Consider the following 288,358-nt stretch of genomic DNA (forward strand, 5'->3'; position numbering starts at 1 on the left):
GGTGGAAAATATAAGGCAATTATCGTGTGTGTGTTAGAGAGTCGCTCATTAGTGTCTGACTCTTTGGGACCCCGTGGTAGCCTTTGTCCATGGATTTTCCCAGGCAAGAGTACTGGACTGGATTGCCGTTTTTCTTCTCCAAGGGATCTTCCTGACCCAGGGGTCGAACCTGCATCTCCTGCATTGGCAGGCAGATTCCTTACCACTGTGCCACCGAGGTGGTGGTTGTTCAGTCGCTAAGTTGTGTCTGACTCTTTGATCGCAGCATGCCAGGCTCCTCCATCCTTCACTATCTCTTAGAGTTTGCTCAAATTCATGTCCATTCAGTCTGTGATGCTATCTAACCATCTCTTCCTCTGTTGTCCCCTTCTCCTTTTGCCTTCAAACTTTCCCAACATCTGGTCTTTTCCAATGAGTGGCCACCTCTTCGCATAAGGTGGCCAAGGTACTGGAGCTTCGGCTTCTGCATCCGTCCTTCCAGGGAATATTCAGGGTTGATTTCCTTTAGAATTGACAGAGAAAGGAAGGGCAAATCAGGTGGGTTCAGTGGCTACACATGTCTAAGATCATCAGACTACTGACTTGGTGCATCGTTTATTGCATGTCAGTTTCACCTTAATACAGCAGGAGGGGAAAAGTCTTGCTACTCCCATGTGCTATTGAGACTAGCAGTCTCTAGGTCACCAGAGTGCTTTTCACAAAAGGTGCACTCCAAGCCTCACTCCAAATCTACTGGAACAGAATCTGTTTAAAATCTAAGATTCCCTAGTATTTAGAATTTTTTTAAAAAAATTGAAGTATAGTTGATTTCTACTACTTAGTTTTCTTTTTATTTTGAAATAATTGTAGACTTACTGGAAAGTTCTAAAAGTATTAATAGTACACAGAGTTCTTCTGTCCCCCAGCTTCTCCTAATTTACATCTTACATAACCGTAATTGCTCAAAATGGGAAATTCACACTGGTACAGTAGTATAATCTACAGACCTTACCTGAATTTTGTTGGTTTTCCAACTATTGTCCTTTTTCTGGCCCAGGATTCAATCCAGTATCCCACATTTCATTTAATTTTTCTGTCTTCTTAATCTCCTGCAGTCTGTGACTGCCTAGCCTCTCTTTCATGAACTTCACATTTTTTAAGAACACTGGTAGTTATTTTATAAGATTTTAAATAAAATAATATTTTATTATTTTATAAGTTATTTTATAACTGGCCCTCCATTTAGGTTGGCCAGATATTTTCTTCTGATTAGGTTAAGGTTCCGAATTTTTGTTAGAATCCTGCAGAAGTGATATCCATGGCCTCAGTGCATCCTACCAGGAATCAGTATGTCTTATTATTGTTGTTAACCTTGATCCTTTGGTGAAGAGGGTGCCTGCCAGGTTTTTCCATCATAAGTTTACTATTTTCTCCTTTGCAGTTAAGAATCTTGTTAGGAGGGACTTCCCTGGTGGTCTAGTGCTAAGACTTCATGCTCCCATTGCAGGGGGCCTGGGTTCAGTCCCTGATCAGGGAACTAGATCCCACATGCTGCAATTGAAAGTTCTCATGCCACTGCCAAGACCCATCGCAGTCAAATAAATAAATAAATAAATATATATATTTTAAAGAATCTTGTGAGGAGATACTTTTAGACCATGTAAATTTTCTGTTTCCCACCACAGTTTCACTTACTAGTTTTAACTTCCACAGATGCTTCTTGTCTGCAATAATGATTCTTGTACTATTTGCCTATTATCAGGAGTTTTCTATTTCCACTTCCATTATTTCTTTACATTTATTCATTGGAATTCTACTGTAAGGGGAAGCTGTTGCCTGTTCTCCATTTATTATTCAATTACTTATATCATTATTGGTCACCTCTTGCCCCATTCCACATCCTCTTAGCCCACATTTTTATTCCAGTTGCAGCAATCCGCTACCCGAGTGTAACATGAACACACCTTACTTTACCATATCTCTGGTTTTCTGAGCTGGAATTTCTCTGCCTCCCAGCTTGGAATACTCATTTAAACTCATTCTGTCATTTTTCACCCCTGGTTAAGTCTGGAATGCTAGACAGTTGCTCCCATATGAGTAATGCATAAACAATGGGGTCAGGAGCCAGTGTATAAATATACCTCTCTCTATTAGTTAGCAGATATAATAGTTTGCATCTGCTAATCCCAGCCTCCCCTACTCCATCCCTCCCCTATCCCATTCCCCTTAGAAAGCACAAGCCTGTTGTCTATAGCTGTGAATCTATTGCTTCTTCATAGATAAGTCCTTGTGTGTCCTATTTGAGATTCCACATACAAGTGATGTCACATGCTATCTGTGTCCACCCATGTTACTGCAAATGGCATTATTTCATTCTTTTTTTTTGGCCGAGAATATTCCACTATAGACAGGTACCGCATTTTCTTTTATCTATTCTTCTGTTGATGGACATTTAGTTTGTTTCCATGTCTTGGTTATTGTAAATAGTGCCACTATGAACACAGAGGTGCTGCTATGAACACAGAGGTGCATGTATCTTTTTGAATTATAGTTCTATCCAGATATACGCCCAGGAGTAGGACTGCTGGATCATTATTATTTCTTATACCTCATGTGTTTAGGACATACCTCTATGTTTTTAGGACAAGTAAAATTTTATCCTAAAAATAACTTTGGGTTTGATATTAAGAAGAGGTTACTTTTACTAATGATGACTGTGAAATCTTTCCACTGAACAAACCAAGTCATTCCAGAAATGTAATAAGGACAAAGTTGTGTCCCTCACTAAAGAAATTCCAGGGCTTTGATTCCACTCTGCCCTTTTAATGTGACTAAAGGCCATATAATAGGACTGTCTCTGGAAGACAAGGCCTTGATGTAACACATTGTTCTCTTAAGGGTTATTTCCTTTATCACTGGATGGATTAGATGTGAAAACAGCATATTAAAAAAAAAAAGTCATATCTGCAACTGCGAAAGTCTAGACAACGACGGATCTTTGCGAATGGCAAAAAGGGGTCAGGAAGGACCTTGTCACTCAGAGTGTAGCGTCTGATGAAGCAGTTGGAAATTTGTTGGAAATGCAGATTCTATACCCCACCTGGGACCTGCTGATCTAGAGTCTGAATTTTAATAAGATCTCTAAGTGATTCCTGGGCACATTAAAGGTTGAGAGGCACTAATCCAGGAGCCATATAGCTCCACCTACTGAAAGCAGTACCCAGCCCCAGGAGAGAGGAGCACAGACAGTTTGCTCAGGTTTAACTCTTAACAGATCTCTTTCATGGCCAGCGGGTTTGTTGGCCCACAAATTTACAAGTTTTTATTTATTTATTTATATTTTAATTTATTTAATTTATGTATGTATGTATGTCTCCTCTTTCCAAATGTGCTAGGCTGTGGAACTCATCCATTCAATAAAAACTTACTGAGCTTCCCTAAGGCACTGAGGATATTGTAGTGAATAGGATGTGTGTGTGTGTGTGTGTGTGAGTGTGTGTGTTTAGTCGCTTTTAAGCCGTGTCCGACACTTTGTGGCCCTGTGGACTGTAGCCTACCAGGCTCCCCTGTCCATGGGATCTCCCAGGCAAGAACATTGGAGTCGGTTGACATTCCCTTCTCCAGGGGATCTTCCTGACTCAGGGATAGAACCTGCATCTCCTGCGTTGCAGGCAGATTCTTTACCACTGAGTCACCAGAGAAGCCCAGTGAATTGGATGACAGACCTCCAATTTGCAAGGAACTTGCAGTCTAACAAGGGCTTCCCTGGTACTAAATGATACAGGATACAGGTACTAAATGAGTAATTGCAAGTTTCATAAATGTTAGAAAGACAATTTTATGGGCAAAGGGCTGGAGTCAGGAAGCTTTTCCAGAGAGTGTTGTTTTAGCTTAGATGAGAAAGCATGTGTAGATGAGGTGTGGGTGAACTGGGGGATTATTCTACACACAAGGAACACCTATGAACAAAGGAAGTTCTTTGGACACTTATATGTGTATTTCCAGTACCTTGCACTGTTAGTGTATAATAAGTGCTTAGTAAGTGTTTGCAGAATCAATAAGCGTTCTGTCATGTTTCAAACATCTACTCTCCTTCCTTGGAGATAGTGGATGCTTTATTTTCCTTTTCAAAGGAAATCAGATCTTTCAGTGGGGAAATGAGAAGGAAGAGAGAAAGCTGACTGTTGTGCAAATTGCTAAATTGAAGCTGTGAGTGGGAATGAAAAATTGATTTACATGAATTTTCCTCCCTGAAGCAACTTGACAATTTATTCTGTTCTGGAGAATTTTCAGTTTTTGGCTTCAAAATCAAGCTGTTCCTTATTCTGAATTTCTTGGCCTGCTGTGAAACTAGCATTTAGTGTCTTTTACAGCATACCCTGATTAGGTCATGGAAATTCACAGCTAGATCAAACCAGTATATGGAAAATTTGAAACCTGCATGCCCACTTTACTTCATGGTATCGGAAGCTGTTATGAAACACTGACTTTTAAAGCATTTTTTTTCAAAAGCACTATTATCAAATGATCATAATAATCATTATTTATGGAATACTTACTATATGTATTACATGTATTACTATATGTATTACATAGCAAAACCCTCATATTAACTCTACAGGAAACATGAAAATTGCCAAATATTAACAATTTCATATGGTTTAACTTAATATCATCTTCAGACTCTCACCTTAAAAATTTACAGAAGTTAGAGAATCACTGAATCCATAGCCTTACACCAATATTTAGCAGAGTTGTCTTCATAGATAAAGATTCCAAACATGTTTAGTATATTATACTTCATTATATATTAAATAAAGCAATTTTATTCAATTAAAAAAAATTTCAAGGTACTCTTCCTAAATTAACATCCACCACTCCCCCTCCCCCATTAGCCCAAGCACAGCCATGTGTCTATTAATACTTCTTGGATTATTTATACAGTATACTGAGGCGGTTTACAATCCAGCTCTCCTGCTAGACTGAGCTCCTTGAGGACGGAGGTTTCATCTGTTTTGCTCACTTTTGTATCTTTGTCCCTAGAGTGTTTGAAAAGTATTTAAAACCTCAACAAAATTTCTGTGGAAACTACATCTATTGATCCATCACTGAAAAATGCAAGGTAATGACTCCTTTGGGGCTTTTGCATTTTAGAATCAGTTCAAGGAGACTTCATTGGGCTTTCTTGACGCCTAGGACTTTATCTATGTACAATTATGCAGAAATTCTCTCTCCACTCCACCCCACCCCAGAGAAAGGTCCAAAGGTGCATTCTCACCTCCCCCACTTCCTTTAGGTATTTATTTAAATGGCACTTTCCTGCTACCTTGACTAAGCACTCTAAGACAGGCCATCCTTTAAAGCCATTCCTGGTCTTCTAGGTTTGTTCCCCACAGCATGTCCCAACATGTAACATAGCTTATATTTCACTTATTTCTTTTGTATATTATCTTTACCACCCCACTAAAATGTAAGTGAAGTGAAATGAAAGTCGCTCAGTCCCGTCTGCCTCTTTGCTACCTCATCGATTACACAGTCCGTGGAGTTCTCCAGGCCAGAAGAGTGGAGTGGGTAGCCTTTCCCTTATCCAGGGGATCTTCCCAACCCAGGGATCAAACCCAGATCTCCCGCGTTGCAGGCGGATTCTTTACTAACCGAGCCACAGGGGAAGCCCACTAAAATGTAAACTCACACATGATTTTTCAGATAGGCACAGAATGTATTATTAACATTGAACTAAATAAGACAGGTATCTGGGGGTGGGAGCTGCGATTTTCTCTTCAGCGTCCATGTGACATGGTGACCTGCTCGGTTTTGGATCTTACTTGCCGGTTTGTTGAAAATCTCACACCCTAGCAGTCTTTAACCCACTGTCTGAATAATTTACAGGGTACTGCAAACTTGGCCCCACACGTGGCCTCATCACTCGTCCCCTTGCCCCTCTAGGCTGCTCCCCCGGAGGTGACTGATCAAGTGACTGGGAACCGAGATGTGCCTGGGAACTAGGGACGCCCGTTTTCCTTTTTCTAAGAAAGATCGGGGTTTTCTTGCAAAGGGCCGGGGGGGATGGGGGCGGATGGAAAAGTCAAGATTCCCACCCAGGCCGGGGGAAGGGGGAGAGGGTGTGGCTATAATTGTAGGCCTCAGGCCCTGTAACCTGCTCCGGAGGCGGCTGGGAAGCACGCGGCAGGATCGTTGTAGGCGATCCACTGTGAACCTCCAGGGGATTACCCAGGTACCCCGCAGAGTGCTTGAGACCCCGCTCCTCCACCTCGGGGGCCCCCTCCTCTTCTTGGGAAGCCTGGGGGCGGGGTTTGTTTACTCCGTGCACGCACCGCCAGCCTGGCCAATCCGTGAGGAGAGGCGCCGTACGTCATTCACCCAGAGGGCCAATCGGCGCTCACCGTGCTGCTCCGCCGCCAAAGCTTGCGCGGGGGAAGCGGGGCAGTGGCTAGGCCGGGCGAGGGCGGACGAAGCCGCCGGAGATTTCGGCTGCAGCCGCTGGCGCTGCTCGGTTCTCGAGGCGCGCCCTAACCCTTCCTCTTTGGGCAGGCTCGAAGGCGCGCGCGCGCGGTCTGCGTCCCGGGGCTTAGAACTCCAGGGCCTCGACTAGGCAGGCCGCGGATCGCCCACCCTTCCCCGAGTGTGAGTCCGCCGGGACCCGGGCGCCGCCAAGCGCTGGCGCCACTGTAGCAGAGGCGCCTGAAGACGCGCTCCAAGCTCGAAGAACAGTCCTGCGCGGCCGCCTCGTCCCCTGCAGCCAAGCGGTGGTAAGGTCCAGGGCGCGGGCGCGGGCTCCGTGCGGAGGGCCTCTGGACCCGGCCCGGCGTGTTTCTGGGCAGGTTTCCCTCCCTGCGCTTCAGGGCCCCCTGGTCACTCTGGGTCCCATCTGTTTATTCCCACGCAATCTTCCAGGCCCGGCCGAGTAACCCTTGAGTGCCTGGGGAAGGGAGTGGGAAACCGGAGACTACCCCCTACCCCCAACACGCACAGCAGATTGCGGGGAGGCACCGTCCTTGAGTCACGCCTGCTGGAAGAGAGGAAGGGCTGCTTTCTACTTTTTCGGTATCTTTAGGGCAGAAGAATGGCTTTTAAGTCTGACTTTTCCGACTTTTTCTCCTTTCATGACCCACATGCCTCCATCTGTCTCTACCAGGTGTATTTCAGAGTTCCAACACCTCTTGCGCTTTGAAGAGCCTTGCAACCTCCGCAGGGGAACTTTTCTCTAAAGTAGGGGATCACTTTTGGGCCCAGAAGAGATTTAAGGTTCCTTTCCATAGAAAAGTGTGAGGTTTTTATAGGATCTTGCAGGGAGAAGTGCAGCTAAGATGAGCGCCCAGTCTCTGGTACCAGCTTGTGTTCCCTGGCGTTGTGTGGTCTCAGTTTCTTCATCTGTAGTAGTAACCCCCTATTGGGGGTGGTGCCAGGGGGAAATGGGCTGATCGGTGGAACTACTTGGAACGAAGTGTGCGTCCTACGAAGTGCCCTGCCATGCATGAGTTAGGCATTGAACTGACCACCCTGAATGATGGTTTAGAAAAGTTCCCCCTATTGTTTTTGTTTTTTCTGTTGAGACAGTTAACAGTTTCATCTCTTTCTGTATTCACTGCTAAAGCTCCCTTTGAGCCTTTGAATTCTTTTTCTTTCTCATTCTGTCTCAGAGGGCTCAGACTCCCTGTCCCACTTCTTTGCTCTCTTTTTAGTAAGTCAGTAGCTCATTCCCTTCCTTCCCCTTTCTCTCCCAAATCTTAGTGTGTTTTTTCCACTTGAGTTCTATAGCCTGATTTTTTTCTGGGCCACTTTTCTCATAATGGCTTGAAATCATCTTTACCTAGTAGATACAGTTTAGGTTATTCATCTGTTCTTTATACAGTGTAATCATGAGCCTTACTGTACAAAATTAAATAGAAACTAGTTTAGTTGATCTGTTATTGCATGTTGCTTTTCCATTTCATTGGTTGGCCTGCCATTTAGCTAAAGTTTTATCACTATCCTGTTACTGTAATAAATCTTTAATGGCAGTGGCCATTCTCAAGTAGCACTGGGAGAAAAATCAAATGTCTAGACCCCAGATTCTGTCACGCTTGTGCGCTGGCGCTTGACGCGTTTGTTATTTATTAGAACATCTTGTGCCTGGAACTAGAGTCTAGTCTCATGGCAGACATGGTGTCTGTAGCCCTGTTCTGGCAGTACAGTTGCAGTTTCAGCAGTGTGGTGCTTATATTTAATAAAGGCCCAAGACTTATTAAACTCTTGGTGTTGAGTTCTCGTTATGTGTGGTTGGTTAATTAAGAGAGAAAACAGAATTTTCAATTGTGTCATACTTAATGTTACCATTTTGTGGTCATGTACCTTTCCCACCAACTCTTGGAAATGGGGACGTCCAGTTGGCACTTTCGAGTTTTTCCCTTGCAGCCAAAATTCTTAACTGTCTGAGCTATGTCCTCTCAATGCAGCTTGAAATTGGATGTACAGATAGATTTATGCTTAATGTGGAAAGTGTTTGTGGATGAAAATTATTCACTGAAACACAACCTGAAGGATTCAGAGATTGCTTTTTGGAATTAGGAATTGTAATGTGAATATACCTTTGCTTTTTTTTTTTTAGCATTATAGAAAAACTGGTTTTTTGTTGTTGTTGACATTTTTATGTTTTATACATAATACATGAGTTGTTTATAGTTACATCTGCACTTTACCATTTTTAAAGCCCATTTAGATACATGAAAGTTTTTAGAGTATGGTAAGAAACAGATTAAGCCAAAATTAATTTCATGGTGTAGGTTAGAACCTGGTATTCTAACTTCTAGTTCATTGTTTTCTTAGTTTGTCAACCTTAACAGTTAACTGGGACTGAAAGATGAAAAGATTAAGGCTTGAAAGTAGAAGGAGGCACTTTCTAATTTGGGCATTAAATATTAGATATGAGTAGTACCTTAGCATCTTATTTTTTTATCTTTAAACTTAGGTATGTTTCTTTTAAAGATTAAGTAATAAGCCATTATTACTGATAGTCAGATCTTGTAGTCAGTTTACATTGTCACTTGGTAAACTTGATTTCACTTTTTTTCTGAACTCAGCATCATATTTTAAGCTCTTATTGCAATGTATCTTAGAAGAAACTAGAAAGCATAGAGTTCAGAGTTTTTTTCAATGATAGAATTTTAAGTTGTGATGATTTTTCTAGATTAAATATATTCACCTCTTCATACTTGAATTCTTTCCATTTTAATCTGGGGTATATGATTCTAGGGGTAGGACATAAATAGATTTAAAAGTAGATTTGTGAGCCCTTGAAAACTTTATACAAAATTATATGTATTTGGATATTCTCTGGAGAGAAGATTCGTAGGTTCTGAGGTAAAGATATTTGGACAACTTTAACTTCTAAGAAATGATTTCTTTTATTGAACTAAAGTTCTCTCTTCACTGGTTCTAGTTCTGTCTCTTCTGTGAGTTTTCAAATATTCAAAGACACTTGCTATGTTTTCCTGATTCTTTTCTTCTCTGGACAAAATATTCTCAGTCTTTAACTTCCTCTAGTGGATTTGTCGTTTTGATTTGCACCTCTTCACAATACTGATGGCTTATTTGTGGATTTTTGTCAGTTGGTCCATACCCTTCTTAGCTGTGTAATACCTTTGATTAGGTATTAACCTGTGGAGAGAACCAGAAGTCATCACTCTGATTTTAAAGCACATTAAGAGTAGTCTTGCTTCTTTTGGCAACCACATTGCACTGTTAATTTATGATAATGTCTTGTCTAAGGAAATGAATTCTGGAGCTAGCCTGCTTGGATTTAAATCCTGGCTGTATATCAGTTGGGTAACCTTGAGTAAATTCTGTAAACACCCAGGGCCTCAGTTTTCTCATCTGTAAAATGGGGTTTATGATGGTACCTGTTTCATAGGGTTGTTTTAAAGAATAAATGAGTACATACGTGTTAAGCATTTAGAATGGTCCCTGCCATTTAAGTGCTGTGTGTGTTATCCATTATTGATTTTGCCATCAGCTGAAATTTGAGTTTTGTCCATGCTCTCCAAGTTCTTTATAGAATATGTTTCGGTAGGACTTCGTATCTATCCCAGTTGAATTTTATCTTGTCAGATTGGTTCCAGTATGTTTACTCTTTAAAAAAAAAAAAAGAGTCTTAGTTTGGTCATTCAGTAAAAAAAGCTTATTGTTTTTCCATACATTTGATAAACTTTAAGTTTGATAATGCTGGTACAGTGTTCATACAGATTTTATTAAAGTGTTGATGAGGTGGGCTAAGAGCATTCTTGTCCTGCTAGAGACCTGAGGGTTGATTTGAAAAAAATTAATTCTTTGGTTCAGGTTGTTCAGCCAATTAGAAATGAAACTAATTTATTATTATCTATCTCAGATATTTCCAGGTTTTCACAAGGAATTTATAAGGAACTTTAACACTTGCCTTCCTAAAACCCAAATAATTTCATATCCTTCATCTTTAAAAATCCTATCTGTTCAATAAATGTCAGAAAAAAAGAGTACTAATCTGACATTGCTTGTTCTTAGTGAAACTATAATGGTTTCCAGTCACCTAGGTCGGTTGCTGCTTTTTCTACATTCACAGACTTCTCTCAGACATGACTCTAAAATCTTGTCTAGAGTTACATTTAATCTCAGTGATAATCTTGTCTAGTTCAGTTCAGTCAGTTCAGACGTTCAGTCGTGTCCGATTCTGCGACCCCATGAATCGCAGCACGCCAGGCCTCCCTGTCCATCACCAACTCCAGGAGTTCACTCAAACTCACGTCCATCGAGTCGGTGATGCCATCCAGCCATCTCATCCTCTGTCGTCCCCTTCTCCTCCTGCCCCCAATCCCTCCCAGCATCAGGGTCTTTTCCAATGAGTCAACTCTTCGCATGAGGTGGCCAAAGTACTGGAGTTTCAGCTTTAGCATCATTCCTTCCAAAGAAATCCCAGGGCTGATCTCCTTCAGAATGGACTGGTTGGATCTCCTTGTAGTCCAAGGGACTCTCAAGAGTCTTCTCCAACACCACAGTTCAAAAGCATCAATTCTTTGGCGCTCAGCTTTCTTGACAGTCCAACTCTCACATCCATACATGACCACAGGAAAAACCATAGCCTTGACTAGACGGACCTTTGTTGGCAAAGTAATGTGTCTACTTTTGAATATGCTATCTAGGTTGGTCATAACTTTCCTTCCAAAGAGTAAGCATCTTTTAATTTCATGGCTGCAGTCACCATCTGCAGTGATTTTGGAACCCAAAAAAGTAAAGTCTGACACTGTTTCCACTGTTTCCCCATCTATTTCCCATGAAGTGATGGGACTGGATGCCATGATCTTCATTTTCTGAATGTTGAGCTTTAAGCCAACTTTTTCACTCTCCTCTTGCACTTTCATCAAGAGGCTTTTGAGTTCCTCTTCACTTTCTGCCATAAGGGTGGTATCATCTGCATATCTGAGGTTATTGATATTTCTTCCTGCAATCTTGATTCCAGCTTGTGCTTCTTCTAGTCCAGCATTTCTCATGATGTACTCTGCATAGAAGTTAAATAAGCAGGGTGACAGTATACAGCCTTGACGTACTCCTTTTCCTATTTGGAACCAGTCTGTTGTTCCATGTCCAGTTCTAACTGTTGCTTCCTGACCTGCATATAGATTTCTCAAGAGGCACGTCAGGTGGTTTGGTATTCCCATCTCTTTCAGAATTTTCCACAGTTTATTGTGATCCACACAGTCAAAGGCTTTGTCATAGTCAATAAAGCAGAAATAGATGTTTTTCTGGAACTCTCTTGCTTTTTCCATGATCCAGCAGATGTTGGCAATTTGATCTCTGGTTCCTCTGCCTTTTCTAAAACCAGCTTGAACATCAGGAAGTTCACGGTTCACATATTGCTGAAGCCTGGCTTGGAGAATTTTGAGCATTACTTTACTAGCGTGTGAGATAAGTGCAATTGTGTGGTAGTTTGAGCATCTTGTCTAGAGTTACATTTAACTTCAGTGATCAGAAGTTGACAGGATCCCCTTTCCCTTGCAGCTGGATGGACTTTGTAACTAGAGTGGTATGTTGTACCTTGTCGATTGTTTACTTAGAGCAGCTGTGCTGTGCTTAGTCGTTCAGTTGTGTCCAACTCTCTGCGACTCCATGGACTGTAGCCCACCAGGCTCCTCTGTCCATGGGATTCTCCAGGTAAGAATACTGGAATGGATTGCCTTGCCCTCCTCCAGGGGATTTTCCCAACCCAGGGATCGAACCATGTCTCCCGCATTGCAGGCGGATTATCATCTGAGCCACCAGGGAAGCCCATGAATGCTACAGTGGGTAACCTATCCTTTCTCCAGGGGATCTTCCTGACCTGGGAATAGAACCGGGGTCTCCTGCATTGCAGGCGGATTCTTTACCAGCTGAGCTGCCAGGGAAGCCCAACTTTCTTTAATCTTACACATATTGAGCTTTGGTTTCCATTGATTCATTGATTAAATTTATTAAATGCCCATTTTGTGCAAGATGCCAATGCTTGTTTAAACCCATCCCATCTGAAGAGGATTTTCTTTTTAATTAACTGATTTAACTTTTTTGGCTGTGTTGGGTGCTGCATGCAGGCTTTTTCTAGTTGCGGTGAGCAGGGGCTGCTCTCGAGTTGCAGTGCTTGGGCTTCTCCTTGAGGTGGCTTCTCTCGTTGTGGAGCACAGGCTCTAGGGTGTACAGGCTTCAGCAATTGCAGCACACAGGCTCAGTAGCTGTGGTTCCCGGACTTAGGTGCTCCTCAGCAGGTGGCATCTTCCTAGACCAGGGATTAAACTATGTCTGCTGTATTGGCAGGCAGATTCTTATCCACTGGGCCACCAAGAAGTCCAAGAATTTTTCTTGATAGAGGTACCTAAAGCACAAAGGTAATCCATATTCATTTCTTTCCTTTATCACTGTTGTTACTATGCTCTGGCCCCCAATCCTTCTTTTCTCTACAATAGTGGCTTCCTTTTGACCTTCCTATCTTTTCCTGACTCTATAAGCATTGCAGCCAGAGTCCACTTTGCTTTTAAAAAAAATTTTTTTTTTTTTTAATTGAGGTATAGTTGATTTACAGTGTTTCGTGTCGGATGTAGAGCAAGCTGATTTAGTTGTATCTGTGTGTGTGTGTGTATTTTTTCTTTTTCAGATGTTTTCCTTTATAGGTTTTACAAGATATTGACTATAGTTCCCTGTGTTATGAGTAGGTCCTTGTTTATGTTATGTATAGTAGCATGAATCTGTTAATCCCAAACTCATTTATCCCTCCCCACCAACCCATCTTTTTTTCAGTCTTTTCTTCCCCACTGGAAAAATCTATACTGATCTAATTAGATTTTTATTATTGAATATTTTGCAGCTCCTTTATTCTGTTTTCTGTTTATTATCGTTTTAAATTTAAGTCCCCCACTTTTTTTTTTTTTTTTAAACCTTTCTTTTTCTTAGAGATGATGGAGACATGGTGGTTCCCCACCAGCTGGTCAGCGTGTCAGTGACTCAGCTGACAGTTACAGAAGCACTTAAGTTACAGGCACCGTATGAGGCTCTGAATTGACAAAGGAGCATGACATAGCCTCAGTCGTTGAAGAATTCTAAGTGCAGCGAAAGAATAGAAGAAAGTATTTGAATAAATCCTTTTTTTTTTTTTTAATACTCAGAAGTACAGTAAGTTTATGTAACAGATTTCATTTTACTTTGAAAAGAGTCAAGTATTACTATGTTGTTATTAAAGAATGACCTTGTTAGAAACTAAGATCCCGCGTCCTGCATGGCCAAGAAAAGCCGAAAATGATTTTGTTGAAGTGAGCAATTCAGTTCTTTTTAAGTGAAATAAATTATAATATCTATAAATGTGGAAGAACAGTATATATTTCAAAACTGCCTAAATAAAATACTTAATCAAAACTGGTAGCATTTACTTCTCTTTTGCAGATCACTCGAGAGGGAACAATTTAAAAAATCAACCTACTAAGCTTTTCTTCACAGCATTCTTGAAATTGTGGTGGTAATATAAAACTGCCTGTAAAAGAGAACGATTGTGACATGGTATCAAGGAGGGGGGGATGGGAGACGGAAAGGTGAGCAGGGAGGCAAGGAGAGGATAGTTGCTATTAGAACCAGGGATGTGCACTTCCCTGGCTGGCCAGCAGTTAAGACTCTGCCTGCCCTTCCACTGCAGGGGGCCCAGGTTCCATTCCGTCCGGGGATCTAAGATCCCACGTGCTTGGAGGTGCACCACAAAGTTTAAAAAAACTAGGATCCCACATGCAGCACAGTGCAGAACCCCCAGGAAAGACTAAAAAAGGAACTAGGGATGTAATATACAACATGATAAATGCGACTGACACTAGTGTATGCTATGGGGCTTCCCAGGTGGCTCAGTGGTACAGAATCTGCCTGCAAAGCAGGAGACGCAGGTTGGATCCCTAGGTTGGGAAGATCTCCTGGAGGAAGGCGTGGCAACCCACTCCAGTATTCTTGCCTGGTGAATCCCCATGGGCAGAGGAGCCTGGTGGGCTAAAGTCCATGGGGTGGCAAAGAATCAGACATGACTGAGCACACACACACACATACAAACACATTGTATGTTACTTATGAAAATTGTTAAGCGAGTAAATCCTAAGAGCTTTCATCACAAAATTTTTTTTCTGTTTCTTTAATTTTCTGTCTATATGAGATGATGGATATTCACTTGGTGTTTTCATGATGTATGTTCAGTTCAATTCAGTCGCTCAGTCGTGTTGGACTCTTTGCGACCCCATGAACCGCAGCACGCCAGGCCTCCCTGTCCGTCACCAACTCTTGGAGTCCACCCAAACCCATGTCCATTGAGTCTGACATGCCATCCAGTCATCTCATCCTCTGTCGTCCCCTTCTCCTCCTGTCCTCAATCTTTCCCAGCATCAGGGTCTTTTCAAACAAGTCAGCTCTTTGCATCAGGTGGCCAAAGTATTGGAGTTTCAGCTTCAACATCAGTCCTTCGAATGAACCCTCAGGACTGATCTCCTTTAGGATGGACTAGTTGGAGCTCCTTGCTGTCCAAGGGACTCTCAAGAGTCTTCTCCAACACCACAGTTCCAAAGCTTCAGTTCTTCTGCGCTCAGCTTTCTTTATATAGTCCAGCTCTCACATCCATACATAACTACTGGAAAAACCATAGCCTTGACTAGACAGACCTTTGTTAACAAAGTAATGTTTCTGCTTTTCAATATACTGTCTAGGTTGGGCATAACTTTCCTTCCAAGGAATAAGCGTCTTTTAATTTCATGGCTGCAGTCACCATCTGCAGTGATTTTGGAGCCCAGAAAAATAAAGTCTGACACTGTTTCCACTGTTTCCCTATTTGTCATGAAATGATGGGACCGGATGCCATGATCTTTGTTTTCTGAATGTTGAGTTTTAAGCCAACTTTTTCACTCTCCTCTTTCACTTTCATCAAGAGGCTCTTTAGTTCTTCTTTACTTTCTGCCATAAGGGTGGTGTCATCTGCATATCTGAGGTTATGGATATTTCTCCCAGCAATCTTGATTCCAGCCTGTGCTTCCTCCAGCCCAGGGTTTCTCATGAGGTACTCTGCATATAAGTTAAATAAGCAGGGTGACAATGTACAGCCTTGACGTACTCCTTTTCCTATTTGGAACCAGTCTGTTGTTATATGTCCAATTCTAACTGTTGCTTCCTGACCTGCATACAGGTTTCTCAAGAGGCAGGTCAGGTGGTCTGGTATTTCCATCTCTTTCAGAATTTTCCACAGTTTATTGTGATCCATACAGTCAGTGGCATATGTAGGTAAATCATTGTCTGTCCACCTTAAATTTATACAGTGTTTTTTTGACAATCATGTCTCAATAAAACTGGAAGAAAAAAATGTAACTAATGAATAGCAGTCAATAAAATGATTTCTAGGCTAATGAAAGTTTGGTAAAGCTGCTAGATAAATGATTCCACACTAATTAATACCTTTTAAGCTATAAAGTCTTTACAGATAAGAACATTTTGTGAGCATAGTGATTACTTATTTTTAAGTTGAGCAGATCAATGTTCAAAGGTAATAAAATATATCACCTATGTAGGCATTCTAAGAAGCATGCCCTGAAAATCTGTATAAAAATGCCATAATTATATATGAAAAGCAATAGAATATGTACTGTCTTAAACTCTGCCTACAGTTTTGCCATTAAAATTATACTGTTCAAGACTATATTGTATCACAGTTGGTGTAAAAAGTAATTACTAACCATAGATCTTTAAGGAAAATAATTCGTGGGAGATTAACAATAGTTAGAAAAATTATTTTAGAAAGGTTTTCCAAGAGTACTTGACTATTTTGATATTGAAAGCTTTTTGAAAAGCTTTTTAAATAGGTAGTTTTTGAAATAGATTTTCATTATAGAATCATTTTGGTTGGAAAAGAGGTGGATGAGAGCCATTTAAATGCATATCTAAAAAAGACAATTATATGAATTCCTTGATTATTATATGGAAAAAGAATCTTGAGCCTTGTTCTCTTGAATTCTTTGTAATCAGGATAGCACTTCATACCCAATAATATTTCAGACAACTAAGATAAGCTTATTTTCAAATTGCAAAAATGAAAAAGCCAAAGACACACAGAATTATCTGATTTTAATTCAGGTACCAAAATGCTAATCATTACTTAGAGGTTTTTGTCCTTTTTAAAAGACAGCGGGACTTCGCTGGTGGTCCAGCGCTTAAGACTCCACGCATCGACTGCAGGGTGTTTGGGTTCAATCCCTGGTCAGGGAACTAAGATCCTTCATTCCATGGGGTGCAGCCAAAAAGTAAAAAAAAAAAAATAAAGGATGGAAAATTCAGTGAAGCTCAGGGAAGCCTAGTAGATGCGGTTGTTTTGTTTTCAAATAGAAGTACGTGGTTTGTGTGTTTTACTCCTTTCAGTTTTTCAAAACTGGGACTAAGCAAAGCAGCTGTGACTGAGCAGGATTTCTGTGGAAACAGGTAATGCAAAAACATTGTCAAAGAAGACTTCAGTGCTGAAATTAGTTCAGTAGTACTATCAATGAGTTATTTTAAACCTGGAAAATGCTATAGCGTACATTTTTGTTGCGAGGTATGAGTATTTTTATTTAGGTGTTAGCAGATGCTCTATTAGTAGTTCTACCCTCTTCCATTGACCTTAAAATTTGAGCAAAGACTTGCTAATTTAGTTGGTTAACTAGTTAATTACAGCGTAAAAGCTGCTAAGTATTTTGAAGATATTTATATTTGTGGCTGCGTCAGACCTTAGTTTTGGCACATGGGAGCTATAGTTGCAGCATGTGGGATCTAGTTCCCTGACCAGGGATCGAACTTAAGCTCCCTACATTGGGAGCGAGGGGTTTTAGCCACTGGACCACCAAAGCAGTTCCAGTATTTTTTATAAATGAGTTCTCTCTGAAAAAACTTAATTATCTCTTCCCAAGTCAAATTATTTTCTTTTATTGTTTTTATATCAAATCCAATAGTATTCTTGGGACAGTCTGGGCTATCAGATACTGCAACTCTAAGATCTGTTCTGAGTTATACATTTCCATAGGCTAATTGAAGTTACACTCTGGGGAAAAAAATTTAAGGCAACTGAATTTTCGATCTTGATGTAAGTGACATAAAATAAGAATAAATTTCAAGAAATGGAAATACTAAGCAAAAGCATGCAAGGCTAACGGTAACTGAGAGACTTTAGAAAGGGGTTGGGCTTCCCTTGTGGTTCAGGTGGTAAAAGAATGCAGTGCGGGAGACCTGGTTTGATTCCTGGGTTGGGAAGATCCCCTGGAGAAGGGCAAGGCAACCCACTCCAGTATTCTGGCCTGGAGAATTCCACGGACTGTATAGTCCACGGGGTCGCAAAGAATTGGACACGACTGACCAATTTTCACTTTTAGAAAGGGGTCACTACCTACCTTCGAAGCCCTTCTTCCATATGACAGAAAGAAATTTCAAGAGAAATGAAAGAGGTCATAATAAGTAAAGGAAATAAGAGATTCTGTTGATAAAAGCAGCTGATTGAAAAAAGTGAAACCCTGTTTACGAGGCTGTTCTTTCATAACTTACAAAATGTAAAGGACCACAAGATTTTTCTAGGATTAAGTAAGAAAATAGTGATCCATAATCTGAAAGCTTTACGAAACACCTACAGTGTGATCAGGCCCTCATGTAATCCTGCCCAGAAGTGTGAAAGATAGGTTTGTTTTTCATTTTGTCAGTTCAGTCGCTCAGTCTTGTCCAACTGTTTGCGACCCCATGGACTGCAGCACGCCAGGCCTCCCTGTCCATCACCAACTCCCGGAGTTTACCCAAACTCATGTCCATGGAGTCAGTGATGCCATCCAACCATCTCATCCTCTGTAGTCCTCCTCTTCTCCCGCCTTCAATCTTTTCCAGCATCAGGGTCTTTTCAAATGAGTCAGTTCTTGGCATAAGGTGGCCAAAGTATTGGAGTTTTAGCTTCAATATCAGTCCTTCCAATGAACCCTCAGGACTGATCTTTAGGATGGACTGGTTGGATCTCCTTGCAGCCCAAGGGACTCCCAAGAGTCTTCTCCAACACCACAGTTCAAAAGCATCAATTCTTCGGTGCTTTTCATTTTATAGGTGAGGCCATATGTTGCTTTACTGGAACCAGAAAGATAGAGATCGCAGAGCTGGGGCCAGAGCATGAATCTGAGTGTCATGTAAACACTCCTCTCTGTTGCCTTGCTGAGATACTTAGGTCTTTGCTTCCACACTTTACTGCACAGCAGAGCTTAGCACAACATTGTAAGTCAGCCACACGTCCATTTTTTAAAAAGTCCCTCTGATCACCCACCACAATGAGTTAAGAAAGAAAAGCTCTGACCGTAAAATAGTGAAAAATAAAAAAGTAAAATACTTACTTCAGCATTCATCCAAGTATCTTTATAGCTTCTTCCTAGTTGGGCCTTTCCAGTGTACTATTTTTCCTAAAAGTGTTGTGAATTGTCCAAATATAAATGGGAGATTTGAAAATTAGTCACTTTCTCAAGTGTCATCCTTTGTCAAGTTTTGGTTGATCATCTTTTCTCAAGTGTCACTATTTAATTTAAAAATAGACCATTTCTGTATCATTTGTATGTGATATCTTTAATTCAGCTGTAGTTCAGTTAATTGGTTAAACATTGATTATGAGTGGTGTGAATCTTTTATACTGACTGGTTTACTGTGAGTATAAACAAGTACATGCTTACATAAGACGTTAACCTAGCTCCTTTGTAACATAAATTTCTTATTTATGTTAATGCTTATGCTGTCTGCTACATGTCCTTTTGACTTGCTCAGAAATTAAATATGTGTGGGCCAAAAGAAAAAATGTGGGTGTTAGGAAATGAAGAGAAAAAAGCAAAAAATGTTCTTAAAAGTAAGAAGAATACTCATATAACAGATAATAGGGGCAGTGTTTATTGTTAGTCTTGGAACAAGAGCACATGTATTTCATAGTCAGAGAAGTGTTGGGTAATGATGCTGTTATCAACAGGAGTGTGGATATGTCTGGTGAACTGAACAGACAACAAGGAGATGTGTTTTTGAAAATTAGAGAGATAGTACATATCTTTTCACCAAAGTTAAAAATATTGTACAGAAGGATTTTTATTTCTTCTTGAAGCATTCTGACCAATTGCACCACAGAACTCAGACTGATTATCTCTGTGTCTATCTAATTAGGTGTCTGTCTTAGTGTCCAAAGCCTCTGACTTGTTTACTACCTCTTGGTGTAGAATTCAATCCAGTGTCTCACCCTGGAAAGAAACACTGTGACTCAGATTGGCCTTGAGTGGAAACTGGGAAACAATTACATTCATTTGACTTAGTGATTTGTGTAAAACTTTTTCTGACTGTTTTATCATATAAATTACCTCAAGGTTAGAGTAATTCTCAGTCTACCATCTAGTTATTTTTTTTTTGTTTTTAGGCTTTCTGTAACAATATGAAGCATTTTTTCATATTGTGACTAATAGCATCTTTGAATTTTTCACACTGAAACTACATCTAAAGTAACCACTGTGTGTTTGGCAAAATTTTTATGTCCAGTATCAGAAACTCTCTCACAGTTTACATCTTCTGCATTTGCTTGCTCTGTGTGAATCTTACTGTGTCTGGTAGTTCCCTTGAAGGTACTCCCTGTTACAGCTACTCTTGGTCTTAGTTCTTGTTATCTTGTACAAATCCCATTTTATCTCAGAAGAGGTATGAGAGATCAGTTGCTGAGGATGGAGAAATAAAAAAGACCAGTTGTGTTTTCTGGGTTCTTTTGGGCCTACGGTCACAGATTTGCCTTTCTGACTTCTTGTATTAATATTTCAGTTTAGTTCAGTCGCTCAGTCGTGTCTGACTCTCTGCGACTCCATGAATTGCAGCACGCCAGGCCTCCCTGTCCATCACCAACTCCCGGAGTTTACTCAAACTCATGTCCATTGAGTCAGTGATGCCATCCAGCCATCTCATCCTCTGTCATCCCCTTCTCCTCCTGCCCCCAATCCCTCCTAGCATCAGAGTCTTTTCCAGTGAGTCAGCTCTTTGCATGAGGTGGCCAAAGTATTGGAGTTTCAGCTTCAGCATCAGTCCTTCCAATGAACACCCAGGACTGATCTCCTTTAGGATGGACTGGTTGAATCTCCTTGCAGTCCAAGGGACTCTCAAGAGTCTTCTCCAACATCACAGTTCAAAAGCATCAATTCTTCGGCGCTCAGCTTTCTTCACAGTCCAACTCTCACATCTGTACATGACAACCGGAAAAACCATAGCCTTGACTAGACGGACCTTCATTGACAAAGTAATGTCTCTGCTTTTTAATTTGCTGTCTAGGTTGGTCATAACTTTCCTTCTAAGGAGTAAGCATGTTTTAATTTCCTGGCTGCAATCACCATCTGCAGTGATTTTGGGGCCCAAAAAAATAAAGTCTGACACTGTTTCCACTGTTTCCCCATCTATTACTATTTGGAAGTTATCAATGGCAAAACCAATACAATATTGTAAATTAATTAGCCTCCAATTAAATTTAAATTAAAAAAATAATTTTCTGCAAGAAAAGTCTTCTTATTTTTAGTCCCATTCTCCAGGGGTAAAACCACTTTTTTTTTTTTTAAGTTTTTTTACTGAAAGGTGATAGGTTTCTAAAATAGGACAAATTTTCACTGATTAAATAACACCCCTGTGTAACTAGCACCATAGATCCAGACACAGACCATTGCCAGCACCGTGCTGGCCCTTTCCATTCATGAACACCTCCTCCCCAAAGGAACTGTACTGACTTCTAACAGTGAGAATTGGTAAGACTACCTTTGGCCATATCTGCTTTTAGTTCTTTTGATGGTTATCGCACTTAATGGTGTAATAATTGCAATACTTTTTTTTTTAAAGCCTTTTTACTTTGAACTAATTTTAGGCTTACAGGAAAAATACAGTTTCCTAATCTTAACATTTTCATAACCATAGTATAATTATCAGGAGCAAGAAATTAACATGAGTCATGGACAGAGGAGCCTGGTGGGCTACAACCCACGGGGTCAGAAACAGTTGGATGCAACTTAGTGACTAAACAGCGACAAACAACAATATTACTAACTAAACTACGGATCTTAATTTTAATTTCACCATTTTTTTCAGTAGTAACATTTTTCTGTTCCAGGATCCTTTTCAGTATTGCACATTGCAATTGTTTCCTTTAGTTGTTTCTTCTTAGTATTCTCTCATGTGATCTTGATACTTTTTGAAGAGTACTGATCATATATTTTTGATCAGTACTGGCCTTTATTTTATTTTGTCCAGTGTTGCTAATTGGAATATGGTTACGCATTTTTACTAAAAATATCACAGAAAATGATGTGTCTTTTTGTCTTTCATAGAGTCTTAGCCATTGGACTACCAAGGAAGTCCTTATTCTAAAATTCATATAGCATCTTAAAGGACCTCAAATAGCCAAAATAATCCTAAAACGGAACAAAGCTAGAGGACTCACACTTCCCAATTTCAATACTTATTACAAAACTACAGTGGGAGAAGGCAGTGGCACCCCACTCCAGTACTGTTGCCCGGAAAATCCCATGGATGGAGGAGCCTGGTGGGCTGCAGTCCATGGGGTCGCTAAGAGTCAGACACGACTGAGCGACTTCACTTTCACTTTCCACTTTCATGCATTGGAGAAGGAAATGGCAACCCACTCCAGTGTTCTTGCCTGGAGAATCCCATGGACGGAGAAGCCCGGTAGGCTGCAGTCAATGGGGTCGCAGAGTCGGACACGACTGAGGCAACTTAGCAGCAGCAGCAGCAGCAGCAGCACAAAACTACAGTAATCAAGCAATGTGATACTAGCATAAAGGCAGACATATAAATCAGTGAAATATAATAGCCCAGAATAAACCTTTGCGTATACAGGCAGATTATTTTTGACATGGATGCCAAGACTGTTCAGTGGGGAAAGAGCAGTCTTTTCTGCAAATGATGTTGGGAAAACTTGGTATCCACATGAAAAAGAATAAAATTGGGCCTTTCTACCATATATGAAAATTAACTAAAAATGAATCAAATATCTAAACTTAACACCTAAAACTATTAAATTCTTAAACTCCTAGAAGAAAACATAGGTAGGAATCTTTATGACTTGGGATTGATTTCTTGGACATGATAACAAGCACAGGTAACAAAAGTAAAAATAGATAAACTGTACTACATCAGAATTAAAAACTGTGCATCAAAAGACACCATTAATAGAGTAGAAGGTGGCCTGCGGAATGGGAGAAAATATTTGCAAATCATGTATCTCAAAAGGGATTAATATCTAGAACATCAGGTACTTCTACCAGAACCCAAACAACCTGATTCAGAAATGAGCAAAGGACTTAAATAGACATTTCTCCAAAGATAATATGCAGATGGCCAAAAAGCACATGAAAAAATATTGAACATCCACTCATCGTTAGGGAAATGCAAATCAAAACCACAGTGAGAGACACCTCACGCCTATTAGGATGAACACCTATCAAAAAAACAAAAAACAGAAAGTAACAAATATCGGTGAAGATTGGAACCTTGGTTGGTGGAGAAATTGAAACTCTTGCACCGTTGGTGATGTGAAATGGTACAGCCAGTGTGGAAAACAGTATGGAAGTTCCTCAGAGGTTCAGAGTAGAATTACTATGTGATCCAGTAATTCCACTTCTGGGTGTATACTCTAAAGAATTTAAAGCAGAGTCTCACAGCAATACTTGGCCCCTCATGTTCACACCCACGTTCATAGAAGATGGAGGCTACCCACTTGTCTGTTGACAAATGAGAGGATTAGAAAAATGTGGCATATACACACAGTGGAATACTGTTTAGCCTTGAACAGGAAGAACATTCTGACACGTGCTGCAACGTGGATGAACTGAGGACATGGTACTAAGTGAAATAAGCCAGTCACAAAAAGGCAAATACTGTTTGATTCCCCTTATATGAGGCACTTAGAGTAATCAAAATCAGAGAGACAAAGTAGAATGGTATTTGTCAAGGGATGGGGGAAAGGGTAAATGTTTAGTTATCGTTTATGTTAACGTGGAGATAATGACTACGTAGTTTCCGTTTTTCAAGATGAAAAGCGGTCTAGAGGTTGGCACTGCGATGTGAACGTACTTGACGCTGCTGAACTTTAAATTGAAAAATGGTTAGGGTAGTAAATTCTAGGTGATGTGTATTTTAACCACGATTTTTTAAAAATCTGAAAAAAGTCCATCTTGACACAATGATTGGACATGCCACCTTTGTCATACACTAATGTTTCATATGTATTTAGGTCTAATTCTGGACTTTGTCCACTGGTCCTCTAGCCTGTTTGTGCCTTTGTTCCACAATGGTTTAATTACAGAGGCTTTATAGTATATTTTAATCTGTGGTAAGGTTGTTTTCCCTTCATAGTTTTTCTTTTCCAGTCCTTTCCTAGTTAGTCTTGCCTGGCAACTTGTCTAACTCTGTAAAATGGCTAGTTAGTATTTTTATTTGGATTACACTGAATTTATAAATTAGGGAGAATTTATATCTGTAATGTTCAGTTGTCTTATTCAAGAACAGGCTGTGTCTTTCTGCTGTTCCAGTCTTCCTTAGGAGTATTGAAAAATTTCCTCAATTTTTTTTAAAAAGCTTTATTGCACTATAATTCACATACCATAAAATTCACCTTTTAAAGTATATGATTCAGTGGTTTTTGGTATATTCACAGATACGAGCAACCATCACCCTCACCTAATTCCAGAACATTTCCATCCCCCCAAAGAGAAACTACCCATTAGCAGTCGCTCCTCATTCCCTTCTCCCTTCTAGCCCTTGGCAACTGCTAATTTACTTTATGTTTCTTGTATTTGCCCACTCTGAGTATCTGACATAAATGGAAAACTGCCTCTCCCTTCTAGCCCTTGGCAACTGCTAATTTACTTTGTTTCTTGGATTTGCCCACTCTGAGTATCTCACATAAATGGAGAACTGCCTTCTTTCACGTAGGGTAGTATTTTCTAGGTTTATACATGCTGCACTTCATTTCCACTTTATTGCCAAACAATATACATTCTGTTGTATAGATTAAAGCCGTTTTATTTATCCATTCATCAGTTGGTGGACATTTCGTGTGTTTTTTTGGTTTATTTTTTTTTTACAGTTTTGGGCTGTTATAATGTTGCTGTGAACATTCTTGTGTGGGCTTTGTGTAGACATGTTTTCAGTTCCCTCATACAAGTTTTATATGTTTCTTACCGTTTATTGTTAAGTATTTAATTTTTCCTACAATTGGACTGTTGTTACCATTATAATTCTCCTAGTCTTTATTGATCTTTGTGGTTTTCTGTATTGATTTTGTTGCTATACATAAGTTAAACTCTACTATAGTTTAACACATTGGTCCTGTTTCCTGGCTTTGGTGTAAAGGTAATACTGACCTCATCAGATGAGGTTTTGAGGAGAATTCTTTGGAAGACGATGGATATTCTTCCGTTTTGGGGGCAGTTTGCAATACATATACCTCTTAGAGCACACTTGCTAATTGTGTTGATGAAGTTTTGTGTATCCTTTCACTGACTTTCTTATTTTATCTCTTTGGCTCATCATTACTGAGAGGCATATGTTAAAAAATCTCTTTTGTAATTGTAGATTTCTCAGTTTCCCCTTATAAATGTGCCCTTTTTTTTTTGCCTTATATATTTGTGAGCTGTGTTATAAAATACATCCAAATTTAGAAGTTTTGTGTCTTCCTGCTGAAAAGAACCTTTAATCATTATTATTTTTTTTTTTTTTTAAAGTTTTTTCTTTAATTGAATTTGTTATAGTATTGCTTCTGTTTTAGGTTTTTGACCCCAAGGCATGTGGGACCTTAGCTTCCTGACCAGGGGTCGAACCCACACCCTCTGTGTTGGAAGGCGAAGTCTTAACCCCTGGACCACCAGGGAAGTTCCCAGAACCTTTAATCATTATATCCTTTTAATTCTCTATAATGCTATTATTATAAAGATCATTTGTCTATTTATAGAGTCACATTGTCTTTTTTTCATTCCGTTATTTTCTCTGGAGGTATTCTTTTATATATTTTTTTTTCATACCTTTCTTATTTTTTTATTTGTCTTGAATTTCCTTTGCATTCTTAGTTTCTTATTTCCATTTTCCTGAAGTATATCCTTTGGATGTCTCTTTATTGAATGTCTATTGAAGATAAACTCACTGAAAATGTTTTTTATTTCACCCCTATTTTTGAAAAATATTTTAGGATTCGGTTCTATTCTCCATCATTTTCCCTTAACACATTAAAGATATTTCTTCATGATGTTTTTACTTTTACTGCTAGTGACTGTTTACTGCAGTCTGATTGTCATTTGTTTGTAAATAATCCACTTTTCTCTCTGCCTGCATTTTCCCCCCATTTAAAAAAAACTGTGGCAAAATACACATCAAGTTTGCTATCTTAACCATTTAAAAGTATACAGTTCACTGTTACTAAGTGTATTTGCTTCTTTCTACAGCAGTCTTCATCTTAAAATCTGAAACTCTGTACCCATTAAATAATATCTCCCCTTCCCTAGCCCCTGACAACCACCATCTGCTTTCTGTCTCTATGATTTTGATTAAGTGGTTATATAAATCATAGAAGTAGGATCATACAGTATTTGTGTGATTGGCTTATTTCACTTAGTATAGTGTCCTCAAGATTCATCCATTTTATAGTGTCATAATTTTCTTCTTCTCTAAGTTGTATGATATCCCAGAGTATGTATGCATGTATCATATTTTGCTTATCCCATTCATCTGTTGATGGATACTTGGGTTATTTCCAAATTTTAGCTATTGTAAATAAGGCTGCTGTGAACATGACTATACAAATATCTCTTGTACAAAAATAAAAAACTAGACCCTGCTTTCAGTTTTTTGAGTATATACCCAGAAGTGGAATTTACTGGATCACATGGTAATTCTACTTTGGCTTTTTTCAGGAGCTTCCATACTGTTTAAAATGCCTCACTAGTTGGACTATTTTATATTCCCATGGATAGTGCACAAGAGTCTCAATTTTTGTACATTCTTGCTAGCACTTCTTGTTTTGAGAGAAGCCATTCTAATGGATGTGAGGTAGAACCTCACTATGCTTTTATTTTGCCTTTTTCTATTGATGTGTGACATCGAGTCTCTTTTCGTGTGCTTATTGGCCATTTGTACATCTCAGAGGAAAATCTATTCAAGTCTTTGCCCACTTTGGAGTAGTGTGTTGTTTGGATTTCTTTGGTGGTTGAATTATGTTAAATTTGGTGCAGTATATTGTCTATTTTGGATATTGATCCCTAGCCGTATGTGCGATTTGCAGATATTTGCTCCTGTTCTGTGGGGGTGCTTTTTTACTTTGTGGACTGGATCTTTTGATGCACAAATTTGGTTTTTTCGTGAAGTTGTGTTTGTCTGTTTTTTCTCTGGCCGCATGTGCTTTGGTGTTCCAGCTCTTCACTTCATGTGATTCCCAAGGCCTTGTCTCCTGTCACCTTGATTTTAACACCATTGAAACTCAAAAGTTTTGATTATTTGTGTTGATAAAAATCCTCCATGGCAGCTGAAAACTGTTTTTTTTGGTGAGCTCAGCATTTGAGGGAACATTTGTTTTACTTTAGCCAGCATTTCTAGATGTTTGTGAAGGTGCAATTTATAGCTCACTACATTGGCAGAAACAAGTATGTCATTTGGGGAGTATAATTTCTTTCCTCTTTTCATTTTCTGAAATTCCCTTTTAGTTGGACATTCTAGATTGCTGCTCTGATTTTTTTTTTTTTTTTTCCCTAAGTTGAAAAGCTTTTTGTTCTAGTTTGTGGGAAATTTCCTACCGTTTCATTACTTTTCCTCTTTCTCCCCTTCCTTTCCTTTCTCTCATCTTTCATTTCTTCTGTTTTGTTAATTTGGTCCCTTGATTTCATGTTAGACTTTCCTCAGTTGTTTAGTAAACTTTGGCCATCTGTTCAGATTAAAGAGTGAGGCAGTAAAAACTCCGTTTGAGGGGAGTTGTTAACTGCAAGTCTTAAGACAGGGTGACTGAATGATTGAAGGTCTTTTCTTTCGGGTCAGGTTTCCTGGGGAGGAATCTCCTAGTCTCCTGGTTGATTGGCTTGTGTTCTGGAAGCTGATTTGGGTTGGGGTCTAACACATCTTTAATCTCTTCGTGGTGTGCTGTGACGTACCACCCCTGTGTGTACCTGATTTCTACATCTGTCTGGTTTACTGTCTTAAGTTAAATCACTTGTCTCTTGTTGGGGTGCAGGAGAGGCAGTTTCCTGGCTACATACATGGTAAGGCTTCTGAGTGAAAACTTTCCTTTTTAAAAAATGTATTTATTTGGCTGTGCTGGATGTTGGTTGCGACACACAGGATCTTTAGCTGTGGCATGTGAGATCTATTTCCCTGACCAGGGATTGAACCCCTGGCGCCCTGCATTAGGAGCATGGCGTCTTAGCCACTGGACCACCAGGGAAGTCCCCTGAAAACTGTTTTTGTTCAACTTTTCAACCAGTGTTTCTGTTTTCAGCCAGGAGCCAGACCCCTACTGTCAGATACCTCCAGTTTTCAAGGTTTTCTGTTGTGGTTGCAGCTTATTGGTGTCATACCCTCATCCATGCTCACATGCACATGTTTGGCTTGTTCTGTTTTACCAAGCCAGCTTCACCTTTCCTCTGTCTAGCTTCAGTAAGCTTTATGTAGGTCCCTCATCAGCTAATGTCTCCTTTCATGATACATACATATTTGTGTTTTGATGGGTTTGTCTTTTTTTAGTTCTTTAGCTTCATTTTAGTGTAGATTCAGAAGAGAACGGATGTAAACTTTTGTTTTCATATTTAGCAAATGAATCTTATGGATAACTACATGTACAATAAAAAAATGACATTAGAACATTTTTTCACAGCATATACACAAGCTTAAAAAATGGATTAAAGACCTAAATGTAAACCTGGAAACCATAAAACTCCTAGAAGGAAACAGGCAGAACACTCTTTGACATAAATTGTAGCAACATTTTTTCAAAATCTGTCTCCTAAGGCAAAGGAAACAGAAGTAAAAATAAAGGACCTAATTAAACTTAGAAAAGCTTTTGCAGAGCAAATGAAACCATCAACAAAAGAAAAAGCCTAGTAAATGGGAGAAAATATTTGCAAATGATATGACAGATAATACCCAAAATATGTAAACAGCTCATACACATAAATATTTTTTAAAAAATAGGCAGATGATCCAAATAGACATTTTTTTCCCAAAGAAGACATATAGATGGTCAGTAGGCACAAAAGATGTTCAGCATTGCTAATTGTCAGAGAAGTGCAAATTAAAACCACAATGAGGTATCATGTCACACTTGTCATAAATGGTATCATCAGAAGACCACAAATAGCAAATGTTGCTGAAAATGTGGAGAAAAGTGCACTCACTGTTAGTGGGAATGTAAATTGGTGCAGCCACTAGAGAAAACAGTATAGAGGTTCTCCAGAAAACTAAATAGAGTTATCAGCAATTCTATTCCTGTGTGTACATCCAAAGAAAATGGAAACCACTAATTAGAAAAGATGCACACACCCCAGTTTTAATAGGAGTATTGTTACAATAGCTGAGATATGGAAGCATCTAAGTGTCCGTCACCAGATGAGTGGGTAAAGAAAATGTGGTATACATAATGTATACCGTTTAAGACTATTCTCTCTTCAGTGAAATACTACTCAACCAGAAAAAAGAATGAAAATTTGCATTTGCAGCAACATGGATAGCTTGGAGGGTGTTATACTTAGTGAAATAAATTAGAGAAAAATAATTACTGTATGTTATTACTTATATGTGGAATCTAACTAGTGATGAATAATATTAGTAAACTAGTGAATATAATAAAAAGAACCAGACTCAGATATAGAGAACGAACTAGTGGTTACCTGTAGGGAGAGGGAAGAGAGAGGGGTAAAATATGGTTAGAGGATTAAGAGGTGGCAACTACTAGGTGTAAAATAAATAAGCTACAAGGATATATTGTACAACATAGGAATAAAGCCAGTATTTTATAATAGCTACAAATGGATTATAGTCTTTAAAACTTGTGAGTCATTGTATTGTCCATCTAAGCATATAGAATGTTGTCCATAATTTATACTTTGATTTTTAAAACAAAAGGAACCTTATACATTTTAAATATATTCACTTAAAAAAAGTATTCTTATAAATTCAGAAATTTCTTCTATCTTCCTTTTCCTCTAATGTTTATTTCAGCTTCATATCTTGGGTGAAGGGTAGAAGGCTAGGTAGATATATGATATATGTGGGAGTGCAGAAGGGCAGTGGAAGAGAGACAGAGGGAAAAGGAAGAATGGATCTCTTGATAACAAGAAGTTGAGTGCTTAGATGTAGGTACCAGTAAGGCATCAATGAGGTAATACCGCCATCTTCTGGCTTCTGAAAACCCATGTTCCTTGTAATTTTATCCTGGAGTCCCACATGTTGCTACATTGCATCATGTGTCAGATTTGGTGAATTTGGTCTTGTTTAGTTCTCTACCTTATTGTAGAAAAAGACTTTTCATTACGTAGAATTTGATTGCAATAATTATAGTTTTTCAAGTTCCTTAAGTAAGGATTCTGTCTACAATACTACAAAAACCATATCCTGATGCTGTGTACCTCAGATGATTATTTCTACTTATTTGAAAATACAAGTATTATTTCTCTATGAAAGAAAATACAGAATTAAAAGTTAAGTTGGTGTTATGTAGATACTTTGTGTTAATGATAAAAATATAGAATGTATAAAAGATGTAACTAGCTCATCTTATTATTTGATCAAAGAAAAGAAAAAGGTGTTTTTCCCACTCTGTTGTCTATCCAGACAGTTAGTTCCTTTCCTTGGAGGCAGTCTTCTTTCTATTTATAGATACTGGTGTCAATATTTTTCATCTTGTATATTACAACATAATTTTGCATTTCTCTTATAAGAGAGGTTAAGTGTGTATATAGATATACACACACACACACACACATATATATATGTAATTTTTATTGGAGTATAGTGGTTTTATACTGTTGTGTTAGTTTCTGCTACACAGCAAACTGAATCATTTATATATATATACGTAGATCTACTCTTTTTTTAGATTCTGTTCCCGTATACCTCATTACAGAGTATTGAGTAGAATTCCCTGTGCTATATGATAGGTTTTTATCAGTTATCTATTTTATATATAGAATATATTTTTTCAATGTTTAAAATCTATTTGTTTTCTGTCATGTATCCTTTGCCCATTTTCTTTAGGCTCTTGTTCTATTTATTTATAGGAGTTTTCATAGGCTAGAAAGTAGTTCTTTTTCTGCAGTGTGAATTGCAGATTTTTTCCAGTTTATTTTCTTAGAAGTTTCTTTATTGTGTTTTCTTTAAATGTAAAAAAGTAGTTATATTAGTTTTGTTCCCTTGATGACTCCTGGTTTGAGTTCATATTTTAAAGAATTTTTCTACATAGACATTAAAAAATCTAACTTCCTTTTTTTTTTTTTCCAATACCAAAACATTGCATTGGATTTTTTGATGCATCTGAAATTTATTTTGAATGAAGTACAAATTATGGCTCTAGTTAATTTTTTTCAGTTGATTACTCAATTGTCACATATCCCATTGCCATTTATTGAATAATCTACCTGAACCATTTATACTTTACTAATTTGAAGTATCAACTTTAATATATATTAAGTTTCTTTGTAGATTTAGATCTATACTTGCACTTGTTTTTCTGGTCCATTGACCTATATGCTTTTTCATTTACAGTGTATATTTTAATTATTGCAGTTTTATAATTGGTTTAATAATTAGATGGGACTCATCCTTAACTCTTTATTTCCAGAATTTGTGTTGTTGTTTTGCTTATTTTTCCATTTTTTTTTTTTTTTTTTGCTTATCCCATACTTTATTTTCTGTCCATTAAAGAATTATTTTTTTATTATGGTGTGTGTTAGTCATTTAGTCGTGTCCGACTCTTTGCAACCGCATGGACTGTAGTCCGCTAGGCTCCTCTGTCCATGGGATTCTCCAGTCAAGAATACTGGAGTGGGTTGCCATTTCCGTCTCCATATATTATGGTTAAGTACGCATTAAATTTACGACTTTAACTCTTTTTTAGGACCACCAACATCCATATCATAACTCATTTCATCTTGTAAAACTGAAACTCCATATGCATTAAACAGTAATCCCCCATTCCCATCTCCTGTACCTTAGCACCCAGCAAACACCATTCTATCTTCTGACTCTCATTTTGCCTACTCTTAGTACTTCATAAAAGTAGAATCATTGAGTATTTGTCTTTTTTGTGATTGGCTTATTTTGCTTAGCATAATGTCCTCAGGATTCATTCATGGTGTCGCATGAATGAATTACCTTAATGATTCCCTTCCTTTTTAAGACTGAATAATCTTCCATTGTATGTATACGTGTACCATGTTTTGTTGACTTATTCTTTTGATGGTCACGATTGCTTCCGTGTTTTAGCTATTGCGAATGATGCTACTGTGAACATGAATGTACAGATACCTCTTTGAGACTCTGCTTTCAGTCCTTTAGGGTGTGATTCCAGAAGTGGAATGGCTGATGTATAATAATTCTGTTTTTAATTTTTGATTTTTGGGGGAACTGCCATACTATTTTAAATAGCAGCTCTACTGCTTTACGTTTTGCCAACAGAGTGCAAGGATTCCACTTTCTCACCATCCTCAGCACACTTACTGTTCTCTGTTTTTGTTTTTTTTTGATAGTAGCCATTTGGGTGTGAGTTGGTAGCTCACTGTAGTTTTGGTTTTTAGTATCCTATGATTATTAATGTTGAGCAGCTTTTCATGGGCTTGTTGTTCAGTCACTCAGTCATGTTCAGCTGAGACCCCATGGACTGCAGCACGCCAGGCTTCTCTATTCTTCACCATCTCCTGGAGCTCGCTCAAACTCGCGTCCATTGAGTGGGTGATTCCATCCAACCATCTCATCCTCTGTCATCTCCTTCTCATGCCTTCAGTCTTTTCCGGCACCAAGGTCTTTTTCAGTGAGTTGGCTCTTCGCATCAGATGGCCAAAGTACTGGAACTTCAGCTTCAGCATTAGTCCTTACAATGAATATTCAGGGTTCATTTCCTTTAGGATTGACAGGTTTGATCTCCTTGCTGTCCAAGGGGCTCTCAAGAGTGTTCTCCAACACCACAGTTCAAAAGCATCATTTCTTTAGCACTCAGCCTTCTTTATGGTACAACTCTTAAATGTGCTTATAGGCCACTCATATATCTTCTTTGGAGTAATATCCAGTCAGATCCTTTGCTCGTTTTCGAATTGTGTTATATGTTTTATTGTCATTGAGTTTTAGTTCTGTATGTATTTTGGGTTTTAATCCCTATCAAATTTGTGATTTGCAGATCCATCCTCCGCCCCAGCTTCTGTGGGGTGCTCTTTTACTCTGTGCGTAGAGTCTTTTGATGCTCAAAGTTTTTTAATGTTCATGATTTGTTTTTTATTTTGTTGTCTATACCTCTGGTGTCATATACAAGAAATCATTGCCACAAATATTTTACAACTTTTGCCCTGTGTTTTAAAAGTTTTACAGTTTTAGGTCTTACATTCCAAATTAATTTTTAAATCATTCAATCTAATTAGAAAATAAGATATTGTTAACTTTATTGTGATTTATTGTATCTGTTGGTTAATTTGGGAGAAGTTAGTTTGTTATGAATGGGAAAGACTAGAGATCACTTCAAGAAAATTAGAAATACTAAGGGAACATTTCACACAAAAATGAGCACAATAAAGGACAGAAATGATATGTACCTAACAGAACCAGAAAATATTAAGAAGAGGTGGCAAGAATACACAGAAGAATTATACAAAAAAGATTTTCACAACCCAGATAACCACGATGGTGTGAACACTCATCTAGAGCCAGACATCCTGGAATGTGAACTCAAGTGGGCCTTAGAAAGCATCACTATGAACAAAGCTAGTGGAGATGATGGAATTCCAGCTCAGCTATTCAAATCCTGGAAGATGACGCTGTGAAAGTTCTGCATTCAATATGCCCGCAAATCTGGAAAACTCAGCAGTGGCCACAGGACTGGAAAAGGTCAGTTTTCCAATCCCAAAGAAAGGCAATGCCAAAGAAGGCTCAAACTACCGCACAGTTGCACTCATCTCACACACTAGCAAAGTAATGCTCAAATTCTCCAAGCCAGGCTTCAACAGTATGTAAACTGTGAACTTCCAGATGTTCAAGCTGGATTTAGAAAAGGCAGAGGAACCAGAGATCAAATTGCCAACTTCCACTGGATCATGGAAAAAGCAAGAGAGTTCCAGAAAAAATCTACCTTTGCTTTATTGGCTATGCCAAAGCCTTTGACTGTATGGATCACAACAAACTGTGGAAAATTCTGAAAGAGATGGGAGTACCAGACCACCTGACCTACCTCCTGAGAAATCTATGTAGAGGTCAAGAAGCAACAGTTAGAACTGGCCATGGAACAACAGACTGGTTCTAAATCAGGAAAGGAACACGTCAAGGCTGTACATTGTCATTATATTGAATAAGCTTATTAAACTTATATGCAGAGTACATCATACAAAATGCTGGGATGGATGAAGAACAAGCTGGAATCAAGCTTGCCTGGAGAAATTGTCAATATCATCAGATATGCAGATAACACCACCATTAGAACAGAAAGCAAAGAAGAACTAAAGAGCCTCTTGATGAAAGTGAAAGAGGAGAGTGAAGAAGCCAGCTTAAAACTCAACATTCAGAAGACGAAGATCATGGCATCCGGTCCCATCACTTCATGGCAAATAGATGAGGAAACAATGGAAACAGTGAGAGACTTTATTTTTTTTTTGGCTCCAAAATCACTGCAGTTGGTGACTGCAGCCATGAAATTAAAAGACACTTGCAAAAAAAAAAAAAAAAAGACACTTGCTCCTTGGAAGAAAAGCTATAACCAACCTAGACAGCATTTTAAAAAGCAGAGACACTACTTGACCAACAAAGGCCCGTCTGGTCCAAGCTATTGTTTTTCCAGTCATCATGTATGGATATGAGAGTTGGATTATAGAGAAAGCTGAGCACCAAAGAATTGATGATTTTGAACTCTGGTGTTGGAGAAGACTCTTGAGAGTCCCTTGGACTGCAAGGAGATCCAACCTGTCAATCCTAAAGGAGATCAGTCCTGAATATTCATTGGAAGGACCGATGGTGAAGCCAAGACTCCAATACTTTGTCCACCTGAGGCGAAGAACTGACTCATTGGAAAAGACCCTGATGCTGGGAAAGATTGAAGGCGGGAAGAGAAAGGGACGACAGGGGATGAGCTGGTTGGATGGTATCACTGACGTGATAGGCATGAGTTTAAGTAGGCTCTGGGAATGTCTGATGGGTAGGGTTCACAAAGAGTTGGACACAACTGAGCAACTGGACTGAATTTGTTATGATTTTGCATTTTTTTATGTAAGAACTTCAATTTAAGTTTGAATTTGGCAATAAGGAGTTCATGATCTGAGCCACAGTCAGCTCCTGGTCTTGTTTTTGCTGACTGTTTAGAGCTTCTCCATCTTTGGCTGCAAAGAATATAATCAATCTGATTTCGGTGTTGACCATCTGGTGATGTCCATGTGTAGTCTTCTCTTGTGTTGTTGGAAGAGGGTGTTTGCTATGACCAGTGCATTCTTTTGGCAAAACTCTATTAGCCTTTGCCGTGCTTCATTCCATATTCCAAGGCCAAATTTGCCTATTACTCCAGGTGTTTCTTGACTTCCTACTTTTGCATTCCAGTCCCCTATAATGAAAAGGACATCTTTTCTGGGTGTTAGTTCTAAAAGGTCTTGTAGGTCTTCATTCTGTGTGGATCACAATAAATTGGAAAATTCTGAAAGAGATGGGAATACCAGACCACCCGACCTGCTTCTTGAGAAACCTATATGCAGGTCAGGAAGCAACAGTTAGAACTGGACACGGAAAAACAGACTGGTTCCAAATAGGAAAAGGAGTATGTCAAGGCTGTATATTGTCACCCCGCTTATTTAACTTCTATGCAGAGTACATCATGAGAAACACTGGGCTGGAAGAAGCACAAGCTGGAATCAAGATTGCCGGGAGAAATCTCAATCACCTCAGATATGCAGATGACACTACCTTTATGGCAGAAAGTGAAGAGGAACTAAAAAGCCTCTTGATGAAAGTGAAGAGTGAAAAAGTTGGCTTAAAGCTCACCATTCAGAAAAGGAAGATCATGGCATCTAGTCCCATCACTTCATGGGAAATAGATGTGGAAACAGTATCAGACTTTACTTTTTGGGGCTCCTAAATCACTGCAGATGGCGATTGCAGCCATGAAATTAAAAGACGCTTACTCCTTAGAAGGAAAGTTATGACCAACCTAGATAGCATATTCAAAAGCAGAGATATTACTTTGCCAACAAAGGTCCGTCTAGTGAAGGCTATGGTTTTTCCAGTAGTCGTGTATGGATGTGAGAGTTGGACTGTGAAGAAAGCTGAGCACCGAAGAACTGATGCTTTTGTGGATGAACCCCCTTTATATCCTGCAATTCTGCTTATACAGTCTGACATGTAGCTGAAACCTTCATTCCTAAGCTTAAATGCTTTCCATCTTCTGCACAGAGAAGAGAAATTTGGTGTTGTGTGTGTTAATTTCTGTGTGCATCTTACATTTGTATTCTTTTAAGCACTATGCATTTTTCTGCATGGAAAATTAGAGATACCAAGGGAACATTTCATGCAAAGATGCGCTCAATAAATGATAGGGATCTAATAGAAGCAGAAGATATTAAGAAGAGGTGGCAAGAATACACAGAAGAATTGTACAAAAAAGATCTTCACAACCCAGAAAATCACAATCATGTGATCACTCACCTAGAGCCAGACGTCCTGGAATGTGAAGTCAAGTAGGCCTTAAGAAACATCAATATGAACAAAGCTAGTGGAGGTGATGGAATTCCACTGGGCTCTTTCAAATCCTAAAAGATGATGCTGTGAAAGTGCTGCAGTCAATATGCCAGCAAATTTGGAAAACTCAGCAGTGGCCACAGGACTGGAAAAGGTCAGTTTTCATTCCAATCCCAAAGAAAGGCAATGCCAAAGAATGCTCAAACTACCGCACAACTGCACTCATCTCACACGCTAGTAAAGTAATGCTCAAAATTCTCCAAGCCAGACTTCAGCAGTATGTGAACCGTGAATTTCCAGATGTTCAAGCTGGTTTAGAAAAGGCAGAGGAACCAGAGATCAAATTGCCAACATCCGCTGGATCATTGAAAAAGCAGGAGAGTTCCAGAAAACATACACTTCTGCTTTATTGACTATGCCAAAGCCTTTGACTGTGTGGATCACAATAAACTGTGGGAAATTCTGAAAGAGATGGGAATACCAGACCACCTAACCTGCCTCTTGAGAAATCTGTATGCAGGTCAGGAAGCAACAGTTAGAACTGGACATGGAACAACAGACTGGTTCCAAACAGGAAAAGGAGTGCGTCAAGGCTGTATATTGTCACCGTGCTTATTTAATGTATATGCAGAGTACATCATTAGAAATGCTGGGCTGGAGGAAGCATAGGCTGGAATCAAGATTGCCAGGAGAAATATCAATAACGTCAGATATGCAGGTGACACCACCCTTATGTCAAAAAGTGAAGAAGAACTAAAGAGCCTCTTGATGGTGGTGAAAGAGGAGAGTGAAAAAGTTGACTTAAAGCTCAACATTAGGAAAACTAAAATCATGTCATCTGGTCCCATCACTTCATGGCAAAAAGATGGGGAAACAGTGTCAGACTTTATTTTTCTGGGCTCCAAAGTCACTCCAGATGGTGATTGCAGCCATGAAATTAAAAGATGCTTACTCTTTGGAAAGAAAGCTATGCCCAACCTAGACAGCATATTGAAAAGCAGAGACATTACTTTGTTAACAAAGGTCCGTCTAGTCAAGGCTATGGTTTTTCCAGTGGTCATGTCTGGATGTGAAAGTTGGACTATAAAGAAGGCTGAGAGCTGAAGAATTGATGCTTTTGAACTGTGGTGTTGGAGAAGACTCTTGAATGTCCCTTGGACTGCAAGGAGATCCAACCAGTCCATCCTAAAGGAAACCAGTCCTGAGTATTCACTGGAATGGAGAAGGCAATAGCAACACACTCCAGTACTCTTGCCTGGAAAATCCCATGGATGGAGGAGCCTGGTAGGCTGCAGTCCACGGATCAGAAAGAGTCAGACATGACTGAGCAACTTCACTTTCACTTTTCACTTTCCTACATTGGAGAAGGAAATGGCAACCCACTCCAGTGTTCTTGCCTTGAGAGTCCCGGGGATGGGGAAGCCTGATGGGCTGCCATCTATGGGGTCGCACAGGGTCGGACATGACTGAAGTGACTTAGCAGCATTCATTGGAAGGACTGATGATGAAGCTGAATCTCCAAAACTTTGGCCACTGGATGCGAAGAGCTGACTCATTTGAAAAGACCGTAATGCTGGGAAAGATTGAGGGCAGGAGGAAAGGGGACGACAGAGGATGAGATGGTTGGATGGCATCACCGACTCAATGGACATGAGTTTGGGTGAACTCCGGGAGTTGATTATGGACAGGGAGGCCTAGCGTACTGTGGTTCATGGGGTCGCAAAGAGTTGCACACGACTGAGCAACTGGACTAACTAACTTATGTAAATATAATCCTATTGCATATATACTTTTTAACCTGTTGCTGCATTTGCAAGGTTTATCCTCATTGTGGCCTGTAATGGATTTTTATTGCCATATGTTGTTGTGGATGTTACAGTACTCTCTGATAGACCTTCTCTTCCCCACCGAGCTACATGTTTTCCACTTACACAGGCTGGTTGCTTACAGCTGCATTCCTTTCTGGGAATTGCCATTGGCCAAGGTTACACTCTGTCTAAGAGGCATCCTCTGAGAGCTAACTGAGTGAGGCAGGGATATAGTTTCCAAGCAAACTCGCCTCCGTTAGGGACAACTCTGGACAACACCTTTAGGGACAACTGTGGACAACTCCTTTAGGGACAATCTGAGCTCTGGAGCTCCATGAGCATTACCTGAGGCTCTCCTTGCACCCTCGTTGGGCCAGTTTCTCCCCATTCTCACCTCAGCTTCCTTCACTTACTTCCAGGTGTTTCTCCTAAGAGCTCTTCCCAGGAAACTTCCTGCATGCTGGTCATTGGGCCTCCTCTCTTGTTTTCAAAGGAATGAGTTCAAGACAGGTTGGTATTTTCTTTCAGATGGATAGCGAATTGTGTAAGTAGCCCTTCATTAAGTTAACTGTGTAGAGTGTACATGCAGTATATTCTGTGCCTCGTAATGCTGTGTGCTGTTTGTCAGGGCTTTGTGTATTATGTTGTATTTACTGTCTTTCTCTATTTATATGTTATCTTTGTTTTTTAAGCACTTGTTTTGATACCTGGGAACATTTGTATCTTTGTTTATTTATTTAAAAAATTAATTTTTTTAATTGAACAATAATTGCTTTACAGAATTTTGTTTTCTGTCAAACCTAAACATGAATCAGCTGTAGATATATATATATATATATATATATCCCCTCCCTTTTAAACCTCCGTCCCCATCCCACCCCTCTAGGTTGATACAGAGCCCTTGTTAGAGTTTCCTGAGCCATACAGCAAATTCCTGTTGGCTATCTATTTTACATATGGTAATATAAGTTTCCATGTTACTCTTTCTGTACATCTCACCCTCTCCTCACCTCTCCCCATGTCCATAAGTCTATTCTCTTTGTTTCTCCATTGCTGCCCTGTAAATAAATTTTTCAGTATCATTTTTCTAGATTCTGTATATATGCGTTAGAATATAATATTTCTTTTTCTGACTAACTTCACTCAGTATAATAGGTTCTAGGTTCATCCATCTCATTAGAATGGACTCAAATGCTTTCCTTTTTATGGCAGTTCAGTTCAGTTCAGATCAGTTACTCAGTCGTGTCTGACTCTTTGGGACCCCATGGACTGCAGCATGCCAGGCTTCCCTGTCCATCACCAACTCCTGGAGCTTTCTCAAACTCATGTCCATTCAGTCGGTGATGCCATCCAGCCATCTCATCCTCTGTCGTCCCATCTTCTCTCGCCTTCAATCTTTCCCAGCATCAGGGTATTTTCCAATAAGTCAGTTCTTCGCATCAGGTGGCCAAAATATTGAAGTTTCAGCTTCAGTCTCAGTCCTTCCAGTGAATATTCAGGACTGATTGCCTTTAGGATGTACTGGTTGGATCTCCTTGCAGTCCAAGGGACTCTCAAGAGTCTTCTCCAACACCACAGTTCAAAAGCATCAATTCTTTGGTGCTCAGCTTTCTTTATAGTCCAACTCTCACATTCATACATGACTACTGGAAAAACTAGCTTTGACTAGACAGACCTTTGTTGGCAAAGTTATGTCTGTGCTTTTTAATATGCTGTCTGGGTTGGTCATAACTTGTCTTTCAAGAAGCAAACATCTTTTAATTTCATGGCTCAGTAATATTCCATTGTGCATATGTACCAAAGTTCTTTATCCATTCATCTGTCAACGGACATTTAGTTTACTTCCATGTTCTAGCTATTATAAATAGTGCTGTAGTGAACAGTGGGATGCCTGTGTCTTTTTCAATTTTGATTTCCTCAGGTATATGCCTAGGAGTGGGATTGCTAGGTAAGGTGCAGCGGCTGCGCTTTGCTGGAGCAGCCGTGAAGAGATACCCCACCTCCAAGGTAAGAGAAACCCAAATAAGACGGTAGATGTTGCAAGAGGGCATCAGAGGGCAGACACACTGAAACCATAATCACAGAAAACTAGTCAATCTAATCATACTAGGACCACAGCCTTGTCTAACTCAGTGAAACAAAGCCATGCCCATGGGGCCACCAAAGACGGGTGGGTCATGGTGGAGAGGGCTGACAGAATGTGGTCCAAGGAAGAAGGGAATGGCAAACCCCTTCAGTATTCTTGCCTTGAGAACCCCATAAACAGTATGAAAAGGCAAAATGATAGGATACTGAAAGAGGAACTCCCCAGGTCAGTAGGGGCCCAGTATGCTCCTGGAGATCAGTGGAGAAATAACTCGACAATGAATGAAGGAATGGAGCCAAAGCAAAAACAATACCCATTTGTGGATGTGACTGGTGATAGAAGCAAGGCCCGATGCTGTAAAGAACAATATTGCATAGGAACCTGGAATGTCAGGTCCATGAATCAAGGCAAATTAGAAGTGGTCAAACAGGAGATGGCAAGAGTGAACGTCGACATTCTAGGAATCAGCGAACTGAAATGGACTGAAATGGGTGAATTTAACTCAGATGACCATTATTTCTACTACTGTGGGCAGGAATCCCTTAGAAGAAATGGAGTAGCCATCAGTAGTCAACAAAAGAGTCTGAAATGCAGTACTTGGATGCAATCTCAAAAACGACAGAAGGATCTCTCTTCGTTTCTCAGGCAAACCATTCAATATCACAGTAATCCAAGTCTATGCCCCAACCAGTAATGCTGAAGAAGCTGAAGTGGAACGGTTCTATGAAGACCTCCAAGACCTTTTAGAACTAACACCCAAAAAAGATGTCCTTTTCATTATAGGGGACTGGAATGCAAAAGTAGGAAGTCAAGAAACACCTGGAGTAACAGGCAAATTTGGCCCTGGGATACGGAATGAAGCAGGGCAAAGACTAATAGCGTTTTGACAAGAAAATGCACTGGTCATAGCAAACACCCTCTTCCAACAACACAAGAGAACACTCTACACATGGACATCACCAGATGGTCAACACTGAAATCAGATTGATTATATTCTTTGCAGCCAAAGATGGAGAAGCTCTATATAGTCAACAAAAACAAGACCAGGAGCTGACTGTGGCTCAGATCATGAACTCCTTATTGCCAAATTCAGACTGAAATTGAAGAAAGTAGGGAAAACCACTAAACCATTCAGGTATGACCTAAATCAAATCCCTTATGATTATACAGTGGAAGTGAGAAGTAGATATAAGGGACTAGATCTGATAGAGTGCCTGATGAACTATGGTCGGAGGTTCGTGACATTGTACAGGAGACAGGGATCAAGACCATCCTCATGGAAAAGAAATGCAAAAAAGCAAAGTGGCTGTCTGAGGAGGCCTTACAAATAGCTGTGAAAAGAAGAGAAGTGAAAAGCAAAGGAGAGAAAAGGAAAGATATAAGCATCTGAATGCAGAGTTCCAAAGAACAGCAAGAAGAGATAAGAAAGCCTTCCTCAGCTATCAATGCAAAGAAATAGAGGAAAACAACAGAATGGAAAGACTAGAGATCTCTTCAAGAAAATTAGAGATACCAAGAGAACAATTCATGCGAAGATGGGCTCAATAAAGGACAGAAATGGTATGGACCTAACAGAAGCAGAAGATATTAAGAAGAGGTGGCAGGAATACACAGAAGAACTATACAAAAAATATCTTTATGACCAAGATAATCACGATGGTGTGATCACTGACCTAGAGCCAGACATCCTGTAATGTGAAGTCAAGTGGGCCTTAGAAAGCATCACTATGAACAAAGCTCGTGGAGGTGATGGAATTCCAGTTGGGCTCTTTGAAATCCTGAAAGATGATGCTGTGAAAGTGCTGCACTCAATATGCCAGCAAATTTGGAAAACTCAGCAGTGGCCACAGGACTGGAAAAGGTCAGTTTTCATTCCAATCCCAAAGAACGGCAATGCCAAAGAATGCTCAAACTACTGCACAATTGCACTCGTCTCACACGCTAGTAAAGTAATGCTCAAAATTCTCCAAGCCAGGCTTCAGCAGTATGTGAACCATGGACTTCCAGATGTTCAAGCTGGTTTTAGAAAAGGCAGAGGAACCAGAGATAAAATTGCCAGTATCCGCTGGATCATCAGAAAAGCAAGGGAGTTCCAGAAAAACATGTATGTCTGCTTTATTGACTATGCCAAAGCCTTTGACTGTGTGGATCACAATAAACTGTGGGAAATTCTGAAAGAGATGGGAATACCAGACCACCTGATCTGCCTCTTGAGAAACCTATATGCAGGTCAATTAGAACTGGACATGGAACAACAGACTGGTTGCAAATAGGAAAAGGAGTGCGTCAAGGCAGTATATTGTCACCCTGCTTATTTAACTTCTATGCAGAGTACATCATGAGAAACGCTGGGCTGGAAGAAGCACAAGCTGGAATCAAGATTGCTGGGTGAAATATCAATAACTTCAGATATGCAGATGACACCACCCTTATGGCAGAAAATGAAGAGGAACTAAAAAGCCTCTTGATGAAAGTGAAAGTGGAGAATGAAAAAGTTAGCTTAAAGCTCAACATTCAGAAAATGAAGATCATGTCATCCCGTCCCATCACTTTATGGGAAATAGATGTGGAAACAGTGGAAACAGTGTCAGACTTTATTTTTGGGGGCTCCAAAATCACTGCAGATGGTGACTGCAGCCATGAAATTAAAAGACGCTTACTCCTTGGAAGGAAAATTATGACCAACCTAGATAGCATATTCAAAAGCAGAGACATTATTTTGCCAACTAAGGTCCGTCTAGTCAAGGCTATGGTTTTTCCTGTGGTCATGTATGGATGTGAGAGTTGGGCTGTGAAGAAGGCTGAGTGCCAAAGAATTGATGCTTTTGAACTGTGATTTTGGAGAAGACTCTTGAGAGTCCCTTGGACTGCAAGGAGATCAGCCCTGGGATTTCTTTGGAAGGAATGATGCTAAAGCTAAAACTCCAGTACTTTGGCCACCTCATGTGAAGAGTTGACTCATTGGAAAAGACTCTGATGCTGGGAGGGATTGGGGGCAGGTGGAGAAGGGGACGACAGAGGAAGAGATGGCTGGATGACATCACTGGCTGGGTGGCATCACTGACTCGATGGATATGAGTCTAAGTGAACTCCGAGAGTTGATGATGGACAGAGAGGCCTGGCGTGCTGCGATTCATGGGGTTGCAAAGAGTCGGACACGACTGAGTGAGTGAACTGAACTGAACTCAACTGATGGTGGTTTTCTTCCTAGTTTTTTAAGGAATCTCTATACCATGTTCCATAGTGGCTCTATCAATTTACATCCCCTCCGACAGGGCAAGAGGGTTCCCTTTTCTCCACACCCTCTCCAGCATTTATTATTTGTAGACTTTTTGATGATGGCCATTCTGACCGGTGTGAAGTGATAACTCATTGTAGTTTTGATTTGCATTTCTGTAATAACGAGCTATGTTCAGCAAGCATCTTTTCATGTGTTTGTTAGCCATCTGTATGTCTTCTTTGGAGAAATGTCTGCTTAGTTCTTTTTCCCACTTTTTGATTGGGTTGTTTGTTTTTCTGGTATTGAGTTGTATGAGCTGCTTGTATATTTTGGAAGTTAATCCTTGGTCAGTTGTTTCGTTTGCTGTCCTTTTCTCCCATTCTGAGGGTTGTCTGTTCACCTTGGTTATAGTTTCCTTTGCTGTGCAAAAGCTTTTAAGTTTAATCAGTTCCCACTTGTTTACTTCTGTTTTTATTTCCTTTACTGTAGAAGGTTCTTACTTTGATTTATGTCATCAAGTGCTCTGCCTATGTTTTCCTCTAAGAATTTAGTAGTTTTTGGTCTTACATTTAGGTGTTTAAGCCATTTTGAGTTTATCTTTGTGTATGGTGTTAGGAAGTATTCTAATTTGATTCTTTTGCATGTAGCTGTCCAGTTGTCCCAGCACCATTTATTGAAGAGGCTGTCTTTGCCCCATTGTGTATTCTTGCTTCCTTTGTCAAAAATAAGGCACCCATAGGTGCATGGGTTTATTTCTGGGCTTTCTGTCTTGTTCTTTTGGTCTGTATTTCTGTTTTTATACCAGTATCATGCCATCTTGATGACTCTAGCTTTGTAATATAATCTGGTCAGGAAGGTTGATTCCTCCAGCTCCATTCTTCTTTCTCAAGACTGTGTTGGCTATTCAGGGTCTTCTGTGTTTCCATGTGAATTGTGAAGTGTTTTGTTTCACAACTGACAATTTCAAAATTGACAGACCTTTAGCCAGACTTATCAAGTGAAAAAGAGAGAAGAATCAAATCAACAAAATTAGAAATGAAAAAGGAGAGATTATAGCAGATAATGCAGAAATACAAAGGATCATAAGAGACTATTATGAACAACTATATGGCAATAAAATGGATAACCTGGAAGAAATGGACAGATTCTTAGAAACGTTCAGCCTTCCAAGACTGAACCAGAAAGAAATAGAAATTATGAACAACCCAATTACAAGCACTGAAATTGAAGCTGTGATTAAAAAATCTCCCCAAAAACAAAAGCCCAGGACCAGATGGCTTCTCAGGAGAATTCTGTCAAACATTTAGAAAAGAGCTAATGTCTATTCTTCTAAAACTCTTAGAAAATTGCAGAGGTAGGAACATTTCCAAACTCATTCTACAAGGCCACCATCTCCCTGATACCAAAACTAGACAAAGACAATGCACAAAAAAGAAAACTGCAGGCCAATATAATATCCCTGATGAACATAGATGAAAAAATCTTTAACAAAATTTTAGCAAACAGAATTCAGCAACACAGCAAAAATCTCATACACCATGATCAAGTTTGATTTATTGCAGGCATGGAAGGATTCTTTGATATATGCAAATCAGTCAATGTGATAAACCATATTCACAAATTTAAAGATACAAACCATATGATAATCTCAATAGATGAAGAAAAAGACTTTGAAAAAATTCAGCACCCATTTATGATTAAAACTCTTCAAAAAATGGGAATAGAAGGAACCTACCTCAACATAGTGAAGGCCATATATGATTAGCCTACAGCAAGTATTATTCTCAATGGTGAAAAACTGAAAGCATTCCTCCTAAGATCAGGAACAAGACAAGGGTGTCCATTTTCACCACCATTATTCAACACAGTTGTAGAAGTCCTAGCTACAGCAATCAGAGAAGAAAAAGAAAGAAAAGGAATCCAGATCGGAAAAGAAGTAAAGCTCTCATTGTTTGCAGAGACATGATACTGTACATAGAAAACCCTAAACATAGTATCAGAAAGTTGCTAGAGCTAATCAGTGAATTTAGCAAAGTTTCAGGATACAAAATCAATACACAGAAATCATTTGAATTTGTATATACTAACAATGAAAAATCAGAAAGAGAAATTAAGCAGTCAGTCCCATTCACCATTGCAACAAAAAGAATTAAATATCTCGGAATAAACTTACCTAAGGAGACAAAAGAACTGTATACAGAAACTACAAGACACTTATGAAAGAAATTAAAGACAACATAAACAGATGGAGAGATATCCCAATAGGAATAATCAGTGTTGTGAAAATGACTATACTGCCAAACACAAGCTACAGATTCAATGCGATCCCTATCAAACTACCAATGTATCTTTATTTTAATGGCATCATTTGTGTTAGTAATTTTTATAGTGCCCTTAATCTTTTCTCTTACTTTACTTTTCAGCCAGTTTTAAATGGTATCATTTGACTCTTACCTATTAACTATATAACAGTCAGTGATCTTATTACAGAAGATGAGATGGCTGGATGGCATCACTGACTCAATGGACATGAGTTTGAGTGAACTCCAGGAGTTGGTGATAGACAGGGAGGCCTGGAGTGCTGTGATTCATGGGGTCACAAAGAGTCAAACATGACTGAGCGACTGAACTGAACTGAACTGATCTTATTCTACTTTCCTACTTTTCTCTCCTCTTACCTGCCAGTGTTTTTAAGAATTTTTTGCTCTCTGCACAGCTGGAGGGATCTCACTTCTTTGACTAGCAACTCAGGCCACATCAGTGAAATCCCGAATCCTAACCACTAGGCCACCAGAGAACTCTCTCCTTCCAGTTTCTAGTTGCATTCTTTTGTCTTTGGCAGAAAAGATAATGTTTGACTTCAATCTTATTTTAGTTTTACCTCTACAATTGAATATCTAGCATGTTCGCTGTTTGTCTTGCAAAATTTACCCAGGCATGTTTTTGAAAGATGTAGCTCATTCTCCAACGGTTTGTTCAGAAGGGGTGCACATTGATAGTATTTCCATTCAAACTATTTTTTTTCTAGTTATATTGGAGTTTTACCAAGAGAACGCACTGTAGCAGACAACCTCTTCCAACAACACAAGAGAAGACTCTACACATGGACATCACCAGATGGTCAATACCGCAGTCAGATTGATTATATTCTTTGGAGCCAAGGATGGAGAAGCTCTGTACAGTCAGCAAAAACAAGACTGGGAGCTGACCTTGGCTCAGATCCTGAACTCCTTATTGCCAAATTCAGACTTAAATTGAAGAAAGTAGGAGAAACCACTAGACCATTCAGGTATGACTTAAATCAAATCCCTTATGATTATACAGTGGAAGTGAGAAATAGATTTCAGGGCCTAGATCTGATAGAGTGCCTGATGAACTATGGACGGAGGTTTGTGACATTGTACAGGAGAGAGGAATCAAGACCATCCCTAAGAAAAAGAAAGGCAGAAAAGCAAAATGGCTGTCTGAGGGGGCCTGACAAATAGCTGTGAAAGGAAGAGAAGCAAAAAGCAAAGGAGAAAAGGAAAGATATACCCATTTGAATGCAGAGTTCCAAAGAATAGCAAAGAGAGATAAGAAAGCCTTCCTCAGTGATCAGTGCAAAGAAATAGAGGAAAACAACAGAATGCAAAAGACTAGAGATCTCTTCAATAAAATCAGAGATACCAAGGGAACATTTCATGCAAAGATGGGCTCAATAAAGGACAGAAATGGTATGGACCTAGCAGAAGGAGAAGATATTAAGAAGAGGTGGCAAGGATACACAGAAGAACTGTATAAAAAAAGAACTTCACGACCCAGATAATCACGATGGTGTGATCACTGACCTAGAGCCAGACATCCTGTAATGTGAAGTCAAGTGGGCCTTAGAAAGCATCACTACGAACAAAGATAGTGGAGGTGATGGAATTCCAGTTGAGCTATTCCAAATCCTGAAAGATGATGCTGTGAAAGTGCTGCACTCAATATGCCACCAAATCTGGAAAACTCAGCAGTGGCCACAGGACTGGAAAAGGTCAGTTTTCATTCCAATCCCAAAAGAAGGAAATGTCAAAGAATGTTAAATCTACTACACAGTGGCATTCATCTCACACGCTAGCAAAGTAATGCTCAAAATTCTCGAAGCCAGGCTTCAACAGTACGTGAACTGTGAAATTCCAGATGTTCAAGCTGGATTTAGAAAAGGCAGAGGAACCAGAGATGAAATTGCTAACATCTGCTGGATCATAAAAAAAGCAAGAGAGTTCCAGAAAAAAAATCTACCTTTGCTTTATTGACTATGCCAAGGCCTTTGACTTTGTGGATCACAACAAACTGTGGAAAATTCTGAAAGAGATGGGAGTACCAGACCACCTGACCTGCCTCCTGAGAAATCTGTATGCAGGTCAAGAAGCAACAGTTAGGACTGGACATGAAACAACAGACTGGTTCCAAATCAGGAAAGGAGTATGTCAAGGCCGTATATTGTCACCCTGCTTATTTAACTTACATGCAGAGTACACCATGTGAAATGCTGGGCTGGATGAAGAACAAACTAGAATCAAGATTGCCGGGAGAAATGTCAATAATGTCACATATGCAGATGACACCACCCTTATAGCAGAAAACAAAGAAGAACTAAAGAGCCTCTTGATGAAAGGGAAAGAGGAGAGTGAAAAAACCAGCTTAAAACTCAGCATTCAGAAAACTAAGATCATGGCATCCGGTCCCATCACTTCGTGGCAAATAGATGGGGAAACAGTGAGAGACTTTATTTTTTTTGGCTCCAAAATCACTGCAGGTGATGACTGAAGCCATGAAGGTAAAAGACACTTGCTCCTTGGAAGGAAAGTTATGACCAACCTAGATAGCATATTAAAAAACAGAGACACTACTTTGCCAACAAAGGTCCATCTCGTCAAGGCTATGGTTTTTCTAGTCGTCATGTATGGATATGAGAGTTGGACTATAATGAAAGATGAGCACCGCAGAATTGATGCTTTTGAAATGTGTTGTTGGAGAAGACTCTTTAGAGTCTCTTGGACTGCAAGGAGATCCAAGCAGTACATCCTAAAGGATGTATCCTGAGTGTTCATTGGAAGGACTGATGTTGAAGCTGAAACTGCAATACTTTGGCCACCTGATATGAAGAGCTGACTCATTTGAAAAGACCCTGATGCTGGGAAGGATTGAAGGCAGGAGGAGAAGGGAATGACAGAGGATGCGATGATTGGATGGCGTCACCAACTCAATGGAGATGAGTGTGAGTAGACTCCGGGAGTTGGTGATTGACAGGGAAGCCTGGCGTGCTGTGGTCCATGGGGTCACGAAAAGTTGGACACGGCTGAGCGACTGAACGTTCATGATCCGAATTGACATATAACATTGTGTGAGTGTAATGGTGCACAATATACAAGTTTATGTTGCAAAATGACAACCACATATCAGTTTATCAGTTCATAGAAGTAAAAGCATGTAATTCTTGTGATGACTTTAAGATGTACTCTTTTAAGCAGATTTCAGATACACAAAGAGTGTTAAGTGTAGTCACCATGCGGTACATTATATCCCTGAACTTATTTGTCTTATAACTAGAAGTTTGTGCCTTTGACCACCTTCATCCAGTTTCCCCTTCCCACTGTCCTCCAGCAGCCATTAATCTGCTCTCTTTTTCTATGAGTCCAGTTTTTTTTTAAGATTCGAGACCTAAGTGAGATCGTACAGTATATGTCTTTCTCTGTTTGATTTATTTTGCTTAGGATAATACTCTGACAGTGCATCTGTGTTATTGCAAATGATGGGAGTTCTTTCTTTTTTATGGTTGAATGATATTCCATTGTGTCTGTGCCAGATTTTATTTCTCCGTTCATTCCTCAGTGTCCCCTTAGTTTGTTTCCACGTCTTGGTTGTTATAAATAATGCTGCAGTGAACATGGGGGTGCAGATATCTCTTCGAGAGAGTTATTTTGCTACCTTCAGACACATACCCAGAAGTGGAATTGCTGATCATATGGTAGTTCTATTTTTAATTTTTTTGAGGAACCTTCATGCCGTTTTCCATAGGGACTGCACCAATTTACATTCCCATCAACAGTACACGAGGGTTCTTTTTTCTCTACATCCTTGCCAACACTTAGATAGTAGGTTGTTGTAACAGGTGTGAGGTGATAACCTCGTTTTGGTTTTGATTTGCATTCCCTTGATGTCTGGTATTGTTGAGCAACTTTTTGTATACCTCTTGATCGTTTGTGTGTCTTCTTTGCCCGTTTTTTAATCTGGTTACTTGGATTTTTTTTTTTTTTTTGCTATTGTATGAGTTCTTTTTTTTTAATTTGGTTCTGTGCAGTCTTAGTTGCGGCAGTCGGGGTCTTTGTTGCATCATGAGGATCTCGTTGCAGCACACAGTCTTTCTGGTTGTGACATGTGGGCTTAGTTGCTCTGAGGCATGTGGGAGTCTTAATTCCCTGACCGGGGATCGAACCTGTGCCCTGGGCATTGCAAGGCAGATTCTTAACCATTGGACCGCCGGGAAAGTCCCTGAATTGTGTGTGTTCTTTATATATTTTAGATACTAACTTACCAGATAAATGATTTGCAAAATGATGATTTCCTTTGCTTTGTAAAGCTTTTAGTCTGGTGTAGTCACACTTGTTTATTTTTGCTTCTGTTGCCTTTGCTTTTGGCATCAGGTTGAAAAAAATGATTGCCAAGACCAGTATCAAGGAGCTTATCCCCAAAGTTGTTTTTTGATGTCCCTGGAACTTGAAGTACGGTTTGGCAGGATATAATATCCTTGGTTCACATTTTATTTTCTTCACATTTCTTGAAAATAGTTTTCTTGCTTTGTAGATTGTCTTTGAGTCGTTTGGTATGGTCTCCTTCCCTTGCCTTTCTAGATTATCTTTTTGTCTGAATGCACCAGAGTGTTTTGTTTCTTTTTTCCTTTAAACAATATTACAAGGATATGTGTTATAGTTGCTCATTCTGGGTCAGTTTTCCTAAGTATCTGGTAGGCCTTTTAAACATGTAGATTCGGGTCTTTTATTTCTGGGAAGTTTTCTTGTTTCATAGTTCTAGTGCTAATTCATTGCTTTTGAGTTTCTTCGTCAGGGACACCAGTGATGTTCTGTCACTTTTGCCTGTCATCTCATCAGCCAATTTCTCTCTGATTATTTTGTTTCTTAATTTCATTTTTATTCTCTTTATTGTTTTTCTCCTTACCTTCAACATCCTTTATTAGTTTTCATTAAAATCTGTTCCCCTCCGTGTGCCATATAATTTAGCTTTCATTTTTCAATGATTTTATGAGATGATTTTTCCTGCAGTTTACTACAGTCAACTGTATTTAATATCTTTGCCATTTTTTTATTCCAGTTTTATTGAGATGTAATTAACATACACTGCTATATAAGTTTAAGGTACACAGCAAAATGGTTTGACTTACATACATCACGAAATGATTACCACAGTAAGTTTAGTCTTATATAGTCATCCATCAATCATCTCATATAGATACAATGTTAAGGAAATATAAAAAAGATTTTTTAAAGTACTTTTCCTTGTGATGAGAAGTCTTAGGATTTACTCTCTTGACAACTTGCATATATAATATACAGCAGTGTTAATGATATTTACCATGAACTTCATCACATCCCTATCTTTGGTTTTGTCTATTTTGATACTTTTTTTTTTTATTTCTGACTTAGGGGCTTTCTTTTTAACATCTGTAAAATCTTTTTTGATCAATAACCTCAGATATGCAGATATCACCACCCTTATGGCAGAAAGCAAAGAACTAAAGAGCCTCTTGAAGAAAGGGAAAGAGGAGAGTGAAAAAAGCTGGCTTAAAACTCAGCATTCAGAAAATGAAGATCATGGCATCCAGTCCCATCACTTCATGGCAAATAGATGGGGAAACAATGAAGACAATTACAGACTTTATTTTTGGGGGCTCTGAAATCACTGCAGATGGTGACTGCAGGCATGAAATTAAAAGACGCTTGCTCCTTGAAAGAAAAGCTATGGCCAACCTAGACAGCATATTAAAAAGCAGACACATTACTTTGCCGACCAAGGTCCGTCTAGTCAAAGGTATGGTTTTCTAGTAGTCACATATAGATGCGAGAGTTAGACTATAAAGAAAGCTGATATGAAGTGTGGTGTTGAAGAAGACTGTTGAGAGTCTCTTGGACAGCAAGGAGATTCAACCAGTCCATCCTAAAGGAAATCAGTCCTGAATATTTACTGGAAGGACTGATGCTGAAGCTGGAACTCCAATACTTTGGCCATCTGATGCAAAGAATTGACTCCTTGGAAAAGTCCCTGATGCTGGGAAAAATTGAAGGCAGGAGGAGAAGGGGGGACGACAGAGGATGAGATGGTTGAATGGCATCACTGACTCGATGGATGTGAGTTTGAGCAAGCTCTGGGAGTTGGTAACAGACAGGAAAGCCTGGCGTGCTGCACTCCATGGGTTTGCAAAGAGTTGGCCACGACTGAGCGACTGAACTGAACTGAACTGAATTCAAAAGTAGATGGATGTTACAGTTTTTTCCAACTTCATAGTTGATTTGTAGGGAGAAACCATTGACACGAAAGCTTTCATTTGTGTTTTGCTGACTTCTTCTAGCACTTGGTGTGTAGTGGTGTCTGCGCTTTGTGGATAGAGTTCCTTGTTTGAGAGTTCTGTCACTCTTCCCTTTCCTTCTCAGTATCTTGTAGGAACTTGTGGTGTTGATCAGGAAGAAGGGTAGAGAAAGGCTTGGTATGTGTTTCCATTTCTTTTCTGCAGGGTCCTTAATTTCCTGCCTGTTACTCCCGTCTTTCCACTCATTTCCTTGTCTCCAAGAGATACCATCTCTTCTTTTGCATCTATATACCTAATACTCCTCCAGAAGCGGTTTCTCAGAGGGTACCGCAGTTGATCCAGAAGTTTCTAGATACTTCCACATCACTAGGGCTATGAACTATCAAGTCCTAACTTGTGTTCACTATGTTTGCTTTTACTGTTTTACTCTTCCTTGGGGTCATTTTGTTTGTGCTTCCTCTAAGTCGCCTGGTCGAGTGTGCTGTTTTTCATGGATTCTTTTTCACCTCCTCTTACTCACTCTTACTCACTCTCTGCATCCACAGGCTTGCAGAAGGTAGGCAGTTGGATTTCTTATGGAATTTATTCCTTTTTTCCCTCTACTTATAGGTAATTTGAATATTTTTGTGATCTCTGTCTTCTGGTAATGTTAAGGTTGAGGCATGGGTTCTGTTGTGGTTTCATTTATTCTCCTTGTTTATTTTATATCTGTGTGGGAAGTTGAGGGAGAGATTTCTACTCTGAGAGAGCGATGGCTTATTCTGTTGTTGTGCAGACTTGAAACAGTCCCTATTTTCATATGGTTGTATATCTGAAAAACCCAGAAGAGTCAACTGAAAAACTACTACAGACAGAAGAGAATTCAGGGACTTCCCTCATGGTCCGGTGGTTAATGCAGGGGATCTGCAGGGTTCCTCTGTGCTCCCAGTGCAGGGGGTTGGGGTCAGGGAACTAGATCCCACATAGTGCAACTAAGCTGGGTGCAGCCAACAAAAAACAAAATTTTTTTTTTTTTTTAGAGAAAATTCAGTTATATCGTGCTATATAAAATTAATCAAAAGAAATCCATATGTACAAAAAGCTTGGATGATACGGAGAGCCAGAATAAAAATCAGATTAAAAAATCCCTAAAACCAACCAAACAAAAATTCTAGGAATGACTACACTGGTAAACGCGTAAAACCTATTAGTTTTTTAGGGCTGCCATAAAAAAGTGCCTCACACTGGGTGGCTTATAGCAACAGGAATTGATTCTCTCACTGTTCTGCACACTAGATGTCGAGGTGGTAGCGGGACCACCCTCCCTCTGATGCCAAAGGAAGGCGCCTTCCTTGCCTTTTTCAGCTTCTGGTCTCCCGGACATTTCTAACTGTGGCAGCATGCATCCAGTCTTTACCTCTCTCTTCATCTGGCCAACTTCCTGTTGTGTCTTTTATCTTTTCTCTTTTAAGAACAAGAGTCATATTGGGTTAGGGCTCACCCTAATGCCAGTAGGTTGAGGAACTAAGATCATGCCATGTCATGGCCAAAAGATAAAGTAAAATGGGATTGGTAAACATTTAGGAAAAAACATTGTGTTTTTTAGGGGAATCAGCACAAATACACGTAAGAAAAACTTAAAAAAGTTTAGAAACTGTGCTGTTTTCTTCACCAGTTGCTTCTTTTTGTTTGGCTCCATTTTTCTTTTCTTACTGGTCTCTTGGGTGAGTTGAACGTTTTATGCTGAAATAGTTTTTTGTACAATACTGTATATGTAAATTACATGAATTCCCAAATGATGTTTTAAAACCTTATCTAGCCTATTGTGATGTATCAAGTTAAGGATACATATTAACAGTTGTATTACTTATCTGGAGCTACAGTTATCTGAAAACAGGGCTTTGCTAAAGAGCATATTGGTAACATGGATCTAATCCATGCAGTCATTGTGCATAAACTGAATAACGTTTTAAAATTTGGCTAGTACACCACTTGATTAAAGAGCCTTTCTATTAGATTTTTGGCAGGATCTTGAAACGTGATGTTGTTCTAAATTTGGGTAATCTCTGATGTTGCTTCTTTGGACAGGGCAGAAATAAGTTTTCTTAGACTTCTGTTTTCAGTAATTAAGAACAAATAATAAATGTTACCTGTGAAAATATTTGAAACAAAAGTATCCCTTCGGTTTTATTGTGGAAGCTTACAAGCTTCCAGATAAGAACATATCATTAATTCAGTTTTGCCAGGGAATGAGGAAGGGATTTTGTTTCAGTGAATTTACTTGTCAAAATGTAATAATATGTCTACTTTTCCTTACTATTAATCTGCCAGCTGTCAGTTACTTAATGTACTTGTCTATAGGCCTAGCCCATTTGTGCCTGTTACGTGCATCCTTTCTACCGAGTATAGTTGGCTTGAAGCCTGAAAATTGAGATAAGTAAATTTCGTAGGAATTTTATGTTAAATAAAATCAAGCAGGTGAAGCAAGGCCTATGTCCTTGAGTTACTAGGTTCGTAAAAGCTAATTTGAGAGCAGTGGGCTTTTTTTTGCTTCTTTCTGAACTTTGAGTTTTACTCCAGCAGAATAAGGTGCTTGTTAGATAATTGAATTGTGGATGATGAATATATGCTTACCAGGCGTAGTCAAGAAATGAGTATTTCGGTTTCCAAAGAATTACAGATTGTCGTATGTGATATTGCCGGTTTATAAAAATTAGAAAGCACATAATTTTTACTTAATCTTTAGTAAATGTAACATAATATCCCTGGTTCAGATGTTTTAGCTCTTACAATTTTCCCAAGGCTTCCATTAATTTATGTTTGTGTTTATTTATTTTAGCCTGCGCTGGGTCTTTGTTGCTCTGCTTGGCTTTCTCTAGTTGCTGTGAGCGGGGGCCACTCTTCAGTTCTAGTGCACAGGCTTTTCACTGCAGTGGCTTCTCTTGTTGCGGAACACATGCTTAGTTGCTCTGCAGGATTTGGGACCCTCCCAGACCAGGGGTTGACCCCGTGTCCCCAGCATTGGCAGGTGAATTCTTAACCACCATGGAAGTCTGGCCTCCCACTAATTTAATTAAAAAGGAAATAAAAAGTAATATCCTGCATGATTGGGCTTCCAGCCGTATCTCTCCATCTTGTTCCGTCTTGCCCTTTGTTTTCAGGCACGTAGGTCTTCCTTCAGCTCCTTGAACTAGCCATGTGTTTTTCTTCCTCTGAGCATTTTCCGGTAATGTTTGCACCCTCTGCCTGTGAGTCCCCTTCTCTGCCATTGGTTTGTTCCATTTGTCTGTTGAGCTTAGTTCAAACTTCCTCAGAGGAATCTTCCCTAAAACCACCAGGGTTCCAGACCCTTAGGGTTCATGCTTCCTTTGTAGCTTTGCGTCTGTAGCACTGCTTATAGTATGTTGTCATCACATAGTTAATTGGGGAGTTCATTGCTGAATGTCTGCCTTTAGAGTTAAAATGTAGGCTCCATGAAGGCAGAGACTGTCACTGTTTCTTGAAGCATCTTTAATGCTCAGCCTATTGTTTGACATGCAGCAGGCTGTCAGTATTTGTTGAATAAGTGAACCAAATGAGTAGTGCTCAGATAACACTATTCAGTATTTCCCTGCACTTACGTAGAAGCTGTTAAAAGTTGTTATTGATTGCTTGTAGTGTTAACTAGTTTTTACCGTTGTGGAGAGTCCTGGGTAAAAGCTTATGTACACCCAGACAGAATTTTTTTTTTTCAATTAAAAGAATGAGCAATGATGCGGGTTGTGAGGGAGGTCCAAGAGGGAAAGATGTGTGTGTACATATAGCTGGTTCACTTTGTTGTGCAGAGGAGACTAACACAACATTGTAACGCAACCATACCCCAGTTTAAAAAGTGAATAATGAGCATTAAAACAATTATCTTTTTTTTGTTTAAAGTGTAAGATGTTGATGGTTCCTTAGAAGAGCAGCTTTTAGTAAATAATTCTTTTTAAATTTCCCTCTTGGCTACTGTTCTTTTCACCTTCAACACCAGTGAAATTAAATACATTCTATTATAAAAACTTTTCCCATAGCATTTTTTGGAATTAGTGAACACAGGTATAATGCCAACCCCAAAACACTTCATGATAGGAGAGTGACCAACATTCTGCTCTTCTGGATGTGTGAACACGCTGAGCATTTGTGTCTTCCCATTTTCTGCTGCCAGATCATACTAAATGAGATTATCAATTTTTATAAGCATGAAAATAAATAAAATACCAAGTACATAATTTAATGAATATTACTTTTTTGAAACTTACTATTCTTTTATTGTTAATTTTTATTGGTGTATAGTTGCTTTACAATGTTGTGTTGTTTTCTGCTGTACAGCAAAGTGAATCAGCCGTGTGTGTGTGTGTGTGTGTGTGTGTGTGTGTGTGTGTGTGTATCTCCTCTCTTTTTTAGATTTCATTCCCATTTAGATCACCACAGAGCACTGGGTAGAATATTACTTAAAAAGCAAACACAAAACAAATATTTCTTGGGTTCCAACCAGGTGTCAGACACTGGATGTATGATAAGTGAAAAGACAGAGGGTCCCTGCCCTCATGTGATTCACCCTTTAGTTGTAGAGATGGCCCACAATCTGATTATCACACAAATAAATAGATAATGACAACCAGATGTGTCCTTGGAAAGGAGAAAGTAGGGGAGCATTATTAAGTAGAGACCCCTAACCCAGTCTCTGTAGTGGGAGAATTACAGTTGCCCAGAGAAAGTGACATTTGAGAGATCTGAAGGAAGGAGACTTCAATTCAATTCAGTTTGGTCGCTCAGTCGTGTCCGCCTTTTGCGACCCCATGAATCGCAGCACGCCAGGCCTCCCTGTCCATCACCAACTCCTGGAGTTCACTCAGACTCAACGTCCGTCGAGTCGGTGATGCCATCTCATCCTCTGTTGTCCCATCCTCCTCCTGCCCCCAATCCCTCCCAGCATCAGAGTCTTTTCCAATGAATCAACTCTTCGCATGAGGTGGTCAGAGTACTGGAGTTTCAGCTTTAGCATCATTCTTTCCAAAGAAATCCCAGGGCTGATCTCCTTCAGAATGGATTGGTTGGATTTCCTTGCAGTTCAAGGGACTCTCAAGAGTCTTCTCTTAATACCTGGGAAAAACTCCAGGCAGCGAGAACAGCAGGCAGAGGCTCAGAGACAGGAGAAGCGTGCCTTTGAGGAACAGACAGGAAGGCCAGTGGACGTAGATGAGAGAAGGGTGTGGGAAAGTGGTTCAGCACAAAGCTGATGAAGTGAGCAGATGAGGCACTGAGGACCGAGTCATTACAGTGTGATCGTTGTCACCAGTATAAAAATGTAGGAAATCTAATTGCCCACCAGCAGAGGACTGGTGGTATAAGTTACAGCGTACACAACGTAAAGGAATATTATATAGCTGTAAAAGGGAGGAAGTTTACTACCTAATCAGAAGAATAAAGAATTGTAGATTTCATATTGAAATTTAGAAATAGAAAGAACCTTTAAAAAAGGGGAAAAACTTGACCCAATGACGTATGATTTGTCCTGTATGAAAAGAATTATTTTGGTAAAGTAAGTTATCCTTCTTTATATGGATTTATTGTGATAATTACTTATTTTGTCATGTTTTCAAGGTAAAATATATTTTATAAAGTAGCATAGTAGTTGAGAATATGTCCACTGGGCTGAGATCCTGGGTTGATATTCTGGCATTGCCGTTTGCACAGCTGGTTAACTGGGCAAATTAATTCAGCTTTTTAAAGCCTAGTTTTGCCATTTGTAAAATGTGAACAGTACTGACATTTATCTGATAGAGTTGCAGTATGAATTGAGTGAGAGAATATATGTGAATCACTTAGATAGGCTCATCACCTAAGAAAAAAGTTGTATACTGTCACTTCCTATGAAAGTATCTTCTAATTAATCCCCTTTATCAAAAGTTAGAGTGCAAAAAGAGAGAATACTGAAGAAAGTTACATCAAAAGCAGCTCTGTAGTTGGATTTCAGAGATGGAATTATAGCTGCTATTTGTTACCTGTTTTATTGTTGTGTATATTTTCCAAACTTTGAAACATGAGCATATATTTAAAATTACTACCATTTCCCATTTAAGTATGCTTTGTCTTCTTTTCAGCTTGTTTTGCTGAAATTTTAATTTTTAGGAACATCCTTTTCAGCAGTGTTAGAAAGTCTGCAAATCTCGATTCAAGAGATGTTAGTTCAGTAAATGTATTCATAATTATTTTTGCTTTCCTCCTTATATTTTGATTAATGTTGTACCAATTTAAAAGGCTTTGTACCCACAGCTGCTAAGTTGTGATTGGAAAGGAAAGGGGCTTCCTTTTTGAGACCATCTGTGGGAGTTGCATTGTCTGAGTCTGACAAGAGATCATGGCAGATGGTGAGGTCACTGAGATTGACTTTTTGAGCTTGACATAATGTGCTCATGAAGCTGGAAGAAGAAATCCGACTTATTTTTTAACCAACAGGAGAACATGGTGACAGGAAGAAGTGTACAGTTGTTGAGTCTGGATGAAGCATAATGCATCAGTGCACATGACTGGTTTAATCTTTGACAGTCGCCAGTACTGCCAAGGTAGCTGTCTGTTGAAACATTCCGTGCTGTGTTTATTTACTTTCTAGGCCCTTGGTTTAAGTCATATGTTGCAAATAACATTTAGATTAAAGACAGTGTAGAAAAAAAGACAAAAAGTTTTAAAGATTCTTAGAAATGTGTATTTTTAAATTGAAAGGTTATAGGCTGTCACTCAAAGCCAGTGCAGCATACTTCTTCATTTTTAATTGAATGAAGATCTCTGTCATAGTCACATGTCTTTTTATAACATTTATCTTAATGTAATTTTATGTAATTTAAATTACACTTGAAGGTTTATGCTTACTGTTGCATCTATCAGGAGCTCTCTAGTGTCTGGATTAGTATTTTGCTCATAGTGTATGTTCAGTAAATGTTGGCTAGGTAGATAAATTAATGAATGAAGTTAATTGCTGACTCTTTGTTAATTTTAGATGAGTTTTTTTTTTTAACCACAATTACATGCTTTTTTCCCCCCACTTTGAAATTGGATTTATGTTGTGGTCTTTATCACTTCTACTATGTGTGAATTATGTATTATTTATTTTGGAAGCAGAAACCTTAATTTGTCATGAGAAGTCAGTGAGCCATTTTTTCCTTAACGTTAATGAGTACTTTGTCCAGGCAGTGTCCAAATTATTTTCCACGTCTTGACTCATTTAATTAAGTAGATGTATTGTGCTACTACTCTTTTGTAGATGAAGACATTGAAGTACAATGATGTTAATATAAGTGTGCTTAAGATACTCATGTACTTTGGCTCTATTTCAAACATTTATCATTTAGGTAACATTTAGAAGTTACAGTTTGTGCTTACCTCTGGTGAGAAGATGCAAAGGGAATACTAAACAGAATTATGTTTTGTCTTATTAAACTCAGTTACTGAAGCTAAGATGTGTTTTTATTGGTCACTTCTTGTTACTGTGTGTTGAAATAATAACACCTTGTTAATTTCTTGTTGTTTGCATGAGTAACAGTGCCACTGACTAACCCAGTCCTTAGGAAATATAATCCCGAATGGAACACTGAGTATAATAAGGAAGCAGATGCTCAGAGACAAGGAGCTGTAACCATTACAGCCATACTCTGAAAATGAAGAAATGGGAGAGGGGGGAAAAGGGCATTTAGCTGAATCTGGTAGCCCAGCCTAACAATGACTACTTATATTTCATTGACCAGAATTAATGTCATGGCCAAACCATCTGGGAGGGAGACAGAAGGTAGTAGTTTAGTTGGGCATATTGCTGGTTTGGTGAATGAGATGGGATTTCAGGAATATTTATCTCATATTTGTAACACTGAAGAGTATATAACAGATAATTGATAAATGTGAAACAATTCCAGTGTAGGGACTTGATTTTCATATTCACTCATGGTAGCTGTGATCAAATCTGCTGCTACAGTGGGAAAGCAAAAATCACAGCTATACTTCCAGTCTTGGGCTTTTAAACATATGTTTTCTTTATCATTGAAAAATCACACTGTTTTAGTGAAAGGTAAAAACGTTTCCTCACCACTCCCTGCTCCACAGTTTTATTTGTAGATTCAAATTCTAGCATGTGAGGCAGACGTTTGGAGCCTCCATTGCTTTCAGTTCAGTTCAGTCGCTCAGTCGTGTCCGACTCTTTGCGACCCCATTAATTGCAGCACGCCAGGCCTCCCTGTCCATCACCAACTCCCGGAGTTCACTCAAACTCACGTCCATCGAGTCGGTGATGCCATCCAACCATCTCATCCTCTGTCGTCTCCTTTTCCTCTTGCCCCCAATGCCTCCCAGCATCAGAGTCTTTTCCAATGAGTCAACTCTTCACATGAGGTGCCCAAAGTATTGGAGTTTCAGCTTTAGCATCATTCCTTCCAAAGAACACCCAGGACTGATCTCCTTTAGAATGGACTGGTTGGCTCTCCTTGCAGTCCAAGGGACTCTCAAGAGTCTTCTCCAACACCACAGTTCAAAAGTATCAATTTTTCAGTGCTCAGCTTTCTTCACAGTCCAACTCTCACATCCATACATGACCACAGGAAAAACCATAGCCTTGACTAGACCTTTGTTGGCAAAGTAACGTCTCTGCTTTTCAATATGCTATCTAGGTTGGTCATAACTTTCTTTCCAAGGAGTAAGCGTCTTTTAATTTCATGGCTGCAATCACCATCTGCAGTGATTTTGGAGCCCCAAAAAATAAAGTCTGACATTGTTTCCCCATCTGTTTGCATGAAGTGATCGGACCAGATGCCATGATCTTCATTTTCTGAATGTTGAGCTTTAAGCCAGTTTTTTCACTCTCCTCTTTCACTTTCATCAAGAGGCTTTTTAGTTCCTCTTCACTTTCTGCCATAAGGGTGGTGTCATCTGCATATCTGAGGTTATTGATGTTTCTCCCATCAATCTTGATTCCAGCTTGTGTTTCTTCCAGCCGAGCATTTCTCATGACGTACTCTGCATAGAACTTAAATAAGCAGGGTGACAATATACAGCCTTGACGTACTCCTTTTCCTATTTGGAACCAGTCTGTTGTTCCATGTCCAGTTCTAACTGTTGCTTCCTGACCTGCATACAGGTTTCTCAAGAGGCAGGTCAGGTGGTCTGGTATTCCCATCTCTTTCAGAATTTTCCACAGTTTATTGTGATCCACACAGTCAAAGGCTTTGGCATAGTCAATAAAGCAGAAATAGATGTTTTTGTGGAACTCTCTTCCTTTTTCCATGATCCAATGGATGTTGCCAATTTGATCTCTCATTCCTCTGCCTTTTCTAAAACCAGCATGAGCTTCTGGAAGTTCACGGTTCACGTATTGCTGAAGCCTGGCTTGGAGAATTTTGAGCATTACTTTACTAGCGTGTGAGATGAGTGCAATTGTGCGGTAGTTTGAGCATTCTTTGGCATTGCCTTTCTTTGGGATTGGAATGAAAACTGACCTTTTCCAGTCCTGTGGCCACTGCTGAGTTTTCCAAATTTGCTGGCATATTGAGTGCAGCACTTTCACAGCATCATCTTTCAGGATTTCAAAGAGCTCAACTGGAATTCCTTCACCTCCACGAGCTTTTTTCGTAGTGATGCTTTCTAAGGCCCACTTGACTTCACATTCCAGCATGTCTGGCTCTAGATAATCACACCATCATGATTATCTTGGTCGTGAAGATCTTTTTTGTCCATTGCTTTAAGCCCTTATTATTTACGATCTTTTTAAAGTTAAGTTTTATTCTTCACTTTGAATGTCCTATTAAAGTTTTAATTTTGAAATAATTTTAAAATAAGAGAAAAGTTGCAGAAATAGGCAAAGATCTTTTGAATACCCCGACCTAGAATCACTAGTCAGTAAGCATTTTGCCACACGTGCTTTATCACTCCCTCTCTCTATATATACAAATTATATACATTTATTAATCATTTGAAAGTATGTTTCTTCTGCATACCCTTTCACTAGTAAATATTTTGGTATATTTTTCCCTAAGGTTGAGGAAAGTGAAGAAGTGAAAGTATAATCACTTAGTTGTATCCGACTCTTTGCTACTCCATGGACTGTAGCCCACCAGACTCTTCTGTCCATGAGGTTCTCCATACAAGAATACTGGAATGGATAGCTAGCTAGTCCCTTCTCCAGGGGATCTTCCCAACCCAGGGGTCAAACCTGGGTCTTCTGCATTGCAGGTGGATTCTTTTCCTGCCTGAGACACCAAGGAAGCCCATTCACTTAAAAAAAAGAAAGAACACAATCCTCTGATCAGAAGCAGGAAATGAAACAGTACAGTTATCCAGTCTGCAGAACATGTTTTGCCTTCTCCAGTTGCCCCAATAATGGTCTTCATAGCAGTTATTTTTGTGACTCAAAGCCCAGTCCAGGATCATTCATTACATGTAATTTTCATATGACTTTAGTCTTAAATCTGTAATGTTTCTTTAGCCCTCCTCTGTTTTTCGTGATAAACTAATATTTTTAAGAACTCAGGCAATTGTTTCATAGAATGTCTCTTAATTTGCATGTCAGCATCATCGCCTCATGGTTAGATTTAGATTATACATTTTAGGAAATACCTCAGAAGTGATACTGTGTCCATCACAGTGCACCTGGGGAGATGCACGATGCTGGTTTATTCTGGTATTGGTCATAGGTAGCTTTCGTCACCTTGACTGTAGTGGTATGTGCCAGGTTTCTTCACTGTAAAATTTGATGTAAGAGGTATCTTGTAGGGTAATATTTCAAGACTGTATAAATATCCTTTTTCTCACCAAATTTCATTTAATAATTTTAGCATCTTTTGATGATTCTTACCGAATCCATTAATATCACAGTGTTTACAGATTGGTGGTTTTCTAACTGCATCATTTCTTTGTACATATTAGTTGGAATTGTATTGCAAAGAAGACGTTTCCCTTCCTTGTTATCTGTTTCTATAAATGTGAACTCTTGGATTATTATTTTAGTCATTGGGTTTAGAATCTGTTACAGTGTGTTGTTATTAGTATGTACTTAGGTGCTTAACTGCCCCTTTAAACTGGCTTAAGTTGTCCCTTGATGTTGTGGACTCTCTAAGCCATCTCCTGTATACTTTTAATATGTCTCTGTCATTCCTTACTTTAGATACTCAAAGTGTTCTAGGTTTATCTCGTGCATTTCCTGCTCCATTGCTGGAATTGGCTATTTTTCCCAGAATCCCTGGTATTGCTTTCAGTGGATTATCTATACCAGCATAGTATAATATTTCAAAGTCCAGGCTCTGTCACTTCTTAGCTGAGTTGGTTTGGTTGAATTATTTAACATCTCTAAATTGCAAGTTTTATTTGGATAATGACAGTTAGAATGGTCCACATCTCGTAGTGTTGTTGTGAGGATTAATTTAGGTAATTAAAAAACAGTGAATATCACATAATAATTATGACATAAATGTTGCTTATTATTATGATGACTATTACATTACTCTTCCCTCTTTTTCTCTTTAACAGGATATTCTTTTAAAGAATTATTGAAGACGAAGTTTTTTTATTTGTTTTTTAATGGCTTTACAGAATTTTAAATTGAATGCAGTTTGACATGACGGCAAAAAATGTAAGTATTTGTGAATTTTTAAATGTAAGTATTTAAAATAAGCTATACTTTTTCCTGTGTACATTTTCTTCACCATTTTGACTAATCCCAATTCGGTTTACCGGCATCAATGTATCATCTGGTTTTGTTTCTGCAAAGAAAGAAACTGTGAACTTTAACGCTGTTGAAGCTCGTCTCTCACGGCCATGGTAGCCTTGTTGCAAACCGCTGCCAGGTTGCTCCGACTCAGCAGCTGCAAAATTGCTGTCTCCAGAAATGTTCCCACCTCCCTCCTGTTTTGTGTACTGTTAATAAATTTGCTTTGGTGCTTTCTGGAGAGTTACTTGGCATTATTGAGAAAAATCACTGTTTTCTTTGGCTCAGGTTTTTTCTTTTGAATTTACCCTTAAAAATGTGTACAATCAGATGTTGTTCAGAAGCAGCCTGCTGTCCTCCTTGAGGTGATTCCCGACTTCAGTTGTTTTCGGGAAGTTATTCTTTTTTCTTCTTTTGTTTAAGACTGTCATTTCTGAATCTACTTCCTTTCAAGTTATATTGTTATTATACCAATGGATTTGTTTCTAGTTATGGGGAAGGATTATGCCAGAAAATAAATACTACAACATCTGTGGAAATAACTTATTATAATTACTATACCCAGATTATTAGTTTGGACTCTGATTGCAGGTAACAGAAACCAGCTTGGGCTACCTTAAACCAAAGGGGAATTTATTTTAAGGATAAGGGGATGTCTCAAGGAATTCAAGCGTAGAAATTGAGCAGACCCTCAGAAAGATCAGGGTCCAGAAACTTGAAATCTACCAGGAATTGAAGCAGTATTTAGGTTTCATGTGTCATCTCTGTGTGTTTCTGTGCATTAGCTGCATTACTCTGTGTCTCTCTGCAAAGCATCTTCCTTAGTTCACAGTCAGTCAGCATCTCGATCTACTTGTTATAGTATCAGCGTGCTGAGAGAAAGAGAGACAGAGAGAGAAGTATGAAGGAAGGGAGGTGGGTAGCCTGACAGATCCTGTCTGCTTATTTCAGCTCTAACTTCAAACTCCTTGGGGAGGACCTCTGGCACAGCTCTGTAGTCTGATATCCAGTAGTAGTTTGGTTAGTTATGACCAGAGAGATAAGTGTTATTGTGGAAAAAGATCTTGTGAACCAGACAGATATTTCTGGATACTATCCATTATACGGCTAAAGAGCATCAAAAAAATAAAAACACCCACTCTGATTACTAACATCTACTTTCCAGTTATTGATCTGGCTTTTAGCACACACTAGTAGTTGTAAGCAGATACAGACATTGCTTTGTTATCATATAATTAATTTTTTAGGATAAATTATCAGGTGTCACCTGCCTTAATCTTGTATCTATTTGTGGCTCTTGTATCTATTTGTTTAGTTGCTGTTTGGGGGAAAGAAGAGCAAAGTTTTAGTGTGTGTATTGGAATTTTTCTTGTTTTTCTCTCCTCCAGGAAACAGAGAATGTGAAAGTTATCCTGAGCAAAAGGATGACTATCATTCAACTAACAAGTATATTTTGGCTTAAAGAGGTCCTTTAAATCTTCCTAGCCATACGTACAGTTTGCTATATTAAAAGTTGTTTCCTTAAAGTAAAAAAGCATTTGAACCAGTTATTCTCCCATTATTTTCTTTGTGTATTTGGATGTCATCAAAGAGTATATGCTGTTCGTTTCTCTTCCTGCTCCAGCATCCTTGGGGGAGAGGGCTGTTTGATGAGCTGACCCTCTCCTGATTGGGGACATGGGGAGGTTAGGCCTCAGACTGGACAGAACGAAGAGGGAAAGAATTGAAGTAGACTGAACGTCTGATTCAATATCATGGTAATTCACAGTAACCATTCAGTATCACAGTAATCCAAGTCTATGCCCCACCAGTAACACTGAAGAAGCTGAAGTGGAACGGTTCTATGAAGACCTGCAAGACCTTTTAGAACTAACACCCAAAAAAGATGTCCTTTTCATTATAGGGGACTGGAATGCAAAAGTAGGAAGTCAAGAAACACCTGGGGTAACAGGCAAACTTGGCCTTGGAATACAGAATGAAGCAGGGCAAAGGCTAATAGAGTTTTGCCAAGAGAATGCACTGGTCATAGCAAACACCCTCTTCCAACAACACAAGAGAAGACTCTACACATGGACATCACCAGATGGTCAACACCGAAATCAGATTGATTACATTCTTTGCAGCCAAAGATGGAGAAGCTCTATACAGTCAGCAAAAACAAGACCAGGAGCTGACTGTGGCTCAGATCATGAACTCCTTATTGCCAAATTCAGACTTAAATTGAAGAAAGTAGGGAAAACCACTAGACCGTGACCTAAATCAAATTCCTTATGATTATACAGTGGAGGTGAGAAATAGATATAAGGGACTAGATCTGAAAGATAAGAGTGCCAGATGAACTATGGACTGAGGTTCATGACATTGTACAGGAGACAGGGATCAAGACCATCCCCATGGAAAAGAAATGCAAAAAAGCAAAATGGCTGTTTGAGGAGGCCTTACAAATAGCTGTGAAAAGAAGAGAAGTGAAAAGCAAAGGAGAAAAGGAAAGATATAAGCATCTGAATGCAGAGTTCCAAAGAACAGCAAGAAGAGATAAGAAAGCCTTCTTCAGTGATCAATGCAAAGAAATAGAGGAAAACTACAGAATGGGAAAGACTAGAGATCTTTTCAAGAAAATTAGAGATAACCAAGGGAACATTTCATGCAAAGATGGGCTCAATAAAGGACAGAAATGGTATGGACCTAACAGAAGCAGAAGATATTAAGAAGAGGTGGCAAGAATACACAGAAGAAATGTACAAAAAAGATCTTCACGACCCAGATAATCACGATGGTGTGATCACTGACCTAGAGCCAGACATCCTGGAATATGAAGTCAAGTGGGCCTTAGAAAGCATCAATATGAACAAAGCTAGTGGAGGTGATTGAATTCCAGTTGAATTATTTCAAATCCTGAAAGATGATGCTGTGAAAGTGCTACACTCAATATGCCAGCAAATTTAGAAAACTCAGCAGTGGCCACAGGACTGGAAAAGGTCAGTTTTAATTCCAATCCCAAAGAAAGGCAATGCCAAAGAATGCTCAAACTACCACACAATTGCACTCATCTCACACGCTAGTAAAATAATGCTCAAAATTCTCCAAGCCAGGCTTCAGCAGTTCGTGAACCATGGACTTCCAGATGTTCAAGCTGGTTTTAGAAAAGGCAGAGGAACTAGAGATCAAATTACCAACGTCTGCTGGATCATGGAAAAAGCAAAAGAGTTCCAGAAAACATGTATGTCTGCTTTATTGACTATGCCAAAGCCTTTGACTGTGTGGATCACAATAAACTGTGGAAAATTCTGAAAGAGATGGGAATACCAGACCACCTGACCTGCCTCTTGAGAAACCTGTATGCAGGTCAGGAAGCAACAGTTAGAACTGGACATGGAACAACAGACTGGTTCCAAATAGGAAAAGGAGTACGTCAAGGCTGTATATTGTCCCCCTGCTTATTTAACTTCTATTCAGAGTACATCATGAGAAACACTGGGCTGGAAGAAGCACAAGCTGGAATCAAGATTGCCAGGAGAAATATCAATAACCTCAGGTATGCAGATGACACCACCCTTATGGCAGAAAGTGAAGAGGAACTAAAAAGCCTCTTGATGAAAGTGAAAGAGGAGAGTGAAAAAGTTGGCTTAAAGCTCAACATTCAGAAAATGAAGATCACAGCATATGGTCCCATCACTTCATGGCAAATAGATGAGAAAACAGTGGAAACAGTGTCAGACTTTATTTTTCTGGGCTCCAAAATCACTGCAGATGGCAATTGCAGCCATGAAATTAAAAGACGCTTACTCCTTGGAAGGAAAGTTATGACCAACCTAGATAGCATATTCAAAAGCAGACACATTACTTTGCCAACAAAGGTCCATCTAGTCAAGGCTATGGCTTTTCCAGTGGTCATGTATGGATGTGAGAATTGGACTGTGAAGAAACCTGAGCGCCAAAGAATTGATGCTTTTGAACTGTGGTGTTGGAGAAGACTCTTGAGAGTCCCTTGGACTGCAAGGAGAGCCAACCAGTCCATTCTAAAGGAGATCAGTCCTGGGTGTTCTTTGGAAAGACTGATGCTAAAGCTGAAACTCCAATACTTTGGCCACCTCATGTGAAGAGTTGACTCATTGGAAAAGACTCTGATGCTGGGAGGGATTGGGGGCAGGAGGAGAAGGGAACGACCGAGGAGGTGGCTGGATGGCATCACCGACTCGATGGACATGAGTTTGCGTAAACTCTGGGAGATGGTGATGGACAGGGAGGACTGGTGTGCTGCAGTTCATGGGGTCACAAAGAGTCGGACGTGACTGAGTGACTGAACTGAATGTCTGAGAAAGTTCATTAGCCATTCTGAAATAGATAAGCACATTTTTGTGGCCTTTTAATATATTTTGTTGAGATACTCACTAGAGGGATCATCTCATTTTACAACACCATGAACAATCATTCTCATCTCTCCCCTCCCCATCTTTCTGCAGCAAATAAATATGTTCAGCACTGTTCCAGACTCCTACCTTCTTGGGATTTATAGTGTAGTGAGAGGAGATGATAAATATGTAATGTTAATGATACCTGTTATGAAGAACAATAAAACAGGGTAAGAGGAGAGAAAGCATAGCAATGTGGAGGTCTCTTTCAACAAGGTATTCAGAAGCATCCTTTTTAAGGAAATGGCATTTAGACAGACAGATGCTCTTCAGTCACAATCCAGAAGGAAGGAGTCAACCATGTGAGAATCTGGGGAAAGAGCATTCCAGGTAGAGGCAGGAGAAAGTGCGATTGATCAGAGAGCAGCCGATGACTAGTTGACAAAGTGGGACAGAGTAACTAAGCCACACAAGTGGTAGGAGGTGAAGCCAGAGAGCAGGTGCCAGATCATGGGGAGCCTCGAAAATGGGGGTGAGCAGTATGTGTTTTATTTAGTTTAGTTAATTTATTGTTTGACTGTGCTTGGGTCTTTGTTGTGTGTGGCTTGTGGGCTCAGTAGTTGTGGAGAACAGGCTTTGTTGCTCCATGGCATGTGGGATCTTAGTTCCCAGACCAGGGATTGAACCTGTGTCTCTTGCATTGGAAGGTGGGTTCTTAACTACTGGATCACCAGGGAAGTCCTGAGTGGTATATATTTTAAATGTCCATAGGTAGCCAATGGAGTTTTTGAGGATGATTTCAAGACCTAACTTAGCATTTTTAAGTTTATTCTGGCTACTGGGTGAATCGACCGAAGAGGGCCATAATATACGCAAGGCACTCATTTGGTACTTATCCCAGTAGTTCAAACAGCAGAATATGGTAAGCTAGTCTAGGGTAATGATACTGGAGATGGGCAATAGTGGTTGAATCTAGGATGAATAGAAGGAACAGCCAGCAAGACTTATTGAGTAATTAGGATATGGGGACAGGGAAGAAGTTAAAGATTTCTCAGCATTTGGCTTGTGTAACTGGGTATGTGGTTTTGTGGTTTCATGAGAAGAGGATCTCTTGGGGAAGTACAGGATTTTGTGGCAAACTCAAAAATTGTTTTGAACATATTAAAGTTGAGGGACCTGAAAACATCCAGGTGGAGAAATTGGCCAGCCAGTTAATATAATGATAAATAATGACTCTGGAGCTGTAGGGAAAGCTTGGGGCTGGTTGTAGAAATTTTAGAGTCATTTCATCTTAGATTATTTTAAAGTGGGGCGGGGGGACTCCATGTGCTTGGGTAGAGAATCCATCAGGACCAAGTTCTGAATACAGGGTTTCCATAGCAACTGCAGAGGAAGAGAGGCAGCAAAGGACAGGAGAAATGGACAGAAAGGAAAGAAAGCATTGCCTTGATGATGTGGAAGCCAAGTAAAGAACGTGTTTCAAGAAGGAAGGAGTGATAATTGTATCATATGCCACTGAAAAATGACTCTTAGATCTGGAAGAGATTGCCCTGGTTTTATGGGAGCATTAATAAATGTATGTGAAAAAAAATTATGTGTAAATATTTACATCTTTATTTTCTATTTCTCATTTTGCATTTCTCTTATGAGAACAGTTTCTTGTGAAGAGTTACTTTTGCCTTAGTTCAGTGCCATTCTAGGTCTTTTATGGTTGCAGGTGTTAGAAACCCTTTTCAAAGTAGCTTAGGGCAAAGAGTGGCATTTCTTGATTGGCACAACTGAAAAGTCTGGAGTACTCTGGCTTCAAATACAACTGCTTTCAGGGGACCAACTGAGGGGCATCAGAGCTCTGTGTCCTTTTTCTAGCTTTTGGCTCTATCTGGTGGCAGAATAGCCTACACTGGCGTCCTAATGCTCAGTCTCAGAAGAGAGGAAGTTTTTTTTTTTTAGCTTTTATGTTTCAGATTCCATGGAGGAGCTTCTGTTGACCCTGTTTGGCCCACATTCTTAGACAAGTCATTGTAGAGAAGGAAGTAGGGTTCCATACATGGTTTGCTGCCTCACCATGGGTCGTGGGGCCACCCAGGCTGTAATAGCACAGTTGAGTCTCTAAAATGAACAGTCCCACCAGAACTGCATGGGTTGTGGGATGGATCCCTTTGCAGAAGGAAGTTCTGCAGAGCTGGTGATGTATCCTTTTTATCTGGGGTAAAATAAAGTAGTATCAGGTAGTATCTAGTATCCACTAATGGGGCTTTCCCAGTGGCTCAGTGATAAAAGAATCCATCCACCTGCCAATGCAGGAGACACGGGTCCAATCTCTAGGTTGGGAAGATCCTCTGGAGGAGGACATGGGAACCCACTCCAGTACTCTTGCCTGGGAAATCCCATGGAGAGAGGAGCCTGGTGGGCTTGAGTGCATGGGGTCGCAGAAGAATAGGACACAACTGAGTGGCTGAGCGAGCGAGCCAAGTATCCACTGATCCTCTTCTTGACCAAAAATGCAGATGTGTTTTCTCCTAAGTTCACTCAGTGTACAATAAAGAACTTGAAAGGTAATTTTTTGCCTTGTCAAAGAATCTTTTAAAAATATGTAAGCCATCATATTCATTACAGAAAATTAGAAAATACAGATAAAGAAACTAGAGATTAGAGATCGTATACACAAATGTGTGTGTGTGTGTGTGTATATATATATATGAACCAAAATCTATATATAGTTTTTCAATTTATTTTTGGCTGTACCACGTGACATGTAGAACTTCCTCAACCAAGGATTGAACCCGTGTCCCCTTGCAGTGGAAGCGTGGAGTCCACTTATATATGGAGTCCATATATATTTTTTTTTTTTTTTTAAATAAAAATGAGGCCAGATTGTTTTGTAACCTGCTCTATGTAGTCTCTATGATGAGTATCTTCTCCTGTCTTGATAACTCTGTAACATCAGTTTAAATGGCTTTTTAATGTCATCTTTTCTATGGACCTTACACCAGTTTCCTAATATTGGCCATTATTTTCACTTTTTTTTCCCTCTTTTAACTTTTTTATTTTTGTCAACTCATTGGGTTATTTCTGTGAAACAAAAATCTTACAAAATTACTGGCCCCAAGGGTGTGTACTTTTTAGGGCACCTTTGATTCATACTACTAAATTGAATCTCAGGAAGACCACCAGTTATATATTCACATTGGTATATGAAGGTGCCAGTTCCCCTTTATTTTCTTTTTAATCTTTGTCAATCTACTTGCAAAAGATGGTATGTAATTCGCTACATTTCTCTGATTGCCAGTTAGATCGAACTGGTATTACATATATTATCTATATACTTACTGGTCATTTGTGTCTCTCATGAATTGTCTTCGTCAGTGTTAAAGTAATAAACCTGTTGCCCTTTGAGTTAATAACTCAGACTTGAATACTGCTTTGCATTAACGAACATGTTTCCATAATTTTTTAATTTGGTCTAAAGAGTTGCCTGAGTTTGTTGTATGTATGTAATATCATTCCCATGACAATGTTCCATGAACACCTTGCTTGTGAATGATGGTAGAGATAAACTTTGAGCATAGATCATCTCGCTTTGAATCCTGTTTTCTTTTGGGTATATCAATCTGAGACATTAAAAATCAGTGACATTACAATGGTATTCTTGGAATAGAATTGGACTCAAACATTTAAGCTTTGGACATCTTTTATTCAACAGGCAGTGACTGCTTACACTGGGCAATGCAGTGTTTGAATATCCAGATAGAAAACTTTTTTCAGGATCTTACTTGATGAAAAATTTTATGCAAAACAAGTTTACTTTTCTTCTCTTGATCTGTGACACATTATTAATGAGAGAGATCCTTTTTAAATACATAAAATAAGGAAAGAATAGCTAATATTTTAAAATGCTTTTCCTTGCCAACTTTTTCTGCTCTCAGATGATTTACTTTTTCTTTGAACCTTTAAACTTTGTTTATGAAAACAGAAATTAATATATTTTTGAAGTTTGAACTTAAACATTTTAATAGTGTTTATCTAAGCTCTAAATACGAACAGATCCTCTCCATCCATGAGACCCAGATTACACACACTGTTGATTTAGAATTGACCTTTATCTTTTTAGAATATAATCTGTTGGTTACAAAGGCACAGATGTACATCTGCTTAAAAGTTTCCAAATTTGTTTGCTACTTCACTCTGCAGAAGTTGAGCAGTAAGAGCAGGTGTTTAAACGTAATAGAAATCCAGTAACCGTGAACTCTGGACTGTGAATGTGTGGTTTTGGTTGAGGTTTTTGCCGTTACCTTTGTATAATAACAAAAAGGTATAAACTGATGCTTTTGAAGTTATTGTAATACTTAATTAAACAATTCCATTGTATTAAGCATGGAATGTATTAAAGGCTGTCTTTGCCTTCTTTGCTTTCTGTTTACAGTAGAGCACCCACAAGAGTTTCGCCTTTCTTTTCTTTTTGTAGAAGAGCTTAAGGAGAGGCATGTTGGTGGGCAGGAGTGAGGGTGGAATTTTGGTATATGTTTTGGCAGCTTCACAACTGTGACATTACTTGCTTAAGAAAAAAAGCCATTAGTAAAGTGTGTAGATCTCACTTCTGCTCATAAGTAACACTATTTCATTAACTTTTATCTTAATGTGGACAGTGCAATATTTTTCCCATTTCAAGCAGTATGGCCGCATTTTAACCCTGTTCTTATATCTGGTATAATTAACTCATCTTTATGTGACTATGTATAATATTTGATATGGACCTCTGGTGGGAGGTTATTAATAATGGCTTATTAAGTGATCACATATTATTTACAATCTTATTTATAATTTTTTAAACTATTTTATTCAGGTTGGTTTGAATTCCACAAATGCAGAACTAAGAGGATTTATAGATCAGAACCTCAGTCCAACCAAAGGTAAGGACAGTTGAATAAAAATTTTCTGCATCAGGCTAGTTTTACTGCATTTGTTTCATAAAAAAACACAGCTACATGAAGAATTACTTTGTGTATAATAATAATTGTATAATATTACTGTGTTGTCATAGACCAAATAACTTTTATCCTTTAAAACTCAGTTACCTCTGAGAGATGGAACAGAAGTGGCGTGTGTGTGTGTGCAGTGATTTAACTTGTAAAGAATACAGTGGAATGAATGAATATATGTAATTCCTTTTTCTAATACATAGTTTACTGGAGGAATGTGTATATCCAAAATCTGACCCATCAGTACAAGAACTTGTGCAGGACACTGTCAGTATCTTAAACAATATATTTTAGTAAGGAGAAATAATGTGCTGAAACCTTTGTGGTTGAAATGATATGATGTTTGGGATTGGCTTCAAAATAATCCACTGGGGAACAAAGAGCAAAGTGGATGGATATGAGTTGGTTAATTGTTTAAGCTGGGTGACAGCTGTATGAAGTTTCGTTATTCTTTTCTCTCTTCCTTTGCATATGTTTGAATTTTTTCCATTGTACATATGCAAAGGTGGAAACAAAGTGTCTGCTGTTACAAAGCAGATAGCTGGAAGAGAAACATCAGCTTTCTCAAAGGCTTATGTCTAGGGTAGGCTTAATATGTCTAAGGTGGACAGAAGGCTAAAGAAATCTATTTCAGTATAAAAATGTCCAGCTTAGTAGTTATAGCGTTCTCTAGAAGTATTCTAAGAATTTAGAGGTATTTAGCAAGCAGTGACGGAGAAGGCAATGGCACCCCACTCCAGTACTCTCGCCTGGAAAATCCCATGGATGGAGGGGCCTGGTAGGCTGCAGTCCATGGGGTCGCTGAGAGTTGGACACGACTCAGTGACTTCACTTTCACTTTCATGCATTGAAGGAAATGGCAACCCACTCCAGTATTCTTGCCTGGAGAATCCCAGGGACGGCAGAGCCTCGTGGGCTGCCGTCTATGGGGTCGCACAGAGTCAGACACGACTGAAGTGACTTAGCAGCAGCAGCAGCAGCAGCAAGCAGTGAAAGTGGTACTTGAAGCCTTGAATGCTTCTCATTTTTTCCTCAGTTTTCTAAATTGTGATAAGATACGCAAGACATAAAAACGGTATTTAAATACATTCATATTATGCCACCATTATCACCATTCATATCAGTAACTCTTCATCTTGCAAAACTACAGTTCTGCACCCATTAAACAACTACTCCCTATTTCTTCCTTCTCTAAGCCTCTGGCAAGAACCATCCTACTTCCTATATCTATGATTTTCACTACTCTGCGTACACCGTGTTTGTGTTTTTGTGACTGGCATACTTTGCTTAGTATCCTCTAGGGATTTCCTTCCTTTTTAAGGCTGAGTACTATTCCTCTATAACTGTACCACATTTTGCTTCTCTGCTCACCTATCGATGAACATGTTGATTGCCTCTATATTTTAGCTATTGTGAATGATGCTGCTATAAACATGAGAGTAGAAATATCTTTTTGAGACCCTGCATTCGGGTCTTTTGGATATATTCATAGAAGCAAAGTTACTGGGTCATGTATTAATTCTATTATTTTCAATTTTTTTGAGGAATTGGCATTTCAGTTTTCACAGAAGCTATGCCATTGTACATTCCCATCAACAGTGTACAAGGGTTCCAGTTTCTTCACATCCTTGCAAACATGTATTTTTTATCAGAGTCAACCGTATGTAAAGTGATATGTAAAGTGTATGTAAGTGATATCTCATTGTGGTTTTGATTTGCATTTCCCTAATGACTAGTAATATTGAGCATTTTTTCATGTGCTTATTTGCTATTCATGTATCTTTGTAGGAATCTCTATTCAAGAAGACACTTGCCCATTTTTAAACTGGATTATTTGTGTTTTGTTGTTGAGTTCTAGGAATTTTTTATACATTCTGGGTATTAATTCCTTATGGGAGAAATGATTTGCACATATTTTCTCCCATTCATTAGGTTATCTTTTTGCTTTCTTGACAGTATCCTTTGATGTGCAAAAGTTGTTTGATTTGATGAAGTCCAATTAATCTCTTTTTTTTTGTTGCTTTTGTCGCCTCTGCTTTTTGTCATTTCCATTAAATGATTGCCAAATCAGTGTCACCAAGATTTTCCCCAGTGTTTTCTTCTATGAATTTTATAATTTCGCTCTTCTAAGTTTAGGTCTTTGATCCATTTTGAGTTAATTTTTGTATATGATATAACTCAGAATCAAACTGATATCCAGTTTTCCCAATAGCATTTGTTGAAAAGACTATCATTTGACCATTGAATGATCTTATTAATACCCTTGTGAAAAATCAACTGGCTGTATATCTGAGGATTTATTTCTGGGCTTTTTATTCTATTCCATTGGTCTGTCCATATGTCAGTACCATAATGTTATAATTACTATAGTTTTGAAGTAAGTTCAAATTCGAAAAGTGTGAGTCCTCCTCTGAGATTGTTTTGGCTATGTAGGCTCTCTTGCAGTTCCCCATGAATTTGAAGTTTACATTTTCCATTTCTGTGAAAAAGGCTGTTAGGTTTTTTTATAGAAATTGCATTGAATCTCTGGATCACTTTGGTTTTATTGACATCTTAATAGTGCTGTATTTTCTTATTTATGAACATATTAAGTAATTATTAAAAAAAATTTTTTTAATTGGAGGATAATTGCTTTGCAGTGTTGTGTTGGTTTCTGACATAGAACAAAATGAATCAGCCATAAGTATACATATGGCCCCTCCCTCTTGAACTGCCCTCCAACCCTCCACACTATCCCACCCCTCTAGCTTGTCACAGAGCACCACATTGAGCTCCCTGTGTTATACAGAAACTTCCCGCTAGCTAACTGTTTTGCATACGGTAATGTATATGTTTCACTGCTATTCATCCCACTCTCTCCTTCCTCTGTTGTTTCCACAAGTCTGTTCTTTATGTCTGTTTCTTTTTTCCTGCGAGTAAATGGGTTTATCGGTATTATTTTTCTGGATTCCATTTATATATATATATGTTAATATACCATATTTGTTTTTTTCTTTCTGAGTTTCACTCTATATAATAAGCTCTATTTTCATGTGCCTCACTGGAACTGACTCAGATTTGTTCCTTCTAATAGCTGAGTAATATTCCTCTGTGTGTGTGTGTGTGTGTGTGTGTGTGTGTGTGTGTGTGTACATACAACTTTACTTTTTTATCCATGTATCTGTCAGTGGGTATATAGGTTGCTTCCATGTCCTAACTATTTTAAACAGCGTTGAAATGAACATTGGGGTACATATGTTCTTTTGAATTATGATTTTCTCAGGGTATGTGCCTAGTTGTGGGATAATTTTACCATTTCTTTTTGAAGTAATGAAAGTGTTCTGGAGATAGTGGTTGTAGTTCTACAACCTTGTGTATATACTGGAAACCACTGAATTGTACACTTTAAAAGATAAATTTTAGTGTATTTGAATTATGCTGTGGTTAAAAACAAAAAAAATTTTACTCAGCTTAATCTCTACTTCCGGCTCTGATTTATTCTCCCCATCTTTATCAGACTTCTTGGAAGAAGCTGTATACACTTAGAGTCCCATTCTCAGCTTTTATTCACTTTTCTACCTGATGTCATCTGGTTTTTGACTCCATTAATTCTTTGAAACTCCCCTTGGTTTTGTCTTTTTGTTGTTGTTGTTATCAGCTTTTGACACAGTTAATGTGTCCCCTCTTGTTAAAAATAGCCATATATATATATATATAAAAATAAAATGTTGACTTATTTATTTATTTGGCTGTGCTGGGTATTGGTTGCGGCACGTAGGATCTTTTTCAGTAGTGGCACGTGGGATCCTTAGTTGCACTATGTGGGACCTAGTTCACTGACCAGGGACTGAACCCAGGCCCCCTGTATTGGGAGCACAGAGTCTTAGCCACTGGGGAAGCCCCTAAAAAAAATAACCTTTTAATTTTACAACAGTTTTAGATTTATAGAAAAATTACACAAATAGTGTATAGAGCTCTCATAAACCCATCACTCAGTTTCCCTACTGTTAAAATCGTGCATTAATCTAGTACAGATTTTACAGTTAATGAGCCAGTATTGATACCTTATAACGAACGGAAGGCTAGCTATAGGTTTTTGAGAGAAAGACCGCAGAGATAAAGGTCTGTTTTCATTACAACATAAGCAAGGGCATCAACATGACTTGCCATTATTGGTGTGAACCTTGCTCACTTACTCGGCTGACACAGGCTTTGTCACGTTTCTCTGCGGTACAGTCACTCTCTCCTCCCCCTTTCTGTATACCGTAGTCTTTGAGAGAAGTCACTATGTGGAGTCACACTTGAGGAGTGGAGAGTTTGCTCCACCTCTTGACTTCTTTGAGTTGTGAGTATCTACATAATTTATTTGGATTTCTTCCATCCTAGATTTGTCTTTTCTCCCTTATTCATTTGTTTGTTTGTTTATACCAATATGGACTTACAGGTATTTAGTTTACACTCCAGGTCCTAGTCCAGTACTCTTGGATTGGCCAAAAGTTCATTCAGGTTTTACCATAACATCTTATAGAAAAATCCGAATGAATTTTTTGGCCAACCAGATATTTTTGTTTGTTGGGGTTTTGCTCAAAGTATTAAAACTGTGGCCATTGGAAATATTCAGTTGCTTTTCTGTGTCCCTTTGACATATTTCCTGCCCATTCCTCAGATCAACCATTTCCGAAAAGAGTCCCGACTGCTTTTCATAGAGAATGTTGTTAGAACACCAGGATCTTGGTGCTGAGTGAGTAAGTGTTCCTGGGATGGTGTCCTTCTTTTTGAATCGCTGTTTTTCTTTGTGTTTGTGATACCATACTTTTTAAGTCTTTATAGGAAGCAGTACAGTGTAGCAGCTAAGAACAAGGACTCTGGGGTCGAGGGTGTAATCCTGGTTGCATTTCTTATTTTTGTTTGTTGTTTTCAGTTGCTCAGTCATGTCTGACTCTTGAGGCTCCCTGGACTGTAGCCCGCCAGGCTCCTTTGTCCATGGGATTTCCCAGGCAGGAATACTGGAGTCGGTGGTCAGTTCTTTAACCAGAGCATCTTTTTGATCCAAGGATCGAACCCATGTCTTCTGCATTGGCAGGTAGATTCTTAACCACTGAGCTATATGGGAAGCCCTTGGATTTCTTATACCCAACAAAAGGTAAACCTGAGCAAAATGATCTCTCTAACCCAAAATGTCTGTAAGGAATCAGGTCATGATGGTAAGTTGCTCACAGCATCTGTAGGGATTAGATGAGGTAGTGTGCATACATCACTTAGTACAGCACCTAACATACAGTGAGCATTCATTCTGTGCTCACCCCCTTTTCATCTTTCTTTTTGGCCATTCCCTTCAGTCTGCTCTCCTAGCTCTTCTGTTTGTCTTCTAAATGTTAGTGTTCCGTGGGGTTTTTGTCTTGGGTTTTTTGTTTTCCTCACCTTGTACATTTTCCCTAGGCAGTTTTATCTATTCTCACTGCTTTGGTTTTCATTTACTTTGTATATGGTTGATTGTCAAATCTGTACCTCTGGCCCAGACCTTTGTCTTGAGATTTTGTATATTCAGCTGCTTGTTGGACACCTTCAGTTGAATAACTTATACACATCTCAGACTCTGTCTGTAATTAAAGTGATTATTTCACCTTCTCAAAATCCATTTTCCCCTTTTCTTTATTTTATTGGACAGTAATACCTTCTACCCTTTGCCCAAATCAGAAGAATCATCTTTGCCTCCTTTTTTTTCCTCTCTCTTTGGCATCAGATCCCTTGCAAGATTTGTTGATTCTACCTAAATATGTCAGTTCTTCCCACCCATTTTCTTTATTCTGTTGCTATTATCTTAGTTCAGACTGCCATAAGCCATTTCCTGGATTACTGTAGCTATTTTATTTACTTCAAGATTCTATGTTTCTTTTCTGTTTCATTCATTGTATTATAGTTACATATTTTTTTCTCAAACACAAATCTGAACAAGTCTTCCCAAGTTAAATACATTTTTATTCCTTATTGCCCTCAAGATAATGCTCCGACTCCAGTTTAAAAGGTCCTTCACATTGCGGTTCTTGCTTTCCTCCTCAGCCTTAGCTCAGACGTTGATGCCTCTTGTCACACTGAACTGCCTTCTGACTGTCGCTGTTGCGCTTCTCTGCCACCCCTTCTCCTCTCACCGCTTCTCCCGCCATCCCTGTCTCTTTGGTCTTGCTGAATCCTCTTCTCTGTACATATAATATTATTCCTCTCTGACACCATCCTACATTTCCCTCTTGATAGATACATGTTTCATCTGACTCATTTCTTCTGTGTTTTTTTTCAGTATTTACTTATTTTTGACTGCACTGGGCCCTTATTGCTGCAACTGGGATTTCCTCGATTTGTGGCGAGTGGAGGCCGCTCCTGGTTGTGGTGTGCAGGCTTCTCATGGTGGTGGCTTCTCCTGCTGCAACTCATGGGCTCTAAGAGCTCGTGGGCTCAGTGGCTGTGGCGCACAGGCTTAGTTGCTCCTTGGCATGTGGGATCTTCCCAAACCAGGGATTGAACCTTTGTCCCCTGCGTTGGCAGGTGGATTCTCAGCCACTGGACCACCAGGGACATCCCCATCTGGCTAATTTCTGTTCACTCCTAGCATCTACATTCAAATCTTATTTCCACTTGGCCCATAAAACTCTAATACTCTCTGCTCACCCCTGTTGCAGTATTTATCACACTGAACGTTAATTACTGATTTATTTATTGGTCCCCACCTAATTCCATGAAGTCAGAGAGTTTTTATTAGTCATTGTTGTTCCTCTAGGATAGATATTTCAAAGTAGCCATCCCAAATTGGAACTTTGTTTATGTCTTTCCTTTGACCTATAATCCCTTTGGCCACTGGGCAAATTCCTCTGTACTGTTTAAAGTCTATCTGTGAATTCCTCTGTACCTCCTTGTCACTGTGCCACCTTTGTGTTAACCTTTGGACCCTGCACATATTTTATTCTTGTCCTTATCACATAATATTGTATTTCTTTATATGATTCTCCATTTCTTTTAATAGACTGAGCTCTTTAAGCTCAGAGTTCATATTTTTGTCTTTAGAGTCTAGCTTAGCATCTAGTACAATTATACATACCCAGTAAATTTTTTAAATTATTTTTTACTGAAATACAGTTAATTTACAATACTGTGTTAGTTTCTGGTATACATCCAAGTGATTCAGTTATAAATATGTTATTTTTAAGAAACCTTCAGTGTTTTTTGAAGCAAAGCATTAAGGTATTCAATGAGGAAGGTTTCTGAGCTTTTTGTCTTAGGGCATCTGTCTCAGAGTTGGAGGTCTAAAAGTTACTTAATTAGTTAAGAACAAACCTGAAGATCATTGTATTCTGTCATAACCATGCAAATAGCAGATGATTTAAAAGCAGTTGTTATTTTTTAAAATGAGAGAAAAAGATACTGTAACTCAGGGCTTTATTATCTATGATGTTGAAAGCCCAGTGGCACCTTTGTGGAGATCAGGGAGTCCTCCCTTATCTGGGAGGCACATGCTGTTTCTTGGGCTATAAGAAGTGGTTCTAGCAAGGGAAAGAGGCCATATTTGCCCATAAGCTATATGCTGTCCTCCAGCAGCTGCCAGATCAGCAGCTGCTGTGGGCTGATGTGTGATAGATGAAACCTGCCCCATATCCTCCTCTTGTTCCTTGATGTCCTTGGCAGAGCAGTGCCACCTTGCCACCTCCTTCTTTTGCTTAGACATCAAATTTAAAATATGCATGTCTCTTACTGACGGCCAGTTCCACACCATCCAAGAGATTGCAGTAGCTTCCATCTATTGCAATGTCAGCCTATTAAAAGGAACACAGCCTATTAAAAGGATCCCCTCAAAGGAGGGGATCAATTCAGGTCAGTCACTCAGTTGTGTCCAACTCTTTGTGATCCATGGGGTCACATGCAGCATGCCAGGCTTCCCTGTCCATCACCAATTCCTGGAGTTTACTCAAACTCACGGCAATTGAGTTGGTGATGCCATCCAACCATCTCATCTTCTGTTGTCCCCTTCTCCTCCCACCTTCTATCTTTCCCAGCATCAGGGTCTTTTCCACTGAGTCAGTTCTTTGCATCAGGTGGCCAAATTATTGGAGTTTCAGCTTCAGCATCAGTCCTTCAATGAATACTCAGGACTGATTTCCATTAGGGTGGACTGGTTTGATCTCCTTGCAGTGCACGGGACTCTCAAGAGTACCAACAGTACAGATCAAAAGCATCGATTCTTTGGTGCTTGGCAGAGCACCAATTCTTTGGTGCAGTTTTCTTTATAGTCCTACTCTCACATCCATACATGTCTACTGGAAAAACCATAACTTTGACTAGAAGGACCTTTGTCAGCAAAGTAATGTCTCTCCTTTTTAATATGCTATCTAGGTTAGTCATAACTTTTCTTCCAGGGAGCAAGTGTCTTTGAATTTCATGGCTGCAGTCACCATCTGCAGTGATTTTGGAGCCCAAGAAAATAAACTTGGTCACTATTTCCATTGTTTCCTCATCTATTTTCCATGAAGTGATGGGACCAGAAGTCATGATTTTAGTTTTCTGAGTGTTGAGTTTTAAGCGAACTTTTTCACTCTGCTCTTTCACTTTTATCAATAGGCTCTTTAGTTCTTCTTTTCTTTCTGCCATAAGGGTGGTATCATCTGCATATCTGAGGTTATTAATATTTCTCCCAGCAATCTTGATTCTAGCCTGTGCTTCATCGAGTCCAGCATTTCTCATAATGTACTCTGCATATAAGTTAAATAAGCAGGGTGACAATAAACAGCCTTGACATACTCCTTTCCTGATTTGGAACCAGTCTGTTCCATGTCCAGTTCTAACTTGCTTCTTGACCTGCATACGGATTTCTCAGGAGGCAGGTCAGGTGGTCTGGTATTCCCATCTCTTTCAGAATTTTCCACAGTTTGTTGTGATCCACACAGTCAAAGGCTTTGGTGTAGTCAATAAAGCAGAAGTAGCTGGTTTTCTGGAACTCTCTTGCTTTTTCTGTGATCCAGCAGTTGTTGGCAATTTGATCTCTGGTTCCTCTGCCAGCTTGAACATCTGGAATTTCACAGTTCACGTACTGTTGAAGCCTGGGTTGGAGGATTTTGAGCATTACTGTGCTAGTGTGTGAGGTGAGTACACTTGTGTGGTAGTTTGAGCATTCTTTGGCATTGCCTTTCTTTGGGATCGGAATGAAAACTGACCTTTTCCAGTCCTGTAGCCACTGCTGAGTTTTCCAAATTTGCTGGCATATTGAGTGCAGCACTTTCACAGCATCATCTTTCAGGATTTGAAATAGCTCAACTGGAATTCTATCACCTCCACTAGCATTGTTCATATTGATGCTTCCTAAGGCCCACTTGACTTCGCACTCCAGGATGTCTGGCTCTGGGTAAGTGATCATACCATCGTGATTATCTTGGTCATGAAGATCTTTTTTGTACAGTTCTTCTGTGTATTCTTGCCACCTCTTCTTAATATCTTCTGATTCTGTGAAGTCCATACCATTTCTGTCCTTTATCGAGCCCATCTTTGCGTGAAGTGTTCCCTTGGTATCTTTGATTTTCTTGAAGAGATCTCTAGTCTACCACAGGATAATCAGAATCCTTCTATGGAGGCAGATGGCACCCCACTCCAGTACTGTTGCCGGGAAAATCCCATGGATGGAGGAGCCTGGTAGGCTGCAGTCCATGGGGTTGCTAAGAGTCAGACATGACTGAGCGACTTCACTTTCACTTTCCACTTTCATGCATTGGAGAAGGAAATGGCAACCCACTCCAGTGTTCTTGCCTGGAGAATCCCATGGACGGAGAAGCCTGATAGGCTGCAGTCCATAGGGTCGCACAGAGTCAGACACAGCTGAAGCGACTTAGCAGCAGCAGCAGCAGCATGGAGGCAGAACTAGCAGAAAAGGTAAGAGAAAGCAAGAAAGGGGAATGGAGACTTAAGAGGGTATAGTTACAGCACAGAGAAAGTTGTTTTGGACCTAAAAATATATTCAAAATCCTTAAATCTAAGGAAGATTGAAAATAAAATATGGCAAAAATGTACTCTAAACAGAACAATATCAATAGCAAATGAATATACTAATAGCATCAAGCTGTTAAAAGGACGAAGAGAATTATGCATTGTGACAAAAGGAACAGGAATCCAATTTTCAGAAAATGAGCAAAACTTGTGAATAAACTGTTCACAGAAGAATATTAAGGGTTCTTAATACATGAAAAGGCACTATACCTAATTCATAAACCATACTTAATTTAAAATTACACTGATTTTACCATTTTTCACTCTTTAAGATTGGAGAGTATTAAGAAATTTGATAGAACACTGTTGTCAAGGGTGTAGGATCATATGCTATCTTATACTGCTGGTGAGAGCATAACCTTTACGGGAAGCAGTTTCATGCTATTTATTAATTTTACGTTCACATTTCCTTTGAGCAACCCGTCTCTTTTTAGGAATGCATTCTACTGATATGCTTGTAAATTTAGGAAATAACACTTAATCTTTGCAGTATTGTGTGTATAGCAAAATACTGGCAACACTGTAAATCCTTCAGTAAAGTGAAGTGAAGTCGCTCAGTTGTGTCTGACCCTTTGTGACCTGTGGACTGTAGCCCACCAGGTTCCTCCATCCATGGGATTCTCCAGGCAAGAATACTGGAGTGGGTTGCCATTTCCTTCTCCAGGGGATCTTCCCGATCCAGGGATCAAACCCAGGTCTCCTGCATTGCAGGCAGGAGACCTTTAACCTCTGAGCCACCAGGGAAGCCCAGTAAGATCTAGTTAAATAAATTATGTTCAATACATATAATAGAATATTACACAGATGTAAAATTGGCAGTGAGAAAGCTATGTATGAATATACAATGTCTGCAGAGAAACACTAATGGAATGTACAGAGCAATGTGCTGAATAACCATTTGTTTAAGAAGAAGCGATAGACAAACGTGTGATATAAAGGTAGACACAAATAATACATGAAGAGACTTGACATTCCACTTGAATCCCCAGTAATCAAAGCAGTGTGGTATCAACAAAATAAGAAAATCGGTCAATGGAATGGAACAGAGAGCCCAGAAGAAGACTTACACAAATACGTTCAACTCAACTTTGACAAAGGAGCAAAGGCAGTTAAAGGGAGAAGGGAGAGTCTTTTCAACAAATGAGGTTGGAACAACTAGATATTCACATGAGGGAAAAAAAAAGAATTCAGACACAGACTATCACAAAGTCAACTCAAAATTTATCATAGACCTAAATGTACACCTTAAAACTCCTAGAAGAAAAACAAAAGAAAATCTAACTGATCTTCAGTGTGGTAATGACTTTTTAGATACAACACAAAAAAGCATGATCCATGAAAGAATAAATTGGGCTTTAATGTTGGATTTCATTAAAAATAAAACTTCTCTGTGAAAGATAACATTTCTCTAACTACCAGATAAGGAATGTCAAGTCTCTGTCTATCGTTATATTATACATGTTTTGGGTGATATCAGTCCTCCAAGCTTTCTTTAATATTGTGTTGACTATTCTGGGTCTTTTGCCTTTCCATGTAAACTTTAGAATCAGTTTGTTGATATCCACAAAGTAACTTACTGGGATTTTAGTTGAGATTGCATTGAGTCTGTAACTCAGGTTGGGAATAACTGACACCTTGATGATATTGATTCTTCTATTCATGAACATGGACTTATCTTTCCATTAGTTAGATCTCTGATTTCTTTCATCACAATTTGATAGTTTTCCACATATAGATCTTATACATAAGTAGTGGTTGTATCCTTAAATATTTCATTTTTGGTGCTAATGTAAATGGCTTTGTATTTTTAGTTTTAAATATCAATTATACATTGCTGGTATATAAGAAAGTAGTTGACTTTTATACATTAGCCTCGAATCTTTTAATCTTGCTATAGTCATGCATTATGTTCAGTTTTTTAAATGGTATTTTAAATTTCAATTTCCAGTTTTTCTCTGCTAGTATGTAGACACTGTTGGTTTTTATACTTTTTTGTTACCTGCTGCCTTGTGAAACTTAATTTTTGTAACTCTTACAGATTCTTTAGGACTTTCCACACATACTGTCATGTGATCTGTAAATAAAATTAGTTTAACTTTTCCTTTCCAATTTTTATTTCTTTTTCTTTGTTAATGTCACTGATTAGGACTTCTAGTTCAAGATTGAGCAGAAATGGTGAGAACAGAAATTCTTGCCTTGTTCCTGCTCTTAGGAGGAAATTATGAAATCTTTTTTTTTTTTTTTTTTTTTAAGTCTTTTATTATGTTAGCGGGGCTTCCCAGGTGGCTGAATGGTAAAGAATCCACCTGCCAGTGCAGGAGATGTGGATTCCATTGCTGGGTTGGGAAGGTCCACGGGAGGAGGAAATGGCAACCTATACCATTGTTCTTGCCAAGGAAGTCCCATGGGCAGAGGAGCCTGGCTGGCTATAGTCTGCAGGGTCACAAAAGAGTCAGACACGACTTAAGGACTAAACAACAAAACATGATGTTAGCTGAGGAGTTTTTATAGCTGCCCTGCATCGGGTTGAGTAGATCTCCCTTCTAAGTTTTTCGAGTGCTTTGATAATGAGTGGTTGTTGGATTTTGTGAAATGTCTTTTTCTGCACCTATTGTAGTGATTATATGGTGGGATCTTTTTAGCCTTGAATTTGGTGAATTACATTGACTTCTACATGTCACAAAAACTTTGAATTCTCTACAGAAACACCACCTAATTTTGAGGGAAGCTTATGAATTATCTATTTGGAGAACATTAGAGCCTGTTTTATACTATTTTTAATCCCGTATAATCTAGAGATGATTCCGGAGTGTAGCAGGAGGGAACCAATTGAGGTTAGAGTACATACATTTATAAAGAACCAGTTATTCAAGTTTTATGACATTTTTTGAAAAGATTTTCACAGCCTGGGAACAGAAATAAAAGAAAGCAAACTTGTGGGCAAGGCAGTAAGAACAGAAGGAATTCGGAGTTTTCCCAAAAGTGTTGTTGGAATGGCTCCTTGTAGGGACCATATGAATGCATGTTTGCCAAGAAGGGAACATGAGAACTTCATTTTCTTGATGAGCAAAACTTTAAAAGGAACTAGAAAGGTGAAAGGGTCAGTAACTGGTGTTACAGATTATTTCAGTGCTCAAAATGTTACAGGTAGAGTAGCTTGTATATTTTGGAATCATATGGTTAATTGAAGGTGCTGTTAATATTTGCCACTGTTCTTTTTTTTTTTTTAATTTCACAAGTTTAGGTACTCATATCTAGTAAGCTTTTGTTTTATTTTGTATTACTTTACACAGTAGGTATAAGCAACATTTGGTTGCTATTTTCTATAAAAATTCTTTGGCAGGCTTCTAAATCTGAGGTCACATTAGGGTAAGTTTGGCTTCTTTTGCTGTGTGGGGCTTAGTGAGAGATTATATTTTAATAAACACAGTGAATGGTTCTGGCTTTGCCTTTTGAATCTGAGTTTGGTTTCAGGATGTTTAAAAATATCTTACTGGTCTGATAATAGACAACTAACCCATTCTGCAAGTAGTTTTATTGACCTGTTCAGTTCAGCAGCTTGCTTTTTCCCGTAGGACCAGTGTCATCTGATCTTTTTCTCTCTTGTATTTTTCCTGTTTATCTGCAAGTTTTATTTAAAGAATTGTGGTTACTATAGGTGACTCAGACAGTGAAGAATCCGCCTGCCGTGCAGGAGACCCGGGTTTGATCCCTGGGTTGGGAAGATCCCTCGGAGAAGGAAATGGCAACCCACTCCAGTATTCTTTCTTGGAGAATCCCATGGACAGAGGAGCCTGGTGAGCTGCAGTCCATGGGTTCCCAAAGAATTTTACACAGCTGAGTGACTAACACTTTCCCTTTAATTTACCATACTACATAATTAAATACTAAAATAAGAATCTTTTAGAAACAAAGTTTGAGTTCCTGATTTAAAACAGAAAATAAAGGAAAAAGTAAAATGTTTAAAATAGGCTGTGTTTGCTCCATCTTTTATCTTCCTGTTAGCTGCTTTCACAATGAATATTGTGGTTAGGTAGAATTATATAACTTTGTTCTGTGTTTTGATTGCATGTTGCAGATTTATAAATGATTTTGATAACAGTATATTGCACCTGAGACCCAATAAAATGGCTTTTCCCCCCATTTTAAATATAAATTTGTGCTCTCTATTCCGATAGTTAATGTAGGTTGCTTTATTTTAGAGCATGACATGATGATCTTATTTTTTACATTTTGAAATACCCAGTTACTGTTTCTTAGGAAAGGATAATAAACTGACATCATTCTTTTTGGGGGAAAGAATATCTGCAGTCTTGTTTCTGAAGTATTTCAAAATCTGTCTTCAGTGAATCAGCTTGTACCTCAGTTGGCAGAGTAGAATACTGTTGATGTTAAAAGGTCTTTCTTTTTGTGATTGCTTATTTGCTTAGTTGTTGGAAAATGGAGTTGATCTAAGTGCCTGTTTTTATTTCCTATTCCCATATGGCCCATGTCTTCTAGAGGAAAACTGCTCCAGGGTTAGCCCTGTTGCTTATTACTGGTAACAGTTATTGGTACTGGTTAATTTCAAACCTACTGCACTAAGGGAAGAAGATGATTTTGCTTGCCACTTGGAATTTAGTTCTAAAATCAACCTCTTAAATGCTTTCTTTCTCTGAATTTCCCCATTTAACTTGTTTATGACCAACATAAAATTTGCATGAGTTGCCAAATCCAAGGCAAAATATCAAAAAGGATGCTGTAAAGCTGTTTAGCAGCTTAGTTGCCAACACAGTGTTTTTAAAGTTAAAACTAGCAATTTAAATTGCAAATGTTATTTAGGAAAGGTTAAATTGCCTTTTCTGACATTTACCCTGGCTTCTCCTCATTTTTATAAACTACATAGTAAATAAAAGTGGTAGCTAAAATACTCTTTTTTTAAAGCTATATGTGTCTTTAAGGAAACACTAAATAGGAAAGCTATTAATAAAAATTGCTAAACATTTACTCATTGTATTTCTTTAGAATTTTTTTTTTAATTCATCCTAATGGAAACACATTGTATTTTGCTTCATGTTGCTAAGTAAGTTTGGTATATTTTAGAAGGCACAGGTTTTAGAACTGTTGAAGCACAGCTTCAAATTTCAGCTTTGCTATTTACTAGGCCTACAATTGATAACACAGAAAATATACTACAACTCTTTGATTTTCACACTTGTGCTTTTGTGATCATAATGCCTACCTCAGAGGGATTATGTTTCCTCATTTGACTCCAATATGTAAAGCTTTATGCATAATACTTAGCATGTATTGGGTACTCAATCAAATATTAATTCTCTTCTCCTTTACTTCCTTCATTGTTCCTTTGATGTTTGAACCTTTCTTTATCATTGTATCAGATATGTTGAAAATATCCGCCAGTTGCTAGTTAAATTATTGAAAAAGACCAGCCTGAATAAATTACAAGCTATATTTTGAAGGAAAAGGAAATTGCTACTAGGCTTTATTGGTAATACAAATTGCTTCTTTCATTTTCTGCTTGTGAAACTAATTAAATCCAATTTTTTGCATATCTCAGAGTAAGCTGGGAACTCTCTCATCATCCCTTTCTCTGACATTCTTTGGTGAGTCCGTTTGGGACCCATTAAAGTATGACAAGTAGCATGACCGACACGTAGACACGCAGATCACGAACGTAGTGGAAGTGGAACAGAAGATGGAAACACCTAACATGAAGGCCCTCAGTCTCCCAGAGGAGCAAAATAGCAATTAGAATAATAGTTTCAAAAAACTTGTCTTTTTTCCGTTCCCTGATTATTAGTGATGATGTTTTCTTAGAATGCCTGGAGGTTTGGAGTGCTGTAGTCTAGTCGTCATTACATTTTAGCAAGTAGCGGAATCACCTAGAGGGCATCTTATAAAGATGACCTCCAGAGTTTCTGATTCAGTAGGTCTGGGGTTGGGGCTGAGAATTCATATTTCTAACAGGTTCCTAGGTGAAGTTGCTACCCCTGTGCTGTAAGGGTATGGAGAAGAAGTCCCCCACTTGTTAAGCAAGAGACTGATTTTTCTGCCTGAGATTTTTCACTGAATTTAGAAAACCTTTTTTTTCTTCTCTCAGTACTTTCTGTGTGTCTAGTACTGAGATATCCTCAAGCCTCATGTGTCTTACACTTTCAGACCATGAATTTTTGCTTAACTAAGGGACTCCACTAAGGAGCAGTTCTAAAAGAAAAGACTAACGAAGAAAGGGGGATAGGCTATCCATTTTATTTCCCCCACCCCCCACACCATTTTGTTGCTTATTCAAACCTCTGTCTTCATGTTATAGCAATAGTTTATCTTTTGCTGATTTTAATGCAAAAACATTGGCTCTTGTAATTCTGTCTCTAAGTATCTCTCCTAAGTATCCAGCCTGGCATGCTGCAGTCCATGGGGTCCTGAAGAGTCAGACAGGACTGAGCGACTCAACAAAGTATCTGTCCTAAGGAAGTAAATTTTGACTAACAATTAATACAGACAAAGATAGAGATATTTATCATAGCGTTATTTATAAATAACAAAAAGAAGCTCACACACAGAAGTGTATTATTACTAGGTGATTTTTAAAGAAAGTTATGTATGTTTGCATAAGATAGCTAATTTTGTAGTCAGATTTTGCCTATGAAGCAAAACATTTTAAAGATAGAAAATGCTTAATACACATAATTATTTTATGTAGGGATGTTTTGATATAATTTAACCTCTCACATTTAAGTAAAATTGCATGTATTATGTGTTCTTAACTATATGACTGAAGGTCCAATACTTGGCTACCTGATGCAGAGCCGACTTACTGGAAAAAAACCTGATGCTGGGAAAGATTAAGGGCAAGAGGAGAAGGGAATAGCAGAAGATGAGATGGTTAGATAACATCACAGACTTCAATGGACATGAATTTGAGCAAACTCCAGGAGATAGTGAAGGACAGGGAAGCCTGGTGTGATGTAGTCCATGGGGTCACAAAGAGTCAGACACTACTTAGTGACTAAGCAACAACAGACTATATGACATAGAAAAAAATGAGGAAATATATCAAATTACAAGTATCTTTTAAAAGTGGGATAATGATTGATTGGTTCTATATATTCTTTTCTGCAGTTAGTAATACATCCATAATAGGTATTTACTTTTCTAATGAAGATATTCATGTCATATATGTATGTATGTGTATATATATTTCACGTTTTAGTTGAAATATATAGAGAAAAGTACAAATACAGGTGTATAGCCCAGTGAAATTTTTTTAGTATTTATTTCTTTGGCTGCCTTGGGTCTTAGTTGTGGCATGAGGGGTCTTCAGTCGCTGTGCGTGGATTCTCCAGTTGTGGTGTGTGGGTTCAGAAGTGTACAGGCTCAGTTGTTGCAGTGTGCAGGCTTAGTTGCTCTGTGGCACGTGGAATCTTAGTTCCCGGACCAAGAATCAAACCCATGTTCCCTGCATTGCAAGGTGGATTTTTAACCCCTGGACCACCAGGGAAGTCCCAGCTCAGTGAAATTTCACAAACCAGCACTTGAAACTAGAAGCAACATGCCAGCACCCTCGAAGCATGCTTTATGCTCACTTTGAAGGCTAAGTGCTATCTTGACTTCTGACAGGATAAGCTATTTTTGTCTGTTTGGTGCTTTACATATGAAATCATAAGACATTTATTCTTTCTGACTTGGTTTTCTTTCTCAGCATGCTTGTGTGTTCATACTGGATGTAGTTGTTATTGATCCTTTCTCATTGCTATGTAATATTTCATTATGTAACCAAACCATTATTTACTTATTTATTCTAATGCAGTTGGGCATTTGGGGTAGTTTTCAGTTTGGGATATTAGTAACGTCACAGACTTTCTAGTTCATGTCCTTTGCTGGTTTGCTGTAGGGCATATTCCTAGGACTGGAATTGTTTGGTTGATGTAGACAGACACTCAGCTTTAGTAGATACTTCTAGAATGACTTTTACCAGTTTATACTTCCACCAGTGGTATATGAAGATTCCTTGTAGCTCATATCCTTGCCAATACTTGATATTTCTCATCTTTTTCCTTATACTCAGTCCGGTGGATGTGTAGTGATAATATACTGTGGTTTCAATTTGCATTTCCCTGATGACTAATGAAGTGATGAATCTTTTCCTTATTTTTGGTTGTAAATTATGGTGAAACAGTGTTGTAGTATGCAATTCTGTATCAGATACATTTTAGCTTTATTCCAGAGAACAGGTATACAACAAATATTTTAGTAGTATTTATACATTAAAAGGTCCGTCTAGTCAGGGCTATGGTTTTTCCAGTGGTCATGTATGGATGTGAGAGTTGGACTGTGAAGAAAGCTGAGCGCCAAAGAATTGATGCTTTTGAACTGTGTTGTTGGAGAAGACTCTTGAGAGTCCCTTGGACTGCAAGGAGATCCAACCAGTCCATTCTGAAGGAGATCAGCCCTGGGATTTCTTTGGAATGATGCTAAAGCTGAAACTCCAGTACTTTGGGCACCTCATGAGAAGAGTTGACTCATTGGAAAAGACTCTGATGCTGGGGGGGGATTGGGGGCAGGAGGAGAAGGGGACGACAGAGGATGAGATGGCTGGATGGCATCACTGACTTAATGGACGTGAGTCTGAGTGAACTCTGGGAGTTGGTGATGGACAGGGAGGCCTGGCATGCTGCGATTCATGGAGTCGCAAAGAGTCGGACACGACTGAGCGACTGAACTGAACTGACTGATACATTAAAAGATATAGCCCAAACAACTCATCAAAAAATGAGAAGACCTAAGGAGACATTTCTCCAAAGAAGACATATAGATGGCCAGCAGGCATGTGAAAAAATGCTCAACATTGCATATTATTAGAGAAATGCAAATCAGAACCATAATGACGTATCACCTCACACTGGTTAGAATGACTATCATCAAAAAGCCTATAAATAATAATGCTGGAGATTGTGGGGAAAAAAGGGAACCCTTCTGCACTGTTGGTATGAATATGCATTGGTGTAGCCACTATTAAAAATAGGATGGAGTTTCCTTTAAAAACTAAAAATAGAGCTACCACATGATCCCACGATCCTATTCCTGGGTGTACATCTGGAAAAAATGAAAACTCTATAGTTTGAAAAGATATATGCACCCCAGTGTTCACAAAAGGGCTGTTTACAATAGCCAAGACATGGAAACAACCCAAGTGCCCATCAATAGATAATTAGCTTAAGAAGATGTGGTGTGTGTATATGTATATATACATACATATGTATGGGGAATTATACCCTATATCTTATAATAACATAATGGAATATTATCTTGAGTGGGTGTGTGTATGTATACACATACCCATTCATAGACACACACAATGAAATATCAGAAAAAAGAATGAAATATTGCCATTTGCAGCAGCATGGATCTAGAGAATATTATCCTTAGTGAAGTAAGTTAGACAAAGACAAAACTTAATGATATCACTTATATGTGGAATCTGAAAAATAATACAAATGAGTTTATATACAAAACAGATACAGGCTCACAGACATAGAAAACAAACTTATGGTTACCAAATGATAGAGGGAGAAGGAGGGGGAATTAGGAGTATAAGATTAACAGACACAAAGTACTGTACATAAAATAGGTAAGCAAAAGGACTTACTATATAGCACAAGGAATTATTGGAGTAGGAAATGACAACCCATTCCAGTATTCTTGCCTGGGAAATCCCATGGACAGAGGAGCCTGGCAGGTTATAGTCCATGGGATCGTAAAGAGTCGGACACAACTGAGCGCACATACACAAGGAATTATACCCAATATCTTATAACATATAATGGAATATTTTTTAAAAAACCTAAACTACTAGCTGTATACCTGAAACTAATGCAATACTGTAAATCAGCAGAACTTCAATTTAAAAAAGGTGGGTTTATAACCAGAGCCAAGGTCATGGATGTGAATCTTTTAAATGCTATACTCTTCATACTTGAAGTGTTAAATATGACTCAAGTATTAACGTAACGTCCTATAACATGACATCTAATGAGATTTGGTTTGAGTCTGTCAAGGGTATTTTTGTATTTGAATTTGATTTTCCTTGTAACTTCTACAATTTTCTCATATGAAAATTCTTTAGTAGAATGAGTTTTTTGGCAAAGACAGATGAGTAAGTTAGTAAGTTGGCAATTTAACCTGGAACATTGCTAGATTCAAAATAATATTTTTAAAGCACTACACAAATTTTTGTATTACTTTTAGAGCTGTGATAATTTTGAAATGTTCTTATCATATTGATTTTCTTTTTGTTTGATCCACTAATACTTTTATTCCTAATTCTTCAATTCATTCCCTTTTTCCTATTTGCTGCATCTTTAGAACAAGGTGGAAAGCACAAAATAATCAAAAAATGTACAAAAAATCCAGTTTATATATATATAATGTGTAATATGTAAATTATATACATATATATGTATAATCTTTTTAGCCTCCTTGGTACTTTCAAATTATATTGTAATGGCAGGCTTTTGAGACAAAATAGGGCTTGTATCCAGTGCAGTTCTAGGAAGTGACTCATAGGGACTTAATATCTATTGAATGGATGAAACAAAGACAAAATTCCATTGTCAAGTTTTTTCTTTTCAGGTTTTGTTGGGCTTTTCACTTGTCCCTTCCCCTCCAATTTTGGATCTTTAGTTTAAAAGTGGTATTTGGGATGAGTAAGAGAAAATTGTTATTAGTAGAATTTTTTAAAGTGGAACTTTCTCTCCAGATAACCCCATTGACAAATCAGAGACAGAAAGGTAAAATTGTGAAATCACAGAAGATATTATGCATTTTAATGATTTTTTTTTTTTTTTGGTAGTTCTAATTTTGGGAGAATCTACTCAAATGCCCATGAAAATAAAAAATAAACTTAATGTTATTGTAATGTTAATTAAGATGTATCAGTGAAATAAATTTTACAATGTATATTGACTGCTTTTGAACAAAGAGAACTAAGGAAAACCAATGCTTTAAGAGGAGGAAATAAAAGAAAGTCTAAATATGAGGAAAGAAAGCTGGAGGCTGAGAGATCAGAAACAATGAAACTGTAACCAGCATCTGTTCTCCTAGACGATAAAGAAGCGTTTTGTGTTGAATGTTTTTTCCCTCCACTCTCCAATACTTTGGATCACAGAATTTCACAGTGTATTGTATTAGAAAAAACAGCTAATCCTCTTGAAATTGTTGATTATTTGCTGCCAGTTTTTAAAGCTTGCCTTGGTTTTTGGTTCCAGATTATTATTCCTCACAATGAACCAACCCAATTGTTGAGAAGCATTGGATATAGTCATTGGAAAATCATAACCATATGTGTTAAGAGTGGCTCCAAGGAAAATGCATAAGGCTTAGGCCTGAAACTTAGTTCTTTGTTTAATGTGTGTTTCAATTTTATATAATTGATCAGATCAAACATATAAAACTGCTACTTAATTCTGTATAAAAGTTTCTAAATAGCTGTTGCTTTATTCTGTAATATCAGATACTTAAATTCAAAGATATTCTAGATTTGATTTGTTTTGATTGCTGTATTCTATCATGGATTGGTATCCCAAGGTAATTTTTAAATGAATTGGATATTTAAAAAATATTATACCTGAAACTAATATAATATTGTAAAACAACTGACTTAAATAAAATAAATTTTAAAAGCCTACTTAATATTAATTTACCTAGAAGTTTCTAGAAAACATGGGTTAAATGAGACATTATTTAGATGAGTGAATTGTACTAGCCTGCAGAGGTAAACTTCTCCCCCCACCCCGCCCAAACTTACTTGTTTTTAATTGAAGGAAAATTGCTTCACAATACTGCATTGGCCTCTGCCGTACATCAACATGAGCCAGCCATATGTATACACGTGTCCCCTTCCTCTTTAACCTCCCTTTCACCTCCCACTCCCTCTCACCCCTCCAGGTTGTTACAGAGCCCCAGTTTGAGTTCCCTGAGTCATATGGCAAATTCCCATTGGCTATTTATTTTACACATGGTTGAGGTAAGGTTTTTAAGGCAATGTCCTTATCTTACTTTCTTTGCAATTTGAATTGGGGATCTTATTAAGATAATCGTGACTGTTTTGCAAACCATAAAGAGAAAAGTAACATCTGATATATGTGGAACACAGACTTTAAAGGATTCCAACTTTAAAGGATTTCAACATTAACTCACACTAAGCTCAGTTGAACTGGCCTGAGGAATAAGGTGTCATCGTAGCATCTGAACTCTGAGATGGTTTGGATAGAAAACCGTATTATAAAACCTAAGGGGATTGAGTCTGGGGGCTGTGGTTAAAAAAAACAAACAAACAAACTTCTAACATCTCTCTGTAGCCTCGTTTAGTTCTGCAGTTATTACTCACTCCCTTGCAACTCATCCTGTATTTTTAGAAAAGGGAGGAAATATTTTTTTTCTTCATATTAGATTCAGTCACTTAATCTATTGGAATAAAATCATTTATGAAGAAAATCATAAAATTCATAACACTCAAATTACTTCAGCAAAGTACTCTTTGAAATTCTTGATTTAGTTGATTAACCACAGTTCTCAGCTCTTCAGTTGCATGTTATCTTTAAGTTTCAGAAATTCCTTTCTGGGTGGGGGAGTCAAAACAACTCACCCAGGAGCAATCTATTTTCTTGGTTGGCAGAGCAGTGTCAGTTCTTAACATAGGTTGAAATCAAGCTGAGAACCAAGATTTGGAGTTTTCCTAGCTTTTACTCTTATTTTGCTTGTTTCTGTTTTCATACAATTCCCTGAAGCAATTAAGCTGATCTCAGGAAAATATTTTTTACTTTGTAAGTTTTGAAAGATCTTTTAAAATTATTTTGTTTCAGAAAGGATAGGCTGTCGTGAATAAGCTTTGTTACCCCGTGGAGGCTGTGGAAATACACCATTCAGATCTATTGGAGGCAGGCGTAACTGACTGACAGTGGCAGCTGTGACCCCTCTGGATCCACCACCTCATTCTCACTGAGGCCACCCAGACTAACTGTGACTGCTCTCAGCCACGGATGAGTGCAACGGGGTACTAGCGTAGGCCCATTCTTACAGGGTACAGAACTCCTCTGGTGGTCACAGCATTTCTCTGGCTGCATAGCAAATTACCCTGAAGCCTTTTGTTATTGTGTTAGTCGCTCAGTTGTGTCTGACTGTGCCACCCCATGGAGTATACCCCCGCCAGGCTCCTCTGTCCATGGGATTTCCCAGACAAGAATGCTGGAGTGGGTAGCAATTCCCTTCTCTAGGGGATATTCCCAACCCAGGGATTGAACCTGGGTCTCCCACATTGCAGGCAGATTCTCTACTGTCTGAGCCCACTGGGGAAGCTTTACAGGTCACAACAAACATTTATTATCCCACAGAGTTTCAGAGGGCCAGGAGTGACTTCTCTGGGTAATTCTGCCTCAGGGTCTCTTGTAATCAAGCCTTAGGCCAGGGCTGTCTGCATCTGAGGGCTGGGTTGCAGCTGGAACATCTGCTTCCAAGATGACTCACTTAAGTGGCTCTTGGAAGGGCCCTCAGTTCCTCCCTGGCTGTTGTCAGGGGTTTCAAATCCTTGCTGCACTGGTGTCTCCATGGCTCAGCAACTAATATACATTTTCAGGGTCCAGATTTGTTGGAGATAAGTAATAATTCAGTTTCCATCTTAGGTATCATTTCCTCTAACACCTTTTTAAAGATGATCCCACCTAGGAATGCCAGATAGAGCAAATAAAAATACAAGACAGTATTTGGGACATACTTTCTCTTAAAAGTGTGTTCGTTGTTTATTTGAAATTCAGATTTAACTGGATGACTTGGAGCCCTGCTTCACCCGCTCTGGGTTTAATTTGTCATGTCTGTGCTCCTGTGGAACCCTGTACTGTCCTATTTCTGCATCTGCACTATATTTTAATTGTCTATTTAGTTTTCAGTATCTTTCCACTAGGATGAAACTTCCCTTTGGGTAGGAGCTGTGTCTTGTTTATTTTATTCACTGATGTCTCCCAGTGCCAAGCACTGTGCTTGACCTTTCTAAGTTCTCATTAAATATGCGTAGACCACACAAAGAAGGGAAAACACTTGGCCTTATAATTGTGTGCTTTTTTCCTTCTTCGTTATCATTATCATGATGAATATTAAGGAAATGCTAATTCAAAGAAAGGACTACAGATTCCAGGATTCAAAAACTTGATTTATCACTTTATATACAAACTTTAGTTTCCCCCTCTGATAGATGGAGGTAATACGTTTCCTGCCTGTCTTAGATCATCATATCTGCTTCTTGTTTACCTTAGAAGAAAAACTAAATTTCTTAAGCCTACTATGTTCTAGGAGTAGTGCTAGCTTCAGTAATTGAAAGCTGGGCTTTCATATAGTGGCAGTATGCTTTAAGTAGCGGTAAGGACATGGAATCAGAAGCTCTCAATTTGAATCTTTGCCACATTAAAGTCCCATACTAAAGGGCAAATTAGGGACTTCCCTAGGGGTCCAGTGGCTAAGGCTCCATGCTCCCAGTGCAGGGGGCCTGGGGTTCAATCCCTGGCCAGGGAACTAGATCCCACATGCTGTAACTAAGACCTGGCACAGTCAAATAAAAATAAATATTATTAAAAAAATAAAGGGGAAATTAACTAAATTTTGTTTCAGAATGTCAATTTTCTCATCTCTAAGACAGGATAATAATCTCATCTCTAAAACCGCTAGCTGATGCCTGATAAGGGCAGTTGTGAAGGTTAAGGGGTAAGCGTAGGACCTTGTGCATGTTTCTGGCACATGGCAGTTACACAGCAAATCCCTAATGAAGCTTTTGGGACCCGCCGTATTGTAGTTGCTTGAGTGACTTTGGCTTCTGATTTATAGGCATTCATAATTCCCATTAAGTGTAAATTCTCGGCTGAGCACAAATGCAAAATATCTACTCCTGTGATTTCTCTTATTGAGATGGATTACTATGGCAACAGCACATCAGTAGAGTGAAATTTACTTGTTTTGTATCAGTCTAAAATAGCTAATTTTCCCTTTATGTAGTGCTTGTTGAATCCTGTTCCCAGTGATGGAAGGAACCTCATTGAAGGAACAAAAGTGGATGTGCTTGTGACTGATTTTCTGCCCTGTGGGGACTTTTCTTATATCTTCTACTTAAAAGCCAGAGGATAAACAGGCTCATGAGTTCCCACTTTCTCAGTCTGTGGGGTACTTCTAAAAAATCAAGTTCAAGTGTAAATTTTGGCCCTTTGCTTCTCAGGAGGTTTCTGTTCTTACTGGCCTCACATGCATTAGAATTGCTGGTTATACCACCCCTAGTCTTCAACACTGTCTTCCCCCCAATTTACTCCCATTCATTCTCAGTTTAATGAATAAGGAAACTTTTATCTCGTATAGATTAAATGACTTACTGCAAGTCAACCATGTTGTCAGCTGGGATTTGAATCATGGTATCCTGATTGCATTGCAGTATGCATAGTGCATTCCAGTTGTTTTATTGAATGAGGATTGGGAGCCTGTGGATTGATAGGCTCAGTCCCCAAACAGGGATTGAACCCAGCCCCCGGGCAGTGAAAGGGCTAGGTCCCAGCCTCTGGATCACCAGGGATTCCCCACCTTTTCTGTTTTCATGTGCAGTTTGTCAATTTACAAAAAGTTTGCTTTTTTTTTTACTTCTATTTTAGAAATCTTGTTTAAGCCAGGATTACTAGATTTTTGCTTTTATTTTTTTCTTGGGGTTTCATAGTTTTGACATTTAAATTTAAGCTTGAGGTAAGTTTCAAGTTAAATTTTTATATATGGAGTGAGGTGAGGAGGGAGGTATATCTTTCTTTCATATGCGTAACTGATCATTACAATGTCATTTACTGAAAAGATTATCCTTTCCCATAGAATTGCTTTTTGTTGTTGTTGTTCAATCGCCAAATTGTGTCCAGCTCTTTGAGATCACATAGACAGCAGCATACCAGGCTTCCCTGTCCCTCACATCTCCCAGTGTTTGCCCAAGATTATGTCCATTGAATCAGTGATGCCATCCACTCGTCTCATCCTCTGTCAGCCTTCAGTCTTTCCCAGCATCAGGGTCTTTTCCAATGAGTCAGCTGTTTTCATCAGGTGGCCAAAGTGTTGGAGCTTCAGCTTCAGCATCAGTCCTTCCAAAGAGTATTCAGGGTTGGTATCCTTGAGGATTGACTGATTTGATCTCCTTGCTTTCCAAGGGAGTCTCAAGAGTCTTCTCCAGCCTCACAGTTTGAAAAGTATCAATTCTTCAGTGCTTTGACTTCTTTTATTGTCCAGCTCTCACTTCCATACATGACAACTGGAAAGACCATGCTGCTGCTGCTGCTGCTAAGTTGCTTCAGTCGTGTCCGACTCTGTGCGACCCCATAGACGGCAGCCCACTGTGCTCCCCCGTCCCTGGGATTCTCCAGGCAAGAATACTGGAGTGGGCTGCCACTTCCTTCTCCAATGCGTGAAAGTGAAAGTGAAGTCACTCAGTCGTGTCCGACTCTCAGCGACCCCATGGACTGCAGCCCACCAGGCTCCTCCATCCATGGGATTTTCCAGGCAAGAGTACTGGAGTGGGGTGCCATTGCCTTCTCCATAGCCTTGACTATATGGACCTTTGTCAGCAAAGTGATGTCTTTGCTTTTTAACACACTGTCTAGGTTTGTCGTAGCTTTCCTGCGGAGAAACAATTGTCTTCTAGTTTCATGGCTGCAGTCACCATCTGCATTGACTTTAGAGCCCAAGAAGAGGAAATCTGTCACTGCTTTCACCTTTTCCCTTTCTGTTTGCCATAAAGTGATGGGACCGGATGCCATGATCTTAGTTTTTGGAATGTTGGATTTTAAGACAACTTTTTCATTCTCCTCTTTCACCCTCATTAAGAAGCTGTTTAGTTCCTCCTTGCCTTCTGCTATTTGAGTGATATCATCTGCATATCATCTGAGGTTGTTGATATTTCTCCCAGTAATCTTGATTTCAGCTTATAACTCATTCAGCCCAACATTTCCCATGATGTGCTCTATGTATAAGTTAAATAATCAGGGTGACAAAAAGCCTTGTTATACTCCTTTCTTAATACTGAACCTGTCCGTAGTTTCATACAGCTTTCTAACTATTGCTTCTTAACAAAGAAACAACAGTTAGAATTGCTTTGTACCTTTGTCAAATATCAACTGAGGATTGAGGGTCTGTTTCTCAGTTCCATTAATATTTTGTTTCACTGATTTAAATATTTGTCTTTATGATAGTAACACACTATACTTAGGTACCTCAGTGGTCCTCAAGGGCAGTTTTCCCCCCCTGTGGAATATTTGGTAGTGTCTGGAGGTATTTTTAGTTGTCAAACTTGGAATGTTGAAGATTTGCCTCCGTTAGATGCTGGATGCTGCTCAACAGTCTTCAGTACACAGGACAGTTCTGCATCACAAAGAATTAGCCAGTCCCAAAAGTTAGTAGTGCCAGCGTTGAGAAACTCTGCTAAGCTGTATAGTCTTGAAATCGGGTAGTCTAAGTCCTTCAACTTTGTTCTTTTTCAAAGTTGTTTTGGGTATAGTAAGTCTTGCATTTTAATATCAGTTCACTTCAGTTCAGTTGCTTAGCTGTGTCTGACTCTTTGCGACCCCATGGGCTGCAGCACCCCAGGCTTCCCTGTCCATAACCAATTCCTGGAATTTACTCAAACTCATGTCCATTGAGTTGGTGATGCCATGCAGCCATCTCATCCTCTGTCGTCCCCTTCTCCTCCTGCCTTCTGTCTTTCCCAGCATCAGGATCTTTTCAAATGAGTCAGTTCTTCGCATCAGATGGTCAAAATATTGGAGTTTCAGCTTCAGCATCAGTCCTTCCAATGAATATTCAGGACTGATTTCCTTTAGGATGGACCGGTTGGATCTTCTTGCAGCCCAAGGGACTCTCAACAGTCTTCTCCAACTCCACAGTTCAAAAGCATCAATTCTTGAGTGCTCAGCTTTCTTTATAGTCCAATTCTCACAGCCATGACTACTGGAAAAACCATAGCCTTGACTAGACGGACCTTTGTTGACAAAGTAATGTCTCTGCCTTTTAATAAGCTGTTTAGGTTAGTCATAGCTTGTCTTCCAAGGAGCAAGTCTTTTAATTTCATGGCTGCAGTCACCATCTGCAGTGATTTTGGAGCCCCTCAAAATAAAGTCTGTTACTGTGTCCATTCTTGCCCCATCTATTTGCCATGAAGTGTTGGGCCTAGATGCCATGATCTTAGTTTTCTGAATGTTGAGTTTTAAGCCACTTTTTCACTCTCCTCTTTCACTTTCATTAAGAGGCTCTTAGTTCTTATTCTCTTTCTGCCATAATGTGGTGTCATCTGCATATCTGACGTTGTTGGTATTTCTCCTGGCAATCTTGATTCCAGCTTGTGCTTCATCCAGCCTGGCATTTTGCATGATGTACTCTGCATATAAGTTAAATCAGCAGGGTGACAATATACAGTCTTGATGTGTTCCTTTCCTGATAGGGAACCAGTCTGTTGTTCCATGTCTGGTTTTAACTGTTGCTTCTTGACCGGCATACAGATTTCTCAGGAGGCAGGTCAGGTGGTTTGGTATTCATATCTCTTGAAGAATTTTCCACAGTTGTGATTCACACAGTTAAATGCTTTGGTGTAGTCAGTAAAGCAAAAGTAGATGTTTTTCTGGAACTCTCTTGCTTTTCTGATGATCCAGTGGATGTTGGCAATTTGATCTCTGGTTCCTCTGCCTTTTCTAAATCTAACTTGAACATCTGGAAGTTCACGGTTCACATACTTTTGAAGCCTGGCTTGGAGAATTTTAAGTATTACTTTACTAGCGTGTGAGATGAGTGCACTTGTGTGGTAGTTTGAGCATTCTTTGGCATTGCCTTTCTTTGGGATTGGAATGGCCTTTTCCATTCCAATGGAATGGAAAACTGACCTTTTCCAGTCCTGTGGCATTTTAATATAAATATTATTGATAAAAACAGTATGTAAATTTTTACAAAACTGCTTGTTGAGATTTTAACTGGATTACATTGAATCTGTAGATGAATATGGAATGTTTTGATAAATTAATCATGCTGAATCTTCTAATTTATAAACATGATTAATCTGCCCAATAATTTGAGTCTTCTGTGTTTTATCTCAGCACAGTGTTATAATTTTCATTGCACATATTTTGTTAGATGTATCCCTAAGTATTTCATGTTCATATTTGGTATTATTATGAATTACATCTTTTTATTTCCATCTCTGGTTTTTTAACTGCTGAAGTATAGATACACAGTTGATCTTTTCAAATATGGATCTTGTTGTTGTGACATTGCTGACAACAGATGCACTAGTTTACCTTAGGATTTTCTGCATAGACCATCATTTTGTCTCTTTCACTTATTCCTTTCTCAGTTTTATGCCTTTTTCCTTTTTCCTGATTTATTGTACTGGCTAAAACTGTTCACTGTTGGAGTAGTAAAAATGGACATCATTGTCTTATTCCTCATCTTGGGGGGAGAATATTCATTTTTACCATTAAGTGTGATTTTTAGCTACAAGTTTTTCATTGTGAACTTTTAGCACATGGAGGAGGTTCCCATTTGTTCCTCGGTGCTGAAAGTTACTATCATGAATGGTTGTTGAATTTTGTTAAATACCTTATCTGATGATAGTGGAGTTTTCATTTTTATTTTGTGGCTACATGGTGAATTCCATCAATTGAATTTCTGATATTAAATCAGCATTGCATTCCTGGGATCCTTTATTAGGCATGGCATATTATCGTTTTCAGAGCTTCCCAGGTGGCTCAGTAGTAAAGAATCCGCTTACCAGTGCAGGAGACGCAGGTTTGATCCCAGGATTGGGAAGGTCCCTGGAGGAGAAAATGGCAACCCACTCCAGTATTCTTGCCAGGAAAGTCCCATGGACAGAGGAGCCTTTTGGGCTACAGTCCATGGGGTCACAAAGAGCTGGACACGACTGAATGACTAAGCGCAAGCACATTATCCTTTTTATATATTCTGGATTCAGTTTCCTAACATTTTGTTTAGAATTTTTGAGCAATTTGATCTATAATTACTTTTAATGGTTTTGTTTATTTTTTTTTTCTTTTTGTCTTGATTCTTTTCCTGAAATACCATTTGACTTCAGTTGCCACTTTGTTTAATTTCAGCGTTTTCAAGGGATTAACTCTCTAACAGATGTGGTCAGTTTACTTGTAAAAAGTCTGTTGTGTATTGAGTGCTATTTTCGTCAGGAACTGTGCTAAGCTCTCTGTGTTCGTTATTTCATAGAATCTTGACAACCTCCTTGTAAGATAAATACACCCATTTTAGAGATGAAAAACAGAGACTTTGAGCAGTTAACTAACTTTCCCACATGGTACAGACAGTTCAGGTCGTGTCTTTGACATCAGAGGTTGGTCCTCTAAATACATTGCTCCACATTCATATATCTCTCAGGAAATTTTTGATTAACATCGCACATTATTGAGAAGACCAGAAGGAATTTAAAGAGTTGTACGTTTTAAGTAACTCAATCCCCCTTGTCATGTTAGCTGTTTTAGTATTGTTTGTGTGCTAGCTACCTTTTTAATTTATTTGCAGAGTATCTCTGATAACTGGCCTATTTATTATTATCTTACTAGTTCATAAGTTTTATCATGTACACTTTATTGTGGAGGAACTTGGCTATTTCTCATTGGTTGCTATAATGCTTGGGTTTAAACCTTACGTATATTGGCAGTTTCATGACATTATAATCTGGATTAGAGCTTTCTTGAGAGAAAAATAACACTTTTCCTTTTAACTACGCTCTGTATTCTGTATGCTCAATAATATCAATAAAGTTACTTGTTTATGTAAATTTGTACTGTGGTTTAAAGTTAAGGGAAGCAAGAGAAAATAAGAAGCTATTTCTTCCACTTATCTGCAGTTCCCAGGTTGAACACATGCCAAATTATTGTAGGATATTTTAGCCTCAAGATTTTAACTGTGGGAAGCCTGCGTGTAGCTGGCAGCCAGCTAGGGGGACCCAACTTAATAATCTCCTCTGCTATCCCAAGGTCAGATAGGTGAAAATACACAGGGAGGCAGAGTTGCAAATAGAATCAGAAACCAGAAATACAACTTAAGACATGCCAGGCATCAGAAGGATTTTCTTCCAGTAAAGTAAAGGCAGATCCCCGAGACAGAATAGCAGGGATAGGCAGGAAAAAGGTAATTTTCTATCTGTCTCCACTGCATACCTACAATTTTAAAGAAGTAGGTTCTTTGCCAACCAGAAAATTGCCAACACCTCCTGTGGTGTTTGTTGCAAATGCTATCTGCAGCATCCAGAGCTCTTTTTCTCCCTCCCATCTCTCTTATCATTACCTCTCTACTTCCCCCAATGACCACAGTTCTATAAGGGCGGGGGCAGAGGTTGACTGGTTATGCTGTATTTTCAGATGTGAAGTAGAAAGAGGCAGGGAGAGGAAAAGCCATGGGGGTGGCATGCATTGTTTTAAGGCCCTACACCCAAATAAATGCACAAATAAGGCTTCTTATTTTAAAATTTTCTAATATTTACCAACAGTGAGAAGAACGCTCTTGTACCAGCCACCAGCTTAAACAGCTCTTGGTTAGGCCCTACTTTTATCTTTTTTTTTCCCCTCTGGCCTTGCCATGCAGCATGCAGGATCTTAGTTCCCCAATCAGGGATTAACTTGGGCCCTTAGCAGTGAGAGCACAGCACCCTACCCACTGGACAGCCAGGGAATTCCTTGTTAGGCCATGCTTTTGACTAGGGAAGAAATATATTCTGTTTCAAAGTAACCAGGATTAAAATTACCAGTCACATGCATCACATAACAAGGCAACAGGATCAGCAGAACCTTCCTTAGCTAATCAGAACCATGGTAAAGGAGGTGATCCTTAACCTCTTAATAGAGTCCACTGACTGATTTCAAGTCTTGACAAGACAGAATTGGTAAGCAAAACTCCATGATCTGGGGAAGGAGTTTATAATTTTAATGACATCTTCAAAGAGATCCTTAATCTACAAAATGGATGAGAGCTATAATATCATATGACTGCCAAACACTAGGAATTTGGCTAATAGTTCTGTAAATCAGTCTTTTCTCCAACTTAAGAACTAAGAATTAAAAGTCAGATAATGTTCGGATGGACAGTAAAAGGGAGAGACTAATTAGAATTTGCCTTACTTTTTTCTTAGCAAATACCAAACCTAGATACTGCTGCTGCTAAGTTGCTTCAGTCGTGTCCGACTGTGTGCGACCCCATAGACGGCAGCCCACCAGGCTCCCCTGTCCCTGGGATTCTCCAGGCAAGAACACTGGAGTGGGTTGCCATTTCCTTCTCCAGTGCATGAAAGTGAAAAGTGAAAGCAAAGTTGCTCAATCGTGTCCGACTCCCAGCAGCCCCATGGACTGCAGCCCACCAGGCTCCACCATCCATGGAATTTTCCAGGCAAGAGTACTGGAGTGGAGTGCCATTGCCTTCTCCGAGCAAACCTAGATAGTTTTCTCAAATTTGAAATAATTGACAGCATTTTTTAAAAAAAAGGCATCATGGGCTTATTAAGAAATTCTGCAGATTAAAAGAAGGAAATATTACATTTAGGACATAGGAAAATCATACTAAGATAAAGGAAACAAGATAATATTAGGTGGGACTTGTTTTTTTTTTTTTTCCCCCCAAAAATTATCTACTGAATCTGAAATAGTAAGTAAAAGATAGTAGATTGACATAGAAGGGAACCAGCTGAGTGCTAGTGGTAAAGAACCCGCCTGCCAGTGCAGGAAACATAAGAAAGACAGGTTCGATCCCTGGGTCAGGAAGATCCCCTGGAGGAGGGCATGGTAACCCATTCCAGTATTTTTGCCCGGAGAATCCTGTGAACAGAGGAGCCTCATGGGCTTTAGTCCATAGGGTCTCAAAGAGTTGGACACAACTGAAGTGACTTAGCACACACATATTAGCACATATTAACAATAGATAAGCATTTACTGAGTACCAGATACAGTAGTAAAACCCTTCATGAATTAGCTGCTGCTGCTGCTAAGTCACTTCAGCCGTGTCTGACTCTGTGCGACCCCATAGACGGCAGCCCACCAGGCTCCTCTGTCCCTGGGATTCTCCAGGCAAGAACACTGGAGTGGGTTGCCATTTCCTTCTCCAATGCATGAAAGTGAAAAGTGAAAGTAAATCGCTCAGTCGTGCCCGACTCTTAGCAACCCCATGGACTGCAGCCTACCAGGCTCCTCCATCCATGGGATTTTCCAGGCAAGAGTAATGGAGTGGGGTGCCATATGATTATTCTCAAGACAATTGAAGTGAACAGGTTAAATTACTTCCCCCTGAGGTTATACAACTAGTCAGAGGTAGGTCTCATATTTGAATCCAGACAGACTGATGCAGGGCCCTGGAACTAGAGGAAATAAGGATGGTTGCAGAGAATCTTACATAGTTCTTTCTATCTTCCTACATTTTAATTTTTCCTGAAGACTCCTCAAAACTCATAAAGATAGTGAGATTAAATATGCTGTTAAAATCAGTGAAGGACTCAGAAGATGGTGAATGGTGAAAGTCAACTAAGTGATGTGGAAGAGAAGCTGGAGAAGGTCTTCTAAAATGCAGCAATGGAAAAGGGTCAAAAAGATAAAAATGATTGGTACAGAGGGTCAGGACTCAATATGTAGGTAAGTTGTATTCCTGAATAAAGGAGAATATAGATAGAAGTGGTAATCAAAGGTAAAATAAAAGACAACATCCTTGAGCTTGAGAAAGATCGAAGTTTACAGTTCAAAGGATTTCACTGATAGAGGGAAAATACTAGATATATCTGGCTGCAAATTTTGAGGATTAAAAAATGGAAACATCCAGGCAAGGGGTGAATAGGATACTGCTACAAAAAGCAATCTATTCACTACTAAATAGTGAAAGACAGTGGAACAGTATTTATAGTGTATTAAGAAGAAAATGTCTACAGCATGATTAGCCGAGGATAGAAAATAAAGATAATGTTAAAGATCATTAAGAGTAATAGTGAGAGAACGTGAGACAACCTCAGTGGTAATTAGAATAAAAGTGAATACATCAGCATGTAAGTTTAAAAGACAGACTCAGGTTGAGTCAAAAAACAATATCCAAGACTCATGCTACCTGATTTTGAGGCTCACTTTAAAACAACCATAATAGAGATAGTATAGTATTAGGGAAAGAATAGGAACATAGATCAGTGGAGCAGAATACAGAGCCCGAAACCAGACCTGTTTATATCACAGATATTATCAACTGATCGTTGACAAAGAGGAAAGATGATTCTATGGAAAAAGGAGAGTCTTGTCAATAACTGAGGCTGGAATAATTGAAGCCCATGTGGGGGGGGGGTGGGAAACATACAACAGGCCAGATGCAGACCTAACACCTGTCACAAAAATTAACTCTAAATGGATCATAGGCCTAAATATAAACATACAAAGACAAAACTTCTAGAAGAAAAATAAAGGAAAATGTAGGTGACATTGAGGGTGGCAATTATTTTTTAAATAAAACAGCGAAACACATATCTGACAAAGGACTTTGCAGAGTTAACCAATTGCAAATTTTGGGAAGAGTACACAAAAGGCTGCCCTTACTTCTGTACCAGTTGCAACTTCAGTACCTTCAAAGCCCTCTTTTAGATTTACTGATACTCTGGAAAGACTCATAGAATTCATCGAAAGCTGTTATATATACGATTATGATTCATTATAACTGAAGGATCCGGATTAAAATCAACCAAGTTAAAAGGCATTAGGGCAGTCTGAAAAAGTCCAGTTGTCCTCCCCATGGAATCATGGACAGTTTTACTTCCCAGTATTAATTTCTGACAGCTCATTTGGCTTATTGCCAACCAGAGAAACTCACATGAGCTTTGGTGTCCAGAGTTTTTATTGGACTTTAATCATGTAACCCCAACGAACCACTCTGATTTAAGTCTCCAGTCCCTCAAGAGGTCAAACTGATACCACATGGCCCAAATGCCCCAGCCTAAATCTCATTGTTGATGTGACTCAAAGCCTCCAAAGTAAATTGTATTGTTACTGTCTGGTCCACCCAGTGCTTCCAGTTAAGCAAAGACACTTTTATCAGATTAGAGTTTCCAAGGGTTTGGAGACTACCAGGAGCTGAGGGAAAAGCCAAACCTCTCTTTGAGTAGGATTAAGTTCTTCATTATCTAGTCAGTTCAATCAGTTCAGTTGCTCAGTCGTGTCCAACTCTTTGCGACTCCATGAATCGCAGCACGCCAGGTCTCCCTGTCCATCACCAACTCCCGGCGTTCACTCAGACTCAAATCCATCGAGTCGGTGATGCCATCCAGCCATCTCATCCTCAGTCGTCCCCTTTTCCTCCTGACCCCAATCCCTCCCAGCATCAGAGTCTTTTCCAATGAGTCAACTCTTCGCATGAGGTGGCCAAAGGACTGGAGTTTCAGCTTTAGCATCATTCCTTCCAAAGAAATCCCAGGGCTGATCTCCAGAATGGACTGGTTGGATCTCCTTGCGGTCCAAGGGACTCTCAAGAGTCTTCTCCAACAACACAGTTCAAAAGCATCAATTCTTCGGCGCTCAGCCTTCTTCACAGTCCAACTCTCACATCCATACATGACCACAGGAAAAACCATAGCTTTGACTAGACAAACCTTTGTTGGCAAAGTAATGTCTCTGCTTTTGAATATGCTATCTAGGTTGGTCATAAGTTTTCTTCCAAGAAGTAAGCGTCTTTTAATTTCATGGCTGCAGTCACCATCTGCAGTGATTTTGGAGCCCCCAAAATGAAATCTGATACTGTTTGCACTGTTTCTGTGTTTCTCTCCCGTATATAGCCAGTTTCTCATCTCTGCCATCCCCAAGTGAACGCCTTTCTCACATTTCTCTAACTCTGACGCTGTATAAAAGAAATTCTTCTCTATTACAAAGAATACTCCTTCTCAAGCATCTGTGGAACATTTATGGAAGATAACCATGCTGAAAAACAGCAAAATATAAATAAGAGTCTACAAAACAGAAATTTGATAGACCATTGTATCTGGCTGTAGTGCAGTAAAATTTGAAATTAATGAAAGTTGTCCACAGAAACCTAAACTGCAGTTCTTAAAAATAACAATACCAATTAAATAAATTAATAAAAGTTTTACTTTTATATAAATACACATATATAGGATACAGGACAAGTTGTATATGTGCATTTAATATTTTTAAGTGAAATGAAAGAAAAAAGATACTCACCTATCAAAGTTAGCCAAAGAAGCATATAATAAAAATGAAAACAAAATTGAACAAACTCAGAAGATAGAATGAGCGGTAGAACTGAAAGATCCAGGTAGACTGACCAAAATAAACTCTAGGAAGTCATTTAGCAGAATGTTGAGACATTAGGAACTTCAGAGGACTATTAGAAATATTAGAGGATTTTTAATATAGAAACTTAAAAAACTACCAGATTACTGTGCATCAGTTATATTGAAGAATTTAAAAATTGCTGACAAAAAGTTAATTTGGAGGAAATATCAATTACCAGGATTAATTTCTTTTTTTTTCCCCCCCAGGATTCATTTCTTAAAAAGTAGAAAACTTGAAAAGTCTACTATAGTAGTAGAAATAGAAAATGTTGTACAAAAAAATCACTTAAAAAGACCCTATTCCTGACGGTTTTATGGGCAGACTTTTTCCTGTTTCTGTGAATAGTTTATCCAGGCAATAAAACATGCAAAGTATAAAAACAAAGACTTCCAGTACATGGAACAAAACTGACTTGACTCATAAATAAAACTTAACAGTGCAGAAAGTTATCAATCTAGTAGTTATCAACAAAACTGTAGAAACAAAAATCCTAAGTATCAGTACATAAAATTGGCGTTATATTAAGAGAACTGTATACTATGAACCAAGTATAATTTGTCTCAAGAAAGTTCAGGATGGTTGATTTAACATTAAGAAATTATCAATAATTACATAGGTTGGTTAAAGAGGAACCGTATTTTTATCTGAAATACTTCTCAGCCTACATTTTTAAACATTTGGTCACTTAAAAAAAAATCTGATGGACTACAGATTAAAGAGATTTAAAATGTATTTTAAAACATCCATCATCATGTTGCTTCCCAGGTGGTGCCACGGTAAAGAATCCACCTGCCAACCCAGGAGACACCAGAGACGCGGGTGGGATCCCTGGGTTGGGAAGATCGCTTGGAGAAGGAAATGACAACCCACTCCTGTATTCTTGCCTGGGAAATCCCATGGACAGAGAATCCTGGAGGGTTACAGTCCATGGGGTTGCAAAGAGTTGGGCATGACTCAACACACACACACACACACACACACACACACACACACACTTTATTAAGTTATTCAGTTCAGTTCAGTCACTCAGTTGTGTCTGACTCTGTGACCCCATGGACTGCAGCACGCCAGGCTTCCCTATCCATCACCAACTCCCAGGGCTTGCTCCAACTCATGTCCATCGAGTCGGTGATGCCATCCAACCATCTCATCCTCTGTTGTCCCCTTCTCTTCCTGCCTTCAATCTTTCCCAGCATCAGGGTCTTTTCCAGTGAGTCAGCTCTTTGCATCAGGTGGCCAGAGTATTGGAGTTTCAGCTTCAGCATCAGTCCTTCCAATGAATCTTCAGGACTGATTTCCTTTAGGATTGACTGGTTGGATCTCTGGAGTCCAAGGGACTCTCAAGAGTCTTCTCCAACACCACAGTTCAAAAGCATCAGTTCTTTGATGCTCAACTTTCTTTATAGTTCAACTCTCACATCCATACATGACTACTGGAAAAACCATAGCTTTGACTAGACGGACTTTTGTTGGCAAAGTAATGTCTCTGCTTTTTAATATGCTGTCTAGGTTGGTCATAGCTTTTCCTCCAAGGAGCTTTTTTTAATTTCATGGCTGCAGTCACCATCTGCAGTGATTTTGGAGCCCCCCAAAATAAAGTCTGTCACTGTTTCCATCATTTCCCCATCTATTTGCCATGAAGTGATGGGACCAGATGCCATGATCTTTGTTTTGTGAATGTTGAGTTTTAAGCCAGTTTTTTCACTCTCCTCTTTCACTTTCATCAAGAGGCTTTTTAGTTCCTCTTCACTTTCTCCCATAAGGGTGGTGTCACCTGCATACCTGAGGTTATTGATATTTCTCCTGGCAATGTTGATTCCAGCTTGTGCTTCATCCAGCCTGACATTTCGCATGATTAAGTTATTAGTATATTTAATATATTTATCATATAAATAAGCATATTTATTATGTTTTAATACATTTTAAATTTTAATATTTTGATAATATTAAATATATTTTAATATAATACATTTAATATATATTAACATTAATATAATTGATGGTGTTATTAGTAATATGTTTATGTTTTATCTATATTTTATATAAATATAAATATTAACATGTATATTGATATAATTATATATTATAATACATTGATACATGTTTATATAATTAACACATCAATTAATAATAATATATTAACATTACTATATCAATATTATACAATATACTATATATTACATTATTGTATATTAATGTATTAATATATTTGATAATACTTAATATGTTTAATAATATATTTTAATAATATTTTAATAATAGTAAATATTTTAACCTGTTTTAATATATATAATTAATATATATTTATTTTATATATTATGTACATTATATATAATACATATATATTATATATTAATTTATATTAAGTATATTTATATTTAAGTTATTAGTCACTATATTTAGTATATTCCCATTAGAAACAGACATTTTTTTTTTTTTTTTTAAATATTTATTTATTTCTTCATTTGACTGTACCAGGTCTTAGTTGCAGCATGTGGGATCTAGTTCCCTGACCAGGGATTGAACTTGGGGCCCCTGAATTGGGAGCCTGGAGTCTTAGCCACTGGACCACCAGGAAAGTCCCGAAACAGACATTTTGTTTAAAACAGGAACAAGATAAGGAGGTCTGCTGGCAACACTATTATTTAGTTTTCTGTTGTTTTTGTTTTTTAAAGTTAAATTTATTATGAAATAAGTTATTTGAAATAAAGTTTACTATTTTTTTTGTATAGTATATATGGGGCCTTCTATCTTGTTAATAAATTCATTAGCTTATTAAAATTTGTTACTTCTGATAGCCTCTTGTTGATTCTTTGGCTTATCTATATCAAGCAGCATTCTTTGGATAGATACTGGTTGCTTCATAATGTATTATCCTTTTTTATCTATTGCTAGATTAAGTTTGCTATCATTTTAAGGATTTTTTATGGTGGTATAATATTCATAACATAAAGCTTATTGTTTTCGCCATTTTCATCTAATTTGATGGCTTTAAGTACAGTCATAGTGCAGCCATCACCACTATCCATCACCAGAACTGTTTCATCATCTCAAAATGAAACTCTACATCAGTTCAGTTCAGTTGCTCAGTCACATCCAACTCTTTGCAACCCCATCCATCAATCTCACCATGCCAGGCCTCCCTATCCATCACTAACTGCTGGAGTCTACCCAAAACCATGTCCATTGAGTCTGTGATTCCATCCAACCATCTCATCCTCTGCTATCCCCTTCTCCTCCTGCCCTCAATCTTTCCCAGCATCAGGGTCTTTTCAAATGAGTCATCTCTTCCCATCAAGTGGCCAAAGTATTTTGAGTTTCAGTTTCAACATCAGTCCTTCCAATGAACACAGTATTGGGATTTCTAATATTTACTTTCAGTTCTATAACTTAAAATCTCCCTTTTATTTCATTTACTTATATTTAAGTGGATTCAGTGTTGTCCACCATCTTTATTATCATGGCATCTGATTGGTTGGATTCAGTTCTTAGGAACTGCCCGTCCACCAGAAGATAAGGGGCTTTCCCACAGTGTAAGTTAACATGGTTTCTGTTATTATAAAGTCTTGCTACCAAAAAAAGTCAGCTGAACTACACAGTGTGCCTAGTGATCTGTGTGATGACATTTTGTTCAGGTTCACCATTTTCATAGTGTACAACAGTTTGCAGATCAGCACTAGTGCGTGGACCACAATTTGAAAAGCACTGCTAACTAGAACTTAAAGGGTACATCTTGGACTTTTCAAAGTCTGACATCCTCAGAGACACTACAAGATCTTAGCCCACTTTAACTCCATTACCCCTTTCTCCTATATATAGTATTCAGTTCAGTTCAGTTCAGTCGCTTAATCGTGTTTGACTCTTTGCCACCCCATGAACCTCAGCACGCCAGGCCTCCCTGTCCATCACCAACTCCTGGAGTTTACCCAAACTCATGTCCATTGAGTCGGTGATGCCATCCAGCCATCTCATCCTCTGTTGTCCCCTTTCCTCCTGCCCTGTCTTTGCCAGCATCAGGGTCTTTTCAAATGAGTCAGCTCTTCACATCAGGCGGCCAAAGGATTGGAGTTTCAGCTTCAGCATCAGTCCTTCCAATGAACACCAAGGACTGATCTCCTTTAGGATGGACTGGTTGGATCTCCTTGCAGTCCAAGGGACTCTCAAGAGTCTTCTCCAACACCACAGTTCAAAAGCATCAATTCTTCAGTGCTCAGCTTTCTTTACAGTCCAACTCTCACATCCATACATGACTACTGGAAAAACCATAGCCTTGACTAGATGGACCTTTGTTGACAAAGTAATGTCTCTGCTTTTTTAATATACTGTCTAGGTTGGTCATAACTTTCCTTCCAAGGAGTAAGCATCTTTTGGAGCCCAAAAAAATAAAGTCAGCCACTGTTTCCACTGTTTCCCCATCTATTTGCCATGAAGTGATGGGACCAGATGCTGTGATCTTAGTTTTCTGAATGTTGAGCTTTGAGCCAACTTTTCTACTTTCCTCTTTCACTTTTATCAAGAGGTTCTTCTTCACTTTCTGCCATACGGATGGTGTCATCTGCATATCTGAGGTTATTGGTATTTCTCCCAGCAATCTTGATTCCAGCTTGTGCTTCCTCCAGCCCAGCTTTTCTTATGATGTTCTCTGCATATAAGTTAAATAAGCAGGGTGACAATATACAACCTTTACGTACTCCTTTTCCTATTTGGAACCAGTCTGTTGTTCCATGTCCAGTTCTAATTGTTGCTTCCTGGCCTGCATAGAGGTTTCTCAAGAGGCAGCCTAGGTGGTCTGGTATTCCCATCTCCTTCAGAATTTTCCACAGTTTGTTGTGATCCACACAGTCAAAGGCTTTAGCATAGCCAATAAAGCAGAAATAGATGTTTTTCTGGAACTCTCTTGCTCTTTCCATGATCCAGCAGATGTTGCCAATTAGATCTCTGTTTTCTCTGCCTTTCCTAAAACCAGCGTGAATGTCTGGAAGTTCATGGTTCACGTATTGCTGAAGCCTGGCTTGGAGAATTTTGAACATCACTTTACTAGCGTGTGGCCACTGCTGAGTTTTCCAAATTTGCTGACATATTGAATGCAGCACTTTCCCAGCATCATCTTTTAGGATTTGAAATAGCTCAACTGGAATTCCATCATCTCCACTAGCTTTGTTTATAGTGACCCTTCCTAAGGCCCACTTAACTTCATATTCCAGCATGTCTGGCTCTAGGTGAGTGTGATAAACACCATCGTGATTATCTAGGTCGTGAAGATCTTTTTTGTACAGTTCTTCTATGTATTCTTGCCACCTCTTCTTAATATCTTCTGCTTCTGTTAGGTCCATACCATTTCTGTCCTTTATTGAGCCCATACATATGAAATAATAATTCCCTGTTTAAAACCTTCCTCTAGCTACTGGTAACTATTGTTCTAATTTCTGTCTCTGAATTTGATGATTTTAGATACCTTATATAATTAGAAACTTAGATTGTTTGTCCTTTTGTATCTATCTTTTTGTACTTGGCACATTGTTGTCAGAGTTCATCAATGTCAGAGCATGTGTCTGAATTTCATTCCTTTCTAAGGCTTGTTAAGGTTTTTGGAGACCATGTTCATGAAGGATATTGATTGGGAATCTTCTTAGTATTTCTTTGTTAACAGTTTTGATACCAGGGTTGTGCTGGCCTTAGCAAATGAATTGGAAATTGTTTTCTACTATTCTGTTTTCTAGAAGAGCTTGTATAGTGTTAATTTTACTGTAAATATTTGGTAGAAAGTGATCCACCCATGTTGCTGCAAATAGCAAAATTATATCCTTTTCTATAATTGAGTGGTGTTTCAATGTATGTGTGTATGTGTGTGCGTGTCACTTCTTCTTTATCCATTCATCTGTTGATGGACACTTAGGTTGCTTCTGTTTCCTTTCCTATGGTAAATAATGCTATGAATATTGGGCTGCGTGTATTTTTTCAAATGCTGTTTTTATTTTCTATGAATATGTACCTAGGAGCAGAATTGCTGGATCATATTGTAGTTCTATTTTTAGTGTTTTGAGGAACCTTCATACTATTTTCCATTGTGGCTGTGACAGTTTACATTCCCACCAACAGTGCATGAGAGTTCCTTTTTTTTTTTTTTTCCCATATCCCCATCAACGTTTGTTATCTGTGGTCTCTCTGATAATAGCCATTCTGATAGGTATGAGGTGATACTTTCTTGTGACTTCTGAGTGCATTTCTCTGATGATTAGCATTGTTGAGAATCTTTTCATATGCCTGTTGGCCATTTGTATGTCTCTTGGGGAAAATATCTGTGTAGGTCTTCTACCCATTTTTTGATTGGGCTTTTTGCTTTTTAGATACTGCATTGTATGAGATGCTTATATATTTTGGATATTAACTCCTATTGGTCATATAATTAGCAAATATTTTCTTCCATTCAGTAGATTGTCTTTTTATTTGTTGTTGGTTTCCTTTGCTCTCCAAAAGTTTTTAAGTTTGATTAGGTCTCATTTGTTTATTTTGCTTTTGTTTCCTTTACTTAGGAGACATATCCAAAATATACTACTACAATTTATGACATAGTGTTCTATGTTTTCTTCTAGGAGTTTCATGGTTTCAGGTCTTATATTTGTATACAGTGTAAGGAAATGTTCTAATTTCCTTCTTTTCTATGTAGCTGTCCAGTTTTCCCCACACAACTTACTGAAGAGATTGACTTTCCCCCTTGTATACTCTTGCCTCCTTTGTTGCAAATAAATTGACCATAAGTACGAGTTTATTTCTGGGCTCTCTGTTCTGTTGATCTGTGTATCTGTTTTTGTGTCAGTTACATACTCTTTTGCTTACTGTAGCTTTGTAGTATTGTCTAAAGTCAGGGAGCATGATGACCAGCTCTGTTCTTCTTTTTCAAAATTGCTTCAGTTATTGAGAATCTTTTAGGACTGTTATAGTTTTGTGTAAAATGCCATGACTGTTTTAATGGGGTGGGATTGCATTGAATATATAGGTTGCCTTGGGTAGTATGTTTATTTAGACAGTATTAATTCTTCCAGTCCATGAATAAGCATATCTGTCTGTTATCTTACACTGTCGTACAGTTTCCCAAATATAGGTCTTTTACCTTCTAAGTTAAGTTTATTCCAAGGTATTTTATTCTCTTCGATGCAGTGGTAAGTGTGATTTTTTTCCCCTTAATTTCTCCTTCTGATAGTGTGCTGTTAGTGTATACAAATGCAATCTACAGAAATCTTTCTGTAGATTAATTTTGTATCCTGCCACTTTACCAGATTCATTGATGAGTTCAGGTTTAATTGGATTCTAGAATTTTCTATATATAGTGTCATGACATCTGCAAACAGTGACAGTTTTACTTCTTCCTTTCTAATTAGCTTCCTTTTATTTATTTATTTATTTTTGTCTGATTACCCTGACTAGGACTTCCAATACTCTGTTAAATAAAAATTATGAGAGTGGGTATCCTTGTCTTGTTCTTAATCTTACAGGAAAAACTTTCAGCTTTTCACCTATGAGTATAATTTCAACTGTGATTTTGTCATAAATGGCCTTTTTTATGTTGAGATATGTCCCTCCAGACCCACTTTGATGAGAGTTTTTTTAAATCATGAATGGCTGTTGAGTTTTGTCAGAAGTTTCTTCTACATCTGTTGAGATGATCATATGACTTTTGTTCTTCAGTTTGTTAATGTGGTTTGCCCTTGGGTTTATAGTGTACATCTTTAAGTTATTACAGTCTGCTTTCAAAGAATTTATGTCATATTTTGCATACTTCCATTTTCTTTCTCCTCTTTTGTGCTATTAATAACATGCATTTAATTTTAAATGTTATAAGCTGTATAATACATTATTAGTGTTCTAGTTTAGATTCTCAATTATCTTTTCAAGTGATTAAACTTAGGGAAAAAATTTCTTCCAGTCTAGTAAAGAGAAAGTGGATATAGTTATTTTAAAGTCCCTTTCTGATATTTTCAACATCCAGGTCATGTATGAGCCTGTGTTTCTTGGCTGCTTTATTTCTTTCAGTAGGGTTTTTTTTTCCCCTTTTGTGTATATTTTACAATTTTAATGTAATGCCTGACACTTTGTATAGAACAGTAGAGCTTGAAATAAGTAGTATTTATACATGGAAATGGGCATGCTTCTACTTCTGTTATGGCATTTGTGGGATTTAGTGAGTCAGTCTGGAGTTGAGCTGGGTTTGGCTTCTGATGTTGCCATGATTATGTTCAGTGTGCCTCAGAGGAAAAAAGAGGTTGAACCTTTAAGAAAAATCTTGGTCTTTGGAAAGGGGAAATGATTCTGAATATTGCATGATGGGAATTACTGAGTTTTATCTTATGGCCAGACCTCTGAAGTCATGTGTGAATCCTATGAGAATAGGGTGGGTATAAGTTTTTATGAAAACAACAAAAATTATCCTTAAAAATAAAATTTAACAAATCATCTTGTTAAGTCACAAGCAGTGCTGCTTATGTATATTTCTTATGAGGTAATCTAGCAAGGGAGCAGAATATTCTTCCTTGTTTCGAAAAAGGCCAAACCTGAAGCTCTGGCATTTTATGGACAAACCGTATTTCTGCAGAGGAGTAGGGAGGTGATCTGTGCCTGGTGCAGGCGGCATTACTCAGCAATACTCTCAGTGGCAGTGAACTCTCAGTGAGGCCATGCGAAAGACTGCGTTGGTGTTTCTCTAGCTAAATACAAACTGCAGTCACCTGAGACCTTTAGAATAAAACTTCCAACCCTCAGAGGTTTTGATGGAGTTGGGTTGAAATGTGTTTTGGACATGAGATTTTTAGGTTTCCCAGTTGATTATAATGTACAGCCAAGGCTGAAGGTATTTCCTGTCAAGGCTCACAGAAATTCTGTGAGCTGTTGGAGACTTTGAAGTGTCTGGAAATTTTGCATTAGCAGGTGGAGAAAATACCAGTGATATTTAAAGTATTATCATTTCTGTGATATAAAGGAAAAGCAATTGTTTTATTGTGTACTAAGAAACAACTTAGTATAAGACAAGTCTTGAAAAAATAAGTATTTTAAAGTTGACAGTTCTTCCAAAGCAAATAAAAATTATGTATTGCAATTTCCATCAAATATTGCTAGAGTTTTAAAAAGCTAGTAATGTCTCTCACCACCTAGATCTTGGTTTCTAATACTGTTCTCCAGTAAAAACATTCAGGGGCTCCATGGAAAAATAGCTAGTCTGTGTTTGGGCAGGAAATATACAAAATGAACCTGGAGTGTCTCATGGGACCAGAAAGTAAGGAAATATTTTAAAAAAAAGAAAAAAATTGGAGCATGCCAAACCAACACAGGAGCCAACCTGAAAAAGATGCCAGTGGCCAAAACTGGAGCAATTGGAGCATCAAAATAAATAACGCAATGTTGGATTTTAACCTGAAGTTAAAAATTAACAATAAACAAATAGGTATTCATATAAGTAAGTGACTGAATAAATAAGTAGGGGAAAAGAGACAAGTCTCCTATACAGAATTCCAAAAGATGATGGAGTTTACTTCCTGCTCGAGGAGGTAGAGCGTAAACCCTCCAACTGCTCCATTTCTTGCAGTGCTTCCAGACAGTAACTCCTGTGAATATGTGGTGGAGGTGGGGCAGTAACTTGACAGTGGGGAAACCTACAACAGCAGTTCGCCCAGGCGATCCTCAAAATTAGCATTAATAGTCATAGATTATTTTGATAGCGTATGCCCTTGATATGATGTAACGAGATCTTCCCAATAACCCATAACCCGAATCTAACAATGAGAGGAAAAAAAAAACCAGCAAAATCCAGACTGTGTGGCTTTATACAAAATGCCTGACCAGTACTTCTCAAAACTGTCAAGGTCTTCGGAAACAGGGCAGATCTGAGAAATAGCCACAGACAAGAGGAGAGTAAACACCATTGTTGTTCAGTCACCCAGTCATGTCCAACTCTTTGTAACTCCACGGACTGCAGCACATCAGGCTTCCCTGTCCTTCACTGTCTCCCTGAGTTTGCTCAAACTCATGTTCATTGAGTTGGTGATGCCATCCAACCATCTCATCCTCTGTCGTCCCTTTCTTCTCCCGTCCTCAGTTTTCCCCAGCATCAGGGTCCTTTCCTGTGAGTCAGCTCTTCGCATCAGGCAGCCAAAGTATTGGAGCTTCAGCTTCAGCATCAGTCCTTCCAAGAATATTTAGGGTTGATTTCCTTTAGGATTAACTGGTTTGATCTCCTTTCTGTCCAAGGGGCTCTTGAGCCTTCTCGAGCACAACAGTTCAAAAGCATCAATTCTTCAGCACTCAGCCTTCTTTATGGTCCAACTCTCACATCCGTACACGACTACTAGAAAAACCATGTAAAAAGCATCATGTAAAAAGCTTAAAAACAAAATCTTCCTCTATCAAATTAACAAAGACTTTCTAGAATTATGACCTGTGTTGGCAAAGGTAAGAAAAGTTGGTATCTTCATTTCATATCCACTTTTTATTCTTATTTATTTATTCTGTTTTATTCTTATTTATTCTGTTTATTCTTATTTTTTTATCTAGGAGTGTGAATTACCACAGGCACTCTGGGGAGCAAACTGGTAATGATGTTCAGTTGCTCAGTTGTGTCCGACTCTTTGCGACTCCATGGTAATAATAACTATCAAACCTCTTGAATGGGTTTCCTTGACCGAGTGCAAACCCTTCGGACATTTTGTCACTAGAAAAGAGTATAAGAGACTTGAGTGTAGAGGTAATTCTTTCATGAGTTAATTATGGCAAAAATGAAGAGACTGTGTAAATATCCATTTATAAGGAAACAAAGTATGACGCATGCACTCAGTGGAATATTATGCATTCACGATTGTCTTTAGAGAATATTTATCGAGCTCTGATAACCTTCTTGTTGCGTTTCAGTCGTCTGGTCAGAATGGCATTCATGATCCTGATTTTTTTTTTTAGTATACATGAGAGTAAAGAACATTTAATGATGGTTGTATTATTTTATAGATGAGGAAACAGGGACTTGAAAATGTCCAATGAGATGCCTAAGTCCTATGGATAGTAAGTGACTAAAGTAAGAGCTTTTTAAGTGAAGTATAGTTGTTAATACAGTAGTATTTTAGTTTCAGGTGGCACCCCACTCCAGTACTCTTGCCTGGAGAATCCCAGAGACAGGGGAGCCTGGTTGGCTTTCATGTGTGGGATTGCACAGAGTCAGACACGACTGAAGCGACTTAGCAGCAGCAGCAGCATGCTACATAGTGATCTGACATTTACGTATACTAAGAAATTATCACCATGATAAGTCTAGTCACCACCTGTCCCCATACAAAGTTACTGCAATATTAGTGACCACATACCTTGTGCTGTCTGTTACATCCCTGTGGTTTATTTATGTTACAACCAGAGGTTTTGTAACTCCTAATCTCTTCCACCTATTTCATCCCCTCTCCTTTGTGGCAACCACCTATTTGTTCTCTACATCTATGAGTGTGTGTTCATTTCATTGTGTTTCTCTGTTTTGATTTTTGGATTCCACATGGCTCTATTTTTTTCTCCATATTCTTTGCTTTAGCCCCAAGTAAGAAAATAAGAAGTAGGTTCCTTCTACTGTTTTGTGTAAATAACCAAAGTTAGTAAACTTCCCCCCAAACACTCCCTTATGTGTATTTTACTTGTCTTCCTCAGTTTCAGTTTATTGGCTTACTTTTTTTAAAAAGCTGATTTTTTAAGAAAATTATTTGTTTATTTTCAGCTGTGCTGGGTCTTCCTTCCTGCCTTCCTTCCTTTTCTTTAGTTGTAGTGAGTGTGGGCTACTCTCTAGTTGATGTCTGTGGATTTCTTGTGGCGGTGGCTTCTCTTGTTGGCGGGACACGGGCTCCAGGGCACACGGCTTCAGAAGTTGCAGCGTGTGGGCTCAGTAGTCACAGTTCCTGGGTTCTAGAGCCCAGACTCAGTAGTTGTGGTGCTCAGGCTTAGTTGCTCTGCCGCACATGGGATCTTCCCGGACCAGGGATCGAACTCTTGTCTCCTGCACTGGCAGGTGGATTCTTTACCACTGAGCTACCTGGGAAGCCCAGTTTACTGGCTTTACTTATAGTTATGGGTATTATATGAACCTTTTCACAATTGTATTCTTCTACGTAAAATTCTCTTCTGCCTGCTTTTACTGTGGTTGACACCTCCCCATCTTCCAGGTGGCAGCTAAATAGCTCTCGCCTCAGAGAAGTCTTCCTGACCACCTGTTTTATCTGAAAGAGCATGCCTGTCATGCCCCTTCCTAGATCTCTAATGCCCACTAGCTTCTTTCATAAAAGTGAGTACAGTTGATATTTTCCTATGTGTTTGCTTGTTTCCTCCGTTGGACTGTGACTTCCTGAGGCTGGGGATTGTTTTTCCCTTCACCAGTATATTTTTAGCTCCTCTTCTTATGGCTGGCACATTTTAAACAGTAAACATGTGTAGGTTGAATGAAGAAACTTCATTTTTACAGCTGTAAACAGCTCTTTAAGAATTTGTCATGTACTTTAATTGAGTTTAACTTAGATTATATGGATGTTATTCTTATAACACATGTTTAATTCATCTTATCTATATTCGTCTTGATAGTTTAATGTATTTTATGTAGGGATTTGGGCTTCCCAGGTGGCTCTAGTGGTAAAAGACCCGCCTGACAACACAGAACATGTAAGAGATGCCTGTTCGATCCCTGGGTCAAGAAGATCCCCTGGAGGAGGGCATGGCAATCCACTCCGGTATTCTTGCCTGGAGAATCTTTTGGATAGAAGATCCTGGCAGGCTGCAGTCCACAGGGTCACAAAGAGTTGAACGTGACTGAAGCGACTTAGCATGCACAGCATGCATGTAGCAATTTAGAGGAGAGAAGTCAAGTTAGAGGTGAGAAAAGCTCTTAGAGTAGAGGTGGAAGTAATGCTGGCTGCTCAGGAGTGGATAGACTTTGAAGAGGTTAAAGAAGAGGGAAAGACATTTTGGACAAGACTCTTGTATACTTTTTTTTTTTTTACTTTACAATATTGTATTGGTTTTGCCATACATTGACATGAATCCGCCACGGGTGTATACGTGTTCCCCATCCTGAACCCCACCTCCCACTTCCCTCCCTGTATCATCCCTCTGGGTCATTCCAGTGCACCAGCCCCGAGTATCCTGTCTCATGAATCAAACCCAGACTGGCGATTCGTTTCACATATGATGTTATACATGTTTCAATGCCATTCTCCCAAATCATCGCCCCCCCCCTCTCCCACAGAGTCCATAAGACTGTTCTATACATCTGTGTCTCTTTTGCTGTCTCGCATACAGGGTTATTGTTACCATCTTTCTAAATTCCATATATATGCATTAGTATACTGTATTGGTGTTTTTCTTTCTGGCTTACTTCACTCTGTATAATAGGCTCCAGTTTCATCCACCTCATTAGAACTGATTCAAATGTATTTTATATATATATATATTTAGCAAAGTTTTAGGTTCACAGAAAATTCCCATATATCCTTTGTTCCCACTTGTACATGTGTTTTTTTTTCCAATTATAAAAATTGTAGTAAAATACATGTCACATAATATCCACTGTCTTAACCATTTTTAAGTATGCAGTTCAGTGGTACCAAATATATTCATAATGTGCAACCATCATTCCATGCATCCCCATAACTCTTTTTCATCATGTAAAATTGAATCTCTATACCTTTTAAATAATACCTCCCAATTTCTTCTCCCTAGGCCCTGGTTCAGTTCAGTTCAGTTCACTTGCTCAGTTGTGTCCGACTCTTCATGACCCCATGGACTGCAGCATGCCAGGATTCCCTGTCCATCACCAACTCCCGGAGCTTACTCAGACTCATGTGCATTGAGTTGGTGATGCCATCCAACCATGTCATCCTCTGTTGTCCCCTTCTCGTCCTGCCTTCAGTCTTTCCCAGCATCAGGGTCTTTTCCAATGAGTCAGTTCTTCACATCAGGTGACCAAAATATTGGGGCTTCAGCTTCAGCATCAGTCCTTCCAGTGAATATTCAGGACTGATTTCGTCTAGGATGGACTGGTTGGATCTCCTTGCTGTCCAAAGGACTCTCAAGTCCCTGGTAGCCAGCATTTGTTTCCTGTTTCTATGGTATTGATTACTTTTAAGTACCTATATAAGTTGAATCATACAGTATCTGTCTTTTTGCGACTGGCTTATTGCACTTGGTATCCTCATGGTTGATCCATGGTATAGCATATGGCAGAATTTTCTTCCTTTTTAAGGCTGAATACTATTCCATTGTATGTATATATTACATTTTGCTTATCATTCATCTGTCAATAGGCAAATGGGATGCTTTCATTTTTTAACTATGGCGGTAATGCTGCCATGAGCATAAGAGTACATATATCTCTTTAAGAGCCTACTATTAATTAAATGTCTATCAATTGAATTGACCCAGCAGAATCATGATAATTCTATTTTTCATATTTTGGACAGTCAACATTCTGATTTCCATATCAGCTGCACCATTTTACTTTCCCACCAATAGTACACAAGCGTTCCTGTTGCTTTATGTCTTCACCAACACTTGTTTTCCGAGGTGTTTTGATAGTGACCCATCCTAATGAGTGTGAGATCTTACCTCATTGTAATTTTGATTTGTATTTCCAATTGCCTTTCTTTGGGATTGGAATGAAAACTGACCTTTTGCAGTCCTGTGGCCACTGCTGAGTTTTCCAAATTTGCTGGCATATTGAGTGCAGCACTTTCACAGCATCATCTTTCAGGATTTGAAATAACTCAACTGGAATTCTATCACCTCCACTAGCTTTGTTCGTAGTGATGCTTTCTAAGGCCCACTTGACTTCACATTCCAAGATGTCTGGCTCTAGGTGAGTGATCACACCATCGTGATTATCTGGGTCGTGAACATCTTTTTTGTACAGTTCTTCTGTGTATTCTTGCCACCTCTTATTAATATCTTCTGCTTCTGTTAGGTCCATACCATACCATGCCAGCAAATTTGGAAAACTCAGCAGTGGCCACAGGACTAGAAAAGGTCAGTTTTCATCCCAATCCCAAAGAAAGGCAATGCCAAAGAATGCTCAAACTACCGCACAATTGCACTCATCTCACATGCTAGTAAAGTAATGCTCAAAATTCTCCAAGCCAGGCTTCAGCAATATGTGAACCGTGAACGTCCAGATGTTCAAGCTGTTTTAGAAAAGGCAGAGGAACCAGAGATCAAATTGCCAACATCCGCTGGATCATCGAAAAAGCAAGAGAGTTCCAGAAAAACATCTGTTTCTGCTTTATTGACTATGCCAAAGCCTTTGACTGTGTGGATCACAATAAACTGTGGAAAATTCTGAAAGAGATGGGAATACCAGACCACCTGACCTGCCTCTTGAGAAATTTGTATGCAGGTCAGGAAGCAACAGTTAGAACTGGACATGGAACAACAGACTGGTTCCAAATAGGAAAAGGAGTTCGTCAAGGCTGTATACTGTCACCCTGCTTATTTAACTTCTATGCAGAGTACATCATGAGAAATGCTGGACTGGAAGAAGCTCGAGCTGGAATCAAGATTGCCGGGAGAAATATCAATAACCTCAGATATGCAGATTATACCACCCTTATGGCAGAAAGTGAAGAGGAACTAAAAAGCCTCTTGATGAAGGTCAAAGAGGAGAGTGAAAAAGTTGGCTTAAAACTCAGCATTCAGAAAACGAAGATCATGTCATCTGGTCCCATCACTTCATGGGAAATAGATAGGGAAACAGTGGACTTTATTTTTTTGGGCTCCAAAATCACTGCAGATGGTGACTGCAGCCATGAAATTAAAAGACGCTTACTCCTTGGAAGAAAAATTATGCCCAACCTAGATTGCATATTGAAAAGCAGAGACATTACTTTGCCAACAAAGGTTCATCTAGTCAAGGCTATGGTGTTTCCTGTGGTCATGTATGGATGTGAGAGTTGGACTGTGAAGAAGGCTGAGCGCCGAAGAATTGATGCTTTTGAACTGTGGTGTTGGAGAAGACTCTTGAGAGTCCCTTGGACTGCAAGGAGATCCAACCAGTCCATTCTGAAGGAGATCAGCCCTGGGATTTCTTTGGAAGGAATGATGCTAAAGCTGAAACTCCAGTACTTTGGCCACCTCATGTGAAGAGTTGACTCATTGGAAAAGACTATGATGCTGGGAGGGATTGAGGGCAAGAGGAGAAGGGGACGACAGAGGATGAGATGGCTAGATGGCATCACTGACTCGATGGACGTGAGTCTGAGTGAACTCCGGGAGTTGGTGATGGACAGGGAGGCCTGGTGTGCTGCGATTCATGTGGTCACAAAGAGTCAGACACGACTGAGTTACTGAACTAACTGACTGATGATTAGCTATGTGCACCATATTTTCATGTGGCTATTTGTAGAAACATCTTTTAAAGACCTTTGCCCATTTTTTAATCCGAATGTTTCTCTTGTTATTGTTGAGTTTTAGATTTCTTTATGTATTCTGGATATTAACCCCTTTTGAGATGTATAATTTGTCTGTGACAATCCACTTTTCACTTGATGCTTTCAAGATCCTCTCTTTGTTGAAAGATGAAGTTTAATTATAATGCATCTCTTTGAGTTCATTTTATTTGGGGTTTGTTGAGCTTCTTGGATGTTCGTATTCATGTCTTTTATTAAATTTGGGGAAATTTCAGCCATTCTTTCTTCAAATACTCACTTTTCCTTTTCTGTCTTCTCCTTCTGGAAATTTGACAATGAACGTGCTGGTCTGCTTCATGGTTTCCCACAGGTTCATTAGGCTCGTTCATCTTTCTTCATGTTTTTTTTTTTTTTTTTTTTCTTTCAGTTCCACAAGCTTGATAATTTCCATTGTCTTGTCTTCATGTTTGCTGATTCTTTCCTCATTTAATTGTTTTATTTTTCAGCACCAGCGTTTTTTTCAATGGCTTTTTAGGTTTTTCTCTCCCTATTGATACTTCCATTTTATTCATGTATCATTTTCCTGACTTTCTCTACATCTTCCTTTAGTTCTTTGAGCATCTTTCAGACAGTTGTTTTAAAGTCTGTCTAATCTGTCTACCATTAGGACTTTTTCAGGGACAGTTTCTGCTGATTTTTTTTTCCCTTGAAGTGGCCATAATTTCCTGTTCTTTGTATGTCTTGTGATTGTTCATTGAAAACTGGGTGTTTAGATCTGATAATGTAGTAACTCTGGAAATCAGAATTTCACTCTTCCCCGGGTTTGCTGTTGTTCATTACTGGTTTTGTTCATTAGCCTGAGGTGTAGACTTAAGGTCTTCTCAGATCTTTTCTGAGCCTTTACCTGGGTTGTGTGTGGTCACTTTCTAATTTTCCCCATAGAAGCACTTGTTTTTTAATGTCCAGCTCTGGGAAGGGTAAAAAGAGAAAAAACGAAGGAAGGAGGGAGGGATGGAAGGACACCAGTCCTTTGAATCCCCTGGAAGTCACTTCAGCCAGAGGGGGAGGAATCGGAGCAATTGAGGGAGGCACACCAGGGATGCGCCCACTTCTTTGTCTGCACCTCTGTGAGCTAGAAGCAGCAGTCCGCAGTCAGGACACAGATGCCTGGTAGTTGGAAACCAGGTCCTTTTTGCCCACCCTGGTTCCCACATGCTGTGTGCAGGCTGCTCCAGGAACACGTGCACAGCTGCCTGCCACATGGCTGGGATGGGGGAGGGGCAGCTTCGCGTGCAGCACCGTCTCAGTGGACCAGAATTAGCTGCAGTTTACCATGCAAGGTTTCCCCTGGAAGTTACAAGCCTTCATTAGTCCAGAGTTTCAGAATAGTTGCCCGAGACAGATTGTGCCCCTGAGCTCGCTTAGGTGAGCAGAGATTCCTGCTGCTTTCTATTCTGCCCTCTCCCTAGAATCCTCTTTGCTACATGAGTTTTTAGGACAGGACTTCAGGAGTATCTCTAGCATGTTTGGGAAACCATTACAGAAAATTGTAGTTTACCAGTGCAGAAGACAGTCAGTTGGTGGTAATTAGTATTGGAAAGTTATCAGTCATAAAAATTCACCTGAAATCTAATCAAGACTCTGGAATTCAGGCCAAAGCAGGTGAAATTTCTTCTGCTGTCAGTGGCATTCTTTTAACAGAGGGGAAGCTACTGAAGGTGTTTGATCAGTAAAGGACACTTGTCCACTCATTTATTTACTAGATATTATTTGAGTACACACTGTGTGCAGTATAGTTTTCTGGACAGAAAGGGTGCAGAGATGGAACGCGAGGGCTGGAGAGCCAAAAACCTGTCGTAGAAGAATTCACACGCTATCAGAAGTGGTAGACATGTAAGTTACAAAGGAATGTGACAGATGTTACAATAAATGTCTGTCCACAGAGTTGTGGAAACTTAAAATAGGACCAGATCTCCTTCAGGGCATTGGGAATATCTTAACGGAAGAGGCAGCATTTTATGGTTTGTGGGGAGGAGTACCGGTTTACCAGGTGAAGAATATTGAGAGTTTAACAGTAAGGTCATGGTCTGTTCAGGGAATGGTAACTAATTTATGCCCCTGGAGTTCTGGGAAATGGACCTTGAAAAGCAATTTGGGATCCCATCATTAAGGACCTAATGTAATCTGTTTGATGAGGAAACCATGAAAGATTTATAGGCAGGGGACTGAAATGATTTTACTTTTTTTCTCATTTAGAATAGTTTATGCGGCCTTAATATATGACATAAAGAACGATATCTAGATTTTAGTAAGCCTTTTGATTACATCTACTCATTGAATTTATATCTGTAATTAATACCCATAGTCATTAAATGTGTGGCCTTTGAGAAGTTAAGAACTGGCTTAGAATCATAGTACTACCACTTTGTAGCATTTATACAAGTTTTTGATGTGGTGTGAGTGACAGTCTCTCAGTCATGTCTGACTCTCTGCAACCCCATGGACTGTGGCCCGCCAGGCTCCTCTCCATTGAATTCTCTAGGCAGGAATACTGAAGTGAGTAGCCATTTCCTTCCCCAGAGGATGTGGTAAACCTCTCTTTTCTCATCTGGATAATGGGGCTTCTTAATAGTTTCTGGGTCCTGTTGACTGGGGGCAAGCAATGAAGTTTCTATTGGATGAGGAAGAAGTCAAATGAAACTTTACACTAGATGTACTAACGTCTCAGTGTACTCTGAGGACTGAGTGAAGGTAGGTTTTGAAGTAGATTTGAGAGATGGCCATAAAAAAGGTGTACATTTAACTTACAAGAGGTAATTAGTTCTAAATAGACTTTTGTGTGCTTTGCATCAAAATCTGGAGAAGGGAGCCATTGAAGGTGTTTAAGCAGGAATCCATATGATCCAGTTTTTCCAAACTGCTTAAGTTATATCCCAGTATAATTATTTATAGTGTTCCCCCTTTAACGCTCAGTGGTTAACCCAGTTTGGGCAATAAATTATGTGGCCAGTCACTTTCTAAAGCAAAGATATAGTAAGAACAAAGGCATGGTTGAGCCATGTAGAATACAAGTAATGAGAAAAAATAAAGAAACCAGCCTCTGGTTGAAGTGAAACAGAGAAGAAATAGTCTTTAAAAACCCAAGAGAGCATAGTTTTAATGGTATTAACGAGGTGAGATTTGTGAGATCAGCAAAGTCAAATTAGCAAGGTTATGGACCATAAGCATACATTAATTTATCAAGGTAGAGCTCCTTGTCTACTCTAGTTTCTTTTGGGCAGCTGGAGGGAAGTCACATTGGTTTGTTTCTTTGAGGATAAGGACTGTGTCTTTCATTTTTATATCCTTAGTGCCTAGCTCAGTAATTGTTATGTAGGAAGGACTTGGTGCATTTTTTAAGAATTGAAATATAATTAATAGTTTGTAAAAAGGTGAGATAGTAGCCATAGATACTACACTTAAAAACAATTAAGTCAAATGAAAAGGAGGATGTTTTTAGTTCGGCAGCAGTTAGAAAGGACAGATCTCTTCATCTTAAACGTTAAGATGAACTCGGTGAAGAGAGAAAATTAAACTTTCTGGAAGGGGAAGGAAGTTTGAAACCTAAAGTTTCTGCTGCTTAGAAAAGAATCTATTGTGAAGTGAACAGTGTGGCCTTATACCCTCCCCGCCCCCAACCTCACCTTCCACCAGGCACTGCCCAACCTTTGAAGATTTATGAATACGGTCATTGGAGTCAGAAAATCTAGAGCTAAATCTTGACTTTACCTTTTACTAGATTAGTGGCAAGTCATTCTAGTCTATATTCTATCATTCTATTCTGTATTCTCTTATATTTAAATGTCTCAGATTTAGTTTATTTTTTAATTGAAATTTAATTAAAAGAGACTCTAATTTAGAGTAAAAATTTTTTACTGTCATGCTGACTTTTTTTATTTTTTAAACCCAGAAATTCTTGGCCCTAAGCTAATACTTAAAATGATGTTGACTTTTTTCTTCAAAAAAAAAGTTGAACAGATAATGTGTGCATGTGTGTGTGCTCAGTCACTTCAGTCATGTCCAACTCTTTGCCACCCCATGGACTGTAGGCTTCCAGGCTTCTCTGTCCATGGGATTTCGCAGGCAGGAATACTGGAGTGGGTAGCCATTCCCTTTTCCAGGGGATTTTCCTGACCCAGGGATGGAACCTATATCTCCTGTATTTCCTGCACTGCAGGCAGATTCTTTACCCCTGAGCCTCTGGGGAAGCCCTGATAATGTATGCACCTGACCAAAATTCAAGTGGTGAAATGGGGCATACTCATCTAGAGATTTTAGTGTCATCTGTGAGATGCCGATCTTTTCCTCATCTCCCCAACTACTACACTTTACAAGATAATGTCCTTCTGGCCACAGTTGATTATCCCAGCACATCATTGCTTTGACAACATTTTGCTAAGACAAGCACCTGACCCCAGTTCAGCCACTGAGTGACTTCCTGGTATGTTAAGGCTCAGGCTGAGAGAAGGTGAATGGATCTGTAAGATATGAACTAGTGATACGTCAGTAGCCATGTTTCCCACCAGCTGGAGAATGCTGATCTATAGTGAAAGAGAATCCTGCTGACGTGAGAGAAAATCAGAGGGAAAAGAAGGGAGTCAGTCAGACACAGTCTTGGCACCCTTAGAGTTCCTAAGACCTTCTGCTTCCTTGACCCTCCTAGTTTGGTTCTGTTACTCTTTCTTGCATTCAGTGAGCAAGTTGAGGCAGTGGGTTTCTTTTCAGGTCAGACTAGCTTGAGAGGAGTTTATCTTGTAATTCAACCAACACCTGAATTTCGATGAAATATTCTGACTCCAATGCTCATGTTTTCTCCCCTGCAGCACATTCTTTCTCTTGGGCTAAAATCTTAGGTCTGAAGTTTCGGTCCTTCCTGACTTGTGGGCTTTCCAGGGGGTGCAGCAGTGAAGTATTGAAGCCTGCCAATGCAGGAGACACGAGAGACTCAGGTTCAATCCCTGGGTCAGGAAGGACCCCCTGGAGATGGACATGGCAACCCACTCCAATATTCTTGCTTGGAGAATCCCATGGACAGAGGATCCTGGCAGGCTATAGTTCATGGGGTCGCAAAGAGTCAGACATGGCTGAGCACACTCTCTTTCTGCGCCGCCCCCCACCCCACACCACCCCGTCTGTTCTATCTAACTCCTTTGGTGTCTTCCCCTTCCATAGATCCTTCTCCAAGGTACTGGCAAATGCCTCCCTCATCCTGGAAAGCCTTCACCTTGATTCTTTGGGCTTCATTAAATTCAGTTGTGACTAAAGCATGCATAAGGATTTTGGTAGAAGTTTAGAAAAGGTCATAGATTGCGGCTAGATTGAGGAAAATTTAGACAGCAGTCTTAAGTCGTTTGCTATTATTGTATTGCTAGACCAGAGATATTTAATAGAACTTTCTGTGATGATAGAAATGTTCTGTGTCTGCAAGCTGTTATCCACATGTTGAGGACTTAACATATGTCTAGTGCAACTGGGAAATTGAATTTTTAATTTTATTTAGCTGTAGTCAGTTTAAATTTAAATAGCCATCCAAAGCTAAGGCTGGGGCCTCCCTGGTGGCTCAGTGGTGAAGAATCTGCCTGCAGTGCAGGAGATCTGGGTTTGTCCCTGGGTCGAGAAGATCCCCTGGAAGAGGGCATGGTAACCTACTCCAGTATCATTGGACACAGCTAAAGCGACTTAGCTCACATGCACACATGAGGCTAAGGCTACCAATGTTGACAATGTAGCTCTAGCCATCAGGAAGTCATCAAAAGATATAGTTTTTATTTATTTTGTTTTTAAATCGGGGAAGTGATGTGTGTTTTATAAAAAAGAAAAGTGTGGAAACAGTGTGGGCCTTTGGATGGTAAGGAAGAGGCGAGAATGGAAAACCACTTTCTACCATGTGCCTGTAACAAGGATGGGGAACGTAGGTAGGTGAGCTGCTTTGGGACGGTAGAGGTGGAGTTCAGAAGTTGCATTGACTTTGCAGGACATGTAGACAGAAATGTCCAATAGGCAACTACAAATAAGAGTTGAGAGCAGAGACTAAGATTAGACGTGTGCATGTTTGTAGTCACGTACGTAAAGGTAATAAAGCCATAGAAATGGGTTATGTCCTCTAAAGAGGGAATGGAAACCTTGGATAAAGGAGCATCAAAGGCAGAGGCTTGGAAAATGTTTACATTTAAAGGGTAGAAATAGAGAGAAGAGGTGCAAAAGTCAAGTCACTATGTGATGTTCTTAAGGAACCAGCACTTATCCTTGCAAGTCATAGCAGGAACCCTTTGCTTTAGGCATAGCCCTCATCAGAGAGATTAGACATTTTACTTGAAAACGCGAATAAGTATATCCCTCATGATATGGATCTGGTAGAGAGTTGTAATAAGCAGGCACGGGGCAAGTAAAAACTGCCATTGTGCTATCATAGTGTCATTTCTGCCTGTAGAATCATACGTGTACCTGTAAAATATGATTAATCTTTGGTCAGGTTGCCAATAAACAGAGCAGAGCTTAGTCCAAGTGAATCAGCTTATAACCCTGGGGAAGAGAATGCCTTGAGTCCTTTAATGTTTGCTAGATAATCAATCTGTCCAATCAGTATTATAAATAAATGATGCGTAAGTGTATTTTCTTCTCTCTTTCCCTCGTCTCTCACTTTTTTCCTTTCCTCCCTCTTTTCTCTCACCCTCCCTCCTTCCTTTCTTCCTCCCTGGTTCCTTTCTCCCATGCTATGTGGCTCACAGGATCTTAGTTCCTTGACCAAGACAAGCCCTAATCACTGGCCTGACAGGGAATTGCCTTAAATTGATTTTCCATCTAAGATTAAGGAGAAACTGTTGGGGAGAACCTACACTGGATGCATTTTATTCTGCAAATGGGAAGACTCCTGAGTTTCCCCACAGTGTGTCACAGGCCCATGAAGGTGTACAGAAGGTAGTGCTCAAGCTGCCTTCTTAGAAGGGCTTGGGAGGAGATTAAAGGATAGTGTGAGTGAAGGAAGTTTGGGAGTTGAAAGAAGGCACTGGCAAGGAGGGCAGATAAGGAGAAGACACGTGGAAGAATAGAGGCGGGCTTAAGATCAGAGCTCAGGAGCAGACAGTAGGGGGTAGGTCAGTTGCTGCTTAGCTCGTTGCTGGATACAAAGGAAAGGTGAATGGGAGGGAGAAGCAACGTTGCGCCTGCAGGACCAATGGAATCCGACTTGGCCTCCATCTTTTTTTTTTTTTTTTTTTTAAGATTTATTTATTTATTTTTTGGCTGTGCTGGGTCTTCGTTGCTTTGCAAGGACTTTCTCTGCTTGCAGGGAGTGGATCTACTCTTCGCTGCGTGTGGCCTTTTTATTGCGGTGGCCTCTCTTGTCACGGAGCCTGGGCTCTAGGTGCACGCGGGCTTCAGTCGTTGTGCTGCTCAGGCTTAGCTGCTCTTAGTTGCGTGTGGGATCTTCCTGGCAAGGGAATGGAACCGGTGTCCCTTGCATTGCAAGGTGGATTCTTAACCCCAGGACCACCAGGGAAGCCCTGGCTCCATGTTATTGTTTTGATTGCTTGACCTCAGTCACCACAGCATCTTCCTGACCTCAGGTTACTGTTAATTTATTGTACTAACTATTCCGGACAGAATATTTGAACATGTAAATCACTGTCTAGTCCTAGGGATCCTAGAAGTAGGATCCATGTACCTGAGTACTAGGAAGTTTAATTTCGTTTTGCTTTAAGACTGTAACAGAGTAGGTATGACCTTTTCTAGCCCCAGAATATCCTGGCCTTGGATAACATGGGCTATCACTTCGGGCTGACCTCGTAGGTCAGAGGTATTGTGTTGTTTCTGGTAAGGCAATCAAGAACAGTGAGAAGCAGGGATAGGAAGATTGTTTTCAAATGTGGGTGTATAAACAGAGGTATCCATACTAGATTTTAATACACGAAACTGATTGGGTGCCATGTAATTTTCAAGTTTCTTGTTTTGTTTTGTTTTTTTTTTAATTCAAAATGCCCCTGAAAAATGATGGTCTATAAAACCTTAATGTATAGAATTTTAACTGATCCCTTTACTCAAATATTACAGTGACCTCATATCTGTTACTGAAAACAGATTTTAGAATCTGAAAAGCTACAGGCCCATTGAGGTTGTATTTTTCAGTTTTAAGCTAATAAGTATTTGCAGTTCAATTTAATTTACATTGTGCTGAATCTTTTTGACATATCTCTGTGTGTAAGATGTGGTACATACATAATCCATTTATAAAGAAAAATTTGGCTAAGAAAAAGCTCTGTTGGAGTTTTTTATTCAGTATATGTTTATTTGAGTGTCTTAACAGTCTCTGTCTTAGCCACTGAGGATATACCAATGAAACAAGCAGAAGATCCTTGCCCTCTGGAGTAAGCTGTACTTTCAAGGGAGAATATTTCACATTAGGTGATAACTAATCAAAGGAAGAAGGGTACCTTAGTCATCCAGGAGTTATACTTTCAGGGACCTGAGATATAAGCAAACCCACTGGAGACAGGGGTTTATTACATTTGACTTTTGTCTGTTGTGTTCCCTGCTGTATCTCAGAGCCCAAAATAGTGCTTGGCTCATATGTCTGTTGATCAGAAGTGTTTATTGTTTTGAATTTGTATAATCAGGGACATGTACTTTAATAAATGATTTTGCACCTAGCTAGTTGAAAAGTTTATCATCTCCTTTACCTTTTTATATTTGTTACCTACTTTTTGTTTCTCTTGGTGTCCTCATGGCCCGATGCAGGAGCACCTTATTAATATTAATAATTAGTCGTATGGTAATCTGATATGGCAAAGGTTAGATTTGGAAAGGAATTTAAGAGGTCATCTTTTGTTCAGCTTCCTGCCTAGGAAAAAACAGTAAGGCAATTAGGTATGTATTTTTAATTAATCATTTAAAAAACTAGGACAACATAATTGGGTTCTCTCTTGGGAAAGTAGTAAAAGGTACTTAACCCTAGATATAAAGGTACTAACCTGAAAAAATTAGAACTTCTAACTGTGTGGGAAAGTGAAAGCACCACTAAGCTGCTCTTTGTTGATATCAGAAATGGGCCTGTCATTCATTTTGGCATTGAAGCATAGCCTCCTATCTCAGGGGGCAGAACCAGGACTTTTTTTTTTCCTCCCAGAGGAGCTGGACAGTTATTACAGGTTGAAAAGGCTGACCAGTTTTTCAAGAGTTTCTCCTTTTTTACCCCCTGCAACTCATGGTGCTTTTGCTCTGCCTTCAAGATGCACTAAAATCTCCTCCTTTGTGACTGCTTCGGAGCCAGCAAATACCCTGATATGTATAATTCAAAATATGCAGAGTTCATGAGTAAGTTCCATCCTATTTTTTGGCCAGTTAAAATTCAAGTGATTTTTAGAAAAGTGTTAGGATCGAGTTAGGCATTTTGTTGTTTCACCACTTTTATTTTAAGGCTATTTCTGAAAGTCTTTAATATGACTTTGTTTCTTTTTAAGTGTTTTTGTGGCATTAGACAGTACTCCTCTTTTAAAAGCCAGTAACAAAACAATTTTCTTGAGCATCTTTTTAGTTTTACTGAGAAGTATGTTAAATTGAGCGTCTCTGAGCTCGATTGCTCATGTCTGACACAGTCTCAAGTTTCCAGTGAATGGTAACAAAGACTGTAGAGTGTTGTTGGTACTGCAGTGAGAGGCATGCTTCTTTAGACCAGGTAAGAGAGATCATTTTGTTTCTTATTGCTGGGTGCCTTTTTACAGCGTTTATTTTATATTCTTTCAACAGCACCAATGTTAAATTGATAAATAGCCAGGAGCACGCCGATTTCAAGACGTCCTTGCTTGTTGCAGACAGGAAAACTACAGGGTATGGGGGTTGGGGTGGGCGGGGGGGAGGGGTAGAGTAAGCTTAGTTCATCACTCAGTTACTTATATAAATCAATTAAAATGTAAAAATAATTCTGGAACTCCATTTTCTCTGTTCAAGAACCAAAGAAGCAATTAAAGAAACAAATCCTTTTAAAGGTACTTCGTGGTTCTTACTTGTGAATGCAATTCAGAAGGGAGTTTTTAGTTTCATTTCTTTCCAGTGGTTAATAAAATAAGCTTTGCCTCTTACCATACAATTTTTTTTCTCATTTATGAAAACTTTGAAATTGTCAAGAGTAAAATCCGCTTCCTCAGGATCTTTGGAATAAACCTGACACTTAAGAAAAATATTTCAGCTTTTATAGCTGTTTCATTCCCTTTTTTCCTAGTTCATTTTTCTTAAAAGTATTTGTGCTTTGAAAATGTCAGCTGTATTCTAATGAAGCTAAGGCATTGTTTGCTCATAAAGGGGCCGGTGCATTCCACTGCTTTATGGTTTATTACCAGGCACAGTGTGAGAGTGTGGGTGGCACCATTTGGTGTCTGCCTCTTGGAAGGGACTGCCATTATGTTAGCATTGGATTGGCAAGGAAAATACAGCGTGCAAGATCCTATATGAATCTGGATCCTGTGAAGAAAATTTTAGCCGTAAGCAGTCCTGCCTGAGCCCAGAATGTGTGACAGCTTGATCTCTTCAAGTGTTGTCCTGAAGCCTGCTTTTCAGTTACAATGAGTATTCCCCCAGTCACATCTCTGGTTTTGTGGTGTATGTAACATTTACTTGTTCTATGAACTTCAGTAAAGTGAATGTTTCTAGATAAACTATGATATTTTAAATGGACACGGTACACTTTTCAATAATATGTTTACTTTAAAAAAAAGTTTGAAGGAACTTAGTGTTGGGGGGTGGCGGGTGGAGAGGGAGAGGAGGTCAGGCAAAGGCTTTCTTTCAGTTTGGAAAGCCCTGATGAAGAAAAAAAGCAACAGATGTTTCTTCTGTTACAATTGAGGTTGTTTCATTCAAAATTCACAGTAGCTGGAATGGGGAGGGGCGGTCATAAATCTGACTTAATTAGTGAATAAAGAAAAAATAGTCATTTAAAATTTATTCTTTTATATTGAGGATTTGAGAAACAGTATAGAGTAACATATTCCAAGTAACATACTTCTTTGAAGAGGTGGTTTTTTTTTTAATTAAAAATAATTTATGTGTCATTAATGGAGATGTGAGAAAGTTAGTGATAGAGGAAATGATCATTAAACCATATATAACATTATGGAAAAAACTAAGCCACTATAAAGTATATAAGGAATACTTAGGTGGCAGAAGTTTGCACAGTAGGTATTAAGGCTCAAAATGAAATTGAAGCATGAAACATCGTTTACATTTAGTGAGAGATTATTTTATCTTCAGTGAGAAGGATGAGACTTAGTCCTAAAGATCTTTGAATAAGAAATGTGGGAGAAATATTTTGAGTTTAATTGAAATGATGTGTTGTAGTTTCCCTCTTTAAAAAAAAAAAAGATAGTAAACTTAGAGCAAGTAAGCTTGTGGAAAGAGGAGAATGTTTATCTGCTGTAAAGGGTAAGAAGGAAGAAAAGCTTGGAAGCGATATGCATGAAATGAAAGCATTCAAAAAATGGCTTTTCACTTGAAGTTCATAATGAGTAAAGCAAAAATGTTTCCTTTTACAAGTAACACATAGAGAAGCTCTTTGCTCCCGTATAGTATGTGTTTATATATATTACGATTTTATGCATCTCTTAAAGTTAGCTCTTAGGAAACCAGTGCTGAGCTCCAGATATTTCTGATTAGGCACTTACTAAAATGTAGCCCCCACCCTGCACCATGAAGTTAGTAATATATGCTAGCCAGAAAATTCTTTGAACCGTAGTTCCACATTTGCATATGGAGCAAATGTTAAACGGTTTTCTAAATGTTTAGCTGGTCTAAGGAGAGGACTGAGAAAGATAGCAACGTTAAAGGAGATTATTAAAAATTTCTCTTGCTCCTTGCTACGATCTCTGGGCTTCCCAGAAGATTTTCTTTGCTTCACGTATTGACAACAGAATTCAGAGATTTTGAAACTTTTCAGACCATTTTTGAATTAAGATTAAGGGTTTAAGGAATAGCAGTATGAAGCGGTTGAATTGTTTTTCTCTAAGATAACTAACTTACAGGAGCTTAAAATGGATTTACCAAGTTATAGGTTTGATTAGAATAAGAATCTTTATCATTTTGACCAAAGAATGTATATAGTGTTAATGGACTAGAGAGCCCTAAAAAATAAAAAAGGTGACTTCACATATGATACATAACTTTGACAGCATCATGGATTATAGTTATCAAAAATATGTTACTTATGATTATAAATGTAGGTATGACAGTACATTACCACATCAGCAACAGCAGTGCAGAAGTCATTGAGACTGTTAAGCCTTCAATTTAAGAATAGCATACTGAACGAAGACTTCTGGAGTGAAATACCTGTGGTTCCTACCTTATATGTAAACTCTTAAGCAAAAACTGAGGTCTGGGGGGTGTGAACCTTTCCTGTTCATTTCTCTCCAATTCCGAAGACCCAGAGAGTGTCAGATTTAGATGTTCTCTTGGCTTTACCTATTTTTATGCCATTAGAAACCATTCATGGTGGCCTAGAAATCTCTCATCTCTGGTGTGCAAGTCATAGGGAAGATTTGCCAGATGCCTATGTTTTCCTTTTTACATTGTTGTTAAGGAGCAGGTACAAGTGCTGTGCTTTAAGTGTATTATGAGCTAACTCTGTTTTGCAAGTGGCTACAGGAACCTGTGGTGTAATAACATTCTTTCTTTCTACCAAGTGTTAAGCAACCAGTTTTCAAGTGAACTTTTGGTTCTTGACTCTGAAGCTAGAGACCATGAGCAGGGGGCTTTGCTTTTGGCACTTGGCTTTCTCTTGCACAGTCTGGCAGCTCTCTTGGCAATTTCTCTCACAGAGAAATGAAGAGACTTCTAACTGAGCACTTACTGTGTGCCAAGTGGACCCAGTAGAACTTATTTTTAAAAAGTTTGCAGAATCTTTTCATGGGTAAGATTTTAATACAAAAGAGTTTGTTGATACTGATGTCTGAGATTTTGTGCTCTTGACATTATGGTTTAAATGTAGCTTCAGTGATAGCTCTCAAGTGGAAGACAGTATTGAAATAAGAGTACCGATAACGGTGCAGTGTTAACAGCGTGGCATATGGAATACAATAATCCCGGTTTTTATTTGCCAAGGAAAAGAACTGCTTTGAAATTCTAATTCATGGATGGTCTTTGGTGTTTTTGAGTTTGTTTCCTAAAGTTTTAAATTTGTTTTAAGAATGCAACTTTTAAACTGAATCTGTCTGTAGCCTTTGGCACCTTTTGTAAATATTAGAAAAGGAGCTTCTCTTGAAAGTGTTAGTCGCTCAGTTGTGTCTGACTCCTTATGACTGCATGGACTATAGCTCCCTAGGCTCCTGTGTCCATGGAATTCTCCAGGCAAGAATACTGGAGTGAGTAGCCATTCCCTTCTCCAGGGGATCTTCTTGACCCATGGATCAAACCCAGGTCTCCTGCAGGCAGATTCTTTACTATCTGAGTGATTTCTTTGTAACAGGGTCGGGGGCAAGTTAGCATCTCAGAGGGGTTATGGGCTTCTTCGTGAGAGTGATTTCCAATTAAGTGCCCTTGGGTATTCTGATGCTCATCGGGCCTGATCTTGTGGTTGCACCCAGCTGTGTTGATCTACTCCAGCCATTCAGTGACTGTTGGTCCAAGATAAAATATGCTGCTTTCCGCTCACTCTCTTTTCTAGACAACAGACAGCGTCTCTGTGCCATCTGGTGGGTCTGTTGGCTCTGGTGAGGTGCTAAAAGTAGTGGCTGAAAATAGGCTAAACGCTGAAAAGATATAACATGTAAGCACAAGAGACAATAAATAATAATAATTAATAATAAATAAGGGTCACTTAGCCCTTTCTCTTTTTAAGACAAAAGTGGAGATAAGTGGAGTAGAAAGAGTCTACTTAGACATCACTGCTTCCTGAATTTGAGCACAGAGGAAAAGGGTCCTTGTAGCAGTTTGTCCCAGTCTTGCTTGATCCTCAGAATCATCTGAGGCACTTACTTATTTAAAATACTCATTGCCACCTGGTTTTTGATTCTTTAGGTGTCTAGTGGAGCCCAGAAATGTATTTTGATGAAGAGGGATACTACCCTCTCCCACTATAGTCGTCCTCTTTGCGTCCTATGACCAGGCACATGGGAAGAATTACTGGGAAGGCTTGGAAGAACCAAATCGTTTGAGGCCATATGGTAAACTTAATTATTAATCAGAAGATAATGTGTTCAACACTTGGAAATCCTAATTAAGGAGGTGGAAGTGGAAATCAAGAATTAAAAGTTGTCCTTGTCTCAGCAAGGTAAACAGAAAAAGGACAAAGGGACATATTTTAACTAAAAATAAAGAAACCATTGAAAAACAATAGGATCCAGCCTCTAGAAGAGCTGAATGTTTTTGGATGGACATTGAAAAGGAAAAGTCCTACAAAAGAAACCCAGAGCAAATGGACTATATGATTTCTAAGATCTTTTAGCTTTGACATGTGATGAACTAAACGAAAACAATGATAATGTTCCTGATACCAGAGCTTGAATTAGCAGTTCATTTAAGAAATTAGTAGGCCCTCTTTAAATTCTGACATGTGAGGAGAAGGAGAAAGAAATGTTTTTCTCCTTTCAGATTGAAGAATCCAGGGTATTTATGGTTATGGATACCAGAGAAAGGGAGAGCTAGCTAATGGTTTTAAAATGTGTCCTCCAAGTAAAAAAGCTTATCAAAGCCAAGAGAAAAGACTGGATCCTCCAGGCAAGGGAGGACTGACATAGAAGATTTATTGGCCCATTGGGAGTATGCCCTGAGGGCTGCAGAGTTGGGTTTTTTCCGGGGGGTGGGGGGTTATGGTCACTTCAAGGATCCTCTCTGGTTCCTTGGAAAGAGTCGGGTTAGGTGGTCCTTTGGTGGGTAATCCTAGAAGTCTTGTTTTCTGACAGCTGCAAAAACACTCCGACTCTGGCTTCCATGCCTGTGATATATAGGAATGTGCATTTCACTTCTTCTGTCTTCATTTATGCTGTAAGGATGCTTGATTTCCATTTTGGAACCACATACACTAAAGGTCATTTTAACCATAACTTTGGAGATCTTATGAACTTTTCTATTTCTCAGCCTTACCAATTACAGTGATACCACGGTCACCCGTGTTACAAAGTGTAGTGATGGTGTTGGATTTAATCTTAGCAACTTTGGTTAACATGATTGAGTACAGATGCAACAGTATAGAACACAGCAGTGTTATGGGGTACATACAGGTAATGCCCAGTATGTAGCTAAACCATAAATAGAAAGAAAACTTTAAAAAAAAGACTTAACAAATGAAGTCAGGGTGACTTCTGGTTTATACAGTCACCAATCCCGACATGCATCTTATACATCAGATCAGATCAGATCTTTACAGATTTGCTATTTCCCCTGTCTTTACAAACTAATGTGTGCCTGCTTTATGAAGATGGTGCTGTTGATCTGTGGGGCCTGAGTTATTTTTCAAATAAAGGTGATAAATATCCCCTGAGCCATCATATTGTTCTCCCTACCCGACTCTCTCTTCAGTGACATGTCATTTGCTAGATGACTGGCTAGAATTAGAAATACAGTCTGAAGACTGTGGACTCTTCCCTTTTTGCAGAATGAATGGACCTCTTCCAGAATTGACCTGTGACTTGACCTCATTAGTACTGTATTTGAAACTGATCTATAGTCCTTTAAAACTGTTATTAACAAATAATTAAAGGGTAGTATGGGAAGGAGGGAAACGCTTGACACTTTCTGAATCTCCTTGTTCTCTGTTGGAAATGTTAATCATGAACAAAGTGAAGCATGTGATGCTGTCACATAAAGAGGCACATCAGTGGAGCAAATAGACAATCAATAAGGTAGACTTAGTAGTACGACTGAAGGTAGTCAGTAAGGTAGACTTCATGTAGCGTGGGGAGGGCAGTAGAGTTCTCATTAGACGGTCGCCATCTACCATTGGTAGCCTGAAGTAGCCATCTAGGGGGCAAAATTGGGTCATTCATTTCTCACGTTAAATAAATTCCAGATGGTCAAGAATATAAAACTTAAATGAAGGTATCAGTGTAGAAAACATGGGGGATGTTTAATACAGTCTTTAGTATGTAATGAATGACAGTTAAGTTCAAGAATAGCATATCTAACTGGAAATACCAAACTTGTGCATGCTAAGTCACTTCAGTCTTGTCTGACTCTCTTGTGACCCTGTGGACTGTAGCCCGCCAGGCTCCTCTGTCCATGGGATTTTCCAGGCAAGAATGCTGGAGTGGGTTGCCATGCCCTCCTTCAGGGGATCTTCCTGACTCAGAGATTTAACCTGCATCTCTTATGTGTTCACAGACCTTTTTAATATGACATTAAAGTCATAAAAGGAAAGAAGTATAAGATTGACAACATTCTTTTCAAATGTGAAGAGAAAATCATATATAAAAGCCAAAGACAAGTGTCAAATTGGGAAAAATATGTTCACCAGCTATAACAAAGAATATTCTTACCCTTTCAGTATTTAAAGAGAGTCCACCAGTGAATCACCAATAGCCAGTAGGAAGATGGTCCTAATTCTCAGGAAGGAAAATTTAGATGACTTTTAAACAAAGCATATTAGCCTATTCATAATAATAAAACCAAAATAAAATCAAAGTGAGATGCTATTTTTAACCTAAAGATTGACAGAAATAAAGTTTGATAAAACACTGAGTTGGTAAGGTTATGTGGAAATGGATACATTCACACATTTCTGAACAGAGGATGAATTTGTACAGATATTTGGTACAACTGATGTGTGTAAAGATATATGTAGTCATTGCAGCATTAGTTGTAGTAATAAAAAGATTTTACTATTAATGTTTGTAACACTAAAAGCCTTACATTATTAAGGGATGCAAGCTGCTAGAGCTATAAAAAGAAATATTATAGCTAACAAAGTAAATGTTGAAGCAAAATTACATATGAATGTAAATAGGTAGGGAAAGACATCTAAAATAGATACAGTATTGTTAAGTGGTAAAAAAGCAATGTGCAAACTGATTTTTTTTGACCATATGTGTAAGGGAAAAAGGGTATATGTATGCATATATGTTAGTATATGCCTTGAGTATTTCTGAAAGGTTATATAGAAACTGGCATCGTAGCTGTCACTAGGGAAGGGGGGAATGGTTAGGTTGTGGTTGGTGATGGGAGGAGATTCAGTTTTCATTGAATATGCCTATCTCCTGAATTTGTATCACATGCTTCCATGCAGACATTCATGTATTCGTGCATTCATTCATTCATCTGACATATATTTTTATTGGAGTATAGTCACTTTACAATGTTGTGGTAGTTTTCGCTTACTGTGCAGCAAAGTGAATCGGCTCTAAGTATACATATACGTCCTCTTTCTTGGATTTCCTTCACGTTGAGGTCATCGTGGAGCAGTGAGTGGAGTCTCCTGTGCTTACAGTGTGTTCTCAGTGTGTGTGGTTTGTCATTTGTGTCCGACTCTCTTGTGAATGTGTAGACCTGTAGCCCGCTAGGCTCCTCTGTCCATGCCAGGATTTTTCTCCGGCAAAATACTGCAGTGGGTTGCCATTTCCTCCTCCAGGGATCTTCCCGACCCTGGGATCGAACCTGCATCTCCTGTATTTCCTGCATTGACAGGTGGATTGTTTACCACTGAGCCACATTAGTTATCTGTTTTATACATCGTATCAATAGTGTGTATATGTCAATCCCAATCTCTCCATTAATCCAACACCCACCCTTCCTCCCTTGGTGTCCATACATTTCATTTGTTCTCTACATCTGTGTCTCTGATGGTCTATACCAATTTGTTCAGATTCCACATATATACATTAATATATACTTGTTTTTCTGACTTCACTCTGTATGACAGTGTTTAGGAGAAGGCAATGGCACCCCCCTCCAGTACTCTTGCCTGGAAAATCCCATGGACGGAGGAGCCTGGTAGGCTGCAGTCCATGGGGTCGCTAAGAGTCAAACACAACTGAGCAACTTCACTTTCACTTTTCACTTTCATGCATCGAAGAAGGAAATGGCAACCCACTCCAGTGTTCTTGCCTGGAGAATCCCAGGGACGGCAGAGCCTGGTGGGCTGCCGTCTATGGGTTGCACAGAGTAGGACACGACTGAAGTGACTTAGCAGCAGCAGTATTCCATTGTATTTACCTGTGTGTGTGTGTGTGTGTGTGTGTGTGTGTGTGTGTGTGTAAATATATATGCATACATACACCACATCTTCTTTATCCATTCCTCTTTTGATGGACATTTAGGTTGTTCCCATGTCCTGGCTATTGTAAATAGTGCTACAGTGAACATCGGGGTGCATGTGTCACTGTGACAGATGTGTCATGTGTGCTGTGGGCAGATAATGATCATACAAGCAAGTAAATGTGCAGTACAGTCAAACAGAGAAGTACTGTGGTGAAAAATCATGGTGAATCAAGAAGTGCTGACATGGGGTAGTCAGGCATTTCTGATGCACTGACAACCGAGCAGAGTCTGGAAGGAAACTGGGGAATAAGGCACATAGATAGATATCTAGGGGAAGGAAGTTATCAACAGAGGGAACTTGAGAGACAAAGGCCATGAGGGAGAACATTGCTGGACGTGGTTTGAGGAGCAGCGCACAGTCCGGGGTGAATGCAGTACAACCAAGGGAGGGATAGGGGAGAGATCTGACAGCTGGTGATGTGAGAAAGGAGGGGTCGAGTGACCTTGTTAACCATCTTAAGGACTTATGCGAACTGAGACGCAAAGTCAGTGGGAGAGTTTGGAAGGGAATTACTCCACAAAACAGGATCACTCGGCTGTGTGATGACAGTAGGACGACCTAAGTCACATAATTTTAAATTTTCTAGTAGCCAGGTTAAAATGGTGAAAAGAAACAGATAAAATTAATCTGAATGATAAATTTTATTTACCCCAATATCCAGAACGTTTATCATTGAACATGAAGTCAACATAATTAGATTTTAGTGAGATGGATTTTGGTTACTTAGCCTTCAAAATCTGTTACCTTACACTTAAAGCACGTTTCAGTTTAGATGTTAAAGTTTCAACAATTGGGCTGAAATGCAGTACTACCAAAATAGTCATGCTGTTTTTTAATGGAAAAATATTTTCTACTGCTTCAGTTCGTAAATTTGAGTTAATTAAAATTTTAAAAGTTTAGGAATTTACAGAGGGAAATGGCAACTCACTCCAGTATTCTTACCTGGGAAATCCTGCACACTGGACTTCCCAGGCATGAGGAGCCTGGCAGGCTACAGTCCATGGAGTCACAAAGAGTTGTAAAGGGTATTAACGATGCTAAGACAGGACTTAGCGACTAAGCAACAACCACAAAAGTCTAGAAATTAGGTCCTCAGTCGTGCTAACTACATTTCAAGTGCTTTATAGCTTCTGTCTAATGACTACTGTATTGGAAAGCTTGGGAGTAGAGTTGTGGGGTTAGGTGGGCCTAACGCAGGACAGGTGGATGAATCAGGAACACATTACAATAATTCAAGATAGAAATGGTCACTTGGGTCAGAGTGGTAGCAGCAGAGTGCATGAGAAATGTTTGTATTCAAGATACATTTTATTTTGTTTCATTTATTTTTTAAACTGCGAGTTTATTGAAGGCTTGATATTATTAATTATTTGTTTGCCTGAGCTGGGTCTTCACTGCAGCATGACATGTGGGATCTTTAGTTACAGCTCTTAGTTGTGGCACGTGGGATCTAGTTCCCTGACCAGGGATTGAACCCAGGGCCCCTGCATTGGGAGTGCAGTTTTAGCTACTGGACCACCAAGGAAGTCCCACATTTATTTTATTTTTTGTAAATATTAAATCGTTTTTATTGTGGGTATGGATACAGATGTATAGCAAAGAACTAAGTGAAAATTCAAAATAAGGACCACCATCATAAATATAAACCAGCAATATTCTAACACAACCTCTTTGTACATAGATTGGGTTTTTTTAATTACATTTTTTTGTACATTTTGTTACATTTTTCATTGTCCATCTGCTTTTTTGTTGGTATCTGTAGTTTTATAAGACACTGGCTCTATTTCTCATGTTGAACAAGACTTCCTTGAGCCTATCTTACACCCAATAATTTGTGCTTCCCAATCCCCGACCTCTATATTGTCTGTCCCCCCTAACTGGTAACCACAACTTGGTTCTCTAGTCAGAGTACATTTTAAAGATAGGGCCGGTAGGATTTATTAATGGATTGTATGTAGGATATAAGAGAATGTCAATAGTGATCTCTTTTGGTCTATGCAGAGTTGAAGAATGGAGTTGACATTTACTGCGATGAAGAGAGAGATGGGAGGAGTATTCTGTGTGGGCTGGGGAACGGTTTGGAGATTTGGAGTATAAAGAGTTCAGTTTCAAGTATGTTAAGTTTGAGGTAACAATTAATCATCAAAATGGAGACAGGCAAAAGGACAGTTGGATACATGAGTCTGACAGGAGCTGTCATACCATCTCGAGGAAGAGTTGACAGAGGAGTCAGAGAACTAATAGAAAGGGCTCTCGGTTGTTTCTAGAGGAGGATCCAGCAACCACGAGTGAGGAGAAGCCAGTGGTTCGGAGGAGAACCAAGAGAGAATGGAGGTTTGGATGCCAAGTGGAGAGTGTTTGAGAGGAAGGTGTGATTTTGAAAGTATCAGATATGGCTGGTAGATTAAGGTTAAGTTGAAAACAGAATTGGCCATTGGATTTAGCAACATGGAGATGTTCTTGGTAAGAGCTAGTTCAGTGAAGTTGGGGAGCGGGCATGGGAGTGGGTTAAAGAAAACAGACTGGAGAAGTAGAGAGAGCAGATGTTGACAGATTTGGTGAGTTTTGTTGTGAAGGGCAACAGAAATGAATTGGTAGCTGGAGAGCTGTGTACATAGTTAAGGAAACTTAACTATGTATTTCTGTTCTGTTTTTAAGATGAAAGAAAAAAATGTGTGTTTATAGGCTGGTAAGAGTGATACAGCAGAAGGGGATAGATTGTGATGATGCAAGAGGTTTTCCAAAGAGAGAGTAGCCGGAAGAATGTAGTTTAGACAAATCCATGAACTACCTGTTTAAAAAATAAATTTGTAAAGTAGGTAACAGAAGAGGACAAGCAAGAGGATTGTTTAATCTGTAATTAGCTTCTTAGCAATAAGTAAATAAATTGCATAGGGCACTTTTTTCCGATTTTACAAAATTAAGATGCAATTTACATGCAGTAGAATGAACCCTTTTTAGCCTAGAGTTCTACGAGTTTGACAAACACATATATATACCACCACATTTTTAACTTTTCTTTACGGCTGTAGGTTTAGCTTGTCCTGTGAAGTTTGGACCCTGTACGTATAGGATGTTAACAATTTCTGATTTGAGATATTTATAAACCCGTAAAATAAGCATATTTGTTCCTATAATAAGTTACTAATATGGTTCTTCTAGGAGGATGTGATAGGCTTGGATGGAGGTTTTCCCCAAAGTTAGTTCAAGGCCAAAAATTTTTCCCCCAGAAGATAAAATATTACTTGTACTGACATCATACATGCTTAGTCACTTCAGTCATGTCTGACTCTCTGCAACCCCATGGACTGTAGCCCACCAGGCTCCTCTGTCCATGGGGATTCTCTAGGCAAGAATACCAGAGTGGGTTGCCATGCCCGTCTCCAGGGGAATCTTCCTGACCCATGCCTCTTATATCTCCTGCATTGGCAGGAGGGTTCTTTACCACTAGCACCATCTGGGAAGTCCACTGACATCATAACAAGCCACAATTATTTGAATTTTTCATTTTAATTGGACATATTGAAGGTGATTAACTAGAACTAGAACTGTGCCCTGCACCTGCCCCCCCCCCCCAACCCCCCCCTCCCCCCCGCCCCAGCCCAAGTGAAAGAACTCTTTGGTGTCTGGACAATTCTAATGAAAAACAGAATGATTCCAGTTATTCAAGAAATCAAGATAAAATTTGAGGCAAAATTTTGTGCCTCTGTCAAGATTTGGCATAAGTTTTAGCTCTTTTTCGAGCCCCTTTCCTAGGTGATTGATCTCATTTTAGTTAATTCGGGAAATTGCCAGGATCAAAATCCAGGCAGGTCTTTAAATTTTTGTTTTTAATAAATACATCATGTGCTAGACATTGGCTTCTGGACAGTGTCAGGACCCTGTTGCTAGGCAGCTGTGAATTAAGGCCAAGTACTTATGAAAAATTATTTAGACTTGGTTTGGTTTACTTCTAATGGAGCTGACATTTCAGGAGGCTGGATGTTTGTAACCTATTTAAATGTCTTTTTGAATCCAAAAAATTATATTTCTGCTGCTGAGCCTAGTTGATTTTATGAAAGTAAATTATGTCTAAACACATTTCTTTTATTTCTAGATACTACAATTGTGAAATCCCAGTAGAGTCTCTTTAACTGCTCCTTAGCAGTTAAAAGTTAAGTTAAAGTTAAGAGACAAATTTCATTTTTACTAATTATCAAACAGAGATGCTTCATTTATAGATCTTACCTTGTATGAACAGTGCTGGCTGACAAGTGCATACATGTTCAAAAAACTTAATAAAGTATAAAACAAAGGAAAACATTTTTCCCTACTACTCACCCAGAGGTAACCTCTATTAAGTTTGTTATCTTGCCAGACTCTTTCTGCATCTGTAAACTTACATGTATATGTAGGTTTTTTTTTTTTTTTTTCAATTGAAGGATAATTGCTTTACAGAATTTTGTATTCTGTCAAACCTCACCATGAATCAACCATACATGGATTGATGGATGTATACATACATCCCCTTCCCTTTGAAGCTCCCTCCCATCTCCCTCCCCATCCTACCCCTCTAGGTTGATACAGAGCCCCTGATTTGGGTTTCCTGAGACATACAGCAAATTCCCATTGGCTATCCAATTTACATATGATAATGTAAGTTTCCGTGTTTCTCTTTCCATACATCTCACCCTCTCCTCCCCTCTCCCCATGTCCATAAGTCTGTTTTCTGTGTCTGTTTCTCCATTGCTGCCCTGTAAATAAATTCTTCAGTACCATTTTTCTAGATTCCGTATATATGCATTGGACTATGATATTTATCTTTCTCTTTCTGACTTACTTCACTCTGTATAATAGACTCTAAGTTCACCCACCTCATCAGAACTGACTCAAATGTGTTCCTTTTTATGGCTGAGTAATATTCTATTGTGTATACGTACCACTAATTCTTTATCCATTCATCTGTCGATGGACATCTAGGTTGCTTCCATGTTCTAGCTATTGTAAATAGTGCTGCATTGAACAATGAGATACATGTGTCTTTTTCAGTTTTGGTTTCCTCAGGGTATATGCCTAGGCGTGGATTGCTAGGTCATATGGTGGTTTTAGTCCTAGTTTCCTAAGGAATCTCCGTACCATCTTCCGTAGTGGCTGTATCAATTTACATTCCCACCAGCAGTGCAAGAGCATGCCTTTTTCTCCACATCCTCTCCAGCATTTATTGTTTGTAGACTTTTTGATGATGGCATATGGCTGGTATGAGGTAATAATATCTCATTGGAGTTTTGATTTGCATTTCTCTAATAATGAGTGATGTTGAGCATCTTTTCATGTGTTTGTTAGCCATCTGTATGTCTTCTTTGGAGAAATGTCTGTTTAGGTCTTTTCCCCATTTTTGGATTGGGTTGTTTGTTTTTCTGGTGTTGCATTGTATGATCTACTTGTATATTTTGGAAATTTATCCTTTGTCCATTGTTTCATTTGCTATTGTTTTGTCCCATTCTGAGGGTTGTCTTTTCACCTTGCTTATAGTTTCCTTTGCTGTGCAAAAGCTTTTAGGTTTAATCAGATCCCACTTGTTTACTTCTGTTTTTATTTCCGTTACTCTAGGAGGTAGATTGTGGAGGATCTTGCTTTGATTTATTTCATCAAGCGTTCTGCCTATGTTTTCCTCTAAGAGTTTTGTAGTTTCTGGTCTTACATTTAGGGGTTTACTCCATTTTGAGTTTATTGGCTCAGAGGGTAAAGTGTCTGGCTTACAATCTGGGAGACCTGGGTTCAGTCCCTGGGTTGGGAAGATCCTTTGGAGAAGGAAATGGCAACCCTCTCCAGTACTCTTGCCTGGAAAATCCCATGGACAGAGGAGCGTTGTGGGCTACAGTCCACTGGGTCGCAAAAGTCGGACACGACTGAGCGACTTCATTCATTTCATGGTGTTAGGAAGTGTTCTAATTTGATTCTTTTGCATGTAACTGTCCAGTTTTCCCAGCACCATTTATTGAAGAGGCTGTTCTTGCCCCATTGTATATTCTTGCCTCCTTTGTCAAAAATAAGGTACCCATAGGTGCATAGGTTTATTTCTGGGCTTTCTATCTTATTCTATTGGTCTATATTTCTGTTTTTATACCAGTTATCATACCATCTTGATGACTGTAGCTTTGTAGTATAATCTGAAGTCAGAAAGTTTGATTCCTCCAGCTCCATTCTTCTTTCTCAAGACTGCTTTGGCTATTTGGGGTCTTTTGTGTTTCCATATGAATTGTGAAAATTTTTTTTTAGTTCTGTGAAAAATGCCATTGGTAATTTCACAGGGATAGCATTGAATCCACAGATTGCTGATATATATATTATATATATATGTTGATATATATAATCCATAATTATTGATATATATGTTGTTGTTGTCATTTCTTAATTGGGGTTTGATTTGTAGATTTTTTTCTTGTGTTTCTTGACTGTATAAGTCCCTTTAACATTTGTTTTAAAGCTGGTTTGGTGGTATTGAATTCTCTTAACTTTTACTTGTCTGAAAAGCTTTTGATTTCTCCATCAATTTTGAATGAGATCCTTGCCAGGTAGAGTAATCTTGGTTGTAGATTTTTCCCTTTCAGTACTTTAAATATATCCTGCCATTCCCTTCTGGCCTGCGGAGTTTCTCCTGAAAGATCAGCTGTTAAATGTATGGGGTTTCCCCTGTATGTTACTTTTTGCTTTTCCCTTGCTGCTTTTAATATTCTTTCTTTGTGTTTAATCTTTGTTAGTTTGATTAGTATGTGTCTTGGCATGTTTCTCCTTGGGTTTATTCTGTATGGGACTCTTTGTACCTCTTGGACTTGATTGACTATTTCCTTTTCCATGTTGGGGAAATTTTCAACTATAATCTGAGCACATATAATCTCATACCCTTTCTTTTTCTCTCTTCTTCTGGGACCCCTATAATTCGAATGTTGGTATGTTTGCTATTGTCCCAGAGGTCTCTGAGACTGTCCTCAGCTCTTTTCATTCGTTTTACTTTATTCTGCTCTTCAGAAGTTATTTCCACCATTTTATCTTCCATATCACTGGTTCGTTCTTCTGCTTCTGATATTCTGCTATTGATTCTTCCTATTTTTAATTTCAGTTAATTGTGTTGTTTGTATGTTTATTCTTTAATTCTTCTAGGTCTTTGTTAATTGATTTTTGCATTTTCTCCATTCTGCTTTCAAGGTTTTTTATTATCTGTACTATCATTATCCTGAATTCTTTTTCAGGTAGTTTGCCTATTTCCTCTTCATTTGTTTGGATTTCTGTGTTTCTAATTTGTTCCTTCATTTGTGCAGTATTTCTCTACCTTTTCATTATTATTTTTTTAACTTACTGTGTTTGAGGTCTCCTTTCCCTAGGCTTCAAGGTTGAATTCTTCCTTCCTTTTGTTTTCTGCCCCTCTAAGATTGGTGCAGTGGTTTGTGTAGGCTTCATATACGGTAAGATTTATGCTAAGTTTTGTTTGTTTGTTCTTCCTCTGATGGGCAGGGCTGAGTGCGGTGGTCATCCTGTCTGCAGATGCTCGGGTTTGCTGTTTTGTTTTGTTTGTTGTTTGGATGCACAGGGTGCTACTGGTGGTTGGGTGACGCCAGGTCTTTTATTCAAGTGGTTTCCTTTGTAGGAGTTCTCACTATCTGATACTCCCTAGGGTTAGTTCTCTGGTAGTCTAGGATCTTAGAGTCAGTGCTCCCACTCCAAAGGCTCATGGCTTGATCTCTGGTTGGGAACGAAGATTCCACAAGTGGTTTGTTATGGCATTCAGTTCAGTCACTCAGTTGTGACTGACTCTTGGCGAACCCATGAAATGCAGCACGCCAGGCCTCCCTGTCCATCACCAACTCCTGGAGTCCACCCAAACCCATGTCCGTTGAGTCGGTGATGCCATCCAACCATCTCATCCTCTGTTGTCCCCCTTTCCTCCTGCCCTCAATCTTTCCCAGCGTCAGGGTCTTTTCCAGTGAGTCAGCCCTTTGCATCAGGTGGCCAAAGTATTGGAGTTTCAGCTTCAGCATCAGTCTTTCCAGTGAACACTCAGGACTGATCTCCTTTAGGATGGACTGGTTGGATCACCTTGCAGTCCAAGGGATTCTCCAGAGTCTTCTCCAACACCACAGTTCAAAAGCATGAATTCTTTCACTTAAATTTTCTAAATTCTGTAATCTGCGCTTTCTCCATTCATTTGAAATGCTACTTTTACCACATACAAAATTTCCACATATAAATGAAACAAATTTGGGACTTCAGTTTCTGTTTTGTCAGTTTTTTTGTCTGTATCTTAGCCAGTGTCACATGAATGCAATCCCTTTAGCTATCTAATAATTGTGAAATCTGGGGGTCTAAAGTTCCTCTCTTTCCCCATTATTCCTTCCCCCCCCCCCAAATTTCTCAGATGTTCTCTGTCTTTACTTTTCCAGATACTTTAGAATCAAATTTATTTGTTTCCTGCTAAATTCTTTGATATGAACTGGCATAACAGATCTGGCTTTAATGATATTTTTCTTTTTGTTTTCGACCTAAGTTTTATATTCTTAATTTTCCTTCACTGGTAAGTTTCAAATTGAGATCAATTTATTCCCTAACCTTCATCATCTTTTTTTTGATATGTTTCTTCTTCTCTGTTATTTGCAAATTTTTGACTTTTGCTCCTCACACAGTGTATCAGAGATGATCTCATCTTAAACATTCAGCAGCCCTAAGACTATTAAAAAAAAGAAAAGTCATCTGAGAGTCAGACGATTTCAGGGCTGGATTCATCTTTATATGGATTCGTAATGTGTCCCCCTCCTGCCCAGGACTGAGTGCATGGCACATGTCTGTCAGTTACAGTTCTTCCGCCTAGAATCACAGATTAGTACTGCTGTCCAGTTAGGTGAATTCTTAAGCAGGTGAATAACCACATCTTTAGCAACAGATAAGATATGCATGTTACATGAAAGATCAGTTGAGCAGTTAGAGAGTAAGGACACTTTGATTATACCAATTGCTCAGTCATGTTTTAAAAACAATAAACAAAGGACCAGGTGTGTAAGTTTATTTCACCTGTTAAAAAGTAACAAAAGATACAGTTTAGGCTACATTACGGGAAGTATGGATCCAGATTAGGACAGGTAATAGCTCCAATCTGTACAAGTCAAACAGTTTTTATTGTTTCATGTACCTCTTTGATGCCAGGAACTAAACCAGGCACTTGAATACACAACTGATAACACAGTCTCCTTTACAGTAGAATTTCAATAATAGATTTTCGAAAACCCAGAAGAGCATAGAGGCTAGAGACACAGAGAACAGAAGCTCTAGAGCCTGTGGGACCTTGTACAAATTATTTAACCTCACTCTGTCTTAATTTCTTCATGGGTAAAATGCAGTCAGTAAAAATACACTTCACACTTTTGTCCTAAGCAGTAATGAGATGATGTATATGTGGGAAGCCTCTAGAACACACTTTGGCACATAGTGATGGTTCAGAAAATAGTATGGAGTGCTGTTTTGAAATGCTGAAAGGTAGGAGTTGTCTCAGCAGAGAGGGACTTCCCACCAGAAGGAATTGTGTGCCCCAGAGTTGGAGTGGTTGACCCGGGGCCTTTCTGGAACTGCAGGGAATTTAATCTGATAGGAGGTGCATGTGGACCGAGTAGCTAAGCACGAAGCTTCCCAGGGAGGCCGAGATCTCCAGGCGGAAGCTTTTGTGCCACGTTGAGGAGCATGAAAGGCATTTAGAAAACGTTGTGGAACCTCGGAAATGCCTTAAATAGGGAGTGTCCACAGCAGTTTCATCAGTGGAAAGACTGGTTCTTCACAGATGCGCAGAGACGCTAGGAAAGCCATTTGAGGTAGGACATCCAGTTGGGGAAGTGGTGCTCAGCCCTGGCTGCACCTAGGAGCTGCCTAGAGAACTTGAACAGTCTAATGCCCAGGTTGACTCCAATTATATCAGCAGCCTGAGGTTGAGACCCAGACACTGGCGGTTTTTTATTGCTTCCCAGATAATTCCATTGCACAGCCAGGGCTGTGAACCTCTATATTAGAGAAGTAACTGCAGTCAAATGAGATTTGATAAAGTTCCAAATTAAACAAGTGCCAGCAACATAAAGGAGCCAGGGTAAGGAGATAACAAGTAGGATGTGGTGGTTGGTTGAATGAAGAGGGGTTGATGGTTTCTGGTTTGGGTAGCTGGTGTGTGATGATCTATACCAAGAAGGAGAAGCAGATTTGGGTACTGGTCCTTGCTGAGTGGGCATGAGAAGGGTAAGGAATTCGATTTTTTTTAAGCTTTTTATTTTTGTATTGGAGTCCAGCCGATTAACAATGTTGTGATAGTTTCAGGTAGACGGGGGATTCAGCCATACATATACATTTATCTGCTCTCCCCCAAACTCCTCTCCCCTCCGGGCTGCCGCATAACACTGAGCAGAGTCCCATGCACTAAACAGGAGAACCTTGTTGGCTCTCCATTTTAAATATAGCAGTGTGTACATATCCATCTTCAACTCCCTAAGTATCCCTTCCCCCAGTCCTTCCCCCACCACCCCACCAACCTCTGCAACCTAAGTTTGTTCTCTAGCTCTGTGACTCTGGTTTGTAAATAAGTTCATTTGTATCGTTTCTTTTTAGATTCTGCATAGAAGAGATGTCATATGATTAAAGAATTTGATTTTGAAATGTAGAATTTGAGGGAAATGATATAAGAAACTGAGGGGAAGGAGCCAGTAATATACTTGAAAACTCAGAAGACAGAGGAAATAATTGATGCAAGAGTTCCCTGAGAAGACAGGAAGTACAGAGCAGACATGAAAGAAGTAATTGATATGAGAATCTTCCTCTCTGAGAGAAATAAGTAAAAACATTTGAGGGTGCAAGTAAGCTCACAGGCTGAGGGAGAGGAGCCGTAATTCAGCCTCATGGCCTGAGCTCCTTACTGCAGGAGATCTGCCGAGAACTAAGAGATGAGAGAGCAGGCATTCAGGAGTTGGGCAGGCTTTGTAGGAGCCAACAAAGGGCCATCTGAGGATGGTGTCTTTCCGGTCCTACTCTTAAATGTTGATTTTTCCCCAGAGTTTCAATATTGACCCTGTTTCACACACTTCCTGTGTGATCTCCTTTGTTACACTGGATTCCACTGTTATCTTCTGAGACAAATATTGATAAACTGAAGTTTGTCCAGAAAAGTTAGGTATTAATAGTTGACACATTCAGAAAATTATTGGTCGGCTTTTCATTTGGAGGGATAGCATTTTGCTACCTTAATTTGAAATTTAGTTTGTTGAGATCACTTGAAGACACTGTGAAGATCCTAGCAGTTTCTACCATCAGTCATTTGGTAGCATTATATTTGTTTTTCCAGTATAACAGAAATTTCAAAAAGTGGCTAACTCAACCTTTTGAAACCATGTTAACTTTTAATATTAAAATTTTGTTTTATAGTATAAAAAATTTTAATAGATATTTATTTTATACTTCATCTCCTTGTTGTGTTCTGTCATTTATAATCAAGATCTAACTGGAATTCTCAACTGTGATATAAACTATGATTTACATTAAGTGTTAGTCACTCAGTCGTGCCCGACTCTTTGCAACCTCATGGACTGCAGCCCACCAGGCTCCTCTGTCCATGAGATTTTCCAGGCAAGGATACTGGAGTGGGTTGCCATTTCTTTCTCCAGGGGATCTTCCCAACCCAGGGATCGAACCCAGGTCTCCTGCACTGCAGGCAGATTCTTTACCGACTGAGCTACAAGGGAAGCCCCATGATTTACATTATGTACTCTTAAATATTTTTTCCTTTAAAAAACCAACTTAAGGTTTAGTGGTTATCAGATAGACTGAACTATATATTTTGCAGATTTATTTTGCTAATTATCCTCACTACAACAAAGCAATAGTGTGACTTTCCTATATGCCTTCTTGTTCATAACTTGATAAATTACTTAAGCCCACAAATGTGGGCTTCTCAGCTGGCTCAATGGTAAAGAATCCACCTGCCAGTGCAGGAGACACAGGTTCAGTCTCTGGGTTGGGAAGCTCCCTTGGAGAAGGAAATGACAATCCACTCCAGTACTGCCTGAAAAATCCCATAGACAGATATGCAACCTGGTGGGCTCCAGTCCATGGGGTAGCAAAAGAGTGAGAAACGACTTAGCAACTAAACAGCAGTAAAGCACAGATGTGTAGACTGATAGAAGGTGACCTTGACGTTGCAGAACGTTAACCTAGTGCTCTAATATCATTTCAGGTAACGTTTCATTCGTTGCATTTCCAGTTTCCAGCACCAACTCACCAACAAAGATTTTACCAAAAACCTTAGGACCAATAAATGTGAATGTTGGACCCCAAATGGTAAGAAAATCATCATATTTTAGGATTTGAAACTTTGCTTAGTTTATCCTAATTTAAAGGAAAGTTGTACTGAAGATGCTTGGTGAAATACTCCTGTGAATACCTTATCTCTTAATTTTTAAAGTTTTATTTTTAGCTGAATGTAACTGGTTAGTCTTAAGAAAAAGACACTGTGTTTGTCAATGTTTAATTTTCATGTATTTTTGAATTTGGATTCTGAATGTGTTAAATTAAGTTTTTTGCCCCTCTGCGAGGCTTCTCTTATTTTCAGTTGTTTGAGCCAATTGATTTGAAATCTGTTATGTCTTATGTTCCTCTCCTTTTTCTTTTAAAATAACCTTTACTGCACTAAAGTGTATACTTTCATATAAACTGATTATGACCCAACAGTTAATCTGTATCTGGAGTTACTGATTTGAAAAACTCTTTGATGAAAGGACATTTAGGAAGAAACAACTCACCAATTCATTTCAATCTTTAGCAGTAGAAATAGTGAATTTAAATGGAAAATATTTAACCATTTCTCTGAAGGTATTCCATTAATTATGCTAGAGATTAAAGTAGGTAGTGCTTTTAAGACAGCCTTATTTATAAACAGTCACATGAAGCTAATGTATTAATAAAAACTATACCTAATTTAAATGGCCTCACCCACCATTAGCAAAAGTACATAAACATTTGAACAATAACTCTTCCTTGTCAGTGCTTACATCTTCTTATCTCTAGAGCCATAAGAATAAATTTTGTTCATAATATATGGTACTATAGGCTATGCTAAATGCACAGTTACTTAGATAAAAATCTCTTTTAACATACTGAATGGCTTCGGAAAGTCTTTGAAATCTTAAGACATACTAGACGTGACATTTTTCTTGGTCTCTTGAGGACTGTTAATCATCTGCAGAATCCAAGCTAAAGATGTTGCCCAGTTCTGTAACTATGTGAAGAATGTCATCTAGCCCCAAGCTCATACAAACTGTAGCTCAGGTGAGGAGCCACAGTTCTGAGTAGTTCAGGGTATATTTTCAGACATCTGCTAAGCATTCAGCTCTCCCCAGCCACTGTAGTGGGTGCAAATGCGATGACACACCTGCCTTGAAAGCCGATATTTTGAAAGGTGATTCTATAATCATCAGAATTAAACAAGCATATGTGACCTTTCATGAATTTGTCCCTTACAGTACTCCTGTGTTTTGAAAGACTGTTTCCTCTTGGTATTCCAGTGATGCTGCTAAGGCTCAAATTTGAATTCCTCTTTGGGAAACGTGATTTTCCTTCCCACTGTCAATTGGGACTAAAAGTACATATAAGCCTTTACACACTTCAGGTTTGACAGTGATATGTACTCGTGTATATGAGATACTCGATTACTGCAGACCTCAGAATCAGTGATGCAAAGGTCAGAAGCAGTGGAGATTTGGGGCTCTCCTTAAGAGCCAGCCCAAGACCAGTCTCCCTGATTCTCAGGTACTTTTTGCAGTTCTGGGTCCCCAGGCAGGAATCAGAGTTTTCTATTTTAATTTCCTAGTTTATTGTAATTTGATTTCCTAATATATTGTAGAATCCCAGTAAGAACCACTTCTCTCTCTTCTTGTTTGTCTCTTTTGTATGTTTTCCCCTAATTTTCAGTCTCTTATCCATGATTTTTAAAACAGTTTTGTTAGAAAATTCTTAAGTAAAGCCTCACCCGTTTGCCTCATACTTGCTCTTAAAATTTTTACATATCTCTTTGGAAACTGGATGTTCATGGTAGAGAGAAATTTCAAAAGTTCTCAAGAAAAAAAGTTATTTTCTGTGTTTATAGAAACTAGTTTAGAAGTAACCGTGGCTTGGCATTCTAACTGTCTTCTTAAAGGTACCTGGTTTTATATATATGCACACACACATATATTTATATAAGATAATCTCATGCTTATTTTAACATGGTTAAAAACTGCATGTCTCTTACAATGACAATGAAAATTTTGTGAAATAATGAAACCCTTAAATAGAACACTTTGTATTTAAATAGATTCCTTAGAGTTTATAGTTACAGATTTTTCTTTTCAGAACATACATGCTCTCTTGGCATTTCGTACTGTAGATGGCAGCAGTACATAAGATATCTTGATTGAAGGTAGAAAATTTTCAGACTGAGGTTCAGTTGCTGTATGACTTTCATAGGCTAAGTACAGATGTTCATTTCCCTTATCAGATCAACTGAATATTATTTTAATTTGGGGCTTCAAAATTAAGGTTCAGTTTTATGAAGCATGTGTGACTTATCACCTGTATGAACTAATTTTCCTGTTCATTGGTTGGTCAAGTTCTGTTTATTTCTGTGTGGTTCTGTTTAAGGTTCACTGTCACTGTTCTGGTTTAAGAACTCACTACATCTCACAAGAACTTCTAATATATAGATCCAATACAAGTGTAGCATCCTTCCAGTTTCTTTGTTGGTGAAATGTTTGTTAAAGGCTTGCCAAGAGGAAGGAACAGAGCGTTGCTAATCACTCTCAGGTCAGGAAAGAACAGCAGCTAACCGCCTGCCACTGAGGAAGGAGAAATGAACTAGAACGCAACAACTTAGTCCAAAGTCATTCTCAGTAAAGATAACCAGCTTTTCTCTGTCCTATTTCCCTTCCTCCTTTGTTCTTCTTCTTCTTCTTTTTTTTTTGTTTTTTCCTACAAAGCCCTTAAAATTGGGTAGAACTGAGCCTGTAGAGTCCTAAAGAAAAAAACTCCATAGTTTTTTTCAGACTGCACGAGTAATGCAGTCTGCTTCAGGGTAAGTTGGAATACTTAGAATTGCTTTGTGGAGACTTCTATTCTAGGAATACAGTAGACCAGGGGCTGATCAAATACTCAGACTCTATTTCTCAAGCACTCATTCAGGTCAGCATAATAGAGAACAGAATGTATGATGCAGTGATTGCTGAGAACTACACCCTTTATATTGTATTTTCTTACTGGATTTTATATAATCCTTTCTAGCATATCGATGAAGAAAGAAGCTACTTTTTTTCATCATTTTAAAAGCTGGGTCTTCTGTCTCAGTTCAGTAAATGTTTACTGATTCTTTCCTATGAGTGTCTCCTAGCACTGTGGTAGGCCCTGCAAACACCCTGTACCTTTAAGGATCCTGCATTGAGATGGAGGTGAGGAGTATGGTGGTATGGAAAATGTGGAAGGCTTGTCTAGTGTCCCTTTGTTCTCATGAGGCAGATTTCTGAATGCCTTGTTTAATAATCCTTGGCATATTGTGAGGATCAGAATTCCCCGGCTGTCTGTCGGTATTTGTTGTGTTTTGTTTGACTATAGAATTAATTTATTAAAATAGTTTCCTAATCATTCGTATGTAGTAACATCTCCCCAGCCCCACTAATACTCCCATTCCCTGGAGCATGCCTTTATTTTATTTACTGTTTTGTGTGTGTGTGTGTGTGAAAATAGGGTTTTAGTAAAGTCCTTAATCTTAGTTCTATTCATTCCCTTTCTGGAATCCGTCCATAAAAAATAGAAATTAAAGCCAAGATAATTTTACAAAAAGGTTTATCACAGCATTATTTATAATAATGAATATTTGTAAAAATCTAACAATAAGGTTAATTAATCCACATGACAGAATGTTTTATGGTTTTTAAAATGTGTTTGAATAATATTTAATGATATGAGGAAATGCTCTTAAAAAAACAGATAAAACTGCATCTGTATAAGAATGCAAATCGTATAATGTCTTTGCATATGTTTTGGACTGTGAAAATCTAATTTGCTGTTATCCCAGTTCTAGTTAATCAAGTTCAACTAAAATTAGTTTTCATAATTCTAAAGAAAGGTTTTCATTTTTCTGATTTTTAAAATGTCAGTCGCCAGCTTAATCCTTCCCAGTTGCTATTCACTTGCTGAAATCCACGGTGTACTTGGTATCAGTGTTGATGCTTGTGCTTCAGGATCTTAGAATATACAAGTGGGTCAAAGGGATTGCTTATATTCTAGATGATTGATATTAAGTACATTGTAGATAATAAGGTTTCCTCCTTATAAACTTATTTTCTGCCTGTAGGCTTGCCTTAGCAACTAAGAATAGTTTTCCTTGTTTTGACTTTACAGATTATAAGCACACCGCAGAGACTAACCAGTTCAGGAAGTGTTCTGATTGGGAGTCCATACACCCCTGCTCCAGCAATGGTTACTCAGACACACATAGCAGAAGCTGCTGGCTGGGTCCCAGGGTAAGAGTGGTACTGCAAGTTACCATTTTTAAAAGCTTTTTTTTAAAGTTCTGATCTTTTTTGCTCACTGTCTTACCTTCTGTTCTTGTTTTATGGCTTTAAAAACTAGTATGTTTCCTTTAAGATCACCTGTTTATTTCATGTCCTAGTTATAAAATGGGCATCTAGGATATAGCCTCTGGATCTTGGTTCCCTGACTAGGGATTGAACCCTTGTCCTCTGCAGTGGAAGCGTAGAGTCTTAACCACTGGACCACTCCCTGGAACAACCATTTTAAACAGAAAAATAAAATAATAACTTGTAACTGAAACATCTTTGTTCAGTGCTGAAAGAAGACTGCTTTTTATGATTTGACTTTTAGCCACTTTGGAGATGTAAAAACTGCATTTTATATTGTTTTAACACACATAAGAAAGGAGTTATGTATATGTGTGTGTGTGCTTAGAATTTCCTCTTGAAACTAGCATTTTTGTTTCATTTAAAACCAGAAAAAGAAGGGAAAAAAAGAGACCAAAATATATTAAAACTTTCATTGAGTTTTATCTTGGTTCTTTTAAAACGCTGGGCAGTTAAATCAGTGTCCCTGCTTCGTTACTCATTTGCCACTTTTAATATCGGATCTCTACGTGTTCCATCTTTACCTTAAAATAACCTTATTCAACCTTTTCCCCCTCCTTATCATTTTAGCATCTCATCCCTCCATAAAAGGAAATAGTAAAATAAGTGACTGAAAATTTTATTTTGTCCCTTTAGAAATTATTTCCAACATGGCAAACCACACTGGTGGTTCTGTCATTGACTTACAGTTGTGAGTTCTAATAAGCAAACAGTAAATCTTGGTTCAGTAAGAATCTCCTTGCTTCAAGGATATTAAAGAAATGAATGAAATAACAGTCCTGGCAGAGTGCTTTAAGTTATACACACACACACACACACACACACACACTAGAGGCAAAAGAGTTTTGTGTGTGTGTATGTGCTGCTGCTGCTGCTGCTAAGTCGCTTCAGTCGTGTCCGACTCTGTGCAACCCCATAGACGGCAGCCCACCAGGCTCCCTGGGATTCTCCAGGCAAGAACACTAGAGTGGGTTGCCATTTCCTTCTCCAATGCATGAAAGTGAAAAGTGAAAGTGAAGTCACTCAATCATGTCCGACTCTTAGCGACCCCATGGACTGCAGCCTACCAGGCGCCTCTGTCCATGGGATTTTCCAGGCAAGAGTACTGGAGTGGGGTGCCATTGCCTTCTCCAGTATGTGCTTAGTCATGTCCAACTCTTTGTGACCCTGTGGACTGTAGCCTGCCATGCTCTTCTGTCCATGGAATTCTCCAGGCAAGAATACAGGAGTGGGTTGCCATTTACTTCTCCAGGGGCTATTCCATACCCATTGCATCTCTGCATTGGCAGGCAGATTCTTTACCCCTGGCACCACTTGAGACATCGCTTCATATGTATACATAACGTCTTTTCCATTATCAAGTAAGATGAAGTGACGGAATCACCTGTAATTCCATGGCCTTTCAGTTCAGTTCAGCCACTCAGTCGTATCCAACTCTTTGCGACCCCATGGACTGCAGCACACTGCAGCTTCCTTGTCCGTCACCAACTCCTGAAGCTTGCTCAAACTCATGTTCATTGAGTCAGTGATGCCATCTAGCCATCTCATCTTCTGTCGTCCCTTTCTCCTCCTGCCTTCAGTCTTTACCAGCATCAGGGTTTTTTCCAGTGAGTCAGTTCTTTGCATCAGGTGGTCTAAGTATTGGAGTTTCAGCTTCAGCATCAGTCCTTCCAATGAATATTCAGGACTGATTTCCTTCAGAATTGACCGATTTGATCTCCGTGTAGTCCAAGGGACTCTCAAGAGTCTTGCAACACCATAGTTCAAAAGCATCAATTCTTCAGCACTCAGCTTTCCTTATAGTCCAACTTTCACATCTCTACATAACTGCTGGAAAAACCATAGCTTTGACTAGATGGACCTTGGTTGGCAAAGTATTGTCTGTGCTGTCTAGGTTGGTCATAACTTTCTCCCAAGGAGCAAGCATCTTTGAATTTCATGGCTGCAATCACCATCTGCAGTGATTTTGGAGCCCAAGAAAAGAAAGTCCATCACTGTTTACATTGTTTCCCCATCTATTTTCCATGAAGTGATGGGCTCACATGCCATGATCTTCGTTTTTTGAATGTTGAGTTTTAAGCCAGCCTTTTCACTCTCCTCTTTGACTTTCATCAAGAGGCTCTTTATTCCATCCTTAACAATAGCATGTTAAGTCCATAATATCATGTTAAGTCCATAATAATATCAATACTATGACCTTCATTCAAGTCCTTAACAATATCCTCATATAGATCTGCAAGTTAGGTTGGAGTTTTTCGTACCCTTGGAAGGTAATTTAATGAGAGCCAAGTCTCTGCCAGTAGTGCTGGTCTGCTTTGGAGATGAGCAGGGTTTGGTGTTTTCAGTAACTGGCTGTGCTTTATACTGCATGTAGTATGATTGTCTGATGTTTTTAAGAACCAGTCTTCCAGAGTGAATAAAACTTTCCTATGCCTTCTCGTTCATTGTTGTTGTTTCATTGGTAGACACACAAGTCGTGTCTGACTCTTTGTGACCCCGTATACTGTGGCCCACCAGGCTCCTCTCTCCGTGGAATTCTCCAGGCAAGAATACTGGAGTGGGTTGCCATTTCCTTCTCCAGGGGAATCTTCTTCACCCAGGGATCGAACCTGTGTCTCCTGCAGGGAAGCTCTTCTCATTTATAAATTAGCAGTATTTCTTCGTAGAGATTGGTTAAACTCATTTCAAACCTATGACTCTTGTGATTTCTTGGGTCCAGTGACAAAATTCAAGTTCTGATTTTATGTACATATCTTTTGTAATCGTTAGTTTTTTGTTTGGATATATATTCAATGTGGAATTAGATAAGTTAAAATAAATTATTCATGAAGTAAAGTTCCTTATGCATTTTCATGGGTTTTTTTTTTTTTTTTTTTTCTTTTCAGTGATAGAAAACGGGCTAGAGAATTTATAGACTCTGATTTTTCAGAAAGGTGAGTAAAAGTTTTAAGTAATTTGTTCAAGCGATTCTACTGCATAGAGAGGGGTTTAGCACCCAGACTCTTTAAGTAATGAGATGTTTTTCTTCATATAACTTTAAGTTCGTTAAGTTTCAACTGTTATTTCATTCCACATTGAGTATTCTGCTTCACTCATCATTGCATAAATGTATTATGTTTATGTAGTTTTAAAAGATACTCTTCTGTGGGTGGATTGGCTCTTGGCAGTGTGCCATTTAGCACACTCCCTCCTTTGGGGAGATGAACTGTTCTGCTAAAGTGACTATTCTTGATTACCTCAAAATATACAAAGTTTAAAAACAAGTTTTATTGAACACATTTAAAGATAATAGTAAATCCTCTTTTTTTTTAACCTTCCAGTTCTATTGAGATATAATTAACATACAGCCCTGTATAAGTTTAAGGTAATACAGCACAATAATTCAATTTGTTAATACATACATCATGAAGCAGTTATCACAGTAAGTTTAGTGAACCATTTCATATAGATATAAAAGAAATAAGTAAACATTTTTCTTGTGACAAGAACTCTTAGGATTTACTCTCTTAGCAACTTTCACATATAACATACAGGGCTTCCCAGGTGGCGCAGTTGGTAAAGAAGCCACCTGCCAGTGCAGGAGACACACCACGTGAGGGTTTGATCCCTGGGTCGGGAAGATCCCCTGGAGGAGGAAATGGCACCCCACTCCAGTACTTTTGCCTGGAAAATCCCATGGATTGAAGAACCTGGTGGGCTGCAGTCCATGGGATCACTAAGAGTTGGACACGACTGAGTGCACACGCACGCACACCCATCTGAAACACAGCAGTGCTAATTTACCATGTCGTACGTTACGTCTCCTTTCTTAAATAATACAAGTGTAGTGTAATCTTTCCTTAGACTGTTAGGACAGTGATTCTCTGTTCTAGGTGTGCAGCAGGATCACCTATGGCCTGTTGAATAAACTATAATTGCTTACTAAATCAGAAACTCCAGGATTGAAAACTTATCTCTTTAGGATCAGTCTTTGAACTCAGTATTTCACCCAAGTCACTATACTAAGTATCATATTAATGTCACATTATACTAAAATAAAATATAATCTCAGAGGCTGTTTAGATAAAACCTTGCCAGCAACACTTTCTAGATTGATTCTGAGGTTTTTTTTTTTTGATTCTGAGTTTTTTTAATTGCTTTTTTTCAACGATGTTTTAGTCTCCTTTCTCCTGTTGGGTCATCTGCTTTCTTTTTTTTTGTTTGTTTTTTGTTTTTAAATGATTTTATTTATGGTTGTGCACGGTCTTCATGCTGCGTGGGCTTTTCTCTAGCCGTGGCTCCTCTTGTTGCGGAGCATGGGCTCTGGTGCCCACAGACCTCAGTTCTGCGGCTCCCGGGCTCGAGAGCCCTGGCCCAGTGGCTGTGATGCATGGGCTCAGCTGCTCTGCCACGTGTGGTCTTCCCAGACCAGGAGTGGAACTCGCGTCCCCTGCTTTGGCAGGGGGGCAATTCTTTACCAATGAGCTGCCAGGAAAGCCCTCAGGCATATTTTAGACTAGTTTTCCACGCTCCTATCTGATGAGAGAGGCCTGGGAGCCAGGAGTCCTCAGCCACAGTGCTGGCTCTGCCATCAAAAGCTCTGGGGCCTCTAGCAAGCGCCTGCCCCTCCCTCAGTCGTGTCTGACTCTTTGCCCACCAGGTTCCTCTGTCCATGGGATTTCCCAGGCAAGGTTACTGGAGTGGGTTGCCATTTCCTTCTCCAAGGGTCATCTGCTTTCAACACAGCTTTCTGTCTTCCAGTTTGTAGTTGCTACCTCAGATTTGCTGTACACTGAGAAACTACTTGGCCAGGTGTTTTAGAATCCCATCTAAAATGAAAGTGAACGGGCCCCGAAGTGAAGCCTTGAGGGTGTGTTTAAAAATGTTTGTTTTCTTGCATGACACTAGCTCTGCTTTAGTTCCTTACTGACCTTTGTTGTTCTCAGATCTTAACTGTTTGGAACAGATAAAATCATATCTGAGAAGCTGCTGTATTACGTAGAATTATATGGTGAAATGGTCTTTTCTCTCTAATGGGAATTCATATTTCCAGCTCATACTGTTTCTTCTTCATGTTTATCCTGGGAAAGGGCAGCAGTACAACTTTTTAACCGTGTATTTGGCAGTGTTTAAGGCCTTAAAATGGAACTATTCACTTGTTATGATTGACATCACCTGAGTATGCAAATAATACAGAAAAGCAAGATTCTTTTTATTCTTCATAAGAGAGAAAACTCTAGAGATAGCATATAGAAGTGCCAGATTAGGTTTGTTGGTCTAGCCATTGACTTGACTTTGCTTTTCTGCATTTGCTTCATTGGCCTTTTTTCCTGGTGCTTTCTATTACTCTCCTTTTATTCTTTAATATAACTTTTCTGTATCGAATCCCAGCCCCCTCCCTAATCAAACCACCAAAATGACTACATGTGGTTTTCTTCTTGTGTTATTGTTCTTACACATGTTCTTTTCCTCCAGATTAATGTGTTTTTCTGTAATGCTGTAAAAAGTCTTGGGTTCCCTTTTCCCCAGTGCTAAGGTTGAAAAAGCCAGCTCTCAACCACAAACTAATCTTCTTCATTTCTTCATTGTCTCTATAGTGATTTAATATCTCTATAGTGATTAAATATAGTAAGTATTTTTGTTAGTGTTCCTTGGGGACATAGATTCATATATATAATACACATGCATACTCCCACATAGATACATACTATATAAGGTTTCTATCCTCATCTTACCACTTGACAGTAGAACTTGAAGTATGTTTTACACAGCTCTTTGTTGAGTTCCTTTGCAAGACCAAGTCACTTTCTTAAGAAATCTTGTTAGTGGGTAAAGGATCCGTTGAGGGATTCTCGTTAGTTTTTTCTTTGTGTTCTGATCCACTGAACTTCTTTGCAAAGAGCTTGGGGAAATTGCTTTGAAAGCCCCCTTTCTGGTCTCGCCTGGAATTTTGATCCTGAAAGATGTTTGTTCCCTTTTATCTTTCTTCCTTTGGACAGTCTGCTGGTGTTTTGCAAATACATCTCTTCCAAATGGGAAGTGTCCTGTGTGAGAGTTCCCTGGGGGGAAGAAAGGTCCTGGGTGTTTGACAGGCAGCAGCAATATCCTCCACGTGTTTACTTTATTCCTGTTTTAAAGGAATAGGATTTATTATAGTGGTGTTTTTCCTCTTCCTTTGTGCTCATGTACTCTTAATATATATATATATTTTATTCTGTTGGAGTATAGTTAAAACTTTTATTTATAATAAACTAATATAATTTAAACTCAGTCGTGTCCGACTCTTTGCGACCCCACGGACTGTAGCCTACAAGGCTCCTCTCTCCATGGAATTTTCCAGGCAAGAGTACTGGAGTGGGTTGCCATTTCCTTCTCCAAATTTAAACTATAATCTAATAATAAAAATCAATATAATTAATATCTGTACTGCTTTGACGATGTTTATGAAGTTGTCTATTTATTCAACAAGTGTTTTGAATATCTGCTAAGTGTTGGTAAGTTCTAGGCATGGATGAGAATAATAAGCAAGATAGATAAGTCCCTGCCCTTGAAGAGCTAATATTTGGGGAGGAGGTGCAATAAAGAAGATAACTAGATTGTGATGGGTGGTATGCAAAGAACTAAGAAGGATGATTTGTAGATAATTGGAAGGATGGTGGCTACCTTAGAAAGGCCTCTCTAAGGGGTGATGTTTGAATACAAGGAAGACAGGCTAGTTCCTTGAGGAGCTTGGGATTCTAGGCACAGGGAATGGCAAATGCAGAGCTCCTAAGTGAGGAACCAGGTTGTGATACTCAGGGAAGCACAGTGGCTTGAGATCATGAGCACGTCAGAGAGAGAGATGAGATTAGGATGGAGAGGTAGACACAGGTCAGAGTATGAAAGGCCTTGTAGGTCATGGTAGAGAATTTGGTTTTTATTCTAAACAGGATTTTAAGCAGGGGAGTAATGTGATCTGATTTATAATGACTGCTGAGAAGGATCTGGCCTCTAAGGAGATAAGAGCAAAAGTGGAGAAATCAGTTAGAAGGCAGGAGGCAGTGACCTGACAGTGGAGATGGGAAAAAATGGGTAAATTTTTCAATTTGGAAACAGAATTTATTGATAGATTGAATGAAGGAAAGAGAGAAAGGATGACTTGATTTTTTGCAGTGAGAGCTAGGTGAATCCTGGTGCCATTAGCATCTACTGTAGTTAGGAATAGGTTTGGGGAGGAATTGAATTTTGTTCTGGACACATGAAGACTGAGAGGTTTTTCAGTTTTTTGTGTGATGTATCAGTAGTATCAGTTAGTGTATCAATAGTGTCCTCAGCTTGGATGAGGCCCACCCAGGCCTGGACGACATAATGCAAGGTGGAGAGTGGAGATCTGTGAATAATAAACATTTCTTTCCCATTTCCCCTCTCCCTCACACAGAGGATATAAATACACAGGAAAATGGGATTTGGGTTGGATTTTTTCCCCTGAATTATGTTACTAAATTACTTTGCTGATTTAAATATTCTGGTTAACTTACTTTAATGAGAAAGGAAGTTTTTATTGTATATTGTATATAATTTCTTGTTTAAATGGGATACATTTATTAGTTTACACCTGGAATATACTGTTATGCTACAGATTCTAGTTTCATATTACTTTTGTAGATAAATATAAATTATTGTGGCAAAATATAAAAAGACAGTGATTGTTGATTCTAGTTAAGTGCCTGGAAAGATAAATACTCTTGGAAACAGTTCTTTTAAATACTTCAAATGAAATATGAATATGAAATTATGAAGACCTCAAATAAAAAATAAAACTTGCTTTTCAAACTGTGCTAGGTTGGGTAGTTTTATTTTCTTAAATATTAAAAACATGTTTAATTTGGTAATTTGATTTTATTTGGCAAGACATGCTTCCTACTGATTCTTTTTTTTTTTTTTTTTTAAGAGACTAATAGAGATGATAGTGTTTACAGCCTGTGACCAAATTTTCATGTTATTTGGAAAGACGGTTTGGGTGGTTCAGAGAGCTCAGGTTTGAGAAAATGTGTAAACTCTACTTTTTAAGATTTCAAGGTAATTCCCTGGTGGCCCAGCAGTTAGGGCTGTGTACTTCTAACTGTCAAGGGCCTGGGCGTGATCTTTGGTTGGGAAACTAAAATCTCAAAAGCTGTACAGCACAGCCAAAAATAAATAAAATTGGCCCACTTAAAAAAAAAAATTTAGATAGGGAGCTTCTAGTTTGAGATGATGGGTTGAATAGCCATTTTTAATCTCCAACTTGTAAGATCCTGTTGAAATTTTTTGTGTGTTAAAAAAAGGAAATCTCTTAAATTGCCATAAAACATGATAGAGGTGTAGGGTTCTCCAAGGATTAGGAGATGAAGGCTGGTGTGATTATAAAGTTGACAAGTGAAAGTGGACAGACCCATGTCCCAAAATATGCGTGGGAGAAGTCAGATTGGGAGACGGAAGCTATTTTCACTTGCACTGACTTGGTGAGGTCCCAGGCCCAGAGTTGAGAGGCATAAAAAGTGAGAATAAACTGGTGGGGGAAGGACTGAGGACAATGAAATGACGACGCCTATCCAAGGAGCACCTGGGCCAGTGGAAGCTTCTCAACCCTCCAGATTGCCTGTATCTACCACCCCGTCTCCACACATAGAAATTACATGTTGTGGTATAAATTATACTTCCTTCCTTTTTATTGCCTTCCTTCCTTTTCATGTACAATATAACATTGTGTGGATATATCACATTTTTCCTGTATTTGTTCATTAATGATGGACATTTTGATTTCCCTTGTGGCTCAGATGGTAAAAGCATCTGCCTACAATGCAGGAGACCCGGATTCAATCCTGGGTCGGGAAGATCCCTGGAGAAGGAAATGGCAACTCACCCTAGTACTCTTGCCTGGAAAATCCCATAGATGGAGGAGCCTGGTAGGCTACAGTCCATGGGGTCGCAAAGAGTCGTACACAACTGAGTGACTTCACTTTCGCTTTCTATTTTGGCTGTTATAAATGCTGCTGTGAACACTTGTGAACAAATCAGTTCTCATTTCTCTTGGATGTATACCTATGAATAAAATTACCTATGGCAATTCTTTCTTTAGCTTTTGGAGTAACTATCAGTTACATTCCCATCAACAAAGGTTATAATGTCTCCAGCTCCTTACCAACATTTCCTATCCATCTCTTTTTATTTTAGCCATCCTTGTGAATGTGAAGTGTATCTCATTTTGGTTTTAATTTGCAGTTCATAGTGGTTGATGATATTAAGCATTTTTTCAAGTGTTTATTGGCTGTTTGTATATCTTTTTATTTTCCTAGTACAAATATTTTATGAATAATTTCTGGCAGTTTCTAACCACTGGAGTATATTGCACAATAAACCACATCACATTTTCCAGGAAGAAAAAAAAAACACTAAGTTTGAATAGTAATGACATCACCCACTGAATTAGGACAGTTAAAATTTGCTTCAAATATTTCTTTGCGGGAAAGGACACCACACTTTCACTCAGTTAAGAGAAATATATTTAGAGTCTGGAGATCTTTTGTGGGTTTTTGTTTTTTAAAATCATGCCATGAATTCATAGGGAGTGGATTCTGGCAGCTCCGGCTCTCTCCCATCAGTTCTCAGAAAGTATGCCTTTCTGGGTGGAGCAGCCTGGTGCATCAGTTGATCCCAAGTACCTTTTTCGACTTTTTTCTTTTTCTCATCATTTTCCTTCACATGTTTCTGGAAGCTCTCCCGGCTTTTAGAGTGCTTACTTTGCTCCATGTGTACAGTCATTCTTTGGGCAGGCATCTTGCCCTTAACTTGTTTGTTTACAACGACGGCAGCAGCATGCTGGATGACATGGTAGACGCTTCCAGTGTTGCCATGGTAGCATTTGTGGGGAATTGCTTTGTGAACAGTGCCCATTCCTTTGATGTCTACAATGTCATGTTTCTTATAGAGTCTCATGTTTGTGGCCAAAGGAACAACTCCATGTTTTCTAAAAAGCCTAGAGAACACAGAGCAGGTGCCGCTCGTCTTTCCTTTATGTTGGTCATTTTGGCAAATTGCTAGAAGATGGCATTCCAGCTTAAAGGAAGGCTAAGTATCTTCTTTGAAGAACTCGATTGAGATCTTTTGGTTTGTTGGTGGTGGTGCTGGTTTTGTTATTGAGTCATAAGAATTCTTTATGGGTTATAGATACAAGACTGTTGTCGGATACATGGTTTGCGAAAAGTTCTCCTGATCTCTGGATTGATTTTTCACCTACAGGAAGCACAGAACTTTAAAAATTTGACTGTGTTTATCTTGTTTATATTTTCTTGTGGTACTTATGTTTTTGGTATCATATCTTACTTTAAGAATTGCCAAATCCCAAGATCACAAAGACTTAACACCAATATTTTTAACAGTTTTATGGGTTTTGCTCTTACATTTAGATCTTTGACCCATTTTGAGTTCATTTTTGTAGCCTGTGACAAAGTTTATTTGTTTAATATAACCCAAAAGCATATAGAAGATCTGTGAAAATGTAGACATTTTTTTATAATATTTTTCAACCATTTAAATTTCTAAAATAAGCCTGGTTTTAAGTTTATTATTTTATAAATTATTAGCTAAATTTAAAAAGTACACTCTGTATTATTTTGTTCTTAACCCTCATTTTGTGATGGGGAATCAAGCATTCCTGGACTATTTTTGTCAAGAAAAGGCACGTCTTCTCTGAATGTGGTAGCAGTAATAGTAAGCCAAATGTGACAATGAAAGTAATTTAAAGAATGAAGAACAAGAAAGTTTGTTTTGCTCAGAAGCATGATCCTTTGTATACTGAGTTTGGTTTTTTGGAAATAATTACAAAATGCTGGAAACCTCAGCATCTTATTTTATAGATACATAAAAGCCATCAGCCCTTAACATAAAAGACAACAAAACATAAATTCAAAACCAAAACAACAAAAACCACTGAGAAAATAAATTAATAAATTCAAAACATACAAACAGACAAAAAAACACTGAGAAAATTCATTATTGTGTGTCTATCACCACTCTCCATCTCCAGAACTTCTCCACCACCCCCTACTAGAAACCCATACCTATTAAGCAACCTCTCTTCAGTCTCTCCTCTTGCAGTCTCTGGTAACCATAGTTTTACTTCCTGTCTCCATAAATTTGACAATTCTAGGTAGCTCATATAAAAGAAATCATATGATAATTACCCTTTGTGTCTGGCTTGTTTCACTTACCATGTCTTCAGAGTTTATTCATATTGTAACATCTCTCAGAATTTCATTTTTCTAAAAGCTGAATAGTGTTCTATTCTGTGCACATGCCACACTTGCTGTTTATTCGTTCATCTGTTGAGGGACATGTAGGTTTCCACCATTTGACTACTATGAATGTTGCTGGTATGGGTGTGGGTGTACGAACATCTGTTTGAGTCCCCTACTTGAAATTTCTTTGGCTATACACCCTGAAGGGGAATTGCTGGGTCCTATGGTAATTATATGCTTCGTTTGTGTGGAACCACCGTAGTATTTTCTGTAGTGACTTCACCGCTTTACATTCCCACCAGTGGTGCACGAAGGGTCCAGTTTTTCCATGTCCTCCCAGTGCTTATTGGCTGGGGTTTTCCTTGTTTGTTTTGTTTAATTAAAGTCATCCTAATGTGTGTGAATGATATCTCATTGTGGTTTTGTTCTGCATTTCCCTAATGACTAGTGATATTGAACATCTTTTCATGTACTTATTGGCCATTTGTATATCTTCTTGGAAGAAATGTCTACTCAACTCTTTTGTCCATTTTGAGTTGTTTTTTATTGTTGTTGTTATTGTTAAGTTCTTCATCTAGCCTTTAACTTGTAAAATCCTTTTACTGGAGGCATTGTACACTTAACTTTGAAAAAAAGTGGTTTACAGATTTGGTTGTAGGACCAAGTCCCCTATCTGTGTACTGCAGGTATCAGCTATTCTAAATTCCGTTGAATTTGATGTAAACATTGAAGGGTTTGGCATGATGATCCACCAGCCTTCCAAAGATGAGGCTTCATTTCTTGATTCAGCCACTGTTGAATGTACCCTTGGGTTGTACTGCTATGAAACTTCATTTCGTATGATAATCTGTAGATCCATCCATGTTGCTGCAGATGTCATCACTGCACTTTTTGTGTGTGTCTAGTTACGTTCTGTGAGAGATTATGAGAGCCTGAACTAGGGTCATGGGAAGAGAGAGAAGATGTTGAATTCAAGAGCTCTTTAAGACAAGACTTAGATTACATTTGATAGAATTTGATTAGATAGAAAGGAGGATTAGGATGATCTGTTGTTTCTGTTTCAGGCAGTTGGATGAATGCGATCACTCATCTAGATGAGAACTGCAGTAGGATCAGAAGTTACCTACTGGCACGTTGAGTTCCCTGTTGTATTTTTAATGTGTTATTGTGATGTATAAGGACCCCTGCCTAGATCACATTGATATTTCCAGTTCCGATCTTATGAAACTTCTTCTCTGTTATCTCAGTCTTCTTTTTTCCATATGAAGAATCCTGATTTTTAAGGACATTGAGGATGAAAAGGACAATAGAATGAGTGTATATGGTAATTACTCATTGACTTTATCCCATATTACATGCTTCAGTTCAGTTCAGTTCAGTCGCTCAGTCGTGTGCGACTCTTGTGACCCCATGAATCCCAGCACGCCAGGCCTCCCTGTCCATCACCAACTCCCGGAGTTCACTCAGACTCACGTCCATCGAGGCAGTGATGCCATCCAGCCATCTCATCCTCTGTCATCCCCTTCTCCTCCTGCCCCCAATCCTTCCCAGCATCAGAGTCTTTTCCGATGAGTCAACTCTTTGCATGAAGTGGCCAAAGTATTGGAGTTTCAGCTTTAGCATCATTCCTTCCAAAGAAATCCCAGGCTGATCTCCTTCAGAATGGACTGGTTGGATCTCCTTGCAGTCCAAGGGACTCTCAAGAGTCTTCTCCAACACCACAGTTCAAAAGCATCAATTCTTCGGCGCTCAGCCTTCTTCACAGTCCAACTCTCACATCCATACATGACCACAGGAAAAACCATAGCCTTGACTAGCCAGACCTTTGTTGGCAAAATAATGTCTCTGCTTTTGAATATGCTATCTAGGTTGGACATAACTTTTCTTCCAAGGAGTAAGCATCTTTTAGTTTCATGGCTGCAGTCACCATCTGCAGTGATTTTGGAGCCCCCCAAAATAAAGTCTGCCACTGTTGCCACTGTTTCCCCCTCTATTTCCCATGAAGTGATGGGACCAGATGCCATGATCTTCGTTTTCTGAATGTTGAGCTTTAAGCCAACTTTTTCACTCTCCTCTTGCACTTTCATCAAGAGGCTTTTTAGTTCCTCTTCACTTTCTGCCATAAGGGTGGTGTCATCTGCATATCTGAGGTTATTGATGCTTCTCCCGGCAATCTTGATTCCAGCTTGTGTTTCTTCCAGCCCAGTGTTTCTCATGATGTACTCTGCATGTAAGTTAAATAAGCAGGGTGACAATATACAGCCTTGACGTACTCCTTTTCCTATTTGGAACCAGTCTGTTATTCCATGTCCAGTTCTAACTGTTGCTTCCTGACCTGCATACAGATTTCTCAAGAGGCAGGTCAGGTGGTCTGATATTCCCATGTCTTGAAGAATTTTCCACAGTTTATTGTGATCCACAATAAATAAATAAATAAATAAATCCAAAGGCTTTGGCATAGTCAGTAAAGCAGAAATAGATGTTTTTCTGGAACTCTCTTGCTTTTCCCATGATCCAGCGGATGTTGGCAATTTGATCTCTGGTTCCTCTGCCTTTTCTAAAACCAGCTTGAACATCAGGAAGTTCGTGGTTCACGTATTGCTGAAGCCTGGCTTGGAGAATTTTGAGCATTACTTTACTAGCATGTGAGATGAGTGCAATTGTGCCGTAGTTTGAGCATTCTCTGGCATTGCCTTTCTTTGAGATTGGAATGAAACTGACCTTTTCCAGTCCTGTGGCCACTGCTGAGTTTTCCAAATTTGTTAGCGTATTGAGTGCAGCACTTTCACAGCATCATCTTTCAGGGTTTGGAATAGCTCAACTGGAAGTCCATCACCTCCACTAGCTTTGTTCGTAGTGATGCTTTCTAAGGCCCACTTGACTTCACATTCCAGGATGTCTGGCTCTAAGTGAGTGATCACACCATCGTGATTATCTTGGTCATGAAGATCTTTTTTGTACAGTTCTGTGTATTCTTGCCACCTCTTCTTAATATCTTCTGCTTCCGTTAGATCCATACCATTTCTGTCCTTTATCAAGCCCATCTTTGCATGAAATGTTCCCTTGGTATCTCTAATTTTCTTGAAGAGATCTCTAGTCTTTCCCATTTTGTTGTTTTCCTCTATTTCTTTGCATTGATCATGCTTAATAGTCCCCAATAATAATAATAATAATGTAACCTAATGAGACTGTGCATACTAAGTTGCTTCAGTCATGTCCAGCTCTTTGCAAAGGTATGGACAGTAGCCTGCCAGCTCCTCTGTCCTTGGGATTCTCCAGGCAAGAATACTGGAGTGGGTTGCCATGTCCTCCTCCAAGGGATCTTCCTGATTCTCAGGGTATCTTCCTGACCAGGCTTTGAACCCTCATTTCTTAAGTTTCCTGCATTGGCAGACAGGTTCTTTACCAGCACCACCTGTGAAGCACTGAAAACATTAAAAAATTGTATATGTTCTGTATATGTTCTCTCCATTCTTTTCTCATTTTTCTAATAATTATAGGTAATAGTCCTACAGTGTGGAAGCATACACCTGTTTATACCCTATAATATACACCTCTTAGCACTCACTTAATCTTAACATCTACAGTTAATTATACATAAATTTCTCACAAGAGCTTTATGTCAGTGTTTCTCTAATCGTTTTGACTGTCTCAGTCAGTTTTGCTGAATATAAAAATTCTTGGCTCATACTTTGTTGGAGTTTCTTAAATTTCTTAATTTTCTTCTAATGTAACAGCTTGCTCTTGGAAAATCTGATAGTTTTTTTTTTTTTTTTCTAAATGTCTAAATAATTTTTTTCTTTGAAATCCAGCAATTTTACCAGAATCTTTTGGTCTTTGTCATTCTGGGTTGATACAGTCTCTTTTCTTTTATTTCATAAACATTTTCTTGACTTAACAGCACTTAGTATTTATTCTGTTCCCATGCCTTGATTTTCTTCTTCAGAAACTCTTATTGTCCATATATTCTTTGCCTGCTTTCAGTGTTTTTCATTTGCTCTTGAATATTAATTGTGGGAGTCACATGGGCTAGATTGTTGCAACCTCCTAAGTCTTTATTTCAGCCTCCTGCACTCGGCTGGTATTGAAGAGGGCAAAACTTCCCATTTCAGCTGCGGCTCTCAAATTGGCCTGTTCTTTCTAGCAAAGTCTTGTTAGTTCCATTAAATGCCGCTCCGTTGAGTATTTATTTTTCTACCAATACAGACACGACTCTGTAAGCCTTTGGCCCCGGTCTGTAATCTGGGGTTGGTTGAAGATGCCTTGTCAGCTAGTTTTGTTGTAAACGTTGTCAGGGGTTCAGGCTTTGCTGCTTGCTTGCTCTATTTTGTATGGGGATTTGGAGAGTTTGAGAACTGTGCTGCTGTTGCTGTCTTTCCACACTCTCCTGTAACTGGGGTGTGTATGTGTGTGTGTTTACAGTCTATATGAATCAGAATTTAAATAGTTAAATCTTTTATAATCTGTAGATTTTCCCTCCGTATTTTTCTCACTCTTTCCCTTCCAAATTATTAGTTGAAGAAACCACATTATATGTCCTGAAGAAAAATTCTAAAGATTTTGCTTACCGCATCTCTTTTTTTAAATTAATTGATTGATTGATTTTTGGCTGCTGCTGGGCTTCAGTAGTCGCAGCAAGGCACACGGGGCCAGCCACTCTGAGGCATGTGGGATCTTCCCTTACCAGAAATAGAACCCATGTCCCCTGCATTGGCAGGCACTCTCAACCCCTGGACCACCAGGTAAGTCCCATAGCATCTCTTTAGTATAGTTTAACACGTTCTTCTGTCTTCGGTGTTTCCTTTAAACTGGTAGGTGGATCTTGTGTCTTGATCATATTCGGGTTCCATGATAGGTTGTACACTTGAAAAACAACTGAATGGGCCAGGTCAAGGAAAGCCAATAATACAGGATCAGAAGCACCGAAGTGAGAAACTCCAGTTGCAAAGCTGACATTGAAAAACAGGCAAATCCATAGAAACAGAAAGTAAAACATGGTTGCCAAGGGCTTGAGGACAGGGAGGTGGGAGTGGCTGCTTATGGGGACAGAATTTCTGTTTAAGGTGGAGAAATTAGGTTGTGGTGATGGCTGTGTCCACTGAATTTTATACTTGAAAAGATGAAGTTTATGGTGTGTGAATTGTATTTCATTAAAGCTGTTACCTTGCAAAAGAAAGTTAGATTTGAAAAGGAAGAGAGTATTGGCTAATCTCTGGACTGATGAGAAGAACTGGTAGGTTTATAAGTGGCCGCTCCCACTGGCTGTAGACTTAGGTATTGTTCTACTGTCTCCTGAATATACCCATTTGGATATTCTATAGGCATGTCAAACTCAACCTCATCACTGCCCAATAGAATGTAATACGAGCTGCATGTGAGTTTTAATTTTCCAGCATTCAGTTTAAAAAGTAAACTGGAATATGTGAGACTGATGTTACATCTTTTATTTAATCTAGTATATCTAAAGGGTAATTAATATAAAAATTATACCTTCATCTCTCATGTAGGTCTTTGAAATTAACAGCATAATTAATTTGATTGAGACTTGTCCCATTTCAGGTGTTTGATAGCCACAAGTAGAATATGCCCAGAGCATTAGACAATGCAAGTGAAAAGGTTTAAAATGAAATTCATGAATTCGTTCCAAATTCCTCCATCTCAGTAATGACCCCTCCTTATAAGGATTATTGTCCTGTTTCCCTCTTCCTTACCATCCACAGCAGTCAGTCACTTAGTTCTGCTGATTTTTATCTTGAACATTTTTGCAAATCCATCTTTTCTTATCCAGTCCTACCAGTTGCTCGAATTCCAGGACTCAGCATTGCTTGCTTGGACCATTACAGTAACCTGTCAACGGGTCTTCCTGTTTCTGCTTCTGCCCTCCATAAATTACTCTGCAGCCAGAATCTCTACCTCACTGAAAATTTCACCACGCCACTCCACCCCTCGGTACCACTGAGTGCTATAACAATATCTCAGTAGTAGTCTGTGACCCACAGTGAATACACAGAGAGGATTCTTTGGGGATGCAGGGAAAGAAAGTAGATATCTTCCCTTACTCTTTTGAGAAGTACATTTAGCATCTATTTCTTAATGGCCATAACACAGTAGAACATGTAAATAACATAAATGAATGTAATTATGCTGATGGAATGTGATGAAGTCTAGGTTCCTCTGCACAGCAGACTCCCCATTTCCCCTTTCCCTCCAGCCTCTGCTTTTGGAAGCTTGACTATTTTAGATAGTTCACATAAGTGTAATCGTGCAACAGTTGTCCTTCAGTGACTGGTTTATTTGACTTAGCATGATGTTCTCCAGGTTCCTCCACGTTGTCACATATGGCAGAATTTTTTTTTAAGGCTGAATAATATTTTGTTGTATATGTATAAATATGTCTATATGTCTGTGTGAATATATATGTATTCACATACTACATTTTCTTTATCCATTCATCCATCTATGGATATTTGAGTTTTCCTTGTCTTGGTTCAGTTCAGTTCAGTCGCTCAGTCGTGTCCAACTCTTTGCAACCCCATGAGCCGCAGCACGCCAGGCCTCCCTGTCCATCACCAACTCCCAGAGTTTACGAAAACTCATGTCCACTGAGTTGGTGATGCCATCCAACCATCTTCATCCTCTGTCGTCCCCTTCTCCTCGTGCCTTCAATCTTTCCCAACACCAGGGTCTTTTCAAGTGAGTCAGCTCTTCGCATCAGGTGGCCAAAATATTGGAGTTTAAGCTTCAACATCAGTCCTTCTAATAAACATCCAGGACTGATTTCCTTTAGGATGGACTGGTTGGATGAATAAAGCTGCAGTGAACATGACGGACACCTCTTTGATATCCTGATTTCATTTCTTTTGGATATACCCAGAAATGAGATTACTAAATTATATGGTAGTTCCATTTTTAATTTTTTGAGGAATCTCCATATTTTTTTTCATAACAGTTATACCATGTTATGTTCCCACCAACAGTGTACAAGGGTTCTAATTTCTATATACCTTCACCAACACTTGTAATCCTTTTTTAAAAGTAAATAGTCATCCTAACAGGTGTGGAGATAATGTCATTGTGGCTTTGATTTGTATTTCTCTCATAAGTAGTCATGTTGAACACCATTTCATCTAACTGCTGGTTATAACTGGTCATTTGTATATTTTCTTTGAAGAAATGCCTATTCATGTCCTTTGCCTGTTTTTTGTGTTACATGTTTTGCTGTTGAGGTGTAGGAGTTTCTTAGATATTTCAGATATTAACCATGTATCACATAAAGGGTTTGTAAATATTTTCTCCCTTTCCACAGATTGTCTTTTCTTTCTGTGGATTGTTTTCATTGGTTCTTACTGCAGGAATCTTCCTCCTTTAGGTTAGACTAGATTCCCCTCTTACCAATTCCCATAAAACATTGTGAATAACTCTGACGTGGCACTTACCTTATTATTGTGGAATTATCTGTCATTATATATTAGTTTTGCCTCTCTTCCAGCCTTAGGACTCACTGAGGGAAAGGATTTTGCATCAATTACTGTTTTTGTACTTCTAGCCCCTAATACACAGAGTTCCTAGCATATAATTGTTACTCAGATATTAGTAGAACTAAACTGACGTCTGAAATTTTAATGATTGAATTATCAAAGGTTAGGCCTAGGCATTAACCTAACTTAGGATAACTGAAGATGTAGGTCCATTACTAACACCAATAACTTCTTTTTTAAATTAATTAATGTATTTTAATTGAAGGCTAATTACTTTACAGTATTGTAGTGGTTTTTGCCATACTTGGACATGAATCAGCCACGGGTGTACATGTGTTCCCTGTCTTGAACCCCGCTCCCACTTCCCTCCCCACCCAACACCAATGACTTCTGATTGAAAAATTGAGTAGATAACAGAACTCTAGAATAGTGGTACTTTTAATTTTAGGTGGGGGGGAAAAATCTATAGCATACGTAGAATGCAAAAAGGTAAGTATTAGGAATATAAACTTTACATGGGCACAGTTTTTGTCTGCTGTTTTCAGAGGTCTTCTAATGTGTAGAACAGCGTCTGATACTTAATAGTAAGTAACTGGTCAGTAAATAGGCAACAAATGAGTGAGCATAAAAAGGCACTCTTGCTACACACTTTATTAGGCTTTTAAGGTGAAAATTAAGTTTAAAACATTTCCTTACTCTAATTCAATGTAAAATTGAGCACTGGAAACAAAAAATCAAATTCCTGTCTTCTCACCTTAGTTGAGTTTATAAAGGAAGTCTCTAGTAAGTATAATGGAGTATAATTTTATTTTCTCTTTTAGCAAACGAAGCAAAAAAGGAGATAAAAATGGAAAAGGCTTGAGACATTTTTCAATGAAAGTGTGTGAGAAAGTTCAGCGGAAAGGCACAACGTCATATAATGAAGTAGCTGATGAGCTGGTGTCCGAGTTCACCAATTCAAACAACCACTTGGCAGCTGATTCGGTAGGTAGACCACGCCTTGGTGTTGATGCTGCAGCGCTGTACCTCTCGGGATTGTCTCTGTCAAATCGAGGACTCAGACGAGTTAGCTACTGGGGAATTCTGTTTTGATTTTTTTGTTGTTTTGTTTTGAAAAGGATTCTTACTTATTTAAACATAAAGGTGGAAAAGTATTTTTAAAACATCTTTGGGGGTTATTGAAGAAACATACTTTTTAAAAAGTATACTTTTAATTTTTGAATGACTTTAGATACATCTGAATCTTTCAGTGTTTTAAGTCAGTAAGAAAATTTTATCTTATTTTTAATTGAAAAAATACTATATGAACATGTTTAAAGAAATTCATTTGTACCAAAGACTGTATAATAAAAAATTTTTCTCTTCTACCACAGACTCTAATCTGACTCCGCAAGGCACAGTTTACTATTACCAGATTCTTGAGTATCATTCCAGAAATTCCTTACGCACCTATATAATAAAATTTGTTATTTTAAACATAAATATGGTTGTGCTTTGCATGCTTCATTCTTAATTTTATTTTCTTAGTAATATATCTAGAGCCTCATTTTTAACACATAAAAATCATTCTCATTTTTTTTTAATTGAGATAAATTTACATGCAGGGAGGGAAATGTACATGTCTTAAGTGTACAATTAAACTGCTAAATTATTTTTTTATTTATTGTGGCTAGTTTACATACAACAAGATGTATCCAAGTGTAAAATCCAGTGAGTTTCGACATTTGTATGCTATCTGTGAAGCCACCACCTGATCAGGACGGAATGTTTCCATCGTTCCCAGAGCCTCTTCCTGCCTTTTGTAGTCTATCCCTCCCTCGCCCTCTAGCCCCAGTCAGCTGCTGATATGCTTTTTATAAATCAGTTCGCATTTTACTTAAATGTAGTCATACTTTATATATTCCAGAACAATATTAAATAATAGTAGTAACTCTAGTCATATTGAATCTTCACTTCTTAACGTTAGTGGAAATATTTATAGTTTTGCAGCCTTAATTGTGATAAAGGTTTTAAGATGATAGTAACCATAACTTGATGTTTTTCTTAATGAACATTTCTTTTTTCTTAATTAAAAAAAAGTCAGAAATGGAGTTGAATTTAATCAAGTCTGTCAGGAAGATAGCTTCCTGACATTTTAGGATTTTTACAATGGTATTCATGAATGAAACTGGTGGGGTTATTTGCTTTTATTTTTATTATCTTTGCAATTTTTTAAAATAACGTTTTTTCCATTCTGCGGTCTGGTAGCTCAGATGGTAAAGAATCTGCCTGCAGTCCAGGAGACGCAGATTCGATCCCTGGAGAAGGGACTGGCAACCCACTCCAGTATTCTTGCCTGGTGAATTACATAAACAGAGGAGCCTAGTGGGCTATACAGTCCATGGGGTCACAAAGAGTTAGACATAACTGAGCAACTGTGAATATCGCATTCACATATGATATTCCCAAACACAGCACTTGGTTTTTTCTTCTGACTCTGTTATTCTTTCAGTGTCTGTGTCACATAGATATTTCTCCCAATAGCATAGTTTGACCCTTATCCAGTGGGTGCACACAGGCCCTCATAGACCCTGGCTCTCCAGCATTGGGAGCTTGGTACTGCCTTCTGACCACACCCTTGTCTTTCTGTGCTGGGACTCTGCCTCCTTGTTCCTGTTGCCCTTGAGGTATCCTTAGGCCAGGAATGTCAAACATTTTATGTGTCAACCCTGAGTAAATACAGGAGCTACTTGGACCTTAGGGTCGAGGATAAGGAGGCAGACTGTGCCTGGATTCTTTTACAAAGAGTGCTGTGCTTGATTAGTGATGTCTGCCATGGCAACACCCGCTAGACACATGTCTGGAATGAAGATATTCGGAGAAGAGGCTGCGAGCTGGCCTGGTTCAGAAAGGGACAAGCTGTATGTTCCGTCCTTGCCTTAGGTGGTTGTGCTGATTACCAGGCTGCATTGTCTCTTTGGCCAAGTGGCTGGGGAGGCAGGCTGAAGGCCATGAAGCTTCAAATCGCTTCCCCAGGGCCTGGACGGAAGAGCATAAGCCCCAAGCTAAGAGGAGCCTGGCAGGGCAGCCCATGCAGGGCCCCCCAGGGGTCTACGTGCTGCAGGCCATCCTGGCATTGGCTCCTTATCCTCTGGAGTCAGGTTCCAGCAGAGCCAGCTGGTGGGCTTCAAAGAGTTAAGTGCAACTCAGAGGTAAAAACACATTTCCATAGCATATACACAGAAATAACGTTAATCTCTGGATAAACTCTCAAAAATTCCCAGTCCACACTAAAATGGTTTATTGCCTGTGTGCTACTCAGAAATCAAAATAGAGTATTAGTTTGACTTCAATCAGAGAGATTACTTTGCCAACAAAGGTCTGTCTAGTCAAGGCTATAGTTTTTCCAGTGGTTATGTGTGGATGTGAGAGTTGGACTATAAAGAAAGCTGAGCGCAGAAGAATCGATGCTTTTGAACTGTGGTGTTGGAGAAGACTCTTGAGAGTCCGTTGGGCTGCAAGGAGATCCAACCAGTCCATCCTAAAGGAGATCAGTCCTGGGTGTTCTTTGGAAGGACTGATGTTGAAGCTGAAACTCCAGTCCTTTGGCCACCTCATGCAAAGAGCTGACTCATTGGAAAAGACCCTGAAGCTGGGAAAGATTGGGGGCAGGAAAAGAAGGGGACGACAGAGGATGAGATGGTTGGATGGCATCATTGACTCAATGGACACGGTTTTGGATGGACTCCAGGAGTTGGTGCTGGACAGGAAGGCCTGGCGTGCTGCGGTTCATGGGGTCGCAAAGAATCAGACACAACTGAGCGACTGAACTGAACTGACTTTAATCAAATTCCACAGTGAAGGCACACTGCTTTGGAAAGCGCTGCCTCAGGAGAAGATACAGGGTGTGTGTAAAAGAATGTTTATAGAAAATACCAAGGGCACCAAACATGACCCCAGTTACCTTCCACGCCCCTCCATGCCCCAGGCAGGGGCGCTGCTTCCCCCAGGGCACTCGGGGCGTGTCACGGTGCTAGTGAGTGTGTCCAGGTGCCTCTTGAGCCCTCTGCTTTCAGCTTGTGAGTTTGGGAAGCTTTCTTCAGGATCCTCCCCACTTGCCATTTCTATTGCATCTCCTCGAAGGCCAACTGTGTGGAAGTACCCTTGTCCCAGGCCACACTGCTTCTTGTTCTTTTTATTTTTTGTCCATGCCCTGTGGCATGTGGGAGCTTACCGTCCTGACAAGGGTTTGAACCTGCACCCTTTGCATTAGAAGTTTGGAGTCTTAATCACTGGGCCACCAGGGAAGTCCCTCCTCCTTGTTCTTTATACTCATTCCCATTGCTTCCTCAAGTTTTGATTTGTCTTTGTCCTGTTCCTCCTTCTGCTTGGTCACGCCGAGCTCCGTGATGCCTTTTAGACTCAAGAGCCCACTTTTGACCTGCTTGCCAGCCTCCATGGCACCTGTTTGCAATCAGTACCATCTTTTCAGTTTTGATAAGTAGTGTCATGCTGGCTTTATAAAATAAGTTTAGAGGTCTTCGCTTTCTCTTTTGCTTTACTCCATCACAGATTTAATGGCATGGGATGTCTAGTTTTGTTCCCTGCAATCTAATGGAAATCACCTGAGATAACTGTGGTGATTCAGTGGGGGGTTTAGATAGCTTTCTTCATTTCTTATTTGGTAATCCATCTCTTTAAAATTGCTTTCTCCCTTTGAGTCAGTTTGGTGTTTTTTTGTTTTCTTAGAACATTCTCCATTTCATCCATGTTTTCCAAATTATTTGCGATTGTATTCCCCCCCCAAAAATCTCTTGGATTTGTTTGTATGGACCTCCGGTTCTGAAGTTAATTTCTGTTTTTATCTGTATTTAATATTCTGTTCTCTTTCCTGAAGTTACTTTTATTATTTCTCTACCCTGAAGACTGTGATATATGCTTTATTTACTTTTAATTTCTTTGTTTAATATTGAAAGTCTTTATGGCTGTTATTTTCCTCTTGTACACTACCCATATCCCCATTCATTCTGGTATGTTACTCTTTATTCTGTAACTTTGGCTTAAGAATTGCATTGAAGTTTCTTATAGTTCTAGGTGATAGGAATTTTTGTTTATTGTCATGAATTTTGACTTTTATTACCTGTGATCAGAAATTTTGAGTCAAACTGTTTCCTTAAGGGGGGGATTGCTTTGAGATGTTTCTTGTGAGCTCTTGTATGGTAATTTCTATTTAATTTCCCTGGGCGCTTGAAAGTATATGGCTTTCTAAATTTGACTGAGAGTCTCTCTGAATGGTGCAGCAGGCCCTGTGGGACCTGGCCCTCTGCTGCCTCTCGTCTGCTACCGAGCACCCTCTCAGTTACTACACGCAGCCACACGTGTTCTTTGCTGGGGGTTTCCATACAGTTCTTTTCTCCCGTCTAATTTTCACTCAGATGTCACTAAAGTGAAGCATTTCTTCTTAGCACTTTTCAATATCTAACACACATTTTTAGTAACCACGCCCCCATCCCCACTCCTGAATATAAGCAAGGATTTTTTTTTTTTCTGTTGATTCACTACTTTGTTTTTCTCATAATTTGGAGGCCCTGTAGTCTGTAATTCTTTAAAGTTATTTTTATTATAACCAGTATTTTATAATTTCAGTAATTTCAGTATTTCATTTCTTGAGTTATCACCTATGGACTGTGATTGATTATGGAAGAAAAAATAAATCCCTATGCCTGTTGTGTTCCCATCTCCCATCTTTCCCCTCTTTCCCCTCTACCACAGGATTCAGGTGAATATACTAGTGGCCGTTGTTAAAAGAATGTTATAATTATAGTTGTTTTTATGACTTTGAATATATTGTGCTAAAATTATTGCTTAGTTCATCTGTTTTGAATAGTTCATCTGCTTTGAATTCATAATTCCTTCCAGTATCAAAGAAGAGGAAATCGGGTACTTCCCTGCTGGTCCTGTGGCTAAGACTCCTCGCTTCCAATGCAGGGGGGCCCTGGTTCAATCCCTGGTCAGGGAATTATATCTCGCATGCTCCAACTAAGAGTTCGCAGGCTGGGACTAAAGATCCCACAGGCTGCAACTAATAGATGCCTCGTTTTGCAACCAAGACCCAGCGCAGCCAAAAAATACTTTAAAAAAACAAAAGCACAAACTATTTCTAAAAAAAGAAGAGGAAATCAGCAGACTTGCTGTTGCCTCCTAACGTCTGTTGTTATTTTCTCATTTTCTACAGTATTGGGATTTCTAATATTTACATTCAGTTCTATAACTTAAAATCTCCCTTTTATATAAGTGAAATGAAGTTGCTCAGTCGTGTCCGACTCTTTGCAACCCCGTGTACTACAGCCCACCAGGCTCCTCTGTCCATAGGATTCTCTAGGCAAGAATACTGGAGTGGGTTGCCATTTCCTCCTCCAGGGGATGTTCCCTACCCAGGAATCGAACCCAGGTCTCCCGCGTTGCAGGCAGACGCTTTAACCTCTGAGCCACCAGGAAGCCCTTTATTTAATTTTACTTCTGTATTTAAGTGGATTCAGTGTTGTCCACCATCTTTTATTATCATGGCATTTGATTGGTTGGATTCAGTTCTTAGAAACTGCCTGTCCACCAAAAGATAAGGGGCTTTCCCACACTGTAAGTTAACATAATTTCTGTTATTATAAAGTCTTGCTACCAAAAAAGGTCAGCTGAACTACACAGTGTGCCTAGTGATCTGTGTGATTACATTTTGTTCAGGTTCACCATTTTCATAGTGTACAACAGTTTGCAGATCAGCACTAGTGTGTGGAACACATTTTGAGAAGCACTGCTAACTAGAACTTAAAGGGTACATCTTGGACTTTTCAAAGTCTGACATCCTCAGAGACACTACAAGACCTTAGCCCACTTTAACTCCATTACCCCTTTCTCCTATATATAGTATTCAGTTCAGTTCAGTTCAGTCGCTCAATCGTGTTTGACTCTTTGCCACCCCATGAACCTCAGCACGCCAGGCCTCCCTGTCCAGCACCAACTCCCAGAGTCCACCCAAACCCATGTCCATTGAGTCAGTGATGCCATCCAACCGTCTCATCCTCTGTCATCCCCTTCTCCTCCTGCCCTCAATATTTCCCAGCATCAGGGTCTTTTCAAATGAGTCAGCTCTTCACATCAGGTGGCCAAAAGATTGGAGTTTCAGCTTCAGTCCTTCCAATGAATATTCAGGACTGATTTCCTTTAGGATGGACTGGTTGGATCTCCTTGCAGTCCAAGGGACTCTGAAGAGTCTTCTCCAACACCACAGTTCAAAAGCATCAATTCTTCTGCACTCAGGTTTCTTTATAGTCCAACTCTCACATCCATACATGACTACTGGAAAAACCATAGCCTTGACTAGACGGACCTTTGTAGACAAAGTAATGTCTCTGCTTTTTAAGATGCTGTCTAGGTTGGTCATAACTTTTCTGCCAAGGAGTCAGCGTCTTTTAATTTCCTGGCTGCAGTCACCATCTGCAGTGAATCTGGAGCCCAGAAAAATAAAGGCAGCCACTGCTTCCACTGTTTCCCCATCTATTTGCCATGAAGTGATGGGACCAGATGCCATGATCTTAGTTTTCTGAATGTTTAGTTTTAAGCCAACTTTTTCATTCTCCTCTTTCACTTTCATCAAGAGGCTCTTTAGTTCTTCACTTTTTGCCATAAGGGTGGTGTCATCTGCATATCTGAGGTTATTGATATTTCTCCCAGCAATCTTGATTCCAGCTTGTGCTTCCTCCAGCCCAGTGTTTCTCATAATGTACTTTGCATATAAGCTAAATAAGCAGGGTGATAATATACAGCTTTGATGTACTCCTTTTCCTATTTGGAATCAGTCTGTTTTTCCATGTCCAGTTCTAACTGTTGCTTCCTGACCTGCATACAGGTTTCTCAAGAGGCAGGTCAGGTGGTCTGGTATTACTGTCCTGTATATTAGTTCTTTTTATATTCTAGACTCCCCAAGACATTGTAATTTATAATGAGTATTAATTGAGATTTACCTTTTGAGTTGGTCTTCATGTCCTCTTACATCATCTCCAAGTTCCTATCTTAGATTCTTTTCCTTTGACTTAGAAGAGGCCCTTTTGCATCATTTAATTTAGATATATTAGGAACATAATCCTTATTTTTAAGATTGTTTTGTGTTTTAGATTGCTTGAAAGTATCTTTATTTCATCTTTACTTTTTTTTTAATCTTTAGTTTTGAAGGATACTTTCACAGGGTGAAGAATTCTTTCAGAACTTTGAAGATACTTATGAAATTATTGTTAAATATTTTAATACCTTGTGACTATATCATGACCTTTAAAGTTTATCACTCAATAAACATATTTCTTTTAGCAGGCTTATGATCAGAAGAACATTAGGCGAAGAGTTTATGATGCTTTAAATGTGCTGATGGCAATGAACATAATTTCAAAGGAAAAAAAAGAAATCAAGTGGATTGGCCTGCCTACCAATTCTGCTCAGGAATGTCAAAACCTGGAGGTAAGTGAAGAAAATCTGTTTACAGATAGTACTTTGCTTTATTTTACATCAGAGACGTCTTAATTTAGAAATACAGTCACATAGTATTAAAATATTCATAGCTATTTATTCATGCATAGTATGCCTTTTTTCTTTAAAGTCTCTCCTAGGTAGAATTTCAGAACTGGAAGGAGATTTTGAGAAGTCTAGTCTGACAGATGTCCTGATGAAACATGAAATGAAATGACTTGAAATTTTTTTTTCTCTTTTTTTTTGAGAACATCTTTGTTTTATTCTAATTCTGAGCACTCTACTAATAAATTTTCATTGACTTGTGTACTGGAAATGATCTTATTTGATGAAATACTTGCTGTATAAATCTGAAAGAATGGATTAAAGTTGGCTTTCTTGTATTTAAACTTTTACCTTCAACTCTAGAATTAGTGGCAGGAGAATATGGAATTTCCTTTAAATCTTTATCAGAATGGGTAGAATGTTCAGCTTACAAGAATTTGGGGTGATGTGTGCAAAAGCATGTTTTATTCTTTGAACTTCAATCATTACAGAAAAGCTTTCCTAAGTGAGCATGTGCCCTGACATATTATTTGTAAATTGATTTGACATAATTTTACTATCATATCCAAAAGGCTAACTACAGCTTTAGACGTGACTAGGTTGATTTCATGTTTTGCTTAGTCCCTCTTTTCCCCTAGCAAATCAAAAAATTTTAGTATTAATATACTTGTGGATGGAGGGAGAAAACCTGGCAGTCATCAGAAGTTATAAAATAATGTCATTCATGTGCTTCAATGGAAATGTCCTTTTTTCTCCTCCCAATAGAGTAAAATTTGAGGGTTATTTTAATTACAAGTAATACTAAGCTGGTATCAAAGCCTAAGTAAGCAAAAATCTCTTAACATCTCCCGTGTGCTTAAATGAAAGATTATATGAGATTCCGATCCCAAGCAGCTTTCATTCTAATTGAGGAGAGCAGAAATGTAAAAGGACTTACCAAAATTGTGATGACTCCTATGAAAGAAGTATGTACAGATTCTCTGGAAAAGGGGTATAATGGAGGGAGGGAGCGGGGTTGGGCTTTACCAAGAGATAAAAATACCCCTGTGCTGTAGGAGGAGTTTGCCAAGTGGTTTAGGGCAGGGAGGCAGAGACACTGCCCGGAATGAGGCAGGTGGAGGAAGGCGTGCCCGCAGCTGGGTGTGGCCAGAGCACAGGTCAAAGAGAGGGTAGGTTCCTGGGTGCGAAGTAGTTGCAACCTGATCTACGGGCAGTAGGAACTACTGGAGAATTACAAAGAAGAGGGCTGAGGGAGTGTAATCCAAAGGGTCAGTCTGCCAGTGGGTTGTAAGCCGGACTGACAGGAAGGTGAGGGGGTGGGTCGGAGAGGGGCTGAGTTCTGGCCATGACAGTGAGACTGGAGAAGTGTTTTAGAGGCAGAATCAGTACCACTTGGCCTGGTTGGATGCAAGGCCTGAGGGGCAGTTGGAGCTGCTCTGTCAGCAGTGTCAGATGCTGGGGAAAACCCCAGCAGCATCTTTTCACATGTGACAGAGCACACAGATCTTACAGTGGATCTTAAGTGTTTCGGGGTTCAAGTGGTTGTGATTAGAGGAACCATGAGATAAACTCCCGGCGGGGACTAGATGGGGAGCAAGTAAGAAAGATGCTGTTGGAGTAGACAAGAAAGATGATATTAGATGTCATTGGCTTTTGCCCAAAGACACAGTGAGGAGCTCATCCACAGGGATATTCCAGACCTTAATCTATGTTTTCTAGGTAGCTGTGAGGTTGAGGAAAACAGTAGTTGGTTGAAGCTAGGAAATTTGTCCCATAACCGTGTCTCTTACTGCAGGTAGGAACTGTGTATTGAATATGTAGGAGCCCTGTATCAGCAGCTGTGCCTGTTTAAAAGAGGGAAGATTAAGAAACTGCTCTAGGGACCGTCTTCCCTGGTGGACCAGTGGTTAGGACTCTGTGCTTTCAGTGCGGAGAGCGTGAGTTTGATTCCTGGTCAGGGAATTAAAATCCCACAAGTCACACTAAAAAAAGCAGTTAAACGGAGATCTTAAATGAGATCTTACCTCATTCTGGGAGGTTGATAGAGCAAAGCAATTAATAATGGGATCTCTTAAACCAGGTGGCTTTGATTCAAATCCTGGCTCTTGCCATCCACCAGCGGTGTGACCTTGGACAGATTCTTCGCCCTCTGTGCCTCTGTTTCCTACTGCAAAGAGGGTAACAGCCATACTTATGTCCAGGGTTTTGTGAAGACGAATTAAGAGACCGTGTGTCCAGCGCTCAGGTGACCGCTGACACGTAGAATAGGTGTTCACCAGGTGTCAGCTGTGACTGACGGGAAATCCCATGGACGGAGGAGCCTGGTAGACTGCAGTCCACGGGGTCACAAAGAGTTGGATATGACTGAGCGACTTCACTTTCACTTTTTCAAGTGTTAGCTGTGACTCTGCTTGGCGCTTGTGAAATAAATAGAGCCAGTCCCACAGATCAAGTGTTCATTAGGGGGATGGATGTCGTTTGATGGCGATTGCTACAATTCTGCTGTCTTGCCTCCTTGCTTACCTGACCCCAGAAGGCGGAATCTACCTTTATTGGCGCCAGTAGTTAAATAGGTTGCCTGTCTTTAAGGAAAATTCTTGATGTCTCAGAACTGAGACCTGAAAAGTGAGCAGCATTTTCTACTCTACATGCTCATGCTATTTTGTAACCTGTGTTTTAAAGATAGAGAAGCAGAGGCGGATAGAACGGATAAAGCAGAAGCGGGCTCAGCTTCAAGAACTTCTCCTGCAGGTAAAGAAGCCGGGATGTGTTCATTACCTTCTCTGCGTGTGTCTGCTTCTCCCCAGCTTGCTGAGTCCGTGTTTTCTGCTTTGGGGGCCTTCAGATACCTGGTGGGGCTGCACTAGCGCGTCGTCCCAAGACCTGAGCCTGTGACTCGCCACACGATCTGCCTTTAAGGCGGTCCATCTCAGGGGAGTTTGGGGGAGAATGGATACATGTATATGTATGGCTGAGTCACTTTCTGTCCACCTGAAACGATCACAACGTTGTTAGTCAGTTGTATTTCAGTATAAAGTAAAAAGTTAAGAAGATGGTCCCATCTCACCATCATCTGGGGCCTCATGGCAGCTCTAATGTGGAACATATTACTCAACAGTTTATTTTTTACTTTTATTCCTACTCTGAGCAGAAATTATTTTAGCCCTTATTTGGAATATGAAGGAGTAAGGCTAATTAAATTTTAGGTGTTTTGAGTAGTTTCGGGCTTCCCTGGTGGCTCAAATGATAAAGAATGTACCTGCAATGCAGGAGATGCTGGATTGGGAAGATCCCCTGGAGAAGGGAATGACTACCCGCTCTAGTAAAATAATCGGATCCACCTGTAATGTTAATACTTACTATCTGTGGATGACGTTATGACATATTCAGCTTTGTAGCAATACCAAAACTTAAAATGCATTTCCATTTAGGAAAATTAAATTTTACAGTGTAATGTAGATCCCTGTATTTATACTTTTTAAAATAATTGTCTAGAATTTGATAATTTAAAAAATAGAGGCTCTGTAGAAAATCATGTGAGGTAAAATCACGGGGTAGGTGGGGTTTTTTTTTAACCTACTTTTGGTCATTTCAGTTGGTGGAGAAATCTACTTTGAGCAGTACAGCAAGACATTTTCAAACCAATCAGAAAACTTTTTAAAATGAGCCAACAAGTCTTTGTACTTTTGTTTTTAATCAGCAAAATGTATTTATATGAAAAACTTTCAGCCAATCTAAAACCCATTTTGACTTGAGCAACCATAGGTCCTATTTCATTTCTGATATAGTCCACTTTTCAGAAATAAAGGGAGCAATAAGTTACCAAATAAGTGTAACAGTTTTTTTTTTTGGTTTGTTTGTTTATCCCCCTTAAAATACTCACTTTGTCTCATGGACAGAATAGGTTAAATATTCCTACGTATTCCAGATTTCTGTTTTTCCTTTCTTGATCCTTACTGTTTGTTTTTTCATATTCGAATACACATCAGAGAGGCAGGAACAGACTGTTAGCTGTGTGTGGTCTAGAAGGATGGGGTGGGAGGAAGCTGGTAGGGACGGGAGCAGCCGCAGATGGAGCAGAGCCCCCGACACAGACAGCCCGGGATGATGCTCCGTCCTCATCAGGCACCTCTCTTTTTCTTGCTCTTCTGTGTCTGTGTCCCATACTGACCCTTGTGGGACCTCCCTGAGGAGCTCCCTCCAGAGCCGGTCTCATGTATTTTTCATATTGGATTTCCAGAGTGGGTTTTGTATGAAGAGAACACTCTGTAGCTTTAAAAACAAACAACTTGAAAGCTGACAGATTTTCCTGTGCCCCTCCCTGGACAGCTCCGCTTCCTGAGAGACCCTCGCCCCCACCCCGTCAGCTTCCCTGGCTGCCTGTCTGTCGTCTGTCTTGCATCAGTGTTTCCCTCCCCACTCACAGTCCCCAAACCCTGTGCTTGGCCCTTCTTACATTTCCTCAGAGCTCTCATGGAACATTTGGGGGCTCCCTTTTTGGCATGTTATTATGAAAACCTGTTTATCAGCGTGTCTGTAATTATCTGTTGATCAGAAAGACTTGTGCTGGGCCAGATCGCCCTCATGTATGTGGGCTTTCCCATCACTAGACGACCAGCGCAAGGAATGGACCAGAGGCCTTCTCTGGCAGTCCAGTGCTTAAGACTTCGGGCTTCCAGTGCAGGGGGTGTGGGTTCCATCTTCAGTCCCTGCTCAGAGAACTGAGATCCCACATGCTTCTCGGTATGGCCAAAAAAAAAAAAATGTGACCTGGAATATTTTTCCCCTTTCTACGATGAACGTTGCTGTTTTTTTTTTTTTTTTTAAGTCCTAAATTTCTTTTTCTCTTCTGTCTCAAACCAAGTATTTGCAGAAGATTTCAACCCAGGCGCAACCTAGCTGTCAACATTTATAAAAGCACGTCTCTCTGAACAGTGAAATGAAGCACAAAATATAACTGAGAACAACTACTTCTAGTCTCCTGGTAGACACACGGCTTATTTCCTCCTAGTGTTTCCTTTTTCTTTCTTGCAGCAAATTACGAAGTTGTCACAGAAAGTACATTAAGCAAGTCGTCCCTGAACACAAATAATTTACTTCTCTGTGGCTAAGCTAGCTTAATTTTTTAACTAGTGAATGTCACAGCTACTGACATCACATGACCCAAGTCCCTTTCACTTACATGCCACCTCTTCTCTTGGTCGTGTAGGAGAGGCATGGTATGCGCTGATTCTGCCCACAGATGACCCAGATGTCCTACTTTTATCTATATCATTGTCCCTTCCAGCCCTTAAACTTTCCCAGAGCTACTAATGCAGAGCAAAATGAATGTCTAAAAATACCTAAAGCTGTTTAGCCTCTGAAATAAATGTTAATAAGCCTGGAAGAGAACTAAAGGCTAAAGATAAATGGCAACAAATAAGAAAACCAGTTTAGAACAAATGGGGTGATTTTTCTTCTTACTATCAAAATAACATTGTATGTATATTTACAGCTCTTTTCCCAAGAACAGTCTTTGATGCTATTAAATGTGCGCAGTATAGAACAGTGAATCATGAATATGTAACAACTTTTACTTACCGCTGTTTATATTTCTACCTCTACCCAGGCCCTCCCATGCCACTAAGACCACAAAGCTAGGCCAAGTATGGGCTGTCTCCAGGATGTGTTTTCTAGAAGAGTAAGATAGCCAGGTGGAGGTATTCAAACATATAATTCTTTTTCTGAGTTTTATAGCTTCAGCATATTTTTCCTCAATATTAAATGAGCTAAGCATTGAATATAATTGCCTTAGTTCATTAGCAGCAGAAAATAACAAATTAGTAAGTTTGTTACAAGTAACGTTTGGTAATGAATGGTGTTGACAGTGATGGTTCTAGACACACTGTCAGGCTAGAATAAATTGGTGTCCCTTCTGTTTTGTGCATTTTAAAGGAGTAAATGTTTACTTTTTAGGGAGCTAGCACCCAACCATTTTAAGACAACATAAATTTTAATCAAACTTCAGTTAAGGCCCAGGACCTAAAATAAACACTGCTAGGATAAAGTTGCTAAAACATAGAAAATAACTGAAATGCATCACTACTGGGTGAGCAGAGGGAACAAGCTGATGGAAGGGATGAAAGGCTCTGACTTCAGGAGCTCTTTTAACCAGTATCTGTTCTGCAAGCAGATGAAAGACTTCACTGTGTAAGGTCTTTCTACCTGTGGAATTCTGTGATACATTTGCCTTATTTAAAAGAGGGTGGTAGGGTCACTTTCCTTGGCTTTTGAGTAATGGTTATAGTTTAAAGGTAATAGCAAGATTCAGTGCAAAGATTCGGGCCTTGATATACCTTATAAATTAGTGCTAAGCCTCAGGTTCCTCTTCTGAAAGATGTCAGCTGGGGAGGGGCTTGGGCTAGATTCCAAACTGTGCCCTATAGATGCTTGGAAGTTCTGTGAAGGAGCCCAAAGGGTGAATGAGGGCAGAGCTGGCAGGGCTCAGGACTCAGCCTCAGTGCAGCCAACCAGAGCAAGGATGTGTTCATCTGTTTTATAAACAGTGGGTGTCCCAGAAGATTTCACTTGAAGAAAGGGTTCTGAGGCTTTGTATAGTTTGTATGTTTCTGGGCGGGATGATCTGAGAGACATATTTAACCCTAAATCCTCAGGAGTCTGTGTTAGTTAAATAGAAAACAAGTCCACTCTTGCTGTATCACCTACGCTGAGAAGAGGTGCAGGTACCACTCTCTCTCTCAGATTTGTAAGATCCTTTTTCTATGGATGATGGAAACTGCGGGCCCCATTATTTGTACTAGGATATGTTAGATACCATTTAAATAAATATTTTTTGCCCTTGAAATGTATTTCTTGAGTTAGATCATTCTAATGTTTTTCCTTAAATATTCAATTTTAATTAACTCATAGGTGGAAGGTCTCTTTAAATGCTCTAATTTTAAACTATATTTTAGATGTACTTACTTCATTTAGTTCCAACTCATTTATCCACGTTAAATGACTGTACGTTTTTGTTGATCCTTACAGCAAATCGCTTTCAAAAACCTGGTACAAAGAAATCGGCAAAATGAACAGCAGAACCAGGGCCCTCCAGCTCTGAACTCCACCATTCAGCTGCCATTTATAATCATCAACACAAGCAGAAAAACAGTCATAGACTGCAGCATCTCCAGTGACAAGTAAGTGGAGACCCAGTGGCAGCGGGCACGGCCAGCCTTCTGTTCAACGTACTTCCTATCATTTGTAATGTTATCTGGGTCCTCCAAGGCTGACTCCCTTGGGCCTCACAAAACAATTCAAACAAGAGCGCCGTCATCTGCTAGTGCTTGCTTCCTTCTTCACCCTCCACATCCCCCTCTTGGGCCTGGCACTGTGCTGTTTGTGCTGAGGACATAACGGTGCCCAAGCTCGAACGTGCATGTACGCACACACAGATGAGATAAGTGGGCAAGTCACTGCGGTAGAGCAGAGCGTCAGGGAGCGTCTGGGACGTGGTGGGTGAGCGTCTGGGATGTGGTGGGCTCACCAGGTCCACTGTGCGTTGTCATGTTCATGGTGCAGACAGCTGGGATCGGCGTGTGGCACTAAAGCAGTTTCTCTTTTTTTTGCTATATCGTAGAAGAGCCGTGCTTCTGTTTATAATGAATGGACACAAAAGCACTAGATGAAAAATGAAAGTACTAGATGGCGTTCTCTGCTTGCTTGCTTTCTTATTATCTTACAACTTGAAGTTTGTACCTTTTAACCAGCTTTATTCATTTCACTCACCACTCCCCCCTACCCCACCCTACCTCTGGCAGCCATCAGTCTATTCTCTGCATCTGTGAGTTTGGTTTTTGAGATCCATGTATAAGGTCTGTCATCTGTGTTGTTGCAAATGGCAGGATTTCCTTTTTATGATCTGTTGCCCATTGTCTTTTTTTATGGTCTATTGTCTCAAGTACATCACAGTTTTTTAATACACTCATCTGATGATAGGTTTTTTCCACGCCTCGGCTATTGCAAGTCATGCTGCACTCACTGAACGTGGGAGTGCAGACGTCTTTTCAGGATGCTTATTTCATTTCCTTCAGATACATATACCCAGAAGTGGGATTGCTGGATCTATTTTTAAATTTTTGAGAAGCCTCCATACTGTTTTCCAGTGGGTGCACCAGTTTACATTTCCACCAACATGTTTTTCATTGTAACTAAGATTGATGGTAATATCAATATATTACTATTATCATAGTGTAAGTGAGAAATAGCAGTTTTCAAAGTACAGTTTATTTGTAACTTATTTTATTCTTCACGAAAACAGTAGTGCTCTGAGGCCGTGAATCAGTATTGAGGTAGTTGAGGGCATAGGATGCAGAGTGAGACAGAAGGAAATGTGGCTTGTGGCTCCCCCAAGCAGCTGCTCTAAGGCTTTGTCTGAAGAACAAATGGGGATGATACTTCCTTAAATAAGGTAATGCCTCTAAAAGATCTGACTCCTGGAAAGTGCTTTATAAATATTAGCTGCTCCAAGGAGCCAGCATATAACTTATCATCCAAGTTGGGATACATCTGAGACCAAAAGAGGGCTCAGAGTCACATCAGTGCAGAGGCACAGCCCAGGGCGGTCCCAGGGGCCAGAACTTACGGGCTCCTTGGAGCTACTCCATGGCCATGGGGCTTACCCTCCCTGGTTTTTCTCTTTCTTGGCAGTGTTGCTTCCCTGTCTTGACTGTGTACAGAGATCATGGGTTACTTAAATAAGAAGGCACCAAAAAAGAGGAAGAAGAACAACAGGGATTTCTAAAGTATTTGATAATTACCTTGCTGGTTTACAGAAGTCATAAAGGACTAGCACCGGGGGCAGTAAATGATAGATACGTGTGTTAGTATTCACACACTTTATTGACAGAAACCTGTGTCTACAAGGACTTGTCACATACTCTCATAAATCCGAGACTTACAGAATGGTTAATGTATCTTTGGGAAGAATAAGCTGTTAGATTTCTAGTTCCTGTCTCTAGTTAGCCTCTTGTTCGGTAGGACATTACTAAAATTCTCTATTCCAGTTAGTCTCTGAAGTTTTAAAGAGTAGCAGGAAAGTCTGGGGACCAGTGGCCTAGGAGGATTAAGGACCCTCTTCCTTCTCAGGCGGTTATTGACTCTTGTCCTTTCCTCGCCCTCCCCCAACTGGTGTAAAGGAGGCTCTGAGCTGCTTACAGGGGCTTGATTCTCAAGGTGGGGTGCAAGTATGGCATTTTGCTTTAAATGACAAATTTTACTCTGATCTAAGATCTCAGAATTTCATGACAGCGTAAGCCCAGCACTGTCCCAGCACGCTTACCTCCCCTCTGTCCCCGAGGCTCCTGGCGACGTTGCTCCGAGCCTAGCCTGGGAGCCAGGAGGGCCATTTCTTACAGTGGCCGCTCTATTGCAAGCCTTTGCCAGGTGGCTGGACACCCTGATTTGGTGCTTTTCAAAAACATTTGGAAACGTGCTCTGTGTTATATGTGACACTTTTTTCTTGGGGCATTTCTACTCCTGAGACCCTCAAGACAGGGTTTGGGGTTTGGTTAGTTTGTAAAAAGCCTTCCATTTTGGGGGGTTTGGTTAGTTTGTAAAAAGCCTTCCATTTTTTGTTCATCTAAGGTGTGATGTGGCTAATACTTGACTCATGAAAATGAAGTAAGCGTCCAAAATGTTTTTTCCTCAACCCTAGTAGGCCAACTCATGGTAGGAAAGTTAGGTGCTAAATTGGAAAGGCTTTCTTTCTGTATGTTTTTTTTTTCTCCCAGTGACTTCTTTGCTTGATTTACCTACTTTTATTGACATATACTTAACATACAGTATTGTATTAGTTTCAGGCATACAGCATAGTGATTTGACATTTGCATCCATTACAAAATGATCACCGTGATAAGTCTAGTAACCATCTGTCCCTTACAGACTTATTACAGTATTACTGGCCATATTCTGTATGCTGTGTGTATCCCTGGGGCCTACTTTATAATTGAAGGTTTGTACCTTTCAACCCCCTTCACCTGTTTCTCTACTGCCTTCAGCCTCTCCCCTCTGGCAACCGCTCATTTGTTCTCTGTGAGTCTATTTTTATTTGTTTGGGTTTTTTAGATTCCACATATAAATGAGATTATGTGATATTTGTCTTTCGGTCTGGTTTCTTTCATTTAGCATAATAGCCTCTAGATCTGAATATATCTTTGCAAATGGCGAGTTTCTTTATGGCTGAGTACTACTGTCCCCGTGTGTGTGCGCATACTCATCTTCACTCATTCATCTACTGATGGACTCTGTTGCTTCCATATCATGGCTGTTATTAATAACACATCAATGAGTGTAACCTTTTCAAATGAGTGTTTTTGTTTTCTTTGGGTAAATACTTGGAATTGCTGGATAATACGGTAGTTCTATTTTTAATTTTTTCGAGGAAGCCTCCAGACTGTTTCCCATAGTGCTGCACCAGTTTACATTCCCAGCCAAGTGCAGGAGAGTTGCCTTTTCTCCACATCCCTGCCGGTGTTTGTTATTTGTCGTCTTTTTGGTGATAGCCGTTCTGACAGGTGTGAGATGATACTTCACTGTGGTTTTGATTTGTGTTTCCCACATGATTAGTGATGTTGAGCAGTTTTGGGTCTTGTGGCCATCTGTACATCTGCTTTGGAAGAAAGTCTACTTGGAAAGGCTTTCTTAATATTTTATCTTTTATGACAAAGCTATAGACAACCTTGAAAAATACTGGATTTAGACCAAAATTCCTGTCTGCACTTTGCCACGGCTTAATGAGGGCTGGAATGTAGGACTCCTGTTGTCCGTCACAGGAAAGTTGTTTTAATTGGGAAAACAGTTTATTTGAGATGTCATTCTTCTGAACCCAGCAGAATGACTCACTGCCCTAAACGGTAACAGTCTCTATACCGTAGCTGAGCTTAGGTCCTCGTGCTTTCATTGAATATACAGAGTACAACACTCTTCAGACCTCCCCGACACCACAGAAACCCCTCACTAACTCTGTTTCCTGATACAGGTTTGAATATCTTTTTAATTTTGACAACACCTTCGAGATTCATGATGACATAGAAGTGCTGAAGCGAATGGGGATGTCCTTCGGCCTGGAGTCAGGCAAATGCTCATTGGAGGATCTGAAACTTGCTAAATCACTGGTGCCCAAGGCTTTAGAAGGCTATATAACAGGTATGTTAACTAATGCAGTCAATGTGGTCCTTGATTAAATGTCAGACCCTAACTCGCTAAAACCTTTCTCATAGAAAATTAGTGCCCGCTATCTGCCCCGTCAGTTCTGTTCCCTTACCCTGAAATATAACCTCTCGAATTTCTTATGTTTCACTACTTTTCTTTAGAGATGCAAACACAAAAAAATACAGTGAGCTGGAAATAATTTATTATTTAGTTTTGTCTAATTCTCACCTTTATAGAAATGGAACCAAACTGATATATTCTTTGGTGATTTGACTTTCACTCAACAACATGTTCTTTAGATTTAGCCACAGGATTTCACGTAGCTGTAGTTGATGTATTTTCACTGCTGTGTGGAATTCCAGCATGTGGAGAAGCACAGTTTCCTTGTTCATTTTACTGATGATAAACCTTTAGTTTTGTTTCCCATCTCTTGATACTTAAACAGTGCTATTTGAACATTCCCACTACTGTTTCTCGGTGACCGTGTGCATGTATCTGCGAGTGAGATTGCTGGGTCCGAGGCAGGCCCATCTTCGTCTTTATTAGATGATGCCATGGCTTTCCAACTTGATTTTAACACGGTACACGCTCACAAACAGAGTGGAAGTGTTTTGTCTTCCCAGGCAGGTGGATGTGAACTGGTATCATTATTTTTTATATTGATATTTAATTCCCATACTGTGTGATATACCACTTTAAAGTGTAGAGTTCAGTGATTTTTAGCATATTCACAAGATTTTTTGTAGTCATCAGTTCAGTTCAGTCGCTCAGTCTTGTCTGACTCTTTGCGACCCCATGAATCACAGCACGCCAGGCCTCCCTGTCCATCACCAACTCCCAGAGTTCACTCAAACTCATGTCCATCGAGTCAGTGATGCCATCCAGCCATCTCATCCTCTGTAGTCGCCTTCTCCTGCCCCCAACCCTCCCAGGATCAGAGTCTTTTCCAGTGAATCAGCTCTTCGCATGAGGTGGCCAAAGTACTGGAGTTTCAGCTTCAGCATCAGTCCTTCGAAAGAACACCCAGGACTGATCTCCTTTAGAATGGCCTGGTTGGATCTCCTTGCAGTCCAAGGGACTCTCAAGAGTCTTCTTCAACACCACAGTTCAAAAGCATCAATTCTTCGGCGCTCAGCTTTATTCACAGTCCAGCTCTCACATCCATACATGACTACTGGAAAAACCATAGCCTTGACTAGACGGACCTTTGTTGGCAAAGTAATGTCTCTGCTTTTGAATATGCCATCTAGGTGGTCGTAAGCGTCTTTTAATTTCCTGGCTGCAGTCACCATCTGCAGTGATTTTGGAGCCGCAAAAAATAAAGTCTGACACTGTTTCCACTCTTTCCCCATCTATTTCCCATGAAGTGATGGGACCAGATGCCATGATCTTAGTTTTCTGATTGTTGAGCTTTAAGCCAACTTTTTCACTCTCCTCTTTCACTTTCATCAAGAGGCTCTTTAGTTCTTCACTTTCTGCCATAGGGTGGTGTCATCTGCATATCTGAGGTTATTGATATTTCTCCTGGCAATCTTGATTCCAGCTTGTGTGTCTTCCAGCCCAGCGTTTCTCACGATGTATTCTGCATGTAAGTTAAATAAACAGGGTGACAATATACAGCCTTGACAAACTCCTTTTCCTATTTGGAACCAGTCTGTTGTTCCATGTCCAGTTCTAACTATTGCTTCCTGACCTGCATATAGGTTTCTCAAGAGGCAGATCAGGTGGTCTGGTATTCCCATCTCTTTCAAAATTTCCCACAGTTTATTGTGATCCACACAGTCAAAGGCTTTGGCATAGTCAATAAAGAAGTAGTAGATGTTTTTTCTGGAACTCTCTTGCTTTTTCCATGATCCAGTGGATGTTGGCAATTTGATCTCTGGTTCCTCTGCCTTTTCTAAAACCAGCTTGAACATCTGGAAGTTCACGGTTCACATATTGCTGAAGCCTGGCTTGGAGAATTTTGAGCATTACTTTATTAGCGTGTGAGATGAGTGCAATTGTGTGGTAGTTTGAGCATTCTTTGCATTGCCTTTCTTTGAGATTGGAATGAAAACTGACCTTTTGCAGTCCTGTGGCCACTGCTGAGTTTTCCAAATTTGCTGGCATATTGAGTACAGCACTTTCACAGCATCATCTTTCAGGATTTGAAATAGCTCAATTGGAATTCCATCACCTCCACTAGCTTTGTTCATATTGATGCTTTCTAAGGCCCACTTGACTTCACATTCCAGGATGTCTGGCTCTAGGTCAGTGATCACACCATCGTGATTATCTGGGTCGTGAAGATATTTTTTATACAGTTCTTCTGTGTATTCTTGCCACCTCTTCTTAATATCTTCTGCTTCTGTTAGGTCCATACCATTTCTGTCCTTTATCGAGCCCATCTTTGCATGAAACGTTCCCTTGGTATCTCTTAATTTTCATTAAGAGATCTCTAGTCTTTCCCATTCTGTTGTTTTCCTCTATTTCTTTGCATTGATTGTTGAGGAAGGCTTTCTTATCTTTTCTTGCTATTTTGTGGAACTCTGCATTCAGATGCTTATATCAAATTGCAAACACTCAAGCGTCAGGGAACACATGCAAACTAACTTCTGCTGCTGCTAAGTCACTTCAGTCGTGTCCGACTCTGTGTGACTCCATAGACGGCAGCCCACTAGGCTCCCCCATCCCTGGGATTCTCCAGGCAAGAACACTGGAGTGGGTTGCCATTTCTTTCTCCAATGCATGAAAGTGAAAAGTCAAAGTGAAGTCGCTCAGTCGTGTCTGATCCTCAGCGACCCCATGGACTGCAGCCTTCCAGGCTCCTCCGTCCATGGGATTTTCCAGGCAAGAGTACTGGAGTGGGGTGCCATTGTAAGTAGCAATTGAATTCAGCCTGTTTAGGAACCACAGTTTCTCAAAGTGGGGAAACAGGGCAGAGCAGTTGAATAGACTTTGAACTTTCAAGTGCTAAATAAGTGGCCATAAAACATATAAACAAGGATAAAGTCTATTTAGTCTGGAAGCATGAGTGCAAGTAGGCTTTACATCAATATCTCTTTTTTAAAAAGTTTCCTTGATCTTATGGTAACTATATTTAGCATTCTGATAGTGCTGAACTATTTCCCAAAGCAGTTGTAGCATTTTACAATCCTACCAGCAATGTATGAGGGTTCTGATTTCTCCATATCCTTCTCAACACTTGTTATTGTTCATTTTATTTTATTACCACCACGGTAGTGAAAGTGAAACGGTATTTCACTGTGGTTTCGATTTGAATTTCCCCAGTGACTGCTGATGGTGAGCATCTTCTCATATACTAATTGACTATTTGTGAATCTTCCTTGAAGAAAGGTCTATTCAGATCCTTTGACCATTTTAAAACTGGGTTATCTTTTCATTATAAGAGTATACTTGAAAGCAGAAACACTTTGTCTTGCGTGTCCTAAAATTCAAATTTTCAATAAGTAAGAAATCTTTATGATTATAGTTCTTAAAACTATGGTATATTGTGCACATATAATTTGGGTATACAAACACAAGTGTTCTACCTTTTTGCCAGTTTCCTTCATTTATAAGTATTACTACCTACAGTTTCATACTGTATCTTAAAGGCACTTTAATATTAGCTCTAACGATTATTAAGCCAGATATAAAGCAGTTGCTGCTGTTCTATGGTTTTAGCCACAACACAAGAGCCTGGATTGAGATTTGGTTTTTATTGCAGTTAGTGCTTAAATTCACACCACACACTTCCTGTCTGACCCCCGCGTCTTGCCCTTCAGCCTCCCAGTCCCCTATTTGCACCCCCTGCCCCCTCCCCCCCATTCTCCCCTTGCTCCTTCCAGAAGAAGACCTGCTGTTTTCTTAGCAGCTCAGGCATTCTAGTCATCCAGTAGGGTCTGCAAAAGGCTCTTACTCTGTAAGTCACCAGGACTTTATTTTAGCTCATTCTCAGTGAAAAGACCAGGCGATTAGGTGGGCTCTGTGGTTTTGATCTCTTCATGACCTCGTTTCCAGACTAGGGTAGACTTTCTGGTTGGTGCAGAAGCGTGTGCCTCTAGCGTGCAGAGGGACAGGATGGCCCTTGAGGAGGGTTGTGAGAACTGTCGTGTGGGTTGGCCTTTCAGAGCCATTGTGAAAGGAAGCTGTATCCTGTCAAGAGCTGTGTTCTGACAGAAGGTTTCCATACATACTAATTAATAATACTTGGTGCAGGATTCTGGCTTTAACTTCATGTACCAACTTGTTCTTGTATCCATTTAAAACCTGCTGTTCTTAGAATTTTTTCCCCCCTCACAGCTGCTTTAGTTAGCCTGTGAAGAAAAGGTTCACAGGCATGTCAGGATGAATGCAGGAGTTACTTTACTTGTTTCCTGCACGGGAGCCTCTCACTTGATCACGTAGTGCTGGGAGGGCAGAGCCTCCAGTCCTAGCACGTGGTTTTTTTTCTTTTTTGCACAATAATTACCAGACTATTTTCATTAATAAAAGCTCATTTTGGCAGTTTACCTTTTTCTGAGCCTATGCTTGGTCTCATCTTACAACATAAGTCAAATAACTTTTTCTCAAGAAATTCATTTCTGATATTTCTACCACCTGTGTTGTAAACTCACCTTTGAAATACACGATGCTCATTCATTAACATTTAGATTTTATTTGTCCCAGTCACTGCCTTCTCTGAGCTAACCATCTAGATAAGGAGACAAGGGTTAAATAAGTTACAGGGCCTCCCTGGTGGCCCAATGGTAAAGAATCCGCCTGCCAATGCAGGAGACACGGGTTCCATCCCTGATCCGGAAAAATCCCACAAGCCAGGGAGCAACTAAGCCCGTGTGCCACAACTCCTGAGCCTGTGCTCCAGAGCCCAGGAACCACAACTGCCAAAGCCCGCGTGCCCTAGAGCCTGTGCTCTGCGGCAAGAGAAGCCCCAACAGTGAGAAGCCTGCGCACAGCAATTACAGTGCAGCCCCCACTTGCCACAAGTAGAAAAAAGCCTGTGCAGCAGCAAAGACCCGGCACAGCCATAAATAAATAATAATAAAGTTACAGTAAGAAGTAGTCAGGGTTGTGATGGGGGAAATACAGTAAATGCATAGAAAACAGGACTGCAAGGATACATCTCCAAAATACTTGATGCAGACTGAAACAGCAATGCCCTCATGAAAAATGTGACTGTGCATAGCCTTTTAAAATAAGGTTTAGTTCAAGCTTTAAAGCAAAGGATACCAGGAAAAAGAATAAATCTTGGTCAGTAATAGCACTGAGTTCCCAGGGGGGCACTTGAAAACATGGCAGTGGGTGTGGGGGTTGAGCAAGAATGTGTCTGTGCCTCTGACATAGGACGTTCTGACTTAACTGCTTATCCACTCCTGCTCTGGTTGTTAACACCCCAGTCAGAGGCTTTTGTGGTGCATCCAGCAGGTGTCCAAGAGTAGTGCAACCATCAATATATTCAGTGGGATGCCCTCTCAAGGGCTTCTGGAAGAAAAAAAGAATGAAGAGTCTGGGCTTGGTCGAATTTGAATTCTTTCCAGCTGTAGTCTGTCTCCCTGTATCCTCCCCCTTGCCCCAGTCTTATGTTCTAGAAATTTCCTTTTTCCAAGCTGAAGAAACCTGGGTTCTCCCCAGGGCAGGAGACTGTAACAGAATGGGCTGCTTGCCTCATTCGTCCGTGCTGTCTTCAGACCATAGCAAAAGCAGCCACGGGACTTACCAGACCTCCATCTGTTTTTGTTTTTTCCTATAGACATCTCCACAGGACCATCTTGGTTAAATCAGGGACTGCTTTTGAACTCTACCCAATCCGTTTCAAATTTAGACCTGACCACTGGTGCCACCTTGTCCCAATCAAGGTATGTACTTTGTCAGGGTTAGAAAGGTTAGCCGCCAAGCCTGCTCCTCACTGGAGGGGCGCTGCAATCAGCTGGGTCTCCTGCGGATCCCGGCAGAGCTCGCCTGTGGCCCTCCCCTTCCTGGGCTCTCGTCCTTTATGTTTTCCAAAGCTTAAAGCCTGCACACCACATTAACGAGCCTGTGTGTTTCCGATTGTTTGCTAGTGTAAACCAAGGGTTGTGCCTGGATGCTGAAGTGGCCTTAGCAACGGGGCAGCTCCTTGCCCCAAACAGTCACCAGTCCAGCAGTGCGGCCTCCCACTGCTCTGAGTCCCGAGGCGAAACGCCCTGTTCATTCAACGATGAAGACGAGGAAGAGGACGAGGAGGACTCATCCTCCCCAGAATAAAGACAGGCGCAAACCCGCGTTTTGCTGTCTGATGCTCATGTGTGTTTTTAGTGTGAGCTCTTGTTTTTGAAACGATTGCTTCAGTCTTTGCCTTTGTTTGCACTGTGTGTTCAGTGAAGACTAGGGAAACACAATAAGCAAATTACCCGAAGGCTGAGATGGTTGAGATGAAAGCTAACGTAGTGTGAATGAAAACTCTGACCAGCAGAGCAGTAGATCACATGGCAAACAAAGCCTGTTCTCAGGTGGCGGAGGGGACCGTGCTTGAGGAGCGGGCAGCGTGAGCGCCACACTCTTCCCTTCCGCGAGGTGGGGCCGCTGTGGCCCCGCGTCCACCCGCCCCCTTAGAACTGAGATGGCTACATGAACAGCCCCCAATGGCCTGGGTCCCCGTCCCGTTCCCTGGCCGGGGCTGCCCTTTCCCCGAGGCTGACCAACCACAAGAGGTTCCCGGTGGGAGGAGCTGTGCAGTGAGTGAGGGAGACCACGGGGCCCCAGGAGCACAGACGGAGCCGCTGAACTAGTTGGAAGTCTAGTCGAGGTGCTTTACGCATCGGCTGCCTTAGACGGCTTCTAGAGAGGAGCGAGCGCATTCTGAAGTACTTAAGTGACATTTAGAATAATTTATAGTCCAACTGAAATTATCACTCTTAGCCAATGCATTGGTGCATAGAATTTTCTAGGGCTACTTCTGGAAGCCAAAATAGAATAGCATTTTCATGTGCATTAAATACTTTGCCAGCACTGCCTTTTGCCAGCATCCTAAACCTGGAGTGTTACAGAGCAGGAAACTGTCTCTGTGGTTTTAATCAGAGCTATGCGTTTCCTATAGCTTTTTCACTTAGCACAAAACAAAGAAACGGCCCTATGACCGAACTGCTTGCTTACTGTTCCCTGCAAATAATTGTATGATTTCACCCAGTGTGCAGTTTGTGAAAGTGAACTGCCATTGCTTTTGTCTGAAAAGGAGTTCAAGAATACGAACAAGCAGTGTTTCCTGTACATGTCACCTTCTCTACATTCTCATGAATCAAAATGACCATACTGGGTTGATTGCTGGGTAAAACACATTTCAAACTAACCTGATAGTTTCACAGAAGCACCAGAAAACGGTGAGCACCCCAGGCGACTGGGTGCGCAGTGGAGCAGGACGTAGCCTGTCAGGACAGACCAAAGACGCCACTGGAAGCCTCACGTGCTGGGTTCAGTTACCGCCCCTCTGAATACGGGTGTGGAGACAGCTGCCACCATGGCCAAACCCCAGCTTAAGTGCACATTAAGGCCTTGGAAAGGAGCAAGTGATAATGGAAAATTAACGCTAGTCCTTTGACTTGACTTGTTTGTATTTGCCCTTAAATTATGTATCCGGTGTCTGTGAGCTCAGCCCACCGATTCTTTTCTAAATCCCGCCCGGGGAGTGTGCAGGCCAATGCCTGCAGTGACCAGAGGGGCAGGGCCTCACTGACCCAAACAGCTAGTACAGAAGAATGTAGAGCGTTAAGTTCCTTTGAGACAAAACTCATTCTGTCAGAAATAAGCCATAGTGCAGAGTGTGGAGGCAGAGGTGGAGACAGGTGCAGGACTCTGGCGCATCCTGAGGCCGGGCATGGAGGAGGTGGGTGGCCAGGGGCCTCCCGACTGGGAAGGTCATCAGTTGCACAGTCGGGTAGAACCAGGTCTCCAGGCTGCCTCCACCTGTACCTACCCCAACCTTTCTCATCCCCGTGCTTGAAAGGGGCCGTAGAGAGCCCCGGGGCCACAACTAGCTTTTCAGACTTGGAAATACTGTGCCATAGGCCCCAGACCCGCCCGTCCACATTCAGGACAGGGGCACTGATGCCAAGCGCGCCTCAGCCTCACCAGAGTGAGTGGGGAACCACTCCCTTCTCTGTTCTCTCTGCTACAGATAAAACACGGGTTCAGGAGAACAAGCAGCCAGACTCTTAGCATTCATTCCCAGTGCCCCATCACTGGCCACTGTGTGGGGTTCAGCAGAACTGGCCTCCGTTCCTCGGTGATGGCCCTGGGTCCCTGGTGAGGATGCCCAGTGGGGTCACGCTGGGGTCACAGGACATGGCACAGGCGGAAGGCTTGACCTGAGCAGAAACCCAGAGGGAGATAGTTGGGGAGGTCCTGTCATTCTTCTGCTTCTTCCCCATAGATTTATCTGGTTCTAAAGTCCAGACAGAATTTCACGAGAAATCAAACAGAAAAGGATGCTAGGAAATTGTGGTTGGAACAGCCAAGCTTCGTTATAGAGCAGTACTTGGGACTGTTTGTACACATGTCCACACACGGACACTCCTCCCAGGCAGTGCGGTCACACTCTGCTCTGGGAGGAGTTCAGGAGGCCTTGTTCTTGCGGGGCCCGGTGTAGTTGGCAACCTTTGCCGCCCACAGTGCCACCCAGCCAGTGGATTCATGATCTGTTCCATATTCACGCAGGGGCACCCAGCCTGCTGTATCTGGCCCTGCTGTGGGAGGGTCCACGGCGCCCAGGCACCTGCCACTCCTCCTTCCCTCCCCACTGTGCACATCACCTGTGATGACAGGATGATGGAAACAGCTCCAGCAGGCGTTGACTTAATAAACTGTGCCTTATGATCATGGAGGACCTCGGGAAGGGGCAGGAAGGGAGGTGCTAAGATGGTGATCCTTGCCTCCCAGCCATGCCTACCACCCTGCAAAAAACATGACAAATGTTGACCCACGTCTCAGAGGAGGGGTGGGGAGAAAACTATGCAGTGGCTGCCATCTCAGCAGGAGAAAGAGGATAACTCTCCCTGCTGGCAGAATTGGCAGTGGCCACTGTTCTCTGCCCCACTTGAAGAATGATGCCTGGGTGAACCCCCAAACAGGAGCCACTGCAGGTAACTCAGAGACGGTCCACAAGGGAGTGGCTCGCTTTAGCCATGCAGACGTCACAAACTCGGCTGTTACAGAGATAGCAGAGTTTGGGTGTAACTTGGGCCCTGGGACGGTCAGAGAGCAGTCAGGATGGATGTCCGTGGGGCAGGGTCAGCAAACGAAGCGAACCGCCTCAGCAGTTTCTACCAGAACCACATACAGAGGGAGAAGCCTGGTTAGCTTCATGGGCAAGTTGCTTCAAGTGCCAGCCCCCTCCCTGTGGGCACATCTGTGAGGTAGCCTTCAAGGCTGTGCTTTCATGGGGTCCCTGAGGGGTGAAGGCTGGACAGTGAGTGAAGATTGAATCCTTCAGTAAGTGAGTGAGTGAGAACAGAAGACGTTCAGATTGATTTGTGCTGTGGAGAAGATGACAGGGTTGTGGCCGGGGGGACAGGCTGCTGTGGCTGGCAGTATCCGGGGGAAGGGGGTAACCGAAAAGGTGACGTTTGTTCTGCATCGAACCACTGAAAGACGTCTCTTCCAGGCCACTCTACCCCACAATTGTGCACTTGGAATCTCTGCTAAATTCCAAAGGCCCCACTGTTCCCAGCTTTCAGTATACGTTTTAGAGTCTGTTAGGGAATTTTTAAAAGAAAACCAAACTTAGCTACCAGCAGTAGCCATAAAACTAAGAACATTCTAACCCATGAAGTTCTCATTATGAGCTGTTACCTTCCAGTTGAACCTACACAAGAGAAAAGTGATTAGAAATGGAGGACTTTTCTAGGCGTTTTCTTCTAGTTTTACAACGTTAGATACTTTATATTAGATATATAAAAGAATCTTTTGTGTATGACTGGCTTTAGTGGAGCTAAAGACTACCCGAGGGCCATTTTCCCAAATAGGTTCCCCATTTCCAGGCACCTGAAGCAGTAGCCCCCCAGCGCTGACCGTGTGTGCCAGGGCCCGCTCCTTGTCGCCGGAGCGGCCCTCAGACGCGCCTCCCCACCCTCTGACCCACAGTCCATGCAACACTCAGGCCATTTGCTTAACTTCAGTTGAGCCAAACACTACCACCTAAAAGGAAAAAGTGACGTTACGATTTTTACCTTTTTCTTAAAAATTTCAAGCTAAATACCCATATAAATTACAGCGTTTCTCAGGAACCAGCCAAGATCTCTCAGAAAAGACGACCTTTAGGATCCCGTTGTCCCATGTACTTATACACTCCCGTTAAGCCCTGGGAATCCCTGACAAGTACAGAAGCTTCGGTGGCAGCAGGTATCCACCGACTGTGCTGTTGAGACAGGAGAAAGCTTGTTCACTTAAATATTTCTGTGCAGCTGCTCTTTCAGACAAAATCTTGCACCATTCTTATGAGGCCTTGGCTTTACACAAAGGCCCATGAGTTCCATGCTGTCTCGACCCCTTGCTTTTCCAGCAGACTTAACTTCGGTCCTTCCTGCTTGTAGCCACCTTAGAAGCCAGTGTAGCAGAAACGAAGGGGCAGGACTTGCCCCTTCTCCACCAAGGGCCTCAGAGTGGGGGAGAATGTCTCCTCCACCCACCGACTCAGGCATGTGAAACAAGCCCAAAGCTGACTGGCCCAACACCCCCCAGCCCGTGTGGCCTCCAGGGCCCGCACTGCACCCAGAATCTCCCTCCTGGGCTACGCTGCCTCCTACACAGCCCTCACCACAGTCCTCACGGAGGGCCTTTGGGTTAGCATCAGCTCTCTGTCACACCAAGTGCTGAACAGCTAAGGAGCAGGAGTGGGACTTTGCTCATGAGGGCTCAGGGTGAGGCTTTGGCGTCATCTCTGGGCCTTCCTCGGCTTGGAAGACCCAGGCTGAGACAGCCAAAACTCAGAAGAAACCCATTCCTCCCTGGGCAGAGGCCCTCACGCAAATTGGAGGTCACCTGGCCCTTCTGTTCCATGTTGGCTTGTTTCTCTCCATGTCTATCCCAGTATAACAAGGAAACGTCACCAGATCATGTTTGAGTTTTGAAAACCATTGATTTGTCGCTTCAAACTTACCGTTTTGTCACTTGAGTCACCTTCAACATGCTGGGCACTAATTAAACAAATGGCCTGGTGGTTCTGCTTGTTCACAACTGGGTCACAGATTTCTGTTATGCTACGAGTCTGTGGGAACCCAGATTCTTTTCTGCTAGCAGATTTCTCTGAGTGCATTGCAGTTGTTCTTCCCAGTAGAGTCATGGTGGCTTCAACCGTTCAGTGTCCCCAAAAGGGGAACCACCAGCCGAGCCGGAGCTCAGAGGGGACCATGGTTCACGACTGTGGTTCCTCGAGGTGGCTGTCTGCCCATCCCCTCCCTGACTGTTAGCCAAAATAGAAAGGCCACGAGCCCAAATCTCCAGCCAGTTCACCTTTTCATTTGGCAGTGTTGTACTCTGATCATGTGCTGTTAGGTTTTATGTCCAGAAAATATAGTTCTGCTTCTCTTTGCATGAAGGAGTCATCATGGTGCCATAGGCTTTAAGCATTTAAACAAGAGAAATAAGGGGAAAATGCAAACACCACATCTGACCTGCCTAATGTAGACTTTATTAGATTGAAGTACCTAACCTAATATGATGTATTATTTTGTAGCATCTCAGACTTTGTAAATAAATACCATTATTTTTATATGGAAATTTTATAGAAGAGCTATTTCTGTATACTTAATTATTCCTGGGTTTTCTGAAATTGCTTCCAATAGGTAACGGACAAGTCCTAATCTGTGCTTCTGTAAGGATGGTTCAAGGACCACCCACACATGGGGGTGAATTGATGGGAGGGGTTTTTAAATTTTGCCTTCCTAAGGCCCACCCCAGATGCTCACTCAAAAGCTCTGGGGAGGGGAGGGGAGGGGCAGAGCCTGGGAAGCTGTAATTTTAATAAACGGAGTGGTTTTGGTATCCATTAAAGTGTATCTTTGTCCATCCTGAAAGAGTCAAAGAAGGAAAGAATAAGCTTTTGAAATGAGTTTAAGTTGTGCTTGAGGAAAAAAATGTATCAGACTGTTCTATGATTTGAATGAGATGTACTATAGAGAAAATAAATAATTTAAAATAATGGCAGTCTCATTCTTTTGGGGAGGGGGTGGTTGGTGGGTCTTGTGCTGCATGCCCAGCCCTCGCTGAGTCCCTCCCCCAGACTTGCCTTCATACGGGAGCTGCCTCACCCACGGTTACACCTCACGCAGCCAGTGAGGGAGTACAGAAGTCCAGCCTCCTTGGCCCAGCTGGGGTATCCGAAGGGCCACCCGCACTTCAGAATGCCTCGTGGAATTGGTTGGTTCCTCCGGCAACTGCGTCATGGCTCAGCTCCCCTCTGCCCCACCCTGCCCACCTCACTACTCACAGGTCTGTGTCCCCAGAGCATTCCAATGCACGTCCACCACCTGTCCCGCCTAGGATGGACGTGTCAGACATAGGTTTTCTATGTTGGAGATCTACGATGTTACATCTTAATACATGTGTGCACGCTCAGTCGCTTCATTCTTCTCCAACTCTGCGACCCCATGGACTGTAGCCCATCAGGCTACTTCGTCCATGGGATTCTCCAGGCAAAAATACTGGAGCCTTCCTCCAGGGAAGTCTTCCCGACCCAGGAATTGAACTTGTGTCTCTCACATCTTATCCATTGATGGGCAGGTTCTTTACCACTAGCGCCACCAGGGAAGCCCTTCCATCTTTATAAGGTCACTTTAAAAGATAACTGGGACTTCCCTGGTGGTCTAGTGGTTAAGACTTTACACTTCCAAAGCAGGGGGCACTGATTCCATTCCTGGTGAGGGACTAAGATTACATGTACCACGTGGCCAAAAAAAAAGATGACTGTATAAATAATGTCTTTACAGTCCCACAAATGACTGACCTGAACATAATTTTTTAGCCAAGATGCTTCCTGATCATCCCTTTAACCAAACCACAGCGTCAAAGAACAGATCTACAGTGATGAGAACAGAGTGCTGCCAGGCCCCAGGAATCACCATGGCTCCCAGCACCTCCTGCTCAAGCAAAACTGCCTGCCTTGGGAGAGGCAGGGGCCCTTGATAACGCTGTGTTAATTGTACAGTCTGAGGTGGGTGTGTGGTGGGCATGTGGACAGTCAGAATGAAGGGTTTGGAGCAATTTGGGGATCACAGGTTGGGGCCATGTTTCAGGGCCAGTAGGAAATGGTTAAGGAAGCACTAACTCGATGTTAGTGTCCAGCATGACTTCCCTGGCTGTCCAATGGTTAGGACTCCACGCTTCCACTGCAGTGGGCATGCTTTCAATCCCTGGTCAAAGAACTAAGACCCCACAAGCCACACAGCATGACCAAAAAAAAAGAATGTTAATGTCCGGGAGGAAAGGCATCTTCCCTGCAGACTCCTTGAGTTCAGCGGATCAAGTCAGCGATAGTGTGGACTGTCCACTGTTGGAAGCGGGGAACCAGTGCCCACCCCTCATCCCAGGGACTTCCTGGACTGGTGAGCTCAAACTGGTAGCAGGTCCTCTCCGCTCAGTTCCTAGGGCCATTTGGCAGGCATGCCCAAGGACCCACGCGAGTTACGCCGCGTCACTGATTTGATTGCAAAAGTGCTCTTTTTCCTTTTGGTCATGCTGGGGACATGGTGGAGGACTGCTGGGAGTGTCGCTGGTAGCCATCTACACAGCCAGTGGCCCTGGTGCTGACCAGGGAGGGTGTCCACAGAGCCCAAGGCGTTGTTGACTTCCAGACACAGCTCCTTGCTCTGGGCTCCGCGGAGGTTTCAGGAACAAGGCATCAGAAGACAGCCTTAGCCAAGCGTCTTCTCTGGCAGCAGAACTCATGACAGTCAACCTGCCTTTTTTGGTTCCTATTTCCATTAGCTATTTTTTTCCCCATTCCATCTGAGGATGAACTGCGCTTGCAGTTCACACTCCTTCCATTTCTGTATGTGATTTCTTTGAGCACTGGCTCCTCTTCAATTCAGTTGCTCAGTTGTGTCTGACTCTGCGACGCCATGACTGCAGCATGCCAGACTTCCCTGTCCATCACCAACTTCGGGAGCTTCTCTTAGCACCTGCAACCTCCCCCACTTTCTTGCCTGGGAAGAGGGCTCAGTGTGTTCTTACTGTGGACAATTGCCAGATGCCTGGGAGCTCCTTGCCAGCTCTGCCTTCTTCCTGTCAGGCCTTTCCAGTTTCTTGCCGAAACCTGCTTTCAGGAAATCTCAGTGTAAAGTGCTCTGTGGTGAAGGCAGATCTGTGTCAGGGTGGGCAAAGCCAAGCCCATTGAGTGCAAAGAACAACTTGTCATAACCACTCACTTTCATGCAAATTACTTTCGCCACTGGGGCACAGCAGCCATCACCAACCACTTTCTTCTCATTTACATGTCTCCTGCCTCGCTCAAGGGCCTCGAGTACTGTGATGTCTACTGTACTGTGGTCAGGAGATTTGTTTTCTTGCCCTAGCACTTGGCCATGGCCCCCCAAAGCCAAAATTCAATGAGAAGTCCTGAGAAGTGTGCCAACTCTTTGAGACCCCATGGACTGTAACCTGCCAGGCTCCTCTGTCCAAGGGATTTTCCAGGCAAGAATACTGGAGTGGGTTGCAAATCCTTCTCCAGGGGATCTTTCTGACCCGGGGACCAAACCCAAGTCTCCTGCATGGCAGGCAGATTCTTTTACCATCTGAACCACCAGGTAAGCCCCAGTCGTGAGAAGAGGATGTACTAAAGCCTGAAAATGATGGTCCTAAAGGGCATGATCTCCACAGGAATTCTTTCCAGACTCTGCTAATAAATAAACAGATTTGTGTTTGAACCTCCAATAACAAAGACTTGTACTGGATCTTTAATCTGAATACAAGATTTTTGACTTGAAAAAGAGTGGTACCTCTTTCCCTGCCACCACGGAGTGGGGAGGCGGAGGCTCGGGTGCATTCAAGATTCGGCTTCACCCGTAACCCACTGCCATAGCCAAGGAAGGCATTGCTGCTGGAGGTGTAATGGATGTTAATACTGCTCTGCAAGAGGTGCTGAAGACTGCCCTCATCCACGATGGCCTAGCACATGGAATTCACGGAGCTGCCGAAGGCTTAGACAAGTGTCAAGCCCATCTCTGTGCCCTTGCATCCCACTGTGATGAGCCTGTGTATGTCAAGTTGGTGGAGGCCCTTGGTGCAGAGCACCAAGTCAACCTGATTAAGGTCGATGACAACAAGAAACTAGGGGAATGGGCAGGCCTCTGTACAACGGACAGAGAGGGAAAACCCTGTAAAGCGGTTGGTTGCAGTTGTGTGGCAGTTAAGGACTGTGGCAAAGAGTCTCAGGCCAAGGATGTCATCGAGGAGTACTTCAAATGCAAGAAATGATGAAATAAAAAACTGAGTTCTTGGTTTAAAAAAAAAAGACTTGGAGAAATTATTTTAAGAACTAAAACCAGGGATTTCCCTGGTGATCCAGTGATTAAGACTATGCTTCCACTGCAGGGGGCTGAGGGTTCGATCCCTGGTCAGGGAACTAAGATCTCAAATGCCATGCACTGAGGCAGAAAAAAAAGAAACCAAAATGTGAATCCAGTGGACAGTCTTGAAAGTCAGATTAAAGGCATGAAAGAAAAAACATGTCTTATCTGGGGGTCTTAGTGTCCCCACCCATCTTCCCACGGCCTCAGTCAGGCGGGCTGGGGCAGGGTGTGGACGGCCTGCCTCTCCCAGGACGGGGCTGACTCAGACCTGGCAGCACACAGAGAAGGCAGGCGGCTTCAAGAGCATTAGGCTCTGGCCTCCTCACCTGGGCTCTTGGATGGAGACCTCTGGAGGAGAAGTCAGCCTTCAAAGACAGTGCTTGTTAAAGGACACCACCTTCTCTGGGGCTTCCAGGGAAGATTTTCAAAAGGGCATTTCTAAAGCATCTTAGTTAAGGATCGGTAGGTATCAGGGCAGCCATTACCTCCCTGTAGGGCCTGTGCCAAGAAACTTGCCTGTACATTGACTGCGGGTTAAAGACAGGCCTGGCCAAAGAAATCCAGTGGCTGAGGAGAAAGCACTTGCCCCCATGCCCTCCCCACCCTGAATCCCACTTGAAAAGCTGCTCAGAGCCTGAGGGCCAAAGCACTAGCAAGTTGCAGGGTTGGCTGGGGTTAGGGCAGAGAGGCGGGTGCCTGCTGGGGCAGGCTGGGACCACTCCCAGTCATTATGATAAAGGACAGATGCAGAGCAGATGGGAGAAAAAACTTCGGGGAGAAATACCATGGGCAAAACAAGTACAGAAATCAAAGACTACAACACCCACACAGCAGTAGCCACATGGGCCACGGAGGCGCTGGAGGGCCTGGCCCGTGGTCAGCTGGAGAGCAGGGGTATGATGTCCTGCGTGGCGGTGGCATGCTGTGTTTAGATTTCTGTTTGTAAGACTCAACAAATACCAACTGCTGCACCGGGAGTGTCTGGTGGAGTTAAAGTCCTGCTGGGGAACTTCCCTAGTGGTCCAGTTAGAATGTGCCTGCTAATGCCGAGGGCAGGTGTTCAGTCCCTGCTCTGGGAAGATGCCACAGGGCAACTAAGCCCGTGCGCCACAACCACTGCGCCCACGCACCACAGCTACTGAAGCCCAAGAGTTACAGCCCACGCTCCACAACTAAAGAAGCTACTGCGGGGAGAGGCCTGGACACTGCAACTACAGAAAGCCTGCAGGAAGCAACGCAGACCCAGCGCAAACAAACAGCAGGTGGGAAACAAGAAAAAGTCTTGCTGGGTATACAGTAACAGACTGATGAGACAAGCCAGTAACACAATTTCATTTGATGACCTTGGATGAGTAGCCACTTGAGAAGTTTTAGTTGACATTTCTTTACACTTGTGTGTATCCAAATCCCGTAATTCCTATGCATATTCTTAAAACCAAATTCTAATATTTCTGTAGGATTTTGTCATGTTGAATACACAGAACACAGTCTGCAGTTGACACTCTGTTAACTTTGTCAGCAAATTTTTTAGTCAAGTGAGACACACAGTCAGAAGGGAGGGTAGAGAATACACTTTGTACACCTTGACCTGTCTTCCTCCTGCGTGTGTGTCTGAGGGACCTTGGTGGCGGGAACGCTTGCTCACTCACGTGGAATGGTAGGGAGGTAAGTCTCTGAAGCTCACAGGCTTGGCATCACCAGCTGGCACCTGTCCCACTCGGGAACTCTTGAGCTTTGCTGTCAATGTGAACATCTCTGTTTCTCGGAAATTAAAAATTCTCTGAAAGTAATTTACAATCAGGAGTTTGTTTCTTATACATGGACTTTCATCTTTGTAAATTCAGGGCCTGGTACAGCAGTTGGTATGTAATGCTAGATTAAGTCTTTATTGAACAAATGAATAAACAGGTGAGCTACACTCTCTTTACACTGATCCTTTGCTTAGTCTTGAGTAATCAACTAGCACCACCACCTTCAGCATGAATGATCCGGCCAAAGCCTGGGTAAACCTGAAAGATCAGTCTCTTACCACCCTATGTTCTACCAGATTGAGTTGAGAGAGGACAAGAAGAGAGTGAGATGTTTGCCTGGCTTCAGAAGTAACTGGGTGGTAGGAGAAAATAAACTGATCCAAGGAGGGAAACACTGCTTCTAAGGAAGATCGGGACGGTGGGCCTCATTGTCTTCCCGCCTTGGGTCCGAGACAGCAAACCCTTCTAGCAACTTGCCCACCGACCAACTGTGCTTTTCCAACCAGCCTAGGCTGCTGCATGCTGTCCCCCTTTCTCTCCTCACGGGGAAAGTTAGTATTTATAGGGTGAGGGCTATACTTCTTTGGTTAAGTCTCAAGTCCACATGGTCCATGTTTCAAATACAGAAACAGCTGCTTCATTCCCCACCCGACCCCTAGTCCAGTACCAATTAGTTCATTCCTTCTGCTGCTGCCATTAACACACTTGTTCTAACTGGCAGCCACTGGACTTTTCATTACTTAAGTGTGGGCAGCTGCTAACAAGAGAACACTTGCCCAGAGAAGTCAGCCAGCATGGGAGGGCGTGAACTTCTTATGTTACATAGTCAAAAGCAGATGATGAGAACAATTCCAGCTGCTTTCCATGTAAATTTATCAGTAACACATCCCAGGAGAAGCCTGGGGGAGACAGAAGATGAGAAACTCTCCCAAGGTAATGAAGAGACCACCTCATTTGCTAAGACAGCATTCCAGCCAAAGAGCTTACTCCATCCCATCTCTGTATCCAGGGAGGGAAAAGCTTTAAATGCTGGAGGAGTCAACACGAGGCTCCTCCCAAGCCCCAAGGTTAAATTTTCAGTTCAGTTGCTCAGACTCTTTGCAACCCAATGGACTGCAGCATGCCAGGCTTATTCTTATCTCTCCTTGCTATTCTTTGAAACTCTGCATTCAAATGGGTATTTTTTCCTTTTCTCCTTCACTTTTCACGTCTTGTCTTTTCTCAGCTATTTGTAAGGCTTCCTCAGACAACATTTTGCCTTTTTGCATTTCTTTTTCTTGGGGATGTTCTTGATCACTGCCTCCTGTACAATGTCACCATGAACCTCCATCCATAGTTCTTCAGGGACTCTGTCAGATCTAATCCCTTCAATCTATTTGTCACTTCCACTGTATAACATAAGAGAAGTTCAGAGTCACTTAAGATGCCTGGTTTAAAAGGTGAATCCAGCCCAGGGATAGTCCATTTAAAAAGTCTCCTGGGCCAGGTACACAACCTGTTTTCCTATTCTCTGCACCCATAGATGTGTTCACAGGCCAAGGATGCACCTCTCGTTGGGGCTAAACCCTTAGTCATTGGTACACTGAATGAGTGACTAGTCTTTGATGGGGAAGATGCTTCTCCTCTATCCCGAGGAAGCACGATCAGCCCCGAGCAAGTCTCCCTAGCTGAAAAATGGGCTCCAGATGTCCGCGGTGGTCAGAGTGCAGCAACGTGCCTCAGCCAGGGAGACTCTTGGGGGAAGAGAGAAATCCTCTGTTCCTAAATAAATCTTTTCTAATCGTAGCCGCTCTCTTCCTCAGTGCTGCCTACAGAGGCAGTCGTTTCCTATGTGACTCATGGCCACCCGAAGACCCCATGTAAAGACCTAGATCATCAAAAAGAGACCAAGAAGCTGATCCAGCACATCAGACCCTTAAGTTAAGATGGAGGGACTTCCCTGGTGGTCCAGTGGTTAAGAATCCACCTTGCAATGCAGGGGACATAGGTTCCATCCCTGGTCAAGGAAATAAGATCCCATGTGTTGCAGAGCAACTAAGCTTGTGTGCCACAACTAAGACCCAAGGCAGCCAAATAAATTTAAAAAAAACTTTTTTAAAAACTGAAACAGAACTGGCACAGATAACAGGGTGCATGAGAGATTCAAGGGCCAGATCTTGATACCCAACATCAAAGAGCCTGAAGTGCTGCTGATGGGCAGCAAACCTCACGGTGCTCGAGACTGCTCACGTCTCCTCCAAGAACCACCAAGCCATCATGGAGACCGCAGCCCAGCTGGCCACCAATCTCCACGCCAGGCTCCGCACCAAAGAAAACGAACAGACAGCTTCTGTGCACACTGTATGCCCGTTACTAAAACCATGAAATTTGGCCCAAAAAAAAGAAACCAGTATTAAGTAGCTAAGGCATTGGGCACTAATGGCCAGGCATTCTTCTAAGACTGTTCTAGCTTACAAACAAAGCTGAGAAACCGAGAAGTTACTGTCCAAGGTCACACAGCTCGAGCGAGGGGCAGAGCCAGGATTGAAGGTGAGCGGCCAAACTCCACGTTGTACTCCTAAGGATCAGTGAGAGCCGCTCCAGGCCCCTTCAAGGCAGTCTTTTCCATTCTGGCTAAGTGTAAGCTTACATTTCACACCAAGAAATCCAGGTCAAATGGGCTGTCTGTCACTTCTTGGCTCAGAGGTGGTTGGGGGTGAGGGTATGGGCGGTCAGTTCCCTGGGTCTTCCCGTGAATGAGAATGTGGTTTTGAAGTCTGTGCAGCAAGTTGGGACAGTGGCAAAGGAAAGAAAGACTAATTCCTACAGCAAAGCCCCTCTCTCCTGCCCCAGCCTCTCCGAGGGAGGGCAGCATCTTTTGGAAGTGGGGTCCCCAGCAGGCAGTGTCTGAAGGTGGCATGGCTGTGCCCAAAAGTCTCCTGTTTGCTTCCCCGCCCATCTCTTGACCCTGCGGGTTCTTTTCTCAGGCGAGTTCTCCCCAGATGGTGGCCAGATGGTCCCCAGCAGCTGCTGGACTCCTCAGTACCCCCAGGCCTCCAGCCCAGGTCAGTGCTTCACCTGACCTGTGTCTTAGGGTTCACATTCCCTGGACCAGCCTGGGACCATGCTATCCCAACACGAACTCATGGGGCTGCAAAGACCATGTAGATGAGCTCGGCTCAGGCAACTCCTCACCCCTGCAAACTGGCTGGTGTGGCAGCCTTGCCTGGACTACATGGCCTGAGGTGGGCAACACCCAGGAGCTGTGATGTGGCCAGACAGAGACCATGGACACCCCCTCTTACCTGGAGCAGCCCTGCTGAAGAATTTCTTATAAGTAAACATTTGCATTCTGGAGCAACACTGTTTTGAGTGCACAGTGGTGGAGGACTGGGTGCTTAACAAAAACAGGCATGCTTTTCAGTATGGGAGGGCAGGTCTGAGCAAAGACCTGGATCTCCAGTGGAACGCCACTAAAACCAAGGCCCCGGTTGGACTTTTCTCATCCTCACTGAATGGCAGCCTCCCCTGTGCCCTCTCAGCGCCTCCCAGGCACTTCAGGGAAACTAGGATGGGAATGTGCCTTGCCCCGGGGCAGGAATGTTAAATTCTGAGCAACATCCCTCAGGAACTGGGGCAAAGTGAGGGCCAGAAGTCAGTACAACAGGCGCAGGGGCCTTGGAGGGTGGGATGTCACAAGCAGCCCCAGGTAGGAGGGCAAGAGACTAGAGGCCCGCAGAGGGTAGGTTCCTGGCTTGGGGAAGGGTGGCGCGGTGCAGGGGCGGGGGTTGTCCAACAATCACTGATGAGAAAAGATAACATATTTCACAGACTAGATGCTTCGGTGTCACAAAACAGCACAAATGACCAGGTCTAAACAGGACAGACAGGCACTGACCAGCAGAGAGCCACTGCCCAGACAGCCCTGAGAACAGAGAGGGCAAGTGCAGAGCCGCACGACCCTGAGGCAGGACTGCCAATGGACAGAGGCACGTTCCTGGCAGGCTGGGGACAGTCGGGCCAGCAAGAGACTGAGTGCAGCCTCAGGAGCTGCTACTTCAGAAGCCCTGTAACTACAGGACTCACAGAAATGGCGACACATGGAGTAAAGCAGAAAGCGCGCCAGGCCAGCATCGAAAAGACAGCTGGGACTTGCATGCTGGTTCAGTGGCTAAAACTCCGAGCTCCCAGTACAGAGTGTTCATGTTCCATCCCTGGTCAGGGAACTAGATCCCACATGCCGCAACTAAAGATCTCACATGGCTCAGTGAAGCCAAATAAATATATGTTTAAAATAAAAAGACTCACCTGCTACCATGTATAAAATAGGTAAACAATAAGAACCTACTGTTTAGCACTCAATATTTTCTAATAATCTATAAGGGAAAAGAGTCTAGAAAGACCCAACTGGGTATATCTCCAACAGCCCAGAGGACAGGCTGTGCTCCTCTGCCCAGGCCACCCCTAATCAGAAGGCTCAGTGTGGAAAAGACACCCATCCAGACTGCAGAGAAAAACGCACTGCTGTTTGCGTCTGCAGTCTAAACAGAGTTGACTAGTTGGGGTTCCTCCAGTAAGGCTGTCACAGAGGTCTGGGGCACCCCAAATCTGGCTGATCCTTGGGGTCTGCTGTGAAGTCACTTTACTTGGGGTGCCTCATTAACTTTCTGAGATAGATTCTGGGACATTCTTTAAAAATAGCTGCTTCTCTGAGGAACCCCAATGACAGACTAAGGACCAGAGAGGAGGCTTTCAGGAGCCCTTGCACTACATTTAAATGCTAACATGTGTTTCTTATACTTGCAACAAACATACTTAGAAATATCACATTATTCTTTCCCAATTAAGAGAGATTTTGGAATTCTGCACCTGCTATACCAGCTAAATTTCTTGTCCACTGGAGTTAAGGATCTGACAGAGACTTCTACAATCCTTTGTCTCAAAGCATTTACAAAAAGCGAGGATTTGGAAGACTGGGTCTGCAGGTGTGGTTACAGCCATCCTTCTGGGTAGATCCTAACTTAAAGCCGTTTAAAGTCAGTTTCAACGTGTCTCCTCAGAAGAGGCTCCCCAGACCTGGTGAGTGCTGGCCGGGGGCAGAAGGCAAGCATAGCAGGGGGAGCAGCCCACCCCGGCCAGAGGCCACCACCTCCTGGAAGAGCAGCAATCACAGCCACCCACACAGAGCCTACCAGCAGCAGTTTCAGCCTTGCTGTAGTTGCTAGGCTGTGAGCTCCACGAGCACGGGGATCTTGTTTTGATCCCCTGTGTGTCCCAAGATCCTAGTATACTGCCTGATACACATCTAAAACATTTAAAAAAATTTTAAAACTTTATAAGCTGTGCCTTGCAGCATGTGGGATCTTAGTTCCCCGACCAGGGATCAAAGCTCTACCTCAGAAGTGCAGAGTCTTGACCACTGAACTGCCAAGTCCAAATTTCTTCTTTTTTTTAATGAATGACTATTCCTTCTAAGTGATAGCAACTTTGCAGAGTGTGTTGATGAGGTGGGTTCCCTTCATCTTCAAGCCAGTGGCCTCCAGAAGCTGAGGCCTTCTATTCAGCTGGGAGAAAGGGAGTGCTGGCAAGGACATGGCTAAAGGTCAGACTGGCACTATCAGTCTGAAAACCTCAGGAAGGTAGCACCAATAGCTGCCAGCTCTTGTCCTCCTCTAAGGCCTCAGAAAAAAGCAAAGGACATGGAAACATCCCACCCGTACCAACGTCCTGCCTGCCATGCATGCCACGGACCACAGCCATGAAGCTCAAGACACAAAAGCCAGGGGCTCATACCACAGGGCTCCTCTCCACTTCGGTCTCTGTGAATACTGTTCCACAGCACTATGACATGTACACTAGGCCCTTCTCCACTCAGTGTCCACTCCCTCCCTCCTTTGCCCTGGCTCTGAACTCCAGGCCATGCACTGACCAGGATGCACAAGACCTTGTGGGCAAAGGTGCTCCTTAGAGCAGCAGATGGGAGCATGTCAGGAATGCAGACTCTCAGGCCCCACCCCAGACATGGCTGCATCAGAATAGTTTATGATTTTATTTTTTAGGGTGTACTGGGTCTTTGTTGCTACACGGTCTCTCTGTAGTTGTGGCGAGTTGGGGCTTCTCCTGTTACAGAGAATGGGCTCTAGGGTGTGCAGGCTCAGTAGCTGTGGTGCACGGGCTTAGCTGACCCACTGGCATGTGGTTATCTTCTGGACCAGGGATCAAAGCCACGTCCCCTGCTTTGGCAGGTGGATTCTTATCCAGTGGACCACCAGGGAAGTCCAGAACATGCATTTTAAACAGGATTCCTTGATGAATTACATGCACCCTAGGCTTGAGAAGTACTGGGTTAGAGCATACAAACTTCACTGAGAAAATGACCATCTTAGCTTTCCATAGCTATGACAAATGACCACAAATTTAGTGGCTTCAGATAATACTCATTTATTTACCGTCTCCATTTCTGTGGTCAGCAGTCTTGGGGTCTCACAGGGCTGCAGGCACAATGTGGGCTGGGCTGAACTCTCTTCCAGAGGACTGAGAAAACTTGGCTTCCAGAATTCGGTTCCTTCTCCCATTTCCACACAGCCGTCTTCATCAGGAGAGCAACAATATCTTCTCACACTTGGGACCTGACTTCTGCCTCAGTTCAGTTCAGTTCAGTCACTCAGTCATGTCTGACTCTTTGCAACCCCATCGACTGCAGCACGCCAGGCCTCCCTATCTATCACCAACTCCCAGAATTTACTCAAACTCATGTCCATTGAGTCAGTGATGCCATCCAACCATCTCATCCTCTGCCTCAGGCTCCCCTGATTACCTTGAGCCCTCTGGAAAATCCAGGATAATCTCATTTTAAAGTCAACTGATAAGTAAATCCTTAATTTCATTTGTAATGTCCTTACTGCCATATGATGCAACAGGAGCACAGGTCCTGGCAGAGGTCATGGGAGCCCAAATGCCAGTGACCACAGTGATTTCACCCACAGCAAGGCCAAGCTGGATGAATGGTCTCAGAAGGTACTCTGAATTTTCAGTCATCCCTGTCAACTCCTCTGCCCGCAACGCCACATTTGGCTCTTCCTCCCTGGCCCTTAGTTGTCACTCCACCCTCCACTGGCCACCCTCCACCCTGTCATATAGTCTCAACACATCAACTCCTTCCCCACCCCAGCAGAGCTCTTATCTGAGGGTGCACATAATTCTGCGGGAAATCCATCCTTTCCACACCATCCCCCAGCTGTTCTTAGCCACCCAGAGGAAGATCATAAGGAACGAGGTTAATGCAAAAAAAAAAAAAAACACGTGGTACCCATGCCTGCCCCTTGATGTCACCCACCCTTCTCCTTTGGCTCTGGCATTAAGAGACCTGGGGCTCTGACCTGCAGAACAGAAGGGACCCTTCCCGTGTGTCAGCACAAGGCTTTTGGGAGCTCAGCATCACCCCAAGTTCACCTGAGCCAGTAGCCCTGCCTCCTGGTTTTCTCAGGGTCTCTTGTAACCAGCAGAGCTGCACTCCCTCCAATCCAAACAGATTCATATCTGAGTGGGTAGTGGGCCTGTTTTCAAGCAAACCCACAACTAATGATAGTCTGTCACTAGCCGCTTGGTCACCAGTCAGATCCAATTCATTGTATCAAGGCTCTTCTGAGTTATCCCAAGACCACACAAATAATCTTAAAAGAGCAGGTTAGAAGACATGCTCTGCTTTGGTTTTCACTCTTAGATATCAGCTCTTACCAGTCTTGACTCCCTAGTGAATTGTTTCTAAAAAGTAAGCTCGTCCTCAACAGACAAATCCTGCCACTTGTGACAGGGGTCAAAGACTGCTTTATGCTTCTGAACACAAATCCCAAAATCACTCATAAGAAGTTCTGTATGGGAGAAAACTGGTTTGTTCAGGAAGACCCTGATCTCCTTGTGTCACTTCCGGGGTGAAGAAAGCGCTCCTGGGAACAGATGCTCCCTCCCTAGAGCAGCAGTCAACCTCCGGCCAGCCTCAGGGAGGTGCACATGAAGACCCACTGTTCACCCACTGCTCGAAATACAGCTCCTTCAGGGTGGGAGCAAGGGAGATAGAAAACTCTGATATCAACATAGCAAATTCTGTTCAGCCTTCTTTAAATGCCAACTTGATGACTTTATTAAAGCAAGAATAACCCTTTGAAATTCAAATTCACGTGGACTGACGGTTTCAAATTCACTTGTATCCCTCTCCCTCCATACAAATCCACTGCACAGGATCATAGGCACCCAAAAAAGACTTTCAACTCCTTCTTTACCATGCCCTTCTCAGTAATAAACAATCCTTCAACGCAGTAGCAACACAGTAGTTACACTATCCCAAGTTACTGAAAATCCCGTAACTTCAAAAGGAGCAGGAAGTCCTCGGAAACAAACATCTGTCAACAACTACTGCACGCTGGTGGGCCTCCCTGGTGGCTCAGTGGTAAAGAATCCACCTGCAATGCAGGAGACGTAGGTTTGATCCCTGGGTGGGGAAGATCCCCTGGAGGAGGAAATGGCAACCCATTCCAGTATTCTTGCTTGGAAAATTCCACGGACAGAGGAGCCTGAGGGGCTACCATCCCTGGGGTTGCACAGAATCATACACCACTGAGAGACTGACCACCACCACATGCTGGCATGGCCTATTTCCCCATTCAATCTTCAGTCCTGAAGGCTGGCAACAGCTTCATTTTACAGTTAAAATGAGAAGTGCAGCTCAGAAGAGTAAGGACCGCACCAAAGACTTCCAAGCAATCAAATGCAAATCAAGATTTAAATCCAACTCCCCCTACGCCTCCTTCCACAATGAAGGATCGTGGATTCTACATGACTTTCTCTCTTCCATCAGATTCTATCTAGAATCTGGGAAGTCCTCCTCACAGGGCTGTACCTTTAGTGAGAGGGTTTCACGAAGAGGACAGACCAACCTTTCTTATCTCACTGCTGCACATGGGGGCAAAGTAACCACTAAGAAAGGAGAACGGGGCTTAAGTTATAGGACTAACTGCATACGGGGGGCAGGGAAAGTACCTGGTACAGAAAACCCGACTAAAAGATACCATGTACGGAGACACTATGATCGTGTGGGTTTCCCAGGCGGCGCTGTGGTGAAGAACCTGCCTGCCAATGCAAGAGACACAGGAGATGCGGGTTTGATCCCTGGGTTGGGAAGATCCCCTGGAGAAGGAAATGGCAACCCACTCTAGTATTCTTGCCTGGAGAACCCTGTGGACAGAGGAGCCTGGTGGGCTGCCGTCTATGGGGTTGCACAGAGTCAGACATAACTGAAGCGACTTAGCATGCATGCATGCACTGGAGAAGGAAATAGCAACCCACTCCAGTATTCTTGCCTGGAGAATCCCAGGGACAGAGGAGCCTGGTGGGCTGCCATCTATGGGGTTGCAGAGTCGGACATAACTGAAGCAACCTAGCAGCAGCAGTATTTAAAAAAAAAAAAAACTCCCAAGTTTGGACATCTGAAGAAACTTAGAAACTTAACCCATAATTTTCTTTTAGCTAGAAATATATTAATAACATACCTGTTGAATTTTAAGTACAAGTTAATGTCAACTGACAGTTTAATCTTCTCCATCCAGTAATGAAACTAGTGCCAGACTCAGCCGCTGAGGATGCAAAGCTGTCTTTAGTTCTCTGTCCCCTGCTAGTCAAATTGTGGTCTGTGAATAAGCATCATTGAGGTTGCTCAGTGTAGAAATGTCTCCTAGGGAATCAGAATCTGCATGTTAACAAGATACACATGAAGTTCTCAGAAAAACCTGAAATGGAGCAAAAATGCAGACTCAACAACACATGTCCAGGGCTCCATTCATTCCTAGTCAGCCTCTGTATCTATTCCATACAGACCCAACCCCTGCCCACACTGACTGTCTTGGGGTACCCGTGAAAGACCTAGGCCTCCCCAACTCCCTTGCACGTACCTGCCATCATCTCAGAGCCTGCTCCCTCCCAGTTTGAGATCTTCAAGAGACCACAGTGCTTCATTTCTTTATCCTCAGTCTGGAAACTACCTGGCCCACAGGCCTGTGAAGAAGCTGTTAAACACCTCTAATTTCAATATGAAACAGAGCTAGGAAAAGTTGGGTATGTCAACTAAGGTCACAGGCAGTTGGGCTGAGCCACAGCCAACCTCCTGAACCAAGGAGGCACAGATGTGACCACGCCCCTTTATTTCTCTCCAAAATCTCTCTCCCACACAACCCACTTTGGATATCTCAAGTCTTATCACATGTTCTGAGAAGTACTTTGCTTTTACCTAAGCTCCTTTATTTAACTTACATGCAGAGTACATCATGAGAAACGCTGGGCTGGAAGAAGCACAAGCTGGAATCAAGATTGCTGGGAGAAATATCAATAACCTCAAACATGCAGACGACACCACCCTTATGGCAGAAAGTGAAGAGGAACGAAAGAGCCTCTTGATGAAAGTCAAAGAGGAGAGTGAAAAAGTTGGTTTAAAGCTCAACATTCAGAAAACTAAGATCATGGCATCTGGTCCCATCACTTCATGGGAAATAGATGGGGAAACAGTGGAAACAGTGTCAGACTTTAATTCAAGGGGCCCCAAAATCACTGCAGATGGCGATTGCAGCCAGGAAATTAATAGATGCTTACTCCTTGGAAGGAAAGTTATGACCAACCTAGATGGCATATTGAAAAGCAGAGACCTTTGCCAACAAAGGTCCGTCTAGTCAAGCCTATGGTTTTTCCAGTGGTCATATATGGATGTGAGTTGGACTGTGAAGAATTGATGCTTTTGAACTGTGGTGTTGGAGAAGACTCCTGAGAGTCCCTTGGACTGCAAGAGCCAACCAGTCCATCCTAAAGGAGGTCAGTCCTGGGTGTTCATTGGAAGGACTGATGCTGAAGCTGAAACTCCAATACTTTGGCCACCTCATGAGAAGAGTTGACTCATTGGAAAAGACCCTGATGCTGGGAGGGATTGGGGGCAGGAGGAGAAGGCGACGATAGAGGATGAGATGGCTAGATGGTATCACTGACTCGATGGACGTGAGTCTGGGTAAACTCCGAGAGTTGGCGATGGACAGGGAGGCCTGGTGTGCTGTGATTCATGGGGTCACAAAGAGTCGGACAAGACTGAGTGACTGGACTGAACTGAAGCTCCGTAAAACAAAATTTCTACCCACACTACACTTTGAAAGATACAAAAATACAAATTTAAGTGATAGCTGCTGAGTACCTGTTCATACTTAGCAGACTAAAGTAATATCCTAGTTGCAGCCTGCCGTTCACCACCCTGCCCCCACCCCCTCGTTTTATACTCTTGAGAGAGAGGGTTGAGAGGAAAATCAAAGTAAAGGTTTGGTTTATCAACTCCAGGGACTTCCCCAGTGGTCCAATGGCTAAGAATCTGCCTGCCAGGGCAGGGGACACGAGTTTGATTCTTGGTTCAGGAAGATGCCACACGCCAGAGTAACCAGGCCTGTGAGCCACAACTATTGAGCCCATGTGCCTAGAGCCTGTGCTCTGCAACAAGAAGCCACCACAGTGAGAAGCCTGCACAACACAATTAGAGAGTGGCCCCCACTCTCTCCAACTAGAGCAGAACCGCACAACAAAGACCCAGCCAGGCCAAAAATAAATATTTCTTAAAATGTTTCCAAGAATCATTTTCTTCAGTTGCAAAGGAGGCTTCTAAATGAAAATCTGTAATCACTAAGATGTTAGTGGCAGAGCAATAAGCAGACCTCCCAATGGGGCTGAGTGATAACCACCGAAGTGTTTAGGCTGCTGGCCCACCTGGCCAGTCGAGACCACCCAGAGCACACAGGTTTTCTCCACACAGCCACTCCTGAACCCGCTGGGTGCGTCCCTGCTCTTCCTGGCTTGCACTAACACAAACAAAGCCTCAAATATACTAGCTTTGGTTTTTAAGGAGAAAAGTAACAAAAAAAAAGGGGGGGGGGGTAAAAAAACCCACAGATCGTAAGGGAAGCACACCTTTTTCAGGTGAGGAGAAAGGAGCTGACATTATGACAAAGAATCATACCAAACACCTCAGATTGAAGGAGGAAGTGTTTCATGACACTAATCAAACAATGCTGAAGTTTAACTATTGTTTGGTTTGAAGTTCTGAATAAGTTCTAAGTTTTTTATATTTCACAATTTGTATTTTTTATTAGAGTCTACTCCACAATTAGCTAAATAAAAGCAGTCATAAGACCCCACAAACTCTTGCACAATTTAAATCTTATGAATTTAATTTCATAAAAATTTAGGTGTGTATTCCTAATGACCAACCTAAAAATGCTGTTTTTATCTATGGTCTAAAATACTTCAATCTAACTACTTTAAAAGATTTAGTTCCAGTGTTAAAAATAATCCCATCACTATCTCTTTCTGTTTGTTTTTACATGTTTTGCAGCAAAAGATCCACAAACTAATTCAGCACGTAAAAAATAATTTTACAAAACATCCAAGCCAACCTTTCAAATCCACTTTTATTTTCCTTTTTCCTCTTCAGATACAGAACTTTTCCACACACTGAATTTCTTGCAGCTATGAAGTCACTTGATGTTGGTCAGGTACCATTTTATCCCTTAAAATTTTGCTGGCATCAAAATATGACAGTTAACCAGTGTTAAATCTATAAAATATTTACATAGCACAGCACATTAAGCTTTAGACACTTGGCAATTAAACCACATAAAAATTGGACAAGACCCCCAACCTACATGTTCAGAATCAGGTGTTCACAGTCGCCACCTGGTGACTGTACATGGTTCAAAAGGCAGCAGAGGCAACAGGCAGTTACTCCGAAGGACATGGACCACTATTATCTGGAAGCACATTATGTTATCCCAGTGTCATGTACCACTCCACCTTTCCTCAAGGTGGTCTCATAATTCTGGAATGGCAGGTCCCGCTGATACAAAATGAAGACAGACAACACAACGTTTACTCTGTAGAGACATCCTAACTCCTACTATGCATGCATGGTGATCTTGAATGCAACTCGTCCTAAAAACTTGTCACGGTCATTCTGGGTTTTTAGGTTGGGTGATCCATCGATCTTGCACTCAACCATTACTTCTCTTACGTCAGCATCACTACCAAAGCCGACCTGGACGGCAACTAGTGGCTGCAGGTAGTTCCCCTGGCGAATAGAGGAAAATACATTAATTCAAATTCTACAGTAACTTTACCTACACTTTTTAGGAGCTTGCCTATTCTTTAAAAATTAAAAAAACAAACAAGATTTTAACCTATTAATCAGATGTATTTTTTTATCCTCTAGCTTTTTTTCCTTAACTGAATATTCATTTACTTTTACTTTTTTTTTTACTGATCAAAGTGTTTATGACTATGAATTTTCCTCTAAGCACTGCTTTAAATGTATTCCATAGATTGTGATTATGTTGTGTTTCATTATTTTTAGATACTCTATAAACTTGGTTTACGTTCCCTTCTTTACTCAAGTTAATAGAGAGGTCCCACTTCCTCCCTCTTTAGGAAGGGCACTTTTATTTCAATAATTTTTAGTTTTACTGTATTTGATCACAAGATATTATTATATTTCTATCCTATGAAACTTGAAGATGCATTTTTTATGATAAATTTTTGTGACAGTTCCAGGTGTTTGAGAAGAACATGTATTTATCTATTAATATGTTTGATAAACATGCGGAAGGTTACCTCACTGATGCTACTTAGGTTTCTAAATATCCTTACGGTTGCTGTTTAACTTGATGCAAATATACTCATAACTGTTTTGCCATCACTGGTTTCTAAATACAAGCCTTCACTAAAAGGAACTAAGGGCTAATTCCAGGGCCGAGGCAGGGAAAATACAAGATGAACCTGGACCCCTTGTGGTGCCAGAAAGTAAGTTAGTGCTGTAGGAATCCAGGGAACATGCCTAAAAGACACAGAAGCTAGAGCCAGTCTCCACCAGCCAAATGCGGGAGAGTTTTAGCACCAAAATAAATGATTATAACGTATTAACAGCTAAATTATGTAACAATCTATGAGACTATATTGATACCACTTCCCTCCTGACATGCCATTCTGAAAAGGACATACCATTTCTTCTGAGGCATTCGTGCCAAAAATGCACAACCTACATTTAACCATGAAAAACATCAGATAAACTCAAACTGAGGAACATAAGCCACAAAGTAAGCCCCAAAAGGCCTGCACTCATTTTTGAGGAGTTCAAGGGCATGAAGCAGACAGACTGAGGAACTGTTGCAGGTTACAGGCAACTAAAGATGTAAGAATGTAACAACCTGGACCAGGAAAACACTTTCTTGTGCAATAAAGAACATTACTGGAACAACTGGTGACATTTCAACATGGTCTGTAGATCAGATATTAATACAGTTCAGCTGATTTCCTTTGTTAAGTACATGATGGCTATTATGATAATGTCCTTACTTTTAGGAAATTCAATGTAAAGAGCATTTAGTGTAAAGAAGCACCGTGTTTATAACTTATGACCAAGGGTTCATGTGAAAAACACATATGGAGACTGATACGACAAATGATGTAAAACATCAACACAGGCAAGTTGGGTAAAAGGTTAATAGGAATCCTCTGTATGGTGCAAGCCACTTGAGTTTAGAATTATTTCAAAATAAAATTAAAAGTTTACTACTATATATGTATAACGGTAAATATATATATATATATATAATACATATATATTTATATATAAAATACACTTAGAGAAAAAATGTGGAAGAAATTCCACTACAATAATAGTTATCTCTGGGTAATGACTTAACCACTTTTCTATATTCTTTAAATAAGCACACTCTATCACATGAAAGAGAAAATGCTATTTTGAAAATAATCATCTTTTAACTCATCTGCTTCCGTTCTGTGCTCCACTTGTAGACCTGGAGTCTTCATTTGCCATCACCAACGTATGTAAAAACCAGAACAGATGACGCACACATCACACAGGGCGTATGTCTATCTGACCCAGACAACTGACATTTTAATACAGATGTGCCCGCTTCCCAAGAGTCTCAACCACTTAAGAATTTCTAAATACTCACATGCAGTTTTTTCCCATAATATGGAAAATATTTTAAATCTATCGTTCCATTGGAAGGATAAGTTGATAGAAATGCTGTGCTTTCGCTCTAAAGTTGAAAACAAAAGAAACTCTTGTTAGGTCACAAAAAATAGTTTTTAAAAGTATATTTTTATTAAAGCAATATCAATTATGAACAGTATGGAGAAACTACAATGCTGTTTCAACTGCATTTGCTACAAGAGGATTTTTTGAAAAAAGACTTACTCATGTTGATTTAAACCCCCTGACATGAATTATCCTGATTTCCTGATTTATTTCCATGACAGTCCCTTTAACTTATAGCTGGATCTACTCATGCACTGTCTGTAAAATCATATCTGTGTTCCAACTACCAAATACCCGTTCTCTAGCCATTGACAGCAGGAGTGCACCAGTAGGTCTGGGACCAATGAATTCTAAAATGAAAATACTGTGCATTTCCAGACCGGGAAGCAATAGCTGCTACAACTCAGAATGTGCCACTCGGGCCTGGGAGGCAGCAGGTGCAAAACAACTATGATAACTGTAGTCAGAGGTAGAATGGATTATGCAGCTGATAAAAAATTCAAGGGAAAATTTAAAGTACTCTGAGCTAATACTCTTCTTATGCAATCTGAATATCACATTTTCCTTGAATTCTTTTATGAGCACATGTAAGTGAATTAAAGGTGTTACATGACTGCTGCAATTATATTCACGTGTTTAAAGATAAATTGTACAAGCACAAGGAATAGAATCAATATTTTATAATAACTATAAATGGAGTATAATATTTAACAATTGTGAATCATTCTGTTGTATACCCAAAACTTATGTAATATTATAAATCAATCATACCTCAAAAAAACTTTTATACACAATAAAAACACAAACCTAGTATTCTTCCTGAAAAATAACTAATTCACAAAATTTCTCATGTAACACATTCTGAATAGGTCCAGTATTAATGACTGTAACTTTACACATACTGAGTAGATGACAGAGACATCAAGTGATTAAAATCAGTGGCAATGTCACAAAGCAGTAATATAAAACATTACTAAATGTTTGAATTGTAGATGTGAATAAACTAATCTCTACTTGAGAGAGAAAACAGGAAACACTATAGCAAAACTAAGAATCTCCTCTTAAGGGAATGCCTACTCTCTGCTTACTTCACTGAACCACTGTGAAGTAGCACGTGTGTGGGGGGTGAGAGAAACACATGAATAAGCAATATAGACAAGGCAGCAAAGACGAATTTGATGACACTCCAAAAAGGGGGCAAGTTCTAATGATCCAGAACAAAAACTGTGAAAAGAACAAGCAATAACAAGGCTAAGAAAAGTATAGAAGCCTTTTTTCAACCACTATTCAAATACCATCTTATGTTGTACTCCTTAATTTAAAAAATGTGAAATCTAAAATAACATTTTACACAGGAGAAAAAAAGTCACTTTAATGTGTTTCTGTACATTACTTACTTTTGTTTAACCTTAGTATATGAGCTTAATTCCTAAAAACACAGAGATGTTCCCCAAAATGTAAAAGGTTTTCCTTGGGTTAGTTTATTGAGCTCTTCAGTGTGTATGTTCAGCCAGATACGACGCTCAATTTATATTTACCTTGTTTAGGCCTAACAACCCTTTCGTGTGTGCGATCAATTACACAGAGGGGAACTGAGGCTCAGTTATGGCCACATGCTCAATGAACTGCTCCACTGGTTTGTATCAACACCATCAAGCTGGTAGAATTTTAAACTTGCATTTTATAAAGGTGTATCTGAACAATGATAAATTTTAGGGTAAAGCTGCATGTCATGGTTTTCTACTAGCAGTCACTAAATTCCACTGAAAACAAAATAAAGATTTAAAATGAATGCATTCTGTTTATTCTATATCACCATCATTTGGAAATCATTTGAAGAACACACACCAAATGCCCTAAGCAGTGGTTATCTCTGGGCAAAAATCTACCAAAATTTTTCCTTCTGTATTTTTCTAAATTGTCTTTAATAAATACGATTCATTTTTGTGAGGAAATTTAAAAAACTAATGACATAAATATGAATATTACATCTTTTTGCAGGAACCATTCTTTAAAATTAAAGGCTACTTTTAAGAGCATGTCCTATCATCAATGTTTTAGTGTTTCCAGAACTCTTAACTTGTATAAAAAGCAATTAAAGCAGATCAAAGTTAAGAATGTAAGACAAAAGAAATATACTACATAAAAAGTAATTCAACTGAAGAATTTACACCAAGAACACTTGATACAGACAAATCTAATGGAAAAGAGCAATATGATGATATGCAATAAAGGTTTCCATCTGTTCACATAGCCACACCTCTAAAATGTATGTATGCCACCTGGTTACTCCTTTGTAACTAGCCTATGAGTAATGCAAGATTTTATAAGCATTTCTTCCAATTCTGTGTTTTTTTCTAAAAACAAAAATATTCCACAACAAAACAAAAACTCTAATTAGTTTATATACTTTCCACACAACTCTTCAAACCAAAAGGGACAGCAACTGAAACTTGAGTCATCAGACCAAAATTTTTCATTAACATTTCTCCCAACTATTCTAGAAGCAAAAGAAACATAACAGATAAACAAGGAGAAAAACCCATTTATAACCCTAAGGGAAGAGTTACACAAAGTTGTTTATACTGGCCACAGGCTTACAGAAATGAAACCTTGGGAAAGGAGTGGAAAGCTTTTGCCCTTCTGGCCTGCGTATGTGTTCATTCTCCTTTCATGGTGGTGTTGGCCCCACAGACTCACTGGCTCAAGTGTATCTACATGGTCTGCTCACGTTCAGAGGTAAACGCCCTTGAACACAGGACACTATCATAAAATCGGCACTTCCGCCTGGCTGAGGGCTCACACCTGGCCTCGGGAACCTTCTCTTGGAAAGACTTGCAAGCAAAGGCGATCACAGAGTTACACATTTCCTAAATCTGTCCCATAGCTGAAACGTTTTCTTCTGTCTTAAGAGATGGCAGTCGAGTAGAGGCTCACTATATTTTTAGAAGGATTTGTATACCAAGAAAAACTCCCCTCAGATGCAGAATCTGGTTTTTAAGTGAGATTCTGATTTTTAATCCAAGTTTCCTACTGAGCTGACTACAGCATAAGGAGATCCAGTAAGTTGCCTATGGTTACCCTGCATACTTCAACCCAGATGAGAAAGCACAAAAATTCCTGGCTTTTTATACTACTCTAAACAACGAATAAATACTCAAAATAGATCAATACTCTAAAGCAGGAGTTCTCAAAGTATGGGTCCCAGACCAGCAGTAACTTAATTAGAAAAGCAAACTTTGGGGTGTCACCCCAGACCTACTGAGTTAGAACCTGCAGAACTGGGACCCAAAAGACCCTCCAAGTGGTTCTGAGGCATGATCAGATTTGAGAACCACAAGCAAGTTTCTGCCCAAATAAGAAATTCATTCATGATTAAAAGGGATTAGTTTTCTTTGGCAAACAACTTCAGAAGTGATTTCAATGTAACATTTCAATCAAGACACTTCTGTCACTATTAACTAGAGGTGGAATGCTAATATTTTATTTTACACAGTAACAAAATTAAATTTAGAACTTAACAGTTTCTCCTGAGAACTCTTACCCATCATTTACATATTTGTCTTAGTTGCACTTTGCAGCATGGAGAGAAAACAAAAGAAATCATGAAATGAAAATAGCACAGCACTCTGGAAAAAATAAAGTAGGGATAAGAGAGCAAAATAATGCCTCTACCTTAAGGAAAAGATACCGAGTTTCATTAAATCTCAGATGCCACTGATGTACACCAATTTATGTACTATTAAGAGAGAAAAAATTTTATACACTATTAAGACTATCAATTATAAGGCCAACCCCAATTTCAGTTTTATTCAGGTAGAAAAAAGAAATTGAATCTTAAAATCAATGAAATATGGTACATGTAAATATAAAGGGAAAGAGTGTGATATCAAGTGCACACAGAAAATAAGTCTTTTCGCATTATCATTAGCAAACAGAAGCTGGAGGAGTTTATTCTAAGAATGGCACTACAATGGACTTTAAAATATGACAGGGAAGGGAAAAAATGACTAAATTCATTAGACTTTTAAAGTATTTTTAAGATACACTAGAACTTCAACAGAAATTCAGTTATTTTCTGAATACTGACCTTTCCAGTACATTCTATCCTTGGTTCTCCTTGAGGCTTTAATCCAATTATCTAAGGTAAAGAAACACTGATTAACTGAAACATCACAATTGTATACAACAGAACCTCCTCCTTTGTTGCTGAGGACAAAAGATGGGAAGGCTGAGATGAACATTCTCTCTCTTCAGTCGACAACTCATGTCCAACTCTTGCGATCCCATGGACTGTAGCCTCCCAGGCTCCTTTGTCCATGGGATTCTCCAGGTAAGAATACTGGAGTGAGTTGCCATTTCCTTCTCCAGTGGATCTTCCCGACCCAGGTCTCCTGCATTTCAGGCAGATTCTTTACCAACTGAGCTATGAGGGAAGCCACTGCCTTAACATCTTTTACATTTGCCTTTTGATTTTATTTTAGAGGAATAGAATAGACTTTTCAATATAATAATCTTACCAATTATCTATCTCATTATAGTACTGGGGCAATTTAGAAAATTAAGTCATCAAAAAATTGACTGAAACACAGTATTATTGTACTTTGCTCCCCTTAAAATAATAGAAATCTTTACATTATTTATGTTAAGACATCACTAACGCAAATAAGCACTGCAAAGGCATAATATAAGAAGTAACTGTTCTTCATGAAAATGTTAGGTCACCACCCAACCATGTTTCCATAGGCTTCTACAGAACCCTACTGTATCAGATCTATAAAACACATACACTGAATGAATCCCATTTTAAAGATGGGACCATTCAGCTCTATGTAATGAAGCTACTTTCATGTATGTAGTTGAAATAACTAACTGTGTGAATGATCAGATATTTATCCAGGCATTTTGTGAGGATTTTTGACATCTTGAATTTATATGCATTTTAGTTTATAATTTATATGCATTTTAATGTGAATGCCTTAAAATATAAGAAAATATAAGTACTCTCCCCCAAAGAAAAGTAGTGTTGCAGCCTAAATAATAATTTCAAGAGCAATAACTATCTGTGTCCTTGCAATGACTGGAACAAACTATACTGGGATTTGATGCCCACCTACACTCCTTGTAGCATCTCAGTACTGATTCCCATTTGCCTTATAATATCTTCCTGTCAAGCCCTGCCAAGTTCTGCCTCCATCAGCAACTACAGTCTCAGACCCTCATTATTCAGTGGACATACTGGCAAAGAAAATAAACTTGGAAGTTTGGCCCCGTGGGAGAAGGAACCAGAGCTTCTTCTCTTGGTTTTCTATTGGGAACAAGTGTTCCATTAAACTAGGTGTTGCGAGGATACTTCTAGGAGGCAATGATTACAAAAGGCATTCCTGTTAAAGAGAATAAATTCAATCAACCTTAAAAGCTGGATCACCTGATTTCACATTACAGTTTGCCCTTCCTACCCACGGGTTCCACACCTGTGAATTCAACCAATCACACACTGAAAACATTTGAGCAAAAAAATTCCAAAAAGTTCCAAAGCAACACTCAAATTTCCTGTGTGTTGACAACTATTTTAAACAGCATCTACACTGGATTAAGTGTAAGTAATCTAGAGATGCTTTTAAGTACACAGGAGGATGTGCACAGGTTATACACAAACTGCACCACTTTATAGAAGGAACTTGTACATCCCCAGATTTTGATGTCCTCAGCAGTCCTAGAATCAATTCTCCACAGATACCCATTTTAAAGATGGGACCATTCAGTCCCTTCAGTCAACTATGGATGACCATGAAGATCATTTCTTGTGTGGACTATGAAAACCCACTTCTACTTTATTTAACAGTATGTGGTATGTATGAGCTCCCTAGCACTTCTAGGGAAAGTAGGGGTCCCCTTCAAATAGCTGTTCACATTGCTCCCACTTGCTGCCCGCCTACCTTGCCTTTAGTTTCACCTCCACTTTAACCTTAATTCTTACAGTGCCTACCATGTGTCAGGCAATGTTTCAGAATGATCTCTACAGTGCTAAGGGGTAATCAGAGAACTGTCATCATCCACAGAGGGAGGGAAGGACAGACTGGAGGGAAGCCAGTCTGGACACCTAAGCATCTAGCTGGCTCTCCCTAAGGGAAACTCCTTATCTAGCAGTGCCAGCTTCAGAAGACTCAAGTTTCAGTCTTATTAGGGATGTTGACTTCAGTGATGTGTATACTCAAGACCCTGAGAGGTCTGCACCTGTTCAGGAACCTGCCTATTCTCTGAATAAATGACCAGGAATGATTTCACTCTTCAGGAGAGACCATGCAGGTATCAACAGGTTACCTGGATTGGAACACAACTCTGCAGTACATTTAGACAGTAGCAAGGCACAGGGTTAGGCGATCACTTCATTATGCAAGGAAAGCATCTTCCTTTTGCCCAATGACCCCAAGACACTATTACTTAGACATAGAGAACATTATTAGCTTCTTGGTTTGCTGGTGGCTATACAATTCAGGCACTTCTTCTGGACAACATAGCATAATGCTGGATAGGCTCATTTTAATACAACTTTATCTGTATTTTTACTATTAATTACATAGTTGTATACTGTAAAGCTATTCAGAAAAAGTTAAATGAGCCCAAAGTTCACAGATCTGCCATGGGATTTTAAATTACATTACTGTTCAGATGCGAAGATGAGCACAGCACACTAATACCACCATGCTGTGGGCACAACCCCCAGAATACCTGATGCCTGAAGTCCTGATCTACACTTAAGTGTGTGTGTGTAGCTAGCTCCAAAAGAGAAAAGCCGAAGTTGTGATACTCCCTAATTTATGACTAACTTATGAACCCACTGCTAACCTTTTACATAAGCTACCACCAAATGAGATAGCACTGAATAAACAGTTGTCAGCTTAATAGGAAATTAGAAAAAAGCAGCAGCAGCAAATTTTGTACATACTCTGTTCATTTTCACAAGAATACAAGGCTTTCCTTCTTGGTAGCCAAACGTGGGATCATCCACACCACTGCATGCTTCAAGTAAGGCAAGAGGAAACTGACATGCTGTGTATTCTGGACCCTTCTGCTCAAAAAAGGTTCCATTGGTACAATCTGTGAGATTCTTCTGTTCTTCTAAGCCATATGCTAAAAAGGAAATATGTATGTGTGAATAGATCAGTCAAAAAGGACCTTAAACACAACCAGAACTGTGTCACCCTTTGGACAATATTCTTCCAACACAAAAACAACAGGCCACGCACTGGGAAATTTTAGGGCAAGAACGTGAAGTCTGTTCCTCTAACTTCTAACGGCTATCCAGTGCTTTACAGTTTATTTAATTTCAATACAAACTGGATGACAGAGGGATCTCTTTTGTCACCATTAGGTGGCACCAGCCATGGCTACAACATTATCTGAATGCTTTCCATGTTCTTGGCCCAAAAGGTAAAATGGTGAGGAAATAAAAAGGCATGGCGGCCACCCTTACGGAGCTTACTTACATCGTAGTGGGGAAGACATTGCTCAATAAAATCATAACCGAAGGGCCTAAAGATACACGGAGCTATCTATATTCTATGTTCTAAACCTATATTCTAAACGGACTGCAACAGAGCTAATCAGTGACAGGGTCCATGTGAGGTAATGTTAGCTTACCAAACGGTGTTTTCAGCAGAGGCTGAGGTAACGAGACAGATTCAAAGTGACAGGGGAGCAAAATGGTTACAACTTGGAGATGGGGAAGAAAGGAGAGGCAGACAACTCAGTGGTTTTCAAATGTGTGTTGTGCACTTGGCACGGTGTTAAGACAAAAAGGTGGCACAGCAGTAAGCAGGTCTGCTGTGGTCTCTGTCCTGAATGAGCTTAGGCCACTGCAAGATACTCACTAATCAACAGTCAAGGCATGGTATCACAACGCCTCATGGTCAGTGCGTGGGGATAACTGGTACCAGAAAAAAAGCCACCTAAAATGAATTGAACCAAAACTGGAACCAAAATTTCCAAGTAAACACATTTAGTTTTGTCGTTCAGTTGCTAAGTCATGTCTGACTCTACCAGGCGCCTCTGGCCATGAGATTTTCCAAGCAAGAATATTAAGACTGGGTTGCTATTTCCTTCTCCAGGGGAATCTTCCTGACCCAAGAACCAAACCTCCATCTCCTGCATTGGCAGGCGTATTTTTTACCACTGAGCTACCTGGGAAGCCCAGTTAGTTAATTTTAACTATTTATTTAAAATTTGTTTGTTTGCCTGCTTGTCATGCTATGAGGCTTGAGGGATCTTAGTTCCCAGAGCAGTGACTGACCCCGGGGTTCAGCAGGGTAATCGAATACAGATTTTCCCCCTTAAAAAAAAAAAAAAAAAAGGTTAAAATTTTTGCTTTCTTCATTTACGAAAAATTAGGATACCATTGGAACCATGTACCAATTTAAAAGCCAAGAATGACTTAGGTATTGGGGGAAGGGGGAAGGGGGTAAACTTTTACAACAGAAAAGAGCCACTGACATTTATCACTCCTTTTTTGACTTTTCTGGCACAATTCTGCAGAAAGTATTCAAGGCCTACACCAGTAGCCTCCAAGGGCCTCTCCTGTATATACTCTGTTGGTACAGTTCATCAAGGATCATTTTCGTATGATGCCAACTTCCACTTCTACACAAAACCTAGGTAAGTGCAAAGAGTTGGATGATAAATGGTCAGAATACGAAGATGTCCCTATGCTGGGCATGATGGGAGCACAGAAAGGTCATCTTCTCAGAGAGAGCAACCAAAGAACCCCACATTTTCAAGGAAAGCCTAAAGGAAGACATAAAGAGGTGTAGGTAAACGGGGGGGGGGGGGGACACGACATCTGAAAGGGATCTGAACTAGATAAAATGTTAAGTTCTAATTAGTATTTATAGGGGAAAAAACCAAGATAATGTATCCTTTAACAGGAGACTATCTTCTAAACATGAGAAACGCATCCCTAAGAACAACAATGACAATTCAAAGTTTAAAAAAAGGGAAGGGGGATGATGAACATTAAAGATATGAAAGTAACCCCCCAGTATAATAAAATAAGAACAGAAAATGAGAGAGCAAATACCCAACAACTAACAGAATAGTTCTAGAAAGAGGACCAGAAAAGTGAGGTGAGGAAATTTTCAAGTAATAGTAGTTTCCTCAACCGGAGGACCCAAGTCTTCATCCTGAAAGACCCCATCCAGTATTCCGCAAAATGACACTAGAGACTGACACCAATACAAAATTTTAGAACCAAAGACAATATAATCAAACACAAAAACAAAAAACAAACAGTGCTGAACAGAAAAAGGTAGATACAAAGGAACTATTGATAAAATTCTATATTTAAACTACAAACAATACAAGCAAAATGCAGTCACTTTCAGAAATGAAAGGACTAAAAACTTAAATTACATGTATATTTAAAATTTTTTAACTGAAATATAAGTTGAAATGTAATCCACATATAACATTAGTTTCAGGTGTACAACACAATGAATGCTTAAATTATTTGTATACATTGTGAAATCACCATGGTAAATCTAGTTAATATCTTGCTCCCACATACAGTTACAAATTCTTTTTCTTGTGATGAGGACTTTTAAGATCTATTCTGTTAGCAACTTCCAAATACACAATACAATATTGCCAACAGCAGTCACTGTGCTGTGTATCATATCCCCAGGGCTTATTCACATATAACTGGAAGACTGGACCTTCTGATCATCTTTCATCATTTCACCTCCGCCTCCTGCTGCCCTTGGCGACCACGTCTTTTTTGGATCTATGAGTTTGGTTTTCTTGTTTGTTCTGTTTCTTATATTCCACACATAAGTGAGACCATTTGTTGTTGTGTCTCTGTTTGACCTATTTCACATAGCATCATGTCCTCAGGGCCCACCCACGTTGTTGCAAACAGCAAGATTTCATTCCTTTTTATGGCTAACTAGTATAGTGGTAAATATACCATGGAGCAGTATTCATGTATCTTTTCCTACAAAGTTATTTGAGAACATATGCCACCAAAACTAGAAAGTAAATAAAGAATAATAAAGCAGGAGCCAAGCAACAGTGAATCCAATTCAAAAATGATCAAACGAAGTCCCCAAATGATAGCTGGGTGGTGGATGCCTGAACAGAAACAAGTGCAGACTGCAGCAACGGCAAAGACTTAGGAAGGAGTTTGCAGCAAAAAGGATTAAGAGAATACCTCATATGACAATATACAAATAAAAGAGTTAGATGAAAGTCTTATGTAAAGACAAGTATAAAAAGGCAAACAATAATGAAAACAACTTAGTAGTTCAATTACTTTTGAATTGAAAATAAGGGGACATCTGAGGCATGTGAGCTAAATCCTCATCTAACATAAAAGGAAGTAAAGACAATATGTAAAAGTGGTAGGGGACTTCCCTGGTGGTCTAAAAGTTAAGAACCCACCTTGCAGCGCAGGGGACACAGCTTTGATCCCTGGTTGGGGAACTACGATCCCACGTGCTGTGGAACAACTAAGCCTGTGTGCCACAATGAGAGAGCTGGTGCGCCACAATTAAGACCCAATGTAGCCAAACAAATAAAATTTCAATTAAAAAAGTAAAGAAGAAAAGTTTTGTAAGAAAAAGTTCGAAAGCATGAAGTTATTTCCTGTTGAAAATATATCCACAATCAGATAATTTTTCACAGCCTCCAATGTTCCAATTCCAAGCCATGATCTCCACTCACCTGGGTGACTGCAATGGGCTTTTGACTAGCCTCCTTGGTTCCTCACCTAGAATCTAGTCTCAAAATACAGCCTGAGTGATCCTTTAAAAATCTGTGTGAGTTGTTATTTTCTGCTTAAGAACTTCCATCTTGTTTGCTGTGAAAGTCAAAGAACTGAGCAACAGCCTCTAAGGCCTCCCTGACCTCAACCCCTACTACATTCTCCCCACTCACTTCATCCAGCCCCTCTGGCTTCCATGACAAACTTGTAACACACTGGACCTTATGAGCCTCAGGGCCTTCCCACCTACTGCTAGACAGCTACACGGCTAGTTCCCTCATTCTCAGAGTTCTCCTCAAACATCCCCTTTCAACGAGGCCTTCCCAGGCCACTCTCTTTAAAATTGTGATTCTCTTAACTCTATTTCCTTTCTCTGCTTTATTTTCCTCCACAGCACTTATTACTTTCTAACACACCACTAGGTTATAAAAACTCCAGGAACTCAGGAAATTTTCATTTGTTCACTGGTGGAAATTAGAGTGCTTAACATACACAAAAAAACCACATCCTCTGTTGAATAAAGCAAAGGACTGCAGCTAGAATGGAGTAGGGCAGGGAACTACTGTTTTAATTACAGGGCTTTCTTTACTATTTGTCTTTTAAACCATGAATTACACTTTCACAAAACATCTCTATTTAAATAATAAGTATATATTTAACTATCAAAGGAAAGAGATTTAGCAAGGTAGCTATTAGAAGGTACAGGATCAAAAGGTTTTTAAGATGGGAGTTGAGGATTTTTGCATGTTGACCGAAGGAATCCAACAGAGAAGCTAAACATATATACGAGAAGGATCAGTAATTAGCACCATGTTTCTGAGGCAGTGAGAGTGGACAGGTGGGCACAGATAAGAGGAAGGGCAGCTTCCCTTGTCAGAGCAAGAGGAATATCACAGTTGCAGAAACCTGGAGTTTCCACTTGAGTATTTCTACTTTCTCTTGAATCAGGAAACCAGATTATACGAAGAAAGTGAGTTAACAGGCGGGGGGTGGGAGTCGGGGGAGCTAAGGAGCTAGTTTTGAGTAGAGGTTGGAAATAATCCCTTCAGAGAATTTCAGCAGGTCTTCCAGGCAGTAGACTGGGTCCATTTGAGGGAGGTGATCAAGTGTTCACAGTTTACTTAGTCCTCAGAGGGCAGACTCGAAGGAAGGGCTCATCCATCTAGGAATTACATAGCTTCTTCGACTTGCAAGTTTATACAAATGGAATAAGAGGCAAAGGATTTTAGAGTACTAGCTTCTATAAAATTGAAATGAAAAACTATGGAACTGATAAGCCTGTCCAGTAGAGAAGCTGAGAGTGGAGAGACTGGAATAAAATAAAGGGATCAGTGAACTGGAAGTCCCCGAGAGGCAGACAAATAGTCAGGGCAAGTTACACAAGCAAACGAGAAGGTGATATACGGAGCTTCATCAGTGATCTTGGCAATGGAGTCCTACACATTCTAAGGAGCAAACTGCAGGGGAGAGCGGCTGAGGAAGAGCTGCCTATTCATTCAAATGCTAATACCACAGAGTTAGGGAAAGCAAAACGCAGAGAAAACTGGGCTATTCGAAAGCTTTACAAACCCGTAACCAGGGACGGAGGAGCCTGGTGGGCTGGAGTCCATGGGGTCACTAAGAGTCGGACACAACTGAGCGACTTCACTTTCACTTTTCACTTTCATGCACTGGACAAGGAAACGGCAACCCACTCCAGTGTTCTTGCCTGGAGAATCCCAGGGACGGAGGAGCCTTGTGGGCTGCTGTCTATGGGGTCGCACAGAGTTGGACACGACTGAAGTGACTTAGCAGCAGCTTGGGAAAACTAACAACTGGGAAGACTTCTTTTAGTGATAAAACACCATTCCTCACTCTCACACAAGCACTACTTTGGATCCAAAGGCCCAAATACTTAGGAGGCAAGATTTATAATATAGTTTTGCTCTTTAGTCAAATGCTATTTAACGCAGGTATAAATGTTATGCCTCAATGAACTTACTCATGTATTTATATAGGGTAGTTTAAAAAAAAAATCAAATCAACTACCCATTAGGTTTAGAACTCTACACTTTCCAGAAGTTGGAATATAAAATAATCATAAATTCCTCATCAATAATCATAATTCTACTTGCCCAGTCCTCTCTTTAGCAGAAAGAGAGAGAAAAAGGCAGAACAAACTCTAAGAACAATGTTTTTAAAAGTAATCATAATTTGGTACTAGTTTCTATAACAACTAGAATCTTTTACCTTACCCTAAAAAATCATACTTACGCTTTAGAAATTTCTTAAGGTCATCAATGTACCCTTGATAGGATTCTGCATCAGACAGGCTGAATGAAAAATCCAACGCTGACACTGGTTTTGGAAAAACCATAAGTCCTATAGAGATAAGAGAAAACGGGGGAAATTAACTGCAGCAAATTTCCTTCTCTCTTTCCTTCTCCTTACACTCTTATCTCTAAAAAGGAAGGTCTCAATAAATTATGTGGACACTGTGTTCACAGGTAGATTCAGAGAACCACCAAGAACTCCCCACTTATGTCTGACTACAAAAATACATCTAAAAGGAAAGAATCCCAAAGTCTTCAAAGTCACTTCAGACAAAACCAATTAGAAACCACCTCTAAATCTTAGAATTGCTCTGGTCCTTAGTGAAAAGACACAAATTTTACTTTGTACTTTCTACATTCATTTTCTATTCAGTGTTTTAGGGTTTGCCAATTTGTCGTTAATATATGGAGAAAATTTTAGCAAATCAAAATCTAAGCCCTTCTGTCACTGAAATTACAGCTCTATGGAAGCATTCATAAAGAAAGCAAACCTTATTCAACGAAAGAGACCTATACAATTTAAAATCTATAATTAAATATTCTTCTTTCAGTAATAAACACTGCTCTGTAACTAAAATGTAGTTCTCTCATACCGAACTGGCATATAACCACCAACAATTTCATATCAGCAATCAACAACCATGTCTCTAGAACATGTCTGCATGAGTTTATTAACAGAAAATGTAAGCATGTTTTTGTGCAACAAACACAATCAGGCTTCCAACTTTAAGCTTTCCTAGATTTAAAAGCATTAGATCTACTTTAAGTCTTGCACAAAAGGCTTAAAATAAAAAAAACCCTAAAATTTTCACTAGTCACTAAACATTCCCCATACATCAGTTACTATAGATAAGTCTTGCGTTAAATCTAAAGATAAACAACAACCAAGGCTATTTTAGTTTTCATTAAAATTTCTCAGACATCTAATTCATATTAGATCAAATCTATGTCTTTCAAATCCTAAATGCTTGCCTGTGTTGATTTGCAAGGCTCTTGAGTTAAACTCAATCCGATGCTACCCAATGATTTTCAAAAAGGCAGAGCAAGTCTTATTCCATATGTACACAAAAAAGCTCCAATTCAGTTACTACTTCAACATATCAGATCACTTGGATTTAGATGATCACAACTTTAGCTTCTCTTTGGGAGCTAACTACGCACACTTAAACACAGATCAGGGCTTCAGGGATCAGGTATTCTGGGGGTCATGCCCACAGCCGGAAGCCTGGTGTGCTGCAGTCCACCGGGTCGCCAAGAGCAGGACACAACGAATGAACAACAAGAACATGCCCACAGCATGGCTGTATTAATGTGCTGCGCTTATCTCTGCATCCTGTGAGGCAACATAATTTAAAATCCCATGGCAAAACTATAAACTTCTGATTCATTTAACATTTTCTTTATATTTAAGGAACTCAGTTTAAAACTGTATACTTAAAACGTATATTGAATACATTTTACTGCTTATATTATTCATGCAATTATAAATGGTTCAATATTTCTGAAATATATCCGCTTATGTTCAATAGTAAGGCAGCAAGAGAAATAATTATCTTAGAATTCATGTAGGGACAAAGAAAACAGGGCTATAATGAGACATGAGGGAAAAAATCAGCATAGAGCTGGTCCTAGATATATGGTCAGAAAGATTAACGGAGTTATTCATGATATTTTGATAAAATCAGCTACAGACAAAGGAAAAAAGCCGTTAGAACAAACTGGTTGGGGAAACTGGTTCATTCTCGCTGCTGCTATGGCTGAGAAGTCCATGCAGTGAGCAAGGATCTAGACTAGAGTTCCTCAGCCGTGGTCCTAATGACATTCTGGATTGGATGAGTCTTTCTTGTGGGGAGGGCGGGGGGGGGTTTCTCATGCATTGCAGGGATGTTCAGCAACACCAGTAGCGCACCTGCAGTTGTGAGAACCAAAAATATCTTCAGAATAGCCTTGGGGGCAAATCACAGCCGGAACAGAAGCAGTGCTGGACAGAAACCTCCTGCAGATTCCCACCTTCCCTGACTTGTGTGCCCACTCTGCCTGCTGCCAAACTGTACTCCTCCATGGAGAGCCATCCCTTTGCTGCAATCTCCGGAAGTTGTTCATATTTGTGGGAATCAGCTACACTGGGTCTCCGGGCCTTACTGTTACCTACTTCCATAAAAACTGCCAGCAGCGTGAGGAAAAGGCCCATATGCAACAATGAAGGCAGAGCTGGCATTCAAATACAAACTTTAAAAAGAAGAAATATGGGAGGGAGAAAATGTGATTTAAGTAAGTGTTACAGTCAAGATTTTTTTCTGTACTAAAGTACATTCTCCAGTATCCTAGAGGAATTTTTTTCCCCATAAGACAATCAATAGAGAATAAACATATTAAGTGCACACTCATTTTATTCTCTATTAATAGATCCTTATTTAATACTTGTGGAAAGTGTCAGACTTTATTTTTCTGGGCTCCAAAACCACTACAGATGGTGACTGCAGCCATGAAATTAAACGACGCTTACTCCTTGGAAGGAAAGTTATGACCAACCTAGATAGCATATTGAAAAGCAGAGACGTTACTTTGCCAACAAAAGTCCGTCTAGTCAAGGCTATGGTTTTTCCTGTGGTCGTGTATGGATGTGAGAGTTGGACTGTGAAGAAGGCTGAGCACCGAAGAATTGATGCTTTTGAACTGTGGTGTCGGAGAAGACACTTGAGAGTCCCTTGGACTGCAAGGAGATCCAACCAGTCCATTCTAAAGGAGATCAGCCCTGGGATTTCTTTGGAAGGAATGATGCTAAAGCTGAAACTCCAGTCCTTTGGCCACCTCATGTGAAGAGTTGACTCACTGGAAAAGACTCTGATGCTGGGAGGGATTGGGGGCAGGAGGAGAAGGGGACGACAGAGGATGAGATGGCTGGATGGCATCACTAACTCGATGGACGTGAGTCTCAGTGAACTCCGGGAGTTGGTGATGGACAGGGAGGCCTGGCGTGCTGCGACCAATGCTTTAACCCAAGCTAGAGCTGAAATATATATAAGTAAATTACTCAGGGCAAAGTGAAACTGCTACTCAATATTCATAAGCATCACTTATAACTATATTCATCAATGTGGCTTTACTTTAACCCTCAATATTTATTTCTGTTTACCCTTGGCAAAAGACTCAAGATTTATCAGCCAAGTTTTTGTATCACTGTGTAAATATTAAAGGTCTTTATATCAGCATGTACATATTAAAGGTCTTTGTATCAGCATGTAAATATTAAACAAATAAAAACTTTCACATTATTTGACTCTGAAATTTACCATCTCCTACCTGCTCTATAATACAGACTTCCAGAGAAGATAAAATATAATCCAATTTTGTTAGAACCCATAATAATCACAACATAATTACCTGGACTAGGAATCTGGTCACGATATTTTGGAACCTCATCATTCAGAGTCTGAAGCATGGCCCACATTGTGAATGAAAAGAGTGCAGCCAGGAACCCATAAAAGACTAGGTAGAAGAGCAAGATCAAACCTGTAAAAGAAAACAAAACTCATAAAACTTGAAGATACACACATTGTGTGTGTTTGTCTGTGTGTAATGAAGCCAAGGTGGAAAAACAAACCAACCATCGCAAGGCTAGGATTCCAAGCTTTGCCATGCACACAGCCAAGTATCTTCATATTCCAAACATTATGAATTTGCCCAAGCAAGAGGTATTTCAGCAGACAGCACCCACCCATCCTGTGATCCCCTCCTCTCCTCTGATACTTCCAAATACAAGCAGCTTCCACAGATCATACTAATTCAAGATCAGAGCTTGAAAATTCCAGCACATAAGGGAGTGTTTCCCAAAATGAATTTGATGCCCTCCAGAAAAAAGATGATTTTAGGTTGGATAAATCCCCTTCATGTGTATGTGAGAAACAAAAGAATGAGCATTATCAACCCTGTATTTCATAATAATTATCTGCATAAATTTGAGTTTTGAAAAGTGAGTTGATTTAAAGAATAGCCAGGAAGCATGCAGAGAAGGCAAGTCATGAAGATGGTTATCAATGAATAAAGTTTAGGAAATACTGGCTGAGTGGAAGCCTCATGCAGAAGTGCAGAGAGGACAAGATGAGAACAGGCACTCTGACCAGGGGACTTGACAGCTCCACTGCTAAGCACGAAGCCAGAGCTGGCACACGCAAGTTTCATATAAAGGGCCTAACCTTCTTTTTTTCTTCACAATCTGGAAACACTAAAATCTATCCCAAGCCAGTGATTTCTTTTGTGAACATCTAGAATTATTCTTCTCAAATGTCTGTAGTCAAAGATCTAACATTGTAAGTGGTCACCATCAAGATTATATGCTACAATACATTGCTAACGTCACACATTTACATTTGAACATTTAAAAACTGATCAAAAAATATTCAATTAATTCCCAGGTATGGCAACAGTAAAGAACACTTAATTCCCCAAAGCTGAATTAACATCAGCTTTATTTTCCAGTCTTAACATAAACTTGCTTATTAATATTTGTCCTTGAAGAAAGGCTAGAGGAGGCATTCCCCTAGGATCTATGGACCCTTCACCCTCACCCATTCCCAGCAAAGATGAACTTCAGAGCTTCTGAGATTTCTATAAGAATACATTTCTGAATACATCCATTTTTCTTTGTGGAGTTTATTCTTGTGATGCTCAAAAGACCCTGTGACCTCAAACAAATTGTGGCAAAAGCTAGATAACTTTCATTTGTTACCTGCAGGCCAGAAAACTGTTAGGGGAAAACAGTTAAAGCAATTTCATCTTAATTCAGACTGGCATTCCCCATCCTCCCCCGCCCCAATTACCAGGAGGCCAAAATAGGGAGCGAAAGGACAGAAGGAAGGAGCACAGTACGTTCACCGCAGACAGCAGCACTTCCCTACCACACAGAGCGATCCTGCTGCAGAAAAACAGAGGAAAACCAACCTCAAAGCCGTGATCAGTTTACTGTAAGGAAAACGAAACAGGTAAAGCCCAAAGCTGGTTTAATGAGATACAGGGAAAAGCCATTCTTTCAGATTTGGCTCTTTGTAGGAACTAACAGATACATTCCTCCACACAGCAGGCCAGAGCACAAATAAATAAACGTAATGAGTGGGGGCTGTGTTCCAATAAAACGTCACTTAACGAAAACAGGCAGTCGGAGGCCACAGGAGTTTGTCAACTGATGAAGTTGATAGTAAACTGGAAAAGTTTAATACAGAAGTGCTAAGAGTTATTTAGCAGTGCTTTAAAGTCATCTAAAAGTATTCTTATCATGCCATTTTCAATTTTGATTTTCAGTTTCCAGGAAAAATAATGTAAATGAAATTTATAAAAGCAACAAGCAAATGAGCACATAGCAAGCACAAACAAAAATGTTAAAACTCCCTATACAGTCAGGTTCATAAAAACAGACACACAAATTAACAGCCATGTCCCAAACCTGATGCCATACACTAGTGGCCATTAAGTCAATTGTGAATGTGGGCAGTGTACAACAAGTAAATAAGTGATTTCCAGCACTGAAGCCAATTTCCCCTACTTGATAAGATACTATTGCCAAGAACCAAACTTAACATTGAAAAACTAAAATTAACCTCACTTATAAACACCACATCCGGGCTTCCCTGATAGCTCAGTTGGTAAGAATCCACCTGTAATGCAGGAGACCCTGGTTCGACTCCTGGGTCGGGAAGATCCCCTGGAGAAAGGATAGGCTAACCACTCCAGTACTCTTGGGCTTCCCTTGTGACTCAGCTGGTCAAGAATCCCCTGCAAAGCAGGAGACCTGGGCTGGATCCCTGGGTTGGGAAGATCCCCTGGGAAGGGAAAGGCTACCCACTCCAGCACTCTGGCCTAGAGAATTCCATGGACTATAGAGTCCATGGGGTCGCAAAGAGTCAAACATGACTAACTTTCACTTTCATAAAAACCACATATGAAAGACCACTCACAAGGATGCCAGTAACTTTTTATCAACTTAATCTTCTTCCTCTAAGGAAAAAAAAAAAAAAAAAAAACTGGAAAATAAAAACAGAAGTTATAAACTGCTGTTCTTACATGGGGGTATCTTGCAGTTAGTTTACTCAGATGCATCCCTGACAATGATAGGGATAAAACTGAGGGTACCTTAGATAAGGAATGGGCTTCCCTGGTGGCTCAGATGGTAAAGAATCTGCCTGCAATGCAGGAGACCTGGGTTTGATCCCTGGGACGGGGAAGATCCCCTGGAGAAGGGAATGGCTGCCCACTCCAGTATTCTTGCCTGGGGAATTCCATGGACAGAACAGCCCTCCATGGGGTCACAAAGAGTAGGACACGATAGCTCAGTTACAGGTAGGGCCGAGGGGACCTAATAAATGTGCCACGCCCCCCTCAGTGCTGGTTAATGTGAGCAAGGGAAGTCATTAGGCTTCAAGGCCTGGACATCCACATTCGTTCAACACACTTTGAGACTGTGTGATCTGACTCCCTACTTCTTGCTCAAACTTCCTAGTTATCTAGATACCAGAAAGGCTATGCCTTATTCCCAGAGAATTTCGGTAAGAAACAATTTTCCCTGGGTAAATAAAATAGCAACCTGCTTACAGTTTTATGGACTGTAGCCTACCAGGCTCCTCCGTCCATGGAATTTTCCAGGCAAGAGTACTGGAGTGGGTTGCCATTTCCTTCTCCAGGGGATCTTCCCAACCCAGGGATAGAACCCGAGTCTCCCGCATTGCAGGCAGACGCTTTTAAGGGCTTCCCTGATGGCTCAGAGGTTAAAGCATCTGCCTGCAATGTGGGAGACCAGGGTTTGATCCCTGGGTTGGGAAGATCCCCTGGAGAAGGAAATGGCAACCCACTCCAGTACTCTTGCCTGGAGAATCCCATGGACGGAGGAGCCTGGTAGGCTACAGTCCACGGTGTCGCAAAGAGTCGGGACACGACTGAGCGACTTCACTTTCACTTACAGTTTTAAAAAACCTTTTTTAAAGCAAAGGCAGGTATAACTTTTTAAAAAAATCAATTATATGGACAAGTACAAATTTAAAGTCCTTTGTAAGTTTAAATTTTTATAAGGAGCTATTTATTGAGGTATAATTCACATTTCATTCACTATGAGTGGAAGTGCTTGGTCATATGGTAACTGTTTAGTATTTTGAGTTAAGTGCTAGACAGTCTTCCAAAGCAGCTGTAACATCCTACGTTCCCACTGGCAGAATTCCAATTTCTTCACATCTTTATCAATACTTCCTAGTGGGTTAACTTGCATTTCCCTAATGACTAATGATGTTGAGCATCTTTTCATGAGCTTATTGGTCATTTGTGTCTTCTTTGGAGAACTGTCTATTCAGACTGTTGGTCCATTTTTATACTGAATTTCCTTTTTATGTAAGTTCTAACAGTTCTTCATACATTACAGACATGAGCCTTTTGTCATATACACGATGTACAACTATTTCCCCTCATTCTGTGGGTTGTCTGTTCACTTTCATGAGAGTGTCCCTTAAAGCAGAAAAGTTCTTAATTACAAGGAAGTCTAATTTACTTTTCTCCTTGGTTGCTTGGTTTTTGGTATTATATCTAAGATACCATTGCCTAAGCCAAAGTCAAGACCTGTAGCTATGTTTTCTTCTAAGAATTCTTAGTTTTAGCTCGTTTGGATCTTTGATCCACTGTGTATTAATTTCTGTACATGGTATGAAGAAGGGAGAGCCAAGAACTTCCAGATGTACAAGCTGGAACCAAGAACTTCCAGATGTACAGGCTGGATTTAGAAAAGGCAGAGGAACCAGAGATTAAATTGCCAACATCCATTGGATCATAGAAAAAGCAAGAGAATTCCAGAAAAAACATCTGTTTCTGCTTCACTGACTATGCTAAAGCCTTTGACTGTGTGGATCACAACAAACCATGGAAAATTCTTTAAGAGATGATAATACCATTCCACCTTACCTGCTTCCCGAGAAACCTGTGTGCAGGTCAAGAAGCAACAGTGAGAACTGGATGGAACAACAGACTGGTTCCAAAGTGGGAAGTACATCAAGGAGTACATCTAAGCTGTATACTGTCACCCTGTTTATTTAACTTATATGAAGAGTGCATCATGCAAAATGCGAGGCTGGAAGAAGCACAAGCTGGAATCAAGATCGCCAGGAGAAAATATCAACAACCTCAGACATTACCACTCTAAGAGAAGGAAGTGAAGAGGAATGGAAGGAATAAGGAATCAATCCTTATTGATGAGGATGAAAATGGGAGAGTGAAAAAGCTGGCTTAAAATTCAACATTCAAAAAACTAAGTTCATGGCATCTGGTCTTACCATTTCCATTTCATGACAAATAAAATAGGCTTGGAGGGTGGGGGAAGTGGAAGCAGTGAGAGATTTTCTTTTCTTGGGCTCCAAAACCACTGTGACTGAACAACAGCAAAGAAAGAATTCAGTTACATTGTTTTGCATATCGATATCCTGCTGTCCCAGGACCACTTGTTTAAAAATCATTTGTTCCTCACTGAACTAATTAATTAGCACATTGCTGTTGTTAGGTCGCTAAGTCGGGTCAGACTCTGTGACCCCATGGACTGCAGCACACCAGGCTCTTCCACTATCTTCCAGTATTTCCTGGAGGTTTCTCAAATTCATGTTCATTGAATCAGTGATGCTATCTAACCCATCTCATCCTGTGCTGCCCGTTCTTCTTTTGCCTTCGAACTATTTATATTATTAAAAATACATGTGTGTATATACATATACACTCAAATTTTATATATTTATTTAAAAAAATATGGTAGTATAAAACATATTAAACAAGATTAAATAATTTGCCTAAGATTAACTTACCAATAAGAGAAACACCCAGACCAGTACCTCTCCATGTGGCACCTTACCTGGTCTGCTCTCCCTGGGAGCCTCAAGCAATCAACCTTTTGCAATCAAAACTCCTCTTCTCTGAAGTGCATCATGCAAGCATTCTGCGTTACTTCAGGTGACAAAAATTTACATGGAATAAGGTATCTGTTCCTGTTCTCCAAGAGTCCAGTTACAAGCAACAGACATATAAACATAGAGAAAGAATTAACTGTCTCTAACAGGAAGAGGAAGGAAAGGATTTCATCAGAGAAGGACTCCTAGAAAAAAGCAAGTTGGCTCACCAAAATGGAGAACAGGAGGGCGCTCTGGGCCACAGATTAGATGACTCCGCAGCAGGAGCAGCCAGGTGAGTATAACTTTGCGCCTCCCCCCAACACACACACACACACACACACACACACACACACACACACACACACACACACACACACACACACACACACACACACACACACACACACACACACACACACACACACACACACACACACACACACACACACACACACACACACACACACACACACACCCACCTTTGAATTAAAAAGACAACAAAACATGAAATATTCAAAATACAAAACAATAATGCAGCCGAAGCAGAACACAAAGGAAAATCCATAGCTTTATATGAATTCACAAAAACCCCAAGACTAACCAAAAATGTCAGGTTTTAAATTCAAGACTAAAATAAATTCAAGGGAAAGTAAGAGAGATTTAAGATAGTATCACAAGTTAATTGAAACAAACGCATTTAATTTGATCAATAAAACCAGTTTCCAACTAGTAAAGAAAGTGAAAGAAAGTGAAGTCGTTCAGTCGTGTCCAACTCTTTGCAACCCGTGGACTGTAGCCCACCAAGCTCCGCTGTCCATGGGATTCTCCAGGCAAGAATACTGGAGTGGGTTGCCATTTCCTTCTCCAGGGGATCTTCCTGACCCAGGGATCGAACCCAGGTCTCCCACATTGCAGGCAGACGCTTTAACCTCTGCGCCACCAGGGAAGCCCCCAAAAACTTGAGAATAAATGAAATATATGATTTTGTGAGAAAATAAACATTTGCAAATCAGAAGTTTTTACAAAACAATAAACAGAGCTCTATTCTTAAAAGAGATACCACATCCAAATGGTTTTAGTTAGTTCTCCCAATTTTCAAGAAATAGATTTTTTATACATAAGCTATCTCTTTTGGATGCTCCATACGTTACCTAAATATTTATAAGGCTAGAATTCTCCAGACACCAAAACTGAACAGCCAGTAGTTACACAAGTCTCACACATTATATTTTATTTCACAAATGCTTACGTAGAGCTTACATATTATAGTGTGATAATGACAAAGGAACAAAGATATAGATTAGTAACAAAACGCAATATCCAAGAAAGGATCCATGTAAAATGCATGTAAAAAAGTTGGCATTTCAAATCAGTGAGGAAATGATGGGTTATTCAATATACTTGGGGATAACTGGTCAGGAACAGTGTATAAAAGATTGCTAAATTTGTAATAATATTTATTTAAACAAGTAAAATTTTTAAAAGAATTAAGTGAACATGTATAAACCTCACCCAGATTCTACATAAGTAGACAATCTACTATATTCATCTATCTATTCAATAATTACCATCTTTTTTTTATGCATTTCAAGTTGCAGATGTTTGTACACTTAACCCCTGAACACTTCAATATGCATATTAACTAAAACTGAGGGAAAAATTACATTCAGTGAAATATATGACTCTACAAAGTACTATGACATGGATTTTTGACAAATGCATTCACCTCTGTGATACAAACTGCTATCAAGATACACAACATTGTCATCACCCTATCAAGTTCTCTCATGCCCCTTCCCAGTCAATCCCCAGGCCCATCCTAGAGGCAAACACTGTTCTAGGCTTTTTTCCAGCATAGGTAAGTACCGCTTGATTTAGAATTTCAAAGAAATGAAATGACATAGTACATTCTCATCAGTAAAGCTTATTTTCTGCTTAGCCTAATAGTGGGATTCACTCAGGTTTTCCATTATCTGTAGTTTGTTCTTTTTTTTGGACTGTTGAGTAGTAGTCCACTATGTGGACACTGGTTTGTTTATCCATTCTACTGAACACCTGGGCTATTTCCAGTTTGAAGCTACTATGAATATTTTCATGTATTTCTGTGGACATATGTTTTCATTTCTCTTGGGTAAATATCTAGAACTGCTGGGGCATGGGGTACGTGTATATTTACTTTTATAGGAAACTGTCAGACTTTTATCCAAAGGGGATATGCCACATATGTTTTAAAAAGTATTACAGGTAGCAGTGATTACTCAGGGAAGAAACTGAGGATGGCAGTGGACTTACTGACTACTCACCGTAAAAATTCAAATAATGAGGTGACTTTTGTTACACGAAAAGAACAAAGCCAAGAGTTCTCACATTTAAGACCTCATTCAGTTTTCTTGGATTAGCCTATACTGACCACAAACTTCTAAAGCGCAGCTCAGCAAATCTCAGCTGCTGCCTGTTTTTGTAAATAAAATACTGAAACACAGTTAGGCCACTAGTTTGCATATTGTTTAAGGCCATTTCAAGCTACTAATAGCAGAGGTGAGTAGCTGCAACAGACACTGCCTGGCTGGCAGAGCCTAAAATATTACCTGGTCCTTTGAAGAAAAAGTTTACAGCCGCCAGTTCAAAAGGCTTTGTTTTTCATTCCAAAGTGACACCTGAAACTATCTCACGCAACTCTTCCCTTAAAGAAGAAACTGAGACCAAAAGATTTTTTTTAATGACTTATCTAAGCTTCAGATCAGATCAGATCAGTCGCTCAGTCGTGTCCGACTCTTTGCGACCCCATGAATCGCAGCCCGCCAGGCCTCCCTGTCCATCACCAACTCCCGGAGTTCACTCAGACTCACGTCCATCGAGTCAGTGATGCCATCCAGCCATCTCATCCTCTGTCGTCCCCTTCTCCTCCTGCCCCCAGTTCCTCCCAGCATCAGAGTCTTTTCCAGTGAGTCAGCTCTTCACATGAGGTGGCCAAAGGACTGGAGTTTCAGCTTTAGCATCATTCCTTCCAAAGAAATCCCAGGGCTGATCTCCTTCAGAATGGACTGGTTGTATCTCCTTACAGTCCAAGGGACTCTCAAGAGTCTTCTCTGACACCACAGTTCAAAAGCATCAATTCTTCGGTGCTCAGCCTTCTTCACAGTCCAACTCTCACATCCATACATGACCACAGGAAAAACCATAGCCTTGACTAGACGAACCTTTGTTGGCAAAGTAATGTCTCTGCTTTTCAATATGCTATCTAGGTTGGTCATAACTTTCCTTCCAAGGAATAAGCGTCTTTTAATTTAGAGATGTAGAATTCTAATGCAGGTCTACCTCAGTGAACTGGTAAACTTCTAAACTTATCAAGTAAAAATGCATATGCCCATAGGCTCACTTTGACTATAATGCCCTATCTGGAAACTCAAAATGAACTAGAAATTTAGTGGAATAGAAAGAATCATGGTGAGCTGAGGGGAATTATGAACAAGTTTCTCCACAAACAAGACTTTCACAGTATGGAGCTATGTCAATTAATCCATAATACTCTCAACTTCATTCAGCACAACGAACAGGTGAATCACAAGTGGACACTGACTAAACGACAATTTATCAGAAAAGCAGTTAAGTGTTTCCTATGTGCTGGATGCTGCAGGGCTATACATGCACCTGCAAGTCCTGCTCTGTGAGACCATCCGGTTAGAAGCAACATATAAACAACTCTGATCCAGGGCACAAAGTTTTTAGGTGTCACAGATGATAAATGTGGTATCCTTTTCACCTGGGCAAGTCAGAGAAGGCTTGTGGCAGAGCTGGCCCTCAATGCAGGAATCAGGGGAGAATTTACAATGCAGTGAATGGCACGGAGAGGGAATGAGCAGGGCACCCCAGGCCAAGGGGCCTTAGATATAGCCATTTGGCTATGACACAGTGGTATGTGGGGTGTACGGTACACAATGACAGATTATATAAGGTTGGAAATATAGTTCTAAGCCAACATGTAATACACCTGGAACACCAGGCTATCTGGAACTGATTTAAATCTGAAAGCAGTGGGGATCCAAATACTTTTGGGGTATGGGGAGTACCTTGATCAAAGCTGCAGCCTTAAAAATCAATCTGAAACAGGGAGGTTGTACACAATAATTCTAACTGATGCCCAGGATCTTTCTGGGACTGCACCAGAAGGTAAGAGCCTACCTTCCCCAGTCAACAGCACTACACTGTTTTTTCAGCAGCAGATAAAGGTTGGAAAGCCAATGGCCCCATTTAAACTTGGAACAATTTTAAAAGAAAGTTACAAAAAGACCTTCATCTGATCCTTCAAGTTTTTTTCATCAGAGAATTTACAAGAAAAGACACTACCAGATCCTTAAAAAGTGGGGCAGGATTGGTGGGAATGTTAAGGACTATGCAATTTGCAACAGGTGGTTAGCATTAAGAATGCCAGGAAAAACAAGCCCCCTGGGCTTCCTCTGAAAGTGCCTGTTCACAAGATACTTCAGGGTGGGGTGAGGTGAGTGAGTGGCGAGAAGGTCAGAGAAAATTCATTCCTGGATTAACTGCAGCAGTGGTAATGAGCTGTGGGTCACCAAGAGATTCTAAAAATGTTACGGAACTAGGACTATGCCTAGTGACAGTCTTCAAGAATTGCAAACAGAGAAGTAACTCAGAACTCCAATGGAAGAAGGGGAAAGAGTTGTTTATCAGCTGATTAATAAGGTAGTGGAGCTGTCTAAGCCTCACTCTCAGATTTATGGGATATGCAAGAAGCAACTGGAATCTGAGAGATATTAACCAAGAAGTAAAATTTGTCAGTAATTTTTGCAGTTGTTTTGAGATGAAGAAAATGAAGAGAAAACAAAGCCTAACACAGTGCCTGGGAAACATACTTTAGGAACCAAGAGAGTCAGAAAAAGACTGGTTAGAGAAGTATGGAGTGGGAGTAAGGACCACTTTTTAGGGGCCAGACACTGACAACAGTGACAACAGGCCAGAAACTGCCAAAAGAAAACTACCTCACTTCGTGGACAAGGGTCTGTTCCTTAGCATGGCATCAGCAAAATACTAGGAGTAAGTTGTACTTAAGCACCAGCTCTACCAATGGCTCAGTAAACAGATATGGGGAGGTTGTTGCTGCTACTAAGTTGCTTCAGTCCTGTCCGACTCTGTGCGACCCCATAGACGGAAGCCCACCAGGCTCCCCGGGGAGGTTGTTAAGTCAGAGAATTCTTTTCAAAACTATTACTGGTTAAATAGCATGTATAGGGAGAGGAAGACACTATTAACTAAACCCTCATTAAATCTGAGAGCAGATAAGTTTAAAAAGAAAAAGCCTCTATGAAGTTCTCATAAGAGCCATAAGAAGCCTTAAAGAGAGCAATAAAACAGGACCCAGGAGACGGGATAATAACCCTGGTTCTGTTATTCTAATCAGATGCACGACCTAGGCATGTCAAACTCAGCCGAGTCTCCCATGAGAAAGTTAAATGGAAACTTTTTCTGAACACTAAACTATGAAACCCAAGTGTGGCAGAAAAAAAAAGGAAAATGCTCAAATATCGGGTAAATCTTTATGCAATGACATACCAAAACCAAAGACACTAAAAAGTGTTGCAGAAGACTAATTACATTTAATTAGACTGGGAACATTTCACAATACTGCTCTTTCATTCAACCAACTTTTACTACATTCCCACCAAGTGCAAGCAATAGGTTAGGTGTTAGGGAATTCCAGAGTAAGACGTGAATAAGAAGCCTTCAGCCTAACAAATGCATTACGAAAGCATAAATGCTCCACTAGAAAAAGGTATCACTGGATACACTGGAGGACTTGACACAGTCTCAAAGCAAAAAATGATTCAAAAATGTTTACCAGAAGAGATCAGGCTGTCAAAGCTGACATCCGAGTAACTAGGTCAAGGTGAAGGAAGAAGGGGTTCAGAATCTAGGAAACAGGCCCGAAAGTGATGGGAGAGAACTACGTAGAACAGTAGATGACGAGAGAGAAATATGCCAAGTCTGCAAATAGTCTGCACGTGATGCTAAGGAGTCGGAGGGCAACAGAGATTTACATGAAGAGGTGGCTGTGAAACAGCCCATAAAGATTTTCGACAGGCCATCTTTAAAGATTCCGACAGGTTATAAGAATGCAAAAAAGCCTTAGGGACCAGAAATGCAGTTTGTAAGCCCCAACACAGAAACGATACCTAAAGTCACCAGAAACCTAAGTTCTAGCAGTGTGTGTGGATGGTCCCCACAGAGGTGATAGAAAGTGCCAAGATACCCCCAACACATCAACCTCTAAGAAAGAGGTAGAGGAATAAAAAACACTCCCCTTAAATTTTAAGTGATAAAACCAGGTAGCTAACTGTACATTTTCACTTATTTATACATTTGAAAAAACTTTATACATAGGAAAATGTTAACAATGGTTATTCTATGTAGTCAAAGATGACAGATTTTACTTCAAAATCAATGTAATGAATGCCTAATTAGAAAATAATGAATTTATCTTCCAAAGTAAATTTTGTTCTTTTATGACACAATTTCTTTTTAAAAAATGCTAGCTTAGGAGAGGCTTCATCTTAATGGAAACGTTAGAAGTCTATAAAGGGGAAGGGGAATAGATATCCCCCAAGAGTAACCTTCACTTTTAAAAATTATTGTACACGTGACTTTTTTCCCCCTTTTCATACAGTTGTACTGCCAAGTACTTTGGCACACTGTAATAAAATTGTTTAGAAAATAAAAGCGTTAAATGGTCTTTAAATATGATGATACACCACAGTGAAGATGTTACTAAGGACAGAAGGATTTTTTTTAGCTGCTTTTAATACAACTAATTCTAAAGCTGCAAATCCAAAGTCAATTTCAAAGAAATCAAATTATTTTGGGGGTGAGGGGAGGCTGCTCTGTAACACAGTAAAGCACATACTATTGTCATCACATAGCCTGGTGGGCTACAGTCCTTGGGATCGCAGACTCAGACACGACTTAGTGACCGCATAGGCTGCTGCTGCTGCTGCTGCTAAGTCGCTTCAGTCATGTCTGACTCTGTGCGACCCCATAGACGGCAGCCCACCAGGCTCCCCCTTCCCTGGGATTCTCCAGGCAAGAACACTGGAGTGGGTTGCCATTTCCTTCTCCAATGCATGAAAGTGAAGTGACAGTCAAGTCGCTCAGTCGTGCCCGACTCTTAGCGACCCCATGGACTGCAGCCTACCAGGCTCCTCCATCCATGGGAGTTTCCAGGCAAGAGTACTGGAGTGGGGTGCCAGGGCCTTCTCCGCACCACACTATTATTACAGGTATCTGGACTACAATACACACACTTCCCCCTCCCTCCATCAACCCAGGAAGTGCTGCCTCCTGCCAGGTGATGGCTCAGTTAGCCTCAGCAGTTGCTGCTGCCACACCCACCACTTGACCTTCATTTACAGTCAGCCCACAGGGTAAGGCAAGGCCTGTTACTTTTCCAACAGTGCAAATTTTTGTAAAGTTTCTTTGATACAACATTCCACCAGAGAAAGAATACCTTACAAAACTGGGAAAATAAACACACTTGCCTTCTCCCTTACAGTCAAATACACAAGACTGGGATGGAGCCTGATCTCCAAAGCAGAACATTTACTGAGGCATGACCCAGAATGGGAGCAGGTGATCGAAAAAAACTGCAATTCGTGGGCCTACAATGAAAGAGAAGCATATGAACAAAATGTAGATGTTAGTAGTTTCAGTCCAGAATCCTGATCCTGCTTGGAATCAGTACCTTGAGTTTAAGATTATCATTAAAGCATCTACTGAGAGATAACCTTAAGATAACGAAGGCCAAAGAAGCCTACAGGCAGATGTCATTAAATGACATCATGTCATGGGTTTCCCTGGTAGCTCAGATGGTAAAGAATCTGCTTGCAATGCAGGAGATCCAGGTTCCATCCCTGGTTGGGGAAGATCCCTTGGAGAAGAGAATGGTCACTCACTCCAGTGTTCTTGCCTGTAGAATTCCATGGACAGAGGAGTCTGGTGGTCTGCAGTCCATGGGCTCGCAAAGAGCTGGACACAACTGAGCGACTAATACTTCCACTATTCCTGACTTGCCCTTACGTTCAGCCTGGATATCAGCTCTTAGGAACACTTTGATCACCTACACGGTATACATTAGAAAGCCGTGAAAATGGAATAAAGTACATGTATATAAACATTCTGAAACTGCTGAAACCAAGTGAAACACATTAGCCAAATATATAAGAACCTAGTCAAAATCCTCACACAGCTGTTTTAAAGACGGCAATGACATGGATCATGAGGTATTTTCACTTTATCCCAAATGTAAAGGGCAAGATTGCTTCTTAAATATTAATATGCAGTGCACTTAGAAAGGAACCTCACTTGGGACAAATGTGCTGAAGACTTGAATGTAAAAGATAAAATCAGAAAACATCTTAAATGAATGTCTTTACAGAACCCTTGAGGTAGAGAAAGGTTGTCTCTATATGCCAGCAGCCCAGCAAATCTACCCAGGTCAAAAAAGATGTAATAATCCCCTCCCTCATTAATTTCAAAAGCAAAACAAAACATCTGCACAAATGAGGTTTAAAAAGAAAAAAAACTATAACACACTTTCAGAATATAAAAGGTACACAGATTATCCGCAACCCAGAAATTCCACCAATAGAAACATATTTCAAGGAAATCAATTTACAAAAATGCACAAGGATAAAGGAATGGGGGGAGGAGGGCCCAGTACGTAAAATATGCACTAGTTTAAAAAAAATGAAGAATTACTTCTATTACCATAGGTATCTCCCATGTATACATAAGATACATGTTAAACTAAAAAAAACAAACATGTAACTATACAATGGAACAGCTATTAAAAATGATATAAATCTTTATTTAATAACACAGGAAGAGGCCCACAATATACTCAAAAGATTATAAAGCATAATTTACTGTATGATCTCTGTTAAAAAATTAATAACATTATATGCATTAAGTCTGCCCACACATGTACTGAAATACATAGTGTGGACTATAGTCCACTTCTCCACTGGGAAGTGGATAGTGGACTTCTCCAGTTGGGAAGATCCCCTGGAGAAAGGAATGGCTACCCACTCTGGTATCCTTGCCTGGAGAATTCCATGGACAGAGGAGCCCGATGGGCTACACTACATGGGGTTGCAAAGAGTCGGCACTACTGAGTGTCTAACAGGGGTAATGAGATCAGGCAACTCACTCATACACTACCTTTCTGATAAAGAAAGGCCAGAGGATACGCTTTCTCCAGGTGGACCCCATGCTTGAGGGTACACAGCGCTGATTCCAGCCTACAGGCACCACTCCCCAACATCTCCTTGGAGTGTCCTTATGCCTGCTGGGATAGGATTATGGACAGTTCTCACCTATTTATCCCATTCAGTGTTGCCTTACTATTATTACAATAAATGCAGAAATTTACTCTTTGCTGACAATTTCCATTTTGAAAATAAAGAGTCTTGCCTTCATTCTTCTAAATCTAATCCCAACTTCACCTGTACTCCTTCCACTGCCCTTACATAATCCCATTCTCTGATACCAAATAAAATCTCTATCCCAACAGCATGTAATACAAAGGTTAAAGAGCACACCCTGCATTAAGAAACGTCATTCAAAAAAAAAATGTCATTCTAACAAAGCGAAGACACTTAGTACTGGAACTGAGAAAGGTAGTCTACACAAATTCATCCCTCTTCACCACTCAAATATTTCTTCAGCAAAAAGTACACTCTAAAAACAAAAATAACTGTTTACAGCCCCCCCTCCACTTAATTCTAAATGCAAGATCTATTTCCTCATCACACTAGTGGGTTCCCCATAGACAGCCATTTGAATAAAAATCGTGATTACCATGCAGTAAGGCAAGGCATCTGTAAAATAATACAACCGCTGGACTAGGATTAAAGGACAACTGGGTTCTTTTCTTGGTTCTGTGGAATATATAATTTTACACAAACGAAATCACAACCTCTCTGGGGCTCATTTTCCTCATCTCTGAAGCAGGGTTTGAGCTTAAAAAAAAAAAACCCTCCAAGGCCCCCTTGCAACTTGTAATAGGGCTTTAAGCCGCCTTCCTATTCTAGAAGAGCCGATTTCAAGTAGCAGCAACAGTTTATTTCCTAAGTCAAAGCTAATTCACTCTCTTGATGCTTCTTTTCAAAGTGTCGTGCTCAAATAGTTCTCCAGTCTAGAAATACTCTCACGCAGAAAAGTCTGTCATGACCAACGAACAAAATATTTTTCAAAAGAAAAAAAATTGGTTTACTTAAGTTTAAAGGAGGGAAGCGCTAGTCGGGGGAGCACGAGTCCTTATTCAGACGTTAACAGTTTTTCCAAAAAAAAGAGGCACTCGAAAGCAGCACCACACTGGCGGATGGTTTAAATATTTCTTTTAAAACAAAGAACCCATGCAGAGGAAAACTGCTAGCAAATACAACCATCACACGTTTTGAAGGCACAGGGTAAAAAAACCAAACAAACAAAAAAACAAACCGTGCCTTTCAGACCGAATTTACTTTCCCCTAATAAAGTACGTTGGTAAGGAAGAAAACCTGTGTCACTAAAAAGGAATTAGGAAGGAAGCAACCTTTTTAAGGGTCTTTTCACTGGACAAATTCAACTGCATTTTCGGGTATCGTGTACTTGTGTGCTTAACACAGTCGTGCAGCCCACACACTGAACACTAGTTCACACTCTTCCGACCGGCTGGGGTGGCAGCGTGGACGAGTCACAAGATAGCGGCGGGAGTGGAAATTTCCTCTCCCCGGGCGTGGGGCAGGGTCTAGCTTCCCCGAACCGCTCGGCGCCGCCGGCCGCCTCCGCCAGGGCCTCTCGGGGCCGGCGCGCTCCGTACAAAGGAGGCCGGGCGCTCGGCCCCCACGCGCTCCGGGCTCCGGGCAGCGGTCCCCGGCTTCCGGCGCCTCAGGCCCCGGCAGCACGTGCGCCCGCTCCGGGCCGGGAGGAAGGAACCGACGCGGCCCGGCGGGGGCTGCCAGCGGGCCTCGCCGCCAAGCCCGCCCGCCAGCCCCGCGAGAAATGAATGGGGCCACGCTACTCCTCTGCCGCCGCTGCCGCTCGCGTTCCAGTCTGGCGGCCAAGACGAAGACCGCTGCGGGCGGCGGTGGCTCCTGGGGCCCCCACGCGGGGAGCCGCCTCCCGCCTTCCCTTCCCACCCGACCCCACCCGGCGTCCCCCCAGACCGCGGCCGGCCCGGGTGCCCAACCGTCGCCCGCTCACCCCAGCTCTTGGCGGTGCGCCCCAGGAACTCTCCGGTTGTCCGGTTGTAGATGAAGAGCTTCCACTCGGCCAGGCTCTGGTTGAAGGACTTCTTGTCTGTCTTCGTCATGGTGTGTGTGCCGACGGCGAGAGGAGCGGCGGCCGCGGGGGTGGAAGCGGCGAGGAGCCCGGAGGCGCGTCCCGGCACTAGCGGCGAAGCCCGGCGGCGGCGGCGGAAGGCGCGACGGCAGAGGAAACCTTCTCGCTGCGGTGAGCGCTCAAGCAGACTGCGCTGCGCCGCGCCGAGCCGGGGCCGCCGCTCCGGCCGCGGGAGCCTGACGTCTCCGCCCTCCGCAGCCAATCCCCGCGCTGTTCAGGCCCCGCCGCCACCGCCGCCACCGCCTCCCGCCCGCGGCTGGGCGCAGCCGGACGCGGCGAAGACGCCCCGCCCATTGCCCCGCCCCCACTCCCGCCCCTCCCCGCGGTACCCGGCAGGGCTCCGGGACGCTCTGAGTTCCCTTATCCCTGGCCGGAGGGAGCGAAAACTGTGCAAAGCAACTTAAAAAAAAAAAAAAGTCATGAGAGCTTAATAAAAAGCAGGTTTATAATGACAAGCAAAAGATGAGCGTCCCTGACCCACAGGTTTCTCGGAAGGAGGACTCTGGGGAGATGCTGCGGGCGACCGGGACCCGGGGTCCCCTCGCTTCTTGGCCTGCTGCGACGCGGGACAAGGAGAGCGCGGAAACTACTCCAGTCAGCTAAGTCGCCTTCACCGAGAAGGGGACCTCACCCCTCTCTCCGCAAACCGTTTCCAGGCGTTCTCCTCTGGGCTCTATGACGTGACTTAAAAGATAGTCGGCTGAAGTTTTTCGTGAAGGTGTTTGATGTACTACATACCGCTGCTCAGAGAACGCCCTGACTTGGCTCTTTTGAAGGAGTCAACTAGGAATCTTAGGTCAATGGGGATTTCATCCAAAGTTTGCCAGTGTTTAAGTAAGTTCAGTATAGTTTTCTCCAGCTTTAATTGAATTTATCAGTGAAACCAATACATATGTTTTCCTGAAGTTCCTATCAGCTGTTAAGATCTGCTTTTTCTCAAACACTCAGGCTGTACAGGAAATCAATTCTTCGTTTAGTGTTGATGCCTAAATAATGTTCCTGACTTTTCATCTTTTCCACTGCATGGTTGCTCCCTTTGGTCAGAGCTGAGGGTGCAGTCGTTGTTTTCCTACACGAGGTGGAGCTGAAGAGTACTGTGCTCTGAGACTTGTGACAGCATGAAAAAATTTAAATGGAAGTTTGGGCAGGAGGTGGGGGTTTGTTTTGTTTTGTTTTTAGAGAACAGAAATAGAGCACCGCCTCTGTTTTATCAGCAAATAAAAATTATGAATGAAGGAATGTAGCACACACCTTATTGTTTGAAATGATGCATTATAGTCCATCAGAGAGTTTAAACAGCTTGCAAATGCATTAAAGGAGTAAATGGATAACAAAATTCTGGTATTTCTCTTGTTTCCTCACTTTGTTTATCAAAGCAAGGAATTATGTCTTTCACAAATGGAAAAGGGATAGAAGAATATCTTATTATAAAGTGATTTCCCCCTGTGCTTAGGAAAGCTAAATTTATAATTATGACCAAATTCAGTTATTTTGTCGAACCAATGACAGCAAAAGAGTTGTAGAAGACTTTTGTAAAGTTTGGCATGAAAATGGTATTAGAAATAGCAAAATACTGTGCAAGCAAACTAGAATGCATCTCTACAGTTCCTAAATAAGGTTGAAAAGGAACTGAGGAATGGAAGTAGTTAAGTATTTTTGTCTCATTTAAAATCGAACTACGAATTAGAGGACAGCTAAAATATTGGTGGAGTTGGTAGCAGGCTTTCTAGTTTGGGCAACAGTAAAGATGCAGAGTCTGTTTGAAATAAAATATAAAACCATCTGCTTTATTGATACTGTGTGTGTGTTAACAAGCACACTTCGGGAAATAACCTGGCGCAAACAGAAACACGGTAAACAAGAACATTATGAAACAGCGTTTCAAAGATATTGAACGCTGCCAGAGATTGGTAGTTTGTATATTTTTAATGGTCATTAATATGCTTTTCGTACATAATGCTTTTCCAATTAGGTAAATAAAAATATAATTCAGTAAGTGTTTTCAAAATTCATGGCTAGCTTAGTGTAATAACTAATCTAACCGATTTCAGTTGGGGAAAAGTTTACATCCTAATTCAAAACACAGCAACTATTTGTTTCTCTGATACATGATTCTTGAGCATTACTTGGAAGAGAATATGCTAAGTGTATTGGGGGATATTGGCCCACCAGGTACGAGCAGATGAAATATCAAATTTAATTGCAGTATTATTCCCTCTAGATTTACTTTACCATACTTAAGTCTCCCTTGTGAAAGCAAAGTTATTTTGGATTTCCCTGGTGTTACAGTGGTAGTCAGGATGGCCCAGTGGCAGTCAGGGTGGCCAAGTTGGAGTAGTAAATGGCAACCCACTCCAGTATCCTTGCCTGGAATTTTCCATGTACAGAGGAATCTGGCGGGCTATAGTCCATGGGGTTGCAAACAGTTGGACATGACTAAGCGACCGAGCGGTTAGGGGACGCTGGTTTGATCCACAGGCAGCTAGGCCTGTGCACCACAACTAATGAGCCCACACGCTGCAACTGCTGAAGTCCGTGTGCCTAGACCCTGTGCTCCACAAGAAGAGAAGCCACTGCAAAGAGAAGCATATGCACTGCAACTCGAGAGCAGCTCCTGCTCTTCACAGCTAGAGAAAAGCCCGCACGGCAAAGAAGACCTAGCACAGCCAAAATAAATAAATTGATTTTTTTTTTAAAGTATCAGACAAGAGTGATTCAGTGTCCGTCTCTCCTCCACCACCCAATTACCGCCTCCACGGTGAATGATGACAAAGCTCTGGGGAAACTTCGCAAAGCTGGATGAGGCAGAATGCGGAAGAAGTAGTTGTGGACCACTGGCTCAGTCTGCTCTCCAGTCAGCAGAATTCATTTACTAGTTTCTAGTGGGCACAAGCAAGATATTTTGGCTCTCAATTTTTTTACTTTGCTAAAACTCTTCATTTATTTCTGAATTTTACAATTATGTATACAGAAAAAAGTATTCCAGTTCTTAAAACAGTGTCTTATTTATAACTTAGTGTTGTAACTAGGACTGTGGTACTAAATCACTGAAAGACCATTGTCCTTCAGAGAATAGATATTAAGATTTCCTTTCTTAATAAAAGTCCTTTCTTTCCCACAAGCGACAGCTATAATTGTGTTGGCGTTTTATTGTATCTGAGAAACACAGTCATGAATACATATTCCTCTTCACAGAAAATGTTCTTTTCCACACATTGATTCTAATTTTGAATGCTTTTACTAATCCTTTAACAAACAGCATCTCTACTTCCTTTGCAGGTTAAAGGGCAGATCTCGCATTGTTGATTATCTTGAATTAAATGAACCAGTGCTTTCGTAAACCATGAGCCCAGAAAGTGCTCTGTAAATGGTGGGGGAAGGCTGTTGGGTAATAATTTCTAATACTATCATACACGGTGTTCGATGTCTTATAAAACAGTGTATGATATGGTCTAACAAGGTTATTTACTAAATGAAATATAAATTCAAATGACCAACTCAATGTGAAAGATTATTTAATTAATAATTTGGCTATACAAATTAACAGGAGTAGGTGAAGTTGCATGTGAAACAATGGCAGAATACTGATGTTTTTTGAAACTGGATGATGGGTACATGAAGTTCATTATGCTTTGTTTACTTTGTATATCCTTGAAAGTTTCCAGAATAGAATGTTTGGGTTTTTTTTTTAAATGGGGGCAAAGGATAGGCAATTTTTTGATGCACATTCTTCTGATTCACTTAGTTGAAAAATAACCAGAAGAAGGTATAGATGTAATGTTTTCAAAAGAACTGTTTTTTTAATTTGAAAAGCTGAACCAATGGGAAACAGAGTTATGGGAACATAAGATAATATTATTGTATTCTAATTAGTAACCTTAGGTAAATTTGAGAAGCTATTTTATCTATAACAAGGACAAGTATATGTGTATATATACACATGTATATACATATACACATACACACACATATATAGGCCTAAAATAACAACTGTAAGCAGGCTAGGAGAGCAACTGGTTTTGAAGGGAGAAGAATATCTTCAAGCAGAAAGTATACTCCATGGCCACAAAGACTGGCATTAAGTTCCTAAACAAGTTTAGTCATATGGTGAAGACGTGCTTCTTTTGTTAAATGGAAATCAATTAAAACCAGCAGAAAACTCTTCCAAATATAAAGCAAACTAAAAGACAGTATTATTTTGAGCAGTTGTTGGAGGGTTTGAAAATATGATTATATAATCTCAGTGTTTGAGTATCCTTTCTAGTGGCACAGGGCTAGTGACATGGATTTAGTTTTTCTTTTTTAATTTAATTTTTCTTTTATATTGGGGTATAGTTGATTTGCAATGTTGTGTTAGTTTCAGGTGTACAGAAAAGAGCTTCAGTTATACATATTCATATATTCACTCTTTTTCAGATTCTTTTCCTATATAGGTTACTACAGAATTTCAAGTAGAGTTCCCTGTGCCATAGAGTAGGTCCTTGTTGATTGTCTAGTTTACGTATAGGTTTGCTTTTTTCTGGGCTTCCCAGGTGGCTCAGACAGTAAAGAATCTGCCTTTAATTCAGGAGAAAGTGAAAGACACTCAGTTGTGTCCGACTCTTTGCAACTCCACGGACTATATAGTCCATGGAATTCTCTAGGCCAGAATACTGGAGTGGGAATCCCTTCTCCAGGGGATCGTCCCAACCCAGGAATTGAATCCAGGCCTCCTGCACTGCAGGCGGATTCTTTACCAGTTGAGACACAGTGTAATGCAGGAGATCGGGGTTCAATCCATGGGTAGGGAAGATCCCCTGGGGAAGGGAATGGCTACCCAATCCAGTATTCTTGCCTGGAGAATCCCATGGACAGAGGAGCCTGGCAGGCTGCAGTTCATAGGGCCGCAGAGTCAGACACGACTGAAGATGACCTAGCACACATAAACTATGCATTTAGTTTTTTGTATTGATTTTTCTACTTAATTAAAAAATGTAAACCCCCCAGAGCTCTGTTAAAAACACAAAACAATTTTTAGTCATAGAAAGAGTAAGCCATCAATCTCCTGTGGATTTGGGTTTACTTTTGTGTTATATGTCTCTTACAAAGCAACTTACTAATTTAATTCAAATTTCAAACTAAAAGGATGTCACGTGAAGCCATCTATTAAATATTTAGGCCCCTTGGACATGTAATATGCTAAAGTAGTATACCCTATAATTTTTCTATTTATGGCTATCATGAAGAACTCTAACCAAAGAGGGGCCAGGAAAAATTTCCTTGTACAAGGGCAGAGCAGACTTAAGAACAATGTCTTATACTTTACTGTTTTTCAGTAAACCTTGATAGTATTAATAATCTGAAACTCAAAATTTAGGCCCAGGTTTTTTTTTAAAATAAAACTGTAATCTCCTACCAAATTTGAGGTATTTGATTCCCTAATCAAGCATCCTTCTGAGTATGTCATCCTATACCTGACAGTTTATTTCTGATTGCTTCTATGAAGACCTACAGGACCTTTTAGAACTAACATCCAAAAAAGATGTCCTTTTCATTATGCTGCTAAGTCGCTTCAGTCGTGTCCGAATCTGTGCGACCTCAAAGATGGCAGCCCACCAGGCTCCCCCATCCCTGGGATTCTCCAGGCAAGAACACTGGAGTGGGTTGCCATTTCCTTCTCCTTTTCATTATATGGGACTGGAATGCAAAAGTAGGAAGTCAAGAAACACCTGGAGTAACAGGCAAATTTGGCCTTGGAGTACAGAATGAAGCAGGGTAAGGCTAATAGAGTTTTGCCAAGAGAACGCACTGGTCATAGCAAACACCCTCTTCCAACAACACAAGAGAAGACTCTATACATGGACATCACCAGATGGCCAACATCGAAATCAGATTGATTGCATTCTTTGCAGCCAAAGATGGAGATCTGCTCTATACAGTCAGCAAAAACAAGACCAGAAGCTGACTGTGGCTCAGATCATGAACTCCTTATTGCCAAATTCAGACTTAAATTGAAGAAAGTGCAGAAAACCACTGGACCATTCTAATATGGCCTTAAATCAAATCCCTAACAATTATACAGTAGAAGTGAGAAATAGATTTAAGGATTAGGTCTGATAGACAGAGTGCCTGATGAACAATGGATGGAGGTTCCTGACATTGTACAGGAGACAGGGAGCAAGACAATCTCCAAGAAAAAGAAATGCAAAAAAGGCAAAATGGCTGTCTGAGGAGGCCTTACAAATAGCTATGAAAAGAAGAGAAGTGAAAAGCAAAGGAGAAAAGGAAAGATATAAGCATCTGAATGCAGAGTTCCAAAGAATAGGAAGGAGAGATAAGAAAGCCTTTCTCAGTGATCAATGCAAAGAAATAGAGGAAAACAATAGAATGGGAAAGCCTAGAGATCTCTTCAAGAAAATTAGAGATACCAAGGGAACATTTCATGTAAAGATGGGCTCAATAAGGACAGAAATTGTATGGACCTAACAGAAGCAGAAGATATTAAGAAGTGGCAAGAATACACGGAAGAACTGTACAAAAAAGATCTTCATGACCAAGATAATCACAATGATGTGATCAGTAACATAGAACCAGAAATCCTGGAATGTGAAGTCAAGTGGGCCTTAGAAAGCATCACTATGAACAAAGGTAGTGGAGGTGATGGAATTCCAGTTGAGCTATTTCAGATCTTGAAAGATGATGCTGTAAAAGTGCTACACTCAATATGCCAGCAAATTTGAAAAACTCAGCAGTGGCCACAGGACTGGAAACGGTCAGTTTTCATTCCAATCCCAAAGAGAGGCAATGCCAAAGAATGCTCAAACTACTGCAAATTGCACTCATCTCACACGCTAGTAAAGTAATGCTCAAAATTCTCCCAGCCAGGCTTCAACAGTACATGAACCATGAACTTCCAGATGTTCAAGCTGGTTTTAGGAAAGGCAGAGGAAGGATCATGGAAAAAGAAAGAGAGTTCCAGAAAAACATCTATTTCTGCTTTATTAACTATGCCAAAGCCTTTGACTGTGTGGATCACAATAAACTGTGGAAAATTCTGAAAGAGATGGGAATACCAGACCAGCTGACTTGCCTCTTGAGAAACCTGTATGCAGGTCCGGAAGCAACAGTTAGAACTGAACATGGAGCAGCAGACTGGTTCCAAATAGGAAAAGGAGTACGTCAAGGCTGTATATTGTCACCCTGCTTATTTAACTTCTATGCAGAGTACATCATGAGAAACGCTGGGCTGGAAGAAGCACAAGCTGGAATCAAGATTGCTGGGAAATATCAATAACTTCAGATATGTAGATGACACCGCCCTTATGGCAGAATATGACTAAGGAACATGAAGGAAGATTTAAATGTCACTTTAGGCAGCACTATTTCCTAAGAGCCTTGGTAATATCTCCAGGGCCATGGACATTCAAGTTCCTTGATTCTTAATTATTGTATTGCAATCAACTTCTGATAGGACCATAGCTACCATAGGTAATTACTTTTACACAAATTCATTATGTCTCATGCATTGTGTACAAGTATATAACTCTGCCTTATTGGGCATATTATGAGGAGAATGGTCTTTTGGTTAAATGACAGTTTGGGAGTTAGGAAATCCCCATAAATGCATATTGTGTTTCAACTTCCTGTAAATCACATAAGCTTATATCAGCTAATGATCTTTCCACAGAAAGAAACAGAAAGCAAGTTCAATGTGACCTAAACAATAAGGAAAATGTGCAGATGAACTTAGTGTAAAGTCCAACTTTGAGAAAAGTTTGACCCAGAGCTCAAATAAAATCAGTAAATCCTTGCTTTCCATTCATTGGTTCTATTACCTTAGGATTAGTTTCCAGAAGCTTCTGGGCCTACTTATTTCCAGGTATAAACTCAGCAGAAAAGAGAGAACCCTCAAAGCCACCCTCAAAGCTTAAATAAAACTCACAAATGTAGTCTTCTTGACCCCCCGGCACCGCCCTGACTTGGGTACTGTGTTCGTCCTAAACCAACTGTGAAGGCCAGGGAGAGAGCTGTAATATGCTGATTGGATGAAGCCCAGGAGGGTCCATTCTTGACCTGGTGGCGTGGTCAATCCCTCTCAATTGCATTGTTAAGAAATTTGGAATAGTGACAGTGGCAGACTTTATTTTTTTTGGCTCCAAAATCACTGCAGATGGTGATTGAAGCCATGGAATTAAAAGATGCTTACTCCTTGGAAGGAAAGTTATGACCAACCTAGACAGCATATTCAAAAGCAGAGACATTACTTTGCCAACAAAGGTCCGTCTAGTCAAGGCTATGGTTTTTTCTGTGGTCACGTATGGATGTGAGAGTTGGACTGTGAAGAAAGCTGAGCACCGAAGAATTGATGCTTTTGAACTGTGGTGTTGGAGTAGACTCTTGAGAGTCCCTTGGATTGCAAGGAGATCCAACCAGTCCGTCCGAAAGGAGATCAGTCCTGGGTGTTCTTTGGAAGAAATGATGCTACAGCTGAAACTCCAGTACTTTGGCCACCTCATGCGAAGAGTTGACTCATTGGAAAAGACTCTGATGCTGGGAGGGATTGGGGGCAGGAGGAGAAGGGGATGACAGAGGATGAGATGGCTGGATGGCATCACCGACTCGATGGATGTGAGTTGAGTGAACTCTGGGAGTTGGTGATGGACAGGGAGGCCTGGCATGCTGCGATTCATGGGGTCACAAAGAGTCAGACATGACTGAGCAACTGAACTGAACTGAACTGAACTAGGAAGAGGAATGGGGAGATAAATTCTACAGACTTCTATTTAATTAAATGCCTTAAAAAACTAACATTTCAGGGAATTCCCTGGCAGTTCAGTGGTTAGGGGTCTGCACTTCCACTGCAGGTGGCCCCTGGTTCAATACCTGGTTGGTGAAGTAAGATCCCACATGCTGCACAGTATGGTAAAAAAAAAAACAAAACACACACAACCAAACCACCCAGTAAACAGCAACAGCAACAAAGAACCCCAAAACAACAACTAACATTTCAACCTAGAGTCATTCTTGTGTTCGTTGATTCATTTAACATTTCTTCAGGGCTCCCTATATGTGAGATCTGGACATCACTCTTCTTGACTCCATCTCCAGGCCTCTTTTAAAAGAAAGCATCAAGGATTGGAGCTCAGACTGGAGGAAAAATTATGAGTCTAAGAAAACTGATCTCCCAAGAGCCTCCATTTTTGGGGGGCTTGTTCCTTACATTTTCAGATTTCTGAGAAAGAAAGAAATAGCCATCTCATTGTCTACGTAGCCTACCTGGCACAACGTCCACCTGTATATTCACACTTTGAGGGTTAATAGACTCCTCCAAGCCGGGGTCAAGAACCCTTAGGCTATATGATTGTCAAGATATATAAGTGATCCACCTCTATATATAAGATTTATAATGATACTGTGATTTGATAGTGACATTTAAAACAAAGTTTTGCTTTTCTGAGTGGCCAAGGAAAAATAAGCACATTCCACTTCTTGGAAGGCAACACCCCTTACCTAACTTGAGAGAAGGGGTAGATACAACCTATAGTGGTTGACTTAGGTTCCCAAATACCACCCAAATCCAGGTGGAGTTAGATCAGAAAACAATTTCTCTAGCATGTGAGTTCCTAAGCAAAATGGGAAGGGACAAAACTAAAAATTGTTCATATATTTCTGATGTTCCCATTGACTGTGTAGGAAGCAGCAAGAGAGAAAACAGAAAGGTCCTCTCCCCAGCCTCCCTTTGAGAAAGCAGCCTTTGGGAAAACACATGCAGAAAATGAGAAACAAGTGCAACTGAAATGTTTTCAACCCTGCTCTGGCTATACTGGCCCTGTTTACAGAGCTCTGTGAAATAACCAAATGAAACTGATACATGTCTAGGATATCATGAAAAGAAGAAGGCCCTGGTGACAGCTCGCTCTCTCTCGCTGTCTCAGCTCACTAAATCAGTGGTGCCTGAGGATTCATTTATGTTTTCATTCCCAGGGGGAAGACATGTTTCGGTGTTTAACAGGATGCTCTGATCCTCCTGGTGTAAACTCTGAGATTTATTTCCATGCCTTTGTTTGAGAGCAGGTGCACCTAACGTAAACTTGGAAGGTGGGAAAGGAAATGAAAATGAGAAGTCAAACTGAAAAAGCAGAGAAGGACAACAGCAGTCCTGCTGATCCAACTAGTAGAAAATAAGATGGCCTTTGATTCTCACCAAGATTTGACTCTGTGTCTTCAGTAAATATTATAGTGGGGACTTCCCTGGTGGTCCAGTGGTTAAGAATCTGTCTGCCAAAGTGGGGGACATGGGTTCGATCCCTGGCCTGGGAAGATTCCACCTGCCATGGAGCAACTAGGCCCATGGGCCACCACTACTGAGCCTGTGCTCCACAACAAGAAAAGCCACTGCAACAAGAAGCCCATACATTACAACTAGAGAAAACCTGCACACGGCAATGCAGACCCAGCACAACCAAACACACACACACACACACACACACACTAACACACACACACACATATATTAGTGGAAGTCCTGTGGGTGTTGCTGAGAGATAAAATGACAGAACATTAGAAAGATAGGATCTTAGTTCTAAGACAAATGTGCACGGACCAGGAGGAAACTAGATCCAAGCTTCAGTACCCACCTTTGCCCCATGTTCTTCTTCTGCAGGACATCCCCCTTCAAGAGCATGGCTTCTTGAGGGATGGATTCACTCACGCTAATCCCAGCAGAGATTAACTTCTTTTTATGTTCCCCAGATGAACAAATAGTAACTGATTCTCAGTTACTTTGGAAGTTAAGGCCAAGTGCTTACTTACAAAGTTTGTAAGAGGGGTTTAGTTAGGTGATAGCACGTGGGCACTTTGGACTTCTTGGATGGGCCAGCCTTCTGAAGTGAATGTGTTTTGATTTCTGAACGTGTTTTGATTTCTGGGTTTCAGTATTTATAAGACAGCTCATAGGATATGGTTCAGAATATTATCTATTGCCCTTGAGAAAGAACTACAGGTCCTTGACTGTGCTTAACTTGAGGGTTGGAGGAGGGTTTACACACATTGAACACAAGACATTGTCTTCATAGTTTTTTTTCCAAAGTCAGCTCCCTTTAGATCCTGGAAGTAAATAGGTCCTCTTCTTAGAGAAGCAGTTTGTCAGCCTTTTCAGACTGCAGCTCAGGTGCTGAGGGAGCAGTTCATTAGTTTAATATAATGAACTTGTCTTAGAACTCTTCCTTGACTCCTGATTCTTCCCAGCTCCCACCTCCAGGCTCAGGGTTGCATCTCATTCTAGGGATGATGCAATGGGCCAGAAGCTTCCAACTCTCAAGCTCTTGTTGGAAATTCATTGGCTCAGAATAGATTAGTCTTGCTCTTTCCTGCAACTGCCTTGACCTTGGTTTCTGGATTTCTAGTAACCAAGATCTGCCCATCTGCTTGTTCCTGACTGACCCTTGCTCTGTCCCTGAGTTCCTGATAACTGCATTTCCCTCCCAGTTTCACAGGAAGGTTATTGCCCTCTGTAATTGCCCTCTGTTCCCTCCAGTAACTAGATTTGTCTGACCTTGACTCCTAAACTCCTACACTTGAGTTATCTGCATGTATTTCACCTCTCCTTGTCCCGGAATCATTCACCTAACACAGGTGTAAGAGTGTTTTTTATTTATTGTTTTTTAATTGGGGCCATATATTTTACTTAGCTTTAATTTTTTTTAAATTTTATTTCCCTGACCAGGGATTGAATCTGTGCTCCCTGCAGTGGAAGTGCAGAGTCTTAACCCCTAGACCACCAGCGAAGTCCCAGAGCTTCTTCATTTTCTGAATGTCCTGAATCGCACTGAAAATAGCTCGTTAACTTGCTAGCATTGAATTACATCAGCTGACAGGAACACAAACAAGAAGGGCTAGGGAAAAAAAAAACAACCAAAAATTGGATGAACACCTAACACCTCACAATGTAAACAAGAGGAAGCTTAACTATCAGTGTGATATAGACAACAAACAGTGCAAACATTTCAGTAAAATCTGAACCAATTACAATGTTACCAAAAGTGTACTCTGGGTGCTTCCCCGCTTAAAAGGCAATAAAGGGTCCAGGTTGGTGGAAAGGAAAGTTTGCTTTATTTTGGATGCAGGCAACAGGTAGGAGGTAGAGCGGGGAGGGGGTGGGGGCAGACCACGCCTGTCCAAACACTGACTCCCCTCCCCTGACAGTCAGTGGGCAAGAACGTTTAAAGACAGAGCGAGGGGGCTACATGCAGAAACAGTAAGGTCAGCTCTGACAGTCATCCTGGAATTGGTCATCTATGGTCTCACCAGTGTCGTTTTGGTTGTTTTAGTTACAGTTAATCTTTAGTTCCAGGGTCAGTTTGTTTGCATCTCTTTGAGGCCAGTTCTTGCAATTGTGGTAGCTTATGTCATGGCTACAGTCTGGTCATCGTGTAATTAGCTTCTTCCACCTGGTGGGGGTTTCAGTATCTATAAGACAGCTCACAGGACATGGCTCAGAATATTATCTATTGTCCTTCAGAAGGAACTAAAGGTCCTTAACTATGCTTAATGACTGCATTATTATTATTTGGTCTCCTTTGACTGTTTTCTTTTGTTTTTATATTTTCTCACTTCCTAAACTTATTCATTGGCTAACATTTTCCCACAGACAAAAGGCAGGCTGAGGACATTGGGGTGGGGTGGGGCAAGGACCATAGGATCCTGCTCCATTTCAATAGCAGCCATCTGGTCATAAATCCCATTTTACTTTTTACAAGAGATCAAAGGCTTAAGAATTAAGAATCATAGTCATAACAACTTCCATAATCACCTCACTAGGTAAAAGAGGAGGAAAAAAGATTCAGTATACTGTGTTTTCTCTAAGGTATCTTGGCAGGAAAAAATGAAATGTGATTCAGTTTTGCAGGTAAGAATTTGTTTGGAGCATCTTTCTTAAAGACAATGGTTTCTGTAGACTCACAGATACAGAGAACAGACTTGCGGTTGCCAAGTGGTGGGGGTGGGGAGGACGGGAGGGGGATGGCCTGGGAATTTGGGGTTCAGTTCAGTCACTCAGTCATGTCCGACTCTTTGCAACCCCATGAACTGCAGCACACCAGGCTCCCTGTCCATCACCAACTCCTGGGGCTCACCCAAACCCATGTCCATTGAGTCAGTGATGCCATCCAACCATCTCATCCTCTGTCATCCCCTTCTCCTCCTGCCCTCAATCTTTCCCAGCATCAGGGTCTTTTCAAATGAGTCATCAGGTGGCCAAAGTATTGGAGTTTCAGCTTTAGCATCAGTTCTTCCAGTGAACACCCAGGACTGATCTCCTTCAGAATGGACTGGTTGGATCTCCTTGCAGTCCAAGGGACTCTCAAGAGTCTTCTCCAACACCACAGTTCAGGCAAACAACAACGTCCTGCTGTATAGCACAAGGAACTATATTCAGTATCTTGTGATAAACCATAATGGAAAAGAATATGAAAAAGAATGTATACATTTATATGTATGATTAAATCACTTTGTTGTATAGCAGAAATTAACACATTATAAATTAAGTCTACCTCAGCAACAACAATAAAAAAGAAAAGGATTTCTGTGTCTATTTCATCATGAAACAGTTCAATAGACCAACTGCACTATAGGATTAAAAGACAAATTTCTCTGCAGAAATGGTATATGAAAGTATTTAGTTGTACTTTCAAGATTATGCAAGACTATGCAAAATTAGTTGCAAAACTCTTAAACTTTTTCTGGGTTCTGAAACCACTGATATTATCAGGGGTGTTTGAGCTGTTTAAAAGTTTGATAGAGTGTTCTCAGCTGCCATTCCAATAAACAAATAAATAAAAGTGTTTATATGACAAGAGTATATTTTTCTCGTGAAGGAAGGCTCAGAGCTGGTTCAGTGCTCAACAGTATCATAGAGAATCCAAATTCTTCCCATCTCATTCTCAGTGGGTCAGCTGAGTGTTCCCTTGGGGTCACTGCTGTAGCTGCTCCACAGGGACACATCCCCAAGCAGGGGGCGGGGAGCAGGGTTTCCTCACAAATCTGACTCTCTTTATTGGAGAAGAAAACCTTTCCCCAAAGCACATACCTCTTTTTCCCCTTCTTTCATTGACCAGAAATTGATTCTACAGTACCTTTCACTGAAAAGTGAAAATCTGCTATTGGAAAGCTTTTCGCCTTTCACTAACCCATGGAACATGAGCTTCACAGGTTGGCACAGTGGTAAAGAATCCACCTGCCAGTGCAGAAGTTTCAGGAGACACTGGTTTGATCCCTGGGTTGGGAAGATCCCCTGGAGAAAGAAATGGCACCCCATTTCAGTATTCTTGCCTGGGAAATCCCATGGACAAAGGAGCCTGGCAGGTTACAGTTCATGGGGTCCCAAAGAGTTGGACATGACTGAGTACACCACACGTATGAGGAGGAACATTTCCTATTACACAGGGTTTATTTCCTTGAAGTCATGACAGTTTTCAACCTTATGGGCCATGTGGACTTGTTTTCTTTTTTAAAAATATTTACTCATTTGTTTAGCTGTGCCGGATCTTCATTGCACCACAGCATGTGGAATCTTTAGATGTGGCATGTGAGATCTAGTTCCCTGATCAGGGATTGTACCTGGACCTCCTGCATTGGGAAGGTGGAATCTTTGCCACCGGCCCACGATGGAAGTCCCTTGTTTTCTGTTTTGAAGGCAGACCTTTCACTTTTTTTTATGTTATTATTGGTGATTTCAGGGTTTCTCTTTATTTAGTCAAGTTTGGTAATTTATATTTTTCTAGAAAGTCATTCCCCGGTCTAGATTTTTGAAGTCACTGGAAGGAAGCTGTATGTAGCATTAAAAATTAAAAAAACAACAAAAAAAAATCTCTGCATCCTGTTTTTATTCCTAATGAACGTTATTGAGTCTTTTTGCTTTCTTTCTTTTCTGGAACATACTTGCCAAAGGCTTTCTATGTTTTGATCTTCTCAGAACTTAGAGGTTGAAGCTATTATTTTGGGTGTTCTATTTCATACTATCTACTTTATCTTTATTAATTCCTTCCTTCTGTCTTCTTTGGTTTATTTTTAAATTTCTAGTTTCTAGAGGTGAAGGCTAAGTTCATTTATTTTCAGCCTTTTTTGCTTTCTGACATCTGGATTTAACATTATAATTTGGTCCCTGAGAAACTATTCTGTTATTACTCAGGGCTGAGGTGCTTTGTCCCCTTTTGTCACTGATTTCTAAGTAATTCTACTGCCCCCACCCTGTGGGGGAATTATAATTCCTTATCCCATTGACGCTAGACTTGCCCATAAAAATTATACTTTAGCCAATAAAACATGAGTCCAAGTGAAGCCTACCTTTTACACATCACAGTGTGGTTCCTTCATCTTTCTTTTCATTTGACAAAAAGACCAGCAAAGTCCTAGATAGGGCTGCTCCTTCAGCCTGCACATCAGACTGAAGGCGATAAAAGACTGGCTACCCACCGGGATCGTGATGTAGTGTGAGTGAGAAATAAATATTTGCCGTTTTAAATTCCTGATACCACCTTAAATGCTTCAGCATGAATTTCTAAAGAATAAGAACATCTTCCTATATAGCCAAAATGACATTTCACATCTAAAAATATTGATGATCTCTTAATATTATCCAATACTTAAAACATATTTAGAACTCCTCTGGTGGTCCAGTGGTTAAGAGTCTGCCTGCCAATGCAGGGGACATAGTTCAATTCCTGGTCTGGAAAGATGCCACGTGTGACAGGGTAGCTAAACCTGTGTGCCGCTGCTACTGAAACCTGAGCGCTTAAAGGCCACACTCTGCGAAAAGAGAAGCCACCACAATGAGAAGCCCAAGAACCGCGCCTGGAGTGTAGCTCCCCACTCATGGCAACTAGAGAAAGAAAGACTGCAAGTAGTGACAAAGACCCAGCAAAGTCAATAGAAATAAATAAATACAATTTTAAAAATATTTGAATTTCTTCATTTGGCCTAAAATGTCCTTTATAGCTGGTTTGTACAAACCAGGAACCAATCCAGAGCCACCTGTTCCATATTGAGTGTTATGTTTTTCAACTCTCTTTTAACCTCCCTTTTTCTTATTACACTGATTTGTTAAAGATCCTGGGCCAGCTGTCCTAAAGAATGTGTTATCTTTACAATTTGCTTTTTCCCCATATTGTTGTTTAGCTTCTTCCTGTAGCCCCCATATTTCAGTAAATAAGTTAGATATAAGCATTTGGTTGGGCTTCCCGGGTGGCTCAGCAGTAAAGAATCCGCTTACCAATGCAGGAGACTCAGGTTCAATCCATGGTTAGGAAGATTCCCTAGAGAAGAAAATGGCAACCCACTCCAGTATTCTTGCCTGGAGAACCCCATGGACAGAGGAGCCTGGTGGTCTACAGTCACAGGATCGAAAAAGAGTCGAACATGACCTAGTGACTAACAACAACAAAAACATTTGGTTAGATTTGAGTTAAACATTTTTGGCTAGAGCACAATATACCTGATGTGGTATATTTTGTATTGTACCACATCAAAAGACACATACAGTGGATTATCTCACCATTAGTCATCGAATGGGACAGAGGACCATGAGGTTAAGGTGGGAGCAGTCTGATCCCTCCATTATCAGCTGTGTTTTTATCTCCTGTGATCAGAAAATAACCCAAATGTTACCACTTTGATACCATATGAATAACCACTAGCATCCATCCATAGAGGTTTTTTTAAACAATGAAAACTTAAAAAAAATGTCTCTACTATTTATTTTTATTTATTTATTTCGCCGTGCCAGGTCTTAGTTACCACATGTGGGAGCTCGTTTCCTGACCGGAGATTGAGGAATCTTAGCTATTGAACCACTAGGGAAGCCCCATGCATGGAGGTTTTACAACAGTCGATAATCCTTGCCTGAAAAATCAGTTCAGTTGGACCTATAAAGTGACTCCTCTGTAAAGTAGAGCTTCCCCTTCTCAATGGAGTCATTTGGTTTCTGCAGTAAAGTTGCTACTAGAAAGATAGGACAAACGTTTGATTCTTTCCTCTTTGTTATGTACTTCCAAAGCCAAGAGTTGGTTCAAATGTGACAAATGAGTGATTCCCTGGATTTACCGTGTCATAATGGGCTTCTGGATTCTCTGAGATTTGATATGTTTCAGTCAACTATTGTAGTCCTCTTTTGATGTTCTAATTGCTTCTAATACAATCCCTAATAAAATTATTGATTCTAGTAGAATCCTTCAGATGGAAAAACAGAAGCAAACAGACCCCAATCACTGGACTCAGTAAGTCAATGGAAAGTTCAGAAAGGGGAAAAATGGGATAGATGGCCAGGACACAGACATAGGTATCCATTTTCCTCAGAGAGGTTCACAGTGCATCACTGTGAATAAGATGGATCTGATTTGTTCCTCTATATAACAACCCAAAGAATGTTCTCAGAAAGAATCACTTTGATAGAACCAAGAATCACTATCACTTATCAGATATACCAAAATGGCCAAACTGTTTCCACCACCCTGGCTTGAGCCAGGGGTGATGGGTTTATCTCTGGAATGTAGATGGTGAACCCCATAGAGAAAATCAGATCAATCACATCCCCTTCAAACAGACACATTATTCTGGTGAAATAAAGAACTATACACACACCTCCAGTAATATACCATCCATTTGGGAATACTCATTCCATTAACAAATATTTACTGATGAGGTAAAATGATGGGGCAATAAATATTAGCTATCAAACCATCAACTGAGATTCAAAAGAGAGAGGAATCCTTTGTAGCTGTGGAAGTCAGGCGAGTTTCGCTGGAAGAGATAGGGTTGGAATGAGGCTTTGAAATCTGGGAAATAGTTGACAGTAAGAAGCTGTATGTTGGGAAGACTGTGAGCACCAGCTGTGAGAGGGCAGACAGCTTTATACCGGATTCTGCAGTGCCTAAGATTTCAGACACTGATGGAGAAAAGGGAACGTTCCTATACTGTTGGTGGGAATGTAAATTGGAACAGCCACTATGGAGAAAAGTACGAAAGCTCCTTCAAAAACTAAAAATAGTTACCATATGATTCAGCAATCCTACGGCTGGGAATATATCCAGAAAAGATGAAAACTCGAAAAGATATGTGCACTCCAGTGCTCACAGCAGCACTGTACACAATAGTCAAAACATGGAAAAAACCTAGACGTCCGTTGACAGATGAATGGAGATATATATATATAATGTACAGACACGACTGAGCGACTTCACTTTCACTTTTCACTTTCATGCATTGGAGAAGGAAATGGCAACCCACTCCAGTGTTCTTGCCTGGAGAATCCCAGGGACGGGGGAGCCTGGTGGGCTGCCGTCTATGGGGTCGCACAGAGTCGGACACGACTGAAGCGACTTAGCAGCAGCAATGTATATTATATATACATTATGTTATATATAATGTATATTATATATATTATAATTTATATATATAATGGAATATTATTCAGCCCTAAAAAAAGAATGAAATAATGCCATTTCGAGCAACATGGATGGACCTAGAGATTATCATACTAAAGTGATATAACCTGGACAGAGAATGACAAATATCATGTGATACCACTTATATGTGGAATCTAAAAAAATGATACAAATGAACTTATTTACAAAATAGAAATAGACTCACAGACATAGAAAACAAACTTATGGTTACTGAAGGGGGAAGGACGGTAGGAGGGATAAATTAGGAGTCTGAGATTCACAGATACACACTATTGTATATAAAATAGATAAACAATAGGAACTATTGTATAGTACAAGAAACTATATTCAGTATCTACAATGGAAAAGAATCTGGAAAAGGATAAATATGTATTTTATATATATATATATATATGAATCACTTTGCTGTATACCTGAGATTCACACAGCAGTGTAAATCAACTCTACTTCAATTAAAAAAGAAGACTTCAGACACTGAGAATATCTTGGAGTATGCAAGAGCCACTGCTGGTTGTGGCTGCTACCTTGTTGAGAAAAAGTGTACCATGTACTTTGAATCACTGGTCACAGTGATAAAATTAGCTACATGAGTAAGCAGTACTTAATTTCATTTTGGTTTAGTTTAGTTTTTAATCACAAGAGACTGTGGGCATTGTGCAAGAGGACAGGACTTTTCTTCAGAGGGCCACTTTGACTCAGCTTTTATCACCACGTGACCTTAGGAAAGATGGAGCCTCTCCAAGATTCAAGTCCCTTATCTGTAAAGTAAGGACAAGAGCCCTCATCCTTACAGGGCTCTGCTGAGAATTTACAGGAAGGTACTGAGAAGCCCCATGTAAATAAAACGTGTGAAACAATAAGTTAGAAATGTTTCAGGTTCTGGAAATGCCTGGAAGTTTTGGATTCAGTACTGATTTGTAAAATCAGGACTTGCCTGTGACTTCCTGGTACAGAGTGGTTAGAGTGGAAGGGCGGACCCAGCAGACCCACCCACTGAGTGCCTCAGCACGACAGTCTTGATGACTGGAAACTCACAAAACCATCACAAATGCTCAGAATCCTCTTCTAGAACAAGTAATGGATGAGAGATTTTTTTTCAGTTATTCACAGGTTGAAGCTTTCTGATAGGCTGGGTTTTGCTGCTCTCCTCTAGTTGTAGGGAACAAAGAATAGTGATTTATTGGAAAACAATACCTCTTTTCCTAGCCTTAATCTGGACCAGCAGCTGTTCCCTGCATGGTCACATTCATGGGTCCCCAACCTCTACTGATACAATAATAATATAAATAAAGAGAAAGAAAGAAAGTGAAATCGCCCAGTCATGTCCGACTCTTTGCAACCCCATGGACTGTAGCCTACCAGGCTCCTCCATCCACAGCATTTTCCAGGCAAGAGTACTGGAGTGGGTCGCCATTTCCTTCTCCACGGGATGTTCACGACCCAGCGATTGAACCCGGGTCTCCGGCATTGCAGGCAGACACTTTACCGTCTGTAATGCGCTTGATTCACCCGGAAACCATCCTCGCTTCCTGTCCATGGAAACCTTATCTTCCACATAATCTGTGCCTTGTGCCAAAAAACACTGGGGACCACTATGAGGACTGTCTAAAGAGCTCCTTACTTTCTGGTGTGAGATTTGAAGAGTGACCTGTGGGATGTCCCCTCTGGAAAGTAAGCAATACATACGACATAAACTTAACTCTTATGCCTGGAAAGTTCTGCTTAGATTATTTATTACAGACAATGTTAATGGAAGCCATTGATTCTGTGGGCCTGCTCTGGAAATGGTGTGAAACAAATGGAACACTGGAAAGACTGCCGAGTGTCTCCTCATTGTGCCATTTATATACAAGGCCTTATTAGGCAACGGGAAAAAAGCCTTTGTGCAATTTCATCAACTGTGATCTGGAAAGTATTAAGAGCCACACCCTCCTCTCAGAACTTCCCTCTTCCCACACAAAGCTTTTTCCTTTTGAAAAGGAGACCTTCGTTTATAAAAGAAACGTGTGCTCCTTTCTCCAATTATAGCCTACCACTAAATCAATTTTCCATCAGGTGAAAGTCAGTCCTTTGTTCTGAATGACAACATGAACGTTCATGGAACTGGTAATTTTTGCTAGTGAATCATGTCCCAGAACAAGGGTAGGATTGATGAATTGCTTTAAATCTGTCCCGGAGCAAGTCCAGATGAAGGTGCACACAGAGGAAATCAAATACACGAAGAAGACAGAAACGAAAATCAGCATGTGCTTAGTGCTATGTTAGGAGATTGTCTTATATATAGTCATTTCTACATGCTAAACACTTTACAGGTATTTTAGCATTTAATATAACAACCGCGTTAAGATAAATATTATTATTATCCCTATTTTAAAATAAGGAAACCTCAGAGTGATTAAATAGGGACTTCCCTGCTGGTCCAGTGGCTAAGACTCCACACTCCCAGTGCAGGGGGCCCAGGTTCAACCACAGGTCAGGGAACTAGATCCCACATATGGCAACTAAGACCTGGCACAATCAAATAAATAAGTGGATAAAAATAAATATTAAAAAAAAGAATGATTAAATAACTTGCTTATGGTCACAAACTGAACCCTAGTCTCAGACTCTATTTACTAAATATTCCTTTTTGTTGAATCAACTGTAGATCCTGGGGGTCTTGAAGATTCTCTGTCACTTTTTCCAAATTCATGGTAATCCAAAAACTCATATGCACAACCTTGCCAGTCCCTGTCTGCCAGCACCTCGGCCTCCTCTCTTCAGTGATTTTGTTCTTTCACCCTACCTATGCCAGAGGTCAGCTGTGGCTCCCCAAATATGTTTCCTCTCCTTCCTGGGCAGATGACATTTCCCCTACTCATCTGTAGTCAGATGTGGCATTGTGACTGAGTTCTGCATGAAGGAATATGGAAACTGGCCTCTGCTTGCTCCATTATCTACAGCCATGTGGAGAGTGTCCAAGGCCCTTGAACAGCACTGTCCAGTAGAAAGACCACGTGTGATTTTAAATTTTCTTGTGGTTGCTTTAAAACACACACACACACACACACACACAAAGAAACAGGGGAAACTAATTTTTTTTAATTAATTAATTTATTTTTGTCCATGTTAGGTCTTTGTTGTGACTCGTGGGTTTTCTCTAATGTGATGTGTGGGTTTCTCTTTGCGGCGGCTTTTCTTGTTGGGGAGCATGGGCTCTAGGCATGTGGGCTCAGTAGTTGTGGTACACAGGCTTAGCTGTCCCACAGTGTTTGGGATCTTCCTGGATCAGGGATCAAACCTGTATCCCTGCATTGACAGGTGGATTCTTAACCACTAGACCACCAGGGAAGCCCCTGATTTTAATAATATATTTTATTTAACCCAGTATGTCAAAAACATTATCATTTCAACATGTGATCACTATAAAAATTATTGGAGATATTTTGCATTCTTTTTTCATATTAAGTCTTTCAAAAATGGTAATTTACACTTTTCAGATCAGATCAGATCAGTCGCTCAGTTGTGTCCGACTCTTTGCGACCCCATGAATCGCAGCATGCCAGGCCTCCCTGTCCATCACCAACTCCCGGAGTTCACTCAGACTCAAGTCCATCGAGTCAGTGATGCCATCCAGCCATCTCATCCTCTGTCGTCCCCTTCTCCTCCTGCCCCCAATTCCTCCCAGCATCAGAGTCTTTTCCAATGAGTCAACTCTTCGCATGAGGTGGCCAAAGGACTGGAGTTTCAGCTTTAACATCATTCCTTCCAAAGAAATCCCAGGGCTGATCTCCTTCAGAATGGACTGGTTGGATCTCCTTGCAGTCCAGGGGACTCTCAAGAGTCTTCTTCAACACCACAGTTCAAAAGCATCAATTCTTCGGTGCTCAGCCTTCTTCACAGTCCAACTCTCACATCCATACATGACCAATGGAAAAACCATAGCCTTGACCAGACGAACCTTTGTTGGCAAAGCAATGTCTCTGCTTTTCAATTATGCTATCTAGGTTGGTCATAACTTTCCTTCCAAGGAGCAAGCATCTTCTAATTTCATGGCTGCAGTCACCATCTGTAGTGATTTTGGAGCCCCCCAAAATAAAGTCTGCCACTGTTGCCACTATTTCCCCATCTATTTCCCATGAAGTGGTGGGACCAGATGCCATGATCTTTGTTTTCTGAATGTTGAGCTTTAAGCCAACTTTTTCACTCTCCTCTTTCACTTTCATCAAGAGGCTTTTGAGTTCCTCTTCACTTTCTGCCATAAGGGTGGTGTCATCTGCATATCTGAGGTTATTGATATTTCTCCCGGCAATCTTGATTCCAGCTTGTGTTTCTTCCAATCAAGCATTTCTCATGATGTACTCTGCATATAAGTTAAATAAGCAGGGTGACAATATACAGCCTTGACGTACTCCTTTTCCTATTTGGAACCAGTCTGTTGTTCCATGTCCAGTTCTAACTGTTGCTTCCGGACCTGCATACAAATTTCTCAAGAGGCAGATCAGGTGGTCTGATATTCCCATCTCTTTCAGAATTTTCCACAGTTTATTGTGATCCACACAGTCAAAGGCTTTGGCATAGTCAATAAAGCAGAAATAGATGTTTTTCTGGAACTCTCTTGCTTTTCCCATGATCCAGCGGATGTTGGCAATTTGATCTCTGGTTCCTCTGCATTTTCTAAACCAGCTTGAACATCAGGAAGTTCACGGTTCACATATTGCTGAAGCCTGGCTTGGAGAATTTTGAGCATTACCTTACTAGCGTGTGAGATGAGTGCAACTGTGCGGTAGTTTGAGCATTCTTTGGCATTGCCTTTCTTTGGGATTGGAATGAAAACTGACCGTTTCCAGTCCTGTGGCCACTGCTGAGTTTTCCAAATTTGCTGGCACATTGAGTGCAGCACTTTCACAGCATCATC

General features: G+C 40.3%; 2 protein-coding genes and 2 pseudogenes across 9 annotated transcripts; 2 read left to right on the top strand and 2 right to left on the bottom strand.

Annotated features, from left to right (window-relative positions):
* The first annotated feature begins 6,413 nt into the window (after nt 1-6,413).
* On the top strand, nt 6,414-211,426 carry TFDP2 (transcription factor Dp-2). Of its 7 annotated transcripts, XM_027544446.1 has the most exons (14): nt 6,414-6,749; nt 58,575-58,681; nt 63,621-63,723; nt 72,994-73,060; nt 156,404-156,507; nt 160,597-160,718; nt 163,721-163,768; nt 180,369-180,531; nt 187,885-188,031; nt 190,768-190,836; nt 195,112-195,263; nt 199,103-199,269; nt 205,007-205,112; nt 205,317-211,426. In XM_027544446.1, the coding sequence occupies exons 3-14, from the start codon at nt 63,697-63,699 to the stop codon at nt 205,498-205,500; spliced, it is 1,356 nt and encodes a 451-aa protein (XP_027400247.1). In that variant the 5' UTR covers nt 6,414-6,749; nt 58,575-58,681; nt 63,621-63,696; the 3' UTR covers nt 205,501-211,426. The 7 variants fall into 7 exon arrangements, with proteins under 7 accessions (XP_027400247.1, XP_027400266.1, XP_027400256.1 ...); XM_027544455.1 differs by lacking the exon at nt 6,414-6,749 and having other exon boundaries at nt 58,658-58,681; nt 187,888-188,031; XM_027544465.1 differs by lacking the exons at nt 6,414-6,749; nt 163,721-163,768 and having other exon boundaries at nt 58,606-58,681.
* Nucleotides 169,797-172,399, bottom strand: LOC113897328 (annotated as a pseudogene).
* Nucleotides 211,427-214,293: 2,867 nt separating the features above from the next.
* On the top strand, nt 214,294-214,715 carry LOC113898141 (annotated as a pseudogene).
* Nucleotides 214,716-228,989: 14,274 nt separating this feature from the next.
* Nucleotides 228,990-275,740, bottom strand: ATP1B3 (ATPase Na+/K+ transporting subunit beta 3). Of its 2 annotated transcripts, none has more exons than XM_027544523.1 (7): nt 275,641-275,740; nt 248,109-248,237; nt 244,666-244,773; nt 238,606-238,790; nt 235,747-235,797; nt 231,571-231,657; nt 228,990-229,664 (listed from the first exon to the last, which is right to left on the bottom strand). In XM_027544523.1, the coding sequence occupies exons 1-7, from the start codon at nt 275,669-275,671 to the stop codon at nt 229,494-229,496; spliced, it is 762 nt and encodes a 253-aa protein (XP_027400324.1). In that variant the 5' UTR covers nt 275,672-275,740; the 3' UTR covers nt 228,990-229,493. The 2 variants fall into 2 exon arrangements, with proteins under 2 accessions (XP_027400324.1, XP_027400318.1); XM_027544517.1 differs by lacking the exon at nt 275,641-275,740 and adding an exon at nt 264,887-265,205.
* Nucleotides 275,741-288,358: the final 12,618 nt, after the last annotated feature.

This window comes from Bos indicus x Bos taurus, chromosome 1 (assembly GCF_003369695.1).
Source record: "Bos indicus x Bos taurus breed Angus x Brahman F1 hybrid chromosome 1, Bos_hybrid_MaternalHap_v2.0, whole genome shotgun sequence".
NCBI classification, from domain to species: Eukaryota; Metazoa; Chordata; class Mammalia; order Artiodactyla; family Bovidae; genus Bos; species Bos indicus x Bos taurus.

Coding starts and splice junctions, on each gene's coding strand:
- TFDP2 (XM_027544446.1), top strand. CDS start 63,697: ATGCAGTTTGACATGACGGCAAAAAAT. Junction 160,719..163,720: donor GCTGCTGGCTGGGTCCCAGG/GTAAGAGTGGTA, acceptor TTTTCTTTTCAG/TGATAGAAAACGGGCTAGAG. Junction 188,032..190,767: donor AGGAATGTCAAAACCTGGAG/GTAAGTGAAGAA, acceptor TGTGTTTTAAAG/ATAGAGAAGCAGAGGCGGAT.
- ATP1B3 (XM_027544517.1), bottom strand. CDS start 264,995: ATGACGAAGACAGACAAGAAGTCCTTCAACCAGAGCCTGGCCGAGTGG. Junction 244,774..248,108: donor TGACCAGATTCCTAGTCCAG/GTAATTATGTTG, acceptor TTATCTCTATAG/GACTTATGGTTTTTCCAAAA. Junction 229,665..231,570: donor ATTATGGGAAAAAACTGCAT/GTGAGTATTTAG, acceptor TCTATTCGCCAG/GGGAACTACCTGCAGCCACT.